Source organism: Lynx canadensis, chromosome A3 (genome assembly GCF_007474595.2).
Source record: "Lynx canadensis isolate LIC74 chromosome A3, mLynCan4.pri.v2, whole genome shotgun sequence".
Taxonomy (NCBI): Eukaryota; Metazoa; Chordata; class Mammalia; order Carnivora; family Felidae; genus Lynx; species Lynx canadensis.
Window position 1 is genome coordinate 72,544,677 of NC_044305.1, and position 255,043 is coordinate 72,799,719.

Below are 255,043 nucleotides of genomic sequence, written 5' to 3' on the forward strand. Positions count from 1 at the left end.
AAGTTCATCACCTCTCTTCCTCACCAGCCTTATCGCCTGCCAGATGCCATTTTGTTCCTTTTCCAGGGACACTGAATGCAAAAACTGTGGTTCTCTGTGAAAGTGACCACTGAGGGATTAGCTCGCAATTTGTGTTTGCTGTTTTTTTCCCGAGTAGCTAAGTAAGACGCTGCACATATGATGGTGAAGTTTGACCTTTTTGTTTTATGCACCATGACATATTCTCTTTGATGGTCTCAGGTTAGGAGACCTTACCCCACTCTTTATGAGCAGACTACAGAAATGGGTCATTGCCCCATTTCTTCCAGTCCCTTCAATACAGCATGAGGCAAAGATGGGGATGAACCACAACTTTGTGTCAAAAATACGGAGGCAGATGCAGGTCAAAATGTGTTAGGGGGAGCACTACCCGGAAGTTAGGATATGCAGGGTTTAACCTGTCTGTTCTCAGCTCCCTCATCAATCAAGTGAGAGTTGGAACAGAAAGAGGGCCCAGTAGTTTTGCTAGATTGGAATAGCAAAGTTTCTCTAAATTAGTTAAGGTAAGGACCAACCTCGTTATTTAAGAACCATCTGGTCTCAGGGACCTTGGGAGAAAGGAGAAGGAGAGGAAAGAAGAGGGGGAACAAGTAAGGAAGGAGCTTAGGGAAGGGAAGAGGGAGATTTAGGAGATGATGGGAAGGAAGAGGACAAGAGGAGATGGGAGAGGACAGAGGGATGTAGGGGAGTGGAGAGGTGGGGCCAAAAAGAGGGAGGGAAGGGAATGGTGAGGATGAGGATGAGGAGAGAAAGGAAAGGAGGGAGAGGACAGGAGATGAAAGAATTGATGGACAGGAGAGAGGAAGGGAATGAGGGGAAGGGAACAAATGGGGCCAGAGGAGAGAATAATGGTAAATTAATAAACTTCATTGGAAAGAAGATGGGAAGAAGAGAACTAACATTTCCAACATCCTACTAAATATCAGTTCTCAAAACCACCTTCAAGGTGGGTACCAATACTGCTCTTTCACCAGGGAGGACCTGAAATTTCAGACTCTTCAGGCCCCTCTCTTGCATGCAGAGTGAGCGGTATCCCACTGCCCTGAGGGATGCTGGCGCAGTCAGACAGACTATGCAACAATCTGGGTTAAGTAATTTGCCCAAGGTCTTCACTGAGTGATTCATGGTGCTCAAGTTCAGACTCAGGCCTGTCCAGGTCTGAGATCTGTGTCCTTTCCAGTTTACTATGCTGAGAAAAGAAACACAAAGAGAAGTGAGGAGAGGTTTCAGAGTGGACACATCTCCATGCATGTAATAAAGAATGGGCTAACAGTCTCAATGAAATCCACTTCAAAAAAAAAAAAAAACAGGAGGAAGGAAAAGGTAGGCTGAGTTAAGTAAAACCTATACAATTCAAGGGAGCAGATTTAAGATAAAGTCTCAGAGGTGTTCCCAGGGCAATAGACCTTTTCCGTAATTAACACATCTCCCTCTGCACTGAGCTGGAAGTAACTCTTACTGCCTTATTCTTTAATAGGGACGGAGATTTAATAATAACACTTCATTTTCTAGCACATTCACAATCTTGAAAGCACTTTCACATTCATTATTTCTTTTGACCCTTAACATAATAATAACAACAAAAGTTCAAGCAAAGATTTTGGAATAGGATCTCATTTTGATTGCCACCCCTGTCTCATGAGCTGTGTGACCTTGGGCTGATTAATTAACCATTCTGAGCCTCAATCTTTTCTCCCTTACAAGATGAGGATAATAAAAGTGTCTACCTCATAGGCTTGTGGTGAGCATCCAAAGGGGCAATACATGTCAGTGTTGGCCAGCATGTAGTAAGTGCTGAAGAAATGCTAACCAGCATTATATATCTATATACACACAGTATATAAGACCTGACATTATATATACATATAATATCTGATAATCTGACATATACATATATATACATATATATATATATAATTCTGGTTAGCATCATAATATAATATATAATATAATAGCATACAAAAAAAATATATATATTTGTCAGAAAGATTATGTGACATTTGAAAATAGGAAGAAAAGATTACTGGGTCTTCTTTCAGTGCAAAACTGAGATTAATTTTCTATTGACTTTAAAACTCTGAGGGTATAGAGGCTAACATGAAAATTTTTGTCTCGTGAAGATGCAAATAATTTATGTCCAATAGAGTAGATAAGCACAAAGATTACAGGACATTGATCAGTTTCATATCTAACTTAACAATCTTTTACTTTTCTTTATAAATTGTGTACACGCACACACACACACACACACACACAAACACACACATAATCTCCAATGTTCTTTTGACCAGTTTTAACATCTTAATGTGTCCCCTTGATAAATAAAATCTTTGACATGTATTGTTATTATATTTGCCTGAGTGATAGGATTTTACCCTTTTGAAAATTACGCTTTAACCTATCAGACAGCTAATACAGGTAGGCTTGCCCCCTCACCTTGAGAGGCTCTGAAAATCAAAGAGATTTTGACTTGCCAGAGTTAGGAGCAGAATTTGGTTTTCTCAAATTCCAGTCCAGCGTTTTTTTGGTTCCATCATATGCCTTTGCCCAAATGATCTAAAAAAATAGAATAATAGCAATAACGAATGCAACACAAAATAATATAAGCCTTCAGTGGTTTCTAGGCTATCTTCGCAGCCATCTCCCCAACAAAGAGGAACATGAGAAGCCCTATGTGAAGCTGCTTTCTAAATGTTCTGCTTCTCTACCTGTTTTTTCAAACCCATAGAGGAAAAAGAGACAGTCTTTAAAGACAGCAACAGTCTAAAACAAGGAATGGGATGGGGAATCTGATAGTTCACTAACCTAGTCAAAGCAAACCAAAATTATTCTCTGCAAAATAAATTTAATCTGTATTGATTAGGTAGAGGGAGACTGGGTTGACTCTAACTCAGAACTGGAGCTGACTCAGCATCCCAGAAAACTTTATATCCTCTTTTCTCAGCATGAAAGGAATGTCAGCCTTCAAAATCTGAAGGGTAATTAAGAGTGAACCCTGTGTCAGTGGGCTGAACTCTCTGTCGGGCTCTGGATGGGGAATGTAACTAAGCTTAGCATGGTGCTCAGCCTCCAGTGGCCCAGGCTGTTCTGGAAGCATAAGCAGCAAGCAGAGCTGAGCAGTGGGAAAGTGAACGTGGAACCAGCGTTAATTTAAATCAAGTGGTGCCTGAATCAAGTGAAAGGAGCTACCCTTACCTGTATTATAACTGCAGGTATATTGAAACAACATAAATGAAGAGTGTTTTTTGTATTTAAAAAATACCACTGACATTGGGTTTGGGTACAGTTGGCCCTCACTTTTACAATGCTTTCATCTCTAAATTTCTCTGGATTTCCTCCTACCTCACTAGCTGCCCCTTCTCCATTTCCTTTGCTGACTGTTCTTCCTTGATTCCTCAATGTCAGTTCACACAAGGGTCATTCATTCCTTGACCCTATCTTCTTACCCACTCCTTGGTTTAAATGTCATCCATATGCTGATACTTCCCAAATTTTATCTACAGCTTCAAACTCTTCCAACTCAGAACTAATAAATCCAGCTGCATATGTAAGATCTCCACTTGGATGCCAACGATCATCTTAATATGTTTAGAACAGAGTTTTTGCTTCTATTCCCTCACTCTAGACCCCTGTAACTCCATAAAACAAATTTTGTGTCAGGGTCTTTGCACTTGCTGTTCCCTGGGACTGGAACATTCTTCTCCTAGTCATTTCATGGAGAGTTTCTTATTGTCATTCAAACATCACTTCCTTGTGGAGCTCTCCCTGACTTCCCCTCTAAAGTAGGCCCTCCCTTGCCCAGCACCCCTTCCAGTCACTCTGGTGGTCATGAAGATAACCTGCAAAGGCTCCATAGCCTCATATTTATCACTATATGGAATTCTGTCACTAAGGATTTGTTTCATATTACTCTCCCCTCTACCCCACAGCTCTGTCCCACACCTCAACAGAGAATGAACCCTGAGGGAGCTGGGACTCATCTGTCTTAGTCACTGCTATTCCACTAACACCCAGGCCCTTGACAAATTGTTACTGGATGCATATATACACGCACAAATGCATCTCTGGGGATCTGTTTTCCCATAAAACTGGACAGTAAGAATCACAGAAAGCCTGCATGATAAGTGGGAAGGAAGAAGATACCAGTTCAGGCATGACTTTGAATTTCTAAATTGATCTGGGGATAGTAAATGCCATAGTGACAGTAAAGAGGGCAGAGGATGTGTGTGTGTTAAGGGTATAGTAAGCAAAACAGAAAATTACAAGGAATTAAACTGCTCACTTTCTAGACTTTGGGATTACAATACTCCCTAAGAAAACCTGTGAGAGACCAACACAGAGTAATAATTTTATTTTTATTTTGCTGAGTAAAGATACTAGGGAAAAAATTATCATCTACCGTTACTGTCACCATCATGCCATAAGATAAATGACATTTAACTTCCAAAGAGCAGAAAAGACATAACCTTCACTGTCTTTTACTTTTTATTTTATTTTATTATTGTTTTTTAAGATTTTACTATTTTTGAGTGATCTCTACACCCAATGTGGGGCTCGAACTTACAACCCCCGTATAAGAGTCACACACTTCACCAACTGAGCCAGCCATGTGCCCCCACCTTCATTGTTTTTTTTTAAATTGAATAAACTTTGTTCTGTGAAAACTATAGCTTGGCTTCATTTCCTCATGCATTCCCTCTATTGACTTCATTTCCCTCATTGTGCCATTATCCTTTGGAAATATCATCCCTGACATCATGGGGAATCACTGACACAAATGACTGGTTCAAGATCAACAAGCAAACATTGGCAAGTTTCCCAAGTCTGCTTCTTAACATGTCTTTGCCGAGTTAAAACTCTCTAATAAATATTCTGTATTAGGGTATTTTAATGCGCATGTGACCTCAGAAACCTAGCATTGAAATGTTACTTAGAATTTTTCCCATACATCAACCAATTATAAAGCCAGACATATCAAAACAAACAAAAACCCAAATAAGATATCTGCATTAAATAAATAAATGAGTATGTACATATATGTACACATATGCACATGGGTGTGTGTGCACATATGTGTGTGTGATGTATTAAGAAGACACTGGTGGATCGACAGAGTTATAATATGTAAAGGAGATTAGTAGCACCTCCTGGAACTAATAATCAAGACATTCAGGATCAGTCATGTTACACAGAACACAAAGGAGAATTTCCTTTCGTTTTACTGTAAATGGTTTTAAAGATAAATGTTGCCTAAAGAATATAATAAAAGGGTACCAATAACAGAGACAACTGGAAAAAAGTGTGTAGTTTACGGAGGAAACTAAGAAACAAAACCAAGTGAGGCAGATGATATCAAGCATTATTTACATGTACTGCTGAACCAAATTATTTAGGAATAATGCCCACATGAGAAGGAGAATATATTTTGCAAAAAGAAATGTGAATAATTTCCTTAGATGACCTACTTCATATGAAAAGAGGAAAATTTGCTTGCAGAGAATATGCAGAATGCAAAGGACAGTGAGTGGAAATGAAGTTGTAATGGAAGGAGAGATTCTGAGCTGAAGGGGCATTACCCAACTAGAATCTGAAAGTGTGGGCAGCTGGGACATGTGTCACAGTCCATTAGATGCCATTTTAAGAAATTAATTTAGGATTCAGGGCAGCACTGGTGACTGCAGTCATACTTAAGAAGCAAATAACAATAAGGACTAAGTGTTCTATGCATTTCATTGACCAACAGGCTCCTGGAGGGCAATAAACAGGGGTACACACTGGCTCACTATCTAGTGAGGAATCATAATGGTTCCAGTTTGGAAACTTAGCTCTGATCCACTCAAGTCAAAAAGTAAGAAAACTCAATTAACAGCTCTTGGTCCCCCCAGCCCTACTCCCTCTGATGAAAGAAAGGAGTAGAATGTTCTCCCACATCATCCCGAAGTCGTGGGGGTGTCTTCTGAGCTTCTAAACAGCAATCAGGAAATGAAACTGTTCAGTAAGTTGATACTGTGAACCACAGTTCCCCTGAAGAGCTTAAATGGAAAATAATATTAGTGGATAGATTTGAATTCCCAGTAAACCAAAGTTATTTTCCCTATTTATTTCTAGTAGAAATTGTCATATTTTAAATAAACATTGCATAATATTTGTGATTTCGAAGCAGATTCAAAACTTCGTCTTTTGATGCAGCAAACAGGCCTTTCCTTGGTACTCAGGACAAGCTAAGGTAGTTGGTACCAAGCTTCCTGGACCCAGAGAACATCTGCCAACACGCTCCTCCTGGAATCATCTTGAAAACTAAATGGCCCCCAGACTCTCCTGTTTCCCTTGGCTATGGCAGTCAGGGTCCACCGTGGGCTTAAAGCCTGCATACTTTTGGAGATGCATCCACAAGAGGAAGAAGAAGAACCAGTGACCCCAATTCATTTGAATTTTTTTAAAAAGTTTGCAAAGACTGCCGACATTTTTGCTTAACGCTTCATCTCAGCTGAACTTAGGTTAATCTTTCACTCCTGGGGAGAGTCTCTGCAAAGAGGTAAGGACAGCAGGTGAGAGAAGCTGGCAGATGGGGATCCATTCAGTCTGCACAGCAGCCAACCTGTGTGTCAGTCTGACATGCTGGGTCACCCTTCTCTGAACAGTAGTTTTCTTGGCTGGGTGATGAGAGTATTGATGATCTTGAAGGTCTTTTCTAGTCCCCAAATAATATCATTTGATGTTTATAACTTGATCAGACAGAAGTTTCGAATAGGTCTGTTGCTCAAGAATAAACTGTTACACCATTCCGTTGTCGCAGTGACCAAGATAACCAGATTTGAAAATCCTTGGCTGGTTATTTCAGCAATTGTGACCACTTACTGACTTGACCATGTTTTGCTTAAAACAGGTTTCAAAACAGTTAAAATAAATTTTTTTTAAAATAAGAATAACCACCTCTGATCAGTCGGTCTCCATCACATAATCCAACCTTGCTTATGGGCATCTTGAGACACACAACCCACAGGATGATTTTATAATCTCCCCTCTCTTAGTGTCTATAGCACAACCTTTTGCTGCATCCTAGATGCTTCTGGTTCTATTTTACAGCTCCTCTTTCTCTGTCCACCCCCTAAATGTTATTTCCTTAGCACTCTTTCTCAGGCCTTTTCCTCTCTCACTATATTTGCCCTCCTTGGATGGTTTCACCCTCAACCCACAGCAGCATACAATAAACGTTAACGAACAGCTCTGCCAGGGAGGGTAAAAACGTGTGCTGTTTGCTGATTTCTGTGGTGTAAATTCTCTCATCACTGCTGATCTCAAGCTACCAACCATTTGTGGAGCTGGGAACTGAGGCGCAGAATTGGCCCTTACCAGTTGTATGAATCAGCTCCAGCACCCATCACCCATCACCCATAACCCATCACTTCCACTGCCACCTACATACTGAAATATCCCTCTGTGTGTGTGACTCGCCCATTTGTGAGCTTGTTTCACATTCAAATTGACCTAAATGTCACATCTTCTCAGCATCAAAAGGAGCAAAACAGACACACGATCTTCCTATAAACCTTTGCCTGTATTCCCCATTTATCAAGGTAACCCTGCATAGGAGTGAGTGACCCAGGGTAGGGAAAGTATGCTAACCTTGAACTATTGTGTGGTTGTGTCTTTTGAGCAATGGAATGAAACCACATGCTGGTGGGTGGGGATGGAGTTTTTCCCAGCAGAGAGTGGATGTCTCTGCTCAATCATCCCTTGACGTGGTTTCTCTTAGGACAAGAAATGAAAGGTGGGGCGTGTTTTTGAACTGGAGTAGAGAAAGATCTAGGGCCTAAGGCCAGCTGAGATTGAATCTGAGATACAGAGAAGCCTAGAGTTGTTCTACAAGAAGAGGAATTGCTACTATCACATGGAAGCAGTGAATGAGAACGCCAGAGTTCTGATCTAGCAACAACACGAAGGCTGAGAATGTGAGGCAAAAACGGGGCCAGTTTCTGAAGACGCCAGACTGAGGCAGCAATTCTGGACCTGGCTAGTCTTGAGAAGGCCCATCCCATTTTCAAGGCTGGAAGGGGGCCCACAGGCAGCAGTCACACCATAAGTCAGCTGATCCTGCAGAGTAGGGATCTCAGAAGGGCATGAACAGTAGTAGCAAGAGCAGCAAAGCAGCAAGATTAGAAGGTTAGAGGGGACTCACCCAAGGGACTTGTTCTGTAGCTCAGTGGAGAGACGCTCTGTGACACTGAGAAATGACAGCCAGGACACTCTGGCAGGAGCGGGTTCCCAGCAAGTGGTTCTGGTGCAGGCTCTATGCTATAAGAATCTAGGCATATAAAGGAAGAATAACTATGTCACAGTCACAGTTACATCTACTTCCATCAAATTAGACCAGTTACTGCACCATCCAAGCCTGAAAAAGAGGAGTGATTGTGTATCATCTGACCTACTGTGTATATTCAGTCACAAAGTCAAATCAGTTCTTTTGCCCGACATTGGCTTGAATCCCTCTTCCCTCTTCATGCTCACAGCAATGTCTTCAAGCTCAAGCCTTCATCCTTTCTCTCATGGATTTCTCCAACAGTTTCCCAACTAGGATTCATAACTTCTGCTTTGCTCACTCCAATTAGCCCATCTACCACATGGCTGCAGAGTGAAGTTCAAAACAAAACAAAACAAAACAAAACAAAACAAAACAAAATGAACCCCAACCAAACAAAAAATCTGTCCAAGTTACTCCTTTGTTAAAAGTTTTTATTATAAAATCCAGACCCCTTGGGATGCCATATGAGTTCCTTCATGATCTTTCAGGATCATCCCATGCTTCCCTCATATGTAGTCATCTAGCTATGGGAAGTTGCTCTGGATCTTCTCCTTACCTTCTTTTTTATCATAATAAAATTAATATGTAATAATGTTTTAAAGTCTCATGTCTTTCTTCCGTTAGAGTCATCTCTTCTAGTTCTTCCTTCTTCCTTTGTTTTTCCTCTATTCATCCCTTAAATGTTAGCTTCCCTGAGGTACTTTCCTCAGCTCTCTTTTCCATCTTCCCAGAAAATATAACTGGTTCCTGGGTTTTCTGCTTCCGCTTAATGCTGGATCCTTTTAAATCTCTGCTGCCATGTCAGATTGTACTTATCAACTCCTCTGCAGAGTGTCGCCCAGCTACCTTAAACTCCACATGTCTGAAACAGAGCTCTACCACCCTCAGATGGGTTCTTCCTCCTGGAGTCTCTACCTTAGTTATGTCTCTGGAACTTATATCAGTTATTTACAGCTGCCTAACAAAGCATCCCCAAACACTGGCTTAATACAACAGCCATTTATTATTGGCTAACAAATCTATGAGTCAGCTGGGCATTTCTGCTAACCTGACCCTGACTCAGCTGGTCCTGGCTGGGCTCTCTCACATGTCTGGAGTCTCTGCTGGGACAGCCACACCAACTGGGCCCATATGGTCTATCCTCCAACATGTTACACCTTAGGTTTATTCACACGGCAGAGGGGCAGAGTTCTAAGACAGAAAGCAGAAACCACTCAAGGCTTCTGGAGGCCTAAGATGGGAACTAATACACTATCACTCCCATTGCATTCTATTGGCTAGAAGTCACAAAGCCAGCCCAGAGTCAAGGAATGGAGAAATACCCAACACCTTTTGATGGAAAAAGCTGCAAAGTCAAATTGCAAATGATGTGGATACACATACACAGTGTGGTGGAGAAATGTAGGATTTTTGCAATCTACACAGAAGTAATCCTAGATACCTCCATATTGACAATGTGGTGGTGGTGGTGGTTTCTAAGACAGAAAGCAGAAACCACTCAAGGCTTCTGGAGGCCTAAGATGGGAACTAATACACTATCACTCCCATTGCATTCTATTGGCTAGAAGTCACAAAGCCAGCCCAGAGTCAAGGAATGGAGAAATACCCAACACCTTTTGATGGAAAAAGCTGCAAAGTCAAATTGCAAATGATGTGGATACACATACACAGTGTGGTGGAGAAGTGTAGGATTTTTGCAATCTACACAGAAGTAATCCTAGATACCTCCATATTGACAATGTGGTGGTGGTGGTGGGTGGTAGTGAAGGCAGCTAACTAATGTTTACTGAGTACCTAGTACATACTCTGCTCTGAGTTAATGTCAAGGAAAAGACAAAACTTGCATTGTGTTTAAAGTTATTCATTAAAATCACCTTTTATTTATACAGAAGTTTCAACTTTATTATGAGATGATATAGAATATGTGTAAATTTAACCTAAATTGTATGGTAACCAATATGGAAATACAGTGATTACTACTTTCCTTTATTCAACTATAAAGCAAACATTGGTACTAATCTAATGCTTTGTATTCTCAAAAGCACTTGTGTTAGTAACTGCGCATTCTTACAAACAACTAAATTGGTGTCAAAATTCCTCATTCATTACTATGTCCCTGTCCTATAATGAGAAGGCTGCTTTGAGCAAGAATGGTTTAAAAACACAGTTGCATAGTTTAACTTATTTCACATGGATTAAATCAAAACAAAATATTTGTCATTTAACGACACCTTTAATTTACTAATCCCTTGCCCTCGACTGGACTAATTATGACTTTAAGGACTTTCTGGACATATTTTCCTATACTTTTCATCAGCTAAATGGGCAAAGAAAACTGAAAAATGGAATCTTGTCATCATCCTCAATAAAGCACATTTTAATATTCACTGAGATATTGCATCTAGAATGGATACAAAATAAACTAAATTTATATGTATTCCATGATTATAAGTATTCACAAAGAAAATAATAGAAAACAAGTGCTCATCAGACTTTAAAAGAATTTTCTAATTCTTGCATGTTTAAAAATAATAAATAAATACATTTTAATAATAAATAAATTGTAGCCTCTGGTTTTAACTTTATGAAGTTATAAGATAATTATATTAATTAATTTATATTATTAAATTATAATATATTAATTTATAATTAATTTGTAATTATACTAATTTTAAATCATATAGGCTCTTTATTAATTTTATTAATCATATGTAATATTAATTTTAATTGAAAATTTATAATTATGTTAATTATAAACATTAATGTATTGATATTATATTAAGTTTATATATTAAATAGAAATTTCTATTTTTATATAGAAATTTGTATATTTATATAAGAATATATAAATTATATACATTAATTATATTTATATAATTATATGATATATGTTTCTTTCCCATAGGTACTTTACATTATCTCATTTAGTTTTCATAGAAACTCTAGAAAGAAGTTGTTATTTTTATTAATTCCTTAATTTATAGTTGAAGTAATGGAAGTTTGGTATGATAAAATATGTAGCTCGGGTCACACAGCTACTAAGTGATAGGGCCAGGTTTTGAATTCACATAGCTTGACTCCAGGGCCACTCTTGGACAAAATGCTAAATTGGCACCTCTTTCTTCTTTATTTTCCACATCTAAATGATTTGCCAATTCTTTTCTTTTCTATTTATTGACCTAACTCCTTCTCTCCAACCCACTGGCTCTGACTTTGTTCAGGCTCTCATAAATTTTTGCCTAGATTGTTCCTTTAGCTTTCTGTTATTTCTCCTTATTTTTAGTCCTAAAGCTATAGTATAAACCTAGTAACTTTCTTGTTATTTAATACACTTTGAGGAGTAACATACAAATTAAAACTATAATGAGATTCCAATACTCCATTAGTCCTCTTGGCCTGCCATAACAACATACCAAAGACTAGGTGGCTTAAATAATAGATATTTATTTTCCCGCAGTTCTGGAGGCTGGAAATTCAAGATTATGGTGCCAGCAGGGTTTATTTCTGATAAGGACTCTCTTCCAGGCTTGCAGATAGTTGGCCATCTGACTGTGTCTTCACATGGCCTTTTCTCCATGTGTGCACAGACAGAGGGAGAGCTTTCTAGTGTCTCTTCCCCTTTTTCTATGGACACCAGTCCTATCAGATTAGGGTCACCCTTTTATGACTTCACTGAAATGTAATTACTTCTGTAAACGTTGTAAATCCAAATACAGTTACGTTGAAGGTTAGGGCTTCAGCACATGGATTTAGCAGGCTGGGGGTGGGGAGTGGGCAAGGCACAATTCAGTCCATAACAATTACACACATACACACCATAATAGCTAAAATGAAAAGGATGAACAATATCAATTGTTGGAAACTGGAACAACTGGAATTATATGCTGCTACTGGGACTTTAAATTAGTCCAATCACTTTGTAAAACTGGCAGAATCCAAATAAAGCTGAGTATATGCTAAGCTTAAGGCCCAGATATTCCACTCCTCAGTGTTTTATCCAGTGGAAATGCATACATATACTCACCAAAAGACATATGCAAGAGTATTCATAGCAGCACAACTTATAGTAGCCTCATACTGGAAATAACTCACATGTTGGTACGTAGTAGAAAGTGTAAATAAATTATGGCAAATTCATACAATGGAATATTATACAACCATGATATTGAATGAACTATATCTCCATGTGTCAGAGTGGATGATGTTCAGAAACATAACTCTGGCTGATAGATGCCAGACAGAAAAGTACATATAGTAAAGTCCCACTTAAATAATGTTCAAAAACAAGCAAAAGAAATCCATTGTGTTAGAAGTGAAGCAGGTGGGCCTCCTTGGAGAGGGATGTACTAACTTGAAGGGAACAAGATGGGCCTACAGGGGTTCTTGTTACATGATGATCAAGTTTCTGGGTATCCAGCTGTGTTCAGTTCATGAACTTATCATATGTGCTTGCGGAACACTTATCACATGTGCATGTTTCTGCATATATTTTACATTTCAATAATTTTTTTTCCTAAAAAAAGAAATATTGTGAAGACTCCATCTTACCCAAGAATAAAATCCGAATACTTTAGCCTGACCTAAAGCCCTGTGACCTGGTCCCAGGTCAACCTTTCCAACCCTATCTGTACTAATCCTGGCCTTACCCCAGCCAAAATAAGCCTATCACCAAATACCTGCAATGCATCATGTTCTTTCATGCTCTCCTCCTTCCTGAATACCATTCCCATTTCATCTAGCTGGTTAACTCCTTTTAAAACTTAGACTTCATTCTCCACCAGGAAGTTTTTCCTCACCCCACCCAACCCAGGCTGAGTTAGAAGTGCCTTCCTTGTCCTCCTTTAACATTCTATGTACTTATCACCCCTCCTACATTGCACTGTCATTTTTGGTTTATACACCTCTCTTCACTGATGAACTGTGAGTGGGTTGAGGGCAAGGCTTGGGTCCTTTATCTCTGCATACACAGCATCTAGTGCAGGGAGCAGCACATAGCAAACGTCCAATGAACAGCAAATGAATTAATAAAGAGATTAATGAAATTTAGCTTACATCCTGATTTTGGTGCAGAATATCTCTTCAGTCATTCCATCAAGAAGAGTTGAAAGAAAGAAAGAAAGAAAGAAAGAAAGAACTGAATCTGGCAGCATAGACTATACCATGCCCCAAATTTAGTTTGCAATGAGTGCTTTGTTCCCCATGAACATTAATACCAGGGAAACCAAATACTCATTTCTTAAAATGTATAATAGTAATACTGCCCATTCCCTAAAGACTGTCCAACTGTACAAAATGATTGCATTCCTCTGAAATATGGGTGAAGTGTTAATGTTCTTGGTTGGCTTGAAACTCAAGAAATTCCTCTCACATCTAGATTGGCCTTATTCCTTGGGTGGATCTGCCAAAAATTCCTCAGATATCCTGGTCTGGGATTTATGGACTGAGAGGTTTATGATATTTCAGAGTGTAGAATGGGCTATTGTTTTTACATATTAGACAGGTCAAGTAAATGCAATGAATGCTATGATTAGGCTCGGGGCCTAAAAAGTGAATCAAATTGACGACAGTCATTTTTCTATGCAAGTTCCAAGCAGGCTTAAACCAGGCAAAAATGCTATGTGGTGATCATATTGGGTTCTCCACAATATTTCTTTCTACTTCTGAGTTTGACCTTCAGGAATGGCTCCACAACAGAAAGCCAGAAAGGGTACTGATGATGAGGAGATTGCCATCATGACAATTCCTGGTAAAGAAGCATGTACAATGTGCAACGGAAGTCACATAAATGTGACACCCAGGCGCGCCTGGGTGGCTCAGTCGGTTAAGCAACCGACTTTGTTTCAGGTCATGATCTCAGTTTGTGAGTTCGAGCCCCGCGTAGGGCTCTGTGCTGACAGCTCAAAGCCTGGAGCCTGCTTCAGATTCTGTGTCTCCCTGTCTCTCAGCCCTTCCCCTGCTCATGCTCTATCTCTCTGTCTCTCAGTAATAAATAAACGTTAAAAAATTAAAAAAAAAAAAAGTGACACCTGACCTCTAACTGCTTATCATTCAAAGAGTTAAGGCAAAGGTAAAGAGATACTCATCTATCTTAAACAGGTACAATCTGGGTAGGGGACCCAACCTGCCTTCAGGGCATCTGCCCACCCACATCAATGAAAACTTCTCATCTACTCCATCCTAAGGACCTGAACTGCAGGCTTATTCATACTGTCTCTGACCCCACCCATCTTCTTGAGCCATAGCTGATTGGACCAGACATAGACATCTGACTCAAGCAGGGCCAATCAAATTATCTCAGTTTGGAATTGAGTACCCAGCTGTGGTTAGCCTGGCTCTCCAGGAGAGGACTGTGGGGCTTCCTGCCCAGCCGTTCGGGGTGCCAAGGAGTGGAGAAGCAGAGAGAAGTGGACCGTAGGGAGAGAGAAAAGATACAATAACTATCGAGGCGGGTGGGGGTGGCGAGAAGAGAGGTCAGTTCCTGACAGCTTTCCTGTTCCTGTTTTCAATCCTCTGGAGACATCTGGAAGCATTCTCTGGCCTAGTGTGGCCTACACCTCACGACAAAATACTGTGTTTTTCCTCATGCTGGTTTGGATGGGTTTCTGAGTCCCAGGACTGGGACACGAACGCTCTGGTATTCTGGCAAGAGGTCTGTCTTCACTCCCCCAGTGCCTGTGGAAAAGGAGAGAAGGGTGCAACTGAGGCCCACTGGGGGAGTGCACTGCGGCAGACAGTCGGGGTCCACGGCCCTTGCTGGCTGCAGTTTTAGCTGTGAATGCAGTCGGGAGCTTGCGAGCTGTGGGTTAGTGGGGGTGTTAATGTAGTTCCTTAAAAAGGGAAGCATGACACCGCGAATGATGACATCTGAGCGTCAACAACACAAAATTAAGCCTGTGGAAAATTTCAATTATGATAGCTAACACAGGAAATTGCATTTATGTATGGAAACTAAATTTAGAAGCCTGGACAGATTGACAGGCTCCTTCCTAAATCCATGTAAATAGCCCATGCCAGGTGCCAGGAAGTAACTGCAGGAGCAGGACCAGCTAGGCCTGCAGGCCCCTTGGCTGTCTTCTAATAACTGAAGGAGGAAAAAGGGCTTTTCTCTAGGCAAATTAATTGCTCAGAAGTCTTATCTAACAGGTTAAGAGAGAATTAACAGTCTTTGAAAGAATCCAGTTCAAAGCTGTTCCTTTTCTCTCCCTTGCTTTGTGTTCGTAAACAAGGAAAGGGTGTGGTTGGAACTTGGATTTGCTCTGGGCAGTGTCTGTGCAGTCCTAGCTGGCTGCCAGAGGCAGGGCTGGGTGGAAAAGGACGGTGTGAGAGAGGGTGAGGGGAACTTCTTCCCTTCATCTGCTGCGCCCCTGCCCCCCATCTTAGGGTTCTTTCCTTCCCATGCTGTTCCTCTACCTACCACTTCAGGTCCCAGTGACATGAAAACTGGAGTTAGAAGCAGAGGAGTGACATTAATGGTGGTTCACTAGGGCAAGGACGTTGGGGTCAGGCAGACAGGTTTAAAGCCCTACCAGTGCTTCTCTCAGAGCCTGACTAGAGGGGCATCTGCTCTGAGCCGTGAGGTCTAGAGAGCCCTACCTTGGCCCTCCTCATGTCAAGCTCCACTCCATGGAGGCAAGAGTCCAGTAGGTCAAAGGAACATGCCCACCAGAGCCCCTATCTTCTCTAGACCATGCTCCAGGTACTGAGACACCAGAATTCCCTGTGCCCATGGCCCTAAGTCTGTTCGCAGGACCTGCACAGGCCTCTTCCCAGGCATGCCTTCCCAAGGGTATGAATCTCCTAGCTTTCAGGGTGGCTTAGGGGCAGCTGTTTGTAGACAGAACAGACAAGAGTTGGACAGCGTGTGCCGAAGTATCTGTGTGTGAGTTTCGGGGCTGGGAAGAGAAGGGCACCAGGCCAGGGACTGGGGCATGGCTCGCTGTGCACTGCCTCTTTCTGGCTCAAACCAAGAAGTCTGAAAATTCTAAATTTGAATCTGGCCTTCCAAGTTGTTATGAAGCAGGAAAAGAGAAGATATTGTATTTAACTTTAAGCTTGCTGTATAGTTTTTGCCATGGAATATGGGTCTCAATTGGTATGCTTGCTCCAAGGCCCCTAAATGTTAGGAGTCGGCCACGCTAGCACTTCAACACTGTGTGACCTTAGATAAGTTACATCAGACCTCTGAGCCTCAGTTTCCTGATCTGCAGAATGAAGGCAATAGCAGTGCGGTTATTTTTACAATTTAAAAGGTAATGCATTCTATTATTGTTATGTGCCTTCTGGCAAGTTACTTAATCTCTCTGTGCCTCAGTTTTCTCATCTGTCAAATGGGAGGATGCTAATAGTACCCATATTATGGGTTGTTATTTATTGATGTATTAAGGGTCTTAGAACAGTGTCTGGCGTGTCATAAATGCTATGTAAATGCCGGTGGTTATTATTGTCTACTGCACACTATCACCACTACCACCAGCTGGCCTATTGAATTAAAGGAATACGCACAACATATGCAGTGTGTAAGTCTCAGGGAGGCACACTGATGCCACATTTTTTAGTTACTTTGAGACTTGCCTCATACTCCAGTCTCATCCTGTGCTTTCAAAATCCCTACGAGACTTCTTAGGAAGCATGAAGCCTGTTCCTGCTTCCAACTGAGACTGTTGCTTTGGCCAAGTGTAATCTGATGAATACAAACTAAGAGCCCTGTCCTGGGATAACCCTCATTCTTGTCTGTCAAAGGCTTTGAGATCCACTCAGAAAGGTGAAAAACAAAACTTCAATCTCTGGGCAGAGACACAGTAGTGGCAGCAAGTGAGGAATGGGGGAGGGATGTTGGCTCCTCTCTCCTGAGATCCACCAATTGCCATTTCTTGCTTATGGAAGTTTCTCCAGCCCTGTGCATTGGCAGGCTTGGGTTTGGGAACTAACTTGAAACGTTAATTTTGTAAATACCTAGAGAAGGCTAATCTTCCATGCAAGGGGACTTGATTACATAGGAAGAACCTACAAGCCACAGAAAGCTACAAAATGGTTTTCCAACCACCAACCCCATTTCTTTCTGCTACACAACGCTGCCTCTGCAGATCAGCAGCTCTTTCTCCTACTCAGCACTCAGGCAGCCCACTCCCCATTTGCTTCACAGCAGCTTAAATACCAGTACTGTCCCCTGGAGTGAAACTTAAGCAGGATACCAGAGAGGCCATTAGCAAAACGTCAAGCATCAAGCCCCAGCTCCTCACCTTTGCAGCATCCTCTCCCCAAGGACCCATAGAAGGCTGGTTCTTCCTGTGTCCCTGTGCTCTAGAAGCACATTTTATCTTAGGAACATTCTATTCCTTGTTCACGTAAAGGCATGGGTAACTAAGAGCAGCTATTATGCATTAGCATAATACTAAGAACAATATTATACCTCTCTCAAATTATTTTCATCTAAAAAAGCCTTAAGAAAGCCCTAAACCAAAGAAGTAAGACAATTTCAGACAACAGCAAGTAGAGGGTTTCTTCAGGGTGGGGTCTTGGGGAACGGCCTATTCCAACGTGCTTTTCATCTCAGAATCCATCTATTCAGCTGAAATGCTTTTCTCCCTGTGCTTTCAGGTATGCTGTTAGGATTTGACTCCGCGAGTTCATTGGCGTCACTGTGGTTTGGGGTGGTTGCACAGCTATTCCCCAGGGCCTATGAGCAGTGTCCACTGAATCCCTGAGGCCATGGTTTCCAACAAGTCCTTTGCTTTGGAATTCCCTTCTCCTTATGGTCAACAGCTTTGAGTTCTACAGACAGTCATGGAATGGTGCCCTGACCACCTTTTATTTGCATTTGGTGGTTCTGACACATACACGCACTCCTATATTGTAAGAACAGAACCATTTTAACATGTTGAAAATGTGAGAGTGAGGGAGAGCAGTGCCATGGTGCTAAAAATGAGGGTCCTTGCTTTGATTGACTCGAGTGGTGCCTTTGTTTTTAAGATAGTATTTGATACGGGATGTAAACATGTTAAGTTTGTTCACGCTATGCTGAACAAACCCAGCAGTCAATTGTAACGTCCTTGTGATGTTTCTCAAGGGAGGTAGTTGCTACGTGTGACTAGTAACCAATTTTTTCCCCCAAGAGTTAAACATCTGAGCTATTTAAATTTGTCTGAAAAGTATGAAAAGCAAATTAAGTAATCATGGCACAATCACTCCAAACAAAAGAATGAGGAGTGCAATAGTTGTTTGTTTGGTTTTTCTTCTAACTGGTTCGGTCGTTGGGAACATCATACTTGATGGCCAAAATTCAGTCAAAATCTCTAGACATTCGACGTTTATAGGAGATAAACAATCTCCCTTACAGATGATTAGCTAGGATGAATATCCTTGTGGTACAATCCAATCAACATGTACTTGACTGCTGTCTGCTGCGTGGTACAGAATGAGTGTGTAAGTCCAGGGCGTGGGAGACCACTGTCGAATGTGTTATGGGTGTGTCCATGAAGCAGCAGAAATATTTTTCTCAACATTCTGTTTATGAAGTCTTAGTTCACTGAATAGCTGCTAAGGAGTGGAACCAAAAGATGTGATAGTCAATATGCTTCATCCATAAGACCTAATTTTTAAATAAACTTATCAGTAGCACAATAAGCCATATTCTATGCCAGCTTTTCTCTGCTTCAGAGAAGAGATGTTACGAGTTTATTTCTCATGACGGGAAAGTTTTTATTTCACTGCAGACGTACCTTTGTTTATTTGTAGAGCTGTTTCCTATTTTTTTCTTATCAAAATATTTCAGTTGTAGCTTAACAAATCAAGTAGGTATAGTAGGTTCTGTCCCAACCAAGTCAGATGAGTGTTTTTAATCACAGTCCTGAAGCAGATCCACTATGTTAGCAATTACAGCACGTTAAAAAAATAAAAAGAGAAAGTATTTTTGTTCCAGTGAGTCTCTCCTGTGGGAAAAAAGGCAGATGGAAAGAATAGCAATGATGAAACAAAATTAATATATCTATATTATATAACCACCAAAAAAGCTGTCATGCAACATTGCTGTGTTTCCTTTTACAAGTAATGTGCATTTTTTTCTTTCAATGTGAGTTTATCCTGGAGTCCACAGCAGTTTAACCTTAAAGGCATAGGATAGATATTGATTTCTGCCCCTTTAAGAAGAATTTTATGTATGTCTGTCTGCACAGTGCCATTATGTGTTGACTTCATAGTTTAACACTCAGAAAGTGTGTTTGTTTCCCTATTTCCTATTTTTTGGCTGTATGTGTTTATTTCTCTGTTTCCTATTTCTTGGCTGTGCTGGGGGCTGGGGGTGGATATCTCACTTTTGCCCTCCTAGACCGCCTACATGTGTGAAATCAAATTCCCAGCAAATGTATTCTAACTCCCTATGAGCAACATATGAAAATGTTTTATTATTGGAGACTGAACGTATTCCAGTTTGCTGACAAATCCAGCTCTGGGGTCTCAAAAGTTGGAGATTAATTTTTCTTTTGTCTCTTTCTATGAAGGAGTCACTAGTATTGAACAAGAAAAAAAAATGTGTTACTTTTAGGCCAGAGGAGTGAGTGTGGCACTTAGAGGAGGTAAGAGAGTTAATTGTGTGTCCTAAATTGAGCTGGCGGCAATGTACCTAGTGAATCCAGTTAACTAATCTTTAATTTTTGTACCAGGCACAGAGCCAGCACGTCCACTTAACTGGGATAGATGATTAAGAAGAATGTTGCAAAAAAGCTGAACATAACTCACTATCACCAAATATAGGTGTCTCTGAAGCTGACAATCTTGCTCCTACAAAATGCAATGACATGATCCAAACTGTGAGAAAAAGAATCCAACTTGGTTGGGATAGGAAAGACAAAGCAAAAACAAAACAAAACAAAAAACAACTTTGGCCCAGAAGTCATTTTCGTTTGGAAAGATTTCTGAAGATTGAACTTGGGCCGGCAGTGCATCTGACAATGCAGTCGGCAGACTGCCAACAAGAAGCCACGGAACAGAACCCAGAAGCTCGAGGTGGGAGAAAATTCAATGGACACAGTCTATCTTCTGAAGATGCTCTTCTCGGAGCTTCTTGAGACTTTCCAGAGGCATGATTTCCAAACTGTGTTTAGCTATAGGGGGGGAAAAGAAGATTTGGCCAGCTGTAAACACTGGATTTCATTATCTGCACCCTATTTCCAGCTTCAGAACAATTTCCGCTTCTACCTTATAACCCCCCCACAGCCCAGCCCAGTAGTTTAAGAATTTTGTCTTAAAGAATCTCAACATAGTTTTTTTTTGAAAGAAATTTACCACAGAGAAAACATTTTTTGAAAAGACACTTTCCAATTATACACACAGTGTCCAGCATACATGTTATAAGCATATGACATATTTATGCATAGAGATTTGAATCAAGTAGGTGCCTTGCCCCTATTCGTTGTATGGAAAGTTCAAAGAGAAGGATCTATGTATGGCTTTCTTCTAGTTAGGCGTACTCTTTGGAGCACCTGTCACAGGGTGTTACTTAGGTGCTTCAATTAACTAGACGAAATAATTATTACACCTCCAGAAAACAAATGGCTAACTTATTTAACATAAAAATGAGTGTTACAAATCAATAAGAAAAATATAATCTTGTAGAAAATAGGCAAAGGATAGATAGAGATAATTTGGGGCGGGGAGGGAACCTTAAAAAACAGGAAATAAACATACAAAAATATACTTAACCTTGCTTATAGTTTAAAAATTCAAGTGATAATGATAAGTCAAGTTTCACTTCCCATTGGCAAAGATCAAAAAGGGTGTTGGTGGGGCACCTAGGTGGCTCAATTTGTTGAGCATCCAACTCTTGTTTTTGGCTCAGGTCATGGGATTGAGCCCCTCGTCAGGTTCCACACTGAGGATGGAGTCTGCTTGAGATTCTCTGCGTCTCTCCCTCTGCCCCTGTCCCCTGCTTGTGCTCTCTCTTTCTCTCTAACAAAAAGAAAAAGAAAAGAAAAAAATGGTGGTGGTAAAACCAGGAGAAGATGTGAGGAAACAGTCACTTTCCTCCATATTTGTTGAGTGTGTTAATTGATATGTTTTGTGGTGGCAGTTTTGCAAGGTCAAAGTTGATCCAGAAGCTTTACTTTAATGAATAGAATCTATGGAAAAACTTACAGACATACACAAAGACAAAAATGTATATGGAGGATGGTTGCAGCATCATTCCTAAGAGCTAAAAGCTGGAAACAAACCACTGAAAGGAATGTGGTAGACCTACAGGTACTCACACAGAAAGCGTTCCAAGAAACAGTAATAAGGAAAAAGGGCCGGTTGCAAAAAATGATGTAGAAAATGATTCCATTTTTGTTCTATGTGAAGGAAAAAAATGTAATGGCATATATACTAAAATGTAAATACTGGTTATTTCCGGGAGTTGGCATTTTGGGGAGCCTTCCATTTCCACCTTACGTATTTCTATCAGATTTGATCACAGATGAAAGGTAAAATAAAAATAGTTTTAAAAAATAACAGTACAAACATCACTTCTGCAGTTTTCTTGCCAAACATGTTAACTCTGAATCTAAACATGAGGAAACAACCACATAAATCCAGACTGTGTGATATTCTGCAAGATAACCAGGAGAGACTCCTCAAATTATCAATGTTATGAAAAATGAAAAAAAGACTATTCTAGATTAAAAATAACTAAAGACAACCAATAACTAAATGCAATTATGTGATCCTTGATTGGATCCTGAATGTATTAAAAAACATTATAAAGGACCTTTTAGGATACAGTTGCCTTGGTGAATCTCAGTGAAAGCATAGTCTTTCTAGAATTATATTCTGGGAAATGCTAGTATAGGAAATGCCCCATTAACTGAAATGTATTGTGCCCCTCCATGCTAGATTTCCCATGGATATATTATCTCATTTAATGTTTGTTACTTTTTTAAACTTAAAAAAATATGTTTATTCATTTTTGAGAGACAGAGACAGAGTGTGAGCAGGGGAGGAGCACAGAGAGAGGGAGACACAGAATCCGAAGCAGGCTCCAGACTCTGAGCTGTCAGCACAGAGCCAAATGTGGGGCTTGAACCCACAAACTGTGAGATCATGCCCTAAGCCAAAGTTGGATGCTTTACCAACTGAGCCACCCAGGTGCCCCTAATCTTTGTTATTTATTGAAGAAAAAGCTGATTTCCTTTTGAAGCAAAGACTCTGTTACTATGATCCCTGAGGGATACTAATATATTCAATTCTAGAATATCTTATCTGGTTTATAGAGTTCTGATCAGTGCTTAGATGCCAACTAGGATTTATTACAAAGTTGGGGAATATCAGAGCTGGAGGGTATCTCTAAGGTTATATCAACCTCATTGATGGGATCAACCTTTACAATTTTACAAATGAGCAAAGGGACCCAGATAGGCTAGTGACTTAGCATAGTCAGAGAACTGGTTTTGGAAATCTTGCCCCCAAGTGTAATATTTCTACTATAAAACCATTAAGATGTATATAACTCTTGCTGAACATCAATAACAGAGTAGACATCATAATGGCCTGCCCTGAGATAGGCCCCCTCTGCAGAGAAAGAGGCCTACCACTTGTGGAGGAATTGCATGATAATCCTCAAGGAGCAAAGAGCCTCAGACTCCCAGCACTGTAATAATGCAGGCAGTCTGCCGAGTCCAGGCTGAACCAAGACATGACCTTTGCTTGACTTTTTTATTACATAAGAAAGCACGAGGAGTTCAGGCCAACACTTTTTTCTCCCTAAAAAAAATACAAAAGAAAAAAGAAATGACTGCTTATGGAAGATGGATAACAAGAATCCCAGGTCCTTTACTTCTCTTCCTGATAAACGTTTTCCCTTGCAGCACATTCCCAGCAGGACTCAGCCCATCTGGTAAAATGATGGGAGAGAGATTAAATCACTTTCCCTTTATAAAATGTGTGTACCTCCTTGTAACTGGACTAAGACTCCAGATTTACATTCCCTATTTCATATCTCTCTCTGAGAATAATCTCCTGACCTGCACAGTGGACTTAAGAACACCAAAAAGCTCTTCTCTCTGACTGGTTTATCAGGAAAATCATTCTCCTGATTGGCTTATGCCCACTCCTCAGGGGCCAGTGGAATGTTCCACACTGGTGATGGTGAGGCTATGACTTCTCCTTGCAGTGGGCCAGGTACGGGGCGGGGGGGGGGGGGGGCGCAGAGAAGCCAAAGGGTTTTAGAGGGCACATGGAGCAGCAAAGGTGAATAAGGCCAAAGTCTGTAGAGGTAATCTGAGTGTAAATAGTGGGAAGAACACATGCAGTGTGAAGTCAGGAGGCTACTGAGATCGGAGTTGCTAAGTTAAGGGTTTGGAACTGAATGGAAGTGGGCTCGTAGCACAGGCAAGAGGGTCTCCTGGAAGATAGCCCCAGATTGCAGCTGGCAAGTGTGGCCTGCCGTCTGTGGTTGGCAGGGCCTGGTGTTTTGAAGTGGTTGAAGTTGCCAGGATCTGTGGACCCAGACAGGCCACTGGCCAGTGAACAAAACTAAGAGCACCAGGGTCTGAGTTGGGGTCTGAAGTGAAAACTGAATCTCCATAATCAAAGAGGTCAACAGGGTGTAAAGTCAAGGACAAACCCATTGTTAGTCCAATAAGCATGTTTGGCAAATCAGGGGAGGAGCAAGAATGCGAGTGTGGAGCCCGAGAGAGCAGGAGGCCATAGTGGTCAATGTTGGAGGAGTGCAATCCAGCACTGGGGCAAATGGGCTGGAATGATGCCAGGCCAAGGAGTGGACGGTACAGCCACTCTTCATTCTGTTTCTGTGCTCTGAATGAGATGTGTCTTGTGCCATTTAAAATACCACCAGAGCTTTCTTCTAGAGGCTCGAAGATGGGCAAGTTCATGAAACCGGGGAAGGTGATGCTGGTCCTGGCCAGTCACTACTCCGGATGCAAAGCAGTTATTATGAAGAATGTTGATGATGATACCTCAGACTGTCCCTACAGCCATGCTCTGGTGGCTAGAATTGACCGCTATCCCTGCAAAGTAACAGCTGCCATGGGAAAGAAGGAAATCATCAAGAGGTCAAAGATCAAGTCTTTTGTGAAAGTTTATAACTACAATCATGCATGCCCATAAAGTACTCTGTGCATATCCTCTTGGACAAAACTGTCGTCAACAAGGATGTCTTCAGAGACCCTGCTCTTAAATGCAAGGCTTGATTAGTAGCCAAGGTAAACTTCCAGGAGAGGTACAGGACCGGCAAGAACAAATGGTTCTTCCAGGAGCTGAGGTTTTAAATCTGTTTTGTTTCAGTCATTAAAAATACACACACACACAATGTACCACCAGAATGACTGTAGTTAGTAATACAGTATTACATATTTGAAAGTTGCTAAGAGAATAGATCTTAAAAGTTCTCATCACAAGAAAAAAAATGTAACTGTGAACAGGGACAGATATTAACTAGACTTATTGTGGTGATCACTTTGCAAAATGTATTTGCATGAAATCATTATAATTTCATTAAAATGAAACTAATATAATGCTATATGTCAATTTTACCTCGATTAAAAAAAATTACTACCGGTAACTTTGCTTGCTCTATTTCCTTCCAATTAATTGAGAGTATGAAAGAGAAAAGAGAATTTTGCTTATGGGGAAGAGTATGTTTGTGTTGACAGAAAATACTATTGGGGACTTCCAGAATTTCAAACACACAGGCATTCCTAAGGGAATATGCTGGGGCAGTAGGAAAGAGGGAATGTGGTCAAAAGGACTGTTCCATGATCAGCCATATTGAGTTCTCCAAGTGACTGGTTAGGGATCCATGGGTGTGGTTGAGGTGCTCTCTTTAGAAAAATTCTATGAGAATGCAAACATTTTGGAGTGGGTAGGTAACATTAGCACACTGGAGAGTTCTAACAGCTCAGCTCAGACACATCTATGCTTATGCCTGGAGGGAATGGAATGAGGCCACTAAGGTGCTGGGAAGGTCAGGTTCCCAGCACAGAAGCCTGGGGACACTGGGCATGGACAGGCCAAGGGAGAAAGGGAGTGTGAGCTGTGGGGATGCTCCAGCATCTGAGCAAAGAGGAGGGTAGGGAATGGGGTCCATTTTATGGGATGCCAGTGTCCCTATCTATATTCCAACTTCTACCACACTGGGTCAACTTTTGTCTATTTTGCACATCGGGTTTCTGTGATTTTCTTTTATTTGGCTTTAGACCATTTGAAAACCATCACCTTATATCCACAACACTAAGCACCTTCTGTGTTCTTAGCTGTGTATTGGATGCTATCTTGGTTTATTCATGTGGGAGCTTCTCTTCAAGGTGTTCACAGTCTCTCTGGAAATTCCAATTTTATGTAATGGCAACAAGAAGAAAACAAAACAGGGTAGGACTTAAGTGCTAAGTGATGTGTTGGGGGTACAAGTGACTCATAGTTTTGAGGGGAAAAAAGGATCCCTGGGTTGTGGGGGGTGAGGACCCATGTCAAAAGTTATAGAAATTTCTACCTGAAAAAAGTGATATTTGAGCTGAATCTTAAAGAAGGAGAGGATTTGAATAAGTGAGGAAGGTATGTGAGCTATGAGAATAGCATAAACAAAGGTATAGAGATAGGAATGTTCAAGGCCAGTTTGGGAAACAATAAATAGAGAAAACATATGGAAGACTGACAGTGTTTTCCACTTTTTAAATTACTTATTCAGACAGTATCCTGAGCAAGAACAATTTCCTGTGGTTTATAAATAGGTCCCAGTTATTTTAGTAGAAAGTAATGCTGATGATCATTCATGGAATGTTCCACAGAGACTTCAGTTTTCCAAGGACCAGGAGAAAATGTATAAATGTGGAAGGAATGGTCCAGAACATGAAACACCATGAACAAAACCTAATACAAAGTGTGTGCAGAAACTTAGTGTTCCTAGCCAGGTACTTGTCTCCTTCACTCTTTCTCCCTCCTGGATTTGTTTCTGATTTATGATACAAAGTGCCCAAGGCTTCAGATGACATGCACCTTTGGATATGAAAGAACGAGAATAGAAATTGGGAGATAATAAAACATGCACCAGAGATGAAGTCATTTGTCTGAGCTCACAGGGTGGGTGGTGCCAAGGTTACAATTCAGGATGCACATCTTGAGTCTCCTTTCACCCAAGATTTCCTACCCAATTCCAAAACCAAGAAGCCACTAGAATGGTACAGAATCCCAAATCCAGTGGTTCCTAAGATGAGAACGTTTTCATAAGGCTGGTATGTTTCATAGGTTGGGGATCCCAGTTGCCCGTGCTTGAGAAACATTTCAATGTATATGTCCATGTTATGGGGTATGCAAAAGAAAGAAGATATTTATATTAATTAGGTTATGGGTGGATTTGTATTTTATTGCAATTAGTTAGCATCGTTTTCAACTTTCCTGTGGGGTTCTGTTTTCAATCTGTTTCACTAGCATTTGTATATATATATTGTTCATTTTGGCCTAAGAAAGATTATGAGTGAATACCGTCTTTGTATTTGTGTTTTGCCTTTGGGTTCCTCTTACTGTAGACTCCGGGCAAAAGAACTGATGGTTATCCTAAATAAGCTACCTTCCAATCAGAATGCAGTGGTAAAAGAGGGAGTTTGAACTTTACTCACAGCTTCAAGTCACTAAAATTAAATTTTAGAGCAACAGCAGCAGCAGCAGCAAAGTATGTTATTATGAAAACTTTCTTAGGAAAAATATCCAAAAGTCGATCTTGTCTGTATCTGAAGAGATCCCCGTCAAATGTCTCCAGAAGTATGAAATAACACTACTGTCAGTGATCCCACCAGTTTTTGCAAGAACTCAGGTTGTATTTAAGCCTTTACCCGCACCCCAGCTCTCTAAATAAGAATGGATGTTATTAAATCTCCCTCTTGTTCTTAGAGCTGGGTCATTTTATGGGGGTAATAAAATCAGCACCGATAGCATTTCTGGCCATTCCAATAATCATCCTGCAGATTAAAAAAATACTCATAGAATTGAATTAAAAAGGAAGCTCCATTCAACTTATCAAATGTAATAACAATTGCCTACAGAAATGACCTTTGACATACAGAATTTGTAGCCGGTAAAAGAGTATTATTTTCACACTGTGTTTAAGATTTGCAGAATACTTAAAAAAAATTTTCTTTTTGTTTATTGATTTTTGAGAGAGAGAGAGAGACAGAGCATGAGTGGGGGAGGGGCAGAGAGGGAGGGAGACACAGAATCCAAAGCAGGCTTCAGGCTCTGAGCTGTCAGCACAGAGCCTGACACAGGGCTGGAACTCATGAACTGCAAACTGTGAAATCAAGACCTGAGCCAAAGTCAGATGCTTAACCAATTAAGCCATCCAGGTGTTCTGCAGAATACTTTTTTAATGACAAAGGTTTTACTTGGTTTACTCATGCCATACATGTACGTTTTACTTTTCATGAGGCGATTTGAAGGAAAGGGTGAAGGTATTCTTTTTGAGTATACTCTCTTTTATAGTAATACAATATCAATATCAGATTATAAATTAAACCACCAGCTAATCAGAAGTTAAGTTCACGGGCATAACCTAAAAAGCATACCCTACATATATTTTTTGGTTCCCAACACTGCAACATCTTTACCTTGGGTTGTGAAAGAACTAGAATAGAAATTGGGAGATTCTAGCTTAGAATCAAATCAGGTTTTCCCATTTTGATACTTAAACCAAGACAAAACAAACAAACAAAAAACCCACAAAACATTCCAGTCTTCTGAGATATGGAAGTTTAGATAACTTATTTTCTGTGCCATCCTCAGAAAGTAAGATTCATGTGCCCTTCATATTTTAACATTATAGATCTGTAAAGAGTGCCTGTATGCCCAGCTGATCAGGAAACACATCTTTCCTTCCTTTCTCCAGTATGTTCTATTCAGGCTTTCCCAAACCAGTATACCTCCCAGCACTATTTCCACTGAATATGACTTGAACAAAGGGCTTGGAAGTGGTGGGAGCAGAGTGAATCATGGTAAGTCTGTGATGCAACATCTACCTCTCTATTTATGAAGCATGGAAAGTATATTAAAATCTGCAATTAAATTGAGGTCTAATTTTGTTTATCTTAGCATTTCCCAAGTTTAGTTGACCACAAACCCCATTCCCCTCTAAGCTACGCACTAGTATTCTATGGGCTGTGTTTGGATAAACGTCAGCCTGGGCACAGGCACTGGTTTTCATTCACATGCCGGCCTCAGGGGCTCTCTTGCCACTTGCTAGCTAGCAAGTTACTTTCCCTCTCAGAACCCTAGTTTCCCCATCTGAATTCTATCGAAAATGATATCTATCTCACATGTTTTTTAAGGTATGTATGCTCAATAAACATGTATCTCCTTCCATTTACAAACAAGGCAGTATAAATCTTCTGTGTTTCACAAGCATTCCAGTATCCTCTGTAATAGGGCTTTTTCCGGTCTCATTTCCTAAGAACATGGAGAAGTGTTAACACTGCTTTAGAGTCGGACTCTCTAGAATGTAATCTTACTGTGTAACATTTGACTTAAGTTGACTTATCAACTCTCTCTGTGCGTCAGTGTCCCCACATGTAAAATGGGGATAATTTTAAGCAACTGGTACTTGCTTCACAGGGTTGTGAAATTTAAAGGCTAGTATTGATAAAGCAATAAGAATAACACCTAGTCTAGGGTAAGCATTCACTAGTCTCATTAAAACTACTAGTAGTCTTATTTCTAATCATACACTGTGCTCCAGCCACAGTAGGCTCCTTGCTACCCAAAGATACCTGATGTTTTCCCATATTCACAACTCTTGTCTCTCATCTCTTTTCCCTGGTGAAATCTTATCCATCCTTCGAGGCCCACCACGAATGCTGCCTCCTTGATGAAGCCTTTCCAGATTTTCCCTAACCAGGTGACTTCCTGCTCCAAGGGATCCGATGCTGAAAGGGGCTTTGTAATCTCCTCCTGGCTCTTACCATGTTTGACATTGCATTCAATGAGTTTTATATTCCTAGAGGCATGCACACGCACACACACACACACTCAGTATCCAGCCGTGTGATCTAGCCGGTACAATTTCAGGCAGGGAAGCAGTAAACCTAGACTCTGGCCCCACTCTGTAACCCTGGGGAAGTCACTTTACAGGAGCTTTGGTTTCCCCTTAAAACAGTGGGTTGGATTAGGCCAGCTTTAAAGCCTCTTCTACATCTATTCTTCTGTAAGTCTAGTGTGCACCCCTTGGGCAGCCCTCTGTAAGCCTGAAGAATTTCAAGAGAATAGAAGGAACAAAATTTGAGCCAGAAATGTCTGATTAGAAACGCTTGCACTGTTTATAAAAGAACACAGACTGAAACAACCCGAATAAAAAAAGTGTGGTATAAAATGGAATACTGTGCAGCTCTAATAACAACAACAAAGAATAAGGAAGCTTACCATAAGGAAAGCTACTAAGGAAAGATCTCTGGGACGCATTAAGTGAAAAAAAAAAAAAAGCAAGGTGCAAACAGTGTTCGTAGAATGCTCCTTGTTTTACGGAAAAGGGAGAGAAGTTATAAGAATATATATTTGATTTTGGTTATGTATGCCTAAACGGACACTGGGCAGGTGCCCTGGAAGAGTACATAGAAAAAAATTTTAAATGGTTACCTACAGGGGCACCTGGTGGGTCAGTCGGTTGAGCGTCTGACTTTAGCTCAGGTCATGATCTCAGGGTCAGGGCTCAAGCCCTGTGTTGGGCTCTGTGCTGACAGCTCAGAGCCTGGAGCCTACTTCGGATTCTGTGTCTCCCTCTCTCTGTCTCTCCCCCCACTCATGCTCTGTCTCTGTCTCTGTCTCTCTCTCTCTTTCTCAAAAATAAATAAAAACATTTAAAAAAATAAAATGGTTACCTATAGGAAATGGGCTGGGCTTTGGGACTGGTGGGAACAGGGTGAGAATGAGAATTTCAATGCATTCCTTTTAACACCATTTGATCATTTACTTATTTATTTATTTATAATCTCTACACCAATGTGGGGTTTGAACTCATGACCCCCAAATCAAGAGTCACATGCTTTTCTGATTGAGCCAGCCAGGAGCCCCTACCATTTTGATTTTTTAATTATGCGAATGCATTGCCTATTTGAAGAAAAAGTCAAGAGAAACCTCTGATTGTGACAATGTTTAACAAAAACAGATGTTTATCCTATTTGCTTATTTTCAGTTTTCAGTGAGGCTAGGGTCGAACTAAGGAATGATGTACTAATTTATTGCTGTACCTTTGTACTGAGATATGAATCCCTGTGGCATACTTGCCATTTGAAAGGTGAAATTTTGGCCATTTGGATATTCTTGAAGATTTCTTCTCAAGCCAGCCACCTTGATTCCCCAGTTCATGCCACCTGATGCAGATAGATGCTCCTCAGCCAGAGGCCTCCACCCACCTGGGAGGTAGCTGGTAGTTAAAGGAAAGGCCTTGGGCTGCAATATCAGCACCCCTATTCTTCCTGGAGGATCTGGGAGAATTCAACTGAGGAGGAAGGGAGGGGGCAACCTAGCAAATTCTCAAATCCTCATGGAGGGCAAATGAACAGAGGATCAGAGGACTCAGAGAAGGCTCTGATTCTCCTTTTAGGAATGGTTAAAGATGGGGTGCCTGGTGGGCTCAGTCAGTGAAACATGCAACTCTTAATCTCAGGGTTGCAGGGTTCAAGCCCCATGTTGGGTGTAGAGATTACTTTAAACGATTAGATAAATCCTTTTTAAAAAAAATTTTTTTAATGTTTATTTATTTTTGAGAGAGAGACAGAGACAGAGACAGAGCATGAGCAGGGGAGAGGTAGAGAGAGAGGGAGACACAGAATCCAAAGCAGACCCTATGCTCTGAGCTGTCAGCACAGACCCTGATGCAGGACTTGAACTCACAAGCTGTGAGAGCATGACCTTAGCCAAAGTCAGATGCTTAACCGACTGAGCTGCCCAGGCACCCCAAGATGAGATAAATTCTTTAAGAAAAGTGGGGGGAATGGTTAAAGTGATAGCATCTACACTCCAACAGCTATGACACAGTTCAGGGAATGTTTTCAGATAACTTTTCCAGCTTTCCCAAAAAATCTATCCATCAGATGGTGCAAACCTTCCTCCCCAATGGGTGAAATCCCACGTTCTTCTCAAATTTAGGTAACCCACCACCTTAAGAAACTTAGACCTATAAATATTTTTGTTTCTACCACAGAGTCCTGCAGCAATTAGAAATCCAGTGTACGACATTCTCAGATTGCTGTGGTCCAGGGTCCCATTTGGAGAGAATCCTGAGATTAAATTACTTGCAGCTGAGGCAGGCCCACGTTTAGCCAGTATATATTGCATCAAACCCCAGCACTCCTGCTTGGTTACTCCTGGGAAGGCTTCAGAAGAGCTTTTCAAAGCAGACCTCATAAAAACAAACACCCCACTACGACCCCCATCTTCTGTCCCCTTAAAAAAGCAAACAACAATACCGCTCTGTTCACCAAACACAGGGGGATTTTCTGTTTAAAGTATCTTTTCTTATTTCATATTGGCAGGACTTGTTAAGGAACCGATGGCTTTCAAGTTGCATGAACTCTGAAACAAAAACATATAAGAATCCAGGTGCTTAAAACTTCCTCAAACTTAGATACCTCCTTACAACCTTCATCTAAAAAAAGTCTTTTTAAAGTTTTATTAAAGCAATTTCAGTTAAAAAAAAAAAAAAGGTGGTTTTGGCCCCATATTTTGACTCATTATGTTTGAGTGTAAAGCTAGTAAGTAAAATGTCATAAGATCCTATTTCCCTTTTCAGACTTAGAAACAAACTTAGAAACTTGGTGTCAGATCTGAGTTTGAATTCTGTTTTCATCACTTACTAGCTGTAAGACCTCAGACAAGGAACCCAACCTCTTTGTGCCTCAATTTCCTCATTGGTAAGATAGAGTAATAAAAGTACAAATACATGTAATAAACGAACAAGTAATAAATAAAATGAGTATGTGTACTTAGCGGAGTGCCTAGAGATATATGTGAGTGACAAAAATAACAGTGTTAAAACAATAACAAAAAATTATTATACTTCATATCTCATGTAGGGGAAATACTAACTGAAATCGAGCAAATACAGTATTTCTTCATTTTTGTGATTCTTTACAGGCTCCAGTTTCAGTCTTAAATAAATGCTTATCATTAAAATTGAACTCTTGTTTACTCTAGCCTGCGTATCAAAGAAAAAACCCAAGAGAAGAAAACAGCCTGCCAACCATGAGAAGCGAGCAAGGAAGGAATTTCATTGCCTCCACAGCAAATGTTCAGATAGTCTGAGTGTTTTATTGTCATGCCCTGAGACACGGCATTTATGCTGCGGCTGGGCATCCCCACCTACTGAGAATCTGAGGGCCCAGGATGGGAAATGAGGACACTCCAACATCAAAAGTATGATTGGGGGGCAAAGTGGATAAGATCTAATCACTCAATCCAGACAGAAGAACTTCTCCTCAAACCAGTGGCATGTTAAACTTTTCTGACCTCTGTGGGGAAGTGATTTTTCTTCTCTTTGTTCCTCACCCATCAGCCTATGAATTTCTGCAATTTCTCAAATGAATTCTAGGCATGAATCTAGCCCACTTCTGGAATCCTTTACATAGGCTGGCAAACTATGTCACGTTGGGGGGTGGGGTTATCTTGAGGCAATGCCTCTCTGTCATTGCCAAGGTCATCTTTGGACTTCTGAAAGAATGACACCAGTCATGAAAATATTAGCCATGCCTGCCTTCTGCTCACAAGGGAGCACCAAGGCTTGCCACCCACACATACCAAGGCCATTGTGATGGAGGCACTATGGAAAGCCTGGAAGTTGGAGATTAGGCCTCACTTTGGATTCTCACTTGGTAGCATATTCCAAATTCTAGTTGCTTTTCTTCAGTTTTCCTCAGCCTAAATAGGGAGGATGCCAATAACTGGAGTCCCCATTGACAATACCTAGAACAAAGTTATCCAATAGAAACATAATGTGAACCACATATGTAATTTAAAAATTTTGGGGGGATGCCTGGGTAGCTCAGTTGGTTGAGCATCCGACTTCAGCTCAGGTCATGATCTCACGGTTCCTAGGTTCGAGCCTTACATTGGACTCTGTGCTGACAGCTCAAAGCCTGGAGCCTGCTTCGGATTCTGTGTCTCCATCTCTCTGTGCCCCTCCCCGGTTCATGTTCTCTCTCTCTCTCAAAAATAAATGAACATTAAAAATATTTTTAAATAGCCATATTTGAACAAATAAAAATAAATGGTAAAATTAATTTTAAAAATAGGTTTTATTTAATCCATTATATCCAAGATAATTTCATAGCAACATAAAACAGATATTTAAAAAATTGAGATATTTTATATCCTTTTTTTTTTAACTAAGCCTGAACCTGGTGTGTATGTAGACATCACAAAATTTACAGTTAAAGCAAGTACATTCGAATATCCAAGTTGTTCCAAATACAGTTAACATTTTTCTGATAACTCAAACCAAGAACTGATTTTTAAATTTAGATCTCAATTCATTAAAATTAGGTAAAATTGACGAGCACTGGATATTGTATGTAAGTGACAAATCACTAGATTCTACTTTTGAAACTAATATTACACTGTGTATCAACTAACTAAACTTGAAATTAAAAATTCAAATATTAAAAATTAAGTAAGTAAGTAAGTAAAATTAGAAATTCAGTTCTCTGTCACTCCAGCCACATTTCTAGCGGGTATTATTGTATGAGACACTGCAGGCTGAGAAAATAAAGAAAAAGTGCATGATGTTTTATGGAGAGGTCTTCTGCTGCTACATCCTCAAGTACTATATGCCAAAGGGAGGGTCCAATAACTTTTTCTAGTTTGTTCCCAAAACAATACGGACTCAGAATCCCTTTAACATTTCTGTGGTGGGATAATTAGAATCAAGCTGTCTGAAAATAGGCAAGTGGAATAATCAACTTACATATATGAGAGGTACATGGTGACAAACCCTTTCTCAAGTCATGCATTGTAGGAAAGTTTTAAAGAATATGCAGAAGCCTATTCACCAGATGGGATAAGTGGTTGGTTGGTTATTGAAAAATAATGTTAAATGAGAAATAAAAAAGATTTTCACTTTTGAATTATATTTTTTTAATTGGGGTGAAATCCAGATAACCTAAAACTAACCATTTTAAAGCAGACATTTCAGTAGCATTTAGTATAGTCATTATGTTGTGTAACTACCACCTCTACGTAATTCTAAAACACTTTCATCGCCCAAAATAAAATTTCATACCAATTAGGTATGAAATTAAGTATACCCCATTCACTCCCCTGCTCCTCTCCCAGTCCCTGGCAACCACCAATCTGTGTTCTATCTCTGTGGATTTACCTATTCTGGATATTTCATATAAATGGAATCATATAATATTGACTTTTTGTGTCTTTTTTTCCCACATTATAGCATGTATCAGTGCTTTATTCCTTTTATGGCCGAATACTCTTCCATTGTATGTATATACCATATTTTGATTCATCCATTGTTGGACATTTGGGTTGTTTCTACCTTTTGACTATTGTGAATAGTGCTATTATGAACATCTGTGTACAAGTGTTTGCGTGATACCTGTTTTCTGGACTTTGGGGCATATAGTTGGGAATGGAACCACTGGATCATGTGGTGATCCAGTTTAACTATTTGAGGAAATGCCAAACTCTTTTCCACAACATCTGCACCATTTTACATTCCCACCAGCAATATATGAGGCTTCCATTCCTCTACATCTTGCTGAATTTTCTTTTCATTCATACTTGTTATTTTCTTTTTCTTTTTTTTTTTTTTTTTTTAAGTAAAGCTATGGCCTAAATGGGTGATGAGCATTAAAGACGGCACTTGTTGGGATGAGCACTGGGTGTTATATGTAAGTGATGAATCATCAAATTCTACTCCTGAAATTATTATTACACAACATGTTATCTAACTAGGACTTAAATAAAATTAAAAAAAAATTAAAGCTATCCTTGTGGGTGTAAAATACTGTTTCATAGTGGTTTTGATTTGCATTTCTCTAATGACTAATGATGTTGAACATATTTTCATGTGCTCATAGGCGATTTGTATTATCTTCTTTGGAGAAAATTCTGTTTGAGTCCTTTGCCCATTTTTTAATTGAGTTGTCTTTTTGTTGTTGAGTTGTAAGAGTTATCTATGTATTTTGGATACTAGACCCTTATTAGATGTGTAATTTGCAAATCTTTTCTCTTATTTTCTAGATTGCTTTTTCATTTTCTTGGTAATACCCTTTGATGCACAAAAGCTTACAATTTCGATAAGTCCAACTTGTCTGTATTTATTGTTGTTTGTCACGCTTTTGGTGTCACATCTAACAATTCATTGCCTAATCCATGAGGCACATTTTGAAAAAATAACAATAGATTTATATCTGGAAAAAGACATAAAATTTTACTTTACTTGAAACATGAATTTAAATTTACCTGCTAATCAGTTGATAGTCAAAAGGTTTCTTCCAACATGTTTACTGAGTGAAAGACACTTATTTTTGCATAAGCCACAACTATCTGATAGTTCGATTTCTTTTAAGTTGACTAAGAATTTAGAGACGCTTGCAAAGCAACCTGACTCCAGATATTTCAAAGTTTTTATGATTTCCATTCTTCCCTAAATTTTAGTGTTATCTTGCCCACATATAATTTGATGCAGTATTTTTAGCCTTTAACAGACATTTAAATAATATGCAACTTAGGGGCACATGGGTGGCTCATTTTTTAATTTTAATTTTTTTTTTTTAATTTTTTTTTTCAACGTTTATTTATTTTTGGGACAGAGAGAGACAGAGCATGAACGGGGGAGGGGCAGAGAGAGAGGGAGACACAGAATCGGAAACAGGCTCCAGGCTCTGAGCAGTCAGCACAGAGCCCGACGCAGGGCTCGAACTCCCGGACCGCGAGATCGTGACCTGGCTGAAGTCGGACGCTTAACCGCCTGCGCCACCCAGGCGCCCCGTGACTTTTGATTTCGGCTTAGGTCATGATCTCAGGCTTCATGAGATCAAGCCCTGCACTGGGCTCTGAGTTAATAACATGCAGTCTGCTTGGTGTTCTCGCTCTCCCTTTCTCTCTGCCCTCCCTTCATGTGCATGTGCACATGCTCTTCTGCCCCATCCCTCTGCTCAAAATAAGTAAATAAACTTTAAAATATGCAAATTAGTTATCACTGAAATAAGTCTCTTTGCACACTCATATTTATTTGGCTTATGTGATGCTTAATTATAATAAGAATAATTACTAAGTAAAATAGGTATAACTATAACAAGTATAACTGGCATAGATAAATTTGGGAATAAACCCAACTGACTTGGTAAGTACATAGCACGATGGCAGGAACTGAAAAATACAGTTGTAGCAGAATACAGTCCACTGTCAAAGTGTGCTTGGTGTGCTATGGACATCAGTCAATCTGCCCACAATACAGAGGGAATGAATTGTGTAATCCAAATGTGTTAACTGAAGAAGAGTTAAGAGAGCAGTTATTCTATTATCCTAGAGGTCTCAATTTAAAATTATTTAAAACATTTTTTAAACATTTTTAAACCTTGTGGTAACAATTACATAAAATTTACCATTTTAACCCTTTCAAGTGTACAGTTCAATGGCATAAAGTACATTCACATTGTTGTGCAAACATTACAACCATCAATCTGAAGAAGTTTTTCATCTTGCAAAACAAAACTGCTTCTTAATAATAATGCAATGTCAAGCACACAGCTCTGCTATGCTATCTTCTAAGCAGATACCAGTGGCTCTTAGTAGCAGTGTGACCTTGGGCAACTTATTTAACCTACTGTTGTCTTCAGTTTTCTAATCTATAAGATGGGATTAATATCTACCCCACAGGACTAACAAAAAGGACAAAAAATATATTTTTTAAAGCATTTTAAAAACTGAAAGCATTTTACAATTGCTACTTACGTTTATTTTTATTAATAGAAAATTTGAGGAGACTTTCATAGAAAGCTAGGCTTCTTATTCTCATCACTTTATAAATATTATTTCTACATATTTAGATTACTCAGATTTATTATCCCACATATATCTTACTTGTTTATTGATTGATTGTATCCCCTACTAGAAAGGAAAATCCATGAAGGCAGTGATTTTTTTCTATTTTGCCCATTGCTCTATTTCATGGTCTAGAACAGATCAAAGTATATATATTTCCTGAATAAATGAGAGAATGAATTATTTCATACATCAGTAAATGTGTTATTAGTGCTTTAATAATAGTGCTTTAATATTAAAAACTATTAATTCATGATATTGATAGTTCAAACATGTAAGTCTTTACATCTTCCCAGTGCTAAATTAATATGTCTGAAGCCCCAAATAGAACATTTCTACTATGAGGAAACTTCCAGACTAGTTCAGAGTTGAAAGGAAGTCAAGTAGTAGGAGTAAATAGAAATGTAGGAGTAAATAGGAGTAATATAGGAGTATTAGGAGTAAATAGGAGTAATAGGAGTAAATAGAAATGAAAAACATTTATTCAAATGTTCAAAATGTGTTCTCAATTTCAAATTTTAGGGTATTATCAATACAATAAAAGATGAGTTTTAATTGGGTTGATTTAATGTAACCAGGGAAATACTTTAAGCACCAGTCTCTCTTTTCTAAATAAAACAGGCAGACAATACTATTGTTTGTCAATATCCGGTTTCAAGTGTAGCTATGGGACTTGCTTTGGCAAATGAAATGTGAGTGGAGGTAACCTTACGTCATTTCTGGGTGGAAGTATTTAGTTGCTGGTACTTAACCCTCCATCATAGTCTTTCCTTACAATGGAGATTGTGCAAGTACCCACTGACATGGAGGTACCATAATATTAACATATTCTATAATGCTGAGCTGACACATAGAAGACAGCTTCGCCCAAGAGACGGTCTCTTGGAACCACAGTTGATTTGATATCAGCAATAAATTAACTCGTTGATTTGGAACTCGTGTGCTATACTGAGATTTGGGAACTGTGTATTATAACATCATAATTTAGTCTGTAGTGACATATATATATAGACAATCTTTTCGTCTACATTTTGAATGGGAAGTTAAAATAACAATTTGTATCTGCAAAAGTTTTGTAATAAAGTACTATTTCTATGGGAGACAAAGACATATATAATCACGTGGCTTCAAAAATGGAGAGTAATAGTATAGTATGTTACAGACATGATTATCAATGAGTTCTAGGTTCCTTTAAATCATCTTGATTTCTATTGTGAGGAAGAACTCAACAAAGCAGCTTCTGACATATTTGAGAATAATCCTTTTGAGTTACCATCATTACTAAGGCTTTTTATCCTTTTCTAGATTATTGCCTTTCACAGGGATATAGGTCTTCACCAATAATCTCTCCATATTTAGACTCTTTTATTTGTCCTGTTACTTTTTTTTTGGTCAGTGGTACACTGGGCTCTTCTAGATGATTTTTTTTTCCACCAAAAAAATTCAAAATTGTGAGGTATTTATAGTGAAAGTCTGATGAAAGCTCAGGTATTTGTAGTGAAACTTTGAATCCTTGCCTTTCACATTTTTGAAATACTTATTGGCACTTTACTAGAGTACCTTGCTAGGGTTGTGTGTGGCCTCCCTTTTTGAAAGAAATTTTTAAAAATTAAGTGGGAGTGGAATGGGGTAGGGGAGGTGACTCATCCATTAAATGGAGATTTATTCAAGTACTGTTATCTGTGATAAAGGAAGCTGTTGAGAGTCACCATTTCAGAGTAACACTGCAAGAATTTAAACAGGCATTTTCCACAATTGCCATTGTTTTCTTTGGTATTTCATTAACATTGTGGGTAGGGACTGCTGAGGGCTATGGAGCAAAATAAGTGAAAGGGAAACAACTTTCATTCCTGGTGGATTTCCTGTATTACCTAATGAGGGCAGCCACTTACGTGTTGATTCTGTACAATTCAATTCAACAAATATTTTTGAGCACCTCCTAAGCGCCTGCTATGTGCAAAACAGTGAACAAACAGACAAAAGAACCCTGTCTTTGGAGAGTTCACCTTCTGGCGGTGTTGATCAACCCTCTGGGAAAAATATTAAATTACTTGCCTTTCTCAATTTTTTTTTCATATATATCAAAAGTAAACATTGATCCAAACATCCAAACTGATGGTGAAGCGCTAAAAGGAAGAATCATCTTCACTCTGCTGGTACAATTTCATTTACATTTTATTTAAAAATATATTCATTTAAAAAATACATGCAGAAATATAAACCCACCAGGCCTCGGGTCTATTGATTTGAGATAGAAGCATGATCTAAATTGTCTTTTTTTTTTTTTTTTTTGTCTTTATTCAGCGGTTGAGGTCAGATCTTTAGGGAGAGAAGCCTTTGGGCGTATTCAAAGGAGAAGGGCCCTCTTCCTTATGAAAGCTTGCAGTGCAGCCGTTGGCTACCTACAAGGCAGGCAGAACGTCAGTTTCCCCCGACTCTGCTCTCTAAAGAGCGTTTCTATTCGTGGACATGGTGATGACACCATCCTTTCTCCCCAACAGTGGCGGTTCCATAATTTCTACATAGCCTGGGGACTGACTGGGTGGGCAAGCTGGTTGGGAAGAGGCGTTAGCACTTGACAAAAACTCGAGTTAACGGCCGGTGTCCGTCTCAGGGTTTTTGGGTAGGGGAAGAAAACAAATCCTAAAACCATCGCGGGGCTTGCCCTGCTGCCTGAACGACCCCACTCCGCACGGGTGGCTCGGGAAAAGAACCCGGTTTTAGGTTGAAGTGAGTGAGCCAGAACGCCCAGAGGCAGGAGTTGGACAAACCACTTGTAGGGACTGTCCGCCCTGAGGGACACGGTGAAGAAGCACTCACAAATCGGGGGAAGATCGTGATTTCACCGAGGAACAACCCTCTGCCCCCACCGCCCAACGTTTCCCACGGAGAGGTCACTGTGGCTCTTCATGAGGCTGGGCGGAACCTATAAAGCATCACCACCTATATCTAAAACCAAAACAACCAAAGGACGCTCTAAAACCTCTCTCAACACTCTCCAGCGCGTTCCAAACGCCAACATCGCGGGCGAAAAGAGGCTGCACAAATCACGTAGAAAATTAGGCTGCCCCTTTCTAAAGCGATAATCAAATTAGCCTCAAATTAAACGTGAAATTGGCCCTCGCCGGCTGTGGGGGACAAAGCCCCCATTGTCCCTTCGCCCGGGTAACGGCGGCGGCGGTGCCCACCCAGGCCAGGCCAGCCTGGCGGGTCCCCGCGGCATATGACGAGGTAGGCGCCAGCCCGGAGGAGAGCCTCAGCTGAGGAGTGCGTGGACGCGCCGGAGGTTCGGCTGGCGCGCGCTGCAGGCGCTGGGTGGGCGGCTGCGGGGCTCCCGACAGGCGCCGAGGGTAGGAGAGGGAGGAACTGAGGGAGGGAGGAGCGGTGAGCCGAGAGGAGTGTGGAGGGTGTGCGGGAGAGAGCGTGTGCGCGCGCGTGTGTGTGCGCGCTCCCGGCGCCCGCGCGCTCTCTCTCCCCGCCCCTAGCCCCCTCCCGGCCTGCTCCCTCCCCTCCTCCCCCCGCCCCGCGCTCCCGCCCAGCCCCCGGAATCAGTGCAGCTGTTGCCGTGCAGGCTGCGGATTCCTCCAGTCCCTCCCTCGGCCGCCTCTCCGCCCGGAGCGAGCGCGCAGCCCCGCGCAGCAGCGCCCACCGGTCCCGTCCTGTGAGCCCCGGCCCCAGCCGCGGACAGCCCCGCGGAGTCGCCTCCCGGCCCACCCGCCCGGCCGCCGAGGAGCGGGAGGAGGACGGGACCCCGGCGCCCCCACCCCCTTATCCTCGGGAGGTAGGTGGGGGGCCTAGGCTGGAAGATGCCAACTCACTGGGGCTGCCTCCCGGGCGGGCTCCTGGGCGGCGGGAGGACAGGAGGAGGGGCGCGGGCCCAGGCCCGGAGGACGCCGCTGCCCCGCCAATGCCCTGCGCCTGGGGAGCGGCGTGGGGGCAGGGAGGCTGCGGAGCAGGGGCGGGGGCGGCGCGGGGAGCCTTGATCTCCAGTGCTTATTAGTACGCGGGCTATGCGGACAGGGGCGGCAGGCTCCGCAGTGAGGCGAACGCAGCTCCCCCGTGCGCACCGCGGCCGCCCAGCCCCATCTTCGGACGCAGCGGCGCGGATTCCTCCCTGCCTCCGCCGCCTACTCCCTCCAGCGGGGCGCAGCGGCCCCTGGTGCGGGGGTGGGTGCGGAGTGGGCAGCACGCTGGACGTATTTTCGGGTGCCCTCCCTGCGGCCGGGGCTGGTGGGGAGCGGGGGCGGCGTTGACAGGGCCGGGCTGTGCGCGTAACGGTACGGGGGATGCGGCCAGGCGTGGTCCCCGCTGCGCTGCGCTGCAGCTGAACCGGAGGCGGCGGCCGGGCGCCCCCCCCCCCGCCCTTCCCGGCGCCCGCCCCCCGCCCTCCCTGCCGTCCCCACTCTCCCAGGGCTGGGCGTGAGCCGCCTCGGGGCGCGGAGCGGCGGCGGCGCCCGCCCTTCAGCTCCAGCCACCGGCTCTTCAACAGGTTTGTATCAGCGCGGTGACCCTCCGGGCTGGCCTTTGGGGTGGTGGGCTGGAAGCCCCTCTCGTCTTCATCTCTCACACCACGCCCGCGGCCCTCCTTTTTGGGGGGAGCCTTCTCTTTGTTTTTGTGAGAGGAGAGATGCCAAGTGTCTGCCGTCAGATGGGGAGGGGAGTGTTGTGGATGTCAGTATACGAAACCAAGTCCATTATTTTTCCAGTCAAAAGCAGGGCCACAGAGCGAGGAGAGGGCGAGTGTGACGGTGCTTCAGCAGAGGAGAAAAATGGATTCGGTGGGGTTTATTTGGGCGGGGATGTGCTTTTTGGCAAGATGGATGGCTCCCAGTGCCCTCGCCGTGATGCAGCACAATGCAGCAGTATCGCAGCCTCCCCTGGTTCTCGCTGCCGGGGCTTGGCACGGCCACTCGGCGCCTGCGGCCCCCGCCCGGCCCCACCCAGGCCCGGGGCTGCCCTTGGCCGAGGCTGGGAGCTGCTTCTACCTTGTCATGCTGCTTCAGCTGGATGTGGCGTCAGGAGGACCAGGTCACCTAGCAGTGAGGGGGGTGTCTGCTGTTTGGGGTGAGCCCTCCCGCCCCGCCTGTCGGGCTGTGCTGGGAAGAAGGGGCGTCCTGCAGCGCCAATGCAGGCTGAGGGAGCCGGCCTGCAGTTGCGGACGGGAATCTGATCTTCGACCTAGGGACCTGAGCCTTAGGGAGGGGCTGCAGGGAGGACAGGCCCGGGGGTGTGCAGAGGCAGTGGTGCAGTCAGTATTGGGAGTCGCAGTGTTTTCTGTGCATTACCCATAATCTGTGACTGCAACCCAGCTATCCATCGATTTCTTCATATGTGAAAAGTTGATTAATTGGAGCTTCACAGCGATGACATTATAGTACCTCTGTCTTTGGTTAATATTAAGAATATGAGTCTTTCCTATAGGAAACCATTTTTTTGAAATGAAATGATTGGTGTGTTTTAGTTCTTATGTCTCTGAGACATTTCTAAAAATACTAACATTCAGTAAGTTGTTTTAAAAAGGAACGTATTTTTTGATGGATTAAAAATTGTTTCTTTAACCTGTATTTGCTGTATTTCCATCATTTGCTTTTTTCTGTAAATCAAGTACAGTTGCATATTTGGATTCTTTACTAAGGATTATTAGGTAAGTGAGTGTCATGATTGTTGGTCAGTTGGTATTCAGATTGATTTAGATAGCCAAGTGTCCAGTCATGACTAATGGAATTATCATGGTAACTGACTGCACTTGTGTTTGTTTATATGTATTTTTTGCATACATATTTTTTGCAGATGTGGCTGGGGAGGGAGACCAAGAGAAAGGGGAGACCACCAAGGCCTCGGTGTTTGGTATTTGGTCAGAGGAGATGATTCCCAGTGTCCTCATCTGTTTAGTCTGGGAACATTGAGAATTTCTCTTCTAAATGCTGCTTCCACAATTCATTTATTCAGTGTGCGATGGCAAATGGGATACATCTAAATGTCACCTCAGGCTCTTCTAAAATGTTTAAGTGAAAAAGAGAATTTCAGTATGCTAACTGGAAGGGAAGGTCAGTGTTTCAATGCAAGGGCGTATCTACTTTTATTTTTAAAAACTCTCTAATGAATCCAGCTTAGTCGCATTTGATTTTATGGGGCTCTTCAGAGGAGAACTGAATTTAAATTGTGTGGTTTATATGCATTATTTTGAATTTCTCTAATAGATGGCCATTAAGATACAGAATTTTTTTTAAATTTGGATTTCATCGTTGCTCTGGTTGTATAAAATTGTGATGCCTACGGATGGTTGAGAGCATTGTTTCCATGGATTATCCAGACATTTTGGATTTATTATGTTGTAAAAAAATATCCTGTGTTGATGGCACAGGGGGTTTAGCTGTTCTGACGTACACACCAGGTGCAGAATTCTGTTAGGTTATGCTGTTTGTAACTCTGTCATCTCTGGACTAACCAAACCCTTCATCTGAGAGTAGCATTGGGGCCATGAGGAAACTGCTGTCATTTGGCCGTCTCCTGCTGTGCAGGCTTTCTGTGCAGAGCATCTCTGGGGTGAGACTAGTAACAACAGTCTGTGATGTTGTAGGAGCAAGTGAGAAGACTTCACTCTCTACTTGTGACACATCCTTAGCAGAGACTTGGCACTGGCGTTTCCTTGGAAGAGTCTGTTTGAGTGGTTATTGAGTGCTGTATGAAAGCATGACTCTACATGTAGAAGTACTATTTTGAGATGGAAGGATTTTACTACTACTAAACAAACAGACATGATGAGTGAATATTATTTGATGTGGTTTTTGTTAAAAAAATAAGCTTTTCATTTTAAGAGCATATTCTTAGGAGTCTAAAGCTATACACACACATGTATATATACAGTGATGTGATGCTCTTTTAATTATTTTGGGCCCTGACCAACATCTGCATTATAATCAGTCTTTAACTAATGTTCTGTGGCTTTCCTTAGGGTAGTCCTGGTTTCTTCAATACTATTGGGAAACCATTTTTCCATTAGGAAGGGACTAATATGTCTTCTGGAAAGACTACTTCTATAGGTTTGTGGAAGTGAGTAAAACCCCTCATGGGTTTCTCTTGTAAATTTTCAGTCCTTGCTGTCTCCCAAAGCACCTTTTCTTTGCAAAAGACCTAGTTTAGTATTCTTGATTTTTCTTCTTTTTTTTTTTTTTAATGTTTTGTTTTATGGGGGGGCGGGGCAGAAAGAGAGGGAAACAGATCATCCCAAAAAGGCTCCCTGCTGTCAGTGCAGAGCCCATGTGAGGCTCAAACTCACAAACTGTGAGTTCATGACCTGAGCCGAAATCAAGAGTCAGATGCTTAACCCACTGAGCCACCCAGGCACCCCTTCTTGATTTTTCTGATAACAGTAATCCTGTACCCAAGTTTATATAGTGTAGGAGTAGTATCATCAATTTCTGTATCTTAGTGGGTAAAATGAAACTATCCCAGTTAGAGGCACCCATACTTCTGTTTTTAGACATTACCCAAAAAGGCATTCTCATAATGTATTGATATGGTATGGTAGTAAGGTTTGTGGAACAGTAACATCAGGAGTTATAAATACAGATTCTTAGAGGTCTCATTCCAGATCCACCCCATCAGAATTTGCATTTTAACTAGACCCCTAAGTGACTTATATGCATGTTAAATGGAGAAACTGCTCTACTTCTTCAGCTAAGGGACCTCTGTATCACAAGGTTCCTTCTGGTATCTTTCTTTTGTCTTTTGCTAAAGTATCAGCACGTTTTTCCCTTTGTGTTATTAAGTGGTATTGAGGAAAGGGATGTACTGACTGTAAATCACTTAATACAGGAGTACATTGTAAAGTTCTTTAATCTTTAGGTGGAAGACCCTTACTTTTTGTAGTTTATTTAGATTAGTCAAGTTTTTTAGTTCTTTTCTAGAACACTTCTAAAGCTGGTAAACAATATGCCCTCCCTGTCTAGAGAAAAAGGCCTTGGCTTTGAGACAGCAGAACTGGAGTCTGGAAAGCTTGCCTGACTGAGTGCAAGGTGTCCCCTCTGGTCCCTTTGCTCTCCTCTGACTGACATCTTGTTCTCTGTTGTCAGTTACTTCTGGTATGTTCGGTGTCCTGCCCCTCTGGTCCATTGCCTTCTTGAAGTTTTTTATTAAGTGATTTGTACATACAAAATAATGCTCATAAAAGATATGTTACAGAATCATAAACCAGTGGACACTCAGACAAGCACCACCTAGTAGAGGAAAAACCTTATCATTGTACATTCATAGTCCCTTGAGTGATTCTCTGTCATCCCATCTGAAGCAACCACTGTCCTGAGTTTTAGGCTTATCCTTCCCTTGTTCTTCTTTATGGGTTACCCTTTAAAGTTTTTTAATTTAGTATGTTTTTGAAGTTTATGTAAAAGGAATGATACTTCATGTATTTTTCTGTGTCTGGTGAACTTTTATTTATTTATTTTTAATTTTTTTAATGTTTATTTCTGAGACAGAGAGAGACGGAGCATGAGCGGGGGAGGGGCAGAGAGAGAGGGAGACACAGAATCTGAAGCAGGCTCCAGGCTCTGAGCTGTTAGCACAGAGCCCGATGCGGGTCTCAAACTCACAGACTGTGAGATCATGACCTGAGCCGAAGTGGGACGCTTAACTGACTGAGCCACCCAGGCGCCCCTCTGTGTCTTGAACTTTTAGATTAACATTTTATTCCTGGGATTCATTCATTTTGTGGCTGTGGTTCATTCATTTTTACTGCTGTATAGTATTCCACTACAGCTTATTTATTCCTTTTACTGTAGATAGAGATTTGGATTGATCCCAGTTTTTTGCTCTTACAAAAAGGCTGCTGTGAATGGGTCTTCTACATGTCTCTTAATACATATGAGGAGATAGATTTAAACATACATACACATATTATTTGCCTCTCTGAGGAATGAAATTTGCTGGATGATAGAGTATGTGGATTGTCAACCTTACTAGATATGCCAGACTATTTTTCCCAAGTGGTTGTACTGTTTGTGTTCCTACTAGTAATGTATGTGTTATGATTAGTCCACAACTTTGCAACTACTTCATTTAACAGACTTTAAACTGTTGTCTAGTTGATATTTATGAAATGTCTCGTAGCGCTTTTTATTTGCCATTTCCCTGATTACTGAGGTTAAGTACCTATTTATATTATTGGCCATTTGGGTTCCTTCTTTTGTGAAGTCCCTGTTAAGTCTTTTGCCTGTTTATCTTTTAAATTTGTTTCTTACTGTTTTGTAGGAGTTCTTTATGTAGATTGCTTCCTAATCCCTGTGGATTATATGTGTTGCAAAAATTGCCTCCCAGTTTGTGTTTGTTTTTAAAAACTCTTCTTAGTTTCTTTTGATGAACAGTCGTTCATAATTTCAGTAGCGTCATGATCAGTTTTTGTCCTTTAAGGTTTATGAGGATAATTTTGTTATTGCAGAAAAATTTTTTTCAGTTGGGAAAGAGCATGAGTTTTGGAGTCAAACAGATCTGGGCTCAGATCCTAATGCCATTCTGTATTGTTCATGTGGCCATAGCTAGGTTCTAGCCTTGGGCTAGTTCGTTACTCTTGAAACCAGTTTCCTCATCAGTAAAATGGAAATGTTAATACTTCCTCATACAGTTGTGAGACCACAGTGTATGGTGCTAGGCACTTAGTAGGTGTTCAGTTAATAACAGTTCCTTTACTTTCTCTTCAAACTGCCTAAGCCGTATGAGCTACTAACTTCTTTTAAATGCTTTCCCCAAACTGCCTTAATATTTTTATGTCAAAAGAGGTATTAAACAGCTTATTCTTTTATTTTTTAAAAGGCTGTTTTACCAATGGAATTTATGTATTGATAAGCACAGGTTGTACGAGACCACTTACTAGAAACTCTTTGTCAGCTCAGGTTCCCGTTCTTGAAAGTAGTATGATAGTTCTTTTTACCAAGAAGCATTTATACTACTCTTCTCCCTTTGCTGCATCTCTAAGATTACTCTTCAGTATTAGTTTTTGATACACTTATTGGATACTGGATAATAATTACTGGATACCTTCTCTTGCTAGGGCTTGAAATTGGGTTGCAGTGATGGTGGTATGGGCTGGTTTAATGTTAAATAAGATTTAGTTCCTGAATCTAAGGACTGTATACTCTACTGAATAGAATATACTCTCTGTACATCCACAGAAGATAAAAAAACCTCTTAATGATCTGGTGTGTGACTTTGGCAAGCCATTTACCCTTCTGTTCTGAGTTCTAAATTTGTAAAATGAAAAACTTAGATGAAATTATAGTGGGGGATAAAACCTGGCACATGAGTATCATTCCCTCTGTCCCTGGCAGACGTAGAAAATCAGCCCTGATACTTTTTCTGCGAAGTTGAGATAGAGCCTCAGTAACTTTCTCAATGCAGTGCTTCAGGCAGTGACTACCGGTTGATCAGATCTAATGCTTAATTTTTAAGATCCCATATACCCCTAATATTCTGTGATGGTAAGATATTGGAGTGACACAGCACTCTGGAAGAGTTGAGAATAGAGTGGAACAGGAAGAAACCAAAAGCAGGGAGACAAGAAATAGGTGATTGTGAGGGTCTGAAGGTTAAGGGAGCAGGTTATGGTGATAGCCAAGGAAATGAGAAGGAGGGGAGAAAAGGGAGAAAGGCTGTGAAGGCCCAGTCCTGTGCCAGCTGTTTGTAGGGTACATGGATGGGAAGTGGAGCTAAGTGGATGAGGAGCTCAGGTGATAAAGATTTCAAATTTGGATGATGACAAAGAGCATGGTTGGTGATGATGAGAGAAATAGACCCAGGAAAGAGTGGAAATCTGGTTGGTAAGAGAATCAGTTTTGTCTTTAAACATGTTGAATTTGAGGTTCCAGTAGAACCCTGAGTGGAGATAATGGAGAAGTTGAGACACATCAGGGCTAGTGTGGCTCATGGGAGGCTGTTGGATGCAAGGGTCCCAAGTTTCAGGCTCTGGAGTTACACAACCTAGTGACTCCTTCTACAGGCTAAGTGACCTTGGGCAAACTGCCTTAACCTGTCTGTGTGCCTCAGTATCTCCATCTGCATGGTGGTGGTATTGACAGTACTTGTCACAAAGGATCGTTAAAGTTAAGTGAGATAATCCACTGCCCATTACAGTACCTTTGATTAGCATGAGACGTGGACATTTTGTCTCAATTTTATGCTTTCTTTCAAGTAAATATTTTGATTTATTCAAAAAAGATATATCCCGGTAAACAATACCATCATTCAGATAAATAATGCTAAGTTCAATCTACATTAAACTTGTCCTTATGTCTGAATTATAGGTAAGGCAAACCTAACTAATACTTACTTTTAACAAACAAGGAAACACTAAAATCCTACTACCCAGGGGAAAGGATATGAACAGATAGTTCAATAACTATAACTATACTGAATTATTCAAACTCACCAATAATACAAAACACAAAACAATCAGATTAATTTTTCCACTTTAAATTTTTTTTTTTTCAACGTTTATTTATTTTTGGGACAGAGAGAGACAGAGCATGAATGGGGGAGGAGCAGAGAGAGAGGGAGACACAGAATCGGAAACAGGCTCCAGGCTCTGAGCCATCAGCCCAGAGCCCGACGCGGGGCTCGAACTCCCGGACCGCGAGATCGTGACCTGGCTGAAGTCGGACGCCCAACCGACTGCGCCACCCAGGCGCCCCTAATTTTTCCACTTTAATTAGTAGATAGATAATACTCTCTGGGATGCCATGAAACAGAAGCTCTGCATTACCTGTCAGGAGAATGTTTGGGTTAATACAAACTTAGTAGAAAACACTGGGTTATATATATAACAGAAACCTTAAATGTTTATAACTTTTTGGAGTGAAATCCCACTTGCAGTTCTGTAACCTAAAGAAAGAAATAAAAATAAGGACAGAGGTTTTTTTTTTAAGTTCTTTAAAAAAAATTTTTTTTAATGTTTATTTTTTGAGAGAGAGAGACAGAGTGTGAGAGGGGGCGAGGGAGGGCAGAGAGAGAGAGACACCGAATCCAAACCAGGCTCCAGGCTTTGAGCTGTCAGCACAGAGCCTGACGTGTGTGGGACTGGAACTCACGAACCATGAGATCATGACCTGAGCCAGACTCAACCAACTGAGCCGCCCAGGCACCCCAAGCACAAAGGGTTGGGTTTTTTTTTTTTAAATTTTTTTAATGTTTCTTTATTTTGGGGGGGGAGGAGGGGCAGGGAGAGGGAGACAACAGAATCTGAAGCAGGCTCCAGGCTCTGAGTTGTCAGCACAGAGCTGGACATGGGGCTGGAACCCATGAACCAAGAGATCAAGTCTCAAATCAGACTCTTAACCTACTGACTCTTAACCCAGGCACTCCCACCCAAGGACAGAGGTTTCTCAACAAGGATTTTCTTATCAGTATTTATAGTGAAAAAGCAAATGGGACATACTCAAATAAATTATGGCACAGGATTGGCTGGAATTCAATATAGTACTGGTTTGTTAAAATATTACTGAAATGGGAAAATGCTAACAATATCATATCCAGTGGAAATATCTTTATGCAAGGGTGTATAATAGGGCTTGACTCCAGTTTTGTTTTATTAAATAAAAGACTGGAAGGAAATACATTAAAATATTAGTGGTTTGCTTTGGATGGTAGGTTGATGGGTGATTTCCTTTCTTACAAGAAAGGAAATTCCAATGATGTAATGTTTCTCATTTTGAGTTTTGAAATATTTTATAAATAGAGAAGAGTACAGTAAATATAATAGACTATCATGAGGGCTGTTTTTAAATGATCAAAAAAGCAAGCAGCTTTTCATTTTAAGAAAGGAAAGAAAAAAAGCAAATGTGGCCACCTATAGATCATTATTAAAGAATCGTTTAAACTTCCAAAGGATTGCCTCATCTGTCCTTCTGTACACTTTTCTAAGGGCAGAGGAAAAATGCGTAAATTGGTATCTTCAGGGTATAGAGCTGAGAGGAAGTAGAGCATTCAAATGTGATGGCATGCTAATGTGACTCTATACTAACCTGGGTCAGGTAGAAAGGTGGGGAAGACCAGGATTCTTTAGTGTTTCCAAAATGCACACTTGGGAAGAGAGGGCCCTGGAATTCTGTGACATACTTTCCTCACTTGTAGAAACCCAGCTACTGCTGGGATGTAACCATTAGGCCATCATGTTTCCTTGGAATTGGTCAGAAATATGGATAAAATTCCAAGTGAAAATTTTAAAATAAAAATAACTCCAGATGTATATTACTTCCAATTAATGGTTTCTCACCATTTGGGAGTAGTGTAGGCTAAGAGTGAGAGGAATGAATTTTAATAATATCCTTCCTTCTTTGTATGAAAGGTAGTTCTTAGGTATGCATATGATTTATTGCATCTGTCTGTCACATAGGTGAAAAAGAGATGTATGTGTGATTGAGTAATCTCCACCATGAACGGAAGCAGAAGGCTATTTTAAGGCTTTGAAAGTGGGGAATTTTGTGGGGATAACATTTTGAAGGTGAATCTTAGGTATGAATCACATTGTCCTTCATCTTTGGTGGAAATGTTTGGAAGGAAATAGTATTTTTTGTTTCATGGTGCAAATCCCAACAGTATTGGTACTTTGTAAAATGTAGCTTGTAGAAATGAACTGATTCACTTCCACGAGTTTTGTGTTTTTTTTCTGCCATCGATTTTAAGTGGTTGATTGGGGAGGGTTTCAGATTAAATGTGCTTTGAGATGTGAAAGTAAGATGTTATAATTTCAAGATTGCTTAGAAATTGACCCTTGTTTATAGGTGTCATAATTCCGTTCTTAATAAACTCTAAACTATGAAAGTAAACACCTGAGCGATTTTTAAAGCCATTTGACATCTCTGATGTGGAATATGGAGCATCCTTGTTTTTGATGTTAACATATAAACTTGAAGCCATTGGCTACACGGTAAAGTCTGTATTAGAACATTATTACAAATTTTTATCCAACAGATGAACTAGGATGAAATGCAGAATGCTATATGTTAGCAGAATTTATTCTTTGGAGGTATATATGTATAATTAAATATATCTGTGCTTACAACGTGGTTATCGCTGGTGATGGGATTGTGGAAGAGTTCTGATGTCATCTCCACATTTCCCAAATATTTAGAAGTACCTAACGATAAACTCTTGCTCTTTATCAAAAATATCCTAACACCACCAATAAGCCTCATTTTAGATGGATAACAACTAATAAGTAAAATGACTGATCAGCCAAATATACCCTTTGCTATTCAACTTTTTTCTGCCAGAACTTACAGGAAAGCAGTATTAATACTAAAGATGTAAAGAGCACTGAAATTTTGAAAAGATTTTTCCATTCCATATTTAAATATGCAGTTTATTAGAGCCTTGGCGTTTTAGTACTTCTGTAGAGTGTGGGAAAAATGTAGGAACTGGGCCACAAGGGAGCGGGTAAAAAACATCCTCCAGGAGATCAGCGTCTATGGCTACTGTCTCTGGCTCTGAGTTTCTTGTTTCCTTACCCTCTTGGGTAGCAGTTTCAGGGATAACTTTTGTTCTAGTGTGTTTGCTTCAAGGCTAAATCTAAACATTCAAGGGCTGTTCATTTTTCTGAAATGTTTTTCACCAGCTTACAGTCTTTGGGGTGGGTTAATGCATGTTCTTATCATGGTTTACTCCCCCTCCCCCTTTTAGCCTTTTTATCTTATTTAAAGGGGAAGGAAAACTTGGGTTCTTCCCTAAAACAACGCTTATTTATTTTGTTCTCTGACATTTAAACATTTTCTATTGTATTTTTAAATCTGTAGCATGGGAGTGTTTTTATAGTGAGTAGAATAGTCAGTAAGAGTTAAAATATTCACTTTTTTTTACCTTCTTGGAATCCCTGAATATTTGACAGTGTCTGCTACTATATATATAGTATGTGTAATTTTTTTTCTGAGTGGCTTCTGAGGAATATATACTTTCATAAGGTTATAAATTAGCATAAAATCATCTAACATAAAGATTTTTTAACATTTTATTACCAAAATAATAAATGTTTATTGTAGATCATGGAAAATAAAAGTGAATGCAGAGAAGAAAATTAAAGTCACTAGATATTCAGTGACTCCAGCAACACGCAGTTAACATTTTGGTGTTTATCCTTTAAACCTCTTTTCCCTGTGTATATATTTGTTCACCTCACAAATAAGGGCCAAATTCTCAGATCTCAGGCTAAAGATGTCAAGTTTTGACAGTTTAAATAATCACTTGATACATGTAGCATGGCAAAACATAAAATCCTATTACTGGTCGTATTTAAAGCTGTGGCATGGACACTGTCTGTTGCCTAAGCTGTTTTTAATGGTGGGGGTAGTAAAGAAAAATGGTGAAGAAACAGAAAATCCAAATTTTATTATAGATACTTTTCTTCTTTCAAGAAAAAAATACAGTGAAAAAAAAAGAAAAAGAAAAAAAATAAAGTGGAAAAATACCAGAAATTAAGTTCTCATTAGATAATGTGTGTTTTCTGTTTTGTTTTGGAAAGAATTCTCATCAGAGTTGCATTAATTCCCTCAAGGGACATCTCTATATGCTTTGGACAACATCTGATTTTACTTTTATCTTCAGATTTCAGAGAATCTTTAAAACAGCTACCCCATAACATGTTACAAATGGAATGGATATAGTTATTAGCATCTTGGTTTTAGAGGTAATAAATTTTACTGGGCTGGGTTTGGCTGTAACTGTTGAAAGCGTATACTAGAGCTCGACCTTCTTAGGGTCTTTGTATTGGCTGAATTCTTTAAAGTACTGTCTCTGGCTCTAAGATCTGTTTCAACGAGAAAAAGCAACGTACTTACTGGATTGTGCAAGCCAGTTATTTAAGCCCTGGGACATTGGATGGATGGAGGTGACTTGTTAGTGTTTCTTTGTTACTGTAATTCTGGTATTGGCCTTTTCCTTAAAAAGGTACTAAAAGAATTTTTTTCATGTGCTTAGGGAAATGAGTGGAATACCCTTTCATTGGAAAAGAAAGTCCTTTCTAGCAGTTTCCATGAGGTACTTTGTGGTTGTTACTGGTCTTGTTTGGAGTGGCGGGCCCTGAGGAAAAGTGGCAATTGTCCTTCTTCCCAGGTTTAAATACTGAAGGCCAGTGGTAGTTCCTTTTACAGTGTAGAGGAAAACTCAGCTGGGCTTGGTGATGGATGGACCGAGATTGGGGTTTGGAACTTAGCTGTGCTACATGGACTTCTTCTCTCCAAATAAGGGATTCTTCAGAAACTCCCAACCTGATAGGAATCATTCTTTTTGAGGGTGGCTGCAACTCATCAGGGGAAATGCTTGATGGTTATAGTGCCTGGGCTGTCCGAAACCTGTAGTAGGTACTTCAGCTTAACCTCCAGACACCTGCACATGTTGGGTCTAGCACTTGGGGAGGCACTGAGGTGAGACAGTGCTCAACGTGGTCCCTGCACCCCAGGTTACGGGGAGATGGGGGACTAGGATGTGGCCTTATGCGGAACTCTGAATGGATAAGTACACCTGTCACTTTTTAAGGAAGCGAGTGGTGGTCAGAGGTATCAGTTGGGTAATTTTTCTGAGAGGGGCCTGGTCCTTCTCACAGCAAGGTTGACAACTCTGTGTTGCCAGCTGTCCTTAAATACCCAACTTATCTCCTGGGACAGAGTCAAGGATGTACTATGATCCTTGGAGCAAAGACATTCGTGTGCTGTGCTATTGAGCAGGAAAGAAGCCAGTGCACACTTAGTGGTTTATTCTTTGTTTTAAAGGTAAGTTTTGTTTTGGTTTGTTTTTGTCTGTTTTTAAATCAACACCCACTGCTAAAGGAATTTCTGAGTTTCCCTGATAATCAGGATGATTTCTCATTTTGAAAAGCTTATTTTGCTTTTGAAGTGTGTGTTCCTGACTTTAAGAATACCAGCTTTCATTTAGTTCTAAGAATCTTGTTCAATTCATAAAGGGTGAAAGTTTAATTAGAGAGCAGGTTAATTTGGGGCACCCGGGTGGCTCAGTCGGTTAAGTGTCCGACTTCGGCTCTGGTCATGATCTCGCGGTTTGTGAGTTTGAGCCCTGTGTGGGGTTCTGCACTGACAGCTCAGAGCCTGGAGCCTGCCTTGGATTCTGTGTCTCCCTCTCTCTCTGTCCTCCCCTGCTCACGCTCTGTATTTCTCTCTCTGAAAAGTAAATAAACATTAAAAAAAAATTAGAGAGCAGGTTAATTTATTGTTTTATTCCTGCGTAAGACTATTCTTATCTGTCAGTTTAGTATTTATTTATATATATATTTCCAGCTCTGAGGAATTATTTTGTTAGTGTATATTTACATGAATATTTTATTCCTAATTATAGTGTGCATTTTTGTTGGGCTACACTCTTGTTAAAGAAAACTTTTGTTCAGGTGCAATAAATATATCTTTAGTGGGTCATATTTGAAAACTGGTTCTCAGTCTTCTCAACTTTTAAAGTAAGTAGATATTTAATGTAAAGAGTACCTTGATGGCTGGTCTATCTCTGGAATGTTGTGCAGCTGTGCAGAGTATGAGGCTCAAATGTGCTAATTAAATATATTTTTTTAAACCAAGAATGGAATGTAGCAGCATGTGGTTAACCATTCTGGTTTGTTTTTGAAGAGGACTTTTTTTTTTTTTTTTTTTTTGGCCAAATATTAACAATCAGAGAGAGTATGTTGACTGAGAGGATGTATTACTAGGTTACACTGTTTTTTTAAAGGAAGTAATGGGACTTATTAAATACTGATATAATCCTTTAAGATATATCCTGATTAATAATCTGCTTCAAAATGTAGACAGTGAGAACATTACTAGGGTTTTAGCATCTGTAATTAAGGTGTTTGTTTTTTAAGATTTAATCTTGCTTTTCCCTCTCTATATCCGTTCTCCTTCGTTAGTTGAGGAGTACTCAGCCTTCTTTTGGGCAGTGAAGTACAGCATTTCCCCTCCCCCCCCCCCCAGTTTGATCAGTATTCTAATATTTATTTTGGGAACCAACTGTACATTGGATCATTTGGACTAAACGGTATCCACACAGATGGTGGTCTGATTTTTTTTTTTTTTTTTTTTTTTTAGTCAGACATTGTGCAAAGTGATCTGATGGGAATAAATGGCAGGTTGGTTGTGTAATGTGGCCACATCTTACTTAGTGTATCTTTAGAGATAAGTGGGATGTGATTCCAGCAAGGCTGTGCATCAGAAGTTGGAATGCGTTGGAGAACTGCCAGGAGATTGGGAGCAAGCTGTATGACAAGCACTAATGCGGCCTTGGCCTGCCTTAAAATAGCGACCGTTCACAAAATATCTTGAAACTTGTCATTTCACTTGAGCAAAATCACTCCTGTAAACATATTCCCAAGAAATAGAAATGGTTGCTATCCTCTTTAGTAAGGTTTACTATTATTTATCTTTTTGTTCCAACAGTCTTAAAAAAATCTTGTGCCTGTATATAGGAAAATTCTTCTGTGTAACATATTATCTTGGGTAGTTTTATCTGGACTAATTAGTAATGCCTTATCCCAAACTTCACATTGAGGTTCCTCTGCCCCACTCATCCCTCTCACTGCAAAATATGTAGTCTCCATGGTTTGAATAGAAATTTGGGCCCTAAAGGATAAAAATTAAAGCCCTATATTTTATGTCATAAAATATATGTGGATATGAATTGTTGATGTGTGAACACTAAAACATTGTAGAAGGATAGTAAAGGGCATTGGTTACTGTCCTGCAGAATGTTTTTTTCTTTGTTTATTGCTTTTTTGGGTTTGTATTAAGTTTTTGCCATTTATCTGCAGCACTTGATTCTTGTTTGTAATTGATTTACTTTCTAATTCTGGTCTCTCAATTAAAAAAAAAAATAGGCTTGTTTTTCAAAGTCAGGATGGTAAACTAAGGAGGACTGGGGTGTGCAGTCTTTTGGAGGAGTCCTGTACAGGTTTGAGCCCGATGGTGACATGATCATCACCTGCAGAGGATGAGGCTTGGTGGAGGTGGGGGCTGCCTGTGAGGATAATACGGTCAACTTACTTACTAGCTTGGGTACTGTGAAGATGACATTTTAAAAAAAGGAACATTTAGATTATTGAGAGGAAATAAAATAAGAACAGAGAGGACTTGGATGTTAAATATAATATGAAAACAGTGAGGGGCACCTGAGTGGCTCAGTCGGGTAAGCGTCCCACTCTGAATTTCGGCTCAGGTCATGATCCCAGGGTCATGAAATCAAACCCCATGTCGAGCTCAAGCTGGCTTGGGATTTTTCTCTCTTCCTCTGTTTTTGCCCCTCCCCTGCTTGTGCTCTCTCTCCCTCAAAATAAACAAACATTAAAAACAAACAGACAAAAAAAACAGTGAACTTCATCTTGAAGGGCTTAAATACAAACCAAATTTCTGTTAAGAATTTCTTGAAAGATGTTACTAACAGATATTTTAATTATCCTCTAAAGTCCATTAGAAATTTGGACTTAGACTAATTGCAGTAATTTTAGAGCTTTTTAGAGTACTTTGCACCATGGCTTTGTTTCTTATGTATTGCTGTGGTTAGATTTAGAAGTCATGAATTTTGCTTTGTCATTTTCAGTATCGTACACATATTTCAGAGGGCCTCTTCTCGTATAGAAGCATTATTTCTGGCTCTTATGTAAGTGCCTTTATACAGAGATTTTTATTTTATACTTATCAGGGCTTTGGTCAATAGAATTGAGGTTATCTTTCTACGTATGTTTTTAGAATATGTAAAAAAGAAAACATTTTGCGTTTTTACCACATGGAAAAATGTTCTGTGGAAAATGCATGGATACATCTTCTTTAGCTGTGCTGATCTTTTCACTTTTAGATGGCAGATGAGTTCTCTGTATGTTATTGTTGATATGTTGGAAAATGTATTTATTGAGCCTGTGATTTCTAAGTTGTTTTATGTTTTTGTCTTTCCTTTTACACATTCCTTGTTTTTTAAACATACTCTTGGATAAGCATATTGGTAAATCGAGTTCAGAAGATGTGAACTATGAGCTAGAGCCACCAGTTTTCTTTTTACTTAACACACCATTATCTGATCTGCTTGCAAAACTATTTTGGATAGTTTTCAACTCAGATCATTTAATCTTGCAAGAGCCTTCAGTCATTCACTATAAGAAGACAAAAAGTAAAATATTTGATATCCTTTTCCTAGGTTATTGTCTCAATTAGAAAATTCTTCATTTTAATTTTACACTTGCGTACTGGATGTCATCTCTCTGGGTTTCTATTCCTTGTATTGGCACAAGCTCATAAGACTGGGAACAAATATTTAGCATTCAAAATATTCCAGGCAAAAATTTACGGAATTTGCTTATAAATGTTAGGGGATGCACAGAACAGACACAGGGTTTTAGCTGGCTCTTTGTGCAGTGTGAAAGCAGATGGAAACATTACAGAAATCTGCTGCAGATGGCAGTGGAGTGGACAGGTGAGGACCACATGGAAGTTCATACCAGGCGTAGATGGAGTAGTGAGTTGGTTTATGAAATGCTAGCCATCTTAGATGTTTCTACAGCTGTTGTCAGCTAGCTGAAAATAAATTCAACTTGCTGGAATGGTAAGAGTTGCTGTCTGAATAGGCTTAGATAAAATAGTGCTTTAAATGCCCATGACAATGTCTGTTGTAACATTATTATTATAGGGAAAAAAATGGTAATAAACCAAATACTCATCATTGGTAAGTTAGTGGAAGAAGTATTATGAAGGCACTACAATGTAGTGGTTAAAAGTGCCAACCCAGGGGCTGCCTGGGTCTGAATCCCAGATCTACCATGGACTCACTTTGTGACGCTGGGCATGTCATTAACCCTACTGTACTTGTGTTTCCTCATCTGTAAGATGGGGGCAATGATGATACAGACCTTGAGAGTTCTTGTGAGGATTAAGTAAGTGGATATAAATAATGAGATTAGTCTAATAGTGGCAAATATATAATTATTAGTTATTATATTGATAAAAATATTATTGAAGACATTCTAATAACAGAGCTTTTTAATATAAAGGAATAAAAGCAAAACACAAATTTATATAAATGATATGATCTCTTGCCATTTGCAACTACGTGGATGGAACTGGAGGGTATTATGCTAAGTGAAATTAGAGAAAGACAAAAATCATATTATTTCACTCATATGAGGACTTTAGGAGACAAAACAGATGAACATAAGAGAAAGGAAAAAAAATAATATAAAAACAGGGAGGGGGACAAAACAAAAGAGACTCATAAATATGGAGAACAAACTGAGGGTTGCTGGAGGGGTTGTGGGAAGGGGGATGGGCTACATGGGTAAGGGGCATTAAGGAATCTGCTGAAATCATTGCTTCACTATATACTAACTAATTTGGATGTAAATTTAAAAAAATAAAAAATAAAGTTAAATAAACAAAAATGATATGATCTCAACTATGTAGAACAACACACACACACACACACACACACACACACACACACAGAAGAAGGAAATACTCCACATTTTAAGTTTTTGTAAAGTGTGGTGGGATTGTGACTTTTGTTTTCATTTCAGTGCTTTTCTGTATTTTCCAATGTTCACCAATAAGCATGTCTTACTTTTATAATTTGAAAAAATAAACTTTTTTTCAAAAGTGCATGTCATGCCTTGTAAACAGTTAGTATGTTAATTATAAGAACATCCTGTTTATTCTTTGAAAGCTCAGGACATACCATTTGGCCAGAGTTTGATTCTACAGTACTTTCACATTCTTATAAAGTGCCTCGGCAGTAAAACTCCAAACTTTTTTTTTTTTTTAATCTCATGACTTACATTTTTCTGCTTATTCAGATGAATGGTATAGTAAAAAGAATGGAACATGTAGTTACATGAGTTCCATTTGTTAGCAATATGATCTTAGACAAATTATGTAATAGAGTTTTGGTTGTATCATGTGAAGGGGAGATGATGCCAAGGATGATGCCAGATGATGGTAGTTATCATCTACCAACTACCACTGTGTCAGTCTGTACACATTTCTGGCATTCAGTAAGTGATTCTATGTCCCTTACTGCCCACCTTCACTCCCCACCCTTGTCAACAAACAAACTAAATTTGGTCACTTCAAATTCGTCCATACCATGTTGTTTAGTTTTAACTCCCTCATCTTCATTGCTTAATGTAAGATTCAGTAGATCAAAGTGGCTTTCATAAAGATTCATTTTTATAAGCTTATTCTGCTGTCTATCCGCCCGTTCTTCTCATACATCTGTGTATTTATTTTGTCACTTCTAGTCAATTTATATAGCTCTATTTAAGACATTTCCCTTCCATAGTGTATCAAGCAGTTTAGGCTTGGTGTGTAGTAACAAACATCTCCAAAATCTCAGTGGCTCAAAGCCATAAAAGTGTATTTCTGATTCATGTTACATGTCCATCATAAGATGGCAGGGGGCTCTGCCTCACATTTTCTAGCTCAAGAACCCTGGCTGATAGGTCATAGAAAAGCCTTTGGCCAGAACTAGTCACATGACCTTGCCCAACTGCAAGGGGAGCAGGCAAATGTAATCCATCCATATGACCAGAAAGAGAAGAGACTGGGTATGTGTGATGATTAGAAGTTTTTGGGGCGCCTGGGTGGCGCAGTCGGTTAAGCGTCCGACTTCAGCCAGGTCACGATCTCGCGGTCCGGGAGTTCGAGCCCCGCGTCGGGCTCTGGGCTGATGGCTCAGAGCCTGGAGCCTGTTTCCGATTCTGTGTCTCCCTCTCTCTCTGCCCCTCCCCCGTTCATGCTCTGTCTCTCTCTGTCCCAAAAATAAATAAACGTTGAAAAAAAAAAAAAAAAAAAAAGAAGTTTTTGACCAAACCTAGATAACAGTGTAGGTCCTTTACATTGTCCATCAAGTTCTTTGAAGCACTAGCTTTGCAGTATGTTAACATGTATTATTTATGAAGAGAATGCTAGGCTAAGTAAAATGTAATAGGTTAGAACTTTTATAAGCTAATAGGTATTCTGAGGGAGAGGGAGAGAAATAAATATATGGTGTTTCCCAAATTTACCTGACCTTGGAATTCTTTTTTTTTTTTTTATAGTCTCTCTTAGGCTTAAGGTGTCATAAAATGTACTTGGGGTACACTAGTCTAGTATGAAACACAGAGCAAAAACTAGAGTTTCATTTTAATTATTACATAGACTAGGAAGAAGCTTTGTTTTTATTGTTAGAAGAGTTGCTTACTTGAAGAGTCTGATTTCTATTATGAATCAAATTGCAGGCCCTCAGTTTTTTAAAACAGTCTTTTTTAAAAATTTCATCATTATTGGTTATATGCCTGTGTTGAATCCATACGATTTTTTCTTCATTTAGTTGCTGTTGTGTTCCAAGCCTACCATTGGAAAGAGAAAGGTAAACAAACCGTGACCACACATCTTAGTTGTTAGAAAAGATTAAGTTGGTTTGAACAAATGACCCAAACGCATAGAATTTTTTTTATTGGCTTCAACATTTTTTGTGGGTTCCCTCTGAGTTTCCATAATAAATTTTCTAGAAGTTTTGACACTACTGAAATGAGAGCTCTGGTAAACAGAGACAACTTTTTTTGAGAGGTATTGCATATTTCTCTACCAAAAGGCTTTGGATTTAAACACAATATTTGTTGCCAGGGATTTTATGCCTGCATATGTAACAAATCTCAGTATATGGAAGCTTTCACTTAAATGTGGCTGTAAACTTCATGTAATAAAACTTTAGGTAAGGAGGTGCTCTTCCTGTTTCATGACTATGCATGAGTAAAACTTAATAATGACCAACTCTCCAGACCTTTGAGTTTATGGCTTTTTTGTTTTCTTTCGGTCTTTTTTTTTTTAATTGATGAATTCAGTTTTTATTAGAAATTGTATGAAATCCAGGCTGAGAATTGAGTTTTCATTTTGTCTTTTCTTTGTTTTTTTCCTTTGTGAGTGAAAAATTGCCCAGGGCAATTGTTTCCTGATGGGAAACATGCTTCTAAATCTTTCAGCTAACTCAGTAGCACCCTGCTGCCCATCCAGCCCCTTTACCACTGCCATTATAATCAGGACCTGGCCAGTAGTAAACCTGCCTTTTGAAGGTGACTAGGGACGATTTGAGGCAGGGAAAATCTTCTTTAGAGCCATGGTTCCATTATCCTTTTTGTTGATTTTAGTATCACTGTTGAAAAAGCATTCATGACCCATCACAAAAACATTAAAAAGCATTTTTCACATGGCCTAGGGCTGACAGAAGTCAAACTTAATATATCCGAGGAGTGTCACAAACATGAGAGCCATCCCTCTTTACCACAGGGCTGCTCCCAAGCCTACTCACGGGACCCTTGCCTGTGGCAGGTCTTCCCTGTGTTTGAAGACCTCAGATCTTATGTTAAATTTCAGTAAAGGTAGCCTTGGTGTAGGTCTGCTTTGGAGGGAGGATTGTTCATTTCCTTCAGGGAATAGTAATGTGGCCCCATCGTGGATCTTGTGGACCTGCTAGGAAGCCAGCTGTTAGGAAATTTTGTTGTAGAGTAATGTTTTCCCATTGCAGGCTGCAGCTCATGGTCAGAAAGATTGTAGAGAATACATAGAATTAGAAGCTTTAGAGCTGGGCAGGACCCTATGGATCTTAGTAGTCCATGCCTTTTGGGGAAAGAAGGAGACCAGCTCAGAGAGGCCAGGTAAAGCCACACAACCTGTTGGTAAGGGCTGAAATTGCCACCACTGCTTACTTGGGCCATTTTAAAACTATACATACATGGTGAGGCTACAAGTTAATGCTCATGTTTGCTGTTTTCACTCTGTCAAACTAGCATTAATGTTTAATGGGAAATATTTATTGGGAAAATAGATAGTGTTTTACCATAGATTAAAAAAAAATGAGAGAGTTGTTTGCTTTTGAATTAGGGAAAAAAAGAAAGCCCATTGTGTATGAAACTAAAAGTCGGCACATACAGCATACCCACCTTTCTCTTAATAGAAATAGCAAACACCTGTGTCCTGGCAGCTCAGGCTAGTCTGGAAGAAGGTGAAGGTCATTGTAAAGTAGAAAAGGATTTGGTTAAATATTGCTCGGATAAGCTGAATACGTTTAAAAATTTTCAGACCCAGGGATGTGAATAGAGGCTGACAGGAATTCTCTGTGCCCACAGTGGGTTTGTGTTGTATTTTATCAATGATTTAAAGGGGGATAAAGGACAGTTCTGAAAAACATGGTCTTACCAGTTCTACCCACATGGATTTGTCAGCATGCAGGAAATCTGGGGTATGATGGGGTGAAAGTAAAAAGAATAAATCCCATCATCCCAGTCTTCTGTGGAAGGTAAGACTTGGGAGGGTATCTTACAGTAGTTGAGTTCTGTTTCTGGAGCCACACTACCTGATGGAATCCTGCCTCTGCTGGTTATTGAGTGTGGGTCTTTGGTAAGTGACCAGGTAATTTATTGTCTAAACTGGGTAGTTTATGAGAGTGAAAGGGGGCCCTCTTAACAACTGTGTCAGGACAGCATGCATAAACTCGGATTGTCTGAGGCAAACCAGGTAATATGGTCATCCTAGGCTTATCAAATTATTCCATCTTTGTGTCTCAGTTTCTTCATGCTGTAAAATGGGAGTGATGATAGTTCTCACTTCTTGGGGGAATCAGATTAAGTCCAATAGAACATGTGAAGTGTTTTGAATGTTGCTTGGCACATAATAACTGTTCACTAAAGTCATCTATTAAAAAAACTATTATTTGGGATACTTAATTCACATGACAACCACTTACATATTCAGTTTACTTTCTGGTATCTTCATATTATTTCTCCATAGAAAATTTTGCTTTTAATTTTATTGATGGAATAATAACATTTACTAATGACTACTTCTATTTATGGCACCATCTCAAACTTAATTTACTTGATTTATCTGAGGCCTTTCTTCAGATAAAGGCCCTGAAACTAAAATTTACTGTTACTGTGCCAAATACCCAGGTATATGCACTTAGTTATATAATTAGCATCTGTGGTCCAGAGAAGGAAAGGCATTGGGACACATGTTTATCAGGTGGTGGCAAATTAGTGTTCACACTAGGGACACAGTTTTTATAGTTGGCCCTGAGAAATAGGAATGGTTGGATAGTTGATGGGGGGGCGGGGATGCCAAAACTAGGTCTCTTCCTTGACTCTCTCAAGCTGGATTTTCCCAGCACAGTGATGTGTCGGGTTGATAGATTTGGGAAAAACAAAGAAACCAGAATGCCCAGTTAAGTTTGAATTCCAGATAAACAACACATCTTTTTTAGTATAAATACGCCTTATGCAATATTTGGGGGTTACTTATACCAAAAATTAATTTTTTATCTGAAATTCATCTTCAGTTTGTCTTTCTTTGTTTATCTGGCCATCTAGTTATATAAAGAGCCTTTTTACCCTATTCAGTCTACCTCACATTCAGATATATATACAAAAGTATAGTCCAGTTGCTACTGTAAACTTTGTGTGAACTATAATATAAAAACGCCCATGTGTTTTAGTCTCCATTGGAATGGACAGTTGAGAAGTTGTTATAAGGAGCTGCTGCTGGGTACCCACCAACGCTAAGATGAAAAGGAATATCATCTGGTTTGCCACAGCAGCAGGGATTACATTTGCTCTGTGAGAACTTCTTGGCTGTGAATGTGGATGGACTTAAGCCAGCCCTTTCTCCTTGGAGGGGAGGCCGTTGGTTAAGGTGAATTGTTGAAGCCTTGGTCAACTCAAGTTCTTAGTTTTATGACTGAATTATGTTAGTAGTAATCAGGGAAAGTGGGGGAAGATGTAATTTTGGATCATTTATATTTCACCTCTCAGTAGAGGGAACAACTTACTGTCATTAAGAGTGACCTTCAAATATTCTTCCCATTAAAATCGCCTCTTCCTGTTTTTGACTTTCAGTACTACTGCCTAGAAAATGCTGGTGAATTTTTTGCATCAGCCTTGGAACTCTGTCAGCATTCCACCTGAAGGGCACTGTGTGCCTTTGGGAAATGTTGATTGGAAGATTAGAGGCTGTGGGAACTTGAGTGACTGTTTGCATTTTTTTATACTCTGGGTATAATGCCTCTGTTAAGTCAAGCCTCAGAAACAGAGCTGCACCAGGTTAATGATACACTTGATGAAATTAGTAATGGCAAGTGAAGGTTGACATTGTGCCCACCCGAGAAGAGCGAGCCAGAAGACATGGGTTTTGGAGTGATACTGGCTTTTTAATTACTGCCATTTAAAAAGTTTCGTGTGCTCCATGAAAAGGCACAAGTGTCAGGTTACTCTTTGAAGAAAAACCAACAGTGGCAAGAGCTTGCTGTCAGACGCAGATAGTATGTGGCTGAGTTAGCCAAGGAAAAATAATCCACTTAGAGCTGTTTATTCAAAGTGCTAGATTTGGAGGTGCATTTTGTTGCTAATTGGTGCCTTTCCAGAAAATAAATTACTTGTATGTAAAGACACAGGCTAGCCAAGCTCTGGATGCTGATAGTTATTTTGAAAAACTCTTTTCCTTCCTTGTTTTACTTTCCTTTTTGAGCTCTTTCCTTTTCTACTCCTTGCTTTCTTTAGCGGCCCATTCCTTTTGGACATGGTTTTGCTCTTGAAGGAATTCTTCTAAATTTGTCCTCGTGTCTTGGGATTGATTTGCATGATGGGGAGAATATTTGACCCAATTGTTTACATAGCTTAGTGTTTGTCAGTGTTTTGTTGGATGAGGATTGGCTATTAATGGTAGAAATTTTCGCATTTTAGAGCAGTGATACTCCTTCTTGTCAGCACATTGACATCACCTGAGGAGCCTTTAAAAATGCAGATGTCTGGGTCCCACCCCAACAAAATTTGCTTTTATCATCTGGTGGTAAAATGAGCACTGGGACTTTTAAGAGCTCGCCAGGTGATTGAAACATACAGCCCAGTTTGCATATTACTCTTAGCTCTCAGAATTACGACTCTAGCGTATGCTGTCCAGCAGGGTAGCCATGAGCCTTATGTGGCAACTTACATTTATGTTAATTAAAGGTAACTAAAACTAAAAATTCAGTTCCTCAGTCACACTGGCCACATTTCAAGTGCTCAATAGCCACATAAGTCTCATGGCTACTGTTTTGGACAGTGAAGATATAGAATGTTTCCAACATGGCAGAAAGTTTAGATTCAGGCTCTCTCTGTAGGATGTCAGCAAAACAGGGAGAAGCCATGAACATTGGAGAGTTCTGACACAGGAAAGACAGACTTGGAATAGAGCTAATCCAGCAGGACCTGCCAGTACCGAATTACCACATACGTTTTTAGCAGCCTTTTTCTCAATGGCCTTTTGGCACCAGAAGTCTTGCAGCAGTTGGTGAGATGGATTATGTGTCGCATCTTGCTGAAAGGCCCTGTTTAAAGCAGGCTGGCCTGCCCGGGTGTGGTGAGGGTGAAGGGCAGGAAAATGTGAACTCTGAGGAGTCCAGGGCCAGGAAGGAGAGAATTAAGCTTTATTTTCTGCAGAGCTGAAGAATGCCCTTTAAGGGACTAAAGCCTGAGAATTTGGGGTAAAACTAGGTGAGAGGCAAAAAATCTCTTCTGTTGAAGAAATACCTTCCCCAGTTGTTTGCCGTCTCAGCTGAACTCTCAGATGTGGGAGAGAAGGGTGGTGCTAGCTCATATTTCCAGTGAAATTTCCATTGTGGGTTCCCATGTTCTGGAGGGAGGGCAGATGGAGGTTAAGAGAATGGGATCAGACTAGATCATTTTTATTCAGACATGTCACATAAAATCCAAGTACGGTAGGGTTAAGGAAAAGAGAAAACGGTAGAGGCAAAATGTAGTATGCCGAAGGATGTAGATTTTCTAAATGATGCTTTCTTCAGGCAAACCCTCTTTCTAGAATCTGCCTTCTTTCCGAAATCTACTTCTTTTCATTTTATTGTTTATTTTTGGCAGTATGTTGAATTCTGTTCCTCTTCTCATCCCAGAGTTCTGTTCCTTGCTTCATTATAAAAGGTGGCATGTCACATGTCCTGCATGGTTACACAAGCTGAGTGTGAGTGTGTGGATGATCTCTTGGGACCCTCTTCCTCAGATTTCAGTGTTGTGCATTATCTCATCCTAGCGGCTTCTTTGTGATTTATAGTTTCCTCCTTCCCCTCACCATTAAAAAAAAAGTCCTATCTCTTGTTATATTTTTGGCTACAGAATAACTCCAGATGGTACATTTTGTATAGGGGGAAAATAACAGAATTTTTCACACTTTCTGTGAATTATTTTCCTACTTTCAATTTTAATGAAGTTATTAATCTTACAAAGGACTCATTTGTAAAGACACTAATCATGAACAAACACACTTGTGTACAGTATTTAATTCCACTGGCAAAAATTAAGAATATTATTACCCTTACGCCTTTGTATTATTTGTTACCGTCTTACATCTTTAGCATCAGATGCTAAGGTAATAATCCATTTTTCTAGAAATGGAATGAGTGCCAAAAGTGGGATCAAATAAAATGATGTAATCGAAAGTACTTGGAAAAATACATGGCAATATAGAGATTAAGTTACTGATTTTTACAGTTATAATTCTGAGTTGAGAGCTGATATGTTTCAAATGATGAAGAGCTTTTGCAAAGAGCATGCATACAGAAATCCCTAAGTGGGCATGTTTTGCAAAATATTACTGAGTATGTGGATTATTTATAGAAAATGTTCTTTACTTTGAAATGATCTTTTCTCTGTGGTTTTGAATCAGTTGGATTTTTCTGGATCAAAGAGAGGACCTATGATCTATTCTTTGAGCCTGAAATAGTTTTAATCCTCACTGTGTTTCTATATGAATACAAGGAACGCTTTAGCATTCGTCATCCATTCTGATCTCACAGAGCCATCCCAAGAATCTGTTTAACTTTTCTGGTTGATGATGCAGAGAACAGAAAACAACTTTCAGACATTTTCTAAACAGATCTTTTAATTCCCCAAATATTTAAAGGGTCTTCTCTGGTCGTGCTCTTAATTCAGGTAGCGCCACGTAAAAGGGAAACTAGGTAGGACATCTGAACAATCTTGAAATTACTGAAGTGGTGGCAAGAAACTTCTTTCAAAAGTCAGTTTTCCAGAAATTTCTGATTGGGAATAAGCACTTTAAAATAACTGAATTCTCTCATTAATCTGCTACATCTTAGTTTTCCCTCAGTAGTGGATATGTTTATAAGGTTGCTTCCGCAGCCTAGATGGGCATGGAGCTTCAGTTGGAATGTTGAATACTTCCCATTGCTGGGCTCTGTGCTGGCACCAGTTCTGCCCTCATGGGACAAGTGTTCAGAGGAGGAAATAGGGAACCAGTGATGAGTCCTTGTCATTGGTGTAACTGTGGACATAGAATTGACATGTCTTATTTAGGTAGGTGACAGATATGAGGGGATAGGGACAGCTTTCTGAAGGATGATGACCTGAGATGACTCTGGGAGAATGAATGGTGTTAGCTGGAAATATTAGGGGGTGGAGAAGTCCCACCCGAGGGAACAGCATGCACACAGCCATGGAGAAAGAAGATAGTGTGCTTTGGGGAAGTGTTCTGCTATGGCTGGCGTGGAGGGACTGTGTTGAATGTGGTTGAAGCAAGATGAAAGAGGTCTTACATACATTGAAATGAGGTTTTACCTCAAAGATGAAGCGGGAGGCTTTGAAAGATTTTAGGCAAGTCTGTGTATTTTTCAAAGCTCACTTGAATTCCAGGATGGAAGAGAATAAATTTTTGTAGGGCACAATGGCAGAGTAGGCCATAATTCTGTCAAGAAACACTGAGGGACTTTACCAAAGTCAGGGTGATAGCTCATAATATTTAGGGGGGTCCAGAGAAACTGTTAATAATAAACCTGACTGACAGCAAAAACTGAATCCCCAAGGCATCGTGTCTGTCACTGTGAGGTTTTACCTTCACGTAGTCATACATTATGAAGAGTCTCCAAATCTATATTCAGTGGTTAAAGATTGTCCACATTATTAACAATTCTTTATAGTTTTCAAATATGATGACAATTAGAAAATTGTAGATATTATGATTTGAACTATTGTGGTGGTCAACATTCTTTTTTTTTTAATTGTTTTTTTTTTAATGTTTATTTATTTTTGAGACAGAGAGAGACAGAGCATAGTGGGGGAGGAGCAGAGAGAGAGAGGGAGACACAGAATCCGAAGCAGGCTCCAGGCTCTGAGCTGTCAGCACAGAGCCCAACGCGGGGCTCAAACTCACAAACCGTGAGATCATGACCCGAGCCAAAGTCAGACGCTTATCTGACTGAGCCACCCAGGCGCTTCTGTGGTGGTTAACATTCTTGATGAAGAACTGATTGGAAATTGTTGATCATATTATGTAAGAATAATTTTTAACTTTTTAATTTTTTAAAATTTACTGAGAGAGTAAAAGAGCATGTTAGTGGGGGAGGAGCAAAAGGAGAGAATCTTAAGGAGGTTCCATGCTTAGTGCTGAGACCAACTCTGAGCTCAGTCTCAAAGTCGTGAGATCATGACCTGAACCAAAATCAGCAGACGCTTAACTGACCGAGTCACCCATGTGCCCCTGTGAGAATAGTCTTTTAGAGTAAATATGTACCTGAGGAATCTCATGGAAAGTAAAATTTTAAACATCATATTTTAAGTGTCTTATAGCCATGTACCATTTAAAGTAATTTTCTTGAAACTTCTCTGGTTTGAAGAATCATTTTTAAGTAGCTGACTTCTGATTTTTCTCTTTTCTAAATCCAAATTGTCTTATTAGAGTCTTTGCTTATAGACCCTTAAAGAAACAGGCATTCCATATTGCTGGTGACCATAGTTAAGTTCTTAGATTCTGTTTCCAGAGAAATAATGTGGTACTTTAAGGGCTTAAAAAAAACCCAACAACCCTGTAAAATATTTGTTTTGAGAAATACATAATTAAAGAAAAAATTTATGATTAGGAAAGTAATACATTTAAGAATTTTCCTGTGATCCTGATGCTATTCTATCCCCTGTTAACATTTTGATAAATGTCCTTCTTCCTGGTCTTGTTTATTCATACTTGCTCACATACATACAACCACATAATTATACTTTTGTTTTTATATAATTATGTTCCCTTTGTTATGTCATGAGTTGTGTCCATTTAAAAAATTTTTTTTGAACATTTTTTTTCATGGCTATGTAAAGTACCCATGGCTATGTAAAGTACTCTTATTACTGGGCATTTAGGTTGTCTTCACCTTTTTTTCTGCTATAAAAAGCCCTGTGATGAGCATTACTGAATTCAAACTTTTATCTGAATTCTCGTTTTTCTGAAGATTTCTAAGAGGGGAATGCCTAGATCTAAGGAGTTTTATTTAACACCTGTTCTAAGGTTATGTGTTCCCAGGACCTCCTTGCAGGTGTCTGTTTGACTTCCTCCTTCCTATGACAGATAGCTTCAAGCTTAAGCAAGCTTGATTTGGGTTTTGTTACTTGAACGGTTTGTTTCCCTAACATTAAAAAAAATGTTCATTTATTTATTTTGAGAGGGAGGGAGGGAGGGAGAGAGAGAGAGAAAGAGAAAATCCCAAGCAGTGCAGACCCTGACACAGGGCTTGAGAGAGAGAGAGAAAGAGAGAGAGAGAAAATCCCAAGCAGCACAGAGCCTGACACAGGGCTTGATCTCACCAACCACAAGATCATGACCTGAGCGAAATCAAGAGTAGGATGCTTGACTGACTGAGCCACCCAGGCTCTCCCCTGGTTCTGTAACATTTATGTAAAATCACAGTGGTCTTTGTGCTGAGGAATCATGGGCATGCGTGTTAGGTCTCAAGCAAAGATACTCCCAGCCTGCAATAGAAATGTACTTGACTGCTGTGTAGAATTCCCTTTCTTTTCATCTGGAATGAGAATGAGATTTATTGGTTTGTATAAACTAGAGCAGAAGGGTTAATAGAAATAATAAAAGTTGTCAGACTGTTTAGCTCTATTATGCTTTTATACTTAGAGTCCTTTAAATCTGTTTAGAAAATTGTTGTGTAGTGTAAAGCATCCACAGAATATTGAATACAGTGTTTACCAGTGAAAACCCAATCTTTTGAAGTTTGGATAGAACCAAGGAGCAGTTTTCTTACAATTTCCTCTGTGTTCCAGATTACTCTTATTTTTGTATTCTACAAATGTATGCTTCTATCTGTTCTGAATTTAAATAGGTTTAAGTTGGGGGGAGGGTCCTAGACTAAGAATGTTTCCATGTAGAATTGCTTTTTCTATTTTTAGCTCAAGTTGTATTTACTGCAGAATAGTCGTTTAAACAAGAGGCCCTTAACTCTCACATCTAATTTTGAATGCCAGTAGAATAGGGTGACTATCAAAGGCACAGAAAGTTAGCATAACTTCCCCAAAGTCACATGAGTGGGTTACTGTCTTTTCTCGGAACATATAAAAAGAAAGGGTCCTTCTTCAAGACTGATAGAATCACAGTGTCATGCTCTTTCTCGCAACACCACTGTAGAGAATTACAGAGAAAGAAGCAATTAAATGGTGCCATCCAAATCCTGAAAAGAATGAGGCTCAATGTAGGGGAATTGGGCAGTGGATAGAGTGCGAATTTTTGTATAACTGTAATTGATATAGGCATGACTCATTTGAAGTTAAAAAAAATACTTCAGATGTGAAGACTGAATTTTAAAAGTTACAGAGAATGATTATTCACATTATAAAATGACTCATCCCTTATAAAAGGGATTTATTATCTTTCTTTTAAAAGGATATTCCCCTAGTGCATTTGGGTACTTGTCTGCTCATTGTCTTTTGTTTTGTTTTGTTTTTTTAATTAAATTAGAATACTCCATGATTCAGTTTCTTAAAAAACTTACACTATGACCTATGATATGACCCAGGTGTTCCACTCCTAAGACATTTACCCAAGAGACATGAAAGCACGTATCGACACAAAAATTTGTATACAAATGTTCGTAGCAGCTTTATTTGTAGTAGCCCCAAACCAGAAACAGCTCAAATATCCATCACAGGTGAATGTGTAAATGAACTGTGTTGTATCTGTACAATGGAATACTACCCAGCTATATAAAAAAAAAAAAAAAGTATTGCTGTGTATAACAACAGGGCTGAATCTCAAAGTAATTATGAAGAAGACAGAAAAATTTCATACTGTGTGATCCCATTATTAGAGAATATGTAAACTAATCTATAGTGACAGAAAGCAGATGTGTGGTTGTCTGGGGGGTGGGGGAGTGTGAATACATGGAGGTGGGACAAGAGGATGGACTACAGTGGGGTATGAGGAAACTTTTTGGAGCGATGGATGTGCTCATTGATTGTGGTGATGGCTTCACAGGTGTATACATATGCCAAAACTTCTCAAACTGTGTAATTTATATATGTGCCATTCATTGTATTTCTTTTTTTTTTCAATATATGAAATTTATTGTCAAATTGGTTTCCATACAACACCCGTTGCTCATCCCAAAAGGTGCCCTCCTCAATACCCATCACCCACCCTCCCCTCCCTCCCACCCCCATCAACCCTCAGTTTGTTGTCAGTTTTTAAGAGTCTCTTATGCTTTGGCTCTCTCCCACTCTAACCTCTTTTTTTTTTCCTTCCCCTCCCCCATGGGTTTCTGTTAAGTTTCTCAGGATCCACATAAGAGTGAAACCATATGGTATCTGTCTTTCTCTGTATGGCTTATTTCACTTAGCATCACACTCTGCAGTTCCATCCACGTTGCTACAAAGGGCCATATTTCGTTCTTTCTCATTGCCCTGTAGTACTCCATTGTGTATATAAACCACAATTTCTTTATCCATTCGTCAGTTGATGGACATTTAGGCTCTTTCCACAATTTGGCTATTGTTTAGAGTGCTGCTATAAACATTGGGGTACAAGTGCCCCTATGCATCAGTACTCCTATATCCCTTGGGTAAATTCCTAGCAGTGCTATTGCTGGGTCATAGGGTAGGTCTATTTTTACTTTTCTGAGGAACCTCCACACTGTTTTCCAGAGTGGCTACACCAATTTGCATTCCCACCAACAGTGTAAGAGGGAAAAATATGGAACGCTTCACGAATTTGCATGTCATCCTTGCGCAGGGGCCATGCTAATCTTCTCTGTATCGTTCTAATTTTAGTATATGTGCTGCCAAAGCAAGCACTCATTGTATTTCTTTTTTTTTTTTTTTAATTTTTTTTTCAACGTTTATTTATTTTTGGGACAGAGAGAGACAGAGCATGAACGGGGGAGGGGCAGAGACAGAGGGAGACAGAATCGGAAACAGGCTCCAGGCTCTGAGCCATCAGCCCACAGCCTGACACGGGGCTCGAACTCCCGGACCGCAAGATCGTGACCTGGCTGAAGTCGGATGCTTAACCGACTGCGCCACCCAGGCGCCCCTCATTGTATTTCTTATATGTCAACTATACCTCAGTAAGTCCCCTCTCCTCCTGCCTACTGGTTCTACCACTCTTTTGCATCCCTCCCAACCCACTCAAAGTCAAGAACGTGGGCAAGAATGGGCCAGCATTGTAGTCTGGAGTACAGAATGCTGTGCTAGATATGGGCATAGGGGTACAATGAAGACACCTGCAGGAGGTGATCTTGAGCTGATTAGGAGAGAGGGGTGTTACATCTGAATCTGGGAATGTCTGGAATGAAGGTATATGTGGTCATTCCAGGGGATGAGACTGGGGGAAAGCAGGGGCCTTGTGTGCTTATCGGAGAGTTTGACCAATGTTGAAAGCCCTGGAGCATCACTGATGGCTGGTAAGTAGGGGGAAAGACAAAATCAGCTCAAAGCCCTTGCCCATATCTGGGAAAATGAGGCAAGAATATCAGGTTCAGAGCTCAAGGAACCCATAGGAGATGCTACTCCCCAGTCCAAAAAATGTTCCTGCCAGAGAACCTTGTTATCCAAGAGGGGACTATCTTGCCAGGCTCTGCTCTGTCCAAGAAACTGCATACCACATTGGAATCCCACCTGTACAAATACTTAAAATTTTTCATTTCAAAAATCAAAGTGTTCTTTGTAGGAACTAAGAAAAATAGGGGTTTTTTTTAAAGAAAAATGAGAAAAATTAAATTGCTTTTCATACCACCAGCCAGTGCTTACTTTTAACATTTTGGTGTATACTCTTCCAGCTGAAGGTATGTTTTCAAAAAAAAAAAAAAAAAGAATCATAACATACTCATTTTGTTACCTGCTATTTCATCTGATAATTGTCCCATATTTTACATATATCTATAAAATATCATTGTTTTTATTTTAGGCTTGAAAGTCTACATATTTTTTATGTATGTGAGTGTGTGTGTATATATGTGTATGTGTGTGTCTGTGTATATATATGTGTGTGTGTGTTTGTGTGTGTGTGTATCATTATTTATTTAACCAAGCTCTTTTTGGGAATTTTGTTGTTGTTGTTAAAACATTTTTTAAATTCTGAGAACATGAGGATTTTTTTTTTTTTAATTTTTTTTTTCAACGTTTATTTATTTTTGGGACAGAGAGAGACAGAGCATGAACGGGGGAGGGGCAGAGAGAGAGGGAGACACAGAATCGGAAACAGGCTCCAGGCTCCGAGCCATCAGCCCAGAGCCTGACGCGGGGCTCGAACTCATGGACCGCGAGATCGTGACCTGGCTGAAGTCGGACGCTTAACCGACTGCGCCACCCAGGCGCCCCGAGGATTTTATTTTTAAAAAGGAAAATAAAGAATCCGTAGTTTATTAAAATTTTATTCAAACATGTATTTTTTTTTAATGTTACAGAGAAATAGCCTTGGTCTACTGGATGTTAAAACCAAATGAAGGGGAGGGAGGTCCATTTCTAGAATTACACATGGGTACATACAGTGGTTCTTTGTTATCCAGTGATAATTATTTCATCTGTGCTGTTCGCAAAAAGCAGCCACTGATGTGAATTCTGTTGTTTCAAAGGAAGATTTCTTCCTTATCAGAAATAAGTTAAAAAGTAATAAATACCAGAAATAAGTTAAAAAGTATAAATAACAGTAATAGTTAACTTTTTTTAATGTTCTATGTATTGTAAATATTTTATGTGCATTATTTCCTTTGATTCTCAAAACAGTTCTATGGAATATAGGTTCAATGATTATTTCTGTTTTACAGATAAATTAACTGAAGCACAGAGAGGCTAGTAGCTTACCCAAATAAGTGATTCATTTAGATTATGAAAACATACTCAGTGTCACGTCATTCGTGCGCACAGACATGCAAATTAAAATAATACTGCAATACTAATTTATAGACCTGGAGTGATCTTAACCATAACACTTGAGGAGGCTGATCAGGGGAGAGGGGAAACAGGCCCTCTTGTATAATAATCCTGGTGGGAAAGTGCCTTTCTGTAGGGCAATAGATTGCTCTTCTAGAAATTTATCCTAAGAAAATAATGGGCAAGGTTACAATGATATTACCACATTTATATAAAAAAAAAATACTGAGCATAGTTGTCCCCTAAGTTGTGTCTTATAGGGACTTGGTTAAATAGATTATAGCATATCCATACTGTAGAAAATTGCTCAGCTATTGGAGATGATGATTTGGGCATGTGTTTACAGAAATAGGTGCTGAGGAAATAGTAAATAGGGGTAAACATACAGTGTGGAACATGAGGATCCAACATCTGTGTCCACTTTGAGCTCTTGGTTGTGGGTATTTGGCTGCCATGAGGAGCCAGCATACCTGGCTTCCTCTGTTTTCTGTCGTGCCGGAGAAACTAGTCCTCTTTTGACCCAGAGAATGCATGTCCTTTCAAGGAACCCCTGAAGTTTCTGTGGGGAACTGAAGTTCTGAAAATAACTGAAAAGTTCTGAAAAGTTTCTGAAAATAAGTAGGAGAAGAAGGAAGAGGAATGATGAATATCTTTCATTTAACAGATGCAGAAGCAGAATTTTACAACTGGGAAGTCCAGCCATAGCAGAGCTATGAATTTGTTTGGTTTCTCCAGCCCGTGTGTAAGCCCACTTGAGTACCTTTCCTCTTCCCGTGAGACTCGCTCCACCCTATAAGTTTTCCTCTTTACCTCTTTATTGTTATGGCTGTTGGTGCTAGGACTTGACTTTTGTCCTACCGGAATTTACCTCTCCAGGGTTTCATCTTCCCTCAAGTCCTTGTGGATTCGGATGTTGTATTGAACAAGGATTCAGTGTGTTACTGTTCTTAGGGTGATTGAACTTTCACAACTGCCTTTTTCTTAAAAGTGTAACTATTTCGGGAATTGGCAGAAATCGTAACACCTCCCCACCCAACCCCCCCACCTTCATGGCAGCTCACCATGAATCCTTCTCCAAGACATAGAACTGCCTTGATATCAAGAACTTTCTTATGTTACAGAAAGAACCTTCTGTGGTTCATTTTGAAAAATATCTGTAAATATTTTGAGAACTGAATTTTGGGAATGGCTACCCTCTGGCTGAACTCTGCTTACAAAATCCATAAATACAGGGTTTCAGTCTTTCACAGCAGGACAGGTGCAAGTGTGTGCCAGTGAGTTTACAGCCAGAGACCATTCTGCAAACATCCTGCCAAGAGAAGAGTTGAGAATAACAAGGGAAAAAAAAAAGAGTTTCTGGTTGGCTTTCTTGTTGAAGACATTCGTCAAGAGTCATGCTGCTGTCAACTTGCTTTTATGTATTTTTGCTTAAAGAGAAGGTGTTAGAGTCCCTATTGGAAAAACCCTTTGTGTTGTTTTATTAGGTTAGGTTAGGCCTGGAGATGGGACCTTAGGTCTGGAGGTAAACCCAAATCAAGGAGGCAGCAATAGAATTTTGCCTAAGAGCATAGATTGGTGCCTCCATTGGGGCTTTCTGCAGTGATGAAAGTATTCTCTGTTTGTGCTGTTCAATACTGTAGCCATGATCCACATGTGCATATGGCTAGGACTGAGGAGTTGAATTTTAAATTTTATTTAATTTTATTTAAATTTAAATAGCCACATGTGGCTTGTTGCAACCATACTGGATGGCATAGGATAGTAGACTCACAATCTGGACTACTTGGGTTCAAATCCCAACTCCACTAGCTTTGACCTTTGACCTGTGCCATAATTTTCTCATCCATAAAATACAAAAGATAATAGTCCCTACCTCATAAAGGTTATTTGAGGCTTAGGCCGGCACACAGAGCTATGTATGTGTTAAATGATGCAAATATACATACCTCTATAAAGTTAAAAATTAAAGCCCGATCCACATTGTATTTTCTTTCAAGAAGCTCCCAAGCATCAATGATCAGTGCAATTTTCTTAAAACCCTTTAAATACTATGGAGATGAGTGCTTACTTTTTGCCAAGTGCTATGCTGGGTGCTGGAGATAAACATTGTGGGACAAAAGAGACCTTGTTTTTATTCCTCATCCTAATGAAATAGGTAACGTTCTAGCAGAGTATTCTCATCTGATGGATATGGAACTTTAGATCGGGATAGGACTATAGAAGTGTAGGGTGAGTAAATGTTTCAGTGTAGACTCAGAAACTTGCAGCGGCTGTGCCTGCTCCTGGCTGACGAGTTGGGCTTTCAGCTCTCATCTTCTTACTGCTGACTCATGCTTCCCATTGCACCTGTGGGGCCAGGTGTGACTTGAGCCGCTCATTTCCTGCTTCATGAACCTGGATGTGAGGTTACTGTGTGTTCTCTTATGTAAAGGATTGATGTCTCAATTCTCAGATGATGATCCTTCTCCTATTTGGAATCTTATTTATAAGATAGTGGCAATATGATTTAGTAGTTTGGGGTTTGTTTTAATTTTTATCCTTAACGAAATAAAAGTCAAAACCCTTGTTGGTTGCTCCATTTTTTTTGGTTGGTTGTTTAACTTAACCGGTTCATGAGATTGAAAAGTCTCTGCTGGACCATGTCATTGTCACTACATTGGTTTGTATAAACTTAAAAAAATAATAATATAAAGTCCCAACATTTATAAACTACTAAAAGTGAGAGGCTTTTAAACCATAATTGATTTGACAACAAGTGGACATATGAAGGCAGGTTGACTGTTGGTTTGCCTCTCGATTCACTTTCAGCACTTGCTAAAAAGTGGAAGGAGGGGAAGAGAATGGACCGGTTTGCTTTACATACGAAAAGTATTAAAATGTCAGCCACTGACAGAAGAAAAATTGTTTAAAGTTAAGTCTCTAAATGATGTCCTAAAAACACACATTGGTAATTATCTAATTAAACTAATAAAGGCTACAGGTAATAGAAGTAATATGGGGCATTTTCTGGCAGATAAACCTTCGGGAACATTCACATCTGCACATGGTTATGAAGCCCTGTTGTTCCTTCACCTTCTCTTTTCCTTAGCCCACATTTCTCACTATGAACTAATAGTACATAACAATAAAACCCTGGACAGCAGCCAACACAGAGTTTGGCTAACTTTGAGAGTGTTTGTGAAAGTTGAAAAAGCAATGCAGCTGTTATACTGGGTACTTTCCAATGGAGAATATGTTTTCCAGATGAAAGAGCAAATAGTAATTTAAATGTAATCAGTATTTTTGGCATCTTGGTATTATAATTCTTTTCACTTTTTGTTATGTTAATTGTTCATTTCTTAGAATTTGTTTTGTACTTTTCTGTGGTCTATAATAGACTAAAAATGAGGGAATGAACGAATGTTTTAGCCAGTTGTTCTTTGTTTTAAAAGAAAACAAATGACAAGGAGTCTCATTTGTTAGCTAAAGACTTAAATAACCACAAAATTTTCGTTAGAGATACTTTATTGTGAGACTCAGGTTTCAGGCAGCAAGAGGGAAGAACATCTAAATCCCAAATACAGTGTCCAAATTTTAGAACTGACTGGAAACTTCCTAGAACATTCAAGCAGGCTGCAACATCAGTGTTTATCAGGTGTTCTCAGGATGGGGCTGGCTGGACATGCCCCTTTCTCTGACAGACTTGCCTAACGCTGTGATGAGCTCACCTTTTTCCTCTCCATCCACCACCCTAAGTGGGGAGGAGTGCAGATGATTTCCCTTGTGTTTGAGGCTTAGGAAGGCTTTTGTTTCCTTTAGGCGGGAAGGGCCTCTATTTGATCGGTAAATTTCAGCCCTTAGTTTTAAAGGTCCCGATGCCCACCCACATCTGAGCCTAATTAAGTCACAGAATTACCTCGAGGGATTGTGATGTGTGGCTGGAAACTGCTGTTGCAGTCTGGACCTCTCTCTTTACAGATGGGGAAACTGAGGCCCTGAACCTTGAGGTGACTTGTCCTAAGGCCCCTTCTGGGACTGACATAAACATGGGATAATTGGCTTCCGGAAGGGATGTCACAGTCTCTGATTCTGGATCTCTGGTGATCTCCTGGGCGTCTGGCCCCTATGGAGAGCCCGGCCAAGCTGCTACAGAGGGTAGGACCCCATTAAGGAGGATGAAGCATTGATCAGCCTGTCCCTTTCATTCAAGTAGAAACTGCCCTCTATTTCCCCACTGGAGCTACCACATTCCTCAGTGAGAGGCATGATAAACTGCCTCAGGTTCTCTGTTTTGTTTTGTTTTGTTCTGTTTTTTCCAGAAACAAATAGGTTTGCAATTAGCTAAAATGAGATGGTAGCTTCCAGACCAGTTGCTGTTTATCACAAAAGAGTCTTTGGTATAGCTGGTCATGTTTGCATATCTTAGAAGCCTCTTTCTCTATTACTATTCTCTAGGGAATAGTAGAGATTATTTAGGCAGTGTTCTGGATAACTGACAATTTCTAATGCTACCTGTATCCATTAAGGGTAGTTTAAAGCAATTAAGTGCTAACCTGGCTGGACAGTAAGGTACAGGTCTGCAGCATCAAAGAGAGGGATTGGACCCCTGGACTCTGAATTGGTCTGTGACTTTTTGTGTTGGAGGCTTTGTCTAAAATGCTCTCTTTACCTGCCTACTTCTGCTGGCCACTTGGTCAGGTCTGTGCACAGTGGAGGGTGGTAACCTGGCTTGCCCCCTGGCCCAACACAGGGCACATGTGGCGCAGCCTACTTGGGAGATGAAGCTTCTGAGGAGAGGAGAGTACAACAGAGGGGCTGGGGAGTTGTGAGACAAGAGGAAGCTGAGATATGGAGTGACTTTTGTGCATAGAGACTTTTGAGAAAAATTTGATCACATTTTTGGTTAAGTGTTTACAGCTCCCTGAAAATTTGTGCTGCAGGTGATCATTAGCATATTTTGGAATGTTTGATTGAAAACCACTTGCATTTTAAAGCAAGACTGGATTAAAGGGCTTTGGTTCATTTCCAGACCTGCTGTTGATTCTTGTAACATGACAGCATCCATTTCCAAATGTAAAACTCGGAGAAATGAAGAAAATAAAAATGCATTTTTCTTTCAGGACATGAATCAGAAAATTCATTCTTCTCGTATCTAAAAGACACTCACCGGCCTCTGAAATACCCCCCTCCTTTCCATGAGAGACAGTAGCTGTGATGGGGAAGCTGGTGGTTTTCTGCTTTTTAGCCCTGAAGGCCTCACCTCTGCTATCATCTGGAAGCTGATGGTGAAGGTTTGTTATTCTTGTCAGGAGCAGGTTCCAGAGACCTAAGGAATGTAGACAGTAATGGACAGCTGGCATCAATTTAGCACTGTGGGATGGTTAGGCTGATAGAATGGTCTAGCTGTACCTGCCCGCCCCTCCTCCATGAGGAGTTGGTTTACATCAGAGAGGGCTGCTCCTGACATTGCTATTTCTGGCAACAGAGGCATGGCAGAGATGCAAGATCCCTCCTGCTATTTAGAGGAAATGAAATAAATATTCACTTCAGAGAATACCTTTTGGGGCTGGGACGTGTATGCATGCAGGCTCCCAGCCTGCTTTTTCTGCAAAGTTCTGTACATAAAGATTAATGGACTTAGTCTGAAGTCAGACAGAGATGTGTTAATGAAAAATCTATCTCATTGCAAAACCAAAGGTAAACTCTGGCTTTGCTGTGTGTGTGTGTGTGTGTGTGTGTGTGTGTGTGTGTGTGTGTGTTTTCTTCTTGGAATGTACACTGAAAGCAAGGGGGAGGGTCTCCTCCTTCATTTGTAAAGCCTGTGGAGCTGGCTAGCAGGAACTTTCTGGAACTTCTTGAGGGAGGTTCCTAGAGTGTGTGGGAGTGGTGAGCAGTCTCATTGAAGAGGACCAATGCTGATTGGCTTTGTCCTCATTAGGAATGAAGAGAGACCTCTGCACAGACTCCTGAGTTAGTACATCAGCCAGCTCATCTCAAGGAGAATGCACTTGATGTCACTACCGTGTTCCCTCTGTGGTCATGAGGCAAGAGGAACACTGATACTCCCTGGCTGTGTAGCTGGCATATTTCCTGGCACAGTAGTCACTCTAGATTTTACACGGAGAGGGGTTTTAACAGTGGGGTATGTTTTAGTCTTCTGGTCAGCGATTGCTAAGTTAAAAAAATCTTCTTGTCCTGTAGAGCGTACTTTACTGAGCTGATTAATTAAAAAAAAAAAGGCATTTTTGGATCCTGGTCAACCAGTCTCACCTGCCCCCAAGACTGGAGTCTCCATTCTGATGTCTTATACTCCATTTCTTTGCATGCTCCATTTGAAGATAGAAGGATCTCATGGGAACTTGGCTAGTTTTTAGTAGACTGTGTAAACCATTGGCTGCCTTCCATAATGTGAGGGGTCTCTGCCCACCTGCTTAGTGCCTTTGCAGTCAGAGCAAACTAAGCAGATCAATACCCTCCCTGTTGTCTTCCAGTGAGGCAAGATGTGTTTTAAAGAAATCTCTGACACTGGCTGCCTACTCCTTCCCCCTGAGGGTCTGAGGGATTTAGCAGAATTTAAAAGTATCCAAGGCTTACAGGCAAGAAATCTCCGTTAAGTATGGCAATGACCATTCTTGTAAGTCACCATTTTGATCCTTGCTCTCACAAACAGGTGTCTCATTCCTAGTCTTTGAACATATCAACCCTTTTTGAGCAAAATGGCAGTATCAAAAACACATGTACATCACCAGAAAGCAAAATCAGCCAACTTCTGGCAGAAAAGCTGCTAAATGACTAATTCTTCATCATGCCATAGCTGAGTATGATTACAGTGAAGTTTTCCCACACTTTCTTAATGCTTCCAAATGTATTCACTTTTTTCAGAAATGTTATGGTGCAGTCGTGATCTGCCTCTAGAAAACGGGTGAGAAAAGGACACATCTAGGAACTGCTAATTTAAATTTTTTTTTTCAACGTTTTTATTTATTTTTGGGACAGAGAGAGACAGAGCATGAATGGGGGAGGGGCAGAGAGAGAGGGAGACACAGAATCGGAAACAGGCTCCAGGCTCTGAGCCATCAGCCCAGAGCCTGACGCGGGGCTCAAACTCACGGACCACGAGATCGTGACCTGGCTGAAGTCAGACGCTTAACCGACTGCGCCACCCAGGCGCCCCTGGAACTGCATTTAAAACAGCCATAGCAAAACCAGTTCTCTAGCTGATTTGGTACCTTGGTTATTTGATCTGGTTTGTCACTCTCGTTATGTCAGGACTTAGCTGGAAAATGACCAATTCTGGATACTGGATATGTGTCCATTGACTTTTAAGTACAGTAGGTGGGACTGATGAATTTAAAATCTGATCAGGGGGATCACAGAGTAATTTTCTTAAGGAATCTATTTGAAATGCAGCACCCTTCTCCCAAAACTGAAGAAGTAAAGAGAGGTTTTCATTTAAGCAGTGTAAACAGAGGGTTTATGAAGCACAAGCTGTTTTATATTCTGACATTCTGACTTTATTAAATAAAAACTTTTTTTTTTTATTTTTTTTTTCAACGTTTATTTATTTTTGGGACAGAGAGAGACAGGACATGAACGGGGGAGGGGCAGAGAGAGAGGGAGACACAGAATCGGAAACAGGCTCCAGGCTCTGAGCCATCAGCCCAGAGCCCGACGCGGGGCTCGAACTCACGGACCGCGAGATCGTGACCTGGCTGCAGTCGGACGCTTAACCGACTGCGCCACCCAGGCGCCCCATTAAATAAAAACTTTTATACATACATTTAGGTATCAGAAATGTCTCTACATTTTGCAAAGAACCGTCCCAGACTCAATAATATGCTCTGGGTCACAGAGATGTTATGCCAGCATAGGCAGTATTTTCTAATTAAATAAAGGTTTTTTTTAATGAACATAGGTTTTACTTGGTACATTATGGTATTAATAAAAGTATAAAGTTGCCTAATAAAATAATTGTTTTGATAAATATTTTCAGTGGTGCACTTTAATGTTTTCATCAAAATGACTAAGCCTGGGTGGCTTAGTCAATTGAGCATCCAACTCTTGATTTCAGCCCAGGTCATGAACCCAGGGTCATGGGATCTAGCCCCTCATCAGGCTCTGCATTGACTATGGAGCCTGCTTGGTATTCTCTCTTGCTCTCTCTCTCTCTCTCTCTCTCTCTCTCCCTCCCCCACTGCCTCTCTTCCCTTCTCACACTCTCTCTTAAAAAAAAAAAAAAGTAAAAACCAGTTTCAAAACTGTTTGCCAATTTTTTTTTCTACTGGGGTTGTGCAACTCAATGAAAATATTTATAAATGTTTGCAGAAGAATACTTTTGTTTTAAAGAGAATGCAAATACTTTCCTTATATGGAAATACAAAGAATGGCTATAATTAAGGTAACAGAGATCATGTTAAAAATAGGAATGGAAAAGTCATTCTCTTGAAATATCCTTTAAGCCCCATCCAAGAGAGAGTATCGTGCATACCTTGGGAACTAAGTTTTGAGTACTGTACTATTACTACAGTGTACTGGTTGTAAGAATGGTAAATACTTTGTGGTTAACCAAATCCTAGGGGCCTGCTGGTTGGAAGAGATCTTAGCATTCATGTAGCCCAGCTTCCCACACAGTACTTGGTTTCCTCTGTAGCTTCCCTGTCATATGGTACTTCCCCCACCCTGTGTGAACTGCTGGTGATAAGGTGAGCTCCCTGCTCTCTGGCCAACCCTCTGCATTTTTTGGAGAGCTCTAGTTGTTAGAAAGTACCTTCTAACCCTGAGTCACTATGAATTTGTTGCTCCCTGTCTGCCAAGGAGTTTGTGCCAGTGCCCACATGAGAGCTCCTGAAGCTCTTCTTAAGGGTAGATGCCGAATGTCCCTCTAAGACTTGTTCCCCTATGAGGTCCTGGCTCCTGGGCCTGGACTTCCAGGTGTCTTCCAACCTGGCTGCCCGCTTCTCAGCACTCTAGAGTTGGTCAGTGCCCTGGGGTGATGACTTCATTTCTAACAACCAAGCCACCCATGTTTGTACTGTCTTTTGCTGGCATTTCATGTTGAGCTTACCACATTTTCTAAAAATCTTTTTTTTTAAGTTTATTTATTTGAGAGAGAGAGAGAGAGCGCGCGTGTGCCTGAGTGCACAAGTGGGGGAGGGCAGAGAGAAGGAGAGACAGAATCTGAATCACAACAGAATCCACGCCATCAGTGCAGAGCCCGATGTGGGGCTGGAACTCATGAACTGTGAGATTATGACCTGAGCCGAAACCAAGAGTCGGACCCTCAACCGACTGCACCACCCAGGTGCCCCTGAGCTTACCACATTTTCTTTGGAATGCTGTCAGTTTTCACCTCTTCCAACTTTGGGTACTTAAAATGGAGTACCGATTGTGTTTTTGAACAGTTTTGAGTCTCTTCTTTGTCTGATGTCCTTCACTGTGCTAAGTATACTTTCTGAGGTTTCTAGGTATACTTTCTGTCTGGGCCCTGGGTTATGGACCTGACCCACCACACTTTTCATCTTTGACTTGGCACCCTTTGACTATGGCTCTTCAGCCGACAATGCAGTTTTTACTGAGGAAATTAACCTCTGTAATTTGAAGTTGAAGTTGTCATTTGAAGTTTTTCTTCTTAGTCAGGGAAGTTAAAAGTTTTAATGTAAATATAGTAAAATTATGCAGATAATTCTTGATCACTTAGGAGTTTATTCAGATTTTGTTTGAGTTTTGCTTTCATTTGAAAAAAATTACCATTCAATACACTGGACATTTTTTTTTTTTCTTGATACAGCAGATTTCATAGGGAAAGTGCTTATAATACTCGTGGAAGGTGAAAATTTTTTTTAAGTTTATTTATTAAATGTTTATTATCTGCTACGTGCTAGGTATTATATCTACGCATACATTGATGAAAAAGAGAGATGCCCAACTCATGGAGAGTATAGTATAGAAGGTGAGATAGTTATTTAACAAATAATTACACATATAATTACTTAAACGCTATAGGTATGTGCCATGAGGAAAAGATACCAACAAGAGCATATAATAGGAGGCCATGGGTTGGGACTGGGAGCTTCAGAAGAGCTTCCTAGAGAAAGTAATGTTTAGGCTGACCTGGTTCTGTTGTCCCAGTCTTTAAAATCACGAGTTACTGAGAGATAGTAGCTCTGTTGCTAATGAGATTAGTAAACTTCCCTTAATTACAGGAATCTTTTCGAATCGGCATTAGCGTTTGATGGCAGGAAAGACAGCGTCAGAGTTCACTCAGACAGACATCCCTAAATATCCAGTCACCCCCTGATTTTCTGCCCCCTGATTTTCTCTCTGCACAGGATCATAGAATGCTAACAGGATTTATTGCCTCCAGTTCTCTAATTTATCCTACCATCCTGTTCATTCTTCACTCTGTTGCTGAGTTTGGCAAAAGAAGTAACTAACTTATTTGAAAGCATTTGGAAGCAGGAAAAACAAAGTGCATGTTATGTTGTAGATATTTTGGGAAGTAGAAAACTGGTTTATTAATAACATATTTCAAGGAGATAAAAGTCTAGGCTTGATTTTGTTCAGGCGAGGAGTTCAAAAATGCAGTTTCCAAAATCATATCAATAGGGAGCTTTTAAAGGGAATGCTCTGGATGCTCTAGTTCTTGTTCTTTTAAGCCTATTTTCTGCTGTTGGGGGGAACAAGGAAAGTTGCTGGTTTCCTTTGCTCTTGAACCTGATTAAGGACTTCACCAGCTGAGACCTTATTTTCATTTTGAAGTGATTTGAGCAATAGCAAATTTGAATTGCAGGCCCATGCCCCTGTAGCTTTGGGTAGGCCATGCTTTAATCTTGGCCTTTGTGAGAAGTTTGGTGTGGGGTGCTGAGCTGACTCAGTCGGTCAGGTTAGGGTCTGGCCCTGTGGTAGATGTACTTGTGTTTGGTCTCCTATGATGAAATGCATGCTCTTAGTTATATATCAGAGAGTTTCTCTGTCATTCTGAACTTGAGGGAACAGTTCAAACACTGTGACTCCTTTTTCTCATATATCAACGTTTAAATATCCTAGAAATCCAAAATGGATCTCCACATTTACTTTAACTGACCTTTGTTACCAAGGTTGATACTGAGCTCCTTTGGAATCAAGCTTTTGAAAGTAATGTGCAGAATTCTAATGGAGTTCAGCCTGTATTGTTAAACGTTGTTTTTTTTTTTAAAGTTTTTCTAATCAGTTCTAAACAAATTTTAGTAATAGAGGTTTGATCATATTAAAACGGCAATTATTTGAATGTTATTTTCTGAAATTAATGTCAGTTCTCCTTTTCAAGTATCATAGCCCAACCTTTACTCATTTTGTTCATATGAAAGGTTACAGATTTCTAAGTAGCTTTGGGAAACATTCACCAGGCATACATAGGGGAAAGGCTTGTTGCCAAAGTATTAACCTGAGCAACGAAAATTGTTTGAACTTCTCTCTGAGAAAACTTAACTAGAGATATTTAAACCTTTGGAAATTTGGGTATTAGACAAGCCTAGGGTTTTGGTCATGTTGCAAAGGGAAATGATTCTTAAAACATTACGTATTAAGATACATGTATTTATTTATCCCAAATGAGATTGTGAAATTAGTGATTGTTCCATTCCTATTCAAATATGATCTGTCTTATTTTGTAACATTTGAAAGCAAACTTCTCGTAAAAACTGATCCTTTTCTAAATGAAACTGAGTGAAGAGAAGGTTCCCACGTATGTAACAATGAGAATTTTATTGGGGTCCAAGATACATTTGATTTAGGCAGAAAAAAGCATTGTGTTTCAGAATTGCTCTGGAGTTAACACTGCTCCTGGCACCTGCCGTTTTAATTCATAATTGTTTTTGAGCACCTGCTGTGGCTTAAGTCTGATGCTGGTGTTGGCGGTATAAAAATAAGCAGAACAGAGAGGATCCTGGCCCTCGTGGAGCTTAGGGTATGTGTGCCTCGTTCATCATTTCCCATAGTGTTGTTTTTCATTGCCATTTTATATATTTCCTTCATTTGATCACTATTCCAGGAAATAGAGGTACTCGTTTTCGCTTGATAGATTTGCAGAGGATTTTGGCAATGGGCTACTCTAGAAGGAAAACTCTGCTTTCCAAATAGAAAGCACATTATTGCTCCTCTATTGTTCCGGTTAGGTGCACATGATACTGACTTAGGAAATTTCTCAAATAAGGCAGTGAAATGCCAAACTTACTGAAATTCAGGATCAGCACTTTGGCAGCAGTGCCATTAGGCCTATATTCTAATGTAATTTAAAACTGTCTGGGAATAAGGGTAAGACCAAAATAGTTACTTCTAATGGCTCAGAAATCCCACACTGGCTATTATATCAGATCGTGGTGTTAGGTCTGCATTGAGTTAATGATTTCAGTTTTAATTGCTTGTCTCTGTAAGGAGACAAAAAGAAGTTTGGTCTTTAGCTGCCAATAAAGATAGCCATATGTTTAGTAGAAATTATTGTATTATTTTTTTTTGTTTGATTCAAGTTAAGTGATTTTGAGGCATATTAGGTAGACATGGCAAAAGCTTTCTTTCTAAATAAAAAATCTTTTGTTTTCAAAATAAAAAATCTTAGTCTAGATCTGTTTTCAAAATAAAGCTAGTCTAAAAAAACCTTCAGGGCTTGCAGATTTATATTTAGAATTGGGTGATATCATAGGTAGGCAGAGAAAATAAATTAGGTACTTTGTTTAAAAATTTAATTTACAAATAGTAAAAGAGGATAAATTTCTATTCAGTGTATTAAGAATTTTTCTTTCATTTAAAACGGTCAAATAATAATTCTGTTTATAATTCCACTGGTTTTTGTGCAGCTTACCCTAAAAAATAGAGGAAGGTCACAGCAATGCCTTGTTTCTCCCCCAACATTATACTCCTCCTTGTTGTAGAAATCTGTTGTTGGTCATTGTGTAATGTAAATTGTTAAGCCATAGTGATGGACTTTTTAAATAGATTGCTTTAAGATAAAATGAATTATGGTCAATGTATTGCTTGCTAGTGAAATGTTTTAAAATAATTAATTTCCTTTACAATAAGGAAAGGAAATTTCCTCCTCCAAATAGTAGAGCCTGGCGTCTCGTGCCCATGTTAAAAAATAAAATTTGTTCCTAGGACTTTGTTCATAAAACTAAGTATCAGCCTTTTGGGGGCATCTTTTACTTGTGTAGGAAAGAGGTTATTTCTAAATATTGGGAATGAAGTCCCTTTGAGCTGCTATAAAAAAAAATACCATAGATAAACAGCAGACATTTATTTCTCATGGTTGTGGAGCCTGGAAGGTCCAAGATCAGGGTGCTGGCAGATTTGGTGTCTGATGAGGACCCGCTTCCTAGTTCATAGATGGCTATCACATTTCTGTAACCTCTCCTGGAAGAATGAGTGAGGTTATACTCTGTGTCTGTTCTATAAGGACACTAATCACCTCCCTCAAACCCCACCTCCCAGTACCACCATATTGGGCATTACAATTTAACGTGAATTGTTGGGGGGACACATTCAGTCTATAGCAGAAGGTTTGTGATAGGTGCTTTTTACTCTTAGAACGTTGTAGGGAGAAGGTGGCTTAACCATCATCATTTCTCTAAAGCACATACATTAGTGTTTGGGAAGAGTAGCCCACTGTGAATTTTTACATCAGAAACATGATGAATAGGACCTTTGGTATATGAAATTCTAATCCTTTCTACAAAAAAAAAAAAAAAATTGTTCTTCGTCTTCCTGTCTTCTGTGGCTGCCTTCAGGTCTTCATTTACTTAAAAGTGATACATGTTTTCTCTTAGCTTGGATGGTGCTTTTTAACCTTTTTTTCATTATTCCTTTTCTCTACCAGGAGTTTTTTAGACATTTTTCCCCCTAATCTTCCATCCATGAAATTTTAATACTACAAATACTCCATATCTCTGTACTTAACATTGGAAAGAGTATTTTCCCCCCATTCCCAAAATGAATTTTCACTCTTTGGGAGGAATATCACCTCCATTGAGAATGCACAATTTTGGAGGCCCATTTAGGTCACTTGCTGCCTTAAGCAGTTAATTAGACTTTGAAGAGGGCTAATCTATTTCCTAATTTATTTAAGAACCTTGAGTCCATTAGATATTTTTTGATATAGACCACTATTAAAGGTTTGTGCTTCAAAATGTAGGCTAAGTCATTCATTTAAAACATGGGCTATGGAGTCCTATATACTGGGTTCAGATCCCCTTGGCTTCTTCTTTTCCTTGCTCTGCTACCTGGAGCAAAGCCTTAGTTTATTCATAGGGCTCATAGGGGTGCCTGGCTGGCTCAGTCAGTAGAGCGTGCAACTCTTGATCTTGGGGTTGTGAGTTCAAGCCCCATGTTGGGTGTAGAGATTACTTTTAAAAAAATAAATAAATAATAAAGTAGGACTAATAATGATATCTTCCTCAAAGGTTTCCTGGGAAGGACTGAATGAAAAAGTAAGTCAAGCACTATGCTCACATAAAGTAAGCCAGCATGAAAATTAAGCTATTTTAAGTATTATTAGCATCTTCTTTGGTTGTTAAACTCGTCAGCTCTCTGCATTTTAAAAATTAGATTGAGTTATGGCTCAGGATTCAGAGGTGACAAAGATACTATGGATGTTGGGCTCACAGCTGTGACATGGTCCAGTTGTTTAACTCTTTGGGCCCCAGGTCCCCCATTTCTTTAATTAAGATAGAGAACAAGTTGGTTGAAATGTCATATATGGCTGTAATCCTAATAAACATAAATGGATTATATTTGTCCACAAAGTGACAGAAACTCTTGGATTAGATTTTAAAAATAAGAGGCATAACTAAAACCTAAAACAAAATGACTATAGAAGGTAAGAGTGGAATGGAAAAAATATACCAGGTAAATATTACTATCAAAGAAGTAGAGTTAATGTGTGACTAGGGAGAAAATGGACTATTTCCATGTTATTAGCCCACCAAGAAGACAAAATAGATACGATTTGTATTTGTATGTATCCAAGGAATTACAAGGAAAATCTGATAAATCCACACTCACAGTGGGAGATTTTAACCTATTCTGTCACTGATAAATAAAACAGACAGAAGTTAGTACAAAGTATTTGAAGACCACCTTTGTTAATGATGGGTAGTTATTAAACACATATCTGAGCATACCTCCCTCTCAAAATGGCCTGATTCTATGAATTGTTTGTTTGTATAACTGAATCATGCTTTTTGTATAGTTGGTGTATTCCTGTAAAGCAGCAAGTAAACTGGTCATTTTATTTATTTTTATTTTTTTAATTTTATATTTTATTTTTAAAAATTTACATCCAAATTAGCATATAGTGCAACAATGATTTCAGGAGTAGATTCCTTAGTGCCCCTTACCCATTTAGCCCATCCCCCCTCCCACAACTCCTCCAGTAACCCTCAGTTTGTTCTCCATGTTTATGAGTCTCTTCTGTTTTGTCCTTCTCCCTGTTTTTATATTATTTTTATTTCCCTTCCCTTAATTTTGTCTGTTTTGTCTCTTAGGATCCTCATATGAGTGAAGTCATATGATTTTTGTCTTTCTCTGACTAATTTCACTTAGCATCATACCCTCCAGTTCCATCCACGTATTTGCAAATGGCAAGATTTCATTCTTTTTGATTGCTGAGTAATACTCCATTGTGTGTGTGTGTGTGTGTGTGTATACATACATATATATATATACATATATATATGTGTTGATAGTGCTGCTATAAACATGGGGGTGCATGTGTCTCTTCAAAACAGCACACCTGTATCCTGTGGATAAATGCCTAATAGTGCAATTGCTGGGTCTTAGGGTAGTTCTATTTTTAGTTTTTTGAGGAACCTCCATACTGTTTTCCAGAGTGGCCGCATCAGCTTGCATTCCCAAAACTGGTCATTTTAAAAGTGAATGAGGGGTGCCTGGGTGGCGCAGTCGGTTAAGCGTCCGACTTCAGCCAGGTCACGATCTCGCGGTCCGTGAGTTTGAGCCCCGCGTCAGGCTCTGGGCTGATGGCTCAGAGCCTGGAGCCTGTTTCCGATTCTGTGTCTCCCTCTCTCTCTGCCCCTCCCCCGTTCATGCTCTGTCTCTCTCTGTCCCAAAAATAAATAAATGTTGAAAAAAAAATTGCTTTAAAAGTGAATGATACTGGGGTGGCTGGCTGGCTCAGTTGGTAGAGCATGACTCTTGATCTCAAGGTTATGAGTTCAAGCCCAATGTTGGGCATAGAGCTTATTTAAAAAAAAAAAATGGAAGTGAATGATACTTCTATAAAGGACTGGAACTGGGTATGTGACTTTGTTAGCTATCACACTAGAACTTATCATTTATGTCTTGGTTTTGTGAGCAGAGAACTCTGAATACTTAAGATGATGTCTTGGGACTTATTGTGAAACTAACTCCATGAACCTGAATAACAATAGGTTAGCTGGGTTTATCCTTCACTTTGGTTCTAGATGTGGTTTCTTGCAGATATTCCTTTTTGTTGGCTGTTTTATTCATGCTGCAGAATGACTCAATGGGCACATTGCAAACAGGGTGTGACTGCCTTACTTTCTGTGGATGTTTTATAGTTGAGAGGATGGAGGCAGAACTCTCCTGGGTCTCTTCCTGGAAATTGTCAGACACACAGTTTTGTCTCTTCAAAGTACCTGAGGAGAATTGTTTTTAAAGGTAGCATACCAGAAATCCATTGTATGCTTTGTCAACTCTTTTAGGAGTAAGTGGGAGGGTTTTTAGTGTTTGCAGAACATTTGAGTCTATGGATTCTGCCAAAATAATTGTTAGCATATGGTTTTCATCTTCAAAAAGAATTGGCAACTGTTAGTTACCTTTTTTTCATTTTCATTTAATTTATTAGAGCATTTAATATAAAATTGGGCATTAAAGGGGCACCTGGGTTGTTCATTCCCCTGATCATCCAACTCTTGATTTCGGCTCAGGTCATGATCCCAGGGTCATGGGATCAAGCCCCACATTGAAGCTCAGCATGGAGCCTACTTAAGATTCTCTTTCCTCTCCCTCTGCCCTTCTCTCTCTCTCTCTCTCCCTCTCTCTCTGTCTCTCTCTCTCTCTCAAATAAAATTTTAAAAATTGAGTATTAAGGAGGGGTGTGTGTGTGTGTGTGTGTGTGTGTGTGTGTGTGTGTATGTATGTGTTACCAGTGAAAATCCCATTTATTCTCTACTTGTTACTTTGTAAAATCTGAATAGTTCAGACAAAAAATAAATTCTTTTAGTGGGTAAAAACTAAATTAAAAAGGGAAACATAAATTTCAAAATGTACATGGGGAAGTACCTTATTAAATCTGTTCATGTTTATTAACAGCCTAGTCTAAAATTGTGACCTCCTTAAAAGCAGATTGCCTAGAAGATCTGTATAGCTCAGAATAGTATGTATTTTGGCCTTTGTGACTGATGAGATGGTACTAGCATGGCAGCTTGAATTGACATTGCCTCTGTCAAGAAGGTAACATCTGCCTCACCTTCCAGACCTCCATCTACCGGTCTCCCACCCACCTAGCCAGCCACAAATAAATAATTAGCAAGCACTTAATGTTTCCACGCACTCCACTAAGAGTTGAGAAGATACAAGGACAGTAAGATGGGAATGTGACCTTGAGAGCCTATGGCCTATTAACAGCAAGTAACTAGAAGTTTTGTAATTTTGAAACAGTCTTATAATGGTATGGTAAGTGATATGTCAGTGGTGTATAAGGTGTCTGGGAGCTCTCTCCCAGGCTTATGCAGGCTTATCTAAGGTGGTCTTAATTCAGACCAGGAGCTAATGGTGGTAACTGATAAGAGATAGCTTCCTGGATGAAGTGATACCTAAGCTAGGATTTGTGGGAAGAGGAGAAAGCTGTTTCCAGGTAGCCTGTTGGTAAGTCAAGAGCTTGACTTTTTTTCTCAGGAGCTACAAGAGCTTAGAACAGTAATATTGAAACCAGGCTGGAGAGCTGGTCAGAGCTCCCTCATGAAGAGTCACATTTCTCTTCAAAGGTTTCTGGGCATATTTGAAGGGGTGGACATTGGTGGGTTTAGTCACAGGAATGAAATGATTGGACTTACATTTGAGAAAGTTCCCTCTGGTGGCAATGTAGGGGAAAGGGTTAGGGGTTAAAATTGGAGGTGAGTTGCTGGAAAAAGAAGAAACTGTTGCTTAAGCTAACTCTTGGGATTTTCAGGGGGTACCAGCAGCCTTGGGGGCTGAAGATGGGAGGAGAGGGGGAGATGGGGACTGCAAGGTGAGGTAACTGGAAAAAAGGAAGGTGGCATTTAGTGAGGGAGTGATGGAAGGGAAACAGGGTCTGCAGGGAGGAACTAGGGGTTTAGTTTTAGACACTGACCTGGTGATCTTTAGCACTTAGCTGTCCAGGGAGCAGCAGTCAACATAGGGAAGGAGCCAAAGCTTGGGGAGTGGGTAACATCACCAAGGGAGATTTTGTACAGTAACAGAAGAGGGCAGTGGAAGGAAACTTGGAGATAACCATAAGAAACAAAAACCTGTACATTTATCTAATACCTGTGTCACATGGAAAACAGATTTGGCATCTCGGAAAATTAACAGATATGGTATTTTCCTTCTGGGTTTTGAGAGATACTGACTTACAGAATTTTAATCAGTAAAGAGGTGAACTAATGGAATACTACTAAAACTTGGAATGGTAATGTTCTGGATTTTTTCTTGATGGTTGTGACCTTATAGTGGTACATGTAAGAGCTGTAGGAACCTCTTTGCCTTCTAGATCTAGATCTAAACTGGTCTGCCAATTTAAAGAAATAAAATTATTGTCTTCTTATTGAAGCAGAAAATGATGAGCTTTTGGAATTTTTTTTGTATCTTTTGGAAAATTCCAGTTCATAGGATGTAGGGTTACAGAAGAGTAACGTTGTTGAGAAGTCTTGGCATTTTCTTATATATTCCTTGTTCTTTCTCTCTCTCTCTCTCTCTCTCTCTCTCTCTCTCTCTCTCTCTCTCGGCTGGGAAAGTGGGTATGTACTTTTACCCATCTTCCCAAACCTAGCCACAAAAACATGGGTATTACTTACTGTACCCAGTATATTATTGATTTTTATTCATTTGGGGATTATTTAATGAGCTCCTGCTGTGGTGATCAAGTGAGAATCCAGGCCCTTACTTGAGCCCATAGTGGCAGGGAGGAATCTTCTCTGGGAGGGGAGAGTGTCTTGTTTCATGCCAACCTTATATAGCCATCTCAGGCTTTCCAAATGGTGGGCCCACTAGGCAGAGTTCCAAGATGGCCAGCTCTCCTTTCTTCTCTCCTCCTAATCTCCCCACAGCCATTTAAGAAATACAGATTACTTCACTGGCTGTGGGGTCACATGGCTGATAGCACCTTAGGAAAATCTAGCCCTTTATAGATAACCTACTAGAGACACCTCCACTGGCACTTGTTGAAATAGGCTGGGGGATAATAATGTTTATAGTGTGCTGAGCTTTCTGGAATCCACATGTCATGGGCATACTCATCCACATCTTTCCTTGACTCTGACTTTCCCTTTATCCTCAGGTTACTCTGTTGTTGTTTTTGAAAACCTAGAAACACCCTTTCACTGTGGCCCTTTGGGGTTTGGGATGTTTCATTTTAACATTGCTCTGGTATGGCGGGGGGCACGGGGAGCTTCCGTCTTCCATCATTATGAAAAATCAGCTGTTTGATAAAGATATTATCTTAGGACAGATGGAAAATGTTAAAGAAAAAAGTGACCCCGATGTCCAAGTTCTTAGACACTCAAGTAAACCAATTGAAAAAAAAAGAATTAAGTGATAGCATCAATATTTCTTTTGTACACAAACTAGTAGGAGCTTTTGCTTCCCATGTTGCTCTTTGTCTTAAGGGAAAATTACGTTATTAAAGAACACCATTAAAGAAGAATTTTTAGGACAAGACGTACTTATGTGCTTTGAATGACTTATTTAAAGCTTAGAGGAGGATTAACGCTTGTTGAGAAATTTCTGGAAAGCAGTCGCTGAATTTGGGATAAGTCATTGGTAGGAAGAGGGTTGCGTAGGGGAAAGGATTGCAGTTAGTTGGGCTTACTCAGGAGTCCGATGTGGTGGGATGGAGCACAGGTTGTTAGCTGCCCTAGAGGCCGTGGTGTGGCTTGTTCTCATTGGTCAGCAGGTGGCACCAAATAGCCAGCACGAATCTGGAGAGGTATGTAGTGTTTAGATTTTACCATGGGTTGGGTTGAATTGCACTTTCTCTGCTTTCACAAATTTGTAATTCATAGCACTTTCACATTTTTCCCCCATAGAGATGGCATCCTCCAAGGCTGAATTTTACGAAAGTCTTTGGTATTAACATAGTTATGAAAATTAACCATCTCCCAAGGTCAAATGGTACATGACATAATTGATTTTTTTTTGAAGGGGTTTATGACTCAATGTGAAAAGCAACAAACAGTAAGATCAATAGAATATACTTATTGGCTTAATTTTCTATAATTTTTTTATGTTTTTATAAAATGTGGTTAAATACGTTGCTAATGTAAGTCTTAAAATTACTGAAAAGTTTATATTGTTGGAATTGATTATGTCTACCTGATGGGAATCCAGGATTTTACTCCCATCCAAATGTTTGTGTTTGAGCGAAGGTGGGTCATTATTTGGGTCATCGAGCTCTTCATTTCCTCCCAACAAGCTATCCTGCTTCTCAACATAAAGTCTCTCCTTTGCCTGGGATGCTGTTGCTCCTGATCTGGGCATGACTCGTTCCTTTTTGACACTGAGATCTCATTTTAAATACTGACTCAGAGAGGACTTTCCTGACCACCAAATATCAAATAGTCTCAAAATTTTCTCTCTCTCTCTTTTTAAGGTTTATTCATTCATTTTTGAGGGGAGGGGGCAGGGGGCATTGTGCAGAGAGAGAGGGAGAGAGAGAATCCCAAGCAGACATGGGGCTTGAACTCACAAACCTTGAGTTCATGACCTGAGCCAAAATCAAGAGTCAGACTGTTAACTGACTGAACCACACAGGCACCCCTCTCTTTCTTTTTTAAATTGAGATATAATTGATGTATAATATTATATAAGTTGAAGGTGTACAACATGTTGACTTGATATATATGTGTATTGCAACATGATCACCACTGTAGCATTAGCTAACATCTCTGTCACATGATATAATTACCGTGTGTGTGTGTGTGTGTGTGTGTGTGTGTGTGTGGTGTGAACAATAAGATCTAGTCTCTTAGCAACTTTGAGGTTTATAATACAGTGTGGTTGATCATTGACTGTGTTGTATCACTCCACTTTTCATTTTTTTTCAACTATTTTGCCTTTTCTTGTGTGCTTTTTGTTCAGCTCCTCCTCCTATGCCATATGCTTCACTAGAGCTGAGTCCTTATCTTTTTTTAAATTATTTTTTATTTTTTTTTAATGTTTATTTTTGAGACAGAGAGAGATAGAGCATGAGTGGGGAGAGACAGAGAGAGGGGGAGGGAGACACAGAATCTGAAGCAGGCTCCAGGCTCTGAGCCGTCAGCACAGAACCCAATGTGGGGCTTGAACTCACGCACCGCAAGATCATGACCTGAGCTGAAGTCAGAGGCTCAACTGACTGAGCCACCCAGGTGCCCCGAACTGAGTCTTTATCTTGTTTACTGTTACCCCTAGCATCTGAAACAGTGCTGAGCACGTAGTGAGTCCTAAGTACATTCTAGTTCAGTGGATGAATCATAGTTGTATTGAAGAGAGAAGAAGCTATATAAGCTGAATGTATTTCTCATTATTCTCTGAGGGTATTTTGATAAAGTGAAGACAGCAGTGGACCAAAAGTTGAGGCCTAGGTTCTTGTTTCTTATTTGTTCTTGTAAAATACTGTGACCTGGGTGGGTCCCTGAGAAATGGGTATTGGTCATAGAATTTGTAAATAACAATAATATAAATAATTGCAGTCGTTATTGTTTGAACCTCTCCTATGCACCAGAACAGTCCTTGGTGCCTTACATTTACTATTTCATTTGATCTTAGGCATCTGTTAGTTCTGATATGAAAATGAGATATTTAGGTGAAATGATCTGTTCTCTTATATAACATTTTATGAATTTCTAGGAGAAGCTAAGAGATTATAGTTTATGGTGGTACACAGTAGAAGTAAATGAGTTCATTCAGAAGCCCTAGGTGTTCATCTTAGTTCTTAAATAAAACTTTAAAACTGCAAAACTTAAACATTACAAAGAGGGAAGAAACTCACCCTGTTTTGGGTGTGTGTCATCTCACTCAGTCCTGTGAACAATGTGGAGAGTATCTTTCCTCTTTAATGGTTGGGGAAACTGAGACGCAGAGATGTTAAATAACCTAGCCAAGGTCAGACACGTGTTATGAGGCAGTGCTCAAGTTCAAAACCAGCATTGATTTACCCCAGAAACTTGTTCTTGACATATAGGAATTGTTCTACAATTCTACTTTACCTTTATCCCAGTAGGTTTCATGGGAGCACAGAGCATTTTTGACCTCTAAATAGGATTTTCTTGCTCTTTCTCACAGAACTGTAAGAAGGAGCTGATGTGGAGGAGCAGCTGAGACAGTTCAAGATGACGACCACAGTAGCCACAGACTATGACAACATTGAGATCCAACAGCAGTACAGCGATGTCAACAACCGCTGGGATGTGGATGACTGGGACAATGAGAACAGCTCCGCAAGGCTCTTTGAGCGGTCCCGAATCAAGGCTCTGGCAGGTAAGTCTTCTCATGCCCTGTGACAGAAGCCCAGGGGCCTGATAGTTCCCTTTAAAATCACCCACCCTTTCTCTTCTACAGGAAGGTCAGCTCACCTCTACTTAAACATGTCCTAGGAGTTGACCGTTGCATAAGGTAGCCAGGTCCATATTTGGGGAACTGTTGATCCTAAGGCCAAAATGATTGAGTGATTTTTTTTCAAGCTGCCCTAGGTTATTAAGAATTCTTTTATTTTTGACTCCTCTTACATTTCAAAATAATGCAGCATATTGTACCGTATTCAGGCAAATGTACAAATCATCCTGTGTGCTTAGTTGCTGTGATATTTTAATTGACCTGACTTGTTACAGTAGAGTTCTTACTTTGACCAAGAGTAGTTAGCATCACATGCAAGGGTTTTAGATGTAAAGAGCAATAACTTAATGTGGTGAGGGCATATTTAATGCTACAACAGGTAAGTTTGCCATTAATTCACTAAAATTAGCAGGAACACATCCTTCCTTTGTGATTTCTAACTCTCTTGGTGCTGTTGAATACTTAGAACACACTTTTACCCTAACCCTAGTTGGGGTGGGTAGTGGTCTTGCCCTGAATTGCCCTGGAAATCAGGAAAGGGTTTCATCAGGGTTTCATCAGGATTCAGCAGTACTGAATATATGTAAACCAAGGGTCAAAGTGGAGTCTATTTAAGGTCTTGCATCTGTACTTTGAGATTTTAAATAAAATCGTTTCTAAATGAGAGAAGTACGTTTATGACTTTTTTTCTGAATGTCTTTAATCATGACACATAAATTATAGCCATGATTTAAAAGGTAAGTTTACTGTTAATTGTTCATATAGCTCACATTTTTTACCTTTATAGTATAATTTGCTTATGATGCATGTGTCATTTAGAGTTCTCTAGATTGTAAGCAAAAGGAAACCTAACCCAAAGTGGTTTAAATGGTAAAGAAAATGTATTGATCACATAGAAAACAAATTTGGCCTTTAAGCAAGACTTATTCCTGGGCTTAAATGGTATGCACAGGACCCAGTTTCCTTCTCTATATTTTTTGGCCTTATAGTTCCCAGATGGCTGCCCCAGGTCCCAGATCCATCTGTAAGGATACCCAGGAGAAAAGAGCACCTCTGCTGCCCCAGTACTTCTACCATGTCCTAGGATCAGTCTCACTGACCTAATCGATCATGACTTGGGCCATGGGCCTTCCTTAGAATCTCTCTTCCAGTGGAGTCAGAGAAGAGGGTACGCTGATTGACATTAGCTAATGAGGATGTACTTCTGGCGTGGGGGTTGTGGGGGGAGGCAGAGAGGGGTCAGTTCCATCTGAGCTCCTTGGCTAGAAAATTTGGTATATAACAGGAAGGAGGAGGAGGGAAATGGATGCTGGGAATACAGCTAACTAAATGCTATAGGAAGGTTATTCAGTTGCCTTAGAATAATTTGTCTCTTGAGTGGTGGTGATTTAATGATCTTTCTTGAGCTTGCCTGATTGAGTGCATAAATGAATGATTAACCAGATAGTCACTCTAGAATTGAAGCTTTATTTTCTAGCTTATTCATTAACATGGAAGCCTATGGAAACCTTGCTGCTGGCTTGTGCTAGTGGATTGATCTGTACTTTAATCCCTTACCTCTTTTTCTTGAATCTTCATTTAAGCCTTTAGACTAGTATGATTTGGGTAGCCAGTTACCTTTGATCATGAATCATTTACTTTCTGGTTCTAGGCTACTATGTATTATCTCCCTTTTAAGAAGAATAATATGGGGTGCCTGGGTAGCTCAGTCTTTTAAGCATCCGACTTTGGCTCAGGTCATGCTCTCACAGCTCATGAATTTGAGCCCCGGGTGGGGCTCTGTGCTGACAGCTTGGAGCCTGGAGCCTGCTTCAGATTCTGTATCTCCCTCTCTCTTTCTGCCCCTCCCCTGCTCACACTCTGTCTCCCTCTCTCTCTCAAAAATAAATAAACATTAAAAAAATTAAAAAAAAAAAAGAAGAAGATGTATTTACAACTGTAGAGCAGTTCTTGCTTTTTGTATCTGGTCTTTCCTGCAGTTCTGGAGGATATCTCCAGCTGTACTTAGTATTGGTCAGTTTTCTTAAACTTCCTAGGGTGGCTTTTCTTCCATGCTATCTGGGTCCCTGAACTACTATAGTTAATGATAGTAAGCACTTAACATGGTGTTTACTGTGTGCAGGCACTGTTCTAAATGCATTGTATATATTAACAGCTAATCCTATAACAACCATATATGAGGGGCATTTTTATTATCTATAGTGTATAGATGAGGAAATTGAGGCATGGAGGGATTAACTAGCTTGCCCAAGGTCACACTGCTGATAAATGGCTAAGGCAGACTGCCTCCAAAGTGTATACCTATTTTTCTATATTCAGTAAAATACAAAATGATTCAAAGCATATTGGTATAGAGTATTGATAATGAGTAATTGAAACATGTTTTTAAAAAGATCTTTAAAAGGCTCAGGAATGCATCTTGTGGTCTAGAAGAAGCCATGAGTAACCATGACAAGTTATTGAAAAGAAAACGTGTTGCCTCCAAGTTAAATAGAAAAAAAAATTGCTTTCAGTGAATCCAGAAAATATCAGGAAAACCATCTGTGTATTGGAGGAGATTTTCTTGTTATCTGACTTCCCACTTCTGTGGGACAGAAAGATCTCTGAACTCTCTAAGAAATCTTATATGCTGAAAACAAGAGTAACAGAACAGTCCGGCAGTGTCTGGAACAGTGGTTCTAGAATGTGAGCATGCATCAGAATCACCTGGTCGTCTTGTTCATTGCTGGGCCAACCCCCAAGTTTCTGATTCATTAAGTCCAGGATAGGGCTTGATAATTTGCATTTCTAACAGGTGATACTGATGTGTCTGGTCTGGGGAATCACATTTCCAGACTGGTGTGGAGTATTGATGTTTGGTCTATTTCCTTGGGCGTCTGAGACTATTTCATCTAGACCCAGCTGAAGTCTAGTAAGAATTAAAGTATCAAACTCAACAGAGCTATCTGAAAGACACACTTTAATGTGGGAGTGGTGTGGAAGGCTGGCACCTCATTTTGAGAGGAGAGAAATATCTTCCTGTTCCTTACAGGGAAGTAGTATAGTGATAGGCCCAGCGTGAGAGAGTGCTGTTGTAGGATTTCTGTTACAAGTGCACATTCTAAAGTGGGAAATCTTGGTTAGAGCACTAGAAATGTGAGTAGAAATGTGCATACCAAGTTTCCTGTCCCTCTTAAGTGTTCTGCATATTGAGTCTTCTCTAGATTTCAGTCTGAAACTCCGAAGTGATATACAAAGGACATTACTGCAGGAATTCATCTTTTTATAGTGTGCTGTATTGATAGTGTGTCTTATATTGATAATGTAACAACCACCTTGGGTTGTGTCCTTTACTAAGTGGCTTTTCTCTGAGAAAATAAGGTGAGGTAAACTACTTGCTACTAGTTTTTACCCAGTTCGCAGATCCTTTCTATTATTAAGCTGCTATATATGTAATATATATTACATATTTTACATATAGGTAATATATATTATGTGTATGATATATATTTTTTTTCCTCTGAGTTGTAAAAACCATTCTTAATTTCAGTTTTACTTGCCTTCATCCTCTTCTTGCTTTTAACTTTGTGGTATAATAAGAAACAAATTTTATCTTTGCACTCAGATCCTGGCACAGAACTCCTAAAACCCTTGGAATTTGCTGTCTTTTGTTATTCATAAAAAGCCTTCTTCCTCACACCTGGATTTATCCTAGTGGAGGTGACTTAGGGTGAAACCTTTAGATAGTGTTAGGATGGGACTGGTCACTGGAATGACCAAATAATGAGACGGTGGGAACTTTCAGCCCCATCCACCAACCTCCAGGAAAGAGGGGGAGCTGGAGATTGAGTTTAATCTCAGTGGATGATGATTTAATCAATCATGTCTACATATTGAGACTTTCATAAGAACTCCTAAATGACTGGATTTGGAGAACTTCTGAGTTGGGGAACACACCAGTGTGTTGGAAGTGTGGTGTGTCCTGTGAGGCCATGGAAGTTCTGCCCCCACCCCATGGAAGTTCTGCCCCCCAATACCTTGGCTACATACCTCTTCCATTTGGCTGTTTCTGAGTTGTGTCCTTCATAATAAACCAGCAAAATAAGTATTTTCTGGAGTTCTGTGAGTCCTTCTAGTAAATTTTTGAACCTGAGGGTTGTGTTCATGGACCTGATGAACTTCTGCTGTTCAGTCAGAAATATGGTGGTCTCGGGCCTGTGACTGGCATCTGAAGTGGAGGCAGTCTTGTGGGACAGATCCCTTAAGCTGGGGGGTCAGCGCTAACTCCAAGCACTTAGTGTCAGAGTTGAATCATAGTCTGGGACACCCAGTTGGTGTCAGAGTTGTATCAGACGCAGTAAGATATTTCATAGGGGAGATGGCTTCCCTGGTATGGTGTGGAACGTGGCCATGTTTTAAAAATGTAGGAATCAGGCCTGCAGTCACTTGTCAAGTGCCAGTTTATCATTGCAAAGATGAAAGAGTCTGGAGTTGGGTCACTTCCATTGCCCAGGGAGCTTTGAATCTTTCCATTCTCCTTAGACTTTTTTTGCTTGAAAATTAGTCTGATTCATCTCTCAGTCACTCAGCACCCCCCTCCCGTTCTTTAGTATCTGAAACATCAGAGGAAAACACTAGTGAAAGCATCAGGAGCTGAGCACTGCTGTCTTCATAATCCACCTAGAGAATCTCCTGGTGGGGTTGAAAACAGCAGCTCTTTCTTACAGTAGAGAAAACCTTCATCTGAAAGTTTCCCCCTCACACAAGTTAGGTGGAGAGAGGGTCTCTTGAATTGTTAGCTTGTAAAATGTCGAGACTGGGCACCTGGGTGGCTCAGTCAGTTATGCAGCCGATTTTGGCTCAGGTTATGATCTCAGGGTTTGTGTGTTTGAGCCCTATATCGGGCTCTATGCTGACAGCTCAGAACCTGGAGCCTGCTTCAGATTCTGTGTCTCCGGCTTTCTCTGCGCTCCCCCCCCCCCCCCCACCTCACTCTCTGTCTCTGTCTCTCTCTCTCTCTCGAAAATAAATACTAAACAATAAAAAAATTAAAAGGTCAAGACTTAGGAATGTTTTAGAAAGTAATTAGAATTAATATTGACTCTTGCCACATGTTCACAAATTTTATATATACGAGGCTGGGGAGATTTATACTTGTGCCTAAATTGTGCGCCCCCATTTATAATTTAGAAGGAAGATGAGAAGAGCATTGGTGCATTGTGTTGTGTAGCAGAGATCATGCCGTGCCGATTCAGCCTTAAGGCAGAGTGCTGTGAAGTGACTTTTTTTTATGCATTCTGTAAATGATTTCCTGCATCCCATGATGGTGTATCCACATTCCTGACCTCTGACCAAATTGCCCCAGTAGTGTGGAACATGTGGTAATGAAAGTGATTTAGAAAAAGCTGGACTTTTTGCAAAGCAACGTTTTATTTGAAATAAAAACAAAAAAAACTTAGATCTTTTAAAGAAATGTAAAAGGTAAATGGTTTCTTTTTACAAGTGATAAGTGTTTATGGTTACAGGTTATATTTTGTAGAATCAACATAAAGTAGGAAAGGAAAAGTAGTCCATTAAAAAGTACATTTTGCTTGAAAATATTGATAAAGTAATTCGAATTAATATTTTTGTGTCAACACTCATCAGCAGTAATTTTAAAAATTGGGAGGATGTACACCAAAATAGTGTTTATTTCTGAATGACTTCCCTTTTTTCTTACCTGTATTTGAATTTTTTCCTGACATAAAATCTGAACTAATTTGTAATAAGGAAAACAAAACATAAATTCCTAATATCACATTCAGAAGTTTTAATTATTTCCACAAAAAAATCATGTCATAGAAAAGTTATAGGAAAAAGCCTATACATAAATGAGTAGTTAAAAAAGACAAATTAAAAATGAAATTCCTTCGGGAGTTGTCACTCGTCAACATTTATGAGCTAAAATTATTCATAAGAGCCTTTCTGCTAAGCTATGGACTTGGAAGAAGAAATTGACCTTGAGTTTACATGGTTAGTGGGGAATCAAGGACACCTGATAGCCATAGGAAAATGAGCTGAAGGCCACTCACTAATTGTATCTTTTACATTATATCCATAGAGCATATAAGTTATTAGCGGCTATATGTATAGGCCAGACTCCCTTTAAATACAAGCATTTGAATGAACAATAATTTTGGTGGAGCATTTAATCAGCTAAAGCACTGATTTGCTTTAAATGTTTAAAGCAGTATTGTCCAAAAGAAATGTAAAACTAGCCACATGTGATTTTTTTTTTTAATGGTTTTGTTTTTTGAGAGAGAAAGAGAGCAAGCACACATGTGCATGCAGGGGATGGGCAGAGAAGGGGACAGAGGATCTGAAGCAGGCTCTGTGCTGTGCACAGAGCCTGATGCAGGGCTCAAATTCAACAAACCCTGAGATCATGACCTGAGCCGAAGTCAGATACTTAACCAACTGAGCCACCTACCCACATGTGATTTTTAACTTTCATCTTCTAGTTAATCAAATCATCTCAGATATTATCGTATCAATGTGCAGTCAGTATAAGAAGTTAGCAAGATACTTTACATTTTTTCTACTAAGTCTTTGAAATCCAATATGTATTTTACCACCCACATTTCTTATGGTCATTAGTCACGTGTGGCCAGTGGCTACCAATTTGGACAGAGCAACTTGAATGCCTTCACATAGACACTTACTGGTTAAAACTTTATAGATCCAGCCACACAAATGTGAGCTTGAAATACCCATCAGGTATTTAGTCTTGAGTATATTTATAAAGCGGTAAGTAGTTGGCCACTTGGCTAAGTGTAAATTTAAATTCTGATTGGGAATAATGCATCAGTCAAATTGTTGTTGTAAAAATGAATCTCCTTTTTGTGCTTTCTGGTACTAAGACACAGGTAGCAACAACGCAGATCTTGTACCACATCTTTTTCTGCTGTTTCAGCTGAAAATTTGGCACTGCTCTCAAGCACTGTTTTTGGATGCAGAGGACTCAATAGCACACTTACTTAAAAATGCACATTTAAGGTTCCCCCATAAGTTGAGATTCACCACTGGAGGAGGGAACCCAGTGATCTGCATTTTTAATGCAACTGATACACTTTTTGAGAAACATTTTCCTGGGACATGGCCTGAGTGTTCTCACTTAATATTCATATCCTGTTCTGTCTGAGTCTTCCCCTCAAAGTGAAAATCAACTTTTTATCTCTTCTTCAAAATATCAGTCTGCCCTTTCCCCAGTAAGCAGGTCACAGTTTATGTTTTGATATCTTGACACCTAAGAAGCCTTAATGTTGTGCCCAAACTGAGTACAGTGCTGTCTCCTGGCAGGGGGAGCACATTCTTCCTCTAATCCCAGGCCTCATTCCAGCCCCTTTCTGGGTGGATCCTCTTGGTCCCAGAGGTGATAAAGCGCCCCCCCGCCACCCGTCCCCAACCTCTGTCACTGTTGAGGCCTTTTAGTTTGTAATCTCCAGGAGGGTAGACAGTTTCTCTGGGCCTAAATTAGCTTTCTAGTGCTAATCAAAGTTAGTAAGGAAACTTGAAAGGTATATCCTAAAAAAAATCTGCAGTTATAGATAAAAATAAAAATTCAGGGACAGGGTTTTTCTCAGGAGGAAAAGAGCTGGATTCTGTACACTGAAAATTGGAGCAAAACTTGTCATAGTTTCTCCCACGTGAGTACAAATTTCAAGCTGTGGTTAAAGTTATGTACTTAAGTTGTTTACATAATTCCAGAATAGATGGACCTGCACATAGATGGAGGAAAGCCTATTTTAAAACCTTAAAAGATTTTTAAGTTTACCTTTTTTGAGAGATGTCTTAATGTCTTTTCTACCTACAGTCATGAGTTTTTAATGAGATAGTTTAGATATTGGCTTTATATTTTTTACGATCTATAATATGATGGTTTTACTTAGAGACTTTCCAGAATTAGACTGTTAATTCATAATCACCTACCCCTACCAGAATGAATAAACATAACAAAAATTTATACATGTATCTATGTATGTATGCATATATAAAATATTCACCTTCTTTCTAGTGAGAGTGCAAAGCTAGCCTCCTATTGGATATATAAATAAATCTTTAAAACATGGTCTAGAATTGTCTCAATAGGAAGACAAGACCTATTTGCATGAAACATTAACCGAACATGGATGCAAGTGCCAGGAAGGTAGTATAAGCAATTAGTGCTCTAGTAACTGAGAGGCAAAGGGTGAACACAAGAGGAAGAAAGCTAGTCATTTTGAGAGGATGGACGAAGTAGTGTGAAGAACATTGGAACTTGGAGAGGAACTGAGGCTTGAACCTTGGCATGGCTGTTTCTGTTTCTACTGCAGCAAAACTGTAGAGGCCAGGCTGCAGATCTCTGAGGACCCCTCTCATTAAAGCAGAAAGTCAGCTTTTGGCTTCTAAAGCTTGGACTCATTCCTCTAAAATTAATTGAGAGCTTTTCTTATGTGCATACCCACCCGCCCGTACGGATGGAACACTTTTATGTCCCCAGGGAAAGTCTTCTTGCATGATGGAATTGACATTTATAGTCAGGATTAACAGGGATTTAATAGCTATCCATTATTTTCCTCATCCACTCTTGAAGCTGTTTCCCTAAATTTTGTATTATTTGGTATTATTTGAGAGAGAGGTATGGTGCCTAGAGTACAGTAAATATACCACCCATTATTTGTAAATCGGAATCTGCAGGAGCTGTTTCATATGAAAGAGGTTCGTGAAAAGTAATGAGAAGAAAGTCTGTTCAGGTCATTACGTGTATGTAGTTCTGGGTTATACTCTCCATTTATTTTCTGTATACGTATCGCTTCAGTAGTTTCCTGACCATAGGATTGCAGGAATAGTTTCTTTCTTGTTTAGGTACAGTTCCCCAGGTTTTTCTTTCCCTCCCTTTTTTTCCTCTTGACTGCTGGGGATGACCCCTCCCCACTTTGGAAATCAGCTTGGCTTCCTGCTGCTGTTTCTTATACTCTTCCCATTCTGTTATCAGCTTAGCTGTGCTGACATCCCCTAGTAGCTGAGGTGAATGATCCTGGTGGGGAGCACCAGCCTGCCAATCCTCTCCTTCACTACACTGCTTCACCACCCACCATTCCCTCTTCCTACCCCAGCCCCGTTCCTGCCCCTGTCTTCTAGAGCCCATGTTCTCCTTTCTCAGCCACCTCAGTGGACTTCCCTTGGTTCTCATTCTTTTATTGCTCTCTTACTGCACATTTAGCCTTTGCCTTAACTCCTTTTCCCTGCCCAGCAACATGATTTCCTTAAGTCAGTCTCTTACTTTTAAAGAACTCCATAGTCACCATTTCTATGAGAAAATTCCCATAAGTTAACTTGTGAATGAACTTGGGGAATATAACCTGTCTTTTGAGGACTGCCTGGATAAGCAGAAGAGGAAAACTTAAGCTTTTTCTCTTTTCCTAGCCTTTTCCTGGCTCTCTCTGCAAATGTGCCCCTGACCCCATCTGTCTCTTAAATATCAGCTTTATCGAGATATAATTTACATATCATAAAATTTGTCCCTGTAAAGGGTACACTTTAGTGGTTCTCAATATACTCACAGAGCTGTCCAACAGCCACCACTAATTCCAGAACATTTTTCTCACCCAGAAAGAAATCCCATACACATTAGCAGTCACTTCTCATTTTCACCTCCCCCTAGCCCCAGGCAACCACTACTGTACTTTCTGGCTGTGGATTTGCCTGTTCTGGGAATTTCATATAGGTGGACTCAGGCAATATGTGGCCTTTTGTGACTGGGTTTCTTTTCCTTAGCAAAACATTTTCAAGGTTCATTTATGCTATAGCATACATTGGTACCTCATTTCTTCCTCTGCTCTCTTATGTAAGTAATTGAGGTAGATTAGTGAGAAAGGACAGAAAAATTCTGTAAAAGCTACCAACATCATAATACTTCTTTGTCTGGCAGTTACTGGGAACAGATGGCAGATCTATTGTAGGTATCTGAAAGTCCTGTACACTTAGGACCTTCTTCATTTCATTGTTTGGTGTCTCATGTGGTCATATCTGTTGCCTTTATTAAGTTCATTTACACGGTCTAACTCCTTTGCCAGTTTCTACCAAAGTAGACCTGTGAGTAAGTACCCTCATAGGAAGATAAAAAGAGAAAATATAATTTATATATAGGACATTTGTAAAGTCCTGTACACTTTAAAAATAAACATGTTACATGATAAGAAAAAATTGGAAGTGTCAAAAAGTAGGTTTTACGTTAACACTGCAGTTCAGATAGCTAAAGTTTTATGTAACCACCATCTTCAGTGATACCATTCAATTTAATGTATTAGTTTTTTGATTTATAGAGAGATTGATGCTGGGTAGGTGTTAATAGTCTCTTAAATTACATTTTGATTTTTGACACTAAGTTGATTAAAGAAGATGGTCTTGAGTATTTGTGTATTTGTCAATTTTGACATGATCCCGTTACATAGTAATCTACTGGGAAGGATCTGGGTAGCAAGGTAACAAGCATTTGGTCTGTGTTTACTGTTTGTTTGGCTTCTCTGAAAAGAATCCTGCATTCAAAATTATTTTTGGTTCTTTCCGGTTGTCCAGAACAGAAATTCACTTGAATTATCTTAATAAAAAGGATATGGGCCTGTGGTGGAGTGAGGGAGGAGTGGGAGAGGGTTACTGCAAAATTTCAGGCTTACCCAGACCTAGAAATCCATTAGTGACTGAGGCCGCTGTGGGGCTGGAGGCATTCTTCATCTTTCACATGGTCTGTGTGCCTCATTCGTTGGAGCCCTGTGCATAGTAATAGTATCTGCCCCCTCCTAATTCAGCGCGCACATGGCTTTGGCGTACTGTAGTTACAGCTCTACATCTTGCCAATCTTTTCTCTTTTGACCTCTTTGAAATGACTCAATATCCTGGTTTTCTCTAGTTCAGATCCCTATGAGGTTGAATATGAGGATAGGGCTCCAATTGGCCCACGTAATCTTTTTATATCTGGCCACGACCAATGGGGTACTTATAAATGATTATCTTTAGAAGAGGTATCCACAGCACTGGTAAAGAGCAGGAAGCCAAATGTATAAAACATACCAGCCCTGTCCCTCCACAGCTCAGAGGATATTTGGCTGGCAGTTAGAGGCTATGGTTGGCATTTCTAATGCAGAATGGTGTAGTGGAGGAAGGTACTTTATGTTGGGACTTTTGGGGAAAGATACCGGGGCATTCTGCATGATCAAGGGAAGAGTTAAACAGCCAATATGAGGGAAAGGCAAGGTATAGACAGGCGCTGGAACCACAGAAATTAAGGCTTTCCATCTCTCTCTCTTGTTTTTACCTTCTGTTTCTTGCCTCAGAGGTGGTCTTTCAGGTGACTTAAATATGATTGCCATCTGTCCCTGGACTTTGCTATCTACCACTTTCTCTATTTTTCTAGTTCTAGTTGGAAACATGGGGTGGGGGTGTTTGATAGGGAGGCTTTAATTTACTAGGCTTTGGTCAGGAGGCCAGGCCTGAACCAGTGAACTGCGGTGTGAGGTATGGAGGAATGTGAGAGCGTGGCAGCTTTCCCTGGAATCATACGGAGATGTTCCTGGAAAGGGAGGTGGGTGCTGGGCAGATGACAGTAAGTAACAATAAATGTTCACACATTTTCAGATATTTCAGTGATCTTTTTTTTGTTTTTGTTTTTGTTTTAACATTTTTTTTGTTTATTTTTGAGAGAAAGGCGGAAGTGGGGGGACAGAGGATCCAAAGCGTGTTCTGCACTGACAGCAGTGAGCCCGATGTGGGGCTCAAACTCATGAACAGTGAGATCATGACCTGAGCTGAAGTCGGCTGCCTAACTGACTGAGCCATCTAGGCACCCCTAGATTAATGTTCCTGATTCAGAAATAAAACTATTATAAAGTGACAGGGTGACATTTGCTGTTGTCTGATTGCTTCCTTAAAAAAATAAAAAGCAACTAATAATGTACAGCTTCCTTTAAGATCTTTGAAAAAAGAGAAATGTAGACCAACGTTTCAGTCTTTAGAATATGCCTCTAATAAGATGCTTAGTTTGCACCTAAGTTGTTAACTCGTGAATTTGACAATTTTGTTACTTGGAAATACTCTAACCCATTCTGTCTTCTTGAGGCCTCAAAGACTAACACCATTCTTAGAGTATGACAGATGCCCAATAATAGTGCATCATTCCAGACTTTTTAGCAGTACAACAATGTAAGCACCATATTAGCATGTTCCTTACCCACATTTAATCTATTTTGGGGAAATAGATCATGTGTATAAAACAAGCAGTGAATGTGACAGGATTACATAAAAGTGCTGTGATGCTTCCCCAAATCCTAGATCTTACCTCTTCATTCTCCAGTTGATAAACATGCCCCTTTTCCACAATTCTTCTTCCTTATTCTCATTGGGTTAATCCTCAAGGGAATTTGCTGAGCTTGAGTTTTGATGTCTTTCCTACAAGCCTGTGAATTTTCAGAACTCTAAGGTAGTGACATAATTGGGTGATGGACACATGTTATTGGGTGAGGCTGATAAAAATTTTGCCATACAGGTTTAAATTTCTGCAGACTCCTTAGATTTCTTGAGCATCTATGTGAAATTGCCTTACTAGCCACGTGATTGCATCTTAACAGCATCAGAGAGATGCTGGGCCATTTGCCAGGTTCCAGACCCTGCCTGCATCATATGTTACCTTTTGGATCACCCTGTAAATCTTCAGGAAACCCAAGCCTTTCCAGTGTTCACCCTGACTCCAAGCCCCTCCATGGAGCCATCTCCTGCATGGTTCACACCTTTTCAAAAAACTTCTTTGGCCTTTGTATTTCTGTACCCTATCCCCTGAGTCTTACTAGTTTCATGTGTGTGCTTAAAGTGGGTGTATCTTTATTTTCCCTCCAGCTAATCACTTAACTCCTTGAAGACAGTGACTGAATAATACTTCTTTCCACATTTCCTACAGTGCCTCGTGTAAATGAAAACGCAGTTAGGTGTTTTTACTTGTCAGACTGAAGAGCCCACTTTATTTGGGGAAAATTTGCCCCTAATTTCCGTGATACCCATTGGAAAGTTAGTTCTATGTGTTTAAGAATTTTACATTAAAATGTAAGAGATAGGGACTTCTGTGTAACTCAGTCTGTTAAGTGTCTGACTCTTGATTTAGGCTCAGGCCGTGATACTCATGGTCATGAGACGGGTGGCTCAGTCATTTAAGCGTCCGAATCTCAGTTTCAGCTCAGGTCACAATCTTGAGGTTGGTGGGACCAAGCCCTGCATTGGGCTTTGCACTGACAGCATGGAGCCTTCTTGAAATTCTCTCTCTCCCCCACCCTCCGTCCCTCCCCTGCTCGTGCATGTGCGCTCTCTCTCTCTCTCTCTCTCTCTCTCTCTTGATAAAGAAATAATTTTTAAAAAAAAGATTCTCTTCCTCCCTTTTCCTCTGCTCCTCCCCCACATGTGCACACTTTCTCCCTCTCTTAAAAAAAATGTAAGAGATAATTCCTTTTAAAATTTGACACATCTTTTGAGATAGTTTCCACGCACATTATTGAAACACCTTTTTTTTTTTTAATTTTTTTTAAGGTTTATTCATTTCTCAGAGACAGAGCGTGAGTGGGGGAGGGGCAGAGAGAGAGGGGGAGACACAGAATCAGAAACAGGCTCAAGGCTCCGAGCTGTCAGCACAGAGCCAGATGCAGAGCTTGAACTCATGGACTGCGAGATCATGACCTGAGCCAAAGTTGGACACTTAACCAACTGAGCCACCCAGGTGTCCCGAAACACCTTTTTTTTTTTTTTTTTTTTTTTTAAGTAATAAGCAGAAGCAGGACAGGTTGATTATAAGAATCTGGAGTATTCTCTCAGCAAAGAGCATTTGTCTTAGATTTTCATTCTTGCAGGATTTGATCTCACTACTACAGTGTTAACTTATGGAGATGCTTTTGAAAGTTTGGGGCATTATTTTTAAGCTGATACAAACCATTACACAGAGTATGGGACATCTTTTAATGATGCTTTCAGTTCGGCCCCTGCTTCTTTTTGTGCTGCAAGAATCTGCCCTTAGGGTTTTATACTTTTTGGCCAAAAGAGCTACAGCTAAAGATGTATTTGTCCACTCCTTCCTCAGATCATTGCAGTGTTTCTGGACCCCTTTCGAAAGCTCCTTGTCTCTTTACTTTCCATGTTTTGAGATACTAAAGGCACTTGATGGGGGCATCTCTAAAGAGGCTCTCACTCCCAGGTTGGCCCACAGTTTGCCTGTGTTTTTCCCATGTGTCACTTAGCTTCCAGTGGGTGCCAGCAGCTGGAGTTAGATAATATAATGGCTCGTTACAAATTTATAAATGCTGGCCACAGTTGGCCATCTGGAATAATGTATTGTGACTTTAAGGACATAGGGAATTTGGTGAATATAGTGGCCAAGCATGACAGGGAATGGAATGCTCTAATTATAGTTTATGGTTCCTAGAATACTTTATTTCACTATGACAGCCAAAGGCCATTCGTCTGTCCCTCAGACTAGGCTACAAGTGGACTAGAACACTGTTGTTGTTGTTGTTTTAACCGGTATATAATTTAAACCTTTTCTTCTGTGGTTAACAACAACAAAAACCATTCAGCAACTTTCTAAGTCCATGGGACTGGCAGTATGTCATTTAGCCAGCTCGGCCCTTGGTCAGTTTTTACCTCTTTTGAGATGGGTTTGACAGTTCCATGGGTTGACAGTCCTGAAACTGATTTTGGAGAAACGGGTTTACAGACCAAATCAGTTAGCCCTTTATATGTCTCTGTTGTGAGAACACAGAGTTTTATACCTGGAACTGGTTGCTCTGCAGAGGATTAGTGTGAGCTTCCAGCTTCTTCCCTGAGCCCCTATACACGCCATCCATGGAGTTGTCTCCCAGCATTTGAGGGAAGGCCAGTGTTAGTAGGGATGTTGTAAATAATGTAGAGGTATTCAAGACTGCCTTAAGAAATACAGGATGGAGAAGAGGCCAGGCTAGAGGATGCACTTGATACTAATTCGAAACCCAAAACCCACAGCACTGAATTAACAGGTGTGCTGGTGCAGCTTTCTTTGTGCATTTAATCAGGCATATTCTTCAGGTGTATTCGCATGAAGATCTTTTTTTTTTTTTTTAGACTCCCTCACATTCAGGGAACCATTTTAATTGGCATGCTTAACACCATTATTGTCTGAACTGGATTTTGTCATGAAGGATGAAGTATCTATGTGGGGTTTTTTTGACTTTTTTTTAAAGCTTATGTATTTTGAGAGAGAGTGAGACAGCACAAGTGGGGGAGGGGCAGAGGGAGAGAGAGAGAGAGAGAGAGAGAGAGAGAGAGAGAGAGAGAGAGAGAATCGCAAGCAGGCTCCGCACTGTCAGTACAGAGCCTGATGTGGGGCTGGAACTTACTAACCATGAGATCATGACCTGAGCTGAAATCAAGAATTAGACACTTAACCAACTGAGCCACCCAGGTACCCCCTCCCCCCAGTGGCATTCTCTCTCTGTTTTTTAAACTAAACTGAAGACTTTACTCATCATGTTAATCTAATCTGTAATTGACTTAAGATTTTGACAGAAAAAAAATGGAGCACAATATCAGTAGGAAATATATTTTACATAGTATTCTAGTATACACAGAAATTTATGTATATGGGTATGTTTATGTATTTACTCATTTAAAGTTCACAATGTGATGCTGAACTTGAATTCATGAGATGCTATGATATTTTCTATTCTATCCCATATTTTTAAATGCTAGTATTGATCTACTAATTAGATTTTTTTTTTTAATTTTAGAGAGAGCACACAGGCAGGGGAGAGGGGCAAAGGGGGAGAGAGACAGAGAGAGAGAGAGAGAGAGAGAGAGAGAGAGAGAGAGAGAGAGAGAATCTTGAGAAGGCTCCATGCTTAGCACAGACCCTGATGGTGGGGCTTGATCCCACCACCTTGGGATCATGACCTGAGTCAAAATCAAGAGTCGGATGCTCAACTGACTGAGCCACCCAGGCAACCGTACCAATTAGAATTTTTAACTAATGGTTAGGAAACCCTGTGGTAGCAGGTGCAATTAAAGGACATCAAAGTGGCCTCTTTATTTTTAAGCTTTGTGAATCATGATTGTGAAATGGGTAAGGTAGTATTTGATTTTTTTTGTTTTATTCATTTATTAGCGAATGACTAAGTGAAATTTTATTGAGTGCCTACCAGATACTGTGATTACTATTAGAAATACAGAGATAGGTAATTAAGTGAACATAGGTGTATGGTCAGCAGAGGTTTTCTCTTCTCACAGGACAGGCAGTGTCAGTAGATGGAGGCGAATTTTAGGCTAAGCACGTGATCTGTTGAATGGTGTGCTGGTGCCTGGCTCTCTCTCAGGAACTGTGTGCAGAATTGTAGAAGGAGCTCAAGGTAGGAGCAGGCAGGAGAGCCTTGAATGCCATGCCAAGAGGTTTAGCTTTTATCCATCCTTTTGGCCAGCAGCTTTCAACATTTAGCTCAGGATAATTTTATTTTCAAACAGAATTTAATTTGTTACCTCACTATGTAAAATGGCAAACTTGGAGCCAAGCTGAATGAAACAGAGTAGTCTTCTCTAGATTTCTACCCCGAGGGGTTCTAAAGCCCCTGGTGACTTTACCTGAGAGCCACTGGTAGCACTGGACTTATGTCTCAGGAGGAACCCCCCCTGGGGACACCATGGAGGGTGACTTGGGAGAATGGCTGGAGGGAGAAGAGCCATTTTAGGAGAATGTCATGTTTGGGGGAGAGATAAGGAGGAGGCCCTGAAACAGGGCAGTGGCAAAGGGCTTGAGAGAGCAGGGACTTAAGCTGTTGTGGTTGCCTCCTGAGGACTTGCTCTATAGTGGGCTGTGGAGCATAGGAGGTGGGGTGGGGAATATCAGTTTGGTTTAGGTTATATGAAACCTCATGCCAAGTTTTTCTTTTGGGTGCCAGATAGTTGGGATAGATGAGGGTTGTTTGAGTATGTTGGTCACATATCTGCAAAGCGGGCCACTGTTTGTCGTGGTGTTTTTTGTTTTTTTGTTCTTTATTCTCCATTACATGGCCTCCAATTTTCAGGATTATATCATGTTTTCCTTAGCTCATATTAGTCTATATTCTTTCTAGCTACACCTTAAAATGATCACAACCCCAAACATTTACTGAGAGAATGATTTCAGGGAAAGTACAGTAAAAATATTTTAAAACTTTTCTTGGAGTAGAGGTTGAGAAGTTATTACCCCTACCTCCCACCCTCAGAAATAGCCAAGATGGGAGAGGGAGAGAGAGAGAGAGAGAGAGAGAGAGAGAGAGAGAGACCTGTGTTCCTTGGAGGAAGAGAGATGTGTTCAGTGCAGAAAATCCCAGTCGAACAGCCTGGCTCTGACTGGAAGAGAGCTGGTCCTTCCTGGGGTGTTTTTGGCTTGAGTGCACTGTTCCTCTTTGTTGAGACAGCTGTAGTTTGGTATCAGGGGATAATAACGAAGAAATATTACTAGATTTTCAGTGGTATTATCTAGAACACTTAAAATTTGTGTATCACTTTCATCTTGGAGAACATTATGAAAATATTACTTTAGTATTAAGAGCAGTCTTTAGTGTAGGGGGGCATTACCCCCCATTTTACAGATTCCAATCTGAGCTTTTCTGAACTGGGCTGTTACTTGCCCCAGCCTGCCTGCTTTAGTGCTAATATAAATCAGAGGCTCCTATGGTCTGGGATGGTGATTGAAAGCCTCTGATGCCTATCTTTGGCTTGCCTTTTCTAACTCTACTGGAAATTGCTCTTCTTCGAATAAGTATTTGTAGGTCTCTGAATGGAGAGAAATCTTGCGACTCTCCCTATGATGACTCCATATTAGAGAATCAAGACTGAGATCCCTTGAATAAACTTAGAAGATGAGAATTGCTGGAGGAACAGAAATTAGAGTGTAGTTTTTTTGGGTTTTTTTGTTTAAGTAGTGAATACTCATTTGTGACATCAGTGCTGATTGAGCTTATTTAAAAATTTTTTTTTTCAACGTTTATTTTATTTTTGGGACAGAGAGAGACAGAGCATGAACGGGGGAGGGGCAGAGAGAGAGGGAGACACAGAATCGGAAACAGGCTCCAGGCTCTGAGCCATCAGCCCAGAGCCTGACGCGGGGCTCGAACTCACGGACCGCGAGATCGTGACCTGGCTGAAGTCGGACGCTTAACCGACTGCGCCACCCAGGCGCCCCTGATTGAGCTTATTTTAAAACCTTTCCCAATAGGACACACATTACCTATATTTAACAGGAAAGCAGAAGTAAGAATCTGATATTGTACAGGGTTGTTTCTTTGTATTTGGACAAGCATAAGGGAAATGTGACCAGTTGAAAAAGGAAGGCCTAAATGACTTATATATTTAAAAAACAATCAAACATTTATGTGTTAAATAGTATACTAAAAAAATATAGTAGAATGATTTGTCTTATATGGTGTGGAAATATACAATTTCTCCTAGATATGACTATTGGTGGGTTGCACAACTTGAGAACAACAAGTTATTTTCATTTTCAGGGAGGATAAAATTAAGTAAGTGAGGCTATCCTAAGACCCTACCAAGTAACAGATGCTAGCTAGACACTTTATGTAACATGCCTACTTTTCTGTTGCTATTCTACTGTCTGCAGGTGGTAATTAAAATCTAAGGAAAACTTTTTTTTAGGTCACAAAGCTTTTTAAAAATTTATTTATGTTTTAAAAGCAAGCTCTGTGCCCAATGTGGGGCTTGGACTCACAACCCTAATAAGATCAGGAATTGTGTGCTCTACCAACTGAGCCAGCCAGGTGCCCCTGGGTCACAAAGCGTTTTTCTGGTATTTACAAAGTCGCTTCAGATAGGAGGCCATTGTCAGTACTTTTATCGCATCCAGGACATCTGGGGGCCACTGGGCCTGGCTAGTTGATACATGAGAGAAGTCATCCAGCCTCTCAGCCTCAGTTTCCTTACTTGCAAAATGAGGGGGTTGGCTGGTTAGATACTTAGGTCGCTTAGGCCTCTGAGATTGTGTGAGAGCTCCAGGGGAGTTAGCAGGCTAACATCCTTTCGTTACCAAGGTATGTTGTGGCCTCTTTTCCTGATGGTTTCTGTTTATACAGTGAGAAGCTAACTGTGTGGGAGTATAGGGTTGATAGCAACCTTTGTCCTTCTCCAGGAAATAATAAATGTCGTGTGACTCAGACTCCAGTCTGAGGCTCTTGTTAATTTTTTAACTTTCTGTGTTTGATGAGTCAGAAATGCAGGTTCTTATAGAGTGTTAACAAATCTTTGATTATAATGACTGCAAATTACAGTCCCCTTTCCTGTGTAATGATTTTTGACATTTGCCTTCTTCAATCTAATAGGCAAGATAGAAGGACATTTTGATCAGTAAGAACCTTGGTCTGTTGCTTCATGAGTCCTTATTACACTAAAATAATAATTCTTCCTCTTCTTTTTATTTTTTTTAATTAAAAAAAATTGTTTTAACGTTATTATTGAGAGACAGACACAGAGCATGAGCAGGGGAGGGGCTGAGAGATGGAAAGACACAGAATCTAAAGCCGGCTCCAGGCTCTGAGCTGTCAGCACAGAGCCCGATGTGGGGCTCGAATTCACAAAGCATGAGATCGTGACCTGAGCCGAAGTCGGACGCTCAACCGACTGAGCCACCCAGGTGCCCCTTTTAACTTTTATTAAGTAACCTTTACCCACAGCATGGGGCTCAAACTCACAACCCCAAGATTAAGAGTCACGTGCTCCACCCACTGAGCCAGCCAGGCACCTCTACACTAAAATATTCTTGACAGAAAACTATGTGTGTGCCCACACTGACAGGATATGGGTATTCTTTAGCTAGGTGGGCACTTGTAAGTATTGCAGGACAGTTGATGCTGGAGTAGCACAAAACCTTAGGAGTAAGGAAAACTTGTTTATTTAATATCTGCGAAGGTGATCCTGTGCACATGTGGGCCTGTGCGCGCACACACACACACACACCCAAAGTGTGTCAGTGTGCACATGCCTGCTCAACTAGGATGTGTCACTACTGACTATTCCTTAACTGCCAGTTGATTACTTTTGTGTTTGAGGCACTCAATCTCAGAGAACATCATTTTTAAACAATTTCATGGAGTTTGGACTTGTGGAGATTCTGAGGCCTGACCCTGGTGGTAACTGGTAAATGGAGGTTGCTCTACAGTGCTGTGCAAGATGTGAGTGAGGCAGTTTGGAACCAATAACTCGTTTATTAAGCCTTTTTTTTTTTTTCCCCAGTTTTTACAAAACTGAAGAGTTGGCAAGATTCCCATAAAGTTTTCTTAAGGGTTGAAGAATGGGCTTGGAGGGATCAGAGTGTTGGTCAATAGTTTTTGAGAATGTTTGTTAGAGCTTGGGACTCACACATGCATACCGCATAGCTTTAGATTTGCTGTTTGTCCCCACAGTCAGTACTGCATTCCCCCTGACTCTAGTTTGTTTTTTTTTTAATTTTTCTTAATTGTAAAAAACATATAAAATTGACCATGTTAAGCATTTTTAAGTGTACAGTTCAGTAGTGTTGACTGTATTCACTATATTATGTAGCAGATCTCTGGAACTTCTTCATCTTGGAAAACTGAAACTCTGTACCCACCGAAAAACTACCCCCTCCACCCTCTCCTCAGCTCCTGGCAGCCTCTGTTTTACTTTCTGTTTCCATCAGTTTGATTACTCTAGATGCCACATGTAAGTGGAATCATACAGTACTTGTCTTTCTGTGATTGGCTTCTTTCATGATGTCTTCATAATGACTTAGCATGACATCCTTAAGGTTCATCTGTGTTGCGGCATGTCACGTGATTGCTTTCTTTTTTAAGGCTGAATAATAGTCTGTTGTGTGTAAATGCCACATTTTCTTTACCCATTCATTCATCAATGGACATTTGCATTGTTTCCACATCTTGGCTCTTGTGAATAATGCTGCACTGAACATGGGTGTGCGAATCATCTCTTTTTGAGATCCTGCTTTCAGGTTTTGGTTTTGTTTTGTTTTGGGATAGATACCCAGAAGTGGGATTGCTGCATCATATGTAATTCTGTTTTGAATTTTTTGAGGAAACCTCCATACTGTTTTCCATAACACCTCCACCATTTTAAATTCCTGTCCACAGTGCACAAGTGTTCCAATTTCTCTGCATCCTTTACTGAAGTTTTTATTATGTTATAAAAATAAGGTGGAGTGGAGAAATGCACCATCATGGTCACAATTTATGTGTGTTTTTTTTTTTTCCTGGTAGGTGGTAATTAAGAAAGAGGGCAGTAGAAATGGTAATAAAAGATGAGTGGAGAGGTGGTTATAGATGAGCATGTCAGGTTTTAGAAAAGAGCTTAGTCTGTCTCTTAGCCCCCTTCATTCCTTCCCTGTCATTAAAATTATACTTTTGATCAATAGTCCATTTTTCAGATGTTTTTAAAAAACGCCTCCCGAGTAAACTCTTCTCTCAGAATATCATAAGAAAAATAAAGAAAAGTTCAGTGCAGAAAAATGAGAAAGGGTCTTTGGACAAGAGAGTTTATTGGGGCTGACAGTGTATTTGATTCTGTGTTAGTCTATAAAGGTAAGATTGAAGCTGTCAGTACCATCATCTGGGTCTTTATTCTGTCTATGCTAGGACACACCGGGCATCAGAGAACATGGAAAATAAGGGTCATCTGCCACTTAGTACTAGCCTCTTGGCTTCACCATGGTGTTGGATGCCGGGTGGTGAAGTGGGAGAGTGGACGAAGGTGAGCCTTTTCTAATTTTGAGTCCTGGGCCTACTTCCCGGACAAAGAGGCATGAGAAATGCCTGCTACTTCCTCTGTCCGCAGCTCTTGGTTTGCCCTAGAAATGAAAGGCAGCAGGATTTCAGAAGGTGTACTTTAACTTCCTTCGTATCTCTGGGCATACCTTTCTGTGCCTCATTTTCCTTATCTATTAATGAGATGGTTGGCTTAGGTAGGTACATTTTGAAAAGGACCTTCTTGATACCTGTTAGGAGTTTGGCTCTCATGTTCTCCTCATGAAGGATTGACATGTAAACCAAGGGGTGTTCCATAAGGTGGAGAAGGCTCTCCAGTTCTCCTTATAGTGCCTCCTCCCTCACAGAGCCCTTGCTCTGTTCAGGCTTCTGTTTGGTGTCCAGGCTTCTGAAATGACTGAATGGTATTTAACAGCTGCCTCTTAGGGGAAACTGGGCTCTTAGCGATATAGAGTGAAGGTGTTCTAAGACTTGAATCTGCCCTAAGACAGGTGGTAATGTATTTCCAAGAGCATTGCATCCAGAGGACCGTAGAGCTTTTCGATTTCACATCTTGTGGTTTTGGGGGAGAAAATTGGAGAAGCCAAGGGACCAGCTCAGGGTCACAAGGCCAGTCAGTGACAAAAGCTGAGTCTAGAGTCCATTTTTCACTTCTCTCGAGTCTGTAACGGGTGCACTTGCCATTATTTTAATTAGGTTGATAAGACTGGTACATAAGAAAAGCAATACTCTAAGGCAGTGCATGATAGGTGCCAGACAAGGGGGTGCTGACGGTACTGGTATAGGGTTTCTGAGAGGGGGAGCAATCATCTCAGCAGGGATAATCTAGGAAATCTTCCTGGAGGAGGGAAGTTTTGAACTTGGCTTGAAGAAGGATAGATAGACTGACTTCAGAGGAGAGGGGAGCACCCAGAACAGAGGCATGGAGATGGGAGAGCCCAAAACAGGGTGCAGTGTGAATCAAGCTTGGCTGGAGCAGAAAGACAAGTAGGAGAAAGGGACGAGGATTGGCATTTATTGAGCATCTGTCTTGTGTGAGGCACAGTGTCTGGTCCTTTACCCGTGTCATCTCAGTGTCCCAAGTGGAGAAATGACACCCTGACCATGCATTTGTTTCAGAGCATCACTGTCTTCCCACCCCCATCTGTCTTCTTTCGAGTAAAAGTTACACTTTTATCTAGTGGGAAAGTGCCTAGTTAAAAATGGGGAGAAGAAAAGTGGGACGAGTTGTTTGCTTCTGTAAAGAGGGTCTCAGAGGTAGTTGATAGGTAATTCTGCAGTAAGCCTGGAGCCTGCCTCCTAGCTAATGGCAGCTGGCGGGCCTTGCACTCCTGAGTGACTGGGCTGACCATGAATTATTCAGGGCCTGTACCTAGCAAAGTTCTGTGGGAAGGAGGCTGTGTTATCTCATTGAGAGATTGGCAGAAGCTCGGGTGCTGAGGAGGAAGAAATGACTGCACCCTTAAAATATTTCACATTTTAACATGCCAGGGCCGCACACAGTGTTCCATAGACCTGCAACGAGGTAATCAGGACCTGTTTTTCAAAGAAGAAAAAATAGTATCTCCGACCCCTAATTAACAAATACAATAACCTACACTCCTGTGTGACTCTGGCACTTGTTGGCAGGGATTTGGCTGGGAGCCACATTAAAATCGCAGATAAGACAGTATAGCCACAGAGAGTGTTCATGTGGGAGAAACCCCACTCTGCTCTGTTTTTATCTCAGCCAAATAGAGAGATGCTATTGTTGATCCATTCAGAATGGTACTTGCAGTAACTGTAACTGTTACTGTCACTGACTTCATTTGTTACATGCCCTGTGTGTGTGTGTGTGTGTGTGTGTGTGTGTGTGTCTATGTGTGTCTGTTGCCATCCGTCTGTCCTGTTTCCTCAGCTAGGATGAAAGTGTCTGCAGAGGATGAAAGTGTCTGCAGAGAAGAAATCACATCTTAGAACTTTGTGGGTCCCTCCAGTGGCCTGTGTTCCTGGATGGGACTAAACATGTGTTAGATGGGTTGACTTTTACTTTCTGTGGACCAGGAGGTATGGGGCCTCTGCCTTGATGATGAGGTTTGCCTCCCTCCACTCCTTCCTCCTTCCCTCTTTGGGTGCCTGTTCAGCCTGCTCTTTTTACCTTTTCTCATTGCAGCCAGTCTATGGTAAGCTTCTGGAGAATGTAACATGGGTATGAAGATCTGAGGGCAGGGTCCATCGGCCTGTTTTCACAAAGAATAGATTTGTATCTCCTCTCTTCCAATTTTTTCCTTTGAGCTGTGCTACCAGGAAACAGCATTTTCTCACTGTCCCAGCTGCTTCCTTGTAAAACTCTGGCCCAGTGGTTCTGAACACCTGTGTGTGTCAGCCTTTTCCTTCCATGTTGGAAGTGGGAAACAGAACCCAAAATTCTGGGCAAGAGCAGGCCTGGCCCCAGCTGCATTCCTCAGATGTTCTTTCCCTTTGAACCACTCTGCCTGTAGCAGAGGAGCCCAGTCTTGGCTCTGGCTGGTGTTATATTCACAGGCATAGCAACACCTGTTTGCCAAAGGTGGGGCCTCTGGACTGGGGCATTCTTTTGCCCATACAGGGAAGATTTGCATGTGCAGATAACAGACATGATAAGAATGCAGGGATAAGGTTTGGCCGGGGTAGAAGATTCAATAAACTGCATTCCTTCCCCAGAACCTTGGGTGCTTGTTACTGAGTGTCACTTGCCATTTTTCTCCTTCTCAGCAGAGATGTCGGGTACTTTGTATTCTGCTGTGACCAGCCGAACAAAAAACAGGAAAAGGATATAAATGGGAATTAGATTTGCCCTGGTATTTCAAATGCAGCCGTGTAACTAGTTTTGCAGGAGGTGTGTGTGTGTGTGTGTGTGTGTGTGTGTGTGTGTGTGTGTGTGGAGAGAGAAAAAAAAAAAACAACACGCATATCTTCCATGGAACAGAGATAGCACTTGCTGTAGATGAAAAATACCTTTAGCCTTCCCTTTAATTTTTCTTCTAGGTATTCTGAGTCCTGAAGGATCAAATCTGATAGCCCCACCTCAAATAAACATTGGCCTTTCTAAAAACAGAGGCCCTTTGTAACTTGTTTCATAGTGAATATTGTAAAACACATTTGAATATGCCTTTCCCCATGCAAAATGGGGTGAAAGAGAAGGGAATGAGGTTTGTGAGCACCACCCCAGTTGAGGACTAGTCTTACCATCCTGAATTGTCCTTGTCCAGAAATCCAGAGGGGTGCCCACTGTGGTCCCTGGCCTTGAGGTCAGTGACTCCATAGGAAACCTGTAACACCCTCCAGCCAACAGCCCCCTTGGCGAACAGGTGGCCAAAGGTGGGGTAGAATTACTTTTTGAAATTTCCTCCACGAAGAATTTAAAGACTAGTGATCATAGCTGCTCAGTGTGGCTGCCTTCCTGGCATTTCTCTTTTGCAGACATTTATCTCAGTTATAGGACAACTCTCTGAAGTTGGCCCCCTTATTGTGCTGACTTTTCAGGCTCAGGGAATCACACTCTTAGAAAGTAGCAGAGCCAGATTCCTAGATTCCAAGTCTCTTTTTAAGCACCTTTCCTCCTCTAAACCCTGACCCAAATGCCCCGTGGGTGGTGCTCTGGGAGTAAGCTGAGGAGTGGTGTAGGCCCTGATCTTCAGGAGCCATGTGGTCATGAGGAAGTGCTGCTGACTGCTTCCAGCAACCCAGGCTGTGGGCCTGTATGTGAGGTGCCACTGGGGAGAAAGGAGAAGCTTCTGGAAGCATGACAGGCTGCTTGCTAGCAGTGGCACAGAAATGTTAGAGATATGTGTTGTTATAGTGGGACTTACTGAAAATTGTTCTTTTCGGGAGGGCAGGGGAAGAAGGTCTCAGGTAATTCTGTTTTCTGTTTTTGACTGGATTTCGTGGTGGTATGCTTGGTTAGTTGATGAGCTTTCTGGTACATGGTGCAGTTCCCTTTGAAAAAGGACTGGGCTTTTGAGAATACACATACTGAGGCAGGCTTTGGGAGAAAGGACAGTGGTAACTCAGTCATTGGGGGGCGGAAGGCTCTCTGGGCATTGTACAGTAGAGAGGAGGCAGAGAAAGAATGCCCACAGTTAAGGATTCAAGACTAGGAGTGGGCAGGAGGCTGGTTGGAGAAGGGGGTGGGTGGGCCAGAGAGGTGAGACAGATCACGTAAGCTTCAGCTCCTGGGAACATAAATGCACTGGCATGATTTGGAGCCTGCTTCTCTATCTGGCCACACCAGTGGAGGAGGATTATTTTAGTAGTAGTATTTTGATTTCCTATAAAGAAACGTTCAGGAGAAATTGTCTGTGGTCGTCCAGCTGTTATCCAGATGAAGGAAAGGCAGATCGGGAAACGGCAGAGAACTTGGCAAAACAGTTTATATGTGAAACCTTCTTGTATTCTGACCTCCCTGTTCCCACCACTTCTTTCCTAGCTCTTGGGTAGGTTTTTCAAGTCCTTGAATGTGTACAAATCCCATCACAGCTTGTTGGCCATCCTCTCCCAGGCACTGCAATCCTGCTAATGTTTAGATGTTCAGGAAATGAACACTCCATAGTTTACCCTTTTGAGATTGTTGTGATGCAGGGAAAGTGGTCATCTTTTTTTCTTTCTTTCTTTTTTAACCTCTCAGACTTCATAACCTCTCAGACCTCTTGCAACAGAGGCTTAATCTCCTCTCTTAGTGTTCCCATTCACATGCTTCATGCTAAGTCATACAGAATCTTAGTGTATAGGTCTACCAAGTATGAGAAAAGAAACAAAACCCATTCACAACAAGAGAACCCTCAAAGTAGCAACTTCCACATGAACTAGCAGGGAATGTGCCTATTCCTGGCCTGGGCAAAGCACAGTGTCTCTGAATCTTAGTTGCCTTGTCTGCAAAATGGACACAATACCTGCTTCATAGGTTTAGTCACTTGAGAAAATGTATGTGAAAGCATTTTGTAAATTACAGAGTGCTGTAGTAATGTGATAACTGTTGTTATTATGGCCAATCGTTTATATGGAGATAGATGATAATTACTACTACAACAATAGTCTCTAAGAGAGAGGAGATTATTTATCACCAATAAATGTAGAACTAGAAGGAATTTTTTATGACCATAGACTCCAACCTATTTGATCTCTAGGTGAGGTCCAGGGAAGGTTAGACACACATGCAATTATTTGGCTTTTCCGTGGCACTCAGGAGATGGGGTGAGCCTGAGTACTGCGGACCTGGGTCTTTGAGTACACCACAGCACTTCTAATTTGTGCTGTCCACAGATAACCATAGGGACTTGGTTATACTATTCTGGCACCACAAGGATGGCAGATACATGTTGCTTAGGTTTCATTTGCTTTGACCCCATAGCTAACTGTGCCTGTCAGTTGTGGCCACCTTTCATTGCGCCCTGGAATCTTGGTGCAACTTGAAGCCAGGTACAGCTCTTATCAGAGTTGGCTGCATGTGTTGATATCCCCGGCCTGGCTGAGGGACACTAGTTTTTTGGATTAGAAAAGATTGAGGGGATAGCCCCAAATCACAGGGTCTGTTTCTGCAGAAAGCTTGGTTGACTGCTGAGCACTCTGAAAACTATCTTGCCTCCCTTCGTGTTCCCTTTCACATGCTGTGTGTTTCTGCGGTAAGTGTCTTCAGGATTCTTCTTAGAGCACCATAAATTGTGGGTAAGACCCCTGGCCTCTTGCTTTATTAAGTTAGAATTGGGTAAACTCCTTTACATTTCTTCTTTTCTTCCTCAGAATGTCCTCATCCTTTCCCTTCTGCCTCAGAAGCTAAGGGTATCTCTCCTCTTGGCTACGGCTGACTGCCCCAGCCATAACTTCAAGCCATTTTCCCACTGGCCTTTTCCTACCTGTGCCAACTCAGGGCTGAAACCTGTGCACAGAGGATGTGTTCAGCTGGACCCTGACCGAGAGCCCCTTCCCCTGGTTCTGTTGCTCCTGTTTACCACCTCTACCTTCTTGTTGTTCTTCCCTTTGCTCCTCATTCTCTAACTCCCTGTAACCTTGCTTCAGCTTTTAATACCCCAGTGACCTCCTCATTCCCATACTGGATTAATCCACATCTCCTCTGACTTCTAGTTCCTTCTGTTTGCAGTGTGATGCCATCCTACCCCCTTTCCTCCTTGAGTATCTCTTTCTTCTCTTGGATTTTCATTCCATAGCTCTTTTGGTATCTCCACTGTTTTTTCTTCTTGCTTACAGCCCCTGGCTTTCCCCAGGGCTCTCTGCCCAGCCACTTTCCTCTTACATTCCTTCCCAGGTGTAAGCCTACTACAGTATCTCTCACTGTGCCCGGCCTCTTTCCTCAGCCTTGAGCTTTCCCTCGTTCCACATCCTTGACCACTTCCGGACATGTCACCTCTAGGTTTTGCAGGTAACTCAGATTGAGCATAACCAGAAGGAAATGGTCAGCCCTCCCCTACACCTGGCCACCAGCTCTAAAAACCCCGGAGTCTTGTGCAACCCTAGCCTTTGAACCTCCCACGTATGTATAGTTGGTTGCGAGAGTCCTATGGATTAACTCTTGCATCAGTCCATTCCTTTTTGTGTCTGTTGCCTCACACTGACTAGTCCTTTGACTTGGAGAACTCCAGTAACCACCTGAATGACCTTGCTGCTTTTAGTCTCTCTCCTTTCTACCCATTCTAACTGACCACTGCCAGAATAATCTTCCCGAGAGCCCAACCCAAACCCAGTCTTCCTCTGGGTGAAATGTCTCCAACTGTTCCCAGCTCAGGCTTAGTTCCCTCAGGGCTTCCCTCCTGTCTGACAGTCCCTTATGCTCCAGTCAGATGGTAACACTCGCTGGTGCTGTTCCTGGAACAGCCCAGTTGGTGTCTTTATTTATGTTGCTTCCCATCCCATCTTCCACACTAGGAGAGGAGGCTCCCCTCATCCCACCCATCGACAGTCTTACCTGTGTTTCAGGTTCTGATCACAATGCCAATCCCTCCTAGAGTTGTTTCTACCTGTCTTCCTAGGCAGTTGTGTCTCCCTTGTCCTCTGAACTCTTGTAGCTCCCCTTCTTTAGCCCCCGTCTGTTCTTCTGCTATCAGACTGTTTGTGTATCTGTCCCATCCTCTTGGCCAGAAACTCTCCCATCTCCCAGTCATCTCTGAAACCTCCACTGGGCATTGTTCCTTGCACAAGGTTGGCGGTCCAGTAAATGCTGAATGGAATAAAGAACGAGTGACTCTGGCCTTCCTTTACCTCCACCCCACTGCTGAGTTGGAGGTGGCCAGATGAATCATCAGGGTTGTGTCCTCTTCTTCTCCTGCCCCATCATACCAGATAGATTCCCACTTCTCACCTCTTGCCCCTGCAGGGCTATTAAACCCTTCACCAGCCTCAAAACCTTCCTTACTTGGCATGTATTCACTCTGCCTGGCTTGTTTGGAGTCTGCTCTTTAGTACTGAGTGTGGCTACATTAGTCCCAGCCTCTACCCCCATCACCTAGTATGTAACCTGGCTGATTAGAAAGCTCATTTCACCTACTTCCCCATACCAGAGGGAGCTGAAAGGGAGTCTCGAAGAGTGGTGACTCATACTCTATTCACTAAGTGGCTTAAAGATTAAAAATAAAGCATTGTTAATTGGCAAGCACTTTGCAGTCTCCTTGTCTCTGCCCACAGCTGGACACTTAAGAGACTTAAAATTTCATATTTAATAGTGAAGTATATTTAATGTTAATATATAATGTATGAAATAGTGAAGAAGGGCCTGTTAAAATTGTAATTGAGAAAATTCTCCATTCAACTTTCTGTAGCTTTGATGTGATATGTGGGGAAAATATGCAAAAGGTGTATTTTGAAAAATACACTTCTATTTGAATGGTATCATCATTGTCAGGGTATTTTTACCTCATTCCCTCATTGACCTTGTAAAGGTAGGCATTAATTATCCCTGTCTGACAGGGGAGGTTTAGAAAGAATCCAGGTTTCTTCTAAGGTCATAGGCGATTAAGAGGCTTGGCCAGGACTAGAAGCTCAGGTCTTGGAATCCTAGCTTCTTCCAGTAACCCCACATTCCTGTCAGCATCCTGCATGATGAGAAATGCCTTCAAATCCTGGACCTGGCTTTAGAAAGCTAAAGGTTGACACTGGATGTATTAAAAACCTTGTCCTGTAGATACCAGCAATGGGGATTGCTCATTTGAGCACTTAGCTGAACTTTAGGTTTGTTTTAACTCTAGCCCTGGACAGGATGCAGTTGCTTGAATTACCAGTGCCCTGGGGACTAAAGTAAACCTGGAGTGGAGGCCCACCTCTTTAGGGCAGATTGGAATCCCTTAGGAAGAAATTACCTTCTTCAGTGAGTATTGCTGCAGCAGTCCATGTGGAAAAGCCAAATTTGTGATTTGTTTTCTGTCTGTAGTTAGGGGAGAGGGGGTTGGGGTGGTGGGAAGAAAAAACTAGGGTCAGTTATTTACCCAAAATATATTTTGACCACTGTTACTGTCTCTGTACGAGATTTTTTTTTTTTTTTTTTTTTTTGGTTGAGATCGGTGGGAGAAGTTAAGGAGGAGAGTTTTAGTATCTTGAAGAACCCAAAAGTTCAGGAGTCTCATTTTACAAATCAAAGTAGGATTTGAAGATAATTTCTGGTCTCTTAATCTCCCCATCGGTTGGTAAACTCCTCAGGTCAGGGATCCTTGAGGTATATACCTGTGTACCTTTCTCCCACAATGCCTTGCAAATCAGTGCTCCCGTAAATCCTGCATCGATTTAGTATTAAGGAGCCAGTGTTATACCAGAAAACCTCCCGCTAAACATCTTGTGATGGCCGCAGAAGTCTATTGAGGAGATTCTTCGGTGCGATGAACTCACACTTCCCCTCGCTGTGGCCCTGACTTTGTCTCACTTGTACGCAGTGGCCGGCCGGGCCGCCCCCGAGTGGTTGGCGCCCGCGCAGTAGGGACGCTGCGCGCACCTAGGTGCGCGGCCCTGGTGGCCGCGTTATCTCCACGGACGCTGAGGAGTGGATGAACCGCCCCGGCCAGCGACCTGCGGGGCTCCTCACCCTCCCGGGCTGCCTCCTTTTCATGTGATAGTAATCGGAGACTTTTCCGTTACACGAGGCTCTCAACAAAAGATTGTAATTCCAGCAGCTTTGTTTGGGAAGGTACCACTGCGACGGGCGCGTCCTGGGCCCGGCCCGAGGGTCCGCGGCTCCGGGGCTTTAGAGGCGGCGTGGGCCGTCCCGGGCCGCCTGTAGGTGGGGGGACGCCGGCCGGCCGGCGTCCCCCGCGCCCCTCCTCGTGGTACAGCCTGCGTTTCCTCTACAATGCTGTTATGCTAATCAGGTGACATCACCGCCCAGCGCACGGAGAGTGGCTCATGATTAAATTACAAACCGGCGGCCGCCGCGGGCAGCCGGGAGGAGGTGTGTGTACTGCTCCCGCGAGCTCCTGGGCTCAGCGATCGGGGCATGCCTAGGATTGGCCATATTTAAACAAATTTTTAAAGTAGGACTTGCACCTTCCTTCCCTTCCTCCCTCCGTCTTCCCGCCCCTCCTCGGTAATTTATTTCAAGCTTCTAGTCGAGAACCACAAAAGAAAGGAAAACAAGGAATTAGATGCGTGAGTGGTAACTCCTGGCCGGGCTAAGGTGGACTCTGCTGCAGCCAACTTCCTATCAGATCAGCCTGCTGGACTTTCAGACCGGAATGGGGCTTGCCTGAGGTCCAGCCCTTTTCACAGGGGCCGGGAGCCAAGCCGTGCGGAAGCTGCTGTGTGTTGGATGGGGGTAGGCGGGGGCCGGAGTGGGATTTCCACCGTGCAGCCCGCCGGGGCGTTACGCCGGGCATAATGGAATTGCAGAGGACGTCTAGCATCTCTGGGCCGCTGTCCCCAGCTTACACGGGGCAGGTGCCTTACAACTACAACCAGCTGGAAGGCAGATTCAAGCAGCTACAAGGTAAGCCCCCGTCCCAAAGGCCGGACCTGCCCTGGGGCTGTGCCTACAGGGGTTCCGAGGTTTTATTTGTGCCATATGGTGTGTAACCCTAAAGAAGACGGGCCGCCGTTTGGCCCAGCCCCAAAGCCTCTGGTTGGCTGTGAGCACCCCATTCACTCCTTAAAGGAGACACTTTCTCACTCTCTAGAAAAGCCTCCATTTGGAATCCCATTCTCTCTCCCCCTCTCTCCCTTTCCCCCCCACCCTCTCTCTCCCCCTCCTCCCCTCTGCCCTCAACCCAGTATCCTTTTGGCTTTCTAGGTTGTCAGGTATCTGCTGCTCACTGCACACACCTTTTCGGTCCTTTTAGCTATCTTTGCAGCTCAGTAGATCAATGCTAATAGACCTATTAGTATGCAAGCATTAGATTCTGGGTCGCCTCTGTCTCCCAGCGCCCCCAGCCTCTTACCTCTGGGAATCCTAAAGGTGTAAAGTGCACTGCTCGACACCCAGTCCCGTAGAACAATAGCAAAAGGGAGGAGGGAGTGGTCTTTTTGTTCTTAAGCCTTGGGTAAATTACAGTTTTGATTCCGAAGCTTAATTTTAACTCTTTTGATGTATTGTGTTGGGGAGAACCTTCCCATCAATTTAGTAGGCTATGTAATTTATAATGAAAGCCAGTTATTGTCATTCCAGTGCTATGGGTTGGATTAGTTGGATCAATTATAGGTTTCTTGGCGTCTATATTAGTCTGAAATAATTGAATGAATCCAGTATTATACCGCACATATTTTTATGGAGAGCAGGGACCTGTGTGCAGCAGTGTGTGGGATGATGGGCCTGCAGCCCGATGCTGGGGTGGCCCCTCCAGCCCTTGGCTGTCCCTGCCCAACCAGCAGGCCTGGCTGGTGGTTTCTCAGAGCTTGTACATGAAAAAGGACTCATAACTGAAAACAGAACTCTTTCCGTTTGGAAGCCCCTGGAATCAGTAGTAGGCCAGGAATGGTTCTAATGCTGTGAAAAAGTGGCCTTTACACACTGTATGTTTCTTATTTTAACTCTTCTTAGTGCCACAAATGTGGTTCCTGTGAGGAGGAGGAAGGAAGGAAGCAGCTCAATCCTAAAATGTTTTCATTGGGAAGGGGAGGGAGGATATATTTCATTCAAAGGTTTATTTGTCTTGTGAAATAGTTGACAGTAATGACACTTTTCTGGAAAACAAGAGGCAGAACGGGACGTGATTTTAAACATTTGCTAGTCTGTGCTGCATTCCTGGGGCAGTTAGCTAAGAGGAAGCTCCATTCCCCCCAGGGAGTGGTTATGTGTCTTTGCTTCATTCCCCTTGAGCTCTTCGAAGGTAGAATTTGCTTTTTGGGAAAATTTGGGTTGGGGAAACAGGGCGGTAGGGGACATTTGCAAATGGTAAAGAGAGGAATGGTGGTGTGTCTGTTATCTTCTGGGTCTGTGCTGGAAGCCCCATGGTTTTAGGTTTTAAGAATTCAGAATGCACCTCCTGTAAGCATGACTAAGTCTCCCTGCTTCATTGTGTCACACCGCTAAGGAGAAAGCACCCAACGGCAGATCCTTGATCAGAAAACCTATTACCAACATCCAATCAGCCCACTCCTGTAGTCTCAGGGAAAAAAAATGCAAAACCAAGGAGAAAATGTAAGGTGTGGGGAGCAGTGTTCTCAAAGGCCCACCCATGACAAAAGGCCGTTATCTGAAAGGTTTGAGGATGGTTGTAAAACTGCTCACTGAGAAGGGTGGAGCTTACACACAGGAAATGTCTTAAACTGTCCTCCCTGGATACAGTAAAATTTAAATTAAAAAAAAAAAAAAAATCACCAGGTGCTCATTACTGTTTCTCAAGGAAATCTCTTCAAAAGGTGTAGGCTTCACATTTTGTTTGCTGGCTTTTTTTTTTTTTTTAATGACTTTTGCTCCCTAATGTAGTACCAGATAACTTTCTTATTTCTGAATATTGTGGTTTAGGAGTTACACAAGTTGAGTGTTGGTATTTCTATAACAGAAAACTACCCATGTTGAGGAACTGAGAAAGGGTGAATTAACTTCCAAGTATGGTGGATCCCAGGAGAATTACAAACATCGCATCCTCCTTAGTAGGGGTGTGTGGAACTGATTGCATTGTGAGCAACTTTAGGAAAATTTTTGCTAAAACTTCTTCCCTTTCCTACCCCCAGTTTGTATTTGTAGTTCTTACAATCATCACATCTTTTATAATATATAGATTATATCATCTGATTTAATTTTATGCATGCCTCCAAAGCTGCTCCTTGCCCCACCACCCCGTTTTTTATTCTTCTGAATATCATCCTTCCTAGCAGTTATAACCCAGTATTGGTAAACTGGTCTTTTGAATTGATTTTTTAAAATGCTTCTTACATGAATTTATTCATTTAGCATTTATGCCTGAGATGTTTATTTCTGAGGGTACTGTGATTTCGTAGGAGATATTTTTGCTGGCTTCTCGTATTTTCACAGTTGATCCTAAAAATTTCAGGAGGGACCAGGGGATGAGATTTGATGTTGTAGCTAAAGGAATATGATATTAAAATGTGTTTAGTCTACTTAGGTAGCAAGCAAATAAGTGTGACTTATTTACACTCTGATTTAAGGGTCTGAGATGTAGAGTGATATCTGTCACACTGGTGTTCCTGGTATAAGTAAAACAAGAAACAGACTTTCAGCCTCTGATGGCTTCAGACGTTAACCACCAACACCCAGCACACCTAACAGACACACCCAAAGTGCATTCTCTCTCTTGAAATTGTTCATCGGCAAAATTAAGTTACCACCTTCCTCAGAGCCTGATCATGTGTCTTTAAAGGTGGGTTAGTTTTTTTTCAAATAAGAAAGAAATGCTAAAACAAAAAACTCAACCTGACATGTTTAAAAAAATGTGTTTGTAGTAACAGATTCATAATACCTTTCCTTCAGTTTCAAATCAGCCAGCTGAATTCCCTATAGGAATTGCTACTCTTCTACTCAGGAACTGTTGCTTGTGCCTAGAAAGTAAATTAAATGCCAGGCTCTTTAACTTGGCATTGGACCCTCCCCAAATGGCCCAAACCCCAAATACTTCATATTCTGCCTCTTACATTCCAGTCAAATCTTCCAGGTAGGCAGGCTTGCAGCTCTTCATAAAACCAAGCCCCAGGTTTTGCCTTCATTGTCTGCCTTTTGCCTTAAATGCCCCACTCTTCATTTTACGTGCACAAATCATTCCTATAATTTTTTAAGACTCTGCTCACATTCTAGTTATTCCATAAAGCTTCTTGTCTCCTCTCTTGTGGTTGGTGGGAAAAAGATTTCATTGAGTGCTTACTGTGTCCCAGACATGTTAGTAGGAGCTTTATATATGGTATCTTGTCTTCGTAACACACCTAGGAGATTTTAAAGATGAGAAGACAATCAAATAGCTTGACGAGGGTTCACAGGCATTACTGAGCTCAGGCTGCATATTGTTGTTCTCTGGGTTTCTTTTCCTAGACTTTTAGATACTGATTTTATTTCTGCAATAATAATAATAATAATAATAATAATAATAGTAATGAGGTTACATTGTGAAATGGGCACCCTAACCAGATTGCTCTCTCCTGCCTACCTGCCTCCCAGAACACTGATTCTCTTGGCCCCGGCGGTGGGGTTGTAATGAAGACAGGATCTAGTTGAAAAGCATCAACATGAATTTCTTCTGCCTTCTTTGCAGCCTAACCCTGACATCCAGCACTTGGTATTTCTGGAAAAGGTGCTTTTTCTTAGCTGTTCTGGCTCAATGAACGTGTCCCAGTGTCCAGAAGGAGTTATGGAGTCATTTGTCTTCAGTGGGACACAGAGAAAACTACAGAGCAGTTTATTACTTGCTATCTCAGAGTTGTCTTATTGCATTTCTTCATATTTTTTTGTGGTCCTGGTTTCTTCTCTTAGTGAAAGAGCATTGCTGGTCTTAAGTTTTTAAGAACTTGCCAGTTTGTTAGCGTACCTAGATATTTGTCTTGCATAGTATCTTAAACCTTAGAGAAAGAAGATTGCTGGGCTTCTACCTCCTCATCATGAAGAAAATTTAAAGTTCTTAGATACAGTGTTAGCCTTCATATATTTCCCATTGTGACAGTGAAAAGAGTTGGTGACGAATGAGAACTCTTTTTTGGGGGTGGGGGCCAGGATTTATAAGAGCATTTTTGGGTTTAATGAAAGCATGTCAAGATTGGCGTTTTGGTCTGGATACCTGCCAATACGATACGATAGCTTTTCTAAGCCCAGATAACTTTGTGGGACAAGTAACCAATTAAAAAAAAATCTTTTTAACAGTTTACCAGACTTTCAGCCTAAAATTTGGAAGTTCTTTTAAAAAAAAAATTTTTTTTTTAATGTTTATTTATTTTTAAGAGAGAGACACACAGCACAAACAGGAGAGGGACAGAGAGAGAGGGAGACACAGAATCCAAAGCAGGCTCCAGGCTCTGAGCTGTCAGTACAGAGCCTGACATGAAGCTCGAACTCTTGAACTGTGAGATCATGATCTGAGCCAAAGTTGGACACTTAACCGACTGAGCCACCCAGGAGCACCTTAAAATTTGGAAGTTCTTAACAGATTTGTGAATTAGAATCCTTTTTGAATGGTGTAGTAATAATTACTACTAATGTGTACAGCACTTAACTTAATCATCTTGCATAATTAACTAAATGAGACTATTCAAAGTACCCAGCATGGGATGTAGTACTTAGTAAGTTCTAAGTAAGTATGCATGTATTTAATAATAATATTTCTCTGGGCTAGATATTATTTTTTTATAGGTAGATAAGCAGATCATTTGGTATGAGGCTACCGCTCCAGAATCCAGGTTTTTGGATTCCAAATTTGATCTCTTCTAGGACAACAAAGTGGATTAGGTATGAGCCATAGAACCCGTTCCCCAGATATCATGAATTGCATTGTGGTGGCATGGAAAATTAATGGACTGGTCAGATTACTGGACATGTGGTGCTCTCTGGTTTTGGTGGGCTAGGAACTCTGATGGTCAAGGGAATGCCAATTCCTTTAGCTTAAATCTGGTGTTTGACTGGGATGTCCATTAAAAGGACTGTGGGAGGCCAGCTAGCGAGAAGAAGGAGGTGACTGATAACTCCCTTTGAGGGAGAGAGACCACTTTTTTTAGGGTAGTGAAATAGGAGTAAATGACCTGACTGCTGAGGAAGCTTTCTGATGACTCTGTTCTTGTCACCTCTTCACATGCCTAGGGCCCAGAAAGGGATCTCTTCACCGCGCCCCACTGCCTCTACCTGTGTTTTAGTCTCTTTGGTCTCCTAAAGCCTCCTAAAGCTGGGCCCTGATTACAGCTCTGTGCAAAAAGTTTTGGGATTTGACTCCATTGTGACTTGGCTCCAGCTGACCTTCCCATTTCCAGCTCCTGCTACTCCTTCCTCAACAGTACTCCGTATTCCCTAAACCTACTCTGCATTTTCCCTGCCCTTGAGACCCTGCTCTCCAGCTTTCTTGCACCGGGAATTCTTTCTTGAGTCAGGATTATTACTTTCGAGTTCCAGTTCAGATGCCACTTAATTCTAAGTATTCTCAGAGGGAGAGGAGGTCAGAATCTCTGCTTGGATTCCCTTCCTATAAGATTTAAAGTTTAAGCACTTGCTCATTTTGTGATTTTTACATACTTCTTTTGGTTACTATAGGGGCATAAAGACAAAAGTCTGACATAACCTGTCTTACATGTAATAGTTACCAAGTCTGTTAAAGAGTAAATAAATGCAATTATTATTATGGGCTGCTTTATTGCAGTGGTTCTCAATAGGAGGCCCCCCAGCCCAGCAGCATCAGCATGATCTGGGAACTTGCTAGAAATATAAATTCTCAGGCCCTACTTCTGAAACTCTGGGGTGAGGCCCAGCAGTAGGTGTTTTTTATAGCCTGCCAGGTGGCTCTAACGCACACTCAACTTTGAGAATACTCCCTTGTTGGATCATTCATAGAATCTTTGTAATTTGGTGATAGGGAGGAACTGACTGCATGAATTGCTCCTAAATAGGAGCAGATAATATATGTGATTTATTGAAGAATGAAGAGTTGTGAAAAAGTATGTTCAGAACAAAATTGTTTAATAGTGGAAAAGGCATTTAGTCAGGAATGGCCTCTGTCCCACTAAATTAGAAAAGCCATTTAACATCTGCAGGCTTCAGCTACCTCATCTGCCAGATGGGTCAATTACCTGTCCTAGTTGCCCACCAAGTTGCTGTGAAGATCAATCCAGAAAGATCTAAGTTTAGAAAAAATAGAGGTAAAGACACTAGTATCTGCAGGTTGTGAGTACAGTTCTGTAAGGCATCTCGCTTAGTTCCATTTAGGTTCTTAAGAATCTACTGCATTTAACTGTAAAAACAGAAATCCCAACGACCTGGTGACTGGAAGGCAGGCATGCAGTACCTCGCCACAGCCCTGTCCTGGATCTCTGAAGATCTGGGCTGCTTTCCTTATCCGAATACCTGTCAGGTTTACCTTCCAGGATTGTGTTGAACAGTAGCTGCCATAATCTATATGAAGCTTCCTTGAAAACATCCATGTACTATTAAAAATGTAAAGTGTGGTTATTGTTTCCATCGTCCTCTTTTCTTTTAAAGAAAAGTTATACATGTGAATGAACTCCTAAGTAGTCTGGTATTGCACAGCAATTTAAATATGGATTTCAGGGTTTGTTTTCTTGTCTTCTGGAAAATGACGTGACTAGTGACAGAGCTTCAAGTTTTCAGTTAATGATAGCTTCATAGGCATACATCCATCAAAGTGGAATTACACCTGTGCACATTATCAAAGTAAGCCAGGTAGATCTCAGCCATTTTTAGATCTTGGTATCTTTTCTCCCCCTTGTCTGACAAGTTTCTATCAATTCTTAGGCCCCCAGCTATGAAAAACTAATGACAGGTGAAATAAACAATAAAGGTATTGTAAGCATTTTTCTAACTTCTGTGTTCTTAGCTGGCTAAGATTGCTGGCTATGTTCTTAGATTGGCTTAATTAAGACTTTGGCAGTTGTTAAACCAGTTCATGGGTGCGAAGGACTTGGCATTTAAAAGCTCAGTAGTCCGTCACTAATCTAGGCAACTTTAGAGCAAGAAGAATCCCAAGAAATAATAAAACTGATTTTTAAAATAGAGGGTTTGCTTTCTTGCTTATCCTATCAGCTTATTAATAAAAATGTGTTGAGACCTGTCCCCTCGTTAGGAAGTGTGTGAGGAAGTATATTTCAGCAATGCTGGAAATGCTGGTTGAGCTTACGGCGTAGAGACGCAAGTGGAGAATAAACTTGTTCCAGATTAGAGACCCAGGCTAGGGATGCAAGACCAGGGTAGGGGAAGTGGAGCAGGTTCAGGGTGGCCAGAGTTTGTAGAGTGCAGAATGAGGAAGGGTGGATAGGAGGGATTCTAGAAGGATAATTGAAAAGCCAGAGGATGTGTGGTTCTGTAAATCAGGTTAAGGAGTTCGGAGGTAAGTTGAGCAGTGGAAAGCCACTGAAGGATTTTAGATAGGATAGTGACTTGTTCTGACTTTTTTTTTTTCCTCCCAAGAAAGGTGTGTTTGACTGCTTAGTGTGTTGATTGCTTTAGAGGGTAGTGGTCAGGAAAAGAGGCTGGAAACCAGTTGGGAGACTGTTGCATTTGTGGGGTGAGAAACAGCATAGCCTCCTCGAATTTTAAATTGCAAGGTACTTAGAATCTGGTTACTTAGTGTGGTCTGCAGATGACCTGGGGGTTTGTTAGAAATGCAGAATCTCAAGCCCACCCCAGATCAACTAAGTCAGAACTTCATTGTAACAAGATCCCCAGGTGGTTTGTAGGCATCTTCAAGTTTAAGAAGTGCCGCCTTGGGGGCACTGGGGGCTCAGGTCATGATGTCACAGCTCAGATCGTGGGTTCGAGCCTCTAGTTAGTCTCTGTACTGAGTTCAGAGCCTGGAGCCTACTTAGGATTCTGTGTCTCTCTCTCTGCCCCTCCCCTGCTCATGCTCTGTCTCTCTCTCAAAAATAAATGAAATTAAAAAAAAAAAAAAAGTGCTGCCTTGAAAATAATCTCTACTTGTCTCTTTACCCCTGTGAGCAGACAGCAAAAAAGTTCCAGAAAGCTTATGACCTTCCTGAGGTTTAAAGTTTATGTGTTTTATATGAGTCTACATTAAAGGTTTCCTGGTCTTTTTCTCTTTCAGGTAATCTAGAGCATTTTAAAGTAACTATAAAAATAATCTTATATCCAAATGTATAATAGTTAATTAAAGAAAGTTTAGTATTACCCTAGGAGATTACAGGGCTTTAAAAGCATGGTTGGTTAATTCCTAGCTTTGTAAATCTTTGTAGAATTTGGCTGGGATTTTTGTATTTGCTAATCCTGCATTTCTCAAAATTGGTGAGGTTAAAAAAGCACAGTTTCTTTTCATTTACCCATTTGGTATATGTATTTTTTAAGTTTATTTTTTTAATTTGAGAGAGAGAGAGTGTGAGTGGGGGTGGGGGGAGGGGAGAGAGAGAATTCCAAGCAGGATCCCTGCTGCTAGCGCAGAGCCTGACACAGGGCTTGAACTCAGGAACCTGTGAGATCGTGACCAAGGCCAAAACCAAGAGAACACTTAATCAACTGAGCCACCCAAGCATCCCTACCCATTTGGTATTAATGGAGCATTAAAACAATTCTCTCGGCCAGTTTCTTTAAGTTCTTTCAGAATTTTAGCGTGTTCTCCTGGGAAGTAGAGGCTTGGTAAATTCATACCTGCTTTATGACTTCAACCTTTTACATACTTTTAAACTTTTTTTTTAAAGCAAAAAAATTCCTTCCCCCATGCTCCGTTTTAGTAAAAGCATCCTATATGAAATCAATGATGCCCTTGTTGCACTTGCACTTAGACTTTAGTCCACTTTCATGTATATCAGGCTTCCCTAGCAGTGCCTTCAGGTGTGGCTGTTAAAAGTGGATTTAACATACATTAAATATCTGTTACTTGATAAGTGCTCATTTCCTGTGAGTCTGCAGGTGAAGCTTTAAAATTAGTGGGTATTGATTAGGTGGAGGAGAAAAAACATCTGAAACTTGATGGCTGGAAGTTTTTGCCCCTTAAAGAAGAAAGAAAAGGGATGGGGGAGATAAGTTATTTCTGTTCTCAACTAGCACCAGTCCAAAGCCTTCCTGATGAAAAGGGCACAGGTAATGAAAGCAGTATGAGTCAAGAGGCCACTCAGGTGATATTCTTACCACAGTAGGATTGAAGGTCACTTATGGGCAAAAAAAGTTTAATTTCTAACTGTTCTTTATATTACTCCAAAATTCACTTATACAATAATTCTTTCATAGCCAAATTATGACATGTTCAAAAAGAAAGAATAGTTTAAGATCCAGCAATCCCAGCAGATTTTAACTTTTCAATAGTTCTTATCTATATGCATGTACAGTTTAACGTTATTATAATCATTATATAGATTCAGTTTTTTGGTGTCTTGTTTCTGTTTTTCATTTAACATTTTATCATAAACTTTCATATGTGAGTATTTCTGTGCCTATTGCCAAATTGCTTTGTAGATCAGGGCAGTCTTTTTACTAATCTGAGCGTGTTCACTCATCTCTGGGATGAAGGTAAATACAGATTTTATGAAATAAAATTATTGTAAGAAAAAGTCAGGTTCTCCATGGAAATGGTCACAGTACCTGGTACATAGTAGACCCTCAGTAATCAATGACAGCCATTATTATTACACGTTCTGGTTAAATGGTAAAGTGGGGCCCAACAGTGGCTGGTCTCTTGAACTTAAGTTGGGTATCTTACCCCACCTCCACCCCTGAAACCTGTTCTGGGTGTGGTTTCCTTCAGCATGTCAAAAGAGTGTTTGGTTTGCTTGAAAATGCACCCAACTGAAACACCCCTTTTATGTTCCCCTTTAGAACATATTACAAGGTTGACTGCAGTCACTTGAGTCTGAGTCTGATGACTTTTGATGTAGGTTGAAGGTCACAATGGTGCTGGCTTTCCCAAGTTCATAAAAAGCATCTAGAGCAGTTATTGCTGGAGCCAGAGCTTCCAGCACTTTGTCAGAGAGAACTACTGTAGCCAAACTAATATTACCCGCCCTGTGCAGATTGGTGAATGCCTCTACTGTGTGTGCTTTTGAAAGGCCTTTCTTAGCTTTTCTCTCTCTGCCCCAACCTTGTTTTCAAGAGGCATAGGGTCTTTAAGTGGCAAATCCAGTAATCACAGTAGCATGGAGACACAGGCCAGCCTATATTTGGTTTTCACAAAGGCCTTGTGAAAGATCCGGCCTTAAAGTCTCTTTTAATACTGAAATGATGCAAGTGGAAAGTTAATTTGAGGATCACTGAGGCACGCTTTATTCATGAAGAATGTGAGCAAAACATAAAAAGTCTGCAGGCTCTGTTCTTCTTTGGTGGCAAGGAAATTACATAGGCTGTGTCATTATTTGGGTGAATTTTACCCCCTACGGAGTGTAATTGTGCTGGAATTTTGGAGTGAGAGCTGTCGTTTAAGTACAGACTAGTTGGAGTGTGTGTGTGTTTTGCCTGAAATACTTATACAAACCATAGACCTTATTTTGGTGACACTGAAGATGTGCAAATGGTGGTTATCTCTTGGAATGTGGCCTTGGCATTTTGAATTAGGTTTTTTTTCTTTTTTTAAGAGAAACTTTGAAGGTCTGTTTTAATACATATTTTAATGTATATGAAATCTTTGAAAGTCCGTGTATTCTGTTTGAACTATTAAATGCCAGTGAGTTTCTGTTTATCACTAGTTTGAGTGTGTAGTAGTTGAGAGGTGAGTACAAGTCTAGTGCAAAGTGTGTTTCTGATGCTTGAAAATGGTGCCCTGATTTCTATTGAAGGAGACGTTTACCTACAGAGGTTTAAACAACTTGCTATAAAAAGTTGACTCTTGTAGTGGTAGAGGGAGATTATGCATTATCTGTGAACAACTGCCAAGCAGATGAAATCACAGCTGCACAGTCTGTGGTGGAGACTGGGTGGGAGTGGCTGGGGGAGCAGAGGAGGAGAATGATCAGAACCTAGCTGTGGTGGTGTGGTGCAGAAGACTCAAGGGCTGTGGTTGGCAGTGTTCAGCGTTCGGATATTTCATCTCTCAGAAACACAGCATCGCGTAAAGCACATGGGCCGCGGAGTCACGTAAACCAGTATCAAATCCTGGCTTCACCAGTGACCTCCCTGGACCCCGTTTTCTTGATCTGTTAAAAACTGGGAAAAATAAATAGCCCTTGGGGTGGCTGTAAAACTTAAATTAGTACATCGTATTGATTGGGTGACAAACTCATCCTAGTATGTCAGAGACTTTCCCAGTGTCAGCAGTGGCTATTCCTTCTGGGCAATCTCCCCAAGTCCCAGGCAAGCTGGGCAGTGGGTCACTATAGTTACATATGAAAATACTTACCATGTACAGAAGACAAGGTCTGTGTGTGTTTGCTCATCCCTGTATGCCTTCCTACTGTTTGACACATAAATGAGTAAAGTAAGGAAGACAGTAATGCATACAAAGTTCTTTAAAGTGAGTTAGCTGGTCTTCCTCCCTGTGGCCTCTCCTCTCCTGAGAAAAGAGGTGGCCTTACCAGCCACATAATAAATAATGTGTTGAAAGAGTGAATCATATAATAATGGTTTTGGCTCTATGATGTATGTAGCTAAGCTATAACTTCAGGAAGGGCTCATCTGGATCTATTTACTTTTTTGATAAAATGAAATTTCGATAGGACCCTAGGGACCTCTCTCATAACAGTCCCTGTAGTCTGCAGGGTGCTGGGGGATTTAACTTTGGCGAGGAGAGAAGGAAGCCCATGGTACTGAAGTACTTAGAGAGGTAGTAACAGTTCCCCAGAAGTTAATTAGACTTATTGTTGTGGTTGTTTTTCCTTTTTTCCCTTTGAGTGAGATGGGGCAAGAGTAGTTGGACCAGAGAAGGTTAGGATCACCCTAATGTAATCTAGTTTCATAGCCAAAGAGGCGAAAAGTACCCTGTGAAATTGAAATTCATTGTTCTAGGTGTGGTAGCCATTCGTTCAGATTTTTATACTGTGTGACTGTGAAATGAAGGCAGTTTTTCTAACTGCAAATATGTCTTTGCTCACAGTGATACAGCATGAGTAATGTTTTTCTGGAAGCCAAGCAGTTAATGATACTCTGAGCAAATAGAGGCAGGGCCTCAGAAATGTAGATATCAGATTATGATGCAAGCTTGGCTTTTTAAACTGAAGAGATAGCCACGAGAAAACTAGCTGTGGCCAAAGACTGTTTCTCAGCTCACAGTGATTTCCAGTCCCCTGCCCCCTCCTTAAAAAAAAAAAAAAAAAAAAAAAAATGTTGGTTTTCCTCTGCAAATATATATGATTTCTATTTTGAGACAGGAGGTTATTTTTTCATTTGAAACACAAGGAAGCAATTTTTAAAAGTCCTAGTCATTCAGCAGTGGGCCTGACTATAGCCAAGCTTGACTAGGAGTTCTTGGCCACAGAACCACATACTGCAGCCTTTATTAGGGTAGTAAATTCAGTTGGCTTTTTGGGAAAGGAGGGGCCTGGAATTGAGGGAGAGGCACTAGGGCACTGGCCTGCTGGTCTAGGGCTCTGCATCTGGCCGGCTTTGGGACTGTTTGCCTACCTGTGTGCTGAGTCAGATGGGAGGGTGAGTCCAGATATCATCTCAGCCAGTGTTGTCATCCAGTGATTCTGTAGTGACCTTTCTTACCTTATTTTACTTATGAGCTCATAGTTGTCTGCAAAGGTAAGTTATGCTGTGGATCACTTTTTCTGTGATAAGGAGCAGCTCTTTTGCTCATCAGTGTTTTTTGGAAGAGGAAACTGAGGCACAGGGCACTCAGTGATTTAGCAGTTGGCTTTGGGATCTCCTCTATTTCCCCTTCCCTAGTGGGAATTTACAATGTAAGTCATTTGCTAAGGTCCCCTGCATTAAAAACCGACAAATAAAACTACTGCAGTGGGAGACGTGATTGTTAGAATAATAGTTGGTGTTACTCAATTCCTGTTTAATATTCTGCCTTATGGAGGGCATCTCTGTAGCTCGTTGCTAGGCACCTAGGGTACAACTTCCCTCTAGAGGCTCACAAACAAGTCAAGAGACAGCAAAACAGATATGCTTTTCGTAATAGGATTTAAATGGGTGAATATAAAGATGGGGTGGGTGCTTCATATACCTGCAAAATGGAGAACACCTGCCCTCCTTGCTCATCCAGGAGTTGCTTTGAGAATCAGTTACAATAATGTGTGTGAGCACCCTATGAAAAATACAAATCCGTAATCAAATCCAAGAAATTTTCGTGTGGGGAAACAAATGGCAAGACTCTGTTCTCAGTTTCACTCAACTGGTCTGAAGAAGGAAACAGACCTTTTCAATAACAATTGCCTGTATTTACTGAATACTTAAATACCTGACTCTGTGCCATTTATTATATGCATTACCTCATTGCAGGCTCAGAGGAATGCTAGAGGTAGGCATAGATGTTATCTCTGTTTACAGATGAGGAAACCAAGGCTTGGAGAGATGAAGACACTTGCTCAGTGTCACAGGGCCAGTAAACGGCGGGGCCATGATCACACCCAGCTGTGTGTTCACAGACCCCACTCCACGCTGCCTCTCTGGAGATAGTTATCTTCCTGGGAAGATCTAGGCGTGCCGAGGTGTGGAGAGAGCAGTTGGACCTCGTCTAGCAGCAGCCTACACAGTTTCTTGAGTGTGCTTTGAAGCAGCTTCCTCAGCGCTTGCTCCTCAGAAAGCGTCCTCCCCTGTGGGTGTGGGATTTATGATGTGGTTTCCTTCCTCCTGCCTCTGGCCCTTCTCCCCCAGGGTCAGAAAGCCCACGGGTGGCTGATAATGTGCTGTGCTGGAGTCACTGGTCCCCGCCCTGTGTTCAGGATGGGTCATGTTTGTGTCACCGTGTGGTAAGCTGGTGGTGCTGTGGGGGCCTGACCAGTGCAGGCTGGCTTGGAATCAGAGGTCACAGCCTTGGCCACCACATTGCTCATGAGTCCCCTGATGCTTGTGATGTAAGAGTTCAACCACAAGCTTCTTTCTCCTGCACTGAATGTAACCTTAAAAAAAAAAAAAAAAATGCTTTTGTGGGTGAAATTTCCAACACGAACCAGGTATGAACCAGGTGCTTTGATGTCTACTGTATATTATTCTTTCAGTAGCCTTGTGAGGTAGGTGGCGTCCTGTCTGCCCTGAGAATTGAGGAACCTGAAGATCACAAAGGTGAAATAAGGTGGCATGATCACTTAGCCAGCAAGTGATAAATGGGTGATTTTGCAAAATTTTGCAGCAAGAAGGGGCTGTTTTCAACATTTCTTTGAACTTAAAGTATGTATTTTTTTGTTGTTTTTACAGAGTAGAGGCAGATAGCAAGGCATAGTGTACATGTTTATCAGCACATGGGTAGATTTTACTGATTTTAATTTCATTTACATTTTGTTGAAAACACATGTGTTCAATTATTTTTATTAGGGATTCAACCAAATTCATAGGTGTTTTAAAGTGTCACACTTAACCTAGCAAAAGATTGAATACATAGATTAAAAATGATAGGCTTGGGGCGCCTGGGTGGCGCAGTCGGTTAAGCGTCCGACTTCAGCCAGGTCACGATCTCGCGGTCCGTGAGTTCGAGCCCCGCGTCGGGCTCTGGGCTGATGGCTCAGAGCCTGGAGCCTGCTTCCGATTCTGTGTCTCCCTCTCTCTCTGCCCCTCCCCCGTTCATGCTCTGTCTCTCTCTGTCCCAAAAAATAAATAAACGTTGAAAAAAAAAATTAAAAAAAAAAATGATAGGCTTGTCAGTCAGGTTTCTCAAGGTTGAATTTCTGATCAAACTGCTTGCTACTGATGAGTATATCCTTCCATTAAAAACAGTGTCATCTGCTAAACTGCTTATAGATATTGCAAGGGGCATAACATTGCCGGGAGGGGTGCTGTATCTGCATATCTTGACGGTCAGAGCTGACATCCATTTGGATACATTGGATAAATGGTAAATGCATTTAGGGTATTTGGGAGGATGTTGAGCCATGTGATAGCTCAAATTCAGGTGATATTAAGCCTTGGTCTATCAGGATCTTTTTGAAGATAGCTATAAACACGCATGTAGATAAGGACCCAGTGCCAGTACTTTGAGGACTCTGGATTTTGAGTTGTTAGACATGAGATACCTGCAGCCAGACATCTCTTGTGATTTAAATGATGTGGTGACTCAGTGACAGCCAAACTGTAGGACAGCTCAACTTTAAAGTATCAAGGACTCATTTGAATCTGTCCACAAACCTCTGAACCAAAAGGGGAGGGAAAATGTGTTTACCTACATTTGGAAAGCTGGGTCGCAACATGCCTCTGCTTAGGCAGTCATGAAAACCATGTCTTTCTTCCTTTCTCCTGTGTGAGACAGGAGTTGACCTGTAGCCTGAAAGAAATGTGTTTGGGTGGGTACTTAGGGCAGCTTCCAGAACCCGGCTCAGTTTTTAGGTTATCGTGGTGGAGTTAGAGGGAAAGCTGGGTAACGATGTTGGTCTTTTATTTTGATGTCACCTGATGTCACTGGGGTCTGCTTCACCTTTTGCTGCGGTGGCTCAGTTTGTGACTGAAATCTAGAACATCGCTGAGGGGGGAGATGCATGTAGGCATAGGAAGATAGCTGTTGGCTCTAGTTGTTGCTTCCATTTCTTTCTGTTGGTGATAAGTATTGTTATCTAGAACTTGTCCTCAACTCAACTGGCATAACCTGGAAGCCACTTGCTTATAATGGGCTCTAGTTGATGCACTATTGCAGACTGGCTGTTGGGATGGAGTAGCATGTGCCTACTAAGTAACGAAGAATAAGTGCTGTGGATGAAAGCAAGATCAAGTTTTAGAACATGTTTATAGCTCTAACACTGCCGAAGGAGCCATCAAATCCATTCACCTGTTTAATCAACAATTCAGCAAGTGAGTGAGTGTCATGGTGAGCAAGTTAAGATGCTAAACACTCTAGAAAACAGGTGTAAGAGACAGTCACTCCCTTGAATAACATTCTAAAAGGGAATACTAGGTAGAAAGTGGCAGGTGTTCTAAGATGTGCACATAACACCCCTAGGTTGTGGTCAGATGGGAGAGAGACTTTTTGGAGTTGATATTTCAGCTACAACTTTAGGACCAGGATTAGGTAATGAGATGGTGGGTGCTGGGGGGGTAGGGATGGGCTTTGACCAGAGGGAGCCACAAAAACAGTGAGGCATGTTGGGGGAATGGCTGGACACCTGCCTAGGATGTCAGATGTATATTTTCCCTTCCATTTCCATTGTTAATGCTTTATTACTAGTTGGGGGTTTGGCCTTTTTGTTAGCCAACATGCAGCTAATGTTGGCACAGGTACAGAGAATCAGGTGCTTAGCAGCCGGTTTTGGTAAAGTGACCTTGCACAAGTGATATGCATCTCATTTCTCTCGCCCATTAGAAAGGACTGTGAGATCATCATTTGGCACAGACGTGAAGGTTCCTGCAAATAAACGTATGGAAGGTATTATTGGTAGTACCAGTAACCAGTGGTAACTTTGATTTTACTGAAGGCATCTGTTAAGACTTTGCTGGGTAGATGCCCACTGCTAAGAAAAAAACAAAAAAACAACAACAAAAAAAAACAAAAACAAAGCAAAACACACACAAGCATCTGGCTTCTGTGTCCTCTGGGCTCACGGAATCAGTCCCGTTGGAAACGAACAGGCTCCTGAGGAGAAGGAAAGCAAAAGAAAAGCTATATCCTCATGCAGAGAGAAGGAAAAGTAGGTCCCTACCTAAACTCCAGCCTGGTGGTGGTGGTAATAGTAATACAGCTAAAGGTTCTTGATACTTATCCTCATGCACGTGTCTAATACTTTGCATGTATTGATTCATATGCTCCCACAGCCTCCCTGTTAGAAAAGAGTTATCTCCATTTTGGAAATGAGAAAACTGAGGTACAAAGGATGCTTTGTCCAAGGACACATAGGTAGTAAGTGGTGGAGTTGGGATTCCAGCCCAGGCCACCTGAACTGGAGTCTGAATCCTTAACCATTTTGCCATTCTGCCTCTCCAGAGCATTTCTCTTATGGCAATTAAGGCCTATGCTTTTGTAGATCACAGGTTAGCATTTTGCTAGTACTTCTCAAAACCTTGATTGGTGAAAGCATTTGCTGGGAAGTGGAAATTCCTGAGCATACTCCAACTGTAAAGGATCTGTTGAGACTTTCATTCTGAATTGGTGGGGGTAGTGAAGGGCAGCATGGTAAATGCAATGTAAAATTTAAGCCTTGCCTAGTCTAGGAAGACTTCATTCCCTTTTCTTTGGTGGTTTGCTTCGGTAATTCTGGTAGAGTAAGAGGCATTCATCTGACAGTGCAGGCTCCTCGATCTGTCCCCTCTCCTTCTAGAGTGTCACAAGTTATTTGTCACTGTGTTACATGCTTTCCACCTCCATTTTAGCGGGATTGGTTTTTTGTTGTTTAGATGTGTTTTTTGTTTGTTTGTTTTCGTTAGTGGTGTTTTGTTCTGTTTTGCCTGGTATTTTGCCAGTGTACAACATTATTTGTAAAGAGACTTGGAGAGCCTGGAATGAAGGGTCATAGTGCTGGAGTGGAATTTTGGAGTTAAAAGGGTGATATTTACTCGTGTGGTAGCCTCCACAGAAGGTAACCCTGGAGCAGTTTTCAGTGGTGATGGTCTTACCCTGGAACATGGAGCTGGGCCAGAACCCACGTTTTAAGTTTACATTCATGGAGTTTGCTGATTTTTCTTGACTTTAAACATTTTCAGCTGCTGGAGCATTTGTTGGTGTATTTAGGCCAAGTTGCCTTTTATTCTGTGATGTCCATGTGTGAATAAAGTAGATAATCCCAATTTCTGGCTCGACTGTTGCTGCCAAGTATAGGCGAAGACTTCCAGCTGCTATTTGTGTTTTGTTTTCGGGCCACCTTTTGAGTTTTCCCACAGCAGATACACACATAGTTTTTAAGAGAAGCACCAGTTCATCCTTGCTCATTGCTATTCTAAAACTGCGTGCTTCATTTTGTTCATCATACATTGTGTTGTAAATTTGGCATAAGAGGAGCAAGTGATTTGTATTTATTGTATATAGTTCCCTCCACCGCCCACCCAGTTCCAGAAATGATTTAATTTGACCTAGGCAAGTGTCTTCTCATGACGTTTTTTTTTTTTAAATGTTTATTTATTTTGGGGACAGAGAGAGACAGAGCATGAATGGGGGAGGGGCAGAGAGAGAGGGAGACACAGAATCGGAAGCAGGCTCCAGGATCTGAGCCATCAGCCCAGAGCCTGACACGGGGCTCGAACTCACGGACCGCGAGATCGTGACCCGAGCTGAAGTCGGACGCTTAACCGACTGAGCCACCCAGGCGCCCCGACCTTTTTTTAAAAAAATATATGTGTGATGGTAATTCTGCTGCTTGCACTGTCTGGAATCACAAAACTTCATGATGGGTCTGTTGGGTTGGTGAACACTGAGTTTGTTCTCTTCTTTGGACCCTATCTAGAAAATTGTGAACATTTTAGGAAGGCCTGACAATTGCAGTACTGAGAGGTGCCATGTCACTGCTGCATGTCTTTCCCCACCCCTCCCCCCCAGCAAATTTTCTTTTGATGGTGCTATAGAGAAGCCTTCTTATATATATGATGTATGTGTTATGAACTCACATTTTGATCTCTTTGGAAAGTAAGCTTTATATTTTGGATTTATGTAGTTCAAGTGATCTCATTCACCTTTTCTCTGAGATGCAGTATACTCAAGGTGTAGAAGGAGGTATGACAAGCATGTAGTCAAGATGAATTATAACAGTTTCCATTCATCGTGTGGTACACCACAGCTGTAAAGAGTGACATCCAAAGAGAGTCAGTACCAGATTATCAGCTGCTATTTTTTTAGGATTGATTCTGTGGAGATGACAGCTGATGTGGAGCCATTTATGGGTGAACCATGTAATAACCATAAACCAGAACATTTCTGAAAACACCTGAACTCCCCGTCTTTCACATTTACGGGGAGAGACCATAGCACCCAGTGAGGGGTGCTTCATCTCTGTGCGGTAGGAATGCAGGGAAATCTTTAGTCCCCTCAATATCAGAACTTGTGGGCAGACCAGATCTCACCTAGCTGGAGCACATAGCTGAAGATTAGGCATATCAGGGAGTATGATCATTGCAGTTCAGTCCTGCTTTTGAATTGGGAAGATCTGCTGTGTGGAGTTCTGAAAAGTATCTTTATGTGTTCCAGTAACTCCTGACTATTGACCCTGGGGTTTAGGTAGAACGTAAGTCTTAAAGAGTCTTAAATAGAATGTAGGAACCAGTTCTAGCCAAATGCATTGACTAAAATGACTGTCAGGTCTTGTGAGAAAGTACGGTGTGACAGCAAGATCCTAAAACTGTAAAAGTAAATAGTCGACAGGAGTTAACTATATTTACTTGGGGGGCAGGTTATAAACCCAAATCTCTATGCTGAACTTGAGTGTTTCTTTTCTCCTCTCCTAGAGTAAAGGCTCCTAATGAGGACTGCTCTCCCGTGTTGCTAGGACAAATCTGTTTGACCTTCTTCATGTAAATGACTAAGAGGGGAATATTTTCATTTACTTTAAAGCCATGTATTTAAGAGGTTTGCAGACTGGTCCTGACATGATAGCCTTTGGCCCCTGTCGTGGGGAGGGAAGCTAATGCTGAACAAATTGAAGCTTCCAAGTGGTCAGGTAGAACCCTAACAAATCCTCTACATGACAGTGATGGCTGAAAAGCTGTTTATCTTTTAAGTAGTATCTCTGTGAGAGTTACTCTGGGGTGACTTTTCTGGTCCATAAAGAGTAGATTTTGTTTCTTGCTGCTGTGTAGAGTTGTGGTTAACTATGTGCGAAGCTGAAAACTATCTGAAACTTTCAGGAAACCACCATTTAGAAGCTTCTGGCCCACTTTGGCTGGGCACCTTTCATTTTAAATGCCCACCGTGGCTCTTCACAGTGCATGTCTTGAATACACAAAAGACAAATTCATCCCCATTACTGGGAATGCAATTTGAAGCACAGGACTTGTTAATTAGTATGATCAATAGTATTGCCATCCTCTGCTTATTTGTGTGTCTGGGGCAGTGGGGTGGGTGTGGTAATTCCAGTATGTTCTCATTCTTTCAGCAAAAGAATCTTCCCTCCCTCCCTCATTGTTTCTTGACAGAATAAGAAGTTTATTGTGAGGAGCGAGTTAATTCTGACAGGATTTGGGTTCTTACCATGCCTGGAGGTGATGAAGATGAGATGCACACATAACAAAGATAATGAGTACAAGTGGAGGGTGGAGAGTAGAGGAGTTGTCTGTAGTCACTAAGTGCTCCTCCTTTGTGCCTTATAACCTTTCAGTATTCTAAATTGAAAATTCTCAGTAAGGGCTTCAGTGAGACACAAGCCGGTGTCTGACCAGCTTGCCCAGGACATGGGCTTCCTTCGGGGTTGACCAGTTGGTGTTGCTCTCCAGAGGATCATGGCCGGCACTGAGCTGCCCCTGCATCTGGGCTCCCGAGGTTACTCCTCAGCCGGCGAGCCAACCCTTGGGTGGCACAGCATTCATGCCATTTTGTTTTTGTTGTTCTGGGACCACTTTGAGGCCTTTCATGGATTTCCCTGGGGGTATAGCCCCATGGTTTAAAAAAAAAAAAACAAAACTGTTCAAGGCCTCAGCTTCATAACAAGAATACAACCCTTTCCCCCTTGTCATTACTGCTTCTTCCTTACTAATTAGCCAGCTGCTGCAGGTCTCATTAAAGTTCATTAATCCTGAGCATCTATCTGTCCATAGGAACTGCCTCAAGATAAAAAGAGGAAATTCAGCTAAACATTTTTGTTGCTGCTAATTACTCTAAGCTATACTTTTTATTAATTAATTACTCTGCTCACTTTCCAAACCTGAATGAGGACCTTTGCCTGTGCCAGACAACAGGCATTTCACTCTCCCCTGGCTGCAGATATGCTACCTTGTGGTTTGGGGTATGGGATACCTGTAATTATCAGGGCCAAGAATAGGGTGCCTCTGGAAGCCTGGTTTTGTGTAACCTCAACTGTTGAAAGCTTTCAGTTGATAATGGATTTATTTTTTATGTTATTTAGTTTATTTTTTGATAGAGAAAGAGCAGGGGAGTGGCAGAGAGAGTGAGGAAGAGAGAGAATCCCAAGCAGGCTCTGCACCATCAGCGCAGAGCCCAGTGCAGGACTTGAACCCACAATCCGTGAGATCATGACCTGAGCTGAATCAAGTTGGATGCTTAACTGACTGAGCCACCCAGGTACCCCTCAATAATTGATTTTTTTTTTAAACAGATGCATTCTTTAAATTATCTCATATGTTTGTTAAAATACGTGATGGCAGAACAGTCACAAAGCTAGTTGTTCCAGAGTCTAACAAAGAATTTTAATGGGGGTTGGGATGGGAGTGTAATGGATGGTTCTGTGTTGTAGCTACAGGTGACATGAAAAGCAAAGTGTTGATCTTGGGGGTTGGACTGGTGGTGACTGAAAGCAAGGAGTCCTTGATAGTACATGGTGACTTGTACAGGCAGGGCAGAGGAGCATGCTTCCATTGTTGAGACTTAACGGGAGATCCCAGTGGAACTGAAAGAACTGTTGAAAGGAAGATTCTTTTTGGTGAGGGCTTCTGCACTGAATTTTAAGTAAAACTCCTGGTGTTCAAATTGTCAGGAAGTAAGTTTACAGGATACTGTAAGATATTTAGTTCCATGTGCTCCCTTTAGGTGGGGGAAAAAACGTATTCACCAGTCAGGCTTGACTCCTCTATTTCATCTCAGATGCAGCATAGTGTAGAATTCTGTTTGGAGCAGTGGGGGCTGGCAAGGCAGATCTTGGTTCCAATCCATGGGACTGTGCTTTGTGACTTTGGTTTGCTGTTACGCAAAACATGTTTGATAAGAGTACCTCCTTTACATGGCGGTTGTAAGAAGTAAATGAGTTTAGGGGCGCCTAGGTGGCTCAATTGGTTGAGCGTCCGGCTTCAGCTCAGGTCATGATCTCATGGTTCGTGAGTTCAAGCCCCGCATCGGGCTCCATGCTGGCAGCTCAGAGCCTGGAGCCTGCTTCAGATTCTGTGTCCCCCTCTCTCTGTGCCCCACCCCTGCTTGTGCTCTGTCTCTGTCTTTCAAAAATGAATAAACACACACACACACACACACACACACACACACACACACAAAGTTAAAAAAAAAAAAAGAAGTAAATGAGTTTCAGTGAAGTGCTTAGAAGGGTGCCTGGCCCTTTTACAGTAAGTGCTCCATTAAACCCTAAGTACGCTGGTTAATATAGAAGACAGTAATTGAATTTCTCTATCATTTAAAATTGTTAGTGGATGAACCCCGTTGGGCTCTGATCTTATCCCTGTGGCTGTGTAGTGATGTCACCTGGACTTAAACCTCATTGGTGACACTTTGACCCCTTGAATCACCTCTGGTCAGATGATCCTACAGTGCTTTGCTCCTTCCTCTCTTTTGCCACTTCTTACATGCTGTGTAATTAACTGTCGTGTGTTATTAAACTGAAAACCCCTCCAGCATGCATCCTAATTTCCTATTTCTTTGTATAGTGATTTATGAACACTTTTTAAAAATGGAATTATTTTCCCGGCAGATGAAATCAGAGGTGGAACCTAGGTAAATAAAGGGTATAATGGAGCTTTTCTGACCCGAGTGCAAATAAATAGGTACTTGGAGCCTGACCTCTGGGAGCCTGGTTTGCAAACTACTTCCCAAGCATCCTGTAGACCTCAGTGTTTCTTTAGTGAATGTCACTTATTTTTGTATTAATAGGCTCAATTCCCTATTAATTAGGGAATTTCTTCCCTCAATTAAAGGGAAGAAATAGTATCGGTTTGCCTTACTTTGCTTATAAATGTTGTATAAAGTTGGATACTGATTTGGCATTCTCCAGATGATAGGCATGAAAATTTAGGGTGACATTTTATTTATTTTAGAGTACTCACTGGAGACAGCATTCACATATGACCTTTTGTTGTGCCCTGGGAGAATGATTTCCTCCAGCAAATGCCCTTTCTATTCCTGCTCATCAATCTCGCACCCATTTGTGAGGCTCGGTTCTCCTACCCAAATTAAGATGAATTGTATGTTTTTCCCTCAAATAGAAATGCCCTTTGAATATTTAGAAGTGGTATATGCTGTTTTTGTTTTGTTTGTTTTTACAAAACAACTAACAAACAGTGCAGAAATACAGAAGCATAAGTCCTCCAGGTTCTGGTTGTCTCCCTTGAGACCATTACAGTTAATAGTTTGGGAAGTGTCCTTCCATACCTTTTTATTTGGTTGCTTACATTTAAATACATATCTTTCTCTATAGGATCATACTAAGTATATACAGCGTTCTGTAAGTGACTTCATTCATGGCTGTCTCCCTAAACCTGTATGCTGCAGATTTCCCTTACTCTTTTTAATGCGTACAGACTATTCTTTTACATGAATGCATCATATTTTACTTTATCAACCTGTTAATGTATATTTAGTTGTTTCTGGTCTTTACTCTTTTGTTGTTACTGATAAACATTTTGTTTGTTTTTTAGTTTTTTTTTTTAAAGTCTGCAATCTGTGTCTCATACATCTTTGTGTGCTTGCACAAGCATTTCTGGAAAGTGACTCTATACAGGTGTGATTGGTAGATGGAGGAAATGCGTATTTTAAGTTTTGATATTGCCCATTTATCCTCCCACCAACCACATACTAGTATGCCCTTTTCTTCATGTTTTCAGTAAGTGACAGGATTTGTTTTTCAAGTCCAAGGAGTAGAATTAGTTTATTTTTGCCTACTTCCACCTAGTCCTGTAGGTGGAACTTTTTGCCACCTTAGCGGAACATCATCTATGGGCTGTGAGCCCTTCCCATCCAGTTTCCAAGATTACTATCTTTATATAGGCTATTGAGGAGAAACAGCTAAAGTCTTCATTAAGCAATAAAATGTCCCTCAAGAACGAATCAGCCATGGCAGTTGGCTTCCCAGGCATATCTAGGTAACTAGCAGAAATACTTCTCCTGTGACAGGGTTGCCTTACCCTTCACCATCATGTCACAAACCTGCAAAACTACAAACAGCAAGGTCCCCACACCTGTTACAAGTACCCAAAGCTGTGGGATGGGAGGTAAAGACTTGCCTCATAGAGACAGGAACAGACCCGGAACAACCGAGGTGGTGGTCCTGTGTGTGGGGGCGCACTCTGGGGTATTGTAAAGATATGCATTCCGTGTTGTGGGAAGAGATTGGCATTTGGGTTAAGTAATACTATATAATTACACCTTGTGCATTGTCTTATACAAAATTGTGCTTAAAGCTTTGATTAGTATTCCTATTAATGAAAAATAGGTTTTAATTAAAGAAAAAAAACTAGTATAAACTCAACTATCCTGTCCTCTTTTGATTAGGGTGAGGGATTCTTTGGTGCCACCCACCCTGTTGACTAGGTCACCATAGGGGCTAAATCTGAGGTCATTTATACCTCCAAGTTTTCTGTCCTCCTTTATTAAAACAAGGTAGTGTACGTGTATACTTAAAAGATCTGCGCGCCAAAACTCTGTATTATTTGGCTTTGTAAGAAATCTTGTGTAACCATTCTATGTGTGAGGTTGAGTAAAGCCACAAAGGAAGTTACCAGAATTGTTTTTCAGTGTTTGGTCTTGTGAGTGATAACTTTCTCTTTTTCATTTTAATATATCCTAAAAATAACTAAATGGTGGTTGAATATGGGTATCAATTATCTAATGTTGTGAATTCTCAAGGAATTGAAAATTTCTCATTAACTATTTTAAGAGAGGACTTTTAATGCTTTTAGGTACCCTTCCCAGTGCCTTCACACTTGTTACTCAATAAATGGTTGCTTACTGGTTAACAGATTAACTCAAGAAGAAAAAAAACGAAGAGGCCCATATGGCTGAATGTCAGGTACTAATGTGTAAAACATGTGCTGTCTGAGGTGCCTGGGTGGCTCAGTTGGTTAAGCATCTGACTTCGGCTCACGTCATGATCTCACAGTTTGTGGGTTCAAGTCCTGAGTTGGGCTCTGTGCTGACAGCTAGGAGCCTGGAGCCTACTTCAGATTCTGTCTCTCTCGCTCTCTCTGGCCCTCCCCCACTCACTCTCTGTCTCTTTCTCTCAAAAATAAATAAACATTAAAATAAAATAAAACATATGCTGTTCTACAAGGAATAATTTTTTAGGCAGTGAAATCGTTGGCTGAGTTTAAATCTATAACCAAGGATTGGGTCAGAGCTTATCATTCAGTAAATTACTTCCTGAATGAAGAATACTCCATGAAAAGTGAAAATTTTGGTTTGATGCACTGACATATCACTTTACAAAATAGTGTTAAACTCGGAAATTTTTTAGTTCAGTTCAGGAAACAGCTTATCTTTACAACATTATGCATTAAAAAAAAAAATCTTGTCGCAACTGTTGGTTCTTTCTGATATGCAACTGTAATTTGAACATTTCTCCCCCATCCCCAGTACATGAAACCTTGGGCTTACTTGCATATACAACTGCAATTTTGGAGTTTGGCCTTGAAGTTGAAACAGTTTTATTTAACGTCCCAATCTGCCATTTCAACTCTGAGTTTCTACAGCGGGTCATATTCTCTGTTGGAGTGGTTTGGGTAACTAATTTGTAATGATCTTTAGGACGGAAGTCAGTTTCTAAATTTTTTTTTTAATGTTTTTAATGTTTATTTTTAAGAGAGACAGAGAGAGACAGAGTATGAGTGGGGGAGGGACAGAGAGAGAGGGAGACACAGAATCCGAAGCAGGCTCCAGGCTCTGAGCTGTCAGCACAGAGCCCGATGTGGGGCTCGAACTCATGAACTGTGAGATCATGACCTGAGCTGAAGTTGGATGCTTAACCGACTGAGCCACCCAGGCGCCCCCATTTCTAAGTTCTTTTGTGTTTACATTCATTTGTTTTTAAATATAATTTCCCATTAATTAGAAAATTGTCCTAATTCTGTAGTTCCAAGTGATACCTTGGCATCCCTGTAACATTCTTTGTTCCAAAATAGTAATACTTTGCAGATTAAATTTACACATAGAACCATAGTTGGAGGACTTCCATGGTAGATTATCTTAGAAGGGCACTTCCACAACTGATTTCGGAAATGATCATTGTACTAAATGCTATACCATCCGTGAAAAGGAGATGGCTTTGTGATGACATGTAGGTTTTTGACTGTCTCCTCCTTCTTGTTTTTGTGTTTCTGGCTTAAAAAGTTTCTTGGACTTTCGCTCTTTGGAATAATAAATTAGAGGTGAGTTGGACATCCTCTTTAAATAGAACTGTCAGAAACTGTCCTGAGTGGCTAGAACTGGTGCAGTAGCCTGCTGGCAGCATCAGCCCTTCTGAAAGTATTGAGGGAGGGCTGTATCCTCTCAAGAAATCTTGAATTTCTTACAATAATGTGACTCTAGTGTGTGGAAGAGAGTTCTGTTTTTCTCCTTGCACTGTTGACCCTGAGAATTCTGGGAAACTGGAGAAGAGAGAAAATCCTAAGGAGGGGCCAGGGTACATGCTACTTGATCTTTAATATACTGGCTTAGACCAGCTGCATGATCCACAGAACAGTGTGGCTACTTTTTTTGTGCATTGCATGAAAAAAACATATAATAAATTTTAATTCTCTCTCACCACCTCCACTTAATCTAATCCCAAGGCTACTATAATAAAAAACTACCTTTAGCTCTTGAAGTAAAGGATTTTATTTTTACAAGTAAATTTGTGTGCCATATGATATCCTGGTTAGGATACATTATTTACTGCTTCTTTAGTTGTTGCTAAGAAAAGATACAGATACTATCCCCCTCATATATTGCAATGGAATTAACCTTTATAAATTCTTTAGTGTACCCATTATAGTTGTTGCCCTTTAAAAAATTCTCTCCTAGTGAGTCTGTATTAATGTTAGCATTCTCCCATATAAGCTGAATACTTAAAGTGGTGTCTCTTTAGTTCCAAGGTTTTCTACCTTTTGAGGATATTACAAATTACCCTAATCTACCTGGGACTTCATGTTTTTTAGTTTTCTTCCAGGGAGGATTGGAGGAGGAGAGGTGATGGCAAATAAAGTGTACCTGAAGCTTGTGCATAGAGGAAGTAGGAAGTTGGGAAATCTGGCCTGAAGCCTCCTGGCTTTTCCTCATCCTTCGATATGAAGGTACAGCCTCAAGTTCTGGCCTGTGTGCCCACTGTGTTGTGTCCCTCCTGACTGCTGGGTTAGCACTGTTAATCCTTTTTTTTCTTTTTTTTTTAACTATTTTTTTTTTCATGTTAATCCTTTTTTTCAAGGTGGCCAGAAAAATACCTCAGCTAGGGAGGGAAGTGGGCCCAGAGTTCACACCCTGGCTGATTTGACATGTGGACAGAGTCCTAGTAATTCAAATTAAAAAGGAAAAAAATGTGGCACATCAACCTGTCTGCCCATTTAATAGTAGAAATTCAAATCGTCCCCAGTGTGGTATCTTCTTTATAGCAAGCACTCAGTGTGTATTTGCTAAGCTAATTTTGATTGGAAAATGGAAGCTAACAAAGGGGATACAGGACTAATGACAGTATAAAAATGTTTAAGCCAGGAATTGATGAAGCTTTTTCTGTAAAGGGCCAGACAGTAACTATATTAGGCTTTGAGGGCCACATAGGGTCTCTGTCATATCTCCTCATTCTCCTTTGATGTTGCCCCTAAAATGCCCCCCCAACCCTAATATAAAAACATGCTAGCCCCTTGACTGTACAAAAACAGGCTATAGGTCAAAGTTTGCTTGTCCCTATTTTAAATTGATCTTTTCAGTCATCAAGGAGCTGACCTGAGTGGATGGGTGTTGTTTGGGGGGAGGTAAGATGTTATTTTCCTCAAGCAATGTGGGATGATCGTGTGAGTAGGAGCTTTGGGATTCTTCAGGGTTCACAGAGATGAGCGTTCTGATCCTGGTTGTGCCTTTGTTAGCCACATGCCCTCAGGCAAATCACCAAAATCTTTCTGTGCTCTGTGCCTCATCTCGTTAGAACTAATATGTTAATGAACAAGGTGAAGCTAACACTGGCCCTAACACAGCATCTACCAGTGCGTAGGAGCCGTGTAGGACTTCATCCTTGGTCCTGCTGACTCTCCCTGGCTGCAGTTGCAGACGGTTTGTGCCAGAATGTCCCTTAAAGATAGAGAGTAGCGGTTAGTAGGCTCACACTTTTGAAGTGTGCCATCCATTTTCAGGCATATTTAGTGAATGGTTTCTTGAGTATTTCTTTATCAGGTCCTGTTTCTTGGTTTTTTTTTTAATCTTTATCATATTTTATTAACATAAACATATTTTATTAAGACATGCAACAAATTTCAGAAACATTTTCACCAAAACACATTTACAGCCCCAAACTTCCAAAGGTTAAGTTGCACTTATTTTTTTTTTTTTTTTTTTTTTTTTTAATTTTTTAAGTTTATTTTGAGAGTGCGCATGAGGATGGGAGCAGTGGAGGGCAGAGGGAGAGGGAGAGAGAAAGAATCCCAAACAGGCTCTGCATTGTCAGTGCAGAGCCCGAGGTGGGGCTCGAACTTGCTTACCGCGAGATCATGACCTGAGCTGAAATCAAGAGTTGTACGCTTAACCAACTGAGCCTTCCAGGTGCCCCACGCTGCATTTATGTTAAATATTAAGTGGAGGAAAAGTGTATTTTCGGTGTCAAGTATATGAAGTGTTGTTACTCAACATGCATCATAATCCCATTGCCGGAAGCTTAAGAAACCTGTTGATTATAATCACTTAATGACTATATAACCTTTGGCACCTGATGCCTCCATTTCTTCACCTGTAAACTGGGAATAATAATTAATATATCTAATAACAATGGGTCTAAATAAATGGATAGATTTAAAACGGAAGAGATTCTGGCAAATGGGCTCAATAAATTTAATATGTTATTGTTGCTACGATGGGAGCTACAGTAATTCTTTTAGAATCACCAATATGAATCAGGGTACTGACCAAATAATTTTTTAAACAGTATAATGAAATCTGATATTATTTAATAGTTGTGTTCCTGGAAAATTATGTGCAATTTAAATTTTTAGTAAAATAACATTCTTTCTTAAAATAAGCTTCATTGATAGATTATTTTGCACTGGAACCAATCATTTCCTTTTATCATTTACTGATATTTTTTCTGTGAAACATTTTTGGTATTTTAAAATAAATATTAAAAAATTAACAAACATTCCCAAGTTCATGTGAATGAACTCTCTCGAGGTGAATTTCCCCACAAATCAGTGATTTGATAAATTTGGTGTGTGCGTGTGTGTATCCTTTTGAGTATAGTTGACACAGCAATTCAACAACTCCGTAGGTTATGCTGTGTTCATTGCAAGTGTAGCTGCCATCTGTCACCATACAAAGCTCTTACAATACCATTGACTATGTCCCCTGTGCCAAACCTCCTTTCTCCCTTTCTCCCGTTTTACTCATTCCACCCTCCTCTGGCAGCCATCACTTTGTTCTCTGTATTTATGGGTGTGTGTCTGCGTTTTGTTTCATTCGTTTGTTTTGGTTTTTAGTTTGCACATATAAGGTAAATTTTTTTTTAAGGCATTTAATTTTCCCTCCTGGTTTTGGCATTTTACACTACTTAATTCACCCTAGTTCTCAGCTTTGCTCTCATTGAAACGAATTAGTGGTGTTGCTTTGGCCATTTGCTTTCGCAGATCATCCCTACCTTGGCCTCATCCACAGTCTTAACTTTTTGTGCATTGTGACTTTAAGGGGCTCACCTTGAAGTGATGACCGCGACAGGGAGGCAGGACCACTGGGAATTGGCCTGTCTATTCAGTTCATTATTGTTAGTCTCCCCCCGCAGTGCCTTAGTTTCCCCATTGGCAAAACTGGGCTGGGCTACTCAAAAGAAAGGCCTGCCGCAAGGTCCAGGCAGGGCCTGCCTGAGGGATATAAACCCTAGGTGCAGGGTTATATAGAGTTCACAGTTGTTCTGTAGTCTGCGTATCAGGCTGTTAAGTGTTAGCAGAGAATTGCATATTTGCTGTACATACATTTAGAACAGATGTTTACGTGTGTTTTGTCCACAAAGCAGGTTAAACTGTTAGGAAAAATATTTTAACTCAAGTTCTATTTATATATAAATCAGCAAACATAAATTAAAGGCCCGCACGCAGACTAACCCGTCACAGGGAGGCCTTTAGTCAGAAGATTAGTTTCCTTCCTTTTGCTGCTTCAAGATAACAGCTCGATTCTCTATTATCAATACAGCCAGTTGCCTGTTTCCGGTTTCCGGCTGTGTGTATTTTGCATGTTGCTCATGGGAAATGATTTATTTATTTTTTCAAGCCAAGACACACATGGGAACTCCACCCTTCTGTAGTCTTTTGTTTTGAATTAAGATGCTTTTTTTTAAAATAACTCCAGAATTGAGCTTTAATGGATAAATTGTTAAAATTATTATAAATTGAGTCTTGTGACTATTGGCCTACTTGGTCATGTTAAAATAATGTTGTAATTACACCCTTATGTATTTTGCTGCCTTGTTCGGTACAGGTATGTGATAGCAGTTGTCACAAAACAAATACGAAAGAAGTAAAAACTTCAAACTTTTTAGGTTAGCTTTGGACCCCTTTTATTCTGAAAGGCTGTACCACAAAATTACATTTTTATCATTTATCAGACATTGAGGAACAGTTGCAAGAAGCAATTCAGTTGTAAAAGATTTTTAGTTGCTGTACAATGATAACATTTAACTTCTTAAGGCCTGTCTACATGATTTCAAATTTCTTTCTTGAACAGTTTAAGTAGGATCACCAGTAGCAGCGGGATTTATCAGTGTGCCTGTTTGTTGGGCACTGGAAATCTGCTGGTTCATTCAACAAATGTTTGTTGTGTGCTCTATCAGGCATATGGCACTAAACAGATGTAGAATTGAGTCCTTGCCCTGGGCACAATTACAGGCTAGTTGAGGAAATAAAGGACACAGGATATATGATAAAAAGATAAGATATAAGGGGCGCCTGGGTGGCTCAGTCGGTTAAGCGTCCGGCTTCGGCCCAGGTCATGATCTCACAGTTTGTGAGTTCGAGCCCCGAGTAGGGCTCTGTGTTGACAACTCAGAGCCTGGAGCCTGCTTCAGATTCTGTGTGTCTCTCTCTCTCTGCCCCTCCCCCACTTGTGCTCTGTCTCTCTCCGTCTCTCAAAAATAAATAAATGTACAAAGAAAAAAAAGATAAGACCTCACATCCCATCAAATGAATGGCCCCTCAAAGAGCTTATCTTGGTCTGGGTCTTAAAGGAGAAGGGTAAGAGATGAGTAAGTGCCCTCTAGGTTAGGAGAATGGTGTAAGCAAAGGTAGGACAAAGGGATATGCAAGGTGTGAGTTCAGAGTGTAACAGAAGAAGCTCTGTCAGATTGGAACACAGAGCTCATGTGTCAGGGAGGATCCCAGAGGAAGCATGTGCCTCCTCAAGAGAGGCTGTTCCAGACTCTTGAACTCCCAGCTCAGTGATTTGGACCCTCTTGTGGATGGCTGGGAGCCATTGAAGGTTTTGGTACAGTGGTATAACTTTGAGAAACTGCTATGTGGGGGAGATGACCACAGCAGTGATATTTAAGGTGGGTAAGAATGAGAAAAGCATGAGGCAGGAGACTTCAGGAATTGTTGAAGGGGGTGGGCCTGAAGCCATCCTAATTGTAGTAAACTTTTTCTTCCAAACACCCAGAAATACATCTTGAAGTCAGTCTCCTGGCAACTGATCCTGTGCTACTTTTGTTATTTTTTGACTTTCGATTTTGACTGAGACACAGAATTCTGCATACAGTAGGTGCCTCATAAAGACTGGAACTTGTTAATACTCTGACCTTCTGATTGATTAGTCATTACTCAGATAGATACAATAATGTCCATTCAAATAGCCAGCCATGGAGCAGTGTTCAAGGCATGATTGCTTCATCGCCTCCTTTTGATTTCTTCTCAACTTCTGTCCTTGTTTCTCCATTCCTACTGTGAACCCACATCTACATTTAACGTAGCTGAGTCTGTACAAAGAACAATTGTACATGATTGCCACCTCTTCCTTAAGATAGGCCACTATCTTCGCACACTTGAAGAAGATCCTGGGAAGAAAATATTCTTGTGTTATACCAGCAGGTTCAGACTATTTGAAAAGTAGAAGAAAGATCTATTCTCTGCAGCCAGGTATAAATCTAGTCTTTGGGGGAATACTGCATGGGTCATTTGCTAGTTCCTGTTTCTGTGTTTCCCTTATTTTCCATCCAGAAATGTTCCATGCCTTGAGGCCTTTCTTCATCCCTGGCTCCCATCCCTTTTCATAGCCAGAATTGTGGCATATGGTGAATATGATCGTGTTTAGCACTCCATGCACAGGGTGTTGCCGAAAGATGCTATACAATCATTTCCATAACACAATGCCCTTCTGTTCATCAAAGCTATTTCTATATCTTCTAGCTTAACTTATGCTAACACAGTGTTCATTTTTCTAGTTGTAGCAAATCCTCCAGAGTAAATAAATGTTGAAGCATCACAGTCTTATGGTATTGGTAGTAGCCATTCCCCAAAAAGCATGGAAGTCAGTTATGTGCTTCAAAGGGGCTGATGATGGAAAGGATAGTCACAGCCTTTTGGTTAAAATTAAGCAAGTATGGGGGCACCTGGGTGGTTCAGTTGATTAAACATCTGACTCTTGATTTCAGCTCCAGTCATGTTCTCAGCGGTCATGAGTTCAAGCCTGGCGTTTTGGAATATTCTCTCTGCCCTCCCCTGCTCGCACTTGCTTACACGATCTTTCTCTCTCCTGCTCTCAAATTAATTAAATAATTAATTCATTAAAAATAAGCAAGTATGTTTCTCTGTTATAAATATTCCATCCCTTTTCAGTAAGCCATCTCCTGAAAATTTCAAGTTATTTATCAAAACCAAAAGACAGTGAATCTAGATACTTCAAGAAGGTATAGCCATGCACAATGATTGGTCTTAACTTGACTAAACAATGGAAGAGACTGAGCAACGCCCAGAGACACCCAGCATATGTCAGCTGTGCCTCTACTGGCTGGCATTGCAGAGCAGCCCTTGTCCTCACCAGGCCTTGAGCTTTGGTGGAGATACCTCTTGTGTCCCACCTCCCTGATAGAGTTGCTGTGCAGACAAAGTGAAAATTGCTGTTGGGATGCATGATGGTGTTACTGCAGACACACCATCTTGTCAAATTCTGTTTTCAAGAAAGGTCACCGTAGTAGAATTTCACCTACAGTTCACTGCTTCTAGAGATTGCCTCTCACTCAAGGTTGGGTTTTCTCTTCTGCTTCTCAGTAGTCCTCATTTTCTAGGTGGTTGGCTAATTTTTCTCTGTGTCTGTGCGGACAAAGACTTAGCTGGCTAGATCTCACCCGGAACCACTTCTGGTTCTGGGGGTCTGTTCTGAGGACATTTTGGTAGAATTGGTAGTTCTGGGAGGCTTATTTTGGGAGTCACTTTAGCCCTTTCCGACTCCTACTCCTGCACTGACATGTAGACTCACCTCACCCCCTCCTGTGAGGGGCTGCTGGTTCTCTCTGCCCTTTCTTCACTTGGTTCACCACATTCCTGGTCTCTGGGCTGCTGACACTGCAGGTTGACTTCCACTGGTCGGTATGAGTTGATGCCAGGCTGCCAGAGGTGGTAGCGTCCTCGTGTACCACCTTGGTTTCCACTCTGCCTACCACATCATGATGCTCATTGCAAAGAGGCATCAATGAGGATTGCTTAACATGAAGGCCCTTATGTGGAGGAGTGAGGAGACCTATATTCTCTGTAGCTTTGTGGGTAGAGTGAGCCTTGCTGGGCCATAGAGACGTATCTAGACTTGCTAGAGACACAGTTGGAGTTACCCAGTAATGGAGCAGACCCTTTGGCAAAATAAGGACTTAAGTTAGGATGGTGAGATGGTGGGTGATTCTACATCTTGTATCATGAACACGTTTGTTTTTGTTTTAATGTTGTGCTAGAGGCATTATTACATGATTGAGGACCCAGGCTTTAGAGCCAGCCCATCTGGAAAGTTACTAATTCTACCTCATAGAGTGATTACAAGGATTGTAAAGCATGTAGATAGGTACCTGGGACACAGGAAGTCACATTAATGCTATTATTTTTTTAATAAAAAGGAAAGAAGCTGTTTTCTTCTGTATGACCGTTAACAACCTCTTGCCATGTACACAAAGTTCCCCCCGCCCTTCCTGAGATTTTTAAATAGCTGGCCCAGGTGTGGTAGAAGGGAATTTTTTGCTTTTAAAAAAGAGTGTTGTTTTAGATAACTTTCAAAGCCTTGTTCTACCCTGAGAGCATATGGCTCCATGATACTGGATCTCAGATGGTTTGAACTAATGAGAGTGCTGCTGTACTGGGGCAGTGCAGAAGAAGCTGATAGTTACAAGCCTGGCACTTTGCTGTGCACTTGACCTCCTCTCATCTAATGCTGGAGCGACCTTAGGTCAGTCCCTCTAAATAAATAAATGGTGGGGGTGGGAGGGGGATGAACAAATACCTGAGAGACACTCACTGGGAACAGAGCTATGGAAGTGCCTGTTCCTTGGAGGCAGTACTTACCAGGTTATGGGCAGGGTTAGGGCGGGTGGGGGGCACTGAACCTGCCCCAGTGTCAGGCTCAGACATCAGCAGATGCAGGCATGATTTGGCTTGGTTAACAGCACTACAAGGTCCTAAAAAGGTACAAGGAGAACAGAAATGGCTTGGGGTACAGAAATGCCCAGTGTCACACTGGGCCCTACCCTTTGGTTGTCCCGGAGGCAGACACAGCTGCTGCTGCTGCTGCTGCTGCTCTTTCTTACAAGGAAGCAGTAAGCAAGAGCTTTGTGGAATGAGTGGGGTTGAGGGTAGAGAATTTCTCCTGCTGTGGCCAACATGCAGACCATTGGGCTCATAAAACCTTGGGTGTAGGCTAAGAGAATAGTGAAATGAACAGCACCCAAGTCAGATGTCTCTCTGGGGAGTGCAGTCTGAGACACTACAGATGCCAACTCCTTTTGGCAGAAGACCAGAATGTGTACACCAGGATTTCCCAACCTGGATACTACTGACATTTTGAGCTGGATGATTCCTGTTGTGGGTGCTGTCCTGTGCACTGTAGGATGCTTACCAGGATCCCTGGCCTCTACTCACTAGTTGCCAGTGTAGCACCCACCCCCGGGCGGGACAATGTCTTCAGACATTGCTAAATGTCCCTTGGGGAATTGAGAACTACTGCTCTAAATAACCAAATCAATATGGAGTTTGCAAGGGCTCCCTTTTCATGGTACCAGATTTGCCTCATACCCGTAGAGCTGAAATGGTCTCTCATTTCTCAGCTATTCCCACCACTTTCTCACACAGTTCTGGCACAGTGTGACAGCAGCTTGAGCTTGGAAACACGCCTCTAGACTGTCTTCCATCATCTGTGCCAAGGGCCTCCTTCTCCTCCTCAAGCAGGCATCTGGCTTAATCTGCCCCTGTCTCGTTGGGTTGTGAGTGCAGGGGTGATGTCATTGTGCCTTCCCAGGAAGGGTGGAACAAAGGACGGGGTCCCCAAGGACACACAGCCTAATCCTCAGCTAGGCTGCTGGGTAGATTTCTTTCCTTCCCTTTCCCTCCTTCCGGCCTCAGAAGTGTTTGTTGTTCACCAGGCCCTCCATTGTCAGAGGACACACTAAGCTGACTGGACTTTGTGTCAAACTGCTGAGCCCGTTTCCTGCCCCTCGTGTGTCATAAGAGTGTTGGTTGTGGTCCAGTCCTTGGATGGAATCTTCCATGTCTTTTCCAGAGCAGTGGCGCAAGCCAGAGGAACTTAGGCTTTATGTGACTCTTCTAGCACACTTACGTGATCTGGGGCCTGCTCTTTAGCTGTGTGGGGAGAGTAGAAAGAGGAAACAGGAGCGAGGACAAGAAAGCAAGGGCTTGTTCTTTTCCTTTTGTTTTTAAGTTCTCTTCATCTTCTTTTCCCCCTCCTTCCTGGAGTTTCTGGGGATGGAAGTAGCCCTCCTCACACAGATCCTCAGCCTGTTTTATTTCCATTCAGTTCTCTCCCCCACCTATGACCTCTCTGCCCACTTCAGGGGGAGGAGGGTCTGGGTTTGACTATAACTCCCAGAACTGGGTAGTGTGGGAGTGTACTTACTGTCTTGAGAAGCAAATCCTTCGAATCTCCTTGTTTGTAAGGGAACCTGTGAATTCAGAACCTGAAGGAAGCCAGGAGTATTTTTGTAATGTGAGATTTATCTAAAAGAGTGACAGTTGGCTGAGGAACACCTTTGTGCTTGTTTATTTAGAAATACCATAATCTAAGCAGGTTTTCATTTTGATCTTGTTCCCTTGATAGGTTGGGTGTGGTAGTGACTTTGAGCCCAAACCCTTGAATAACAGCTTCGAAACCCATCAAGGGCTTTATTAAAGACATTTTTAACTCCAGTGTAGCACATAAAATGTATTAGAATTTTTTGAAAAATTAGCTGTCCCTAAATACGTCTGAACCAGGAGGTACTTGCCATCTCTGAAATGTACTTAATGTCTATGTATTCTGCTTTGGACTTCCTCTTCAAAACAGCCAACCTTTGGCAAAAAATACAGCTCCCTGTGTCAGTGTCTTGAAGTTGCCATCCATCATGATGATTGTGTGATTAATAATGCATGTGATCTTCTCTGTGTGACCTATCATGATGTTATTGGTACAACTCCTTTTTCATCTGCAACTGTGCCCCTTACTACCGTTGTCTTGTTCCCCCAATCCTGCCCTTTCTGATCCTTTCTTTTGGGTTGGCTTTTGTCCCTTAAAAAGGCCCTCTTTTCTGCTGGACGGACTGTTCCTTTAGGGAAAGGCTGGGCAGGGAGGAGCTGCTCATTGCAGCACGTGGCCAGCCGCCTCACCTGCCAGGCTGGCAGCAATACAGGCTTGTCCTGTGTTGTCTCTGCCTGGCCCCCTTCCTGTGGAGGGATGGCTGGAGGCCTCAGCAAAGCCTTCCAGGCAGACTCCCGGGATATTCCAGCCAGGCCGGGAACCCAGTATCTCCAGGCCACCAGATACATGCCCTTGTCCACAAGGGTGGCTTTTTAGTTGTCACCAAGTGGTGGCGAAATACATAAAAATTATTGGGGTCTGCTCCCTTTTTTGTAGATTAATGCATAGACATCTTGGTGGGTTAGGGCTTACACTGGAAGGAGTAGACCTTGGGTCCTTTTGACGCAAATTTATGCTACAGAACCACAAGTGGGGTGAGTAACTGGCAAAAGGGTATCTCTATAGAAAACAGTCAGTGAATATGAATGTGTACAGGGCATGTTATGTGGATCTCTGTTGAAGGTTTCAACAGCCTGTTGGGCTGATATGTCTAGAGTTTTAGGCTTTGAATTGGACAAAACTTGATCACTGAGGCTTGAAAAACTTAGTGTTGTTTCCTAGATGACTTGGATGTACTACTACTACACTTTAGACCATAAACTAGCAGTTGCCTTTTTTTTTTTTTTTTAACGTTTATTATTTTCAGAGAGAGAGAATGTATGTGTACTCATGAGTAGGGGGAGGAGCAAAGAGAGAGGGAGAGGCAGAATCCCAAGAGAGGGAGAATCCCAAGCAGGCCCTGTGTCATAAACACAGAACCCGATGTGGGGCTCCATCCCAGGAACCATGAGATCATAACCTGAGCGGAAATCAAGAATTGGATACTCAACTGACTGAGCCACTCAGGTGCCCCTAGCAGTTGCCTTTTCAACTAATGGTTGTAGTTTGGAGATTACAGCTGTCCACTCCTCTTATAGAAGGGGACACTGAACACAGTATCTCAGCACATTTTTGGTGAAACCTTGGGCCCAGGCCCTGCTCTCCCAGTGCCTGGCCAGATCTCTTTGTACCTTACCACATTGACTGCCATTTTCTCTGTTGTTCATGGGTGTGTGATTTAGCAGGTGAGAGGGTCATTGCAGATCAAGGTCATGAGTGAATTTGTCTTCTTTTTTTTTTTTTTTTAAGTTTATTTTAATTTTAAGAGTGAGAGAGCATTTGAGGCACCTGGGTAGCTCAGTCGGTTGAGTATCCTACTTCGGCTCAGGTCATGATCTCACAGCTCGTGAGTTTGAGCCCCTTGTCAGACTCTGTGCTGACAGCTCGGAGCCTGGAGCCTGCTTCAGATTCTGTGCCTCCCTCTCTCTCTGCCCCAACCCACTCACATTCTGTCTCTGTCTCTCTCAAAAATAAATAAACATTAAAAAAAATTTAAAAAAGAGTGAGAGATCATGAGTGGGGAAGGGGCAGAGAGAGAGAGGAAGAGAATGGATCCCCAGGAAGCTCCACGCTGTCAGCCTGGAGCCCAATGCAGGGCTCTATCCCGTGAACCGTGAGATCACGGCCTGAGCCGAAACCAAGATTCGGACGCTTAACCGACTAAGCCACCCAAGCACCCCGTATCTTCTGATCCTTTGTATATGAGAGAAGCAGTTTCTTGCTTTAGCTTTTTTACCCCATGTCCCTCCCTGTACTGTGTGCTTCCCTAATACTCACCTTTTGAAGGAACAATAGTAGTTGTAACATACACATTAGAAACTTTACCAAATGTTATGCTACGGGGCAGGGCTGCACAGGACCCCACTGTGATCTGCTGTATCCTCTTGACTCTTCAACAGAGATGAGAGAAAATGAAATGAATGAGAGCAAGAATATTCTGCTGGTGGTACACGTAGGGGCTCAGATGTTCAAGGATTGTATGATTCTTACATTCCTCAAGCGTTTATCATGCTTCAGAGAAGCTAAGTAGCAGTTTCAGTTAGAGTTGAGTTTTCCTGTTCTTCCTTTGGCTGGGCTCTTGTGACCCTGCTAGCACAAAGCTGCTGTTGCCATGCTGTGATTGATGGTAAAACGAGCTCTCTTCTGCTTGCAGATGAGCGTGAAGCTGTGCAGAAGAAGACCTTCACCAAGTGGGTCAATTCCCACCTCGCCAGGGTGTCCTGCCGGATCACAGACCTGTACACTGACCTTCGAGATGGACGGATGCTCATCAAGCTACTGGAAGTTCTCTCTGGAGAGAGGCTGGTAAGTGGGAATGTTATTAAGTGACTTTGCATCATAGGCCAGAAAATGTTTTTGAAAAATCAAGTGTGGACTTGTGTTTTCTGATGAATTTTACAGTTAATGACTAATATTTTTGAGAACGAGAATCTGGATAGGTGAGATGAGTATGTTGGGAAAAGCTCCTGTGTACCATTGTGAGTCTGGGTGATATTCTTGAACTGTAATAAAGCAGCCTCCTTCTGGTAATTTGTGAGGTTACTACCCTTGGTCTGAAAGATCTTGGCTGGTGTCCCCTGTTAAACTGGGCACAGCACTGGAAATGGAAGGGCCAGACGTAGGCACTGGCTCCAGGATGAATCTGTATCCCACAAGATCATGGAATAATTTTAAATCTGTTTCTTATTGATTCTCTGGAAAATCTGAGCTGCTGTTACAAGGTGGCAGGAATTGAATTCAGTAGTCTTTGATGTTTTTTGCTTTCTTCCCTGCATACTTCTTATTTTGGGGGTGGAAGGAGAGGCTGGTGTTTTGTCATCTTGGAAACTCAGCTTCTGATGAATTCACTGTGCCTTTTTGGGCAGGGGAATTGTCAGCCTACAGTGAAAATTCTCTTCCCATTTTGTTTCTCAGAGCTACTCTGGCTTTCTGTGATGTGACTTTTGTTTATGAACCGTAAACCAGTCACTGTAACTGACCCAACAGGTTTTGTCTTGCCTTGGTTTGAAAATAGATGCTATATTGTACCAGAACACATGTAGTTCCATAGGTGGTGGTGGGACAGAGCCAAAAACTGACGCCCAGGGATAGAGTCCCACATCTGTAGTGACATCACCAGGAAAATATGATGCTGGTGGTTGGCAGGGCTGCCAGAAAGCCTTATTTTTAACTTGAGCTCCACCCTGTAGCTTGACAGCCGCATGGGTCTGTATGCAGACCGACCCACACACCTCTGACCACAGGCAAGGGGCTAAGGTTGTACCTTGCTCTATTATTAGCCTGCCAACAGAATTGCCTCTTGAGCCTGGGTGAAGACACAGAGTTTTCTCTCTCGCATTCCTACGTTCAAGAACAGAGCCCTTTAAAAGATAGTGAGGCAAGCCCTATCTCATCTGTAGTGAGTTTTGTCTGTGTGCTTTGTTCCCCAAGCATGCAGGTCTTGTTACCTCATCTTTGAGAGTTTGTGGGTCAAGCTAAACTAGAGAACTAAACTCAAGCCAAACTTGAGCTTCTGTTCCAGCCCATGATGGCTGCCTCACAAGTGGTATATAGGGTAGGAGTTGGGGCAGTTGGGCTCGTGTGGAGGGTATGTAAGACCCCTCATTTATTGCATTTTGATTTTTTTTTATTATTTTTTTTAATGTTTATTTTTGAGAGAGAGAGAGAGAGAGAGAGCGAGCCAGGGAGGGGCAGAGAGAGGGAGACACTGAATCTGAAGCAGGCTCCAGGTTCTGAGCTGTCAGCACAGAGCCTGATGCGGGGCTTGAACTCACTAACTGTGAGATCATGACCTGAGTGGAAATTGGATGCTTAACTGAGCCTCCCAGGCGCCCCTTGACTTGTTTTTTGAAGTGAGCCTGTGTGAGAACCTAGGATAGAATTACCATGATATGCACCTTTAAATATAGTTTTTGGTTTTGGTTTTGTTTTTCCTGTTTATTTTTTTGTTCATTTTTTGAATTTATTTTTTTAAGTAGGCTCCACGCCCTATGTGGGGCTTGAACTCACAACCCTGAGATCAAGAATTGAGTGCTCTACTGATTGAGCCAGCCAGGCACTCCCTCCCCTTTTTTAAAATTTTATTTTTAAGTGATCTCTACACTCAACATGGGGCTTAAAGTCACGACCCCAAGATCAAGAGTTGCATGTTCTGACTGAGCCAGCCAGGCACTCCTAAATTTCACTTTTGTAACCAGACATTTCCCCCTACTTCTCAGACCTTTTTTCCCCCTTCTTCAATGTTTAACTTAGTATGATTATTTTATTTTATTTCATTTTATTTTATTTTTTATTTTTTATTTTTTGGAATGTTGTTTGGAAAGTAGCTAAAAAATCATTAAAGGTCATATGGATGAAAATTAACTTGAACTTTTATTTTGGTTCCAGTAGGGTCGAGTCTTCCAGGCTCTAGGGAGCAAAGTATTCACCTTTGAAGGTCCATGGTTCTTTAATACCAAGAAGATCGTGTCCTTGATAACGTCCACATAATAAATGGGATCAGTCCCATTGCCATTTATTCTGAACAGGGCAACAAAAACTTTACTAGGGAAAAAGAAAGCAACCAGCAAAGCATAATTCTTAGTTATGTGTGGGTCCCACTCCTCTCTTTATTTGCTGTTAGCAATACTTTTTTTCTTCTTCTTTTTCTTTTTCTTCTTCCGTTATTCTTTTTCTTGCAGTCATCCAGAGGCCTAGGAGAGTAGGAATGGGGAAAAACAGAAAATGGGAGCCATTTCCAACCTCTTAGGCAGTCAGTGCTAGAAATGGTGTTTAGCAATGACATACCCTTTGTGAAGCCCCAAGTGCCTCGAGTTCTTTCATTATCTGTTCCTCACAGCCAACCCTGATTATAGGTTGGGCAGTCTGATTAATCTTCTTACTCCAAAAATAAGGGTACCATAGATAGAGTGAGCTAAGACTCTTGTTCATTCGAACTGAGACTTTTAAGCCTGTTTGGCCCCATGGTTTATTTGTTTCATGGAACTTTCTGGATGGGACGCAAACTGCTCTCTGCTCTTGGCCGCGGAGGCTGCCAGGGACTCAAGTTAGAGACCCTCCCTGCAGCAGATGACCTCTCTGAGGTCTGGCCCCAAAGAATCCTTGCATATTCAGAGTACAGAACTAATGAGTTGTGGTTAGAGCTTCCAAGCTTGGGTAAATTCTTGTCCACAGCTAAATGTGTATGGTCAGATAGCATTTAGTGAGCTCTGGGCTTTCTGCGCCAGTGGTCCCAAACCCTGGGTAACATTTTTGCCCTCTGTCTGGGCCTATATCTCAGTCAGCATTTTAGCCCCAGCCTTACCATCAGGTTGACGGTGGGTAACAGATGAATATAGGAGGAACTAGAGTATTTAAATGTAATAGATCTATGGAGCCAGTTCATCCTTCTTTACAAAGGAGAAAGTTTGATTTTTATTGAGTAAAGTTCAGAGAAACAACAGCTTCAGATAATTCTTACCCTAACCCCATCCTGCATTTTGACTCAATAAAATTTGAGTTACATTTGAGCAAGTATCACTCAGACATTCGGGTTATCAAGGCACTTGACTCTGCCATATCGGGAACGTCAAGAGAGCAGAAATCCCTTTCTTTGGTCAAGGCTTGGACAGAATCCATGTCTGGAAATGTCCCTTTGTTTGCCTTAAATATGTCAGCCTGTGGAGCATTGAGGAAACTTTGAGACTGAACTAGGAAGCTTCTCTTACTTGGGTGGGATTGGGTTGATGACAAAGAAAACCATTTTTTTCCTCAATATCTTACTCTGAAATGACAGTGGCTTATAGCTCTTCATAAAGGCGTTGCTTTAAAATTCCCTTAAAAATACAGACCCACCCTTAACTTTAACATCACCTGAGCAGATAAATGCTGTGAGCACAGAAGCTGTGCCAGTCATTCTGTCAGTGGTCCCAGATCTTAGGGCCTCAGGAGTAATGCTGTCAGGCTTGGACTTTGGTGAAGTGGGGCCCACGGGTCATAACCCAGGGTTAAAGCTTGCCTGTGCCTGCCCTCTTTCCTCCATGGGCCTCAGCAGTGAGGGATGGTTCTAAGTAAGACTGCCAGCTTTCTGCCCGGTTCCTGCCACACAGGGCACTCACCTCTGACCCAGAGAGGACAAGGTTTTCTGAACACCTCTGCCTGCCATTTCCAATAGCAGATATCACTGGTTTTTGCTTGCCTGTTGTTTTCCTGATATTCGGTCTTCTTACTCTGTTGATCAGTGTCAAAGAAGAGAAAGCAACAACAACAAAAAGGATTTTTTTTTTCTTTGCCACCGTTAACTCCAGAACAGGCTGAGCTAGGTGAGGAAGATAGATTTACCACGAGATTTGTTAAGCCTTAAATCCCACATTGAACTGCTCTGAGTGAGTTTTGCATAAAGCCTTTGTTAGGAGAGCCATACTGGCATGTATTGTTGAAATGGGATTTTGAGGACTGGCCACAGAACCTACCTGTTGTTTGTAATATTGTTTGTTTGGGAGTATTTGCTTTTGTTCTAAATATGGCCACAGAAGAAAGCACCATTAAGTTGCAGTCTAAATTGCACAAATGCAAAGAGCGAATTAATAGTAATGGGTACATATGATCAAGTACCAAGTGAATGGTCCCAGAGTCCTAGAGTTCAGAAGGGGAAACCAGCCTTTTGGATGGCTTACCAAGAAGCCATAGCAAGTGGGTGGGGTTTCATCGGGATCCAGGAGGAGGGGTTTAGGTTTAGATGGCCCGAGGAGATAAGGGTCAGATGTCTGCTGTGAGGGAGAGTGAAGGAGCAAGTTTGGCAGTGGGCATTAGGAAGGAACTAGTGTAGGAAAGTATCCTGGCTAAATTGGGGATTGTTTTTGGAAAGAGTGATGATGGTAACTTGAGGGTCTGTTGCTTTTAGTTTGTACTGTCACATGCATGATCTCACTGAGTTCTCACAGTCTAATGAAGTGGACAGTTAGGCTTTATGAAAGAAATAGGCACAGGTGACCAGGATCTTGCCCAAGGCCAGTATCACTAGTAAGTAACAGAACGTGGACTCCAGTCCATTCTCCTGTTTATATTGGTGCCTTCCTTTCCCTCTGAGCCCTGCTAAAGGGAAATGTTCACTGGGAGAGGGCCCAGCCAGTGAGGACCCAGGCAGGACCTAATGGAACACAGTGTGTTTCTTGATTGATTTTAATTGGACGAGAATCATCTATACTCTTATTAAAGCTAAAACTTGACTGGGGACTTAGGGTGAAGTGAGTTGGGCTGTGTATTGTATTAGAGGAGACTGGAATAAATGCTTCCCATCCCACCATCTATATTAAGTAGAGCCTTTTGCGTGTGATGGAACCATTTGTGATTAAAAGAGAGACAGGGGCACCTGGGTAGCTCAGTCGGTTGGACGCCTGACTCTGGATTTCGGCTCAGGTCATGATCTCACAGTCATAGGATCGAACCCGCATCAAGGCCCTGTGCTGAGCATGGAACCTGCTTGGGAGGATTCTCTCTCCCTCTCTTTCTTCGCCTCTCCCCCACTTAGACTCTCTCTCTCAAAGAAATAAACATTAAAAAAAAAAAAAAAAAAAGGCAAAGACATAAGTGTCAGTCACAGTGGTAGGTGGAGACCAGTTAGTGTGTTTTCTCCATTTCCTCTTCAACTGAACAAGAGACCAGGAGGCATGTTAGTAAGCCTTGCAACCTCTAACATATACATTGTGTTTTATAGCTGGAAGTTCATCCCTTCATACTAAGAAAAAGCAACCGGCCAGGCCATCCAGCTAGTGTGTGTGGCAGATAGAGGCCTAGAGTCTGCTTCTTCCACTTCCCAGGGCTGGTTCTCTGGTCACACTGCAACCCTTGGAGAGCTGTTGCTCCAGGTGGCTTCAAGGTGACTTTGGAAACCCATGGAAAGTATCTGAGGAAGTAGGGGTTCCCAGGGTGGAACAGCATGGCCCAGCTCCCAGGGGGCCTCCCAAACACCCTGCCAGAAACCCTCCCTTATGTTTTCCTCTTTTATTCAAGGAGGCGAAATTAGCTCTAGGAAACATTTGTTTTCTCTTTTCTATCTCTAGACTGTGACAAAAAACGCTGCCATTGTGATTATTCTGTAGTTCTGCAAATCCTGATGCCCTGCAGGGTATAATAGATTCAAACTCAAGGACGGGCAGACAGTGGAGGCAGAGTGGTGGCCTGGACACCATCCAGCTCCTTTGTTCTTTAAAGGCATTGGGTCCACTCAGGCAGATTTGCCCAAGGACATACCACTTCTCAGAGGCAGAGCTTGGATAAGTTGCTCTAATAAGCAATTAGAATTGTGTTGTCAGATGCTAGAGGTGGTTCTTTAGCCCTGTAATTTCTACTCCTTACTTGGAGTCTGAAAAAAGATGGGTCTGGGGTGAAATGTAGGATGGAGCTGTGGTTGAAGATTTGGGACTAGAAGGGACCTTGGGAAGGGAAACAGGAAAAGTGCCTGCAAAATACAGGAACATGGGCCTTGTTGTGGGAGGAGCAGGAAAGCTTATTTTTTAAAGTTTACTTATTTTTGAGAGAGAGTGGGAGGGAGGGAGGGAGGGAGGGGGAGAGAGAGAGAGAGAGAGAGAAAGAGAAAGAGAGTAAGAATGAGTGGGGGAGGGGCAGAGAGAGAGGAGACCAGAGAATCCCAAGCATGCTCCACACTGCCAGCGCAGAGCCTGATGCGGGACTCGAAATCATGAACAACGAGATCTTGACCTGAGCTGAAATCAAGAGTTGGATGCTTAACCGGCTAAGCCACCCAGGCGCCCACCTTGTTAAAATGATTTCTAGGAGGGGGGCGCCTGGGTGGCGCAGTCGGTTAAGCATCCGACTTCAGCCAGGTCACGATCTCGTGGTCCGGGAGTTCGAGCCCCGCGTCGGGCTCTGGGCTGATGGCTCAGAGCCTGGAGCCTGTTTCCGATTCTGTGTCTCCCTCTCTCTCTGCCCCTCTCCCGTTCATGCTCTGTCTCTCTCTGTCCCAAAAATAAATAAACGTTGAAAAAAAAAAAATTAAAAAAAAAAAATGATTTCTAGGAGGATCCATAAAAATAGGCATTTCCTCAGAGGAACCTTCTCCCCACCCCCCCACCCCCCACCCCCGCTGCCACCACCACCACCACCACTTGTTTCTGAGTCACATATGGGTCTGGTATTGATCCTTGTCTCCACATTAATGGCATTTCAGACTTCCCCATCAGAAATGACCTACAGAACAGAAATGCACATGTTGTTGTGGGAACACACCAATGCCACACTAGAAGTTTGACAATAATTAATGGAGGCAAGACAGGGAGCACTCCATTTCTTGGCACAATCAGCCGCTCTTGGGGTGTGGCTTTAAGAAAGTGTTTATTACTGAGAAATGCACCCTTCCCCCTAGTTCCATTGTGTTCAGTTTTCTCCATTGTTATCTCTTTTTTCCTTTTAAGAGGATGGAAGTTTAGTGATATAAAAATAGCTCTTAAAAAAATGAAAACTATCTGCTAGATGGGAACTGAGTCTATTTCCTTTCATGTGGAAATGTGCACTGCTCTTGGTTCTCGGTGTAGCATGAAGACCGTGAGCTTTGGAATCCTTACCGGCCACAAAGGGACTAGCCACATGGATTACTCCATCTCTCTAAACCAGCGTGTTCTCATCCATAAGATGGTAATTATTATTCAGTGTTACTGTGAGGATTAAATGCAATAACAGTTATTAACCACCTAACAGAGGTTAACATAGTAGGTCTATCAGTGGCCACCAAGAATTTTTAAATCTTGGGGGCTTTGCAGTTGTTTTGTTTTGTTTTGTTTTGTTTTTGTGGTTTTTTTTTTTATATATTTGAGAGAGAGACAGAGAGTGAGGAGGGGAGGGACAGAGAGATGGAGACAAAATCTGAAGCAGGCTGTAGGCTATGAGCTGTCAGCACAGAGCCTGACGCAGGGCTTGAACTCATAAACCTCGAGATCATGACCTGAGCCAAAGTCAGACACTAAACCAACTGAGCCACCTAGGTGCCCCTAAGGGGGCTTTGCAGTTTTAATGACCAATGTGTTTCACTGTATAGCTCTGTGAGGTCATTAATATTTCTTAAAATTAGTTTCCTGTAGTCATTTCTAAACGTGCCCAAGTATTATGCCTGAAAATATTTTATAGCCCCTCTGTGAAGCACACAGAACACGAGACTTGAAAACCAGGATACTTGAGTTTTAGTCTTGATCCTTACTCTCCCTTGTATCGTGCCACCATCCTTTAACCTCACCATGTCTTGTTTATTACTCTTTTGGTTGAGAAGGAGTTTAACAAGTGCCACCAAAGATGAGTGAGCTTCCACTGAGATGAAATGTGGGAAAGCGTTGGAGAAACAGAAAGGTGGTAGAGTGATAATTTTTACTATATGGTAGTTAGCTGAGTTTGAATTAGCAGCTATAGAGCAGTAATAATATTTATTTAGTTTTCTTTTTTTAATGTTTATTTTTGAGAGTGGGGGAAGAAGGGGGTGGGACAGAGGACTGGAAGCAGGTCTGTGCTGACAGCAGTGAGCCTGATGTGGGGTTTGAACTCACAAACCAAGAGATCATGACCTGAGCCAAAGTTGGACGCTCAATTGACTGAGCCACCCAGGCGCCCCTACAGTAATAATATTTAAAATGTCTCTGTAAATCATGTTTCTTAGACTTGTTTTCTAATAAACTTTGAACTACAGAGTCCTCACTATTGCAGAAGCCCCAAGTGTTGAGGTTTGGGTATTTTCATGTCCTTTCCCCTTTGTCAAGACACCAACCAGTCACAGTTTTCCCTACCACTTTTTCTTTTCATTCCAGTCCAGAATTTAATTTTGGGTGTCAAGATTAGAAGAGTGGTATTATCATCACTGTTTGGAGGCACATTTTCTTCTGGTTTTAAACTTGCCTTTCAAAAATTGAAGTATGTTAACTTTTCAACTTTTCAGGCTCTTAGTGGGCAAGTTCTGTCTAGACCCTAAAAATTTGCTGCTGTCTCCAGAGAGGTGTGTTGTACCTAAACACAGAGAGAGGGGAGAGTCTTCCCCCTTTTGTTTTAAGTAGAATTGTTGGGAGGAAGATACTTGAGGTGCCCTTTGCTGGTAATGAGACATTTTGTGTGTTTGAGAACGCTATAGTGATTAGATTACCATTTCATTTATGTAGCGGCCCTTTGAGATAATTATTGGTATTCTGATCAATTTATGGGTAAACAGTTGAGAAGTGAGGCTCTTATTTGCCAGAAAATGGGGAAATTGTAGCTTGAACATAGGTATTTCAACATTACAGTTGTTATCTTCTGTACTCAACTGTCCAACAAAAACTTATCACAGAGGGCTGGTTTGCTCGTGTCTGATGATTTAAAAGAGAAGAGGCCATGAGCAGTAGGGAAATTTTAGGGAAAGGGAAACTCCACCCCCTCCTTGGTTTGATTTGGGGAGAATTGCAAAAAAGAGGGTTGGTTCCTAAAGTTTTCCCTTTTTTTTTTCTTTTTCCTGGGTTTTGGAAGTTCATGAGGTTTGTTTATTTTTTAACCATTTGAAGGAGTCTGACCATTTTACCTGAAGAGGTTTGTCTGAATTTTTTCTTCTAGTTCCTTCCTTTGTCTCATGCCCTGGTGTTTCCAATGGCTGGTGCTTTTCAGGGACTTAAGTTGCATCTGGGTCTCTAGTGAACCATCCATAGCTCATCTGGCATGGCCAGTCACAAACACATGGGGTCCCTGCGAGGTGGCATTAGACTTGATCAACCTGTTGGGAAGTGGACCTTTATCACCATTCTCCCCCACTCACACTTTGTATATATATTCATGTGGAAAGGAGCGCAGGTTCCACTGAGATTTTATAGAGAGAGAATAGAGGCTTGGAAGGCCTTGTGTGTTTGCGATTGAGTTTTTTAAAATAAAGTCTGAAAGAACAGTGGTTATACCTGATGGAGCCTGGGAAGATACCAACAGCCCCCCAGTCTACTCCTTCCCCATCTCTTTAGCTCCTTCTGATTCCATCCACAGTTTCTCTCACCCTCAGTTAGGAAATGACCTCTTCTGTCGCCTTTGAGGCACACTTGGGAGACTGTACTGCACTTAGTAGAATGGTCCTGTCCTCATTGCTCTGCAGGCCACTTTGGGACTGTAACAGCATGCATCAGCGGACCCAGGTCTTATTAGTCAGGTGCACAGTCATTGAAAAGAGATGAGAGGGAGAGTCCTCAGGACGTGAAAGGAAGTGTCAGTGTGAGGTGCTGCCTGTGCTAGAGGGGGCTGTGCTGGGAAATAGAAAGGAAGGGAGGGACAGAGCCAGGCGGTGGAGGCATGAGCTTAGTGCTCTAGACCCCATAGAGGACAGAGGCGCACAGAGAATTTCCTGTATGTGTGCCTTTGTCTTTTGTTTTACTTATTTAAAATGTTCACCTCCCCAGGGCCTCTTGGATTAGATATAACTGAGTAAAAAAAGAGACATTGAGGTATTCACATTAAACTACTCTCTCGTTTTCTTTTCCTTTATCCTCAGGGGGTCACACCCTTTTTCTCAGCCCTTTGCGTCACTCTCACAAAACTGCCACTTGGAAATTCTCATTTGGTGGTGTATCCCCTTTTCATTTTGAGCCAGCCTTAGGAAACAGCCCAAACCTGCAGGTAGCAAACCTACTTTTACATTTAAAGCAGTCAGAAAAATCATCGAGTGTTTTGCCCTGCATCGGCAGAAAACTGTGTGGGTGGCAGCAGTAGCTCTGAAATCCTTGATGGAAATGGGGTTCCTTTCTCTCTAACCTTCCAGCTTCTTTGCTCATTTGTAAATTGTGTCACTTGCATAATTAAACCTCTGAAGAGTGATCACCATCCGTTAAGTAAACTTCTCTCTCATAAGGATGTTAGGTAGATACTGTCCTTGTACTGAGTATACATGTTTTTAATGTTTTGGTTTGGGTAGAAGAGTGCTGCATGAGCAGGCATGTGTGAACTCTGGGCAGTAGCTCTGAGCTGAGCCTGTCTCTGCCCCATTACATGATCTGTTTCTATTTTCTGCTCTCCTGTTTCTAGCCTAAACCCACCAAGGGACGAATGCGTATCCACTGTCTGGAGAATGTGGACAAGGCCCTTCAGTTCCTGAAGGAGCAGAGAGTCCATCTTGAGAACATGGGGTCCCATGACATCGTGGATGGGAACCACCGGCTGACCCTCGGCCTCATCTGGACCATCATCCTGCGCTTCCAGGTAAGGGCTTGGCCCCCAAGGTTCTGCCTTCTCCCTGGCTAGGAGCATCCTTGTGGAAATGGCATCCCCAAGTCAGGTGTGCAGAGCGCTGGGTCCCATTGAGCCACCCATAGGCACATTGCAGCTACCACATCCTCCCTCAGTCCTGCTAGCCCCTGAAAGTCTTGGTTCTCTTGTCAGATAAGGGAGTTTCTGGGCTACATCCCCACCCATCGTTTCACTGGTACCTCCTCTAAATGTCTGGTGTCTGCCACTAGTCTTTCAGGAGCAATGATAAGAAGGATGTGGTTGATGCTGGGATACTGGTAGTAGACTATCTGAACTTCACCAGATTGTAGCACGTGTCATGGAATATATTCAAGAGAAGTTGTTTAGGATTATGATATGTGTGTGCACTCTGTTTTCACTTTCTCATTCTCCTCTGGATGTAAGGAAGCCATTTTCAGGGGGAATATGCAAAAACCTTATGCTTGTTTGAATCGATGACAATTCTTTGGGTTTGATATACTTGAGGGGAAGGCTCTAAGTATAGATGTCTAAACCAAAAGGAACTCTCAAGGTCGTTCTGTCCAGTTTTTTTGTGAGGAAAGGGAGGAGCTTTATCCAGGATTACAAGGCCAGTCAGGGCTGCAATGCATACTTCTGACCCTTTAGGAGAGAGCTCAGAATTTCAGCACTGTGGAGCACCTCTGGCCTGATTACTGGTTCTTTCTCCAGGCAATGCTTCATGCTCTTGCTTTTCAATTAGAATTTGAAATGCAGGAAACCCTTCTTAACCAAAGCGTCAGGTTACTCTGCAAACAAATGTCCTAACAATCCTGTCTCCTGGGTGGCTGTGTTCTCTGTGCCTTTCCTTCCTGTTCCACCCCTTTGATATAAAGTCTGATTGATTTTTCTAGCTAAATAAAAATCTCACCAAAAAAGGGCAAAGCCAGAAATCAAATTATAGCTCTCTTTGTATTCTTCCTAAAATTCTGAAGTCAGCGGGTAACCAGTTGTTTTCTTTCTCATTTCCACTGGGAGTGGGTTTGAGTTAGCAGTGTTTTGGGTGTGTATGTGGGAGGAGGAGGTGGGAGCAAAAAGAGCTATCCAAAGAAACTCCCTGAATGGTGGTTCCCAAGTCTGGCTGATCATCTGACTCCTTGGGAAAGCTTTTTACTAATTCAGATTCCCCTGTCCACACTCCCAACTATTCTATTTAGGTGGGTTTAAGGAGGGACCACTGTTGAAGAAGACATCATGAATGGAGTTAATTACAACAACCAAAGACTATTTTGCAAACATTTCTTATGTAGGTTTCTGTCATTTAGTTCCTGAATGACTTGAAAATGAATACCATTAAATTCACTAATAATAGCTCTCATTCTCAGGCCAACAGAGGTGATATTAACAGCACCCTCCTTGAACCTCACCTCAGTTTTGTAGAGTAAAATGTTCTATTTCTGTTGCCTTTGGCCTGTAGGAATCAGAGCGTGGAGGGGCATCCTGATGGTGGCCTCTCTTCACATCGGGTCATTGCCCACGTTGTGAGCTGGCACACGCAGCCCTTTCCAGGATTCTCAGCATGAATGGGGTTAAGTCATCGATTAATTAGCTTCCTGACAGCTTGCCTTTTTCTGTAATTGAACTTGTAAATGCTGATACATACTTTCTCTCTTTTTTTTTGAGGCAAGAAATTTAGGCTGATGATGTCACTGCATGGCCTGCAGTGTTAGTGTCTTACATGACCTAGCTTCCTCCAACAGGCTTATTGAATCATCAACCATTTCACAAATATGTATTGATTCTGCGTCAGCCAAGGCCCAGCTTGCTTTCTGCCTCCTCTGTGAAGTTTCCCCACGTTCTACAGAAATCTCTTTCTCCCAGTTTCTGAATATACAGCCTCATCTTACATTCCCTCTTTGTGTGTGTCTGTGTGTGTGTGGCCCCAGAACTCCCAGGACATGGCCTGGCCTGTCTGTGCATAGTAGGTATCCATTAAATACTAATGATAACACACAGGTTTTATTCTGTCCCTTTAAAAGAGAGTAAAGGATATTGTGAGAAACTGGAGTGAAGGCCTCTGAGTTTGTCTTGTGTAGATAGGGAGCTGTCTTCATTGCAGAAGAGTAGACTGTTTCTAAATGAGCAAGTGTGGAAATAGACTCCCTTCTTCACCCTGAAGCATAAGGAGGTTGACAGGGGTTAGTGTGTGGGATTCCACCTGTCTGTCCTGATGAATCTGTGTCTTATCCCTTGAGTAAGGTTGTTCTTTCACATTTACTTTATGCATAAGAACTCAGGATCCTAATGATAACGTTTGGAGCTTATGCAGACTCACCTCACATACTTACCACAGTTAAAAAAGGATATTTTTTTTAGAAGTATAATTATTTCAATTTGTAGGTGTTTTTCCTAGTTGAAAGTTTCTGACTTTTTCATCTCTTATTTATATATTTTATTCTCCTCCTGTCTCTTTTCCAAAAAGAATGCTGGGGCACATCTCTAGATTAAATGGGAAGACCTTTAACAGGGACGAAGGCAGGGAAACTTGGAATGGTTAGAGCTAAAAGATGATGGAGGGCCTGCTAGGCCACCACCATTTACCCCCACCCACCATCCCACATTGTAGTATCATAGGCAAGAACCTAAAGACAGAGGGTATATAGAGCATTTTTCTAAAATCACAAAACTGGTAGATAGCCCCTAATCTAAAGAGCTATCATTTATGGATCTTTATTATGAAGTCAGCACTTGATATTCTTTCTTCATTTAAGTGCACAACAGTGCTGTGAGACAGCCACTGTTGCTGTTGCCACTCCTCAGATGGGAAGCTAAGGAACTTGCCCAGTGACACACAGTTGGTGGTGGAACCTAGTTTTAGACCTAGGCTGTCTGATGTTGGTGCCAGTAGACCAAGCTCTGTGTTTACTGTTGCGTTTATGATGCCAGTGAGCAGTTTATGAATGCAGACTGTCTTGGTCCATTTGGACTGCTATCACAAAATACCACAAACACGGTAGCTTACAAACAATAGAAATTCATTTCCCGCAGTTCTGGAGGTGAAGTCTGAGATCAAGCCAGCATGGTCTGGTGAGGGCCCTGTTCTGGATCACAAACTTCTCCCTGTGTCCTAACATTGTGGAAGATGCTAAGGACCTCTCTGGAGCCTCTCTTATAAGGCACTAATCCTGTTCACAAGGATCCCATCCTCATGACCTAGGCACCTCCCAAGGGCCCCATCTCCTAATACCATCACCTTTGGGAGTTAGGATTTCAGTGTAAGAATTTGCAGGAGTCATAGACATTCAGACCATAGCACAGACTACAGAAGCACAGAGTGTAAATGTGTCCTTTCTCCAAGAATTTGGGTCACCTTTTAGGAAAAGGAATATAGAGTATCCTCATCTATGAGTGACACACACCCTAGTGTGAAAAAATAATTAGTTATAAAAAACTGAACCAGGTATTTTTCTGGGATCTGACAAGGTTCAAGTTATTTACAATGTGAACCACTGTGCTAGCTTGTAGTTGGAAAGATGGGCTACCTAGAGGTTAGAAGTGACTCCCAGTGGATAGTTCTGAGAAGTCATGCAGGTTAAGTAGTCTTCACTTCTTACCTCCATGCAAAGTAGAAAACCTAGTTGGTGTTTCTGTTAGGTGAAGTGTGAAGAAAGCAGTTTTCTTTGGCACAGTAAGTAAATCTGCAGGACTGGATTGTGATCTGAAGTTTACTCTTCATGTATAAGACCTGTTCTTCTCTGGCAGTCGTGGACAGCTTGACCCATCTATTTGACTAATACTTCTTTGTAAATCTTAGATCCAGGATATCAGTGTAGAAACTGAAGACAACAAAGAGAAGAAATCTGCCAAGGATGCATTGCTGTTGTGGTGCCAGATGAAGACAGCTGGGTGAGTGTGAACTCACAGGGGATCAGGGGCCACTGCGCCCAGGACAAGGTTACACTGCAGTCATCACTTCTGAGGTGTTGACAAGTATCTCTTCCACTGCTTCCATCGAGAAATCTTATTAACTCATAAGCAGTTGATAGCTGACATTTTAGCTAGCTCACAACATGGAAGGAGTTCTGATTTATATTCTGGACCTGTCATCTCTGTAGTCACTTTCCCTCTCTTTGTTAAAGACGCTCCAGAGAGCAGTATATCTTGAATTTTAAAATCAAGAAACCATGTTTAGGAAACACATCCATGATATTTTTAAAAAGCAACTGTGGGTTTTCTCCTCCCTTTAATTTTCGCTGCTGTTGGAGAGCTTTGTGTGATAAACTTAAGAGTAGTCCTTATACATTATCTCAGTTTTCCTTAGTGAAATTTTAGTGAAAATACTTTTAGGGCACTGCCCCTGTTGTGTTGCTCACTAAAATTGCTAGGATTCATGATACTTAGCACCGATTTTGGTTAACTGGAGTTTTTGTCAGAACTACTTTGAGGACAGTTATAACTCTAATGGACATGATCAATTAACAGTAAGCATGGAGCCCATCAAGAGTATATGTCTAATAAGGGCATCAACTTAGTTATAAACCTTTAGTCAACCACAGATAAAAAGTTAGTAATGTGCAGTATGGTACAGAATAGCTCAGTGATGAGGGGTAGGTCTCAAACATAGGGAAGTTTTTCAGGGAGATACTTGGTTTATAAGACTTTATTCAAGTCAGTGATAATAAGCAAGAAAGCCAAGTGTCATGTGAATCCCAGCTGCTTCCTCTCCCCAAGTAGCTTGTGAATTCAGATCTCAGTGACTGCAGACTCCTGATATCTTTGCTGACAGAGTAGAAGGCCAGTGAAAGCAGAGAGGCCTCTAGGCATCTGGGTTGTGGTCATTTTTTCCTCTTTAAGTGTTGTTTTTAAATCTAGGACACAGTTCACAGTCTTTTGGCCAGTTTACTTACCAAGAAAGAAAAGCCATGTGGATGTGTATTTTTTTATTTTATAGCATGCTGAAGTTGAAACAGTGTTTGCTCTGACTTAATTGTCCTTTTGACATTTACTGCCTCAACATTTTTACAGTGCTTACAAACTTTTTCTTAAACACTGCATTTCACGAAATTGTAAATCTTTATTTAGTAATTCTGTTGATTTTTCTCTTGTGCTTGGTCTCTGCTAGGTACCCGAACGTCAACATTCACAATTTCACCACCAGCTGGAGGGACGGCATGGCCTTCAATGCCCTGATACACAAACACCGGTAAGTCAGATCCTTAGGAATCATGCTAACGATTTGGGGGTAGAATGTTGACACTCTTCTGTTAGCAGATCTGGGTGACTTTTGATCCTCATATCCATTGCCTTAGATGTTGCACCACAGTGAGAATTCTGCATTCCATGTGAGGAAAATGTGAGAGAATATGTAAATTCTCCCAAACAGACAAGTTTGCCCATTATCTATCTTCAGCTGTCTTAATAAACTTTGAAGTGTTTATTCAAAAATCAGATTTCATTGTTTGATGATTAAATAATATTATAGAGTTTTACTCTAAGGGGTGATTTCTACGGCTTTTGGAGTAATGATCGTGTCTCATTGGTCACATGTGTTTTCAAGCCATAGTTTTTGTCATGTTCCACTGTTGTTCTGCATAGGCCTGACCTGATAGATTTCGACAAACTAAAGAAATCCAATGCACACTACAATCTGCAGAATGCGTTTAATCTGGCAGAGCAGCACCTTGGCCTCACTAAACTGTTGGATCCGGAAGGTAAGGACGTGAGGGATGAAAGGTGGGATGGTATTGGGGGGCTTATATAAAATCTGCTTTCTGTCAATTTGTTTTATTTGTGTAATGTGCTTTGGGAATTATTGAAGGAAGAGGAGCTTAATTTTGGGGTGGGAATTACTTGAGGATTTGTGCAAAGGATTCTGTTTAAAAAGGCCTTGAAAGATGAGTGTGGTTTAAACATGATGGGAAGGGAGGGCTTGCTAGGCAGAGGTGCTTGTGTGAGCAGAGGTGTGGAACCAGGAACTAGGAAGGTGTGTTTGGGGACTAACAGTTCATTGGGAATGGTCTTTAGAATAATAATAGGAACTACCACTGGAAAGGTGGGTCAGGGCTCTACACGATAAAATTTTTAGAGGTTATTCAGCAGTCACTGGAAGTTCTTAGAAGCTGTGCTCAAGGAAGAGAACCTGCCATAGACCCTCAGCAAATGTTTGTTGACTACTTTCATCCCAAGGTGGCAAGCAGCCATGGGGGATGAATGGGTGCAAGACTAGGGGTGGGGGGTGGGGAAGGTGCCTCCTAGGAGGCTGTTCAGTGTTTGCTGTGAGCAAGAACAACTTAGGTGAAGAAGGTGGATCAGGAAAGGGAACATGTGAATGGAAGAAGTGTTAAGACTTAGTCCCTTCTTACGGCTGACCGCTTCTGCCTGAAACCACTGTCTCCACTCTCAGTCCCTGCAGCAGGACCCCAGAGACTGACTGCAGGTGACTTGGAGTCGACTGGTGTGGGGCATTCCCTCAGGCCATAACTCCCTTAGTTCACACAGAATCCTAATTGTAGGATTTTAGCGTGAGCTGTCATAGGTACTTTTTCTTATTTTGAAAAGCATTTGAAACATAAGAGGATTTGTTTGTAGTGCTGGAGCTCTTTAGATCATGGCTCTCAGCTGCGAGCAGATATTACAGAGAAAGCTGTGAGTGAAAGTTTAAAGTTCTTATAAATATAGAACAGGAAGTTGAACTCCCCAAGGACAGATTGAGGTCATGAGGCTGCCAAGCAGGCTTGCTCTTTCCAATGCATCAGATTCACTGATAAATTCACTATACAGGAAGTGGAGATAAAATTATCTTTGTGCTAACCCATTAAATGATTTCTTAATATAAACAGAAAACTAAAATTCCTTGGGCTATGATTAATCTTCCTTCGTAACCCCTACTTTAACTATGGGAAGGCATTCTTCTTCAGCTGTAGCTCTTTGTGCTTTGCTAAATAACCTTTTTTTTCCTACCACTATGACAGATATTTTTTAAATAACTTGCTCATTAGTTAATCTTTCTAATCACTTCCCAGTATGGAAAAGGGGATTGATGTTTCCCAGATCACAAGACGAGCTAAAAAAAGGCAGTTGATGTCACTTGTCCGGTTTGATCTTGATTATTAGTTGTTCTTAGCTATTGTTAGTTGTTGAGTGCCCCAGAGAGCATCAGCTAAGATAAGATTGCAGTTTAGTTACAAAACCACAAGGTTTTTGCCTGCTCACATCTTCCCAGTCATGTTGACGTTTTGTGTTTATTGTATTGTGTACAGAACCAGCATTTTTTTTCTGGCCTTCATCCATTTCTCTCTCTTTGGGGCATACTTGAATGGGGCTGAGCCAGATGCAGAGTTGGCCACAGGGACTCTGGGGGGGAAACAGTAGCTGCTCTGCTGGCCCCCCATTGCCATCAGTTGCCTCGGTGACTACTGGCAGGGAGCTTTCTTGCCCTGTGCCCTAGTATTCTCATCTTAAAAGTAAGAGAAACAATCCTGCCTCACACAGGGGCGCCAGGAAGATAGAAGGCACATGTGTGAATGCATTTTGAAAAGCAGCCTGATTATCCTATGTATTATTCATCCTATGTGTTCTCTTCTCCATCTGTCCTGAGTTTAATACTTCACTTGTATTGCCATACCTGAAACACTTGCCATCTTCATGCATTTATTCCCTCTCTTAGTGAATACTTTCTGACTACCCACTTTGTGCAAGACAACACACCAGGAATTTGAGAGGTGGAGCAGCACCAGGCTTACCAAGACACAGGGTTCCTACCCTTGGGGACTTAGTCTTGTAAAACAAAGAAAGTGTGTATGAGTACTGAATTATAATACCTGGCAGAGAATGGACTGTGTGTCCATGTAAACAGAGTCCTTAAGGGAACTTAGGAGAGAGACACTAATTCTGACTGTAGGGATCAGAAATAACTGTGTTGAGGTGGTATCTTCAGGTGGAGCTGAAGGTTAGGAAGAAGGTGATGGCGTGGGGAAGGATGTCTTAGGCAAAGGGATGTTGTGAGTAAAGGGAAGGAGTATTAGGAATTGTGGAATGTGTGTGTGTTGGGGGGGTGTTGAATAGCCCCCTTATGCCTGAGTCTCCTTATGCCTGAGAATAAATAATAGGCTATAGAATTAGAAATGTCTAGAACAGTGGTTGGCTCTTATAGGGAGCCTGATAAATACTCGATGGATGGATGGAATGAAGGGAAGGAAAGTTATGGCAGAGGGTTAAGGGGCTTAGACTTTATTTCTGTAAATTGTAGGGCACTTTTGAGTAATTTTGAGCTAGGAGAAAGAGTGTTCACAGCTATGCTTCTGGAAGATCAACCAGGTACAGTGTGTAAAGTGACTTGGGTGGTAGGGAAACCCAATGAGGAAGCTATTGCTTCATATCTGGTTATGTGACCATGAGAGTCTGAACCATAAATGACAGTAAAGATTCCATAAGTAGAGTCATCTGGACTCAGATTTGGTGACTAACTGGATAACAGGTAACAACAAGGTAAAGATGTCCAAAGACTGAATGATTGGAAGAAATTCAGGTGGCATTGGCATAAATGAGGATTCAAGCAGCACAAACCCAGTTTGGGGGTAGAATTGGGCAGGGAGATGAACGTGGTGTGCCTAGATAGTAGCCACATTGCTAAGAATTCTGACATAATTCTTACTGTATTCTTCATTTTTCTCTAGTTGTTTTGTGTACATGTTGTTTTCTTCATGGCTTGGGATCCTGAAGAGAAAGGATCATGTCTCTTAAGACTTTTATGTCCTTATTGCAATAGTAGAAGGCATTCGTGAATATTCATATCATAAAAGAGTCAGTGAGATGGTTTCATCCTCATTAGCCTTGTAATTACTGCACTGATGGCAGAACTCTAAGTATAAAAATTGGAGACACTGACCTGTGTCAGTATTAGGCGGTCATTCTGGGTTGTTGCTGCTGCCTGGGTGGTAGCACTCTGAGCAGAGTACTGAGGAAATCTTCTCCGGGTTACAGATATCAGTGTGGACCACCCTGATGAGAAGTCCATTATCACTTATGTGGTGACTTATTACCACTACTTCTCTAAGATGAAGGCTTTGGCTGTTGAAGGAAAACGAATTGGAAAGGTGAGTTCACACCAATTTTATAAGTTGTGAGACATGATTAAAGCTCGTGTCTTAATGTACTGCCACCCGTGCACTCATCAGTTCAGCCAGCAGCAGCTTGTGGTGGACACTTCTGGTGGCAGAGAAGTAGGCAGGAAGCCTCTTTGTCCCTATGAGTAACAGGAGGTAGGAGTAGCTACAATGTTTAGGGAGGGATTTCAGGGGCATCTCAGACCCAGAGACAGCCCTCCCCTACACCCTATCAGAAGATTGGGTATTGGAAATCTGAGTCGGTTGATGTCATTGGTAGGAAATCCTGTTTATTCGGTTGAAAAGGCCTCACTGTTATGCTTCTTAATTCTCATTTGGCTGATGTTCACCACCATATATTTCAGAACACCTCAGAAAATTCAAGGGCATTCATGGGACAGGACCAAGCAAAATAGAGCCCTTTTCGTTTTTTCTAGGAATTTTGGAGCTTAGGCAACAGGAGTCATTCAGAATCTGAAACCCTTTGCCTGGGGGTTGGGGGGTTACAGAACCAATTACACTTGAGTTAAGCTGTCATTGCTCACAAATAATGGCTGCAGTCTGAGTGCCTATTAACAAATAGTTCCTCTAGTTTGAAATGCTTGGGCCAGAGTAGCAGAGAACTGTTTCAAAGCCAGTCCATTAAGTGTGCATGTGCTCATGTAGGGTTATAATCACGTTTTTCTTACTTGGCAACACGATCTTTCCCGTTTTTCTAACTCTTGTTTACAGGTGCTTGACAATGCTATTGAAACAGAAAAAATGATTGAAAAGTATGAGTCACTTGCCTCTGATCTTCTGGAGTGGATTGAACAAACCATCATTATATTGAACAATCGCAAATTTGCCAATTCTCTGGTTGGGGTTCAACAACAGCTTCAGGCTTTTAACACTTACCGCACTGTGGAGAAACCACCCAAGTAAGATGCAGATTGGAATGTGTTATAATTAGTGTGGAAAGAGAGATGATTGCAGCATGGACCCCTGCTTTCTGACTTGTGTGATCTCCTCACTTAATGAATGCCTGTCACCAGTGGCCTATCTTACTCCTTTTCATCTGACCCTGAGTGGCTGAACTTTATTACAAACCATGCCCTCTGTGAGCCCTTCCAGTGGATTGTGTCCCTGGTCTGATACATGTGATACATGAGAATCCTAAGAAATAGTACAGGTCCCTTATACCAAACCCTCATGCTTGATGTGGATTTTAGAGAAGCAGCTGAGTGCATGGATATTGTTTATTATATGACTCCCAGTAGACCTGAGGCAGTAACCCATTGTCAGGCTTACTGAGAAGTGTGTAGCAAAATGTGTAAATACATTGTGTTGAGTAAAGACAAATAATATATAGTTTTATATCTATCTGTTCAGATCAGTTTTCACTTCCCCTAAATTTGATTTTTCACTTCTTTTTGAAAATTCTAATTGTCAGATAAGGATTATGGACTTTATCCCTTCTTATAGTTGGAAAGTCATTCCTTTTTCTGTAAACGTGCTCTGTTGAGAATTCCTTGGTGCGGTCTCTGAAACCCATTGAAAGTTGTAGTAGGTAGTCATTTTGAAGTAATTCTTGCTGAATGTTTTCAGCTGTGCCCGTCATCCGGGATGTATATAATCTAAACCTTGAATGAAGTAATTAATAAAGGACTGGTATTGTATGCCCCCAAATATAAATCACAGTAACAACAGTCAACCAACCCCACCAAAATTCCACAGTTAGGTGCATTTTTTGAGGTCTATAATACCCAAAAACTAATGTACTGCGTTTTCTCTAACCTGAGTTGCACATAAATCTGACCAGAGATAAATGGCTTTTAAGATTGTGTGGCTGTGGGAAATGTTTTTTTCTCCAAAAGCAAATTAATTTTTCCCCTTGAAGGAACAGCATATTTTTTTTTTTTCTGTGCTTAGGTTTACTGAGAAGGGGAACTTGGAAGTGCTGCTTTTTACTATTCAGAGCAAGATGAGGGCCAACAATCAGAAGGTCTACATGCCCCGGGAGGGCAAGCTCATCTCTGACATTAACAAGGTAAAGCCAATCAATCCATCTGGTCCTGTTAGGGCCTTGACCTGCTTTATTGCTTCAGGTTCTAGGTCTTGATTGCTAAGAGGGCAGTCCGAAAGGGTCTGTCCCAGCCTGCTGAGTTGAAGAGTAACAGTGGTGGCTGGGGTTTTGCAGGGGGTCAAGCAAATACTTGAGGTGGGCTAGTCCGTTGGAGTTTGGTGAGGGAATGTTAGATATTATCAAACTGGTCTTGGTTCATTCTCTTTACCTTGTTACTCTCATTTGTTCAAGGCCATCGACTCCATCTTTATTTATTTATGTATATTTTTAATGTTTGTTTGTTTGTTGAGAGAGTGGGGGAGGGGCAGAGAGAGGGGGCAACCCAGAATCTGAAGCAGGCTCCAGGCTCTACACTGTTAGCACAGAGCCTGACACAGGGCTCAGGCTCATGAACTGCGAGATCATGACCTGAGGCCAAAGTTGGACACAACTGACTGAGCCACCTAGGCACCCCAAACTACAGCATCTTTAAATTGCAGAAGGGAGAATTTGAAACCTTATTTCATGTATCTGGAATATATATGAACCTCTGGAGGTTTGAGCTTAGGATTTGGGCTGTTTCTATCAGAGAAGCTGTCCAAAAGTTTCCATTATTGGCCTGTTTTGTCTGTAATGATAGAATTTCGTGGTGGGTATTATTTCCAAGTAGAAATTTCAAAAATGTAGAACTGTGGTCAGTGGTACACATTTAGATTATTTTATTTTACATTTTTTTTAATGTAAGATATATTTCATAGAAATGAATTTAATGTGGACATTTGGTGAGGATTTTGAAAAAAATGCTAGGTGTGTGAATTAAAAACAAAGTGGCACACAAAGAAGGGGGGAGGGCATGGGAGGTGCCTGGCTGGTTCAGTCGGTGGAGTGTGCCACTCTTGATCTTGGGGTTGAGTTTGAGCCCCACGTTGGGCATAAAGATTAGTTAAATAAATAAAATGTTGAACCAAAAAAACAAAGCAAAAAAATAACAAATGGCCCAGTGTGGGGTGAATAAGAGATTCATAATATGATTTCTTTCTGAGAAAAAGGATTTGTCTTTTTTATGTGATCAGAGCTGTTGAAGATACTTTGATTCCTCTCAAAGTAAGAGATTTATAATTTAGTTATATTTCTCCATATCTGCCCTGTTTTGTTTTCCAAATATAGCAGACCTTTAAATAAAGATTGGAGAGAGTGTTCCCATGTGGCTCAACTGAGAGAAAACGATTTCTTTTCTCCGGGCTTAAGGGTCAGGGAGGCTGGAAACAGGATGTCCCTTTTTAAGTTCTCAGGTCTTATTGAGAAGTACTAGCCATTGACTATAGCCAAGGAAAGTTCCTTGAACATTGCAGGAAGCTGTTCTTTTTCGCCCCTGTAGGCCTGGGAAAGACTGGAAAAAGCGGAACACGAGCGAGAACTGGCTCTGCGGAACGAGCTCATCAGACAGGAGAAACTGGAACAGCTCGCCCGCAGATTCGATCGCAAGGCAGCTATGAGGGAGACCTGGCTGAGCGAAAACCAGCGTCTGGTGTCTCAGGTTCTGCTCTAGACCTTCTTCGGGGAACCACTCCTGGGGTCATCTAGAAATGTAGACCATACCCAAGGACTGCAGGACAGCCACTTACCAACACCCACTATTCTGAAGTAACTCGAGTCCTCTTGCTCACTTCCTATGAAGAGGATGTTTATCATTTCTAATATACTTTGTCTTCTGTTTATCTAACTTTTCATAGATTTGAAAACAGCTCAAGCAGTTTGTTTAGAGCCAGTGAGTGTGAACTGCTCACATTTATATAATTTTTAGAAATTTCTCTTACCTTCTGTCTCTGACCATCTGACGTTCAAGGCAGTTAGACTAGTCATGAAATAAATAAAAGTGGCTTTCTTTTTCTACTTAGCGTAACGCAAACTGTCACCTGCTCCAGTCACATAAGTATAAAGGTCTAGATATGAGCTTGGACTCCAGTGTAAAATGAGAAGTTGCTGATTGGCTTTGGAGAGGGCATCCTAGCTCGACTAAGGTGTTGTAAGTGTCCTAAGGAAGGCGGAGACAGACCAGCATCTGGCAGGGCTCAAGTCAGTGTGGCCTTAGAACCACCAAAGGTGGTGTTCAGGATTCATCCTCCGTCTCGGTTTCTTTGTTCCAGCTGGATGGCTTTTTTATTTTGTGGGGTTTTTTTCCTCCCATTTCTCTATAGGACAACTTTGGTTTTGACCTTCCTGCTGTTGAGGCCGCCACAAAAAAGCACGAGGCCATTGAGACAGACATCGCCGCATACGAGGAACGTGTGCAGGCGGTGGTAGCAGTGGCCAGGGAGCTTGAGGCGGAGAACTACCACGACATCAAGCGCATCACAGCAAGGAAAGACAATGTCATCCGGCTCTGGGAGTACCTGCTGGAACTGCTCAGGGCCCGGAGGCAGCGTCTTGAGATGAACCTGGGGCTGCAAAAGATATTCCAGGAAATGCTCTACATTATGGACTGGATGGACGAAATGAAGGTAGAACTTGAGTGAAAGGAGGCCAGAGCTGATGAAATGGGGCCTCCCTTTTCTGGAACCCACGCTGTACAGTGTGCCACTGGTCTAACTGCCCTCTCTGTGAAGCCACAGAGGGGCCACATTACCTGTGGGAAGATTGTTAGTTTAAGAGTTAAATGGCGTGTGGAGTGTAAAGACGAGTTCTGTAGCTAGAGGTCAGCTGCAGTGATTTAGACTTCATTTAGATCTGTTCCACAGTAGCGAGTCAATCAAATGTTGTTGATTTTTGAGAGTTGAACTAGCTTTCCATCTCATTGATCTGTGTGTGAGTGGCTCTAGTTTGGGGAGGGGCCTGGGAAGATAATGTGGGCACATGGGAGAGTGGTAGGCAGTGTGTTTGGGAACCAGTTGAGATTGTCGGTGCTGGAGCTGTGTAGTCTTCTTGAGCCTCCTTTCTTTGTTTTTAAGTGGAGATCGCACTGACCACCTACCTCAATCCGTTGTAGCAAGGACTAAGTGTGGTAATATGTGTACACATCATAGGACAGAGTGGATTCAGAGTGGCTGCCAGTGCCAGTTTGTGCTTCCCCTTCCTCACTGGACAGCCCTGAGCATAGAGTTCCAAGCTTGCCTCCCGCCCGGGAGGAGACCTGCCATTGTGCCAAATCCCCACGCCCGTTTGTGTTCTCCGCTGCAAGTGGTAGAAGGCTCGTCCATGTCATGCAGTCCCCCAGCTGGAACGCACTTGGCTTCATAGCTCGAACAGAACAGGGCAGTTTGTAGACAGTCCCGTGAAACCCCCTTTATCTCAGCACACTGTGTTCCCAAGCTTGACCTTATGCAGGGGATTTCCTTCCTGGGATATAAGCCTTCATCTTTTGCCTCACCTCTTGAACTGTCCCTGGCGGCGAGGCAGAGTCACCTCATAACATCAGTTTGCCCTCTTATCGTCCAAGATTTATTATGTTCTCAAGTGTGGTCTGCATTGACTTTTTAACGTAGAAATGTTCATAAAATCTAACAGGGATATGCTTTTCATTTTATAAATCATGTTGTACATTATAGTTCAGATTTGGGGCCAGAGATTTCCCTCAGAAGTAGGAGTGAAGTGGAAGTTCCATCTGGAGGGGAGGTCTCATGAGGCCCCCAAATTGAGCTGATGGAAGAAAAGAAGAAAATGGTAATGGATTCGAACTTAAACCAAAGAAATTGCTCAGGCCCTTCTAAGCATGAAGCTGCCTGACCCTGTGTTTGTTTGGTTAAAGGTGTGGTTTGTAAGCTTTCAACTAGATTGTTCTCCCATTGATGATAGAAGTATCTCAGAGGCATAACAGTAAGCTTTTAACTGAGGCAAACATCCATTTGAGAGGTCCACAGCTTCTGGGAGATTTCTTTAAACTTTGAAGTGAAATAACTCTGTGACCTTTATCTCTTATCTTTTTGGATAGAGTCTTCAAGCCCCAGGTTACCTGCCATACCGCTTTCCACCGCTCCCTTTTTTTCTATTCTGTTCTTAGTGTAGTTGTGACCTGCTTATTCCAGGGTAAATCACCTTTAGTTTATCATGTCTGTCCTGATGAAAGCTTCTGGGTTAGTTTGATTTTGCTCCGAATTGCTTGTCCTTCTCCCCTTGAGATGCAGGGAGGGAGGGTGGCTGGAGAGAGGGTGTAGCATGGTTGCTGGCTCTCGGCATGTCCAAAGATTATAAGACACTGAAGTCAAGGTTGTGTGCATAGATGTCCTCTCTGTTTTCTCTGGCGCGCAGGTGCTATTACTGTCTCAAGACTATGGCAAGCACTTGCTTGGTGTGGAAGACCTGTTACAGAAGCACGCCCTGGTTGAAGCGGACATTGGCATCCAGGCAGAGCGAGTGAGAGGCGTCAATGCCTCTGCCCAGAAGTTCGCAACAGACGGGGAAGGTGAGGATGGACTGTTGCAGACATTACTTCTTCATCACCGGAGATCCATTTTTATAGAAGTAGATAAGTGGTGTGTGCCAGCAGGGACACTGTCCCTCCAGTAACTGGAGTTACTGTGCCATTGTAGCTTCCCAGTGGGTTTGTCTGCTATCACGTCATGGGTACACAAGATGCAGTGGGTTAGCCTAATGGACACTTTATTTAACTCTGTCTGGCTTTTCTGAAACGGACAGGTGTTTTCCTTAAATACCCAAGTGCTCCTTGGTTTTTAATGGTGATATTTGGCAATCAGACTTGACCTAGACCACACTTGATTCATGCCAACACCCTGATGTGGCTGTTTAAGCATCTCATGGCTTTTTCACATCTGGTTGTACATATCCTTGTTGAGAGGATGTTTGGAAGGATTTGGTTGTGTTCCTTATATTTGCAAAACAATTAAATGTAGCTGCCCTTTTTCTTATAATTTATGTGCCTTTTTTGGTTCATAAGTAATGACTTTGCACTTGGGCCAAAAAATGACACTTCTCATTGCCCCTGCCTCATAATCTGGCTCTGCAGTGAGAATGGAACTGGTAATCTCATGGTGAGAAAATGGGTATAGCTCACTGCCTGCGAACGAACAGGGACCTCTGCTAAACTGTCATACTCCCACATTCCTTCCTTGACATTAAACAGGTTACAAGCCCTGTGACCCTCAGGTGATCCGAGACCGCGTGGCCCACATGGAGTTCTGTTACCAAGAACTCTGCCAGCTGGCAGCCGAACGCCGGGCTCGACTGGAAGAGTCCCGTCGCCTCTGGAAGTTCTTCTGGGAGATGGCAGAAGAGGAGGGCTGGATACGAGAGAAGGAGAAGATCCTGTCCTCCGACGATTATGGGAAGGACCTGACCAGCGTCATGCGCTTGCTCAGCAAGCACCGGGCATTCGAGGATGAGATGAGCGGCCGCAGTGGCCATTTCGAGCAGGCCATCAAAGAAGGTGAAGACATGATCGCGGAGGAGCACTTTGGGTCAGAGAAGATCCGAGAGCGGATCCTTTACATCCGGGAGCAGTGGGCCAACCTGGAGCAGCTCTCGGCCATCCGGAAGAAGCGCCTGGAGGAGGCCTCGCTGCTACACCAGTTCCAGGCAGACGCCGATGACATTGACGCGTGGATGCTGGACATCCTCAAGATTGTCTCCAGCAATGACGTGGGCCATGACGAGTACTCCACGCAGTCTCTGGTCAAGAAACACAAGGACGTGGCAGAGGAGATCGCCAACTATAGGCCCACCATCGACACGCTGCACGAGCAGGCCAGCGCCCTCCCCCAGGAGCATGCCGAGTCTCCAGATGTGAGGGGCCGGCTGTCAGGCATCGAGGAACGGTACAAGGAGGTGGCAGAGCTGACGCGGCTGAGGAAGCAGGCACTGCAGGACACCCTGGCCTTGTACAAGATGTTCAGTGAGGCTGATGCCTGTGAGCTCTGGATCGACGAGAAGGAGCAGTGGCTCAACAACATGCAGATCCCAGAAAAACTGGAGGACCTGGAAGTCATCCAGCACAGGTGAGTGCAAGAGCTGCCAGCAGTGCTGAGGCCACCACCCGCCCCCCATCACCACTTGTGACCAAGAGGGTGACCTACCCTGTTCAATTGCTTTTCCAGATTTGAGAGCCTTGAGCCTGAAATGAACAACCAGGCTTCCCGGGTCGCAGTGGTGAACCAGATTGCACGACAGCTCATGCACAGTGGCCACCCAAGTGAGAAGGAGATCAAAGCCCAGCAGGACAAACTCAACACAAGGTGAGTGTGCAGCCAGCAGTGTGTGGGGCCAGGGAGGGCAAGGTCACTTGCTGAGACTTGCTGTCAGGAATTTCCTACAAAGGTTCACTGATACTGTGGCACTGATGTCACAGCATTGGCATGTGCCTTACAACATCCCCTAATTTTGCAAGAAGTATCTTTTGGGGTGGTGTCATACAAGGCAGCCTAGCCCCTAGCATCAGAAGTCAAGATGTTAAGGTGAGGCCTGTGCCCAGAGTGGAGCGCCACAGCGTCAAGGTGGCACCTCTACTGTCCCTTTTAATCTTAATCTTTCTGGGACAGGGTTTTAGCGTGTTTTAGACCTAATTGGTCAGTGAAAGTCCTGATTATCAAGTTAGACCTTTGTCCCCTTGTCATCTTTCTGTTGCATAAACACATTTGACTAGGTTGTGGTGGCCTTGGCTCTGAAGGTATCTGTCAGGTTTTGGGTTTGGAAAATGTTCATTAGCTGCAGTTCAGAGGTGAGTAAAATGCACATGGCAGAAATGCAGTTACAGAAAAGTGACTCTTTGGGGGACAGATGTGCTGCTGTCACAGCTCCATTGGAGCTCTTTGAACAAGTGCCTCTCATGACTGGCTTTTTTCAGATTATATTGTGTCCCTGAGCTGTTTTGATAATATTTGGTATCCATATACAGAGTGAGATGATTTTCCAAAAAGCATGTATTCCTAGAAGAGATTGAGAGAGGAAATGACCACTGCAGTTAATGTGACTGTCCAGCCGTGGGCTGTCAGCCTGTCTCTTACATGACTCTCTCTCCATGGCCTTGCACTCACAGGTGGAGTCAGTTCCGAGAGCTGGTCGACAGGAAGAAGGACGCTCTTCTCTCTGCCCTGAGCATACAGAACTACCACCTTGAGTGCAATGAAACCAAATCCTGGATTCGAGAAAAGACAAAGGTCATCGAGTCCACCCAGGACCTGGGCAACGACCTGGCCGGCGTCATGGCCCTGCAGCGCAAGCTGACCGGCATGGAGCGGGACCTGGTGGCCATCGAGGCAAAGCTGAGCGACCTGCAGAAAGAGGCGGAGAAGCTCGAGTCCGAGCACCCCGACCAGGCTCAGGCCATCCTGTCTCGGCTGGCCGAGATCAGCGACGTGTGGGAGGAGATGAAGACAACCCTGAAAAACCGCGAGGCCTCCCTGGGAGAGGCCAGCAAGCTGCAGCAGTTCCTGCGGGATCTGGATGACTTCCAGTCCTGGCTCTCCCGGACCCAGACGGCCATCGCCTCTGAGGACATGCCCAACACCCTGACTGAGGCAGAGAAGCTCCTCACGCAGCATGAGAACATCAAAAACGAGATCGACAACTACGAGGAGGACTACCAGAAGATGAGGGACATGGGCGAGATGGTCACCCAGGGACAGACCGACGCCCAGTACATGTTTCTGCGGCAGCGGCTGCAGGCCCTGGACACCGGGTGGAACGAGCTGCACAAAATGTGGGAGAACAGGCAGAATCTCCTGTCCCAGTCACATGCCTACCAGCAGTTCCTTAGGGACACGAAGCAGGCCGAGGCCTTCCTTAACAACCAGGTACCTCTCCTCACTGCCTTTGCTTCCTTCCTTGTAGAGCAGGCCGCTGCTTCAAAGCATCCCTGTGTGGAGGCAGAAAGGTATCTGAGAGGCTCTTTTCCCCGACTTCTAAGGTGTTGAAAGCCATCACAGTGTAGGGGATGGGAGCTGCGGGTCCCTGCGGGAGCTCCTCATCTGCAGAGTCCTCTTCTGTTTCAGCTGCTTCTGAGGGTCTGTTACATTCATAGTATGTCCTCATGGTATCACGTGAATTGGCGATATTCTGTGAGAGAGCAATCCAGTTTGACAGTTTGAAAGGTGCGGTGAGGGATTTTTTTGTTTGATTGGTTTTTTTATTTGTTTGCTTGAGTTTTTTGTTTTTTGTTTTTTTTTCATGGAGGAGTAAATGGTTCTGTCTTCCTTGCTCTAGTATAAGAGGGACTTTGAGTCAGAAACTCAGGAAAGAAAACAGCTGAAGATGGTGGCCAACATCAGGGTTGTTAATCTCTCTATTTAAGAAAGCGTTTGAAGAGTATGTCACTATTGCCTTCATGAGCATATGAGAGGACCCTGGTGGCTGATGCACAAAGCTTTGGTTACTGTCCTCACTCACTTTAGAGAAAAATTTAGCACATGGAACCACTTAAGGAAATTTAGTTCCTTATGGTGTCCCACTGCGTATTTTCCCCTCCCAACTTCTGTTTTTTTCTGATTCAGTAGATTATTTTATTTAAGAATAATGAAGCAAGTGTAATGAAGTATGTTACACAAAAACCCAGGATATGGGAAACAGTGCTGTCATTATTCTGAAAATGAGTTGTATTTCATATTTCATCCTGCTGTGATTTTGGTTTTCTCTCTTTGAAAAAGGAGTATGTTTTGGCTCATACTGAAATGCCTACCACCTTGGAAGGAGCTGAAGCAGCTATTAAAAAACAAGAGGACTTCATGACCACCATGGATGCCAATGAGGAGAAGATCAATGCTGTCGTGGAGACAGGCCGGAGGCTGGTGAGCGATGGAAACATCAACTCAGATCGCATCCAGGAGAAGGTGGATTCCATTGATGACAGGTACAGTGTTCCAAGGTTCCTGAGGGAGTCTGGCACCCTGGGACTCTCTAGCCTCTGAATCACTGGCCAGACATCCTTGGGACTGTGGGTATAAATTTCCCAGTGAGTGAAGTATGGGCAGCTGGCAAAATTTAATCTATCAGAAAATCTCCCTACCTCACAGAAAATCAGTGAGCAGTTGCATGGCTACCTGGCACTGTGGTTCTTATGGTCAAGCATGTGCAGGTGTCCACAAAAGAAAAGAAGCTGTGAGAAGCCAAACTAATACTAAATCAAAGGGTTGTAAGAGCCCTCATGATGCCGAGTAGCAGTTGGATATGAGCCATGCCCTTGGAGAGTTGATGTATAGCCTGTCACCTGGTGGGACTCTGAGAGCCACATTTCCCCAGCTAAGCCCATGTTCACCTTCATCCACACAGGACTCCTCTGAAGCCTTTCGGAGGGAGTATCGAGGGAGGGCGAGGTTTCCTTGTCCTACGTACCTGGCACAGCCACAAAGGAATGTTATCAGGCCCTTCTCAGAAAATTGGCTTGGATAATACCTTGATAGGATTTTTTTTTTTCTGATGAGAGAAAAGCCCCTTTCCTCTTCTGCCAAGACATCTCCAAGATTGGATGCTCTTCTTTAATTTTTATTTGTTTACTCATTTATTTGGAGTTCTGTAAGATTTTTCTCCCTGACTGAGGGCCAATGCGCTCTGTTTGTAACTTAATTCTTACCCTGCCTTGGTGGTTACTAAAGTGAGAGGTCAGGGCAGATCAAGATCTGGATGTACCAGCACAGGCCGGTTCTGGTCTGGCCCATCTGCTGCCTAGCCTCTGTTCCAGTCAATCTTCCGTGGTCCCCGTTTGGGTTGGATTTTTAAGGGCTCATCGTGAAACCGATGTCATCAAGAAGCAAGTTCTTCCTCAAGGCTTCTTTTCTGACTTTCAAGTGCAGTGAAAAGGAAGAACTTCTTGCTGAGAGCGTTTCCTTGCTTACCATGTCCAAGAGCATCTCCTGAGACCCTGGGCCAGATTAATGTTTTATCATATGGGTTGAAAGGGGAAATTCCTCCCTCCCCATGACGATTCAGCTTTTGGCTTTAGCACTTCCAGTCTGTCTCTTTCACTGATTCAGAGTCTGAACCATATATTCTGAGGGTGCTACTGTTGAATAAGGTATGACATACATTAATTATAATTTTGTGTCTGTTGCTTTTTAAGTAGCTACAAAAAAAGGGGAAAAATCCCTCCACCAAACCCTTGAGTGAGTGTGAAAAATAAAAATTAGGCCAGGTATTCTTAACTTAGAGAAAAAGAATTTATTTCCTTTCTTCCTAATGTTAAGTCTCCAGTTATTTTGTAAATATAATACCTCATGTTCATCTGTATCAGATGCACACAGCTGGTTTCCTGAAGGCGGGCTTGGCCATTAGGGACACGTGCTTTGAGGCAGACGTGCAGCCGCCTTGTAGTTTCCTGCATGTATTTATACGTCCCCTGGTGCTGCAGCTGTGAGGGGTTGTTGGAAGCAGGTGACGTTGTCAATGGAGAATCCTGTGTATGACAGAACTTTTCAGCAGCAGTCGGTTTAACCTTCCTTTTTCCCTTGATTTGGAACCTGAGCTCCAGGGGTTCCAAAGCCGCCTTAGGATTTCTGTCTTGAGGATGAATGGAGGGATGTGAGTGGCTCAGTTGGTTAAGCATCTGACTCTTGAGCTCAGTTCAGGGTCATGAGTTCAAGTCCTCTGTTGGGGTCCACATGGAGCAAGGAGCCTACTTAAAAAAAAAAAAAAAGCACAAGAAATGGGAAATACTGTCCATAAACATAAGAAAGATGGATGCGGGAAGGGTCTTTCCATTGATCTGCCCTCAGGAGGTCTACGCTGTCCTCAGCTGATGTTAAATGAATTCCGGTTTCACTTTAATATCCCCAGAGGCCTCAAGATCAGAAACTGACCTCAGAGGATACTTGTCTGTTACCAAAATACACAAATATGTGAATTCCAGATGCTATGGGGACGCAAGCTAAGTATAAATATCTAAATCTTCAGATCTCATCCCCTGTCCAGAAACTTTCTGATGCTGTTGTGAAGCTATTTTCATAAAATGCGAAAGTCATTATAATGTGCTTATGTTCTGGAAATCTTGTCGATTACCACTGAGTTTGTTGAAATAAAAAAGTACCAGAACAAAGACACTGGCTCCTAACAGATGTGGGTGGGGTACAAGTGACCTTTAAAGTGCTCATGCCTGGGTGGAAAGTAGCCTGCTGTCCAAGCCCGCCCCAGGGGTGTGACTGGGTGAGCTTCCTGGCTCCAAGGAAGTTCCAGACACATTGCAGTACTGGGTGAGCAAGAAAATGGGATCTAGCTTCATAAAGCCAGACCCTATCTCAATGGGAAAAGAAGCTTACATATTACCCGTCTGTTGTACTCAGGCACCTGTGGTTCTTTACTTTTTATAAGAACCAGAGTTAGACCCAGCATCCGCCTCAGAGGATGAAGGAGCTTCTGAGTCCTATTATAGGGATAGGAGGTGAGAGATGGAAACAAAGCAAGAGATTTAACCTTGCCCCAAACAAAAAGTACCCTTAGGACTATGGGAAACTATAGCCAAGTTTTAGATGGTCCTTTCCTATAGTTAAATTGATGATCCAGCCTTGAAAGGCCTTCTCTGAACGCCTTTGGTTACCACTGGTGAGCAATGAAGCCACACTGACTTCTCTCGAGGGTTCTCTGAGTCAGCAACCATGTCCACTGCCCGTGTAACTGTTTTTTACAATGAGAAGCATATCCCTCCGAAGCCATCATCCTGTCCTCTCGTAGATTTGTGTCATTTGGACACGGGGCCCTAAGTCACCATTTGGCTTTTCTCTTCTCCCTGGTCCCACTAGAAGAGAAAGACTGGCCGGACAGAAGTCTGCTGTATGTGTGTGACTTGAATATGTAAGATACATTCAGGATTATGTCTGGTTGTTTCTGTCTCGGTGAGTCTTCTCAGTGTTTGAAGTTATTTTTATTTCCACTATTGCCTTGAGCTTCAAGGATGCATGTCCTGCTATAGCTGCCAGTTTCTGGTTCCTCCTTGCTTTCTGAGCACTTGGGTGTGACACTGTGGAAAGGACTAGGATCCTTATTCAAGGCCTCTGAGTAAAGGCTGGACCTCCTGGGTTTTGTGCCTGACTCCAACTCAAATTAACCTTCCTCCTGAAGGATTGACTTTATATTCTTAAAACTCCCTACAAATAGTGCCTGAAATTTGAGGTTTGGGAATTTAAAAAACTTTTTTTGGACATTCCTTCCCTACCCGTTTTTAAACACCTAATTCCTTTAGCCCAAATACACTAACAGTCTTTAAATGATTTTTTTTTTTTAATTTTTGGTATCCGAGAAAGGATATCACTGCAGTTAAGAGGATTTGGCCTTTATTTTTTGTTATGAAAACAACAGAATGTTAAAAATGTTGGGAGAGAAGCTACAGCCATGAATCTCACCTCTAGCACCTGCCATTTCAGTTTCTGCTTTCTAATTGTGCCACTGAACATGCATACACTTTCCATTTAGCATTATTTAAGAAGTATTTTTCTATTTTTGCACTTTACCTAAGTGATTAAACATACTAAGACCCCTGTTTCTGAAGCTATAAAACCCCTTTCAACTAAAAATAAAAAATTAGAAAGTCATTTTATGTAACTAGCATATACCTGGCAGCATTACTTCGGCTCATATCATTCCAGTTGTTCTGTAGTCACTGGCGCCTGTAGGAGCTGAGAGCCCTTCCTTCCGTTCCCCAGGCACGTGGTAGCGGCAGTGTTGCCACGGTTCCTTGTTCCAGCACTCACTGAGAGCTTGTGTGACTCACGGCATGGCTGTATGATCTTTCTTGCTCCCAAGGAGGGTTCTTGAAAGTCAGTCAGCAGCTAGTGCTCCCTGAGCTGCTCTTTCTGGGCATCGTAGAGAATCCGGTCATGGTCTTCCTCCTCCTTCCATGGGGGCCGAACCAGAGAGACCTTGCCCAGGCAAATGCAGCAGGAGATGACTTTGAGAATCAGAATGGAAACCCAGCGTCCTCATCTCCCCCAGTTAATGTCCTTCACTGGCTGGCTGGCTGGCTGGGCTTAGGTTCCTCAGGAATATCAGGGAAACCGTATTAGAATGACACTGCTTGATTCTTGGTGTGCTGTGGTTCTCCCCTGTTGCCGCAGAACTGTGTCAAGGCCATCCTTCTCCTGGCACTCCCAGTATTCACATGGCTGTTCTTCACCGTCTCTGGTGAGCCTAAGCCACCGGGCACATGAGGGAAGTCTGCTGCTAGTTCTGGAGCCTCATCGGTGTGTGCAAAGTGTGGGCATTCAGGGTGGGGAGTGAGCACACCATTTCCCTTGCTGTTCACCAAGTTCAGCAGCTCCTACCAATTTTGCTTAAGGTTTTGTGCTTTAGCTGCATTAAACCTTGGTTACCCTTACCTGTTAATAAAGTGGGATTTAGTAGATAAATAATCTTACAGGTCTCAAAATTTTCATTCTTGGTTAATTGTCATTTGGAGGGAGTTTTTCTCAGGATGACAGAATATTTATTTAGGAGACATTAATTTAAAGCCAGTTGTATGGTTGTCTATAATTTCTTAGTCCAGTGTCTTAAAGGTAAGTTCCAGATTTTCCTTCAGTGCCCCAAATGGAGATTTGTACACAGTACATGATCAGGTTTTCCCCCCAGCACCAGATTAGGAAGCATTGGACTTATATGGCTCATTTGACAGCCTCTTCTGCCTGTTTTGTGGCTTGGACAGTATTTTGGTCTCTCGTACCGTGGCTTACTCATTTGGAGGATGCTAAATTCTCTCGTTTATCTTGCCTTTTTGACATAATTAAAACCGTACAGGCATACCACTGTCGTCATATATAGAAACCCAGAAAAGACATTGAGTTGTAAAATCAGTATTTCAAGATTCTCTGTCTCCTTTTTTAAAAGTTATTTTTGTTATTATTATAAACAGACATAGGAAGAATCGCGAGGCAGCCAGCGAGCTTCTGATGCGTTTGAAGGACAACCGGGATCTTCAGAAATTCCTGCAAGATTGTCAGGAGGTATGCCTCCCTTCCTTGCTTCTGAGGAGATCCAGAGCACTTAACAGAAGAGCCCTTGAATTATAAAATTAATCAAGGCCCAGAAATTCATTGTTTCCTGCTGGGGCAGTGTGGCAGTTCTCATCAGTTCTCTAGCCTGCAAGCTACCACTTAGAATAACTAGATTCTTCTAATCTAGAATAGTCCAGAACTCTGCTATCCATGACAGTGGACCCTAGCCACACATGGGGCTATTTCTTTTGTACATATCAAGGTGTAGCTCTTCTGTCTTCTATCACATCTATTAGCCAACTGTGATTAGCAGCTGCCACGTTGGACAGTGCAGATCTAGAACATTTCAGTTGTCGAAGGCAGTGACACCCTAGGATATTCTGTATTGTAAATGCATTTACTGCCGTGTTTTAACTATTTAAAGTAATACACACTTACTGGGATGGAAGGAAAGAACTAAGGAGTGCTGGAACTGGCTATCTAGGTAAAAAGCAAATATTTAAAAAATACAGACTGAGTTTCTTACTCACTGAAGACTTTGAAATAACCATCTTTCAAGCTCCTTGAATACATGTCTAACATGCCAAGAGCAGCACTCCTGATTTCAAACTTGTGAGTTTTAACATGTGGTATTAATCTGATGATTCTCATACTATTTCATGCTCCCCTGATATGTGCACAAACAAACTTGGAAAGCTAAAGTTAGCCAGAAAAATGCAGTCTCTCTCCAAGCTAGTTGGAGAAAAGCATCTGGCTGCCTTCACATGTGTGAGTTCAGGAGCACATTGCATTTTTTCTCTTTGCCGGAGAATAACAGTGAGACTCTATTCTCTCTGGTTTATTAGGTTAAATCCACTCGGAGGCAGAAATGGGATGAAGAATATCCAAGAGAAGCTGCAGGGGCCTTGGGGGAAGGGTATCGGAGGGTGTGGGGACGGGATCGGGTCATGTGCAAAGAATGTGACTGAAATCATCACAACACCTTGCATGCAAATGTGTGGCTGTGTGTTAGAAGTAATACAGCCCTAATAGCAGTCGCGTTAGATCGCGTGTGACAGAAGCGATCCTTCATATCCATTCAGCTGCTGTCTTACTCTGAATCTTGCAATATGCTCCAGCAGCTAAACCTTCAGAAGGAAAGCCCCTAAACTGTGTAGCTTAGGGTCTGTCAGTTTTCTGTGCCACTCTGATGAATCTAGGTCTCTGGGGGATTTGCCTGGAGCCAGACAAGCAGAAAACAGGAATGCCTCTTCAAGTGGCACCCAAGCATTAATAACCCATTTGGATAGGATGCTTATTTAAAGAGGTATTTGTGTCCCCTGACAGGACATAGAGGAGAGTAATGGGATCTGAAGTTAGCTGTATTGGGCCACATGTTGTGCCATAGTGAATACCAAGTGACTCTTACTCATTGGAGGGGTCAGGAGATGTCCGTAGCCTGGGCTGTGCCTTCCACACATTGGAGGTCCCTGTATTATCCCTTGATGTTTCCCTTGTAGTACCATCGATGACTCATTTTAACCTCAGCCCATATAGGGGGAAGCGGGGAGCCAGTAGGATTCCATACTCTTGCTTAAAAGGCAAGTTTAATGAGATGAAAGTTATGAACCTCAGCATGGTGAAACCTAGGTTAAATTTGGGAACAAGAATGCTGGAAAATGAGCAGGAGGTGAGGAGACGAGAGGAACCCTTGAAAGAAATCCATTTGGAGTTTCCCTATTTTCCATTTACACATGTGTGGACTCATAAGTAGAAACATGGGAAAAGTAGGTGGGTAAAATAATAGTCCTTCCCAGTAGAATCACAGGAAATGGTCTTACTAGGTCATTAGAGCTTTGTTAGCACTTGTTCTAAATTAGCACCCTTGGTTACAAGTAGTTCACTCCTTAACATGCACCAGTGACTGCTGGGCATGCCTCAAGGGCTCAGTCCTAGTGGGATTTCCCCTATGTGCAGAAAGGTTTTGGCTGCATTCTTACATCCTGGGAATGATGTGCAGGTCTCTTTGTGACTGCTCTGCTGAGTCTTCCTGTTTTAGCCTTTCTTTCTAGCCTCATTAAGTTACTACAATTCAGGGCGCTTGGGTGGCTTGGTAGGTTAGGTGTCCAACTCTTGATTTTGGCTCAGGTCATGATGGTTCATGATATTGAGCCTCTCATTGGGCTGTGTGCTGACAGCAGGGAGCCTGCTTGGGATTTTCTGTCTCCCTCTCTTTGCCTCTTCCCCACTCACATGCACGCTCTCATCCACACTCACTTTCTCTCTCTCTCTCTCTCTCTCTCTCTCTCAAAATAAATAAACGTTAAAAAAAAAAGTACATCTAGGGGTGTCTGGGTGGCTCATTTGGTTGATCATCTGACTCAATTTCGATTCAGGTCATGATCCCAGGGTCGTGGGATTGAGCCCTACATTGGGCTCTGAGCTAAGCATAGAGCTTGCTTAAGATTCTGTCTCACTGTCCCCCCCCTCTCCTCCCCTTTGCGCTCTCTCTCTCTAAAAATAAATAATAGGGGCGCCTGGGTGGCGTAGTCGGTTAAGCGTCCAACTTCAGCCAGGTCACGATCTCGCGGTCCGTGAGTTCGAGCCCCGCATCGGGCTCTGGGCTGATGGCTCAGAGCCTGGAGCCTGTTTCCGATTCTGTGTCTCCCTCTCTCTCTGCCCCTCCCCCGTTCATGCTCTGTCTCTCTCTGTCCCAAAAATAAATAAACGTTGAAAAAAAATTTTTTTTTTAATAAAAAGTTAGTATAACCATAGATGCTGGGGGTGGGGGGTGCAATCCCTCCCACATCAGCATGTACAGTTTCTGTGTAGTGACAGAATTTAGGGCACATTTGGGGGCTCCAAAACCCTGGTGTAGAAGTGCAAGCAAAGCATTGGTATGTAGTTTTCTTTGGCCGTGAGCTCTGCATCATTCAGCATCATTAAAATACGTACGTTTTAAGCCAGGATCTCTGAGAATGGAGTTTGTGTATGGACTAGCTTTGCATTTGAAAATCTACCTTCTATACTTCTAGAAACTTAGAGAGCACCCAGAGGTCAGAATGAGTGCCATTGCTGGCTACTGGTATCGTCCAAGTCTAGGGAATCCAAGTTGTCCCTGTCGTAGTCCCTTCCTTGTAGTGCCTTGGCTGGAGCAGGCAGGAGTTGTGAGATCTGCCTTGGTTGCCACTCCCATTAACCACTGCCTAGATGGGGAAATTTATTGCAGGGGCTCCCCTATCCCCAGCTGTAGATGGGGATATAAAGAACATCATAATTTTTGTAGCATTATTTTGATGTGTATTCCTGGAAAATGATTTAGAAGTTACTGCTTTTCTGTTTTATTCTCTCATACCATAACTCCTGTTTTCAGAAATTGATGTGTTTTTTTAAGAGGGCAGTAAAGCTAGACTCATGTGGCACCAGGGATAGCAAGTTCCGTTGCTTTGCTTTGAAAAGCTTGATTCAGTGATCAAAGCATTTTTCCTATCCTTTTCCAATCTGCACAGTGTTCTTTTCTGCAGAGAATGAGTATATTCTTAAATGACCTTTGTAAATGCCCACAAATAATAACTGCAGTTCTGATTCCAGAGTGCTGATGAAGGGTTGATGAACTAGCAAGTTCCATAGATCCATTTCATTGTGCTGTATCGCATGATGCTTTATCTGTAGGATGATGTTCAGCAAAGAGCAGATTTGTTTATAAGCCTCTGATTTTTATGGAGCTCTTTTTTTTTTTTTTTTTAAATCTCTCTGGGTAGGTGGTTATGAATAGCGAAAATATGTGAATGTCCTTTGCACTTTGGATAAATGCCTTCTATTGTGTATAATCTGTGTGTATGTGGAACACAGGGAAAATTTTACCATTTGGTTTCCTTTTAACCTCTTTCCCCCTTGGACCGAATGAATGGCCATAGTATTTCAGGTTTTGCCTACTCAGGTAACTGGAAAATAGATAATTCTTTTAAAGTAGGAAGTTTACTGTCTCTGTTGTGTAACCAATCTGTGGTCCTAGCTTACAAAGGGCTTTATGAGATTTACTGGTTTTTCACCTCAATAAAGAATAACAACTAAGATCTCACTCCCTTTTGCTTTCTGCCTCCACCCCCTTCTGTACAGTGGGTGAATATGCTGAGAAAGTAGAGATGGTGACTGGGAGTTCACCCACCTTCAGATCCAAGGGTGCTCCTGTGACCTGTGTCAGCCTCCTTGACATTGTTTTTAAAGAACAGACTTGCTATTATTTAAACACATTTGCAGGGAAGCCTTTCCCAGCAGTAGCCCCGAGTGTGAGTGAATGGTCTTAGAAATGTTGATCCTTTAAGTGTTCTTTTGGTTTTCTATGCCTTGGAGATTGGCACAGAAATCTCTAAACCTTGAAGATTGGACCATGAGGGTGCAAATTTGTTTTGTCAGCGACTGGTGTAAGAAGTGGGCTTCTTATGGTCACACAGGAGAAGGGACATGGTCTCTGAAGACCTTTGCTTCTGATTCTGGCCTGATCCTACATTCCTTTGTGTATATTTCTCTTGGGCAAACAAAAAGCTCTTCCCGGGTTAGTGCTGTGTATGGGGTAGGAATTAGGACCTGGCATGGGCAACTACGGGCAGGCAGTAAGGAGCCGAGCAAATTGGGATGAAAGCCAGCAAGAGAAGTGTGTCCAGGGCCTCGCGTTGGGCTGCCTCCCACCCCAAGCCTCGTGAGAGAACTCCCTTCTTAGATCTGTCAGCAGCTGGCAGGCTTTGTGATGCTTTGCAGAGTTCAGATCCAAGTAGACATGTTGGGTCTCAAAATCAAATCCTGTGGAGTGTTCTCGGTCTGAATGGAAGGCTCTTTAGAGAAATAGAGGCTATAGAAAAAAGGGTGAAGGTGACTCAAACTTGAAGGAAACTTTAAGAGGGCATCATTGTTGCCTTGCTCCTACAGTGAGCAAGTTATTTATGCTTTTTTGGCATTCCCATAGATACGCTGTGAAGGGAGGGGAGGGATCAAAGAGTGGGGTTTTGTGTTTGGTCTTTTTAATATGTAATAGAAAGAACTAAAAGGATAAAAAGATTACCGAATAAAGTAAAAGACAGTTAATCACGATTAACATGGTATAGCTGGCACAAGTATTTGGAAGAAAAAGAAGTGACTTGGACTGGTTAGGGCAGAATTTTAAACACAAGCCTTTAGGGGAAAGGCTGGTTGTACGTGCCAAACCCTTCGAAGGCTGGCTCAGAGAGCTTTTTGTACCTATGGATTTAAAATTAGATACTTTGGAGCAAGGCTCAGGTACATCTCCCGTACAATGGAGATAACCTGTCATGACGGGTCAGAGTTGTAAAGTAAATATTTGGTTGTCAGTTGACATGGAAACATGCAGTATGTGTAGTACAACATAACACAACTCTTTCCAGGCAGAAAAAAGGCTGATGTCTGTGATTACAATCTCTGACATTTTTCTGATTTTTGTTTTTCCTAGTTATCTCTTTGGATCAATGAAAAGATGCTTACTGCCCAGGACATGTCTTACGATGAAGCCAGAAATCTGCATAGTAAATGGTTAAAACATCAAGCATTTATGGCAGAACTTGCATCCAACAAAGAATGGCTTGACAAAATTGAGAAGGTGAGTTAAAATGTTGGATGAGACTCCCATTTGGGTGGTGTGGCCATGGCAAGAAAATGAACCAGGTGGGAAACGAGCTCTTCTCTTCAGCACATTCTCCTGCATTTTTAAGTCCCATCTGATCCCATACAGAAGTTACCCTGCCAGAAGCAGGGCCTCTCCCACTAAACCAAATGCCAGCTTTAACCTGCTAGAAGGGAGAACAGCAGAAACCCAACCAGTTGTGGTTCAAAATGCTTGATTTGTCTTTTAGTAAGTACTAGTTGTTTGATTTGTTTCTCACCTGCTGCAGATGATGGGCTGTGAGCCTCTTGGGCAGAGTCCCACTTTCTTGATCACAGCATGTGTCCTGGACTGTGACAGAGACTGATGATTTACACAGAATTTAGAAATATTATGTATTTTCAGTTTCCTCGATTTTTCTTGTGTGACCAGGCACTATGGTAACTTAGTATGTATCATCTTGGCACAGGGAGATTCTCTGCAGCATAACTGAACATGAAGGTGAAGTTCCCCACCCTTCCTTATTTTCCTCAGACTTTTTATATTGTTTCAGATTCTTAATGGTTAAAGTGATGTGTTCCCATCTTCGGGAGCCAAGTGCAGTGGAAGTCATAAGTCATTAGCATTTTCCCGTTGCCCCTGTTGAAAGTATTTCATCATGCAACAGTCATTTCTTGCTGCACTCTTTGGAAAGCCGTGTAGTGTACATAGACTAGGCCCTTGTCCATTTTATTAAGCCATAACTTTATGTGAACGAATAGGTGAATCACAGATTAAATATCGTAGGGTTGTTTCTCACATTGCCCTTTGTTCTCTAGCAAACTGTATTTATTGATGTTTTCCAGGAAGGAATGCAGCTCATTTCAGAAAAGCCTGAGACGGAAGCTGTGGTAAAGGAAAAACTCACTGGTTTACATAACATGTGGGAAGTCCTCGAGTCCACCACCCAGACCAAGGCCCAGCGGCTCTTTGATGCAAACAAGGCTGAACTTTTCACCCAGAGCTGTGCAGATCTGGACAAATGGCTGCACGGCCTGGAGAGTCAGATTCAGTCTGATGACTATGGCAAAGACCTTACCAGCGTCAACATCCTGCTTAAAAAGCAACAGGCAAGTGGGCGAGGCAGCCACATACTCAGGCCTCTTTCTGTTTCATTGCCATCATCCTTATAGCCCTAATTCACCACTGTCTTCTCAACCACCTGCCTTCTCTGTGAGGGGTTTTAACCCAGCATAGTGTTTGTCTTGACAGCGTCATGGGACATTTCCAGAATCAACTGGAAAGATACATATTAGTAGAAATATTGGGTGTCTGTGCATGGCAGTGCTTTTCTTTTTATTGTCATCATCTTAGTTGACGGATAGTATCACCATTTAATAGTTGAGTAAATATGCATTTCATTCAGTTCTGAGGTTTACACAGGGAAATCCTTTTCACATACTTTGCTCTATAACATCTAGTGGGTATGTATCAGTTATCTGAGTTGGTCAGGGTACTTTTTGGATCATAAATTTTATTTATGTACTTGTTTTTTGGACGTCATGGTAGAGCATTCTAAAGGCGAATGAATTTACTTCACACTGGCAAGAAAACAGCTTCAGTGAGGTTGAGGAAAAGCAGGTTGGTGGCAGAAGCTTCCAGTGGCTTCCCTGGCTAGCTTTGCCTTGTGCAGCCGAGTCCCCAGCCCAACGGTTCTGCTTTGAACCAGTCAGTGTGGAAGTGTCTTTGCCGAGTGCTGAAGCCTGTTTCTTCAGAGTGATCCCCACCCTTCCCTTTGCTAACTGATGCAGTTATTTGGCTACACTATTATGCTTTAAGGAGTTTTGCTACAGGTAGTTTTTACTCATGGCTGTTTACTTCCTTACCTAAGAAAGGAGCCCATTTGTTCCCAGAGGGGACCCCCCTGTTTCTCAACCGTTAGCATATGGTATTCCCAGTGTGTCGTTCCCTGACTGAGACTCCTCTGCTTTCACTTTGGCTCATTCTCCTCATGTAGATAAGCAGTTAGTATGTTTTCACCTGCTGATCCAGTATTTAAGAAAAAGAATAATCAGCCTCCTGATTGAAGAAATTGAGAGATGATGATGACATTAGCTATTCCTTTTGCCTAAAAGAACTGGAACCTTAAGTTCCATTACCTTTTCCTGATGGTTAAATGGGTTTCCAGCATCGTTATGGCATCTGAACAAGCAGATGAAGACTGTCCTTTCCCCATAATTAATTCTTGTTTCTCTTGTCATTTGCCTTCTGAATTCCTGGATAAACTCGAGTGTTGTTCCTGAGTTTAAAAATCCTGGGAAGGGATTAATGATTGTTTCATAGATGTTAAGAATCCTTTCTTGGGCTCTCCATTATATAAATTAATATTCGGTCTTCCATTTTGGCCAGTGCTCAAAACAAACATTTTATAGGACTGTGGACTGTGTGTGTTTTCCCTTGTCTCCGGTGTGACAATTGGTCTGTTTTCTGTTCTCAGATGCTGGAGAACCAGATGGAGGTGCGGAAGAAGGAGATCGAGGAGCTCCAGAGCCAGGCCCAGGCCCTGAGTCAGGAGGGGAAGAGCACTGACGAGGTGGACAGCAAGCGCCTCACTGTGCAGACCAAGTTCATGGAACTGCTGGAGCCCTTGAATGAAAGAAAGCATAATCTGCTGGCCTCTAAAGAGATCCATCAGTTCAACAGGGATGTGGAGGATGAGATTGTAAGTAGACCATCACTATGCAAGGGGCTTTTCCATAAACTTCCTTACCTGTCCTGCCTTAATTAGGACATTCTTGCTTCTTTGTTAGACTCACTTTGGGCTGCATTGGTGAGTTGGGCTGTGAAAGCCCATGCTTTTATATATTCATACAAAATGCAACTCTACTGTTCTCTTTGACATTCTAAAGATGTTCTAGGCTTTTACTGCCCCTAGAATAGTAGTTTTAAAAATAAATTAAGGGTGAGGACTCGAGGGGATCCAGCAGCGAGGATGAAGTAAGCTTTGAAAGACTAGCCCTCACCTTGTACTGGGCAAGAAGGGCAGGCTCCTCGGGCAGCCCTTCCCAGTGGGATCGAATACGCCTTCTCTCTCAAGCTGGCCTCCCTGCTAATCTTCTATTGCACTTTTGTTTGCATCAAGTATTTGTTCTTTTTGAGTGGTCCTGACCATCTAAATTTGTAATTTTTTCCAGTTGTGGGTTGGAGAGAGGATGCCTTTGGCAACTTCCACAGATCATGGCCACAACCTCCAGACTGTGCAGCTGTTAATAAAGAAAAATCAGGTAAGCATTTCTGCTTGGACTAGCTCAGTCTGATAAATAATTGCTCCAAATTACAGAGCAGAGAATGTGTGAGAGCTTTGAAGGTTCACTATTTCCCCTTGGCCCTCATGAAACAGCCTGCCATTGCGGCTCAGCAAGCCTTTTTTGTGTGTTCCCTGTTCCCACAGACCCTCCAGAAAGAAATCCAGGGGCACCAGCCTCGCATTGATGACATCTTTGAGAGGAGCCAAAACATTGTCACCGACAGCAGCAGCCTCAACGCCGAAGCCATTCGACGGAGGCTCGCTGACCTCAAGGAGCTATGGGGTCTCCTCATTGAGGAGACCGAGAAGCGCCACAGGCGGCTTGAGGAGGCGCACAGGGCCCAGCAGTACTACTTCGATGCTGCTGAGGCTGAGGCGTGGATGAGTGAGCAAGAGCTGTACATGATGTCTGAGGAGAAGGCCAAGGTGAGAGACGTTTCCAGCTTTTCCCTAAGAGCCTCCAACTCAGACCCCGAGCTTGTTTTCTGCCGGTGGCTGTGTCTTTGTGAAACATTTCATTGTTGCCTTCAAGTGTCACAGGTGGGAGGGCACCACATGCATTAAGGTGGCTGGAATCTGGCTATTTCCCCTTGACACAGAATCTTCTTGTGTGAGTCCTGACATGTCATTAAGACTGAGTTTCTCTTCTCGTTTTTTCCTTTTTTTTTTTTTAAATAGATATTTGCTAGAGTCCTTTTTGCTCTCTTTAATTAATAGAATCACCTAAACTTTACAAGATGCTTTTGAGACAATTTGAAAGTTTTTAGAGTTCCAAGATGCAGTCATCTACACAGGTGTTAGACTGTGAGGAGTCTCAGCCAGCCAGGATACACTTGGTTTCCTGGGCTTTACCCTGTACCTCAGAGGGGTCTCACTCATTCTGTATGATCCTCGTGTTCGTCTTTCACAGAGGCCTCCCACGTGCATACAGTCCAGTTCATATTGATGCTCCTTATGGTTTTGTTCTTTCTGATGATTCTTCCTTCCACCCATGATGCAGTCAGCTGGTCTTGCCTTAAGGTGGTGTCAGTCAGAGGGGGCGACTGTGGTTGTGACCCCATCTTTGCAGGATGAGCAGAGCGCCGTCTCCATGTTGAAGAAGCACCAGATTCTGGAACAAGCCGTGGAGGACTATGCAGAGACCGTGCATCAGCTCTCTAAGACCAGCCGGGCCCTGGTGGCTGACAGCCATCCGGAAAGGTGAGTACTGTTCTATCAAGAGACTGGCCTATTGGTTCTTCCCAGCGAGGGTCTCTTATTCTGTCCCAATGCCAAAGGAAATGGATGACAGCATTGAGTAACTGGTGATGTAGGTCTTTGGGAAGCATTTTTAAAATAGACCCAACAGGTCTGTGCTGAATGGGAAGGGTGAACTATTACATTAGGAAATTGCTCTTGTGGTTTAAATATCTCTTGTGAGCCTAGGCCCTCTTGAAAAATTATTGGTGTCATGAGGCAAAACTACAAATTGATTTGCATAGATACAAGTTATCAAAACCTACCCTTGGGTTGAAAGTCATCCAGTTTAGGAAAATGATGATGAGTTTGAGCAGGAGCGGTGAACAAGAATGCACAGACCTGTAAAATAATTGAGCTCCCACAAAGAGCAGGATGATACCGCATCCTCACTCTTGCATGTCAAGTCCTTCAAGCACGTTGGAAATTACAGAAGATATGTGTGTGGTACTTGCCAATTTTATACCATGTTCACAGGTTGACTTCAATGGCAGTTATCTTAGGCTTGCTATGTAACTGCCTTCGTAACTCAGGAAGAGAATCGGCTTTGTGTGGTAACTAAGGCAGGTTGAAGATGTAGTCAGTGGTGGCTGTGCTGGTGTAGGGGGTCCTTCATGTATTCATGATAGAAGTCCCAGGAAAGTGGCCTTCCTAGTCTCTAGGGACCGGCATCAAGAAGTCCTTGTCTCTTTGATTTCCTGTTACAAGACAGTTATGGGGGGGGGGGGGGGCAGGGAGCTGGAGGGAGGGGGATGCAGTACTCCCAGGACCCACTTGACAGGAGTGGCAGGGGAGAGCATACACCCCAGAGAAGGTGGAGGTGTGTGCCAGACAGGGTTATCTTTTGTCCCTTAAGTAGCATGGTTCTTGAGAGGGGAAGATAGCTCCTGGATTTTTCATTAACTTGTAATGTCAAAGGAAATCCTGACGTAACAGCCAGCAGTGCAGAGAGTTAGGGTTTCTCCTCCTCGCCACCTCCCCCCATCATCACAGGATGGCCATCAGCCTTAATTACTGTTTTTTTTTTATGTGTTGGCTCTTCATTACTCGTCAAATTTCAGAGTTTTATTTTTTAGGCCAAATAGGTGAATCGGAAGTTTCCTTTGAGAAATTTTATGTAAGATGTTTTCTTGGCATTTTCCCTTCACTTGTTTTCTCCCTGAAGAAAATTTGACATTTAAGGTCCTTTACCTGTTGCCCCTCCCACCCCCATTTCCAGTGAGCGCATCAGCATGCGGCAGTCCAAAGTGGACAAGCTGTACGCGGGTCTGAAAGACCTGGCCGAAGAGCGGAGGGGCAAGCTGGACGAGAGGCACAGGCTCTTCCAGCTCAACCGGGAGGTGGACGACCTGGAGCAGTGGATCGCTGAGAGGGAGGTGGTCGCAGGGTCGCATGAGTTGGGGCAGGACTACGAGCATGTCACGGCAAGTACCCTGGGCAGAGCAGGGGTGGCCATGCAGGGTGCACTGGGCAGGGGTGCTTGCTTGACTCCTTATCTGTGAGCACATTGGACACCCTGGACTCAGATCAGAGGTCACGGGGTTTAGTTCCAGCTCAGCTTTTTATTGCCAGGCAAACTCTGACTTAGCTTGTCTGACCTCTCCATGCCTTTCTCCAGTAGTGAAAGGAGATGGAGCCAGGGCCTTGCTCTGTGACAGAGGGCAGGAAGGAAGCCTGATTTGAGTTTTAGAGCTAAGACCTGTGACATCACGCATATTGTTTCTTTCCAAAGGACATTCATGTGATCAAGAAATAAAATGTTCATAGTAGTCTTACCGATTTTCTTCGTGCTTATTCCTGTTTCAGATGTTACAAGAACGATTCCGGGAATTTGCCAGAGACACAGGGAACATTGGACAGGAGCGTGTGGACACAGTCAATCACATGGCAGATGAGCTCATCAACTCTGGTCATTCGGATGCCGCCACCATCGCCGAGTGGAAGGATGGGCTCAACGAAGCCTGGGCTGACCTCCTGGAGCTTATCGACACGAGAACACAGATTCTCGCCGCCTCTTATGAACTGCACAAGTTTTACCATGATGCCAAGGAGATCTTTGGGCGCATACAGGACAAACACAAGAAACTCCCCGAGGAGCTTGGGAGAGATCAGAACACAGTGGAGACCTTACAGAGAATGCACACCACGTTTGAGCATGACATCCAGGCTCTGGGCACTCAGGTGGGTTAGGGAGATGCCCATGGGTGGTGGGGAGCATCTTTGTGCATCACTGAGGATCTCTCTCCATTCCTTGGCTCCTCAAAACATGCGTCAAAGAATTGCCCAAATTAAACACACACACCTCTACACACACATTGTTATAATGCTCCATTTAGGAGAATTCAGTCCATAAAATTCTCAGTTTGACACATGTACAGACATTATTAAGTGAATATCCCCACAATTAAAATAAACAAACCAGATGCACCTGCAAACATTTGCAAGTTATAGACCTTCTCAGCAAGAATTAGTACTATGTTAGTGTATTCACCCAGAATAATTTCTAAAATAATATCTTATTATTTTCCATCCATCAGGGTCTGAGTTATACGTCTGGAAAGAGGGAAAACAAGAGTCTAATGCTTTAATATGCCTGGTCTCCCCACTGCCCCTGTCTGAAATGCCTAACACAAAGACTTTCTTTAAAAGATGTTTGACAAAGTGGTAACAGTATAGCAGTAAGAACTTATAGTATAATCATGCTTTAGTTCCCTCTCTAATCTCTGCACAGTGTCTTGTTCAGTCTTCTGACTTTTAGATGAAAAATAAATTGTATCTTTTTCTCCTAAACTTCATAGTTCTAAAAAAGAAGGCAGTTCTATTAAAGATACCAGCCCAGAGTAGATTAGGAGTTTTGTTCTTGTCTGTTAAGAGCACATTGGTAATCCAGGGCATGGATCGGCTAACTTCTTCCATAGACGCGCAGATGGTAAATATTTTCAGCTTTGTGGGATGCGTGGTCCCTGTTGCAAATACTCAGCATGGCTATTGTAGCATAGGCCGCTCTAGACAATACGAAAATGAAGGAGCATGACTGCGTACCAGTGAATCTTTATTTCTGAAAACACATGGTCAAGATTTGACTATGGGCTTGACCCCTATCCAGTGCCATTGTCCTTACCATTCTTTGGTCTGCTTTGGGGTTTTCTCTGGAGGAACCACCTTTACCACCATTGTCTTCTCACCTACTAGAAACAGATCACAGTTGGGGTTGTGCATGGGGCTCCATGTATATTAAGTGACTTTAGCTTTTCCACCAAGGAGATAGAACGTATTGAGGAACTATTTGAAAATAGGTACATGGAGTGGCCGAAGGTCTGTATGAAGCAGAATTTAGGAGGGTCTACCATGTACCTTAAGCGTTTCCAATCTTTCCTTCAGAGCTGGAGGACTCCCCAGCTCTGTGACAACTTGTCAGCGTCACATTCAGAGGCTTTCATTGCACATGAGGTCCTGGAGCACCACGTGAATGAATGAGGATCCATAACAATGCAGTCTCACCTGTGTTTGGAGTAAGGCCCCCCGTAGAGGGGCAGATGCCAGTTTGAACCGGGCCTGCTGCTCTGTATCACTGCAAGTTTAATTTACCTCTCTAGGCTTCCATTCCCTAATGCTTTGAGGATTGAGATGTTGTTTGCAAAAGATACGTCCCTGTGAGAGCTCTGTAAGTGTTCTCTGACTGGGAGAACCTCTGAGATCCCTAGAGGCAGAGCTAGAACACATCTTACCAACAGGAGGTCTTTCCTCTGTACCTGTAAAAATCACTTAGTTTTAGAACTTCAGCAGACCCCAGAGATGATGGAGTTGCTCTCTTATTTTCTTCATTAAATCCCTTCACCTTGTGAGACTCAGACTGATGAGGGTGCCCATCTCATCTTGAGGGTGGACAGGAGTACACTCCCTTGAGTCTTGAGAGTCTCCACCTCACGATACCTGCTGGATGAGGCCATTTGCATTTCTAATAGTATGCATGCCCCTTCTGCAAATGTCGACCCAATCCAGTTTATTGTAACAGAATCAGAATAGAGGGAAGGCACTTGGTGCAGGCTCCCAGAAGCCATTGGTGTTTCTTTCCTGGCCCTTTAACCCTCACACCGGCCCACTCCATTCTGCACTGGAGCCTTAGGACATTTGCATGCAGTGGTGGTCTTCAGTGTCTTCTTAAAGCAGTGGTTCATTTGTGTGGGAATTTTCACTTTTGCTATCCCTCCTCCACCTTGTTTTTTGTTCGCTTGGTTGGTTTTGGATTGTTTTGTCTTAAAACAACCAGAGGCACAGGAAAAGATTTTGGGTTTTTGTTTGGGCTTTTTTAACTGTAGGGAAAGATTTGGTTAGTCATATAGGAAATTAGCTTTTCAATAATTTCTTAGGAACTTGCTCATTGTAATTTGAATTATACCTGAGCCATAATTGTAGATTTGCAGAAGTCAGGATATGAAAATCAGATCATCAGGGAAAACAAACTTCACTGAATCTTTTGTAGAAATTTGTTTTCCTTAACCTCCCACCACCTAAAGTCCTTTTGTGTGGTCCGGGTCAGTATCTTCCTCCCTGAAAGCCCCAGTGTTGTCCATCCCTGCTCCTTTTCTCCCCACATACATCCCCAGGTGATACTTACCAGCATACTCCCCTCACAGACCTCTAAAGGCTCCTGCAGTCCTGGATGACAGTTGTCTGCGAACTTTGATTACATAGCCTCAGTAAATAAAGATTGAATGTCTATTCCCCCATATGTATGTATTTTTAATTAGATGTTGTATGCGGTACAGCACTACTGATGTGTAAGAGAAAAATCTACTTTCTCTTGTAAAAGCCTATCTCCATTCCATTCCCTCCTCAAAAGAAGGTGAAAGCTGATCCTTGTTTTCCCCCTTTATCACATAGAAAGTAGATATTAGGTGCACTGTCTGCACTTTGCTTTTTTGATAGAGCCATCATTCTGGAACACTTTTCATGTGTATGTAGGGCCTTTACTCATTCTTTTTCATGACTCTGGAAGAGCCTTATTAATGCAACCGGATTCTCACTGATGAACATTTATTTTCAGTCTTAGGCTTTTGCAGACACTACTACAATGAATGATGTATATTTCATTTCCTAAATGTGCATAACTCTATCCAGGATAAATTCCCCAAAGTGGACTCATGTATCAGAAGGTACCTATGTTTGTAATTTTGATACATACTGCCCATGCCTTCTGCAGGAGCTGTAGACCGTTGTCCTATCATTCGTGAATCAGCTCACTGGCAGAGACATCATCAGACTTGAATTTTTGCCAACTAATAGATGACAAATTCTAGTATCTCCATGGAGCATCTTTTCCTAATACCCATTTGCATTTCTTGTTCTGCAAAGTTTTTATTGAAATATGGCTGGTGAAAATCTCACCTTCTTAGACATCATCAGTCAGCTTTTTTTTTTTTTAATTAATTAATTTTGAGAGGGAGAGAGTGTGAGCAGGATAGGGGCAAAGAGAAAGGGAGAGATAGAATCCCAAATAGGCTCCACTCTGTCAGTACAGAGCCCAGTGTGGCTTGATCTCACAAACTGTGAGATCATGGCCTGAGCCAAAATCAAGAGTCAGATTCTTAGCCCACTGAGCCACCCAGGTGCCCCTGCATCGGTCAATTTTTTGAGCTATGTTAGATTCTGTATTTTTGTTTTTCAAGTTGAACTGTCACATGTGAGCACTCTTACAGATAATTCATACGTTGTTTTCATGAGCAACATCACATAATAATGGAAAACTTGTTTTCAAAGTGAATTCTTCATGGTAGTTCCTGTTTCATGATAAAAGTACCATCTGTACGCTGCAGGAACAGATTACATGCTAATTTTTTTTTTTTACTATATTTGAGTATGTACCTTGTGCTTTCTGTACTGTCTTTACATCCCAGGCTACCTCCAGTAGACCTAACCAAGGTGTCCTGCCCAGAGACAGTCCTGTAGTATTTCACTGTCTCACCGTTTATGCTGAACTCAATAATCTAGTTCAGTACATTTATAGTGAACTTGATTTTTCCAATGTGGGTGAAATTGTGAGCCTGTTGGGATGCAGGGGCCCTGTTTTGACTTGGTGGTCCCATTAGTGGGCAGGCAGAACAGCATGTGGTGTGCATGAAGGGAGCAGTGGGGCAATGGAGAGAAGGCCCACCTGTCTGATCTGGCTCATTTCCCACTGTGGCTTTGCAGGTCAGGCAGCTGCAGGAGGATGCGGCCCGTCTACAGGCAGCCTATGCGGGTGACAAGGCTGACGACATCCAGAAGCGGGAGAATGAGGTCCTGGAAGCCTGGAAGGCCCTGCTGGATGCCTGTGAGGGCCGCAGGGTGCGGCTGGTGGACACGGGGGACAAGTTCCGCTTCTTCAGCATGGTACGAGACCTCATGCTGTGGATGGAAGACGTCATCCGGCAGATTGAAGCCCAGGAGAAGCCAAGGTAACCTTCGTGGCCTCCTGGGTGGGAGGAGATCCGGCTTCCTGACCCCAGGTGATTTCGAGAGAGATCTTCTCAGGAGAACCAGGGACCTCTGTGGAGAGCTTCAAGGCCAGAACAGGATTGGTGGCAGTTTGGGACAGCTTCCATTGCTTTAGCTGTCTCTAGCACACAGTTGCCAGGGAAACAGGGCACAGTATTTTCAAGCCCTCTATATGTCCCCATCCCCATGCTCCACACTCACTGCTGCCTTCCTGCTCTCTCTGGGCCTCATGCTTCAAGCAGCCATATGCCTTGGGCATGACTAGCTCTACTTCATCATTGGAATGAGATGGCTTTTTTTTGAGTTCTTTTTCTGTATCTGTTAGATTAAAAACCACTCTATCCCTTTTCATACATGTTACAAAAGATGTCTCTTATTCCTTACCATCTGCTTAAATGGCATCTTGAGATGATTATTTAATATTTGTTTGGGATCTTCTCTTTGGCCATGTTTGATGCAAAGCAGTGAAGAGAAGCTAATAGATGAACAGGCAGGTACATGCACAACTCCAGTTGACCCCTGCCAGCCCCACCCCCCAGTGTAATAGAGAAGAAATATTCTTATTACTGTGTGTGTGTGTGTGTGTGTGTGTGTGTGTGTGTGTGTGTGTGTGTGTGTGTGTGTATACAGAAAAGCAGCTGTATTTCCCGGATCAGGACATCAGGACTTTAGGTTTTGATCCATGAGAAGTTCTCACAGCTCTACAGTTGTTGATTTCTAAGCTGGTTCCAGCTCTGGGTGCCTCTTTATGTCTCTGAATTAGGAGAGGATATATCTGCTGCTCTGAACATGTCCTGAACCTTTGGCACTAACCCATTAGGGTACAAAAGTTTGAACAGAAATCCAGTGGTTTTCCTGGCACCTGCCTGGAAACCTTTTTGAATTACTCAGGTGCTCACACACACAGAGATGAGAGAAACCTTATTCTAAATGTTAGGTTTTATCACTGGCCCTGAATTAGTCCATTATTATGCTTTAACTCAGTGACCCAGCCTAAGCTCAGACTGTAAATCAGACCTGAAAGTCATATTGTACCATTGTATATTGTGCTAGTGAACAGTTCCTTGAAATTGATGACGTATTTTGAAACCTGCACATTTATTTGGAAAACTTGATCTCCTAAAGGAGGTATTATTTGTCTAATTTTAGGGATGTATCATCTGTTGAACTATTAATGAATAATCATCAAGGTATCAAAGCTGAAATCGATGCTCGTAATGACAGCTTTACAACTTGCATTGAACTTGGGAAATCCCTACTGGCGAGGAAGCACTATGCATCTGAGGAGGTAGGACGGCTGTTTGCTTTAGGGCCCTGGGGTGAGTGCAGCTGGTGTTAAGACATGCGATAACTTTCTTTTGTGAATGTGTATGTATGTGTATATGCATGTACACACACACAGAGAAATATATATGTGCATTCATACATAGATATGCTTACATGTATTTCAAACTTCCTTGCTGCTCTCCTGTGTGTGTGGTATAGTTACACAAGAAGACTCTAGGCCCAGAGCCAATGAGTCTGGCACAGAAGACAATTTCTGAGGGCCCCAGGTTGGAGTTCCATCCTCTGTCACCTCCTCCATCAGTACTCACCCTGGGTGCCACTCCTTATCTGTCACATGTCCTCTAGGTCAGCTTGCTGTTAGTGGAAGGTTGCTAATTCCAGTTAGAATGATGGTAATACAGGGGTAAATGATGAGTCAGCATGTGTGACCCACTTGATGAAAGGTTAGGTTGTTCTCTCAAAGAAGTCAGGGCTTTGCACCTCTCACTGTCCCCCTCTTCCTGAGTGTGTTTACCCTCCGGAGCTCCAGAATCTGGAGAGGGCTCAGTGCATTGTTGGCCTCCTCATGATAGCAGCTTTGGGTGGAGCCCAGCCTTCGTCTCAGTCCCTTCTGGAAGGCACATTGTCATGTTTTTCTCTCCAGTACACAAATTAACTGAGTAGTCCTTAGATACTCCCTGGCTTAGTAGTGGTCTCTACAGAAAATGTATTTTCTTCTTTGAAGTGGCCCATCAAGGGGAGGTTAGGAGGATGTGGTACAATCTGTTAAGCTGTCCCTGTTGTCCTTCTTTTCTCAAGATCAAGGAAAAGCTATTGCAGTTGACGGAAAAGAGAAAAGAAATGATTGACAAGTGGGAAGACCGATGGGAATGGTTAAGACTGAGTAAGGACATACTTAATTTTTCCATTCTTTTTGGGTGTCCGTTGAAAGCATGCAAGTTTAGTTTCCTGTTTTAATTGATTTGATGTGATGTTATCACTTAATGATTTCTGGAGTTCTAAATACTTCTTCTTTAATGCCTTATTTCACCATTTCATGCTAAATATTTTTAAGTAGTTCCCTGTTCCCTGGGGTGTATTTATTACTGTTTATCCCATGATTGATCTCAGTGTTGTAAATGGGATTTGGGTGTTCTTTAGGAACAGACTGGAAATGACAACTCAGTATCCCTCTAGAAGAGTGCAGATTGAAGTCCCTTCCTCCTCCAGTTATCTTTAAGAGGAATTATTACTGCAGTCAAGAAGGTAGAGAGTTGGCCAGATTACCTCTTATATCTGGTGTTCTTAGAAGAAGGTTGGTAACTTAATAAACGCAACCAACTATAAAGGTTTTGCAGTGAGCTAGGCATTATTTTAAGTGTTTTATATATTTTTCTGCATTTATTCAAGTGAACCTCTGAGGTAGATTGTAATTTTCATCTGATTTTATAAAGGAATATGTGAGCTACCACAGAGTTTATAACATAGAGTATTGGGAATAGCATTTAATAATAGGTATGAACACTGAAGGTAGCCCAGCTCAAGCATTATTTGCCATACTTTGCCATTCTGCATGTGTGGGGCTCTGGGCTCTGTTCATGTACTAGAACCCCATTCTCAGACACCAAGGGTGCTCACTAGAAATAGAACCCAGGAGGCCTTTTGTAAAATGTGTATAAAATACCAAATGAAGGCACGTTACCCTTTGGGCTAGAGCCCTCTTTTGGAAAAGAAGTCCTGCTCTTGAACATTCTTTGGATGAGAATTTCGTCTATATGTTTTGAGAATGAGGAAAGCAGAAGCCTTAGCCCATATTGTCCCACTTTCCAGAGTACTCCCCATATCCTTTCCTCCCTCTCAGCCCCTCAAAATAAAACTTATAACTACCATCCCAGAAAGGGTGGTTGATGAATGCCTGCTTCATCAGCCTAGTCTTTGTGTGTAGACTGGATTCCTTCAGGGCTCTGAGGCTTGTCTCACTGGTGTAGGGCTGAGTGAGTAGAGCATACCTTCTAGGCCTGCACTATTCTCTGTCCAATGTGGTAGCTACCATCCACAAGTGACTCTTGAGAGCTTGAAATGGAGCTGATCCAAATTGAGAGGTGCTATAAGTATAAAATGTACATTGGATATCAAAGGCGTAAGGAAAAAACGTTCCATCTCTCAATTTTTTTATACTGCTTATATGTTGAAATGATACTAGTTTGATATATTAGGCTGTCTAAAATATACTTCTTAATTTGACCTGCTTGTTATTAAATTTCATCAGTTTATTTTTTTATGTGGCTACTAGAAAAGTTAAAGTTGGATATGTCGGTCACGTTACATTTTTGCTGGACAGCGCAGATTTAGACTATAGACTGGTTGTGTGGGCAGCTGCCACCAGAGGGCAGTGCCCTCCCTGATTGCCAGGTCACCCTGCTGGCCAGCACTCAGTCTTGGTACTCTGTGCAGTTTTGGAGGTCCACCAGTTCTCACGGGACGCCAGTGTGGCCGAGGCCTGGCTGCTCGGACAAGAGCCATACCTATCCAGCCGAGAAATAGGCCAGAGTGTGGATGAGGTGGAGAAGCTCATCAAGCGCCACGAGGCTTTTGAAAAGTCTGCAGCAACCTGGGACGAGAGGTTCTCTGCCCTGGAAAGGCTAACAACGGTAAGTGACTGCTGGATGCCGGGGGTGCTTTGCTTGTTGGTTTCCATTGGCAGCTGCTTCTGTCTGCTCACCACCTAGACCAGAGAATTCATGTTATTGTTCTGTTTTTAGAAACAGTGAGGACCTTCCTGAAATGGTTGTTCTCTTGATCCAGGACCTGGGAGACTATCCAGGACAACTACTCCCTAAGTTACTCCTGGATACCTAGATTTGTGATTACTTTTACGATAGCTACCTGCCCGGGAATTGATTGAGTGGGCTTTGCTTTTCTCTTTTGATCTGTTTTTCTTCTTATATCTCATGAAAGCTTTGCTTTGTAGGTGAGTTTGTTAGTCTTAGAGTTTTCTTCAAGTTTTCAGAATTAGAATTTCTGTCAAGTAATAGCTGGATCCCAAACCATTGAAAATTCTCCCCATTCCTGATCGTTTCTTCTGTCACCATTAAAATTAAAGCTTTACAATAGGGCTTACTCACTGGTATTTCCTCTCCTATGACACTTGTACTCCTGGTAGAAAGCTGATCCTGGTTTCTACAGGTCTGGGGACTTAAAACATACCTGCATACTTTGTGTCAAACGGAATACTTTTAGTACGTACATACTGCTTATGGAATGGCTTAGTTTCAATTAGACTACCCTGTGGCTTTTGTTTATGTGTTATTTGGGTTTGAGCTGAACACAAATGCCTACCACAGCACAAGAAGCCTCCTTGAGATTTATTGTAGCTCTGTGTCTGGTGTTTGAGCTCTGATGGGAAGTAAACGTGGACGCTCACGCTCAGGTACTTTCTTCCTAAATGAAGTTGAAAGCTGCATAGTTGGTTTAGAAATTAAACCCATGTCCCAGGGGACATGCAAACCCCATGGAGTAGGCCTGTGTGTCACGCAGATCTCTGTTTGCAGTAGTTTGGGGTTGTAGCTGCAGATCCTGTGATCCCAGTGCCATCTTGCTGGATGTTAGAGTTTCTGGTTGTCCAGCGTGATCCAGTGTGGAAAACTCAGACAGGAGGGCTTTCTGGGTTCCTCTAGAACGCTTTCCTTAATTGGAGCAAAGTTTGGGGCTCTGCTGAACATTATCGTGTTCTCTCTCAGTTGGAGTTACTGGAAGTGCGCAGACAGCAAGAGGAAGAGGAGAGGAAGAGGCGGCCGCCCTCTCCCGAGCCGAGCACGAAGGCTTCCGAGGAGATGGAGTCCCAGCAGCAGTGGTGAGTCATGGGCAGACTGCCCTCCTCAAGTCTTAGTTTCAGTGGCAAGTGAGGTTTGGAGAGCATCTTTTCTAAGCTTGTGCTATGCTAGGCCTTGCCACATGCCCTTCCTCTTAATTCTGTAGAGTACTTAGAATCGTGCAGTCACCCCAGGATGACATTGGAGAACAGGGACTTATCCACAGTCACATTGCTACTGTGTAGGCGGCAAAAGTGGAGCGTGGACAGTGCTCACTCAACTGCCTGCACATGCACGCACAAACACACCCTCACTCAGAATTTCCATGTGACTAAATGGATGGAGTGAACCACCCAGATTTCAGGCCAGTGATTATGTGGTGATACTTTTTGAATGTCCTTCACGTAAAGAACAGAAATTATTGTCTATTTCTGAAAAGCTAATTATTGTGTTGTGGTAAGAGCCCCATGCCAACCCTGAATGCTGCCTTTATTGGGGAGAAAAAGCATGCCTGTGGTCTTATTCTCTACCTAGAGTTGGTTTGGAACACTTGGGAAGTTCTTAAAAAGAAATTACGTTATGTAAAAGGGGGTTGCGTATGTTTTTCTAAGAGAAAATCTATAATAAAGTTGACTGACGTTCTTCTCTCTCATCCTCTGTTTTTCTCCCTCTCCTCCCTTCCCTCCTCTGTCCTCCTTCCCCACTTTACCTAACAGGGATACCTCAAAAGGAGAGCAAGTTTCCCAGAACGGTTTGCCGACTGAACAGGGATCTCCACGGGTTAGTTACCGCTCTCAAACCTACCAAAACTACAAAAACTTTAATAGCAGACGGACAGCCAGTGACCAGCCGTGGTCTGGACTGTGAAGTTCACTACCATTTGTCAAGAACCACTCTTTCCAAATCCTGTTGGTTTGACCTTTTGGCTTCCACTTCACCCACAGTGTTAAAATTTTCCTTAATTCGTAGGCTTCCTTGGTTTCATATTTGTTTGCATTTAATTCATGTTTATTTGGGTCTTTTAATGATGGATGCTCAGTTGCCTTAAAGCAACATTCTTAATTTTTTGTTTATTTATTGTGAGCTTTTTACTTTATTAAGATTTTACAGCGAAAGCCTTACATGAGTAATTGAAATTAAATGAGATTACAGCAAAATGAAGAAGAAAACTAGAATCCGACAGGTATGACACATCCAGTTATACTAACAGGGTGCAATACTGCACTACACAGAGCCCCCTTTACAGATGTTATTAACCTGCAATAGTTGAATAGGAACTAGGAAGACTGGGATAAGAGGAAGGAGACTCTTAGTACTAAGATTAAAACTGTAAGTCACCTGTGTCACATTCCATGAAGGATGCCTTTATTCATTGAAAATGAGCAAGGAAGAAAAGGGGGGTGTGGTTGGATCTACTTGGGAAGCGCTATTAATTTTAGGTGCAGAATCTGAAATGATTTTGAGACCCTTGGATTATTTATTTTTCCAAATGAATTCCTCTCATTTTTTTCTGCCAAGACCTGAATTGAGACTTCTAGGCTTACTTGCAGCAAATAACGCAGCCAGCCTCAGGAGTGAAGTGCCTTTTGACCTCTGCCGCGCCCCCCACGTCTTGATCACTGTCGGCACCACCATGACGCCCAATGTGGCGGGTGGCAGTGGCTCTCAGCATGTTTCGGAAGCCTGCCTCTCAGACTTCCAGGCCTCTTCATTCAGTTGATGACTTCAGGGTGTCAGACCGTTTAAGTTTTTCAAACAAACAGAACAGAAGCCTTTCTGGTTCACCCTGATTACTTGAACCATGAATGTGGTGGACCACCCCTAGGAGCCGTTGGACACCGCTTGGCTTCAGGAGTAATTTTAATGTCTGTGTAGACAAATTTCGTTGTATGTCTCATACGGATCTTCTCATTTATTTTTCATTTTCTCACGACCTTTTGTGGAGTTCTCCAATAAGGAGTCTTTTAGGATGGCATTTATCATACCACCAGCAGGGATTGAATATGTTTTAACATAAATTCTATTCCTTAGGAATAAAAGCTTATGAAAGAGGGGATTTCCTGATACTGATAAAGACAGAACAGAACCAAATCCATACTACATCAAAGCCTTGTGAGACAGTCACTTGCTCATTTGCCATATTTAGATGTTAGTGAAATCAGAAACCTGTTTTGATATGTGTTTTCCATGAGTTAAGTCTGATTTGTCTTTTCATTTCATGATGCATGTCTTTTTTTTTTTCTTTTGTCAGGATAACATCATATAGCATCTTGTTTGTTTTTCCTTATTTCTATGTACATATCTATCTACTTGTAACTGTAGATGGGTATATAGATAGATGCCAAGCTTCTTATGTTCTGGGGGTAGTGTGCACCATTATTGGGTCTCTGCCTTAAACACACCAAAATTCATTTTAGAAAAAACTACTGCTTTATCTTTTGGTCATTAGGGAGCCCTGATGTGTGTTTCTGGCTCCAAATTCTGTGTGTCATTGATCTATATGTATATATGTGATGTTTCATATATATATATATGTTTAAATTTTATATCATCTGGAATAACACCCAATTTTATGCTTTTTTGTATTTAGAAGACAAAAAAAGGAAAAAAAAAGAAACCACGTAAGCACAGAGAAGGAATGCTATGATGTTTTTGGCATTTGTTCTCATGCCTATTTTTATCTAGATTTTTAAATTTGTAGCTTGCCAGAACAAATTTTTTATTATAATTGAAAAAAGAAAAGCCTTTTCATTCTTTTGAGTTGTGGTGCAGAGACTCAAGTTAATGAACTTGAAAATAGTGTTGCTTCATGCACTTAGAAAACCAATCAGGTGTTTCTTGTGCTACTAGTTGTCACGTTGCATTTATGCTCATTCACCTCCTGATTTAAAGATCTCAGGTGTACCCAGCCACTAAAGCACTCTGGACTAATCGCTAAAGAGAAGCAATGTGGGGGGGTGGGGAGCGGGGGGGGGGGGGGCGAGTCACATGTATGGTCATAGCGCTATGATTTGCTTTTGATGTTTGTCTCTAGTGATGTGTTGTCTGTTGGCATGCTTCAGCACATGTCCATTAAAATTCATTTTGTTCCTTTTATTTCCCTTGTTTTCTTGGTTTAGTGATTCATTTGCATAAACATTAATTATCTCTGCATACTGGTTTGGGGTTTTCTCTTTCCTTCTAACTCTAAAGAAAAAAATTTTTGCTGCAGAATTTCCCCCAGAAGAGGCTTCCCTGGCCTTCACCTACCTTGAAGTCTGACCAAATGCTATAAATGTTAGCCTTTTTTCAGCAAATGCTACTCCGTCCAGGTCACTGCTGTCACTAGCAGTTTTTAAGTCACAGCTGCAGCACTAATTTTTTTTAACCTGGTTTCTATACACACTAACCTTATGTTTCCCTGGACTCACCTGGCACAGGCCTTTCAGACCAAACTCACACTTCCTTCCCATCAGAAGTCTCCTGAAATTCCACACTAGAACAGATTTGTCAACTTCAAAATTCATTCACTTTCTTTGGACTCAGGGTTTTGTTTTTTGGTTGTTATTTCTCTTCCTGCATCTCTCCTTTAAAAGTGAAAGAAAAGAGAAATATTTAAATAGCCTGTCGCTCATAAGCACGCGTCTACAGGGTGTCACGAGACCAGGATAATCACACGTACACCCCCTCTCCCCGTGTCTTCCTGCCCTAAGACTCCATTTTCCACATTGCTTTGTGGGTAAAGGGTTCCGGTCACAAACACCCTTAAATTGCAAAGCCTCTCGTCTCACCCTAAACCCTGATGGTGGCAGTGATAGTTTGTGTATGTGGAATAGAAACTCCTGACTCCCACCCAGCCACGTAGATAGAAGACCTGAATGAGCGATCTAGTTCCTGAGAGTTGACATATCTGAGTGTTGAAGGCAGTGGTGGTCGTTCTACCATTTATCCTGCTGAGGTTGTTGCTGCTAACTTGTCATTTTGGTTCTGGGCAGCAGTGGTGGGGGACGTATCTAATGAACGTTGCCATTGACACCTCCATGTTTGTCCGTGTACAAGGGGTGCAGGTTGTCTGTAATCCACTAAAGCGTCAGCCACACCCAGCTTTAGTAACTTGCTAATCCCATGCCCTGGGTGTACCCGCCGGGGGCCGCGACAGTTAATGGTACACAGTTGATGGTACACAGGCTGAAAGCGATAATGAACCGCGACCCTACTGCATTTCCAAAGCCGAAAAGCCCTGAGGGTTACAATATAAATGAGCTTGGGAAGGAACAGCTCCCGAAGACGTCTCCAGCCTGCCGGTCAGAGCCGCGGGAAGCCTGGCTGTGTCTGGGCTTTCTCGTCTCAGTGCAGCAAGGCACCGTGATCAACCAACACGTGATGGGGAAGGCCCTGGTTCTGTCTGTGTTTGGGGGTAAATAGCCGTGTGGTGTTGAGTGACTGTGATTGGCTTTTCCAGCTCCTTTAACACAAACTACAACCCACTCACGATACAACTCCGGCAGATGTGGTTAAATTGATGTTTGTTGACTTGCCTCATTTCCTTCCAGCTCTTAAGTTCCAAAATCTAACTGGGATGGTAGATGTGAAATGCATGATTGTCATCCTAATTTCTGCATGTGTTTATGATGATGTGTTGAGGGGTGGGGGAGGAGAGCCAGAGAGCATTTTCAGAAACCGGAGGTCTTTCCTTGTCTTACTCTGGGGGAATGCTGTGTAGTTCTGATAGAGTTGTCTGTCGACCTGTTTGTGAATGCCCTTTCGCTTCAACTTCCAGCTCTTCTGGTGACGTCCTTGGTTGTAAGGTGGCTGCTGTATAACGTCCACTCTCTCATATTTAATATGTGTGATTGTTCCTGTTGTCCTTTTGTTTTAAAGTAACCACAAGAGGAAATGATCTGAGTTCCATTAGAGAAAATGGATCGATCAGAGGAGCAGAGTGCAGTAAAACTCATCCTGGCATTTCGCTTTTCTCATCTTCCCATAAGCGGGCAGGCATTAATCCCTTCCCACCTTCTAATGTCCTTGGTGTCCAGCTGGCTTTGTGGGATGTTGCAATGGTTTTACTGTACTGCCTCGATCTGTGCCAGGCATTTATACACAGCCACGTGTGCGAGTCAGAGCGTATGTGGTCGCCCCTGTGGCTCACGGGGTTAGCTGAATGGCCTCTCCGCTGTCCCTAGATGGCAGAAGCGGTGGACACAAGCGAAATGGTCAACGGCGCCGCAGAGCAAAGAACAAGCTCAAAGGAGTCTAGCCCCATCCCCTCCCCCACGTCCGACCGCAAAGCCAAGACTGCCCTCCCGGCCCAGAGTGCCGCCACCTTGCCGGCCAGAACCCAGGAGACGCCTTCGGCCCAGATGGAAGGCTTCCTGAATCGGAAGCACGAGTGGGAGGCTCACAATAAGAAAGCCTCAAGCAGGTAACAGCAGCAAAGGCTAAGGCAGTAAGATGGGAAATCAGCCCATTAAAGAAAGAGGCATCCGCTTGCGTGTTGAATTGGGGGGACAGGGGGTTGCTTGTGAAGTCCATTTGTTCTTGGCTTCCTGGGCGTCACGTTTTTCTTAGAGCTGACATTGGAAGTTGGGAGGAGAGTGCTTATTACTCACTTAATAATAATAAGTGCTTCTTATTCACAGAAAGAAGGTTAGTTAAGTGTGCATAAGAATTGCAAAAAAGGGGCCTTCCTAGTACTTCCTGAGAAGGAATGTGCTACATGGAGGCTGGGGAATCTTCCTTAAAGTGAAGTGTTCGTTCTTGTGAGATTTTTCTTAAGACATTCATTTCCCCAGATATATCTCCCTGTCGGTGTTTATATTCACTATCTCCCAATAAACCCTACTTTTATTATTTTACGGATAAGGAAATGGAGGTTCTGTGTGTTTAAAAAAGCCCACTCTTTAGAAATCTGGTAAATGGCATTAGCTGGGGTGAAATTCCTATCTGACTCCAAAGCCAGTGTGCTTAACCAGTAAACCATTCTGCCTGAGACCACCTTTTACAGTTGTACAGGTCAAACATTAGACCAGGAAATCCCATCTAAGCTGCCATCCACATTGAGTACAACATAAATTTATATGTTAATATAGGTAGGTGGCAGTAAAGTAACTTCTGATAAAATCGGTAAATCGTGACAGTTTGCCATATCGTGGCAGGAAAGGCCATCCTTTTCTGATTCATCCCGAGTTTCCACATGTGCTAATGGCTCTGGATTTGCCTCCCTGTCACATCGCCAGGCCACATCAGGATTAAAGCTGAGGTCCTGGAGGAGCTGCTTAAGGACAGGCATGTTTCAAATGAGAAGCCTTCCCTGTACAGCATCACCACAAGAGGATAGTACAGCAGAGAGTATCCACACCAGCAAAAAATCTTTCCCATCAGAGCCAAGAGTATTTTTTTAATAGAAGAGGGTACCGTGTTTTTCCCCAGACTCTGAGAAACACCTACCGCTGTACCAACGTGTACACTGTCCCAGTGGCCCACGGAGGAATTTTGTTCCATGGTTCAGTTTTAGCAGAATTTAGGAAAGGCTTTTAACAGTGGGTCACATCACATTGTGTGTGGATTGTTTTCATGTTAATCAAATTCTTAATTCTTTAAGGAAGTGTGGTCTAGAACCTTGACGTTTCTTTCTTTACTGCTCAGGTCCTGGCACAATGTTTATTGTGTCATAAATAACCAAGAAATGGGTTTCTACAAAGATGCAAAGACCGCTGCCTCTGGAATTCCCTACCACAGCGAGGTCCCTGTGAGTTTGAAAGAAGCCATCTGTGAAGTGGCCCTTGATTACAAGAAGAAGAAACACGTGTTCAAGCTAAGGTGAGAGGTGCTGCATTCCTTGGTTCCCAAGAGTAATGTCCCTGTTTATTTTCACTCTGGGGGTTGGTTTTACTAGGCAGATACTGCGATCAGTCAGTTCCTTCTCTCTGCCATTAGAAGAAAATAAAAAAACACCAATGTGGAATACTACATGGCAATGAGAAAGAATGAAATATGGCCTTTTGTAGCAACGTGGATGGAACTGGAGAGTGTTATGCTAAGTGAAATAAGTCATACAGAGAAAGACAGATACCATATGTTTTCACTCCTGTGTGGATCCTGAGAAACTGAACAGAAGACCATGGGAGAGGGGAAGGGGAAAATAAAAAGGTTAGGGAGGGGGCCAAAACATAAGAGACTCTTAAAAACTGAGAATAAACTGAGAGTTGATGGGGGGTGGGAGGGAGGGAGGGAGGGTAGGTGAGGGATATTGAGGAGGGCACCTGTTGGGATGAGCAAATTGGTTGGAAACCAATTTGACAATAAATTTCATATTAAAAAAAAAAAAGAAAAAAAACACCACTGAACCTAGTGCCAATTTGGCACATGTCTCAGTTTGGATCTTTAGGGACTGTGGCCAGTCACCGGCCTCCCTGTGGTTAATGGCACAGCTCGACCTTGAAGAAAACAGCTTTGTTTTGATAAGCTGGAACTTACTGTCTCCTAAGACAGGGTGAACTGTTCACATCTCACAATTTAAGGGAAGCTTAGAAAAATAGTTTACCCATCTTTGCAGCTTATCCAGACCCAGGAGATGCTATTCTTTGCTCAAGAGCTAGCTAGAGGTGGGTCAATTGAGTCATCCTCGAGCCAAATGGAGACAAGTAGGAAGCACATGTTTAGAACTGGGTGTCCATGCTCCCCTGACTTGCCCAGCAGATGTTCTAGCTGATTCTGGTAACATCTAGTTCCAAGTGTCTTTAGCTTGTAGAACACACACCTGTACTCCCCACAGAGTGGATCCAAGCTTAGAAGTTTTTCTTATACTGGGAAATGGACAGAAAAATCATTTTATCCGCTAGAAAGTAAACATGGTAGTGGTTACAATTTTAATTAGTTTAATACTAATATGATCTATTGCCTTGGGACCTGAAAAGCTTTGGTCTTCAGTTCTGCATTTCTGTCCTGTCAGTTGGAATAGGCTGAAGACTGCAAATGAGAGTCTCAAAGGGTGTGACTTCTTCAGCTCTTTCAAGGAGCACTGGAGGCAGGCTTTTCAGAACTTGGAACGTTTACACTCTGTAAGACAAGGCGCAGACAGCCTGGCTCCCTGGCTGCCTCCCTCCCCCTTTGTTCTCCCTTGATGCAGGTTCAGAGGGTTAGCATATTGGCAGAGGGTACTTACCCTCCCCACCCCACCCCACCCCCCAGGATCACTCCTTCTATACCTCAGTGAAGTGAATGAGTGAGCCCTCTAAACTAGTGACTTTTCAGTATCAGGGATGGCCTTGTAAGGACAGTTTCTTTTACTATGTACCATAGAACAAGAGAAATCTAGATCTTTTATTTATGTCTATTTAAAAACTCTGGTATTTATAAATTGGGGGATGCCAGCTCTATAGCAGAATTTCAAAAAAGAATCATAATTTTTTTAATCCCAGTATAATTAACAATACAGTGTTTTATTAGTTCCAGGTGTACAGTGTAGTGATTCAGCAATTCTATATACATATATTGCTCACTGCTCCTCACGATAAGTGTCCTCTTTGTCTCCTTCACCTCTTTCATGTGTCCCCCCACCTACCTCCCCTCTGATAACTATCGTTTTGTGGTCTATAGTTAAGAATGTGTTTCTTGGTTTTCCTCTCTATTTTTTCCATTTGTTCCATTGTTTTGTTTGTTAAATTCCACATAGGAGTGAAATCATATAGTATTTGTTTTTGATGTATTTCACTTAACTTTATATTTTGTAGGCCCATATATGTTGTTGCAGATACCAAGATTTCATTCTTTTTTATGGCTGAGTATTACTCCATTTGTGTGTGTGTGTGTGTGTGTGTGTGTGTGTGTGTATAAATACATATAGATCACATCTTCTTTATACATTCATCTATTGATGGGCACTTGGGTTGCTTCCATACTGTGGGTATTGTAAATAATGCTACAGTAAACATAGGAGTGCATATATCTTTTTGAATTAATGTTTTCTTTTTCTTTGATTAAATACTCAATAGTGGAATTACTGAATCATGTGGTAATTCTATTTTTAATTTTTTGAGAAACCTCCATACAGTTTATCACAGTGGCTGTACCAGTTTGTATTCCTGCCAACAGTGTGTGAGGATTCCTTTTTCTTCACATCCCCATCAACACTTGTTGTTTCTTGTGCTTTTGATTTTAGCCATTCTGACAGGTGTGAGGTGATACCTCACTGTAATTTTGATTTGTATTTCCCTGATGACTAGTGATGTTGAGCGTCTTTTCATGTGTCTGTCCATCTGTATGTTTTCTTTGGAAAAATATTCGTGTCTTCTTGCCATTCTTAATTGGATTATTTTGGGGGTTTTTTTGGTGTTCAGTTGTATAAGTTCTTGCTGTGTTTTGGATTACTAACCTTTTATCAGATATGTCCTTTGCAAATATCTTCTCCCATTCCATAGGTTCCCTCTTAGTTTTGCTTATTGTTTGCTTCCTGTTCAGGAGCTTTTTATTTTGATGAAGTCCCAATAGTTTACTTTTGCTTCTGTTTTCTATTACCTCAGAAGACATCTCTATAAAAATGTGGCTATGGCTAATATCAGATAAATTAGTGCCTAGGCTCTCTTCTAGAGTTTTTATGGTTTCAGGTCTCATAGTTAGGCCCTTAATCCATTTTGAGTTTATTTTTGTGTATGGTATAAGAAAGTGGTCCAGTTTCATTCTTTTGCACATTACTGTACTGTTTTCCCAACACCATTTGTTGAATGAACTTTTTCCCATTGCATATTCTTGCCTCCTTTATCAAAGATAAATTGACCATATAATTGCGGGTTTATTTCTTGGTTTTCTATTCTGTTCCATTGATTTTGTGCCGGTATTTTTGTGTCATACTGTTTTGATTACTACAGCTTTGTAATGTATCTTGAAATTTGGGATTGCGATATCTCCAATTTTTTTTGTTTGTTTGGTTTTTTTTGCTTTCCAAGATTTCTTTGGCTACTCAGGGTCTTTCATGGTTCCACACAGATTTCAGGATTATTTGTTCTAGTTCTGTGAAAAAATACTGTTGGTATTTTGATAGAGATTGCATTAAATCTGTAGGTTGGTTTGTGCAGTGTGGACATTTTAACAGTGTTTTCCCAAGTCCATGAGCCTGGAACATCTTTCCATTTGTTTATGTCATCTTTAGTTTCTTTCATCAGGGTTTTATAGTTTTCGGAGTCTTACACCTCCTCGGTTAAGTTTATTCCTAGCTATTTTAATTATTTTTGGTGGAATTGTAAATGGGACTTTTTTCTTAAGATTTTATTTTTAGGGGCACCTGGGTGGCACAGTTAAGCATCCAACTCTTGAGAGCTCAGGTCATGATTTCACAGGTTCGTGAGTTTGAGCCTCGTATCAAGCTGTGCACAGAGCCTGTCTCTTCTCTCTGCCCCTCCCCTGCTTACGTGCACACTTGTGCTCTCTCTCTCTCTCTCTCTTTCTCTCTCTCTCAAAATAAGTAAACTTAAAAAATTTTTTAAAGATTAGATTTTATTTTTAAGTAATCACTACACCCAACGTGGGGTTGGAACCCACAACCCTGAGATCAAGAGTCACATGCTCCACCGACTGAGCCATCCAGGCACCTCAGGACTGTTCTCTTAATTTTTCTTTCTGCTACTTCTGTTCATGTATAGAAATGCAATATATTTTTGTATATTGATTTTTATATCTTGCAACCTTAGTGAATTTGTTTATCAGATCTAGTAGTTTTTTGGTGGCGACTTTAGTGTTTTCTATATATAACGTTGTCATTTGCAAATAGTGACTGTTTTACTTTTTCCTTATCAATTTGGATGCCTTTTATTTCTTTTTGTTGTCTGACTGCTGTGGCTGGGGCTTCTAGTACCATGTTGAATAATAAAAGCAGTAAGAGTAGACACCCTTGTCTTGTTCCTGACCTTAGGGGGAAAACTCAGTTTTTCCCCCTTGAGGATGTTGTTGGCTGTGGGGTTTTCATAGATGGCCTTTATTATGTTGAGGTATATTCCCTCTCACTTTGTTTTGGTTTTGTTTTTGTTAAGTAGGTCTCATACCCAGCGTGGGGCTTGAACTCACGACCCTGAGTAAAAAATTGTATGCTCTACTACGAACTGAGCCAGCCAGGCGTCCCTAAACCTACTTTTGAGGGCTTTTGCTGCATCTATTGAAATAATCATGTTTTTCATCCTTTTTCTTGTTGATGTGATGTATCACCGTTGATTGATTTGCAAGTACTGAACCACCCTTGTAACCCAGGAATAAATCCCACTTGATTGCAGTGATTTTTTTTAATGCATTGTAGATTTGGTTTGCTAATATTTTTTTTAAGTTTTTTATTTAAGTAATCTCTACACCCAACATGGGACTCAGACTCACGACCCCAAGGTCAAGAGTCCAGTGCTCTTCTGACTGAGCCAGCCAGGTACCCCAACGGTTTGCTAATATTTTATTGAGGATTTTGCATCTATGTTCATCAGAGGTACGGTCCCATAGTTTCTTTTTTTGTAGTATCTTGATCTGGTATTGCTATCAGGGTCATGCTGGCCTCCTAGAATGAATTTGGAAACTATCTTTCCTCTTTTATTTTTTGCAATAGTTTGAGAAGAATAGGTATTAACTCTTCTTTAAACGTTTGGTCGTTTGGTTGAGGAGCAGCTGGGTGGCTCAGTCACTTAGACTTCTGATTTCGGCTCAGGTCATGATCTCATGGTTCATGAGTTTCAGCCCCACTTCGGGCTCTGTGCTGGCAGTGTGGAATTCTCTTTCCCTCTCTCTGCCCCTCCCTGCTCACTTGCTCGCTCTCTCTCCCTTTCTCTCTCCTTATCTCCCGCTCTCTCTCAAAATAAATAAATAAACTTTTAAAAAGTTTTTAAAAATAGTAAGTGCTTGGTCGAATTCACTTGTAAAGCCATCTAGTTCTGGACTTACGTTTTGGGGAGTTTTTTGATTACTGATCCAGTTTCATTGGTGGTAATCAGTCTATTCAAATCTTCTATTTCTTCCCGATTCAATTTTTGGACGTTATATGTTTCTAGGAACTAACCCATTTCTTCTAGGTTGCCCAGTTTTGTTGGCATGTGAGTTTTCATAATATGCTTTTATAATCCTTTGTGCTTCTGTAGTGTCAGTTATTTCTCATGTTTTCTGATTTTGTTAATTGAGTCCTTTTTTTTTTAATGAATCTGGCTAAGGATTTATCAATTTTGTTGATCTTTCCAATGAACCAACTCCTGGTTTCATTGATCTCTCATATTGTTTTTTTAGTTTCTTTTTTTTTTTTTTTTTCCTGCTCTTTTATTTCCTTCCTTCTACTACTGGTTTAAGGTTTTGTTCTTTTTCTAGCTCCTTTAGGTGTAAGATTAGGTAATGTTTAAGATTTTTCTTCTTTGTTTAGTGAATTCTGTATTGCTGTAAACTTCCCTCTTAGAACAGCTTTTGCTGCATCCCAAAGATTTTGGACCATTGTGTTTTCACTTTCATTTGTCTCCCCCATTTCCTCTTTGATTTCTTGTTTGACACATTAATTGTTGAATAGCATGTTATTTAATCTCCATGTATCTGTGTTCCTTCTAGATTTTTTTTTCTTGTGATTGATTTCTAGTTTCATAGCATTGTGATCGGAAATGATGTATGATATGACTTTGATCTTCTTTAATTTGTTGAGACTTGTTTTGTGGCCTAATATGTGATCTTTTCTGGAGAATGTTCCATGTGTACTTGAAAAGAATGTGTATTCTACTGTTTTAAGATGGAATGTTGTGAATATGTTAGATCCATCTGGTCTAATGTGTCATCCAAGCCAGTTTTTCTTGTTGATTTCCTGTTTGGATGATCTGTCCATTGATGTAAGTGGTGTGTTAAAGTCCCCTACTGTTATTATATTACTATTGATTACTTCCTTTATGTTTATTATTAACTGCTTTATGTATTTGGGTGCTTTCATGTTGGGTGCATAAATATTTATAATTGTTACATCTTCTTGTTGGATTGTTCCCTTTATGGTTATGTAATGAAAGGACTTAGAATTTTTAAAGCATTTTCTCTTAAATTCAGTGTAGAGCAATGATTCAGGTGCTCCTTTGTCACAGCAAAGCCAGATGTTGATTGTTTTGGGGGCATTTTTTATCCTTCCAGTGGATTGAAACATTAAGTTTTGTGTATATTATATTGGCCCAATTATATAGCTTCTTGATGTTGAAGGTGCTGTTGCTCGGCCTTTGTGGGTCCTGGGCACAGCTGGTGATGTATGCAGAGCTCTGATGGGCAGTTCTGGTAGGATTCCAGTGGCCTGCTTATATCCACATAGGTTTTGGGAATTGAGGGTTTTGTTTCTTCCTAAGTCAAATTGTGACTGACTTCTTCCTTCAATTTACAGACTAAATGATGGCAATGAGTACCTCTTCCAAGCCAAAGATGATGTAAGTTTTTAAGATTCATTTCTCTCTGTAGTTAGGTATTTGCAAGTGTTTATTGGCATGATAAGCTTTATCTACAGTGTTCCATATAGAAGTAATGATCAGCCATGGCTTCCATCATCTGGTCTCCACAGTCACTAACAACAGGAAGCTGTTTGGTTCCCCTTATATCTCTAGGGGGCAGTGAATGGCATCTCACTGTGTCTTTGCCTGTCAGGAGAGCTAGTACCAGGACCCTGAAGTTGACAGTGGAAAATCTCCCCCCACCTCACCCCCCAACTCCCCTTGCAGTGGATGAGGCACAGTGAAGTGTTTCCAGGACCGGATGTGGATCCTGAAGTCCAGTCACAGGGCCTCCCTGCTGCACTCCACCACCTCTACCTGACCATTCCATGGTTGTACCCCTCCTTGCAGGGAGAGAAGGTCTGCTGACGGAACCACAACATGGGCAGTGCTTTAGATTTGAAAAACCAACTTCTGTTAAATTTATGCAGGCTTGTATATCAAATTATATTCATTTTTAAAAAAAAAAGTAAAAGAAGAAGGAATTTATAGAGGTGGGAGCTGACACCCCCACCAGTGGAGACCCGTCTTCTCATTCCTCCACGTTTGTAGGTCCACATACTAGAATGGTGACTTCTGAAGGATACTGTAAACCGAGTTCTCGGGAGAGCTGAACTGTGTTCACTCTGCGCAGGCCTCTTTGGGAACTGCTTGCCTCTCAGTTAGCTAGGAGCCCCTGTTGGCCAGATGCACTGTTCCCAAGCTTTCCTACCAACGGAGGCACACTGGTGGGGCAGGTGGAGCAAGAGCATTTCGAGCCCACCTCTCTTACTTGAGTCTCACCTGTGCCTCCTTTGTCCAGGAGGAAATGAACACATGGATCCAGGCCATCTCCTCCGCCATCTCCTCTGATAAACACGAGGTGTCCGCCAGCACCCAGAGCACGCCAGCATCCAGCCGGGCACAGACCTTGCCCACCAGCGTCGTCACCATCACCAGCGAGTCTAGCCCTGGCAAGCGGGAGAAGGACAAAGAGAAAGACAAGGAGAAGAGGTTCAGCATTTTTGGCAAAAAGAAGTGAACTCCTTTCCTTCACCTCCTGCCCTTCTCTTACCTTTTCAGTGAAACTCCAGCATGCAAGCTCAGAACCAACACATTACTCTCTGTGCCTAATGTTCTTCAATGTGGTTGATTTTTTTTTTTTTTATTTATAGAGCATTTCTGGGGGGTGGGGGAAATATACCTAAACACTTTATCTCCAAGTTACAAAAGTTTGAGGTGCAGAGGGAAGACCAGATTTTTTTTAATGAAATTCTATAGATTAGATCTCAATATTTAAACTGTTCCTCAATTTTGTGAGGCTGCGTTGGAAATAACCCGCCTCTAGTGCTGTTGGTATGCAAGGCAGCGGTGCTTAAACAATATTTCCTGTGCTCACCAGAGACAAAATGTACCAATTTCCTGACACCATTCTCTTCCATTTATTTCCAGTGGTTACCTTGAGTCTTGACTTATTAGAAGTGCCCACGACGGGTCTAACCTTGAGTAAACAGATCGTGTATTATGATCTCGCTGCAGCCACAGTGCAGCTCCGTGTTAAATCTACAGACCAAACCATTTGTATCTGGCATCACTTACTAACACATGACATGCGGCTTTTCTGCATCAACTGCAAGGACAGTTAAGAATGTCGGTATACCGGTATACGAGAAGGAATAGAAAACTGATACTGTTTTAAATAATCTGTAATTTCAATTTTTTTTTTTTTTTGCTGAAATACATTATATTGTATGTTTGAGATAATTCTAGTACAAAGTATAATAAAACTAGATGTATAATAAACCCTTTAAATCATTGGTAAGTGTACAAGTGGAACTGAAGCATTTACTGGACAAAGTAATGTTACTCTAATGGTTACTTGCTCGTGTGTTGCCACACTGTGTTATAATTTGCTTCATTACCTTGCTATTTGATACATAGTGTGCATTTCTTTGTCACTGTAACGATTGTAATGACAAATTTTCATCTTACTGCACAATCAAAATGGCATTGATAGGAATGAACTCCAGAGGCTGGGCCAGAGCAGGGAGGTGGTTGCTCAGGCCTGGCGCTCAGTCGTATGACCTGTACCTCTCAACTTTTGCCCTGTTAAATATATGCTATGTCATTAAATGCTTTTAAATCTAGCACGGTGGGTAATTGTTGTTTTTTCTCCCCTGCGTGCATGCCATGTAGGAAAATTGCAAAGCCAGAAATAGCAAACGGGAAACATTAGACCATCCGTCTGGGTTCCTGTTTTGCATTCTTGTGCGTGTATGGTGCACCAGCTTTGGAAACTACGGCAAACAGAATAATAAATATGGAATGTTTTGCAGCTACACATCCAGATTTTATCTTTTATTTATGACAAAGTTAACAGGGAACTTGTTAAACCTGAGTTCTGAGGAGGGCGTTGGCGAACTTTTTCTGTAACGGGCCAGAGATAGCAAATATTTTAGGCTTTGTGGTCCAGACTGTCTCTGTGGAAGCTCTGCTCATTGTGTAATATAGAGGCAGCCATCGATGGCGTGTGAAGGAATGGGTCTGGTTGTGTTCCAGTAAAACTTTATTTATGGACACGGATGTGAATTTTAAGTCCTCTTCATGTGCCACATAATATTCTAATTTTTTTTAAATATTTGAAGTGTAAAATGTATCTTATATAGATCATACAAAAAAGGACAACAGGCCAGATTTGGCCCATGGGCCAGTTCAGTGATGCCAGCATAGATCCATAGATCATGGATTAGATATGCATGTTACTTGCCTTTTTTTAATCTGGGTATATTGACTGCATAGCACTTGTATATTTTCCTACATAAAGCAGCAAGGGATGTTAGTATTATGGGTTTTCGGTGAGCTGTGCCCATGCCTAATGTGATGTTAGTCCTGCACTCCACAGTTGACTGGCATTGGAGCTTTCTGGTTACTCCAGAGACTTTGCCATCCCTCACTCCTTCCTCTCTCATGCACTCAGGGCCATTTATCTCAGTGTGACACTCCCTTGTCCTTGCCTTACATAAGATTGGAATCATGTCTCAACAGATGATCCTGTCACCAAAATGTTTCATTAAGAAAAAGCATCTTGAAAAATAATCAGGATTGATTACAGCCTACTCTTGACAAAGCCAGCCAGATGGCAGGCAAGACTCACTCAAATGGAAAATAGCCAGCAATTCCAGAATCCCATAAAAAATGTGTATGCATGGGATATTTTGTACATAATTGCAGAGGTTGACCAATCCCTGATTACGAAACTTCACTTTGGTGGTACTGTCTCTCCTTACTGTTCTTGCTGAGGATCTGCTGAGACCCACAGCGGGGAAGACGATGGGCAGTGGAAGGAAAAGCAGCTGCAGCAGAAGACTGGCTTCTGTGGGTCATCAGGGACTAATGTCAACAGGTGTGATCAGGGAACCCCAACAAGACATGGTGGATGAAGCTACAGGCCATAGAGGATCACGAGTGTCAATCGTATCATGGTAAATATGGGTTTAAAAAAAACGCTGCACACTAGTATTTTGAGGGTTGTACACATTTACCTTTATTGCTATAATGTGCTATTTTGCTTTAATTTTTAGTGATGTGGGTGGGTGATAATACTGGCCTCTGTATATCTGAAAAGTGAGAAGTAAGCAGTAACAAAACTGTCAGGGTATGTGATGGGTATTGACTGATTAAAGGTCACTTTTGTCTCGACCATTTCTGAAGTTGGAATGCATCTTCAGTTGATGGCCCCTCAGGGTTGTGTTTTCATGGGGGTACTTGGAGTGATGATGCTTTTTATAGTTCCAGTCGTCTTCAGTGGATGAAATAGAGTGTATCAGACTGGGTGGTGGACACGTTGTTATCACCAGGTGTTTGGCACTGTTAGGATTGGTTGTGTATGGAGGATCCCATGCTATTTCCCTCTGGATACATTATTTTCATTTCTTAGTTGGACTAAAGTATTTTCTTTGGTTTAGTGGTAAAATTCATATAGGAAAAGTAGGATTAAAAGCTTGAGTATCTTCCATTATTTAAACTGATTTTTTCAAGCATGACCCATAACCCAAAAAGCCATAAGAAAAAAAAAAAAGGAAAAATTATACTTCAAAGCTCAAGATTTCTGTCACCATTGAGAGTTATAGTGAAACCTTTCACTTTCCACTTCCCAACACTAACAATGACATTATCCTTTTTGAAACTTAAAGATGTCCCGTCTTTGGCTGGTAGAAGCCCCTTCCAGTTGGCTTCTGAGTCCTATTGATATAACCCTAGTAATCTTTGATCCTTTCTTCCCTCTCTGGCCTGACAAGCTGTCCCAGGCCCAATCCGGACATTTCTTGCCTCAGACCTGCAATCAGAAGTCCCTCTAAGAAACCCTGGTTTCTTTTAGTGGAAAATGATATATCAGAACCACAATTTATGTGCTAGAAATGCTCATTACTATTGGGTTAATCCTTTTTTCTGTGTGTATCAGTAGATAAAAATAATTCATGAGTTCATACTGCAACTCAGGATTGCAGTTTTTGACTTAACATATTCTATATTATGTCATAATCTTTTCCACCCAGAATCAGCACTCAACGATCAAGGGGCAAAGAATCAGAATATCCTATAACAACTCATGTGCTTTATCACCTATTACACACATATACTCCTCCGAGTAGCAATACTAATACCGCCACCAATACAATTACTGAGAGCAGTTGGTTGTGGGGTTTTTTTAGTTAAACCTTTTTATATTGTGATAATTGTGCATTGATTCACATGTGGTTGTAAGATAGAATTCAGTGCACTTTAGCTTTGTCCCCTAATGGTGACATCTGTAATGTAACTGTAATACAGAATCACATCCAGAATAGGACACTGATGCAGCCAGGACTCAACATTTCCATCCCTGCAGGATCCCCTCCTGCTGCTCTGTTAACAGCCATACCTTCCAAGCAACCACCAGTCTGTTCTCCGTTGTTAAACATTTGTCCTTTCACAAATGTATCAATGGAATCACACCGATGTAACATTTTAGGACTGGTTTCTTTTCCCACTCAGCATGATTCTCTGGATATTGTTCCAGGTTATTGTGTATCAGTAGTCACTTACATTTTGTTGAGGAGCAGAGGTACGACTGTACCACAGTTCGTGTATTCACTTACTGAAGGACATCTGGGTCGTTTCCAGTTTGGGACTATTATGAACAGAGCTGCTATAACCATTCATGTGGGGCTTTTGGTGTGGACATAAATCTTCATCTCTCTGGAATTAAAAAAAAAAAAAAAAAAAAAAAAGATGCCCAGGAATGTCAAGAACAATTTTTAAAAATATTTTGTATGTTCTCTCTTCATTCCCCGCCGCACCCCTACGCTAGGTCGTTTGTAGCTAGCTAGGTCGTTTGTAGCTACCGTCTGGGCAAATAATTATTCCGCCCTCTCTCTCTTAATCCTTAGTTCTACAACTGACTATTTAACGCTGGCTTCATTTGGTTGTTTGGAGTGCGTCTGTTTCTAAGTAAGTGTCCCCCTCCTGCCACCCTCACCTCCCCTTATTTTCCGCCAGTTCTGAGTCAAGCACTTAAAGTGAAATGCCCTTTTGATGCTTTGAGGACTGAATAAAGATTTCCCAAGGGAGAAATCACTGCGCGTTCAGAGTTTTTCAAGATTTAGACCCACCTTAACTCAGGCTACCCTAAAAAAATGAGTTTTTTAAGTTAAAAAAAAAAATTCCAACAGGGTTGGCTGCGAGAAAGAATGCTACATCCTGTTTGGGGCTTTGAATGCTTCTTTTGTAAAAGGTCAGCCTTCTTCTGAAAGAAGGGATTCAGGAAGTGGAACTGAAGGGGCCTCCTCTCGCCCTTTCGTTTAAATTAGGGATCAAGCCGTGTGAGGTGCTAAGCTTCTCTTCCCTGCTGTGGAGGGTGTATGTTCACTGCAGCGGAGGGAGGAAGCGCCAGCCCGGAGCCTCCTGTGGGCTGGGCTGACGTGGGAGAGGCCGTGAGAGGGGGCAGAATTATGTGGCACAATTCAAGAGGCTCGCTTGCGCTCTTTTCTCCGCAGGGGGCGCATAGAGGACACCACTCAGGAATGCCCGGGTTTCCCGGGGCACGTGGGGTTCGTTATCGGGGCTGTCAGCTTTCCTTTCAGACCTGCGGTCAGCTCTCCTCTCGGGGCGTGCTTGACCTTGTGTAGCTCAGCAGCGCCGCAGCCAGAGGACACCTGTGCTCCCCTGGCCGCCCTGCCCCCACAGGCCTGCGCCCGCCCCCGTGCGCGCACACGGTGATGGCGGGGGAGGGGCGGGGAGGGGGGATTACGTCATGGCCACGAGAGTTGTGTGGGCTTGCGCAAGTTTCCACTCGGCCTTCCCTTCGCCCCCTGGATATTTATCACTCGTTGGGGACCGATTGTGTCTGGGAGTGGGGATGCAGGAGGAGGCCCGGCAACGGGATTTCCAGAAACAGATTCTTTCTCTTGCACAAGCCCGCCAGCCCCGCCCAGCCGGGACTTTCTCCGCCGGGCGCGGCATCCTGCATTCCGGAGTCTGGGCGTTGGGTGCTCCCTGGGCGCTTTCTCCCCCGGAGCTGAAGCAAGCCTTGGCTCACAGCATTTCCTCGGAGAATCCACTCCGTTTTCAGTCGCAGTGAATTGTTTCCAACGTCGCAGGCCGTCGATGTTTTCATCTCCTGTCCAGGGCCTCCCTCTCAGGGAGAGGTCTGTCACAGTCTTCATTAAAATGGCCGTGAAGAGCGTGCATCTGAAGCAGTGCTGCAGATGGTGTACAGGCCCACCCCTTTCCTGCTGCCACCGTTACACGTCTGTCCCATCGCTCCCCCTGTCTTTCCTGGGTGCATGTGATTTGATTCCTTCATGCGGCTTGCTTGGCCTTTGCTCTTCTGGGGAAAGGGCGTGGGCTCTGAGCCCAGACTGGCTGGGGTCGTGGCTCCTTCACCAGCCAGCCAAATGACAAGTGTTCCTCCCTGGCCGCCTTTGCAAAGTTCCTACTAAGTGCCATACACGTTGGGGAGCAGCTCCTGCGGACCTTACAGTATGCTACCCTCCTCACCATCTGCTTCATCTGAGCTGGCTCATATATACATATACATATACGTATACGTATACATCATATACGTATACGTATACATATACGTATACATACACATACACATATACGTACATCCCGAGATTCAGTGTTTACGTACAACACCCAGTGCTCATCCCCACAAGTGCCCTCCTCAATGCCCATTACCCATTTTCCCCCCCCCCCCCCCCCCCCGCCCCTCCCATCAACCCTCAGTTTTTTCTCTGTATTTAAGAGTCTCTTAATGGTTTGCTTCCCTCTCTGTTTGAAACTATTTTGTCCCCTTCCCTTCCCCCATGGTCTACTGTTAAGTTTCCCACGTTCCACATATGAGTGAAAACGTATGATATCTTTCTCTGACTGACTTATTTCACTTAGCATAATACCCTCCAGTTCCATCCACGTTGTTGCAAATCGCAAGATTTCAGTCTTTCTCATTGCCAAGTAGTATTCCACTGTATATATAAACTACATCTTCTTTATCCATTCATCAGTTGATGGGCATTTAGGCTCTTTCCATACTTTGGGTATTGTTGAAAGTGCTGTTATAAACATTGGGGTACATGTGCCCCTATCAATCAGCACTCCTCTATCTTTTGGATAAATACCTACTAGTACTATTACTGGGTCATAGCGAGCCTGGCTCTTTTTACCTTTACAAGGGGATAGAAGGAATGGGGCAAAGGCCATTGCACTCCAAAACTCAGTTCCCCCTCTCACGTGAGGTATGCTGCCAACAAGAGGCTTCTTTGGATTTTTTTTCCTAAAGATAATTTTATTACAGTGTTTCACAGTTCCGTGACAGAAAATCCACATCCAAGTGGTGCAAATACCAGGGAATTTGTCAGCACACCCAACTAAAACATCCCAAAGTAGGGCTGGTTGAAAGGTTGATTTGCTACCAAAGTTCTCTATCTTACTGGGACTCGATTGGATACATCTTTACTGTCTCAGCCCCATACCCGGCCATCATCAGTTTTGGCCTCAGGCTGTTTTCCCTCCTGATGATGGCAGCTGCCAAGGTAAGGTTCCTAAGAGGAGGGAAAAGGCTCTTCTTGTCCCAAACAGAACAAAGTCTGTGTTTCACTCTGAATAGATTAACGTATGTTTTGCGTCCATCCTTGAACCACATCTCCTACTGGAGAAATCACCTCAGGCAACCAGGGTGCCCTCCTGGTCTATCCAAACCGCAGGTCATTACAGAAGGAACATGGATGGTTGGGCCCTCAGTGTCCCTCACAACATCTGATTAAGAAAAATATGCCAGGGGCGCCTGGGTGGCGCAGTCGGTTAAGCGTCCGACTTCAGCCAGGTCACGATCTCGCGGTCCGTGAGTTCGAGCCCCGCGTCGGGCTCTGGGCTGATGGCTCAGAGCCTGGAGCCTGTTTCCGATTCTGTGTCTCCCTCTCTCTCTGCCCCTCCCCTGTTCATGCTCTGTCTCTCTCTGTCCCAAAAATAAATAAAAACGTTGAAAAAAAAATTAAAAAAAAAAAAAAAAAGAAAAAGAAAAATATGTCAAAGAATAACAATATCAAAGGGTGGCTTAGGTGAGGTAGAGTGGGGGGTTTGATGGAGGATGAGTTTGGGGGTGCTAAAGCCCCCACCTTCTTCCCAGCCCCCCAAATACTGCCTATTCTCCACAAGAAAGTGTTGGCTCCCGAAGGGGTGGGATCAGAGAAACAGCAACTTATTCTTTGGAAAGGAGAAATGCTGTCTCTAGAAGGATCTCCTCTTGAAGTTAGATTTGAAGCTGTTCGTATCTTAAAGCACCGTTGCTAATGTGTCCAAGGTTGCCCCTGACTTTGCACTTGTTAATACTGCTACTGGGTCTTCCCTCTTAGGTGCTTGTTTGGGGTGCACCTGGTTTCGGAGAACAGATGCCAGTTAATGAATAGGAAGGGCCTGTAAGAGTCTGGTCCCACTTGCTACTATCTGGGAAGGAACCCTCTCCAGCAGTCACTGGGGAGTTACTTCAGACACTGGTAAGCTCAGGAGCAAAAGAAGCTAATAGGGTGCTATAAATTCATGAATTAACCAATGCTTATTATAAGGAAATGAATTTTTTTTCTTTTGAAATACAGTTCTCCAAAAGGTGCTTGTTATTTATGTGAGGAGTCCTGAGTGCCCGAGTTAATGGTTGGAACACCATTTGGCCAAGATACAATCCGCCATGGGTGAACAATGTCCCTGGGCGCCCCGCCTCTCCATGGAACAGTGCCTTTTTACTCAGCACTCTGTTTCTTACAGAGTCCTCATCATCGACAGGAGGTAAAGTTCCCCAGAGTATTAATGACTTAAAAGGCCAAGAGTCTGTCGTGTGACTGAGTTGGGGGTGCTGAGGCAGCGACCAGGGGAAGCCATTGGCTGGGATAAGAGAGCTTGGCAGAAGTGGGTTCCACTTCCCTGGGTCTCTGGAAAGGAGAGAAGCTGGAGTGTCTGACATTCCTCAGTTAGGAGGGGAAAGGGTTTAAATTCCATAGGAAAGCAGTTTGCAAAGATGAACCGGTCTTTACGTTATCTTTTTAATTTCAACACTTGGCATTTTTGTCATCTCTCTATCACTTGCCTCTTGGGGAGGTGCCCCACCATGGGAACATAACCAGATGGCTCCCATTTGTGTCTCAGATCCTTGGGAGCTGAGACCAATGAAGGGCCTGTGTTCCACCCCACGGCTGTCTTGACAGCACCTGGGGCCCAACAAAGAGGAGTGCCATTTCTGCACTGGCTGTGACTGACAGCCAGCATTTGCTGAGCTCTTCCTGTAAGTGTCAGACCCTACCCTTAGCAATTCACATATGATGACTCATGCGACCTCACAATGACCCTGGGAAGTAGACACTTGTTACCAGGCGAGGTATTGTTACAGCTCAGAACACAACTGTTGCTGCAGGGAACTAAAGACAGTGAGCCAAGCCAGAGCTGGTAGAGAGCCGAGACCACAGCATCTCAGAGTGCTCTGGAGCTCTGACAAGGTCTGGCTGACCCCATGACTGACATGTCCCCCTGCCACATCCCCATGTGGCTGTGTTATAATCTTCAGCTTATAAAAAGGGTGTTTGCCTGGGATATCACCAGCATCCCACATGGCCAGCCCAGGGCTATGTGAGTGGATGTGTGCCTGTGAACATATGTGTTTCACCCTTTGTTCTTCTCCAGACGGAATGACTTTGTCTTGCTAGTGACAACAGCTAGCATTAGCTTCATGCCAGATAGTGTGCTAAGCACTTGAGCTATTTCTTGGAATTCTCACGGCAACTCTGTGGGGCAATGTTTATTGTCTTAGTTATACAGTGGAGGAAAGGAAGATTTAGAGAGTTAAGTGCTTGTGTAAACAGCAGCTGGAGACTCAGATTCTGACACGCCTTTTCAGAGGCCATACTCACTCTTGGACTGATCGCCTTCCTGATGTCCCTCACCTAGGTTGTAGACTGAGAAACAACTCTCGTGGAACCAGCACTAGCCAGTGGGGGACAGGGGGCGTCTCATGCGTGTAAACCATCCCCCTAAAGGTGGGCTTTTAGTGTCAGTCCACTTAACTGCTGCACAAGCCTGGATCCTCAAAGTCTCAGCCCTTCTCTGGCTCCTCAGCACCCATGTTCCTCTAGAGTTAGATGTGCAAGTGGCAAGGTTGTTCTCAAAGGCATGTGCTACATATCTGGAGGGTGGTTGATGCTTGGCTCAGCCTTACAAATCTACAGCTGCCTAGATTTGGGCTGTCCCCGTGCTGAAGTCCTTTCTGGGTCAAATTTAAGGTCAGAAAAAGGACAGGGGGACATTATAAATATTTGGAAGGAAAGAAGAGAAGAGGGAAGAAAGGGTGGAAGGAACCTCCGACCAGCTGAAGTGCCACCTCAGAAAGGTGGCAAAATAAATGATAGCTCAGCATCAAACCCATGCCCATGTTTCGTACTTAAAACAAGAAAAGAGAAAAGATTAGCTCAGTCTCCGTGGACAGGTTTCTTTCCAGACCAGAGAGGTGGAGACAAGCTGTGGGAACTGATGGGCTCCAGCTGACATGGGGCCCCATCCTCATTCCAGCTCCCTGACTGGCCACAGGGCCCCTTTGTTCTCTGACATCTGTCTTTTCTTGTTGCTCTGATTCTGACTCTCCCTACTGTCCACCTTATTCCTCGGCTGTCCTCCCCATGTGTGTAAAATCCTCCACAGTTAAACATCACACGTACTTATTCCGTATAGTATTTTCACTTAAATTTGTGTCACATTTTGTTATATTGCTACATTTTGTGATGCTTATTTCAAGGGTGATATATAATTTTCCGCTGGTCAATGCACCAGTAGTTATTAACACGTTCCTCAAATTCTAGGTTTTTAGCAATAAGATCACTCCCTGCCAAAGAGATTTGTATTCCTAAAATTATGGCTCTGACTTGATTCTTTTCAAGGACAGTTCTCTGGGGCCATTAACTCCCTCCAGGTAGGGCCACTTCACAGACCATATTCTCCTATAGCTACTTCCCTCAGTGCAGGGTACACACCTCCGACGCCAGCCTCTTTCCACCTTGTGGAAGCATTCTCTCAGGGGATTTGTTGCCCTTTCCAGCTTGGGACCTTGATCTCAGCCACACTGACAGCATTAGTAACTTTATATTTCAAGAAATTGGGACTGGGTCTCGCTCTCTAAAATCTTCCAGGGTCTTCATGCAATTGTTATCCACAACCCAACAGATTTTAAGACTGCATCAATAATTCGTCTCATACAAACACAGAAACAGTTAGGCTTCATCCTGACACACATCTTGCCATGTTTTCTTGGGAATCACTCGGAACATATTTACAGATTTTGCTTCATTTTCCTATTACCTCTTTCTAAACTGTCTGTACACTTAGTTAGTAGCTGTAAACAAGGATAACACTCTTGCTACAAATGGGATTGTTTTTATTTGCAGGAAGTGTAATATGCCATCTCAAGCTTGCTGTGAGGGTCTTTGACTACCAGCTAGGGTAAACTTGCTGTCCTGTGTTTGACATTTCTTTTTTCATTTTGAGTAAATTTTCTGTTCATACCTGGATCACGAGGCTTCTGAGTCACGAGCCGCAAAACCAACTCTGGCTAGTTTAGCAGAAAAGGAACTTATTAACACCTTCAAAATCTCTAAGGGGCCAGAGCCCCAGGCTGAGGGTTTTATAGCCAGGAGTGATGCCCAAAGCCCTGCTTGCGGGCAGGCTCCTTGAACTTGCCACTGGGCAAGGACCCACAAGTGCCCAGTCACGCTACCTCGGGAACTCCTGTCCTGCTGTCTTTGGTGACAACATTTCCTGCATGGGCTCTCCTTCATATCGCCACTTCCGATTCACAGCTGTGCCACCTGCATTTCATTCCTGACTGGGGCTCTAACGCCAGGGAGGCTAGGGAAAGGCATCCTACTTCTCTCTAAAGGCAACCCAGTTCTGTCTAATTCTGCCTCAAGAGGTGCTGCATTCTGGGACACCTGGGTGGCTCAGTTGGTTAAGCGTCCGACTTTGGCTCAGGTCATGATCTCATGGTTTGTGAGTTTGAGCCCCACATTGGGCTCTCTGCTGTCAGCGCAGAGCCTAGGGTCTGCTTTGGATTCTGTGTCTCCCTCTCTCTCTGCCTCTCCCCTGCTCGCTCTCTCTCTCTCTCTCTCTCTCAAAAATAAACATAAAAAAAGAGGGGGTGCTTGGGTGGCTCAGTCAGTTAAGCTGCTGACTTTGGCTCGGGTCATGATCTCATGGTTCGTGATTTCGAGCCCCGCATCGGGCTCTGTGCTGACAGCTCAGAGCTTGGAGCCTGCTTTGGATTCTGTGTCTCCCTTACTCTCTGCCTCTCCCCTGCTCACACTCTGTCTCTCTGTCACTCTGTCTCTCTGTCTCTCTCAGTGTCTCCCCTGCTCACACTCTGTCACTCTCTTTCTCTCTAAAAAATAAATAAACAAAAAAAAAAAAATACAAAAAAAAGAGGTGGTAGATTCTGTAAACATAGGAACATGGTTAAAAAACTAGGTGGCTGTATTAGTTTCCTTTTGCTGCTGCAACAAGTTGCTATAGGCTTATGGCTGAAAGCAATTCAATTTTATTATCTTACAGTTCTGTGCATTAGAAGTCAGACACAAGTCTCAGTGGCTGAAATCTAGGTGTTTGTGGGGGGGGGGGGTGCATTCCTTTCTGAAGGCTCTAGGGGAGAATCTGTTTCCTTCTCTTTCCCTGCCTGCATTCCTTGGCTTGTGGCTCTCTTCTTTCGTCTTCAAAACCAGCAGTAATGGATACAAGTCCTTCTCAAACACAGCACTCTGAATGTCTACATCTCTCTTCTACTTTTAAGGACTCATGTGATAATATTGTGCCTGCCTGTATAATCCAGGACAATCTCCTTATTTTAAGGTCAGTTATTTAGCAAACTTTATTCCTCTGTCATGTAATGTAACATATTCCTAGGTTCTGGGATTAGGATATGGATATCTTTGGAGGGTCATTATTCTGCCTATCACAGGTGTCAAAAAAAAGGCAAATATCTACCACAACATCCGTAGCCTATTTATTTATTGAAGTCATCATGATTTTGTTATACATTGAAATACTTTCTCTAGATTTGTAACCTTTATCAGTCATAGAGAATCAAACTATTTTCCCCAGTCTGCTGTTTGGTTTTGGTATGGAATTGAAAAATGTTTAAATATTAAGATCCATCCTTTTTTTTTTTCTTTGTGACTTTATTACTTCAACACTGATGACGTTCATCTTTCATAGATCCAATAACCTGGTTATTTCCTGCTTTTTCTTTAGTGCTTACACTTTCATAAATTCTTCTGAAGTTTATTTTGCTGTCTTTTATAAGGAGTACCTCTAACTTAGTTGTTTTTCCCAATTTCTAGCCAGTTATCACAATACTATGAGTAAACAGACTTCACTTCTCCTCTTTGCAATGTTAGAACTGTAATGTTTGATTTTTTGACATCTAATATTTATTTTTTTTAATTTTTTAAAAGTTTATTTATTTTGAGAGACAGAGAGAGTAGAGGAGGGGAAGAGAGAGAGAAGGAGAGAGAGAATCCCAGGCGGGGGATGGGGATCAAACTCATGAACTGTGAGAATATGACCTGAGCCAAAACCAAGAGCCAGATGCTTAACCAACTGAGCCACCCAGGCAACCCCGAGCCTCTAACATTTATTAAACACCAAGTACAGTTAACATTATCTAACTTTTGTCTCATTGCAGAAACACAAGGTGAACCAAGGCCCCATGTGTTTAGTTCAGTGCCTAAACTTAACATATAGCAAGCACTCAGTAAGCATTTGTTGAAGGAAGGAAGGGGTATTAATGATAAATTTAAATTTCAGTCAGTTCTTATTGATTTCACAAATCCACCCTATGATCCTCTTTTCTGTATTTGGGGGCCTATTTCTAGTTTCTTAACTATAGATGTTTTTCCACCAGCACCACACATTCTATTGTCATTTTCTAATCCCAAGGGTTTAATACTGTTGTTTTCTTACCATTTTATTTTGTTGACATAGTATTTGATCAGGTTTGAATATCCATGTTCAGATTTGGAGCTAAGGAGGAATGAGAGAGGTGGTAGGCACGTGCCTGGTGGGGTTTGGACAAAGCTTTCAATTCTAAAGACTGTGATGGTCACAACTGCAAAAGAATCTAATAAAAAAGTCCCCTGAGTGACACACCTGTTGATAACTTCACTCACTAGTATAGAATTTTTCTCTCACAATTGAGCTTTGCACAATCATGTGCAATTTGAGAGGCAGTGGGAGAATAAACAGCCATTTAAAATGTAAGCACTTTTGGGGCACCTTGGTGGCTCGGTCAGTTAAGCATATGAGCTCAGGTGGTAATCTCACGATTTGTGAGTTTGAGCCGTGCCTTGGGTGCAGAGCCTGCTTCGAATCCTCTGTCTCCCTCTCTTTCTGCCCTTCCCCTGCTCGTGTTCTCTCTCGCTCTCAAAATAAATAAACTTTAATTAATTAATTAATTAATTAATTTAAAAAATGTGAGCACTTTTTTCTTCCTTCCCAGAAGGGTTTCTATTTTGAAGTGAAATTGTTTCTAGTGCCCTTTTTTGTTCCTGTAGATCCCAGCACAGTTAGAATGTTTTTAGCAATCCATGACAATGTCTCATTTGAGAAATTCCAACTCAGTACAATTTAAATTCTCTTGCATTGTTTTACCTACCTAGTTGTGAGTCAACAAGCATTCATGTATTCCATGTACCACTGGTATTCGTTTTTCATGAAAGTGAAGGAAGGGAGAATCTGAACAATCAAACATGTGCCTCTGCTAGGTCAGCACAGATGTGGAACCTCAGACTGGTTAGTCCTTCATTTTGTATTTAATTAATAGCATCTAGCCCACAGATAGATAGTCCACAGGATGATGAAAACTAGGGAGGACAACCTGTGGCCTGCTCAACTTATTTGCAACTTCTATTCACAAATATATATGGGGCGCCGGGGTAGCTCGGTTGGTTAAGCGTTCGACTTCTGCTCAGGTCATGATCTCACAATTCACGGGTTCAAGTCCTGCGTTGGGCTCTGCGCTGACAACTCAGAGCCTGGAGCTTGCTTTGGATTCTGTGTCTCCCTCTTTCTCTGCCCCTCCCCTGCTTGTGCTCTCTGTCTCTCTCTCTCTCTCAAAAATAAATAAACATTAAGAACAAAAATTTTTTAAAAAGTCCTGATATATGCTGAAGAAACATTCGAGAGTTGTATGTATTTGAGAGGGGGTTGCAACTTAGGGGGTCCTGGAAATGGGGTCCCTCCAAAGAAGACGTTTGAGTAAATTTCAAAGAAGTTAAGGAAATGAGCAATGAAGATAAGTAGGGAATTGTTCCAGGAAGAGGGAACATCCAGGGCAG

General features: G+C 41.9%; 1 protein-coding gene, 1 non-coding gene and 1 pseudogene across 7 annotated transcripts; 2 read left to right on the plus strand and 1 right to left on the minus strand.

The window, feature by feature from the left end:
- Positions 1 to 24,187: 24,187 nt before the first annotated feature.
- LOC115509717 lies at positions 24,188 to 24,623 on the plus strand (annotated as a pseudogene).
- A 16,448-nt stretch (positions 24,624 to 41,071) lies between these two features.
- SPTBN1 (spectrin beta, non-erythrocytic 1) lies at positions 41,072 to 241,291 on the plus strand. Of its 6 annotated transcripts, none has more exons than XM_030310589.1 (36): positions 41,072 to 41,144; positions 97,035 to 97,229; positions 168,038 to 168,189; positions 178,891 to 179,064; positions 182,864 to 182,955; positions 184,172 to 184,252; positions 184,645 to 184,760; positions 188,032 to 188,144; positions 188,886 to 189,073; positions 190,065 to 190,182; positions 191,576 to 191,734; positions 192,396 to 192,698; positions 194,443 to 194,596; positions 195,275 to 196,145; positions 196,245 to 196,382; positions 197,183 to 197,939; positions 198,789 to 198,991; positions 203,972 to 204,062; positions 209,497 to 209,643; positions 210,492 to 210,755; positions 212,123 to 212,347; positions 212,820 to 212,909; positions 213,077 to 213,358; positions 214,002 to 214,132; positions 215,388 to 215,592; positions 215,975 to 216,349; positions 220,361 to 220,605; positions 221,795 to 221,933; positions 222,731 to 222,815; positions 224,366 to 224,562; positions 225,652 to 225,764; positions 226,440 to 226,503; positions 230,889 to 231,127; positions 232,351 to 232,524; positions 239,063 to 239,105; positions 239,968 to 241,291. In XM_030310589.1, exons 2-36 carry the CDS (start codon positions 97,082 to 97,084, stop codon positions 240,184 to 240,186), a joined length of 7,095 nt encoding a protein of 2,364 aa, XP_030166449.1. In that variant the 5' UTR covers positions 41,072 to 41,144; positions 97,035 to 97,081; the 3' UTR covers positions 240,187 to 241,291. The 6 variants fall into 6 exon arrangements, with proteins under 6 accessions (XP_030166449.1, XP_030166453.1, XP_032448532.1 ...); XM_032592641.1 differs by lacking the exon at positions 41,072 to 41,144 and adding an exon at positions 41,783 to 41,852; XM_030310590.2 differs by lacking the exons at positions 41,072 to 41,144; positions 97,035 to 97,229 and adding an exon at positions 128,473 to 129,026.
- Positions 72,364 to 72,470, minus strand: LOC115511408. The gene has a single exon (XR_003968051.1). It is a non-coding gene; the product is annotated as a U6 spliceosomal RNA (small nuclear RNA).
- Positions 241,292 to 255,043: the final 13,752 nt, after the last annotated feature.

Excerpts from the sequence above, each read along its gene's own strand:
- SPTBN1 (XM_030310589.1), top strand. The coding sequence starts at position 97,082 with ATGACGACCACAGTAGCCACAGACTATGACAACATTGAGATCCAACAG. Across the intron at positions 182,956-184,171 it reads TGCCAGATGAAGACAGCTGG|GTACCCGAACGTCAACATTC; the intron begins GTGAGTGTGAAC and ends GGTCTCTGCTAG. Across the intron at positions 222,816-224,365 it reads ATGGGAATGGTTAAGACTGA|TTTTGGAGGTCCACCAGTTC; the intron begins GTAAGGACATAC and ends TACTCTGTGCAG.